We start from the raw sequence: 288,358 nt of genomic DNA, 5'->3' as shown, positions 1-288,358 counted from the left end.
ATAGTTAAGACAAGGTTTTGGAGACAGTTACTTAACCTCCTAAGGTCTGGCATTCCTCGTCTGTAAATTAGGGATAATACAGTTCCCTTCGCAAAGTTGTTAGAAGACTGAGCTTCTCTCTACCCATTAAATTAATTTCACAATTCACTAATGGACCAGGACCTTCAAAAACACAGCATTAACACAGCATGAATTCTGATATCAAGAATCGTGGGCACATAGAAAACATGTATGAGGCAGGGGTATGTGTGCGTGTGCGTGTGCGTGTGCATGTGTGTGTGTGTGTGTGCATGTAGGGATTGGGTGCTGGTCTCAATCTTCTTGCTAAAGGAACTTCCTTAAAAATAAATATTCTGAAAAGTAATGACAGGAAACTTCACCAAATCAAACAGAGGATGTCGGGAAGTACAGGATGTGAGGTTGTTTTCATTTTCCTTCAGTGTTTTTCTTATTAATCATATATATTCATAACTCTAAAAAGCTGAAACGTTCACTCCTGGAGACCCAGTTTATAAAATAAAAAAAGCCATGATAAAAAAAGAACTAGCTTAGTACTTTCTGTGTTATAAACAGCGTTCGAGTCTCTGATCTTACCTTGTTGGACATTTTCCTAGGGTCTGGTCACACTCATTCTCATTAATTTATAAAACTGTTGCATCTCAGGCACTTCGTGACAAAAGGGAAAGAAGATAAAAGCAAAATACTAAAAGGTGGAAACTGACAAGAAATGGTTTCGTTTTTTAATTCTGATCATTACTTCTTTCCCAGATGACAACTGTCAAGCACAGGGACTTGTGCAAACCAACAATGCCTGAAACTGAAACCTGCTTCCCCCGTTCAGAGTCAAGTCTCCGGAACCGCCAGCGCCCTCGATGCCCGAGCAGCCACGTGACAGACGAGCACCCTGTGGTTTTCCACATGCAGAGAAAAACGACCATGTTGCCTGCAGGTTTTTCTCCATGAAATGGGGATCTGCAGCCTGTGGTCGTTACCAAGCAGCACGTTTCCTCTCAGACATGGACACACAATTTATCTACAAACAAATTTCTAGAATTCCTATTTGGCTGGAAGCCAAAATAAACAGCAAGAGCAATTGTTTTGCAGTCCTCTATTGCGCTGGACCCATAGCTATGAAGGTGGTGGGTGGGCTTGTCTTTATTTCCACACTTGACTTATTCACACCTTGGCACTCAAAGCACGAAGTTCAGTCCATCTTGTCAAAAATTAGGACCGCGTCGCAAGGCTCACAGGCTCGTGATAGAGCTCCATGGAGAGAGCTTAGACTTGAGAAGGGGAAGCCTCTTGATATTTAAAAGCAGCCTCTCCTTCACTTCCTGGCAAGATTCCCTCCATGAGGGACGTATGTGTTCATCTGTCTGGGGCCCCTCCCTCTGGGAAAATGCCACTCCTCCTCCACGTGGCTTTAGAGAGGCTGCCAATGACAGTACCGTACTCCCACCTAGGACACAGACCTGGCCAAGCCTAAGATTAATTTTCTTTTCCTGAAATTAAGATATGATGCTCAGGTGGACATGCTTTCCTTTTCCTGAGAGGTCAAACTAGGCCAGAGATCCCAGAGCTGCCAGCCTCACCACCCCCCCCCCAACCCCCCCCACACACACAGTGGAGGAGGCCCAGCTGCAGAGGGAGAGTGTGACAGAGGCAGAGGAGGCGGAGGAGAAGGGGAAGGGGAGGGAGAAGAGAGAGATGGGGGTGGGGAAAGAGGAGGAAGAGAAGAAGAGGGGGCAAAGAAGCAACTTAATCTCACCTCAGCTGCGCGAGGATTGAAGCCAGCTGAGGCCTGAACTTCCCAGATACTCGACTCAATTCCTCCTCCTCTGCTCAAGCCGTTGAAATGAGGGGTCTGCCACTGAGAGAGTCCTGCCTACATGGCAGCTGCTGTCCTGTCATTCCTTCATTCGACAGATGTTTACTGCCTGTGCTGCCCATGTGCCAGGCATTGGGGGGCACGTGGTCCTTGCCCTCACAGAGCTGCAACCCGGACTGGGAAAGAAAAGATTGCACGCAAACCCACACATTCCATTTGAATATCTACATTCAATTTTTCATCTTATGGAAGAAAGACTAGGGCACAGAGACAGCGCTAGAGGAGAATAAGCTGGGAGCCCACGGTGTCATTACAATAACACTGCACAGAAAATGGCATGCACTGGTTGCGGTTTGGGGGCTCAGATGAATTGGCTTGGTGGGAATGAAGAAACTTTCATTTATAATCAGGAGACCAGGAGCCTCATCCAGCTCTATCAAAAAGTGCAGGAGCATTCCTCATCAGCAAAGAGGTAATAACTGTCTCTATTTCCTAATGGTTGTAATGAGAAGCAAATACGAAAACATGGCTGAGGCATATTTGAAAAGGAAAGTGTGCTGTAACTCCAGCGTGCACAGGATGGAAAGAGTAACAGGACAACCTGGGGCGCCGATTGGGAAGCCTGAACTTGTTCTGGGCTTGGGGAGGCATCCAAGGAGTCAAAGCAGGAAAAACATGTAAAGGTGAGTGGGCCACCAAGGGCCACCAGCAGCCTTGTTTGGTTGTTTGCATGTGCAAAGGACATGTGGCACCAGTCTTTGTTTGCTTACTTACCCTGTCCTTTGATGTGTGGATGCCTGCTCTTCAGTCATAATGACCAACATTCACTGCTCAGCAATAGTCTGGGGAAATAGCTCTGAATAATGTTTAATATGATAACGGTTTTTTAAAACCACTTAAGGTATTTTTACTTTTTATTTCCCAGGCAGCTTTTGTGCTCTCCATACAGGACAATTTAGGCCATTTTTTAAGGAAATGCCAAAAACAAAATGGTAAAGGTGTCACCATTATTTCTCCAACTTGTTAGTTGACTTTAAAACATCTGAATATAGGAGTTCCCTTGGGGCGCAGAGGGTGAAGGATCTCGCATTGTCACAGCAGCAGCTTGGGCCCTGGCCCGCAAGCTTCCACGTGCCATGGGCATGGCCAATAAATAAATAAATCTCTAATTATAGGACTAATTGCCTAGTATTGTGAAAAATTCAAGTAGTTCAGAAGAGCATAAAGTGAAAAAAGTCCCTTACTCACCCACCTTACTATCCTTACCCAGAAGGAACCAGTCTTGACAATTTACTATGAATCATTTCTCAGTTTTCTTTATCTTCGTAGAGCCAGCTGCCTCTCGAAATCTGAGAGGCGGTCTCTTGGTAGTTAACCAAAGGAAGGGTCTTCCTACAAGAAACACTGTCATGGGTGTGATTGACGCCTAGTCCGCATGTATACGGTCTTCCTCTAAGTTAAGTAGCTCCTTAAAAACTGAACATAGAGTCACCGTATCACCCAGCAATCCCTCTCCTGGGCAAATACCCAAAAAAGACCAAAACTAATTCAAAAAGATACACGCGCCCCCTCTAAGTTCATAGCAGCACTGTATACAATAACCAAGACATCCAAGCAACCTAAATGTCTATCGACAGATGCATGATAAAGAAGATGTGGTGCATACATGCTGTGGAATATTACTCAGCCATAAAAAGAATGAAATAATGTCATTTGCAGCAACAGGGATAGACCTAGATATTATCATACTAAGTGAAGTAAGTCAGAGAGAGAAAGACAAATACCACATGATACCACTTATTTGTGGAATCTAAAAAACCTACACAAAATGAACTTATTTACAAAATAGAAAGACTCACAGACATAGGAAATAAACTTGCGGTGACCAAAGGGGAAGTGGGAGGAGTGATAAATTAGGAGTTTGAGATGAGTAAATACACACTAACCATATATAAATAGATAAACAGTAAGGACCTCCTGTCAGCACAGGGAGCTATATTCAATATCTTATAATAACCTACAATGGGAAAGAATCTCCAGAAGAGGCGTTCCCATCATGGCGCAGCAGAAACGAATTTGAGGTTGTGCGTTCAATCCCTGGCCTCACTCAGTGGGTTAAGAATCCGGTGTAGGTCACAGACATGGCTCAGATTTGGCATTGCTGTGGCTGTGGTTTAGGCCGGCAGCTTTAGCTCCGATTAGACCCCTAGCCTGGGAACTTCCATATGCCATGGGTGCAGCCCTAAAAAGTGGAAAAAAAAAAAGAGAGAGAGAGAGAATCTGCAAAAGAATATAGATGTGTGCGTGTGTGTATGTATAACTGAATCACTTTGCTGTGCACCTGAAACTAACACAAGACTGTAAATCGACCATACTTCAATTAATTAAGTGTAATTGGGTGTGAGATTGATAAGGATAGAGTAGGACAGTGACACGGTAGTTGTGGACATCCTAGCCGGGGACGATAGAGAGAGAGAGGGAAACCTAGGGAACTCTGGGTGACCACTGTGAGCTAATGATGCTCAAAAAAGCCATCGGAACTGGAAAGAAGCAGGCTTGCTTAACCATAAAACTGTAAACAAAAGCATGAGAGAATGCCTCGGATCATTAAGTGAAAGATGGAATGAGGCCTGCATTCAAGTTCAGCAAGACAATGATCCCTAGGACCAAGGACAGGAATTTAAATGAAAGATGGACATTCCAAAGTAGGGGACACCCATTATACAGAAACCTGAGATGCTTCAACACATTTTAGCACCTGTTACCACCCTTCTGCGGATTTAACTAAGCACCATGACAGTCCTAGATTGACCTCATAGGGTCAAATACTCTCACCAGATACGAAGGAGGAGCCCGTGGTGTAAGGCTGAGGTCTGCCCGAAGAGCGAGGAAGAAGGTGGGCCTTTCCCATTCCCCACTTTCCTTGGATTATAAAAATGTAACCCGCCAAATCCTGGGGGCAGCGCTTCTTTGCCTGCCCACGTGTATCTTTCACAAGCATCCTATCTTAACAAATCTATTTCTTGCCTATCACTTTGCCTCTCACTGAATTCCTTCTGGCCTGAGGCACAAAAAACCTGAGGCTCTGTGAGTCCAGACACCAGGTGACTGATTCTAATTTGAAAACCATGGATTCAAGTCCCAGTCTGGGTTTTGGCTGGGTTGGAGTCAGAGGTGTTTCAGTTTCAAGATCCCACTGGTAACTGGGCAAAATATTCCATTGTCCTCTTCTGAGTGACTTGGGGAAAACCCCTCTAAAGGTCAAAACAAGCATCCCAGGCTCATGTCAGCCAGGAAACTGTGAGTTTATGTCTTTGACTACTTACTGCTCTTTGACATTTGTCCCTGCCCTCTGCCACTTGGGTGCTCTGCTCTGGGTCACAGGCTGGCTGTGTCTCCATCTAGAATGGTGTCCGTGGCGTTTTCTTCCCACCACTTCCAAGCCCCAAGCCCCAGCCTGAGCCTAGGAAGGGCTTTGCCTCGGTCTCCTTCTTGTCTGGAAGATCCCACAACGCTGGCCTTTTGCTTTTCTTTCTTTCTTTTTTCTTTTCTTTTCTTTTCTTTTCTTTTTTTTTTTTTTTTTTTTGGCACTTTTTATGGCCACACCTGCGGCATATGGATGTTTCCAGGCCAGGGGTCGAATCAGAGCTACAGCTGCCAGGCTACACCACAGCCACAGCAACACAGGAGCCAAGCTGCATCTGTGACCTACACCACAGCTCCCAACAACGCTGGATCCTTAACCTACTGAGCAAGGCCAGGGATCGGATCAAACCCGCCTCTTCATGGATACTAGTTCTGTTTGTAACCCGCTAAGCACAACCCACAGCTTCTAAGCTGCTGCATAAATTTGAATGGGATTAGATGGAGGTTCAGATTCTCATTATAAAGCCTCGTAGCAGTTGTGACACAAACGCGTTTTCGTGCTTGATTCACAGTTGCATTTTTGGTGAGGGGCTGGCAAACTAGGGCCCGTGGGCCCAGTCCGTGCCCCTGCCTCTTTTGGAAAGTTAAGCTCTACCAGAGCACAGCCCGCGTGTTTGTTTACACATTGTCCAAGATCACGCTAGGCAAGGGCAGAGCCGTGCAGTTGTGACAGAGACCCTGTGACCACAAACCTGAAATACTGACCCTCTAACTGGCCTTTCACTGCCTGTAGCCCCTGGAACACGTTCTGTACATTCATGAGATGATAAGAGTGAAAAGGCAGAAAATCCCGTAGTTTTATGAGAAGAAGCTGGGTGTCTCCAAACCAGACTTTAAGGTGTGTTGATATAGAACAGTAGATTCCAGCAGTCTCTAAAGCTATCATCAATTAGGAAAATTTGGGGGGGGAGGGGGGCCATCCCTGCAGCACGTGGAAGCTCCTTGGCCAGGGATTGAACCTGCACCACAGCAGCAACACTACTGGATTCTTAACCCATTAAGCCACCAGGGAACTCCTAGAAAACTTTTAAAAAATGCGATAAACTATATATAACATGAACTTTGCCACTGGCCTTTTTTGAGGAAAGAGGTTAGTATGCTAATCTTTTGTTTTTTAAATTCCCTCATAGTTCCCCTTTTTACAAAAGGGAAGGCAAAGAAGCATTACACTGCCTGGCCCACTGGGAAAACTGGTATTGCAGCCTGCAGAAGGGTTCCCTGGAAGATAGGAATCCAGAAGAGTGAGGCTATGGGGACAGATGAGAACTTGCTTAGAGGTAGCTGTGTGCTATTCTAAATTGCATTTATATAGGCACTGAGGGGAGGGGATGTTGTCCACCAGAAATCAGATTTTCCTTTGAAAAAGAAACTCCAATGCCAGCAGGGATAGTGGGTTGCAGAAGAACAAGGCTGGAGGCAGTGATACCAGTTAGGAGGCTGTTGCAACAAGTCAAGAAAGATGTTGTGGACCCAGCATCTTAACCGTTGGGCTTCAAGGCTCCTTCAAGGAGACAGAACTCAAAGCCTCTGGCCACGACAAGAATTACCAGACACTTATCATCGTCCCACCTGTCTCAGAGGAATGCCCCCTCCCCCGCCTTGCAGAAACTGGCCTATTCTTCCTGCCCCCTACTAGGAAAGGCATGCAGCCCACTCCTCACCCTGGTCCTCACCTTATACGCCCCAACAAACTGGCAAGTGTATCCTAAGACCCCTTCTTTCCCCAACCAATCAGCAGGTCAGCAGGTGTATCCTGAGACCACTCCTCTCCCTGGGCTATGAAAACAGACATAACCATGGGCTTACGATCAGCTCTCCCTGGTTGTCAGGCAGTCGCCCCACTGGGCTTGCAGCATCTCTTATCTCACTACACTCTACTTTCTCTCCACCTCACCATGCTTAAGAAACCCTTACTTCTCTGCACCCCAGTACGAGACCGGAAATTCTTTTCCGACCCGTGTACACAGACCGTGACGTTAATCTCTTGTATCTGAAGGAGCTTCCATTCTGCTGGCCTATAATTTGGGTCATAGGCCAGTCTCCTACCCTAAAAGACAAAAAAGCCAGAGGCATGCATTTCTAGCCTTCCTTGCAACTGGAGGAAGGGCTTGGTAAACAATAATTTATTCTGGTGGTGCTGGTTGAAGCACAGGTAACTGACCCCAGGTCAGTGGTGGTGGTGGCCGAAGGGAAGGCAGGAGAGGCCACTGGTCTTAGGCTCGGGGATATGGTGATGCTTGGCTCTGGTTCTGGCTGCCTGAACTCCCATTGTTCCTGCCCATTTCCCAAGCATGAGTTTTCAGAACTCTGAGCAACTTTCATTTGATTTTAAAAATAATCCTCTGAGGAGGTAAGGCAGATGTCATTATGCTCATTAAAGTAAGGAAACAGAAACTCTGAAAAGATAGGTGATTTAAGATCAAAAGCTGGTAAGTGACAGACCCAGGCTTGGATCCACGTCTTCTGACAGGCTCAGTACCTGCTCCACTACCTCCGTGCTTAGCAACCTCAGCAGCTCAGAATCCCTGGCATTTGTGGCAAAGTGAAGGGAAATGATAGAAACGATAGCTGACTCATGGCACGGTTTCTAGAGTTATGTAGAAGTCTTAATTTAAAAACAAAATTAAGGCAGCATATAATGGAGTAAAACGCAAAATCTACATCCATGTAGTAAATTCAAATAAATGTTACCTTTGTAGGAAGTGAGCCTCGAGACTCCCCAGGGGTGCCAAGCATTCCCCCCAGTAGCACACATCTTGGTGGAGATGTACGAGAAGTTCCAGAATGAAGCGTCGGCGAATCCCTGGGCTAGTTCGCCGTTACCTTTAGCGGTCACCATATTTGATACCGCACACCGGACCTCTGTGCATCATAACTCATCCCTCACGCTCCTAAAGCCCAGGAGTCTGGAACATCCTCACAAGGGTGTAAAACCGGTAGAGATGAAAATGCTCGCTACTGCCACTACATGAAACGCTCTGGTGAATATCCTGCTAAAAAAGAGGTAAAACATGTTTCCTATATCTGCATGTTATGCTGAAATGACGACTGGTTTTCTGGAGATAATTCTGTGAGATGATTTCATACTGAGGAAGCAAATCCATGTTTCAATGAAAGGGTGAGGTTGATATGAATCATACTAAATTATAGTTATTAAAATTCTATAAATACAAAACATTTCAATTCTATAACTTGGGCAATGCATCCAGTTTGAGCAGCATTAACCAAATAGTATTCTTTTCACATGTTCTAAATATATCAGGTTATAGCTGACCACAAAATGTATCTCTAGAGTACATGCCTATTTATTCATTCCAGTATTCATTCAAACATGGCTAGAGGCAAAATAAATACTACAGTGATACATAAATAGGGAATTAGAATCCCATGGGATATACAGCAATGGAAGTACATACAAGGCACAGCATAAGCATCAAGGAATAAACCTCCTATTGGCCTTACTGAAGGGGTGAGTCTCACACTCAAGACTGGGTCTTAAGGGATGAATATGAGAACAACGGTGGACAGCATGCTCCAAGGTGGGAAAATTGAGCAGAGAATAGGACCTTAGACAGAGGGAGCTGCATGTGCAAGGATAGGGTGGTATAACATAATTCGATGCATTCAAAGGATTTGAAGTATTTCTTTCTTTCTTTTTTTTGGGGGGGGGGCCACACCCGTGGCTTATGGAGGTTCCCAGGCGAGGGGTCAAATTGGAGCTATAGCTGCCGCCTATGCCACAGCCACGACAACAGCAGATCTGAGCCGTGTCTGTGACCTACACCACAGCTCACGGCAACACAGTATGCTTAACCCATTGAGCAAGGCCAGGGATCGAACCTTTGTCCTCATGAATACTAGTTGGTTTTGTTTCCACTGAGCCACGATGGGAACTCCAGAATTCCAAGTACTTCTGTGTTGATGGAATCTAACTTTGAAAAGCTATGAACTAGGCTGATGGGGCAGATCATATGAAATACTACAAATAACCGTGTTATGTGGGCTTTACTTAATGCACACGAGGAAGACAGAATTTCAGGTAAGAGCCCAGCAAAAGAACATTTACCCTTTGGAAAAAAAGACTTTGAAGATACCATGGAGAATAGCTTAAAGAGGAAAGAGACAAAGGCAGAGAGTTCAGGTGAAAAGTTATAAAGACATGTGAAAATAGAGATGAAGAAATAAGAAAATATTGAGAAATTTCTAGGGAACAGCAACAGAAATTGATAGTAAATTGCATGTGAAGGGAAAAGAATGGTAAAGACGTAGACAAACGGGTGATTATCAAGCCGAAAAACAAAATAGGAAATAAAGAAGTAAGAGATTTGGTGGAAATAAAAAATAAACTCAGCTTTGGCAAGAATCTGTTTGAGCTGCCTGTGAATTACACAGGTCGGGCTAGAGGAGAAGCAATGGTTTACAGAGAAGGGGTCAGGGCTGGTGGCACTAATTTAAGTCATTGATCACACCGGGAGTGATGACAACTACGGCAGTGAGTGAGATTGCCTAATAGGAAAAGATGGTCTAAGAAAATGCCAAGGATGTGCCTGAAGTGCCATTAGCAGTCGCCGCATCTTTGTCAGCGGGTGAAGAACTCGACCTAGTGTCCATGAGGATTCGGGTTCAACCTCTGGCCTCGTTCAGCAGGCTAAGGATCCAGCATTGTCGTGAGCTGTGGCACAGGGTGCAGATGCAGCTCGGATCCGGCGTTGCCCTGGCTGTGGCCTAGGCCTCAGCCGCAGCTCTGATTCGACCCCTAGCCTGGGAATTTCCATATGCCACACATGCGGCCGTACAAAGAAGAAATTGTTGGAGTGCTTTTTTTCATGCACGCCCAGGGATGTTGCGTCATGATGTGGTAGAAAGCTGGACCAGGGAGCAGGAGACGTGGCTCCCGGTGCTGGCTGCCTCAGGAAGTCATCGCGTGATGTTGGGCCAGTCACTTCACCATTCGTTTTCTTGGTTTCTTTTTCTGCGAGATGAGGAGGCTGGATTAGACGAGCTCCAGCACTGTGATTCCTTAACCTGATCCAAACCTGGTGTTTGCCCTGGTGGGCTCTGATGATGCTGTGATGAAACCTGAAAGAACGAGGGACTCGACATTGAGGGAGAAATGTGGCCTAGGAAGAACCACAAATTTTAGGATTTTCCCCTGAGTAATGGAAATCTGGCTTTGAAAAAATATGTTTGCTGTCTTTCAGGGGCACTTATTGCAGACTATTGTGAAAATGTAGGACTGTTAATTGAAAGGAATGATACTTGGTGACAAACATTTGCATTTTGATTGAACGGCCTTTTGAGTCCATGTTATTTGGAAAATAACTATATAAGATTGTCCCATTTAAGAGCCACCTACTTGTAGTTTCACTGCATTAAGACTCAGTATGAGGTCTGATAATATTGGCCCCTCCTGGCCAATTATGACCGCCTACAAGTAACAGGAATAGAAAACATTTATGGTAATTATATTGCATTCGAATTGTATGTTCTCATAATGGGAGGCAGCTTGGATGACTGGGCAGAGAGACCTTACTGAGAGATGTGCTCATAGGTGCTGAGCTGGCCCCCAAACTAAATTCATGACAGCTTCCCCTTCGTGTTCCCCAGAATGGAAGGTGCCGTGGATTAGAAGCGCCAAAGAAACACAGATGGCCGTTCAATTAACGAAGCAAATGTCTGTGAAGATATTTATGAGCTGTGTGGTACTGTATGGGGGAAACCGTTTTTGTAAAATTATTTCGTAATTTGCTTTTGTTTTTGTTTTTGATTTTGTTTTTTAACAGCCACACCTGAGGCATATGGAAGTTCCCAGGCTAGGGATCCAATCGGAACTGGAGCTGCAGCTGCCGGCCTACACCACAGCCACAGCTACACCGGATCCAAGCCACATCTCCAGCCTATGCCACAGATGACAACGCCAGGTCCTTTACTCATTGAGAGAGGCCAGGGACTGAACCTGCATCCCCATGGGTGCTAGTTGGGTGCTTCACCCACTGATCCACCAAGGGAACTCCTATTTTGTAGTTTTGATGGAGCTGCAGCCGGGCGGTACCCTCCCACCAAGCCCCTGAATTATAATCACTCTCTGAATGTTGGACGAAGATCTCGTGAGGAGTCCTGGGCACATTGGGCCCTGCGGCACCAAGAGCCTCAGGACAGAGAGCTTCGCCAAGTTAAAGGAATTCTTGCTATTAAGCTTTATCGGCCTTGTGAAAACAATCGAAAATCCAAGCAAGATAGAAGGCTAGAGTGTTAATTACTGAAAATTAATATGTATCAACAGAATAAAACCAATTACAAGTGGGAAAGAGTACAAAAGCAAACCCCAAATGATGATTTGGGGCTTATTCATGATACCCAGGAATAAGCCCAACAAAGGATGTGTAAGATCTGTACGAAGAAAACTTTAAAACCCTACGGCATGATGGGAAGGAAGACTCGGGGCAAATGAAAAACTTCTGTTTGGAAAGAGGTCCAAGACATTACTAAGTGAAATAAAGAGGGAGCAGAACAATGCATAAAGAGTCTTACTCTTCAGAGTTACTGCAGTGGCACAGGGAGTTAAGGATCCAGCGTTATCTCTTCAGTGGCTTGGGTGGCCGCTGAGATATGGGTTTGATCCCCGGCCTTGCACAGTGGGTTAAGGATCCTGCATTGCCTCAGCCATGGCATAGATTGCAGCTATAGCTCATATTCGGTCCCTGGATCAGGAACTTCTGTATACTGTGAGTGTGGCCCAAAAAAATCTTTTTCTTTGCTTTGCTTTTTTTTTTCTGGCTGTGCCCATGGCATGTGGATATTCCCTGGCCAGGAATTGAACCCATGCCACAGCAGCAGCAATGCTGGATCCTTAACCCACTGAGCCACCAGGGAACTCCAAGAATCTTCCTTTTTCATGTAAAAAAGAATTTGCATTTGTATTTACTTATGAATAAAGAAACTCTGAAAAGATTCATAAAAATGTGTCTGTGGCGGGTGTGTAAAACAAGCGTGGAATGGAGGCTGTTTTTAGGCTCATTACAGAACACGTCCTCATCCAGTTTTACAGAAATACAGTGTTCCATTCTATATTTTACTATAATTTGGTGAGTCTTTTAATGTGGCTAATGGCTAACATTTGACAGAGCTGACCTAGAGAATTACTTTTATATGGTCCAGTGTCTTGGACCATATAAATTAATTACTCATTTTAAAAATTGAAGTATAGCTGATTTACAATGTTGTGTTAGTTTCAAGTGTACAGCAAAGTGATTCAGTTAATTTGTTTTAATCAGACTCCTGTTGATATTTAAGTTGTTTCCAGTCATTTGCTGTTACAATCGTTTCTGCAATTAATCATGTAAATGTTACCTTTCCAAAAAATCAAATTTAAAACCGTAAAGAAAGCTTTCAGCAGTCATAAAAAGCAAGCAAACACTTGGAAATGAAAGCTCTGACTTCTTAAATAGAAACTGTGAAGGTCAAAACGGCAGGTCTGAGAAGTGGCCAAGTCCAAATGAATAGCCGGCTGTCCTCACTCTCCTTTCCTTCTCCCCCTCCCACCACAAACCACACACCAGCTCTCTGGCTTGTGATGAAGCAGCATCCCTGTGTCATCCGTGCATTGGAAAACCTGCTGTGCAGATGAGAAACCAGCGGAATGATTTCATCCATGCAAGTCGGCACAGGGCTCAACTGTCCTTCCAGTTAATCAGCTGTCATTATTCTCACAGCGTCTCTTGCCATGATGGCTACTTTGCTAAACGGGAGGGTGTGGCAAGGTAATTTATTAAAATATTACCTTGTGTTGGTTCTCTATTTAGTTTCTAGCCCAGCTTTTGCTCCCTTGTCTCAGGGGTGGTTTGTGGCTGAATGAAAAGCAGGAGTTTCCCCAGGAAAAGATGCTGCATTTATTTGTGAACATCTCAACTCACCGAAGAGATTAAAACAGGTGTCCCGAATGGAGGAAAGAGAAAGGGAAGTGCCTTTGAAAGTGGCAAGAGGAGGAGTTCCTGTCGTGGCTCAGCGGTTAACAAACACAACTAGCATCCAGGAGGACACGGGTTCAATCCCTGGCCTCGCTCAGTGGGTTCAGGATCCAGTGTTACCGTGAGCTGTGGTGTAGGTCACAGATGCAGCTTGGATTTGGCGTGGCTGTGGCTGTGGTGTGGGCCGGCAGCTGCAGCTTTGATTTGACCCCTAGCCTGGGAATATCCATATGCCATGGGAGCGGCCCTTAAAAAAAAAAAAAAAAAAAAGACAAAAAAATACTAGCAAGAGGAGAAAAAGGTTAACTTTGCCATCTAGGGCAGGGATGGCAGTCTACTAGTTTCTAAAAGAGCACCTGCTCCTGGGTCCCAGACTGGGCCTCAGGAAGGACGGGAGAACATGGCTTTGGAACCCTAGGCACTGGCGTCCCAGCTCTGGTGATTCCCTGTGTTCAGTGAGAGGCCCAGGAGCAGTTTGCTGCTGAATTTCGAGAAGCCATTGGACAATGGTTGTTAAATGGACCCAGAACAATGTTTCTGCAACCATGGCGAACTGGAGAGAAGAGCTGATTCTTCTTTGAATCAGTTAGAAATGTTTTAAGCTGCAAATAATGAAAAACCCATAATACAGAGGTTTAAACAAAGAGGGTCTTTTTTTTCTCTCACAACAAGAAGTTCTGGAAGAAAGTGGATCTTGGGATTGGTTCAATGACTCAAAGATGTCAGGGCCACCACATCAACAGTTCTCCTGGCCTATTCTTCATGGTTGCAAGGTGGCTGCTAAAACTGCAGGTGTCACGTCCATATTAACTCAGGAGGAAGAGAGCACCCTAGGAGGATGCAACCATCTTATTGGGAAAGGCAAAGCATGTCCTAAGCCCCCAGCAGAAGTCCTCTTACTTCTCATCCGCCAGTACTGCCACTTGACCGCCTGTCTGTCTACCCTAGCTAGCATCAAGGGAGGAGGCCAATGCCGGAGTTTAGGAATATCTGCTGTGTTAGCCAGAACCACAGTAAACAGCCACACCCAATGTTCTGGGCATTACAGCAGCATCCTTGAGTCCTGTGTGATCAGCAGGAGATGAGACCCCAATAACGAGGTGTTTCAGTTTTCCACCTCCGGTGGATTAAGATAATTTTTAAAGGAACAAATTAAGAAGAAATAAACACCTTTTTAACAACAACAACAATTAGGAAGAGGTAAAAAGTGGTGTATTTACTCATCAGAGTTTGTGGTTGTAAATCCATTAACTTCTACGTGGGCACCAAGGATCTCTTTCGATGAGTCATCCTTAAACAAAGTACAAGAAAAAAGGAACAGCAGTAGTAGGCACATCCTCTCCAGCAGTCACCACATCTATTCACCGCAGACTTGCAAACTCAACCGTGGACATCTGAACACTGGCAATGACCATAAACCTGTTTATGAGGCACGTTTGATTAAAGGTCAGCATTACTTAAACTTAGTCATAGAAACTCTGAACTCTGTGGGGCAAGTGGCTAGATGTGGATTCTTACCAAATCTCTTAATTGGATAAAGCTTATATTTTAAATGTCAGGAATTTTATTAGAGGTAGTCAGTTTCACTAAAACCCTAATCTTGTTTGGCATGTGCCCCATATTTCTGAATTTCTGTTCTGTTTTTGTGCAGTGTTCCTTTTAGGCTTGATTTTCGCTGTCTTTTTAACCGGCATTAGACTAGTGAATTCTGTTGTCTCCTAATCCCAGCTCTGGATCCCTCACGTCTTTCCCTTCTTCTCTGCTGATGCGTTCTTGTCGAGTGCTAGTCCCATGAAGACTGGTCTCCTCATTGCAGTCTTCTCTCCCCAGAAACAGAATAATGGCCCCGCCAAAGGAATGGCAGCAGAACCTGGGCCCAGGCAAACAAGCTGCTGCTTGTTACAGAGATAGATGATTAATTCAGATCATTCAATGCAATTCATTGGCTTATCTCTTGCAAACTTAGTGTAAGTCATGTCCCAATTGTAACCACTTGCCAGCTGGAACGTTTATGCGTACGATCAGGACAGGTTAAATTGATGAGGCCCCTCAGAACACTTCCCGAGGAATTGTCTCCATGAATGTGATGGTTTTCTCCCTGTCATGATCCTATTGTTAATATGAACAAGGAGTCCCGATAAGCGGTGTGGAGTTTCTAAGATGCAAAGATGTGACCTAAAGAGAATGACTCCATTTGGAGAGAGAGAGTGTGCATACATGGAATATTACATACATCACCAAAGACCTGTGGACTTTTTCTCACTGGCGCGTAGGTAAGGACATGGTCAACCCTTTTGAATATGGTTTCTCCCATATGAACAATTTTCCATTTAAAAATTTTAGTTGTATCCAGTATTTTACTGAACTTGAAAAAGTACATTAGTGGCATGATTAAAAAATACATTTTATTTGTTTCTCTGCTTATGATTAGTTTTGTAATTAAATCTAACTATTTGGAGGCATTTTGATATAACTTCTACTTAGGGCAATGCAGTAATTGCTTTAAAGTAATAAATATGTTTATACAGTTACAAGTTGCCGTATCAACAAAACTATTCAACAGCTAAAGATTGAAAACACCCCTAGGAGTTGTCAATTAAAAAAAGACTAGCTAGGAGTTCCCACTGTGGTGCAACAGGACCAATGGTGTCTCCAGCAGGGACATGGGTTCGATCCCCAGCCAGACACAGTGGATTAAGGATCAAGCATTGCTGCAGCTGTGGCATAGATCACATCTCCAGCTCGGATTCAATCCCTCGCCATGGAGCTCCATATGCTGCAGGGTGGCCAAAAAGAAAAAAAAAAAGACGAGTTAAATAAATTATGGTACATTCTTATGAGCACTGTGCAGCTGTGAAAAATGAGGAAGTTCTCTATGTGTGGATGTAGAAAGAGTTCCACAGGGAGTTCCTGTTGTGGCACAGTGGAATCAAATCCTACTAGTATCCATGAGGACGTGGGTTTGATCCCTGGCCTTGCCCAGTGGGTTAAGGATCCGGTGTTGTTGTGAGCTATGGTGTAGGTCACAGACTCAGCTCAGATCTCGTATTACTGTGGCTGTGGTGAAGGCTGTTAGCTGTAGCTCTGATTCGACCCCTAGCCTAGGAATTTCCATATGCCACAGGCGCAGCCCTTAAAAGCAAAAAACCAAAAAGAGTTCCAAGCTGTGTTGTTAAATAAAGCGGAGAATGATATATATATATTGCCAGTTCCAGAGCATCACAATAAAGCAACTATTGCAATAAAGTGAACCACATGAATGTTTTGGTTTCCCAGTGATAATAAAAGTCATGTTTACACTATACTCAAGTTTATTAAGTACGTAATAGCATTACATCTAAAAAAAACTATGTGCATACTTTAAAAACACTTTATTGCTACAATAATGCCAAAACAATTACATAGTAACATCAAAGATCACTGATCACAAATCACCATAAGAAATATAATAATAATGGGGAGTTCCCTGGTGGCCTGGTCATTAAGGATCTGGTATTGTCACTGCTGTGGCTCAGGTCACTGCTGTAGCTTGGGTTTGATCCCTGTCCTGGGAAATTTTACATGCCACAGGTGTGGCCAGTATATATATACACACACATATATAATATAAGTGTACACACACATATATATAGTAGAAAAGCTTGAAATTTTGCGAGCACCAAAATGTGACACGGAGACACAAAATGAGCAAATGCCACTGGAGTAATGGCACCAATAGATTCGCTGGACACCAGGTTGCTACAAATCTTTGATTTGTGAAAAACGTAACATCTGGAGTTCCCGTTGTGGCGCAGTGGTTAACGAATCCGACTAGGAACCGTGAGGTTGCGGGTTCGATCCCTGGCCTTGCTCAGTGGGTTAACGATCCGGCGTTGCTGTGAGCTGTGGTGTAGGTTGCAGACGCAGCTTGGATCCCGTGTTGCTGTGGCTCTGGCGTAGGCCAGCGGCTACAGCTCCAATTCAACCCCTAGCCTGGGAACCTCCCTATGCTGCGGGAGCGGCCCAAGAAACAGCAAAAAGAAAAAAAAAAAGTAACATCTGAAAAGTTCAAGAAAGCAAAGTTAAATAAAACAAGGAATGCCTGTTCAGAGTATGCCGTACAGTGCAGTCAAAGAGTGGGGGGGGGGGGGGTGATACAAATTTATATTTATATTTGCTTGTATTTGCCTAAAGTGATTTTGGAAGTTTATACGTTAGAAAAAAAAAAAAACATGTAAAAAGGAGATTACCTATAGTAGTATGAGTTTTGGGAAATAGGTGAGAAATAGGAATGGAAGTGACATATTTTTCAGTTCTCTATATTTTATATACATAATAACATCAGAATGGATTTCTTATTCACAAAGGAAAATTAAGAAAAGAACAAGTGGAGTGCCTATCGTGGCTCAACAGAAACAAATCTGACTAGTATCCACAAGGACACGGGTTCGATCCCAGGCCTCGATCAGTGGGTTAAGGCTCCGGCGTTGCCATGAGCTGTGGTGTTGATCACAGCCGAGGCTCAGGTCTGGCATGGCTGTGTCTATGGCATAGGCCAGAGGCTACAGCGCTGATTCAACCCCTAGCCTGGCAACCCCCATATGCTGCAGGTGCAGCCCTAAAAAGACAAAACAGAAAAAAAGAAAGAAAGGGACAAGTAACCATTTGGATGCTCTGCTCTGGTCTCAGCGCCTCTACGTTCTTATGCTCCAAGTGCATACGTGCCATTGACTCCATGGAGCTTCCCCCAGAGTGGGAATCTTGCCATTTGTTTATTATATGCCAAGTATAACTCCCATGGCACTGTTGGGACTGATCACCCTGCACCATGTGTGGGCATGACTTATAGACGTCATTTCAAGGCTGTCTCTATTTACCTCCGTCCAGTCCTGCCTCACCTCTACTCGACCTTCAGGAGGGACCCTTCTCAGTTGGTTTCTTGAAAAGGCTACATTCCCTCCCGAAGAGAAGTCTCTCCTACTCCCCTTGACATGGTTGGGTTGCCTTGCTATTCTTTTCTATCCCTGTACATTCCTTTTCAAAGTACTTATGTCACCTGTTATTACCCATCATATTGTTCTTCCTTCCCCAAGTCTAGACCAGAATCTCCGTGCTGGACTGGGCATACTGGGTCATTGACGTCTGTGCCTCTAGTGCTCCATACAGTTCCTACGAAAGGTTAGCAATTATTTCTTGACTGGAAGTGAATGACATTCCTCTCTTTTACCAGAGAATCCTTTCCTTAAGGGTGAGATATGCCATATTTCTATAGCCCATGTAATATAAAGGACAGGAGGGCCTAATAGATAAGAGGCAGTGGTTCAGGTAAGAGTGCTGCCATTCGCTAATTCTGGGATTTTAACCTTTTAGCCTCTCTGGCATTCAGAGTTCTAATCTTGAAGTTTTCCATTCATTCTGTCCTTCATAAGTATTTACTGATTGTCATCCACGGGCCGGGCGCTGTTCTAGGATCTATGACACATGGTGTGCCACGCGGGAAAGTGCTTGCCGTTTGCAACACACATTCTAATTGGGATAAGCAAGGGGCGGGTGGAGAGAGGCAGAAAAAACAAATAAATAGAACAAAAAAGTAAAAATTCCCAGTAGTGATAAAGACTACCACAGAGCAGCTGAGGGTGGCAAATTCAGAATGGCCATCAAAGGCCTTTCTGAAGAGATGATATTTGAAGTGAGTTTTTGAGCAGATTAAATGAGACAGTGTCTGTCAATCGCTTAAAAGTATGTTTGGCATATAATAAACTTAAATGATCACTATTCGTATTATTAACAACTTGTCAAAAGAATGAACTGGAAGTTTGTGAAAATATAAACGGATTGTCTTTAGTATATAAAATGCTATAATGACAACATTTACATCTGCGTTTGTATGTATTTCTATACTGTGTGTGTTGAGTCAGCAAGCTCTTTTGTAACTGAGAGAATCTCCTCTTTGTTTGGTTGCTCTTCCAGTTTTACTGGGAAATCATGGATGTATAGCACAGCACAAGTTTAGGTGTACAGTACGATTTAACTTACACACGTCATGAAATGATTACCACTGTCACTTCAGTGAACATCCATAATCTCGTCGAAATAAAATTAAGGAACTAGAAAAACATCTTTTCCTTGTCATAAGAACTCTTAGGATTTATTCTCTTAGCAACTTTCATATCTAACATAGAGCAGTGTTAATTATATTGATAATATTGTACATTGTATTATTTATTTTTTAATTCAATGAATTTTATTCTATTTATATTTGGTTGTCTTTGTTTTTTAAAGAGAATCTCCTTTTTTGATTCTGAATTGTTAACGCTCCTCCCCCCAGAGCAGAACAGGTTATAACCTGGGGGTTGGGGGTTATGATTTAATTACTCACAGCACCTGACTAACGAGGTCTCAGGGAGAAATCACCGAAGCACCTGTAACATTGGTTTTCCTAGTTGATTCACTGTCTACTAAGGCGCATGAATCTATGAGGCTTTTTTCACATTGTTGTTATATCTGAGCTGATGGGGTAAAAAACCAAAAAAGATTAGAAATAAATTCTTGGCAGAGAGGGAGGCTATGGATCAGTCAGTACAAGCCCACTCCAAACTATGAAAAAATCACTGCCAATTCACTCCTTCCTGATATGATACTAAAGTAATTAGAGTGTACACCCCACGCGCATCTAATCCCCCAGAACAGACGAGGTGAGTAGCTATCCCAGGCTGTTCCCAGAGGCTGACCCTTAGATGAGGAAATTGGAAGAGGGGAGTCAGGATGTGATTTCTGGCTGAGTCTACTTGGGCTGGAGATCCCAGAGGAACTCAGGGGTGTGAAGTGTGTCCTCGTTGGAGGGAGGAGGCCTGTACGTGCATAGAAACAGTGAATGAGACCCAAGGAATCTGGGCAGAGCACGGACAGTGTCCTCTACAGCCTTCATATTCCTCATTTATTTATTGTTTGGGGTTTTTGGTTTTGTTTTTTGTCTTTTCCAGGGCCGCACCCGTGGCATATGGAATTTCCCAGGCTAGGGGTCAAATCGGAGCTGTAGCCGCCGGCCTACACCACAGCCACAGCAATGTGGGATCCAAGCCGCGTCTGCGACCTACACCAGAGCTCATGGCAACGCCAGATGCTTAACCCACTGAGTGAGGTCTGGGATCAAACCCACAACCTCTAGGATGCTAGTCGGGTTCGTTAACCCCTGAGCCACTACAGGAACTCCATATTCCTAATTTACATAAGAGGAAATTTGGAGGTTGATGCACTCGGAGAGGTAATGTACTTTGCTCAGGTTCATCTACCTATTAAGTGGCAGCGCTTGGATACATGCTCAGACAGGTCTGATGCCACAATTTCTGCTCATGCTCCTCTAACAAATGTGCCTCCCTTTCCTGACCATCCATCAGCCCTGACCACAGAAACACATCCTATATTTATATAAATAGACATCCTTACCCAGCTTCCTGAGGCAGAATATTATCAGAAATTACCATGAAACATTGTATTTGGGAATCCATAGAAGTGCACTGTCCAACAGAAATAGAATGCAAGCCACATAAGAAGTTTATTCTTTTTTATTGTGGTCACCACAATAAAAAAGACTCAAGTGTGCGTTCCCTCTTGGCTCGACAGGTTAAGGATCCAGCATTGTCACTGCTGCGGCTCTGGATACAGCTGTGGCCCAGTTTCCATCCCTGACTTGTCCCGAAACTTCCTCATGCTGCAGGCACAGCCAAAATATATATATATGTGTGTGTGTGTACACACACACATATATATATATATACTTTAGCCCAGCATATTCAAAATGCTGTTTTAATAGGTAGGGAATATTTTTAAATTATGAGATAGTTGACATTTTTATACCATCTTTTTGTATATATTACACTAAGCTCATTGTGAAATGTCTATCAGAAATATTTGGGGAGTTCCCGTCATGGCTCAGTGGTTAACAAACCCAACTAGGAACCATGAGGTTGTAGGTTCAATTCCTGGCCTCACTCAGTGAGTTAAGGATCTGGCGTTGCTGTGAACTGTGGTGTAGGCCAACAGCTACAGCTCCAATTTGACTGGTAGCCTGGGAACCTCCATATGCCATGAGTACGGCCCTAAAAAGACAAAAAAAAAAAAAAAGAAAAGAAAAGAAAAGAAAGATTTGGGAGTTCCCGTCGTGGCTCAGTGGAAACAAATCTGACTAGTATCCATGAGGACATGGGTTCAATCCCTGGCCTCTCTCAGTGGGTTAAGGATCCAGCATTGCCATGAGCTGTGGTGAGGGTCAGACTTGGCTCAGATCTGGCATTGCTGTGACTGTGGTGTAGGCCAGTAGCTACAGCTCCAATTTAACCCCTAGCCTGGGAACCTCCATATGCTGCAGGAGCGGCCCAAGAAATGGCAAAAAGACAAAAAAAGAAAAAAAAAAGGAAGAAAAAGAAAAGAAAGAAAGAAATATTTGATGTGTGAATTTAGATTTTCTAAAAATTTGCAGTTGAGAAAAGTAGATTCACATAGCCAAGCTGGTCCAAGCATACTTAAAAGCTTTCCATAACAGAATTTAGTATTGTACTTTAATTAAATCAGCTAAAATTAAATACTAAACATATTCAGTTCCTCAATCACATTAGCCACACTTCAAATGCTCCATAATTCCTTATGGCTAGTGGTCACCATATTGAATTTTCCTGTGAGAAGTACAGGTTATGACTGTACAGCATCAGGAAGGGAAACAAATGCTGTGTCCGTCATGGTGTATAGTAGATACAGTGGACACAACTCCATGGCAGGAAGAGTGAACTACAAGCATCTGCAAATGGAGTTGCTCAACTGCATGAGAATCAGCCTTGCTAATAGTTGGGGATCAGAGCCCCTCGGGAAGAAGATGGTTATTTTCGCTTGATCTTTGCCAAACCAGCTACCCACATACTTGATTTTCATCTCTTGAGACGTGATTACCCAGTTTCAGTGCATTTTATAATCTGGTGAGAAGCTCTGCAACATAGACAAGAGCCCTGACATGTTAACAGTTTGACCCCATAACCTCACTTATACATGTCAGATAGTGCTGGAAGCACAGCCAGAGGCAGACACATGAAAACACTGAAAAGACTTGGTCAAACCTTTAAATATACGTGAAAGCTTATGACTGTAAGACCTTTCCAAAAGGCAGGTGCAAAAATGTTCATGGTAGCACTATTCCTGATTTCTAAAGGCCGGAAATTATTCAAATGCACATCAACAGTAGAATGATTTAACAAGTCATGAAAATTTCTAGAATAGTCATGCAGTGAGATGCCATATAGTCATGAGAATGAAAAACCTATGGTTATATCTAGCAACATTTATGAATCTTACAAACCTATCTATCTTACAAACATTTCTATCTGGAGTTTGAACCAGATAGAAAAAAAAAAATTTAGGATTCCGTTTATACCAAGTTCAAAATTAGGCAAAAGTAATCTATGATTTTAGAAGTCAGGATACTCATTAACTTTGCTGGAGGGGGTGGGGGAAAGATTCTGATTAAAAAGTAGCATTAGGAGTTCCCGTCATGGCTCGGTGGTTAACGAATCCGACTAGGAACCATGAGGTTGCGGGTTCGATCCCTGGCCTTGCTCAGTGGGTTAAGGATCTGGCATTGCTGTGAGCTGTGGTGTAGGTTGCAGACGCAGCTTGGATCCTGCGTTGCTGTGGCTCTGGCGTAGGCCGGTGGCTACAGCTCCAACTGGACCCCTAGCCTGGGAACCTCCATATGCCAAGGGAGCGGCCCAAGAAGTGGCAAAAAGACAAAAAAAAAAGTAGCATTAAAGGGGCGACTGGGATTCTGGCCAAGTTCTGTTTCTTAATCGTGAGCTGGTTATGCAGATATGTTTGTTTAATGAAAAGACACAATTTGTGCAGTTTTCTGTGTGTGTGTATGTTATACTTTAAGATATATTTAGATATATGTAATTAATAAATTATTGAAGACCAACAGTCTTTTTGTCCATTCTAGAACTCCAAAAACAAGTTGGGCAGGTGTAAGAATGTCAAAATTATCATTCCAGTCTGTGGTTCTACCTTCTTAAAATTGCAACCATCTTTCTTGAAAGCAAAGGAAAATCAGGCTGATCTTAGAGCCCGGGGAGTCCAGGAGGATAGAAGGTAACAAAAAAGGAGAAACTTCATCCTTGTTGAGGTTCCTCTGCCTGGCATGTCCTTCCCTCACCTCTGCCTGATGAAATCCCAACCTCCTTCAAGTTCCACTGATGACACTTCCTCCATGAAGTTATCCTCGACTGACATAAACCAAAATGATCTCTCCTTCTAAATTTGGGGGCGCTCGTCAGTACTATTTGTCATATATTACCATGCATTACGGAAGTTTCTAGAAGTCAGGGCTGTGTAGTGCTTAAAAGCCTGGGAGGGGAAGTCAACCAGATTTTAAGACCTGCCTCTACCACTGCTTTGTGACCTGGGGCAAATTGCTAAATCATCATGCATTTGCTTCCTCAGTCTTCAAATGGAGATGATAAAACTAGAACCTTCTAATAGGTCGTTGTAAGGATGAAATGAGATAATGGATGTAGAGTTGCTGAAAATCAGTAAGATCTTAGGACATGTTTATTATTATCAAATATTATCTAGTCTAGGAGAGAATAGTTTCCTGAAGAATATGGAATGTGACTTAGATGCTTTACAATGAATGAATAAACTCATTACGCATGAAACCAAGCATGTTCCAGTCCTCCCCCTGCTTCTTGTTTGTAGAAAAGCTTTAGCCTCCTAGTCCTTCCTAAGTTCCAAATTCAATCAGAGAAGTGAGAAAGTGCAGGAACAAAGGAAAAGAGTCAAGCAAGACAAAACAATAATAGTTCAGCCATGAAGCAAAATCAAGGACTCTCGTTTCCTTCTTAAGGGCTATAAATAATATCCTAAGCCATATCCTTGAGTTGTTTTGCAGATACTAAAACCTCCACCAGGTGAATGAAGTTAAATGCATTCTCACCCCAGACTGGTTGGAACCAGAGTGTCGATGACTGAGATTCTGGAAACACCCTGTTACCTCACCACCAACCAGTCAGAAAGATGTACATGAGCTGATCACTCCCCGTGAACTTCTCCCTCGCTTTGCCTTTAAAAGCCCTTCCCTGAAAGCCACTGGGGAGTTTGAAGCTTTTGAGCAAGAGCTGCCTGGTCTCACTGCTTGGCCCCCCCACTGGGTGCCTTGCAATAAATGCTGTATGTTCCTTCACCACAACCCAGTGTTAGAGGATTGACTTTACCACGGTAAAGCCACAATAGGTGACAGGATCCAAGTTTGATTCGGTAACATATAACCCATGTGGGCTTGCCTGACATGCAGTCACGTTCTTGTCTAGGTTCCCCACTAGCCTAAACACCTTAAGAACAGGAGTTGCATTAGTGGTAATGCCCTTCACTTTGTATAACCCTGGGATTCAGGCTTTGGAGATGCTTCGTAAAGGGTTGAATCACCTGAAGAAGGCTTGCCCCTTCTTAGGCAGCAATACTCAAAGCAATCAAAAGAGAACTGCCATAAACACATACCACAAGTTTTCCTACCTCTTGAGTGACCAACACACTCCCATTTGCCCTTGGCTGGGCCAGTTTGGACACTGAAAGTGTCATCATTGAGGAGACCCCTCAGTCCCAGACAAACCAAAAGGCTGATCCCACTACCTGCACCTGTGCCCATACACTCCAGGGGGCACCTGTTTTTATGGATGAACAATGATCTAAAGACAAGCCCTCGTTCTGGTTGGCATTTCCTCTGCCCACTCAAAGACTGGGGTCTTGAAACTCCCCTCTATCCTTCCTGCATCATCAATCTTTTCCTCTCTACTGAGCCTTTTTCCCACCAACATATCAATAGCCCATAATTTTTCCTATTAAAAAAATATGTTGTGATGCAATGGGATCAGTGGCTTCTCTGAATTGCCAGGACACAGGTTCAATCCTCAGCCTGGCAGAGTGGATTAAGGATCTTGCGTTGCCCCCATTGCAGCGTAGGTCACAACTGTGGCTCAGATCTTATCCCTGGCCTGGGAAACCCATATTATCATGGAATGGCCAAAAAAGGAAAAAAAAAAATGTTAAAAAATTGAAAAGATTGACAACAACCAAAAAAAAACCAAAAAGGCCCAAAGCTAACTATCCCTCAAGCTACTGCCCATTTCTTGATGCCCCTATATAACAAAACTCTTTGAATGAATTGTCTCTACACTGTCTTCTTCTTTGTGTGTGTGTGTGTTTTTACTTTAGGGCCACACCCACGGCATAGGGAGGTTCCCAGGCTAGGGGTCGAATTGGAGCTGTAGCTGCTGGCCTACACCACAGCCATAGCAACACCAGATCCGAGCCAAGTCTGTGACCTATACCACAGCTCATGGCAATGCCAGATCCTAAACCCACTGAGTGAGGCCAGGGATCGAACCTGTGTCCTCATGGTTACTAGTTGGATTCGTTTCCACTGGGCCACAACCAGAACTCCTGTCCCCAGTTCTAATGCCTCCCTTCCCCATTCTTTGTTAACACCTTCAGTCATTTACTTTGTCCTCAACTCTCCATAGAAAGAGGTCTCACCACAGTTTGCCAACAATCTGAAACTTTCCTAGACTGTTGGATTATGAGAAATAAGCTTCTAGTACTGAGGCACTGAATTTCGTCATTTTCCTAATCACAGAGGTGTATTACCCTCGCTGCAGTACCAGAGCTCACCGCTTCTGCATGTATACCTTTGGTTTATGTATCTCCTCTGCATTTCACACTTGCGTATCCAACTATCCACTCTGTAACCAACTGCATGCAGAGGAAGTATCTCATTCTTCATGATTCAGAACAGGACTCTCTTAATTTCCATCCCTCTGCATTCTCCCCCTTTAGAAAATCACCCTCCATTCTTCCTGCTCAGGCTCCAAATCATGAAGCCATCGCTGACACCTCTCCATCTCTCACACCCACACCAGTCCTCCAGGAAAGGCCATCATCCTCTCTTGCCAGATGATTGCAACAGCTTCCTAACTGACTTCATTGTTTCCTCCCTGGCCCTGACCCCTCTCAACGTAGCAGCCGGAATAACCCTCTAAAAATATAGGTCAGTGTTAGCCTCACTCGGTGGGTTAAGCATCCAACGTTGCCTCAGCTGTCGTAGGTCACAACCGCTGCTCAGATTCAATCCCTGGCCTGGGAACTTCCATGTGCGGTGGGTGTGGCCAAAAAAACCAATCCAAACAAACTAGTACTTATGCAGAACCTACCCTGTGCCAGGCACTGCTCTTTGCACCTCAGATGCAGCAGAGACTAAGCCTGAGAAAAACTGTGGTCCTGTGGAACTGACTCCCAGTGAAGATGGAGGAGCCGTAAAAGCACGCTAGGGGGTAGCAAGACGCTGATTGCTTTCTTTGCTACTAGGCACCTTTTCTTCTTTCTTTTCCTTTTCTTTTCTTTATTTTTTAAGGCACCTTTTCTAGCACCCGTATTTCCACTGGAGAATGGCCTTTTCTTTTGGATACAGTCTGTTAGGACCGTTACCCGGGGTGACCGACCCTCCCTCACCAAGACAGGCCAGTGTACCTGTCCTGCGATTTGAATCTTCAGAAAAGTAGCAAAAAGATTGAGAAGAGTTGGAACTCATTCATTCCAGGGGTGTTCCTGAGATGACTCCATTGAGAAGCTCCACATCTGCCCTGCTTCCTACGCATTTATGAGCCTTGTTCTATACAGGCCTTGTTCCCCGAGCCATGACATCTTCCTAAGAAATTCCTGTGTCGAGTTAGGTGAGGCTGGTTCTGAAGCTTGTGGTTAAAGGACTCTAATTACAAGCCCGAAGTTTAAGAGCAGGTCTCCGGGCCCAGGGGACAGACTGGTAGAAATAAATAGTAATGGTGTTTCAATAACTTCCATTAACGTCGCCCCTTGTTTCTTGATATGGGCACCTGAGGCTTCCTCAGTCTAATGCAAGGTATTAAGCAAAAGCAGTTCCAAGCGGCCTTCTTCCAATCGGATTGCTGTGCTAAGATCTTCCTACACAGAAATTCTGAAGACAGCCTTGGAAATAGTTTTTAAAGCACAGACTGAAGCACAAGCATGGGTTAATAGAACTCTGATAAAGACACAAAAGCATTTAGAGCTGGCAGGATTAAGCCAGAGCTCAGAACCAGACCAGCAGGACAAGGGAGACTCCAAGCCCTTATCCCAGACTCCTTGAATCAAATCTCTGGGCTGGGCACTGGGCAACCATTCAGAGGCTAAGATTTGATAACCCTGTTGTTCAGGGCTGGCTTGAGCCCTCGGATTAGTGCTTGTCCGACTTTAACATGCAGACCGCTGATCTTGCTAAAATTCCGATTCAGATTCAGGACATTTGGGTGGAGCCTGAGATTCTGCATTTCTAAGGGCTGGGCAGATGATGTCCTTGCAGCTCAGATGGGTCATAGTCTAAGAGGGCAAACCCTGAGGCTGGGAGGCGCTGGGCACAGATGCAAGGAGGAAGCTGAGAAGTAGAGCCTGACCGTTCACTCCTTGGTGAACTGACAGAAGGAAGACATGGAGCCTGCAAAACCCACAACTGGGTTATTATTTATTTCTTCTACATCAAAGTATAATTGATGTATGATGATGTGCTAATTTCTGCTGTACAGCAAAGTGACTTTGTTATACACATATATACATTCTTTTTTAATATACCTTTCCATCATGGTCTGTCCCAGGCGACTGGATTTAGTTCTCTGTGCTGTAGGGTAGGACCTCATTGCTTATCCATTCTAAATGTAATAGTTTGCATCTACTAACCCCAAACTCCCCGTCCATCCCTCTCCCTTCCCCCTCCTTGGCAACCACAAATCTGTTCTCTATGTCTGTGTGTCTGTTTTATAGATAAATTCGTTTGTGCTATATTTAAATGCCACATATAAGCGATTTGTCTTTCTCTTTCTGACTTACTTCACTGAGAATCTCTAATTGCATCCATGTTGCTGCAAATGACATTATTTCATTCACAGTACTCCACTGTGTATATACATACATATCACAACTTTTTTTTTTCTTTTTTTACAGCTGTAGGTATGGCATATGGAACTTCCCAGGCTAGGGGTCTAATCGGAGCTACAGCTGTTGGCCTACACCACAGCCACAGCAACGCCAGATCCAAGCTGCATCTATGACCTTCCCAGAAGATCAGGGCAACCCTGGATCACTAATCCACTGCGTGAGGCCAGGGATGGAACCCCCATCCTCATGGATACTAGTCGGGTTGTTTCTGCTGAGGCACAACAGGAATTCTATGTATCACTTTCTCTTAATCCATTCATCTGTCAATGGACATTTAGGTTGTTTCGAAGCCTTGGCTGTTGTAAATAGCGCTGCAATGAATATCGGAGTGCATGTATCCCTTTGAATCGTTGTGTCAGGCGATATGCCCATGAGGGGATTGCTGGATTGTATGGTAATTCTGTTCCATAACCAGTGCAGTGCTACCTTCTTCTGGCTTAACCTGGCGGGTGGGGGGCGGGGGGTGGGGTGGCACAAAGCATCCAGGAGACTCAATCCTCAAGAAGCTACTTTGCCCCGACCCTTTCTCTCTGATTCCTTGTTCAGCATTACAGTATGAAACAAAAACAAAGATGTGATTCCAAAGTTCAACCAGATGTAATTCGTTGCTTTGTTCTTAATTAGAGTGCAAAGTACTCTCTTTGCAGCCATCGCAACTGTGTAGATGACAAGTTTCCTGTTTTCTGCTCTAAAAAACTGCTCATTATGATAAAAAAAAAAAAGCGTTCCTACAAAGCAAACAAAGTTTGCAAATGATTGATGAGACGGAATCAGATTATCCCAAAGAGCGTGTGAATATTTAATTAGTAGACATGACCCTTCCCTTTCTGTTCATTGATAAATTCAGTAGAAATCATGGCCCAGGTGTTATGCTGAGCATTGACATTTGTCACAAGGGTTATGTGCTCCCAAGAGCCTGGCCAAGAAACTCAGAAATTCAACCTCCGTATATTGTTTGATGGAACTTGTGGGATCCACTCCATCGTTGGGTTTATTTATTAAGTGGAAGACTATGTGCAAATCCCTGGTCCAGGTCCTCTGGAGGAAATGCAGAAATGAAGGTAGAGTTCCAAATGGCAGAGAATAAACAACAGGTGGTCTAGGCTGCGTTCAGAACATGAGTCATACTAAAAATGAGTGTGGGGTTTTAAAGAGTCATTTCCACTCCAGATTTCAGTGTACTCTACTCAGCATAAATGGGTATGTAATAGACACCACAATAGCTGGTTATTAAGGCAAAGCTCTATTGAATGGCTATTTTTATGCCTGTGAGCAGCATTTGCAGGGCTGAGCAGAAGGAGGGGGAAAAGTTACCTCTCTCAAGGCCTTTTATCCCTGACTGACAGGTCATCAAAAAATTGAAAACCTCTGCTTTATACTAGAATTAGTTCTCAAATAGCATTTCAAGAGGGACGAATAAGAACAAAATCACTTAGAAATATATGTTAAGCACCCACATGCAAATTCTTTGTGAATTTAAGGAGACTGCTGGAAATGGAGTTCTCTTGTGGTGCAGGGTGTTAAGGATCTAGCATTGTCACTGCAGCGGCTCAGGTCGCTGCTATGGTGCTGGTTCCATCCTTGGATGGGGAATTCCCTATGCTTCAGGGGTGACCGGAAAAAAGAAAAACTCCTGGCAATGATTAGAGAGAGAATGTGAGAATGGGAGGAAGAAGTCCACAGTGAGGGCAAGCCAAGAAAGAGGACCATTCCTGAAAGGGCTGAAGCGAAGTCTGTGCTGACATCAGCTCTTGCTAAGAAGAGGGATGCAGAGTGAGAGGTACAGAAACAGATCACCGGTACCTTGAAAGACTCGAGAAGAAAGAAAAGGCATCACAAGGAATATGGGCTTATTAGAGAGGTTTTCCCTGACCAATGTATCTAAAATAAATACTCTGATCCCAACACATTATTTTCCATCCATTTACCCTTACTCTCTTTTTTCCCATGATGCTTATTACTACATGACGTTATTTTATGTGTTATGAATACATATTTGTTTATATTCTGTTTTCATTTATAATGGAAACCCCACGATGCCAGGAACCTGGTCTTTTCCCTACTGTATCCCTAAACCGAGAGCTGTGCCTGGCAATAGTACTCAATAAAATATATGTTCAATGAGTTAAACCAATAAAGACATTTGAGACGGGGAAAAGGCAGAATGCTAGTACAAGTTTTAGAATAGAGATGCAATGAACGAGAATGAGGAGGAGGAGTTCCTGTTGTGGCGCAGCAGAAATGAGTCTGACAAGTATCCAAGGGGACGCAGGTTCCATCCCTGGCCTCCATCAGTTGGTTAAGGATCCAACATTGCATTGAGCTGTGGTACAGGTCCCACATGGGGCTCGGATCCCGCGTTGCTGTGGCAGTGGCGTAGGTCGGCAGCTGTAGCTCTGATTCAACCCCTAGCCTGGGAACTTCCATATGATGTGGGTGCGGCCCTAAAAAGAAAAAAAAAAATGTATGAGGGGGGAAGAGAGAAAATAAAAGTAGAACATTTTATCAAGTATCTTAAGATAAAAAGATATATGAGATCTTAAACTCATCCCAAATCCAATCTAAGCAGCCCGGAAGTATTGTAAAACTCTATGTGAGCTTTAGAATAGAAGCATCAAATAATTCTCAAGGAGGAAAACCGAGCCCTTGATTCTGGGTAGAAGGGCCCATGGGCTCTAAAGACCCTCCACTTCCTCCCATCTCAGCAACTTGACTTGCCCCAGGGGTTCACCAGACCCTTCTGGAAATTCACACTAGAGGGAGCATCCCATGTCACTTGGAAGCTGTTGGAGAAAAGAGAAAAGCAGAATTAGTAAGGGGGGAAAGTTTTATAAATGTAGTAACTAGTCAGAAATGAGAACTTGACAAGCCACCCCGCCTACACTTTCCTGGTCCCAGGCAGACAGTCTCTCATTGTTGGGATTATGTTTACTTGAGAAAAGACAAAGCCTCAGCTGTGAGTCTGTGGTTGTGCACGCCTAGCACTTCTTTCACCAACTGTCTTTGTGCTGAAGGGGCTGGTTTAGGCAAAGGACAAAGGAGCAACTTTTGACTCTACCAAGAGGACAGTGCATCACAACGCACCTTCTCCAACAGAGACCTGGGTTTTTGCCTCGTTGCCAGCTCTTAATCATCCTCAGACCGACAGGGCAGACACACAGCAGAATACTTCTTACCTAAGAACAACATTCAAATGCGGCTTAACCTGATGATGGTGGTTACCTCGGAAGCGTGAAGGGGAAGTGAGGGACCCTTTATTATTTTATGCAGTCTGAAAAAATGATGAAATTTATTGTTTACTTACTTTATAAATTCCACTTGGTATTTTTGAAACTGTAATTTTTTTTTTTTTTCACTTTTTAGGGCCACATTCAAGGCATATGGAAGTTCCCAGGCTAGGGGTCGAATCAGAGCTACAGCTGTAGGCCTTCGATATAGTCACAGCAACACCAGATCTGAGCTGTGTCTGCGGCCTACACCACAGCTCATGGCAACACCGGATCCTTAACCCACTGAGCAAGGCCAGGGATTGAACCCGCATCTTCATGGATACTGGTCGGATTCATTTCTGCTGTACTACAATGGGAACTCTGAAAGTGTAATTTTATTAAATAGAAAAGTGATGGGTTAGGGGTACTTTTTTTTTACTTTCTTTTTTTCCACTTAATTCATATATATATATATACATGTATACTTTTTTGTGTCTTTTTTTGGGGGGGGCCACACCCACAGCTTATGGAAGTTCCCAGGCTAGGAGTCAAATCGGAGCTATAGCTGCCGGCCTGCACCACAGCCACAGCAACAAGGGATCCCAGCCTGATCTGCGGCCTACATGGCAACTCAAAGCAACACCAGATCCTTAAACCACTGAGCGAGGCCAGGGATGGAACCCTCATCCTTATGAATACTAGTCGGGTTTGTTATCGCTAAGCCACACAGGAACTCGCTATATTTGTATTCTTAGGAGAATCAAATTGCAGAAGATTGTTTTAGGAAAAGTTGATGGCCATTAGATTTGAAATGTAACTGCTACTGAAACTGACAGTATTAAGGGCCTGAACCCAGCCAGAACACAGATTGGGACTTGAACCCAAGGTTTTAAATGAGAATCCCTCACCCAGTGTCTGGACTCACTGAGGTTCGGGTTCTTCACATCTCCGCACAGAAGGAACTCAGCAAGAGACAAGGCGACAGGCAAGAAATAGATTTATTGAGGTAGGCCACTTGTGAGAGATGCAAGCAGGCAGGCACGGAAGCTCTGCGCCAAGGATCCGGTGGGCTACAGCTTTTATCAGCCGAGGAGATTGGGGGTTGGAAAAACCCACCTCTTCCTTTCCGGAAGTAGTAGCTCCTCCTTACCATCTAGTAAGGAGGTTTTCAAATCCTCCTCAGTATCCCATAAGGTGTGTATTCAAGGAGTGGTCCTCAAACTCTTGCCCTCAGTCTGAATGTGAATGCAGGCCTCATTTCCCACCCCCCACCCCCCCACCCCCCGCCACCAGTGACCCGAGGCAATTCTCAAGGCTCCACTAGTGAAGCCAGCCTGCCTTGTGCTGATGGCTTTTTTGAGCAACTTATTTACTTACAGAGATCTCCCAATGTCCCCTAAGTGTCCCTCCTTATCTGTGGTCCTTTTCTGGGACTTTTAAAAATACCCATGTCTACTGCATCACTATCACTACCACGTCACACCTGTCAGAATGGCCATCATCAAAAACGTCTACAAATAGCAAATGCTGGAGAGGGTGTGGAGAAAAGAAAACCCTCCTACACTGTTGGTGGGAAGGTAAATTGGTGCAGCCACTCTGGAGAACAGTATGGAGGTTCTTTCAAAAGCTAAAACTAGAACTACTCTATGATCCAGCAATCGGACTCCTCGGCATATACCTGGAGAAAACTCTACTTTGAAAAGACGCAAGCATCCTAACGTTCATTGTAGCACTATTTCAATAGCCAAGACATAGAAGCAACCTAAATATTCATTGACACATGAACGGATAAAGAAGATGTAGTATATACATAATATGGAATATTACAGTGTTCACACACAATGAAATATTACTCAGCATAAAAAAAGAATGACATAATGCCATTTGTAGCGACACAAATGGACTTAGAGTAAGACAGAGAAAGACAAATATTATATATAATATAACTTATATGTGGAATCTAAAAAAATTATACAAATGAACTTATTTACAAAACAGAAACAGACTCACAGACGTAGAAAACTAACTTATGGTTACCAAAGGGGAAAGGGAGGATGGGATAAACTGGGAATCAGGGATTAACAGATTCACACTACTGTGCACAAAATAGACAAACAATGAGGACCTACCGTGTAGCACGGAGAACTCTACTCAATATCTTGTAATAACCTACAATGGAACAGAATCTGAAAAATCCCTTTGCTATACACGTGAAATATTGTAAATCAACATTAAAAAAGAAAGAAAATATCACTACAATGCAGGTAGGTTTTAGAGTCCTATGTAAATTTTAGCACAGGTGTGTCATTAAAAACTAATTCTTCCTTATCACCGGGTCCCATGAACTGCTCTGAGTTCTCTGTTCTGTGTTTATTTGTTTAGTCCTTATGACAACCAGATGAGGGAAGTATTATTGAGTCCCTGTTTACAGATGAGGAACGGGCATTGTTGGGGGAGGAGTGCAAGATGTTAAGTAAATTACAAAATCCTGTGATTGCGTCCTTGGGAGCTCCACGTTACAATACAGAGATGTGATGCAAGCTGTCCAGATCCTTTTCTTTTTTCTTTTTTTGTCTTTTTGTCTTTTTAGGGCCACACTCACGGCATGTGGAGGTTCCCAGGCTAGGGCTCTAATCGGAGCTTCAGTTGCTGGCCTACGCCACAGCCACAGCAATACCAGATCTGAGCCACGTCTGCGACCTACAACCACAGTTCGTGGCAATACCAGATCCTTAACCCACTGAGCAACACCAGGGATCGAACCCATAACCTCATGGCTCCTAGTCGGATTCATTTCCGCTGTGCCATGTCAGGAACTCCCAGCTTCTTTATCTTAACTTTTTAATTGAAATTTAACAAATGTATAATAAAGTATATTAAGTACACCTATCTTGGAGTTCCCATCGTGGCGCAGTGGTTAACGAATCCGACTAGGAACCATGAGGTTGTGGGTTCGATCCCTGGCCTTGCTCAGTGGGTTGAGGATCTGGCGTTGCCATGAGCTGTGGTGTGGGTCACAGATGCAGCTTGGATTCCACGTTGCTGTGGCTCTGGTGTAGGCCAGTGGCTACAGCTCCAATTCGACCCCTAGCTTGGGAACCTCCATATGCCACGGGAGTGCCTCAAGAAAAGGCAAAAAATAAGACAAAAAAAAAAGTACACCTATCTTGAGTGTATAGCTTGAAGACTTTTCATACAGATATCCACCAGGAAATCAGCACCTGATAAAAACACAAGGTATTTCCAGCATCCCAAAAAAGAAGTTCCTTGAGCCCCTTTCTAGTCAATAGCTCCCCGAAAGAAAGGTATTTTCTTGTTATCACAAATCATTTTTACCTGTTCTTGAACTTCACATAAATGGAATCATATAGCAGTTGCTCAGTTTTGGCTTCTTTCACTCAACATTGTGTTTGAGACCGTCATCCATGCTGTTGTATGTATTAGTAATTCATTCTTTTTTAATTGCAGTGTCGTATTCCACCATGCAAAGATTCTACAATTATTTATCCATTCTCTTGTTGATAGACTTTTGGGTTGTTTCCAGTTTAGCATTATTATGAATAAAACTGCTATGAATATTCTTTTTTATGTTTTTTAAGGAATAAATGCTCTTATTTCTTTTGGCTATCTACTTAAGAGTCGGATTGCTGGTTTACAGAGTAGATGTATATTTAGAGTCTACAGATATGGCCAAAGAGTTTTCTAAAATGATTTTTGTCAGTTGATACTTCCACTAGCAATGCACGAGAGTGTCAGTTGCCCTCCAGCGTTGCCAGCTCTGTCATTCTAGTAGATGTGCAGTGGTATCTCACTGTGGTTTTAATTTGCATTTCCCTGTTAACTAAGAATGTCAAGAGGCTTCTAATATTCTTGTTAGCCATTTGGATATCCTCTTGTGTGAAATACCTTTGAAAATCTTTTGCTTATTTTTTTAAATTATGTGGTTTGTCTTTTTCTCATTGAGTTACAGGAGCTCTGAATGTTGTCTTGTTTGGAATCCTTTGTCAAATACATGTAACTGGGAATAAATTCTCACAGCCTGGCTTCTCTTTTCATTCTCTCTCTCTTTTTTTTTTTTTTTTTTGTCTTTTTGTCTTTTCTTGAGCCGCTCCCTCGGCATATGGAAGTTCCCAGGCTAGGGGTCCAGTCGGAGCTGTAGCCACCGGCCTACGCCAGAGCCACAGCAACGCGGGATCCGAGCTGCATCTGCAACCTACACCACAGCTCACGGCAACACCAGATCCTTAACCCACTAAGCAAGGCCAGGGACCGAACCTGCAACCTCATCATTCCTAGTTGGATTCATTAACCACTGCGCCACGACAGGAACTCCTTCACTCTCTTAATGGAGTTTTTTAACACCAAATCCTTTTTCCGGAATTAGGTAATAATATATTTTATATGATATGTATAAAGGAGAGAACTTATAAGTTATCAACATGTCCAATATAATAAAATTTATGTCAATAGCTTCAAATAAAATCTGTTTCAAAAAACCATTTTATTCTTTCAAGCATACACTTCAATATTTATCCCATGTTAATTATGTACAAAGCACTCCGCTTTTGCTGCAAACATGGCTGAGATTCTTGCCCTCAAGGAACTCCATGACTTTAGCAAACAATACATTGCAAAATGTAATGGGAGTAATATTAGATATGTATACATTTCCATGAGATCAGCTGGAGTGAATGTACTATGAAGGAGCCTGGCAGGAAGAACATTAAAGCAGTTTCACCAACGGACATTGCCCTGGACTCGAATGAAGAGGCAGGAGGCTTGCTTTGTCCACCAAGCAAACTTTCGGGAAGGGACACAGAAGGCCTGGAGGGGTCAAATGCAAATACCTTGCTCTCCCTAAATTATTGATTTCCAGTTTGTGGTTTTCAGACCATCTGCACAAAATGGACCTGGAAAATATGTGAAAATTACAGATTACTTACAGCTTTTAACCTCAGATCTTTGTAATTCAAATCTTTGAAGGTGGGACTTGATAATCCGTAGTTTGATGATGCCCCACGTATGATTGTAGTCTTATTTTACACCTTTATGCTTAAGAACCAGACTAGAATGTAGAGGGACCAATACAACACAGGAAATGGTGTTTAAACCCAAGTGTGAAGAGCCTTTCCTTGAATTTCACGTTGAAGAGTTTGATTAAATCCAAGTGGACAATGTAAGGACATTAGAGGAGTTTTTGAAGAGAAGAAATTTTTAAAAATCAAGATAAATGATCTTTTTATTTTATTAGTATTAAAGTATAGTTGATTTACAATGTTTCATCAAATTCTGTTGTATAACAAAGTGACCCAATCACACACATTTCCCTGTGCTGTACAGTAGGATCCCATTACTCATCCATTCCAAATACAACAGTTTGGATGCCCCAAACCCCCCAAATGCCCATCCATCCCACTCCCTCCACTTTTCCCTCCAGAACCCCAAGTCTGCTCTTCTTGGCCATGATCTGTTTCTGTTTGTTAGTTTGTTTGTTTGTTATTTTTAGATAGGATCATCTGTTCCATATCTTACATTCTACAAATAAGTGATATCGTATGGTATTTGTCTTTTTCTTTCTGGCTTACTTCACTTGATATGCGAGTCTCTAGATCCATCCGTGTTGCTGCAGACAGCATTTGTTTGTCTTTTTTATGGCTGAGTAATAGTCCATTCATCTGTTGATGGATATTTAGGTTGTTACCATGTCTTGGCTATTGTGAATAGTGCTCCTGTGAACATAGGGGTATATGTATCTTTTTCAATGAAAGTTTTGTCTGGATATATGCCCAGCATTGGCATTGGAACTCAATGAAAGTTATGCCTGGATCATATGGTAGCTCTACATTTAGTTTCCTGAGGCACCTCCATACTGTTTTCCATAGTGGTTGTACCAACTTATATTCCCACCAACTGTGGAGGAGGGTACCTTTTTCTCCACACCCTCTCCAGCATTTGTTATTTGTTGATTTGTTAATGATGGCCATTCTGACTGATATGAGGTGGTACCTCATTGTAGTTTTGATTTGTATTTCTCTAATAATTAGTGATACTGAGCATTTTTTCATCTGCTTGTTGGCCATCCGTATGTCCTTGGAGAAATGTCTGTTTAGGCCTTCTGCCCACTTTTTAACTGGGTTATTTTTTTGTTGTTGAATATTGTGAGTTGTTTGTGTATTTTGGAGACTAGACCCTTGTCTATTGCATCATTGGCAAAGATTTTTTTCCCATTCTATGCATTGTCCTTTTTTTTTTTTAAATGATTTCCTTTGCTGTGCAAAACTTTTGAGTTTGATTAGGTCCCATTAGTTTATTTGTGTCTTTATTGTCATTATTCTAGGAGGTGGATCAAACAAGATGTTGCTGTGATTTATGTCTTGATAAATTTAATTCTACTTCCCAACTGTTAAAATCATCAAGGAGATGTGTGATCTATCTGACAGTATTTGAACAATGCCTTGACTAAAAGTCAAAGGAGAAAATCATAGTTGTATTTACTATTCCAGATCAGGGATCATAAAATTTATTCTGTAAAGGGCCAGACAGTAAACATTCTATGCTTTGCAGACCGCACATTCTCTGTTACACCTACGCAATTCTGCTCTTAGCAGGAAAGCAGCCAAGCAGCCATAGAAAATATATAAATGAATGGGCATGACTGAGTTCCCACAAAACATTATTTACGAAATCAGGCAAGCCAGATTCAGCTCATGAGAAGTAGTAGTTTGCCTTCTTTAGTTCTAGATAGCTTCTCTCAGTCTAGTTAAAGGCTTAACTTCACAAAGTTTGACTCATGGATATCTTTTCCCCAAATATCATGTGTAATGTCTACTAATTTAAAGAAATATAAATCTGAAAAAATTATGAAAAAAAAATTTAGTAAAAGCTAGATTGTCATATATTTGACAAGGAAATGTCCTAGATGCTGAACATGTAATGAGACATTTTTTTTATAATGATTTTTGTAAGGAGACTTTTTTTATATAATGATTTTTATTTTTTCCATTATAGCTGGTTTACAGTGTTCTGTCAATTTTCTACTGTACAGCATGGTGACCCAGTTACACATACATGTATACATTCTTTTTCCTCACATTATCAGGCTCCATCATAAGTGACTAGATATAGTTCCCAGTGCTATACAGCAGGATCTCATTGCTTATTCATTCCAAATGCAATAGTTTGCATCTATTAACCCCAAATTCCAGTCCATCCCACTCTCTTCCCCCACTCCACCCCCCACAACGAGTCTATTCAAGGAGACTGTTTTAGTCTAGATTTTTTTTTAAAAAAATTGAAACTTTACAATCAAATATAATGCATGAAGCTTCATAGGACTCTGGATCAAAAAAGAAAAACAAAAACAGCTCTAAAGAACATACATGGAACACATGGGAAATTTTGAATATGATCTATACATTAGGTGATATTAAATGTTACATTTCTTTGTTTCTTTCTTTTTTTAATGCTACACCTGCAGCATATACAAGTTCCCAGGCTAGGGGGTCACTGGGAGCCGAAGCTGCCACAGCAATGCCGGATTCTTAGCCCACAGAGGGAGGCCAGGAATTGAACCCACATCCTCATGGATACTAGTGGCCTTCTTAACCTGCCGAGACACAGGGGGAACTCCTAAATGTTGCGTTTCTTTTTCTTTTTTTTTTTGTCTTTTTGTCTTTTTAGGGCCGCACCTGTGGCATATGGAGGTCCCCAGGCTAGGGGTCTAATCGGAGCTACAGCTGCCAGTCTACCCCAGAGCCACAGCAATGCCAGATCCCAGCCATGTTTGCAACCTCCACCCCAGCTCACAGCAATGCCAGATCCTTAGCCCACTGAGCAAGACCAGGGATAGAACCCACATCCTCATGGATCTCAGTCGGATTTATTTCTGCTGAGCCAGGATGGGAACTCCTGCATTTCTTAAATGAGATAATGAGATTGCAGATATATAGAGAATGTCTTTGTTCTTAGATATGCATGCTTATATTTAGGGATTAGAATATTGTGAAAATGGTTCAACAAAAACAAGAGAGACTTGGAGTTCCCGTTGTGGCTCAGTGGTTAACGAATCTGGCTAGGAACCATGAGGTTGCAGGTTCTATCCCTGGCCTTGCTCGGTAGGTTAAGGATCCGGTGTTGCCGTGCGCTGTGGTGTAGGTTGCAGACACGGCTCAGATCCCGAGTTGCTGTGGCTCTGGTGTAGGCTGGTGGCTACAGCTCCGATTCGACCCCTAGCCTGGGAACCTCCATATGCCGAGGGAGCGGCCCAAGAAAAGGCAAAAAGATAAAAAAACAAAACACAAACAAACAAAAAAAACCAAGAGAGACTAAGGCGTTGTCTTAGCAATTGTTAAATCCAGGTAAAGGGCATAGAAATGTACGGTTATTTCAACTTTTCTGTGGCTCTGACTTTTTCAAAACATGGAATCAGGGGAAACAAATATTGTAGCGTTCCATAAAGACTGTGCTATTTTCTCCTTTGGAAATGCCAAAAAGGACTGGTCTACTTCAAAGCAAGTTAACTCAGCATTAGAATTCTATCATTAAGTAATGGAAGGCCCCGCAGACACTCATCTTTAGGCCCGGAGTTTCCATTTATAACTTTTGGCCCCGGCAGCCCCGTCCCCACCCCCACCCATCCGCTTTTGTTTCCTCTTTTTCTTCCCTCGAGGTCCCCCCGAGGAGGGGCGTGGAAAACATTCGCTTTCCACCAGAGTCTCGGCCCGTCTACACTGGGGAGTGCGCCATGTCCAGAGCAGCCCCGCACCCTTTCCTGCGAGGAGGTGCGACTGTGGCGCTGGCATTGTCACTGTGGACCCTGACATTGTCACGCTTAACGTTTTGAGGAGTCCCTTCTGCATGGCGGGTGGGAAGTCGATCAGGATGAGGGGACAGGGGCAGCACTGCCCACGGGGACAGGAGGCTCCGGTGGAGCCCTGGGCTCTTTCATCTCCCTTCTCTTTTCTGGCGCAGCCCCGGCTCCTCGGGGTGGGGGGGGGGGTGGAAGCCTTGCTCGGTCACTGTGCCTTTCTCTTTCTGTTTCCTTCCCCTTCCCCTCGGCCGTTACAGAATCTCACGTTTGAAAATTGCTCCAAGGGGGACTGGAGGTTGGCAGTTGCAAATAACTAAATTTAAACCTCATGAAACATAGCAGTCATTTAGGCTGCCGCATAAATTTACCCAGAAAAAAATATATATATTATATGAAAGACAAGCAGCGTGCTGTTTCAAAAGAATAGAGCTAACAATAGCAACCCGCAAAGCCTCATGCCTATGAAAACCACGAGCTTTGGCGTTTGATAGACCTGGGCTCGAATCCCTGTGAGGCCGCTGACTGGCAGGATGGTCTTGGACAAATTACTTAACTTCTCTGAACCCAGTCTCTAATCTCTAAAATGGAACAAACCACCCCTACATCTTGTTAGGTTAAAGTGCCGCAATATAATCTTTCTTCTTGGCTGGGAAGCCAGTAGACATCTGAACATTGATCTGGTATAATTGCAGGTGGGGCCCAAAGTGATCCTTTACATGCCACAGGTAGGGCTGAGGACACAGCCCACCTGGGAGAAGGCGGGGTGCGGTGGGGGAGGGGCAGTCGGCTACACTCCCCCAAAAGGCAAAGTGGACGTCTTTCCGATCTAAATGCGTCCAGATATGATCAGCGTTTCTCCAAACAACAGGAGGAGGAATCACCCAGGGCTGTCCCGTGAACATGCGGATTTTTATCCGTTAAGTCTGGAGGAGGGGGGGCCGCAGTTCTGAACTTGTATCAAGCTCCGCAAACCCCTAGATGCTGAGAAGACACCCCCCCCCCCCCCAAGGAGATCTCCCAGACTGAGAACTGCTCCGACTTCCAGGCTCCTTCCCTCCCCTGTTCACTGGCCTTCTCATTCGGGGGCCGCGCTGGTCTTACGGGCCCATTTTTCCCCGCTTTCTTCCCATTCAACGTGATGTTCCTTTCACTGTTTTAATAAAGCAAAACTCCTTTTCAAAAGGAAGGAAAACAACACTGCAAGCAGCCAGTTGAAACCTCCTCCAAGAATTCAATAAAACCCTGAGGATCCCCACCAGCGTGAGGGGATGAATTCGAGTTCTGCTCTACAGAGAAAGTCGAGAACTGGAGAGAAAGCTGCGCAAACCTGAGCCCTGGGTGCACCTGTGACCCCAGGACCCCTAGGGTGGGCAGGAGACCAACGAAGAGTCTCTTGCGATTGTAAAAGTGAAGAAAAGGGGAGGCAAAGATTCAGAGAGGGAACCTTTGAACCTGCGCTTTGGGGCATCTCTCTTCACCGCCCTCCCAGCCTGCACACCAGCAGGCATTGCCCTTCCTCCGGCGGGCAAAGGCCAGTCCTGTGGAGCAGCTGGGGGCCCAGGACTGGCCCAGCAGGTTCTGGCCCCTTCGAGGCTTCCCTTTGTGAGTCCTCGGAGCTTGCAGGGCCCAGAGATATTTAAACAGCTTGATGGAGCATATGTTTAATGTCAGGGAGTTGTTAACGGGAAAGGGTTGGCTAAATTTCTCATCTGCAATCACCGAAATAGTTTTGAGGTGTTGTTTTTTTTTTGTTGTTGTTGTTGTTTTAATCAACCAAAGCAACAAACACTTATGGAGAGTCCATTAAAAGACAAGAATTAGGTTAAGGACTGTGGAAAATCAACTTTAATGAGACACTCCACTGCCTTAGGGAGTTTTAATATCATTAAAGGAGTGAGACAAACACATTATAAAAGCCACAAGACATGAATAAATGCAGTGGAACGAGTAAGAAAGTACAACTAATCAGAGACTGGAATGATGGAGTCCAGTAAAGTATAGTCTGTATTTGGCCAGGGAGTGCCACAGGGCCTGTTAGATAAATGCATAAATATTCAGAGTAAATGAACAGTGAATGTGAATAAGTGAGTGCAGAATAAGACTTTAATTTCTTAGAAAGCTAAACCCATTTCTCCTGGTTTTTTTTCTTTATTTTCTGAGCTGATTATTATCTGCTAGCCTTACATCCCACACAGCCCACACACAGGGCTTTCTGTCCTCCTGACTGACAACAGTCAGCCCCTAGAGTGCACAGCAACCCTCACGGCACATTTAAGGGGCTTTAGGGGGACTGCTGCTAGTATACTGGTTGCTACTTGCAGATGTCCTGAGAGCAGTCCTAGGACCTTAGAAACAACTGTTGCCAATTTTCTCATTGAAGAAAACAAGAAGGGGAGGAGGAGGAAGAAACCAGACACCTAGTGGGGACAGCACAATGACAGCAAAGGACTGACCCTTTCGGGAACATACCATCCCCGGCAACCTGCGGGTGGCTGTTCATGCCCCGGAGCAATGTGGGGCCGAATGTGCCCATTCAAGTGGGAGGGTGCTTGATGGCAGGTCCTGCTCAGTTGTACCTCAATAATATCTGCAAGTCAATAGAGTGATATTCTGGGTATGAAAAACTGGGAAATAAAAACTCTTAAAAGTCTACATAACTCTATTCCAGAGCTTCAACATTGCTCTATTCAATGAGCATTTATAGCGTGCCTGTTAGGTGCCCACTCTCAAAACCTGTTGATTACCTTTCACTGGGACATTGCACGTGATCAATAACAGACTTTGAAGAAAATTTATGAAAGACTTCGAAAGGATAAAAAAAAAAAAGAATTAGATTTCCAGGTGTCCTGGAATTCAGTGGAATACTAGGAGTTATCTGCTCATGAGCCTACCTTTCAGAGTTTATCTCGTTCCATAGGATATGTGCCTTTCATTGTCTTTGAGCTATTCTGCAACTCTGTAAGTGGCACACAATTGATAGTGATGCCAGTAGCGCCTCTTCGGAGCACTGCAACTTTGTTAAGGTGAATGTGCCATCAGCTCCAGCAGATGGAAGATGCCAGTTTCGCCTCCATTGGCAAAGGTATGCCAGTGCTCCTGATTGCCTATATACATATCTGTTCTTCAAAGTCTCCTTCGAACTGGAGGTTTATTAATTAATTGAGTTAAATACAATATTTGACACACATCCATTTTATATTTATATGAAAGTCATCGTAGCATTTCTTTTAAAAAATTATCCTTTAACATAGGAAACCAAGTTAACAAGGCATCCAATATTCAGATATTCATACCTTAATGGCAATAGAGAAAATAGAGAAAATTCAAGTTTGTAATTGTGAAAGAGAATGTTTTATGTACAAAACGAGTATTAAAGCTTTATCCAGTGGAGCTAATAATTTTAAATATAGCATGCTCTAACACGGTAGTTCTAAGAGAAAAATTGGCACATTAGAATTTTTTTTCTCGGTGGTTATCAATGGGAACACTTTGAAATATCATTAGTGTGCAGGAGGAAAAACTTCTCCTCTACCCTCTTGTTGTAAGTGCCTATGGCCTGCAAATGAAACTGACAAAAGATAGATTAACAGGAGAAAAGGTTTATGCTGTACACACACGTGGGTTGTGTAGAATGAAAAAGTGAAAACCCAAAGAAGTGGTTAGGGCTAGAAGCCTAGATATCATTTTAACAAAGGGTGTTAAATTGTGGAGAAGTGTTAATGCAGAGTCAAAGGATTTGGGCTTCTAAGGACAGTCAACTGTGGGGAGATGAATCTATGGGGAAAAAACTAACGGAAGTTAAGGGTCATTTCAGTAACTTGGTATAGGCGGACTCATCTCGGTTCTGACATTTTGTCTCCTTCGATAAGCGCTGTTCTCCTTCTCCTGGCAGAAGGAGGGAGCACCCTTCACAAAGGGAATTTTATGTCTTGGTTTAAGTTGCAAAGCGGGAGGACGGAGTTCCTCCTGCGTCTGTTTCTTAATTGCCTTCAGCTGAAATAATGTGTGTGCTAAAGTGGCCTATTGAGGGATGGCGTATTCTGATCCCTTTCGTTGACACCAGTTCCATTGCTTTGTTTATGCCTCTGCTCCCTGATATTAATACAATAGGTGTATTATTTCTCCTGATATAATAACCATCCCCTTTAAAGCCTTCAGAGCCAGGTCTGGATTTCTGCAGGGTCGATCTGCCTTCTGCTATTTTCTCCTTACATCTAGTTCCCAAGACTTCTTGCCACTGGGGATCCACAAAAGACAATTTACATTGAACCAGAACTGTTGCTTTAGCCAAAAGAATTAAAGAGATAACCAGTTCAATCTGCAGAGGATTTGGAGATTGATGTAAGAATTTTTTTGACGTACGTATAGCAGTTCTAACACGTGTGAGCTTTGCCATTCTATACTGCACCTTCATGTGCTAATATAGAGTGAGCTCTCACACACTAACTGAAAAAAGCCCAGTGCAGAACTGGGTAGACAATATGCTACCTTGTATGGAAAAAATGGAAGGAAGGTCAGAATGTGTATTAGAACTTGCTTGTATAGAAAAGATGGGAACAAAATTGGGTATTTGGGAGGTAAGGACAGAAGGGAGATTTTTAGACTATATATACTGGTTTATGTTTTCTGCTTTTTGAACCTTGTGACTGTATTATTTATTTTTTTTAATTAAGAATTTTTCAAAAAACTAAAAAAAGTAAGTACAATGTGTCTTGGGCTTTTCTTAAGCTCTAGTTACAACACGTAGACAATAACTAAAAATTGCAGTAAAATGTGAACTGTAAAATTATGAGTGTGTAAACATTTGCACGTACTCTGTGTACCAGGATGATCCATCAGAACAGCCTGTAAACAGATGCCCCCAAGCACACTGAGGACACCATCACTGCTGAGCAGTGACAATATCATGTACGGCCTTTAATTTGCAAGCCAAACGAGTTTCAAGAAAGAGAGAGTTGGAGTTCCCATCGTGGCTCATCGATGAACAAACCCGATTAGCATCCATGTTTTGATCCCTGGCCTCGCTCAGTGGGTTAAGGATCCTGCATTGCCGTGGGCTGTGGTGTAGCTCACAGGCTCAGCTTGGATCCCTTGTTGCTGTGGCTGTGGCATAGGCCGGTGGCTACAGCTCCAATTTGACCCCTAGCCTGGGAACCTCCATATGCTGTGGTTGCGGCCCTAAAAAGACAAAAAAGAAAAAAGAAAAAGAAAGAGAGAATTTGTGTTGGGGAAAAAAATTGCAAACATAAAGCTAACATTTGACACTCTATTCCCTACTCCGCCATATTCCGAATCTCCAAAACAAAGACCTCAGTTTCCAGGGGACCTTTGATTATATTAGGGAGACAGAGAGCAAGAGAGCGAGAGAGAGGGAGAGAGAGGTGTTTAAGGGGCCTCAAGCACTTTAGTGACAGAGCTACAATTAAACTACATTTTAGGTTGGTTTTTTGTTTGTTTGTTTTGCGTCTTTTTAGAGCTGCACCTATGGCATATGGAGGTTCCCAAGCTAGGAGTCCAATTGGAGCTGCCACTGCCACTGCCACTGCCGACCTACACCACAGCTCAGGCAACGCCAGATCCTTAATCCACTGGGTGGGGCCAGGGATCGAACCCAAGTCCTCATGGATGCTAGTTGTGATCATGACCACTGAGCCACAATGGAAGCTCCTATTTTAAGATATTTTAAAATGTTTGGGAGTTTATTAAGTCTTTGGTCTGCATTGGAAGTGCACAGTGCATGGGGCAAATTATTTATACAGGATATATAAAATGTACAAAAAAAGATACCTGCCCCTTGGTAATATTACTGAAATCTTTAACACCAGACTGGTTAGCCCCTGCAAAGAAAAACCTTAAGCATGGAACCTATATTAACTCCAGGGCCCATCCTAACCTCCACATTAACGCAAATAAAAGCAACACTAAAGCAGACAATAAATATCAGAAAAGCTGGCAAATGTTTTAGTCTTCCTAAGATGACATTCTAATGCCATGTTAAAAACCCAAAATGGGAGTTCCCTTCATGGCTCAGCGGTAATGAACCTGACTGGTGTCCATGAGAATGCGGGTTCCAACCCTGGCCTTGCTCAGTGGGTTAAGGATCTGGCCTTGCCATGAGCTGTGGTGTAGGTCGCAGATGTGGCTCAGATTTGACCCTTGGCCTGGGAACTTCCATACGCCTTGGGCGAATGTGGCAAGTGGCTGTGGTGTAGGCCGGCAGCTGCAGCTCCCATTGAACCCCTGGCCTGGGAACCTCCATAGGCCACGGGTGCAGCCCTAAAAAGACAAAAGGCGGGGAAAAAAAGACAAACAAAAAAATGCAAAATGCCTCAAGACATTTTCTTCTCTACATTTGGAGGGGGACTGCCCTGTTTTGCGACTGCCTTCAGCGTGGCTTATTTTGTCCGTTGGGTAACCTCACAATAGATTTGCTCTACATTGTTAAGAGTCAAAGCAGGGCTTGATAGATGTTAAAAGCTTAGACTGTTCTAGCAAATGAGTTTGTATCCTAGCACTGCTATTTACTAATCACATAAGCTTAGCCAAGTGAACTAGCTTTTGCGAATCTCAAGTTTCTCATCTTTCGAATGTTCTAAATAATACCCACCTCTCAGGCATCTGTGAGAAGTAAGAGGAGTTAACACTTAGGCTGGCTGCACACCAAGCTCCACTCTGAGCCCTTGACAGATAACGAGTCATTTAATCGTCAAAATGGCTTAGGAGTTAGATACTCAAGGCAAACCTCAGAGGGCTGAGGGACATTGAATAATTCCCCCAAAGTCACACAGCTGGCAAGTGGCTGAGCCATGATTTATCCTGAGGCAGTCTAGATCCAGAAGGTATGCTCCGAACCAGCACAGATACTGATGATGCTTCTGACCTGCAAGCAGCACTTATCACAGAGCCTTGGTGTGCCGACAGAGATGAAAGTAGTAGTGGATTATATGAGACAATTTCTTTTCTTTCTCAACCGACAGTCTGTGTATCAACACTCAAGTCAAGGACCCAGGCTCCTTCTCTCCTTGTGCTCTTCGCCTCCGTAGAATTGCCTTCATCCACCTGGTCCAGGGTGACTCATCATTACACACACATTCTATTCGGCCAGAGAGCAGAAGGGGACAGGGGGCCGGGTGCCGTCCCCGTACCAGCATCCCCCTAAGGTTGCACATCTCACTTCAGCAAACTTCCTATTGCCTAGCACATCCTCAGACACAGGTGACCGGGAGAGGCTACAATGTTGCTTTTATCCTGAGAGAGAGGGAGAGAGAGAGGGAAAGGGAAAGTAAATGCAGCAAAATGTTTACAACTTAGAGAATCTGGGTAAAGGGTGTACAGGTTTTTTTCAAACTCTTCGTGCAATTTTTCTGTAAGTTCAGTTTTAGAGTAAAAGTGGGTTTTTTTGGACGCACCTGCAGCATGTAGAAGTTCCTGGGCCAGGGGTCCAGGGATCAAACTCACACCACAGCAGCAATCCAAGCCGCTGCAATGACACCACCAGATACTTAACCCACTAGGCCACCGGGGAACTCTATAAAGTTTTTTAAAAGCCTATTTATGACAGGGGGAAAAAAAATCAATATCTACTACTTAGTCAGAACTTAAATTCCAAGCCCCATGCTAAGTACTTGTGGCCCAAACTACAGTTTTCCCAATATCTGTTTTTCCTTCCTTTTGAAAGGAATGCAGCCCTGATCTGGGTGGGCGGGGGCAAATCCTGCCCTGTGTTTTGTAAATGAAGTTTACTGGAGCATAGCTATTTGTGTGTGTGTGTGTGTGTGTGCATATTATATATATACATATATAATATGCACATAAATATGGCTATATATTATGGCTACTTTTGTGCTACAATGGCAGTAAGACAGTTTAGTTGCCACCAAGACCATCTGGTCCAACAAGGTAGAAAACATTTACACTTGGGTCTTTAAAGAAACAGTTTATTGACTCTTGCTCTAAACCAGTAGGTCTCAAACTTTAATGAGAATTTGAAACACACACACACACACACACACACACACACACATATCTTTTCTGAGCCATTTATATCATACCCTTTTACCCCTTCACACTTAAGAGTGTATTTCCTAAGAATAAGACTATTGCATGCATAACCACAGAACCATAATCAAATTCAAGAAATTTAAAATAATATTTTTTCCAGAGTCTACATTCTGATTTTTGTCTGTTGTCCCAGTAATGTTCTTTATAGCGTTTTCCCCCTTCCAATATAGGATCTGGTTTAGGATCACATACTGCAGTTTTGAATCTTTTTTGTGAGTTGTTTTTCATGTCTTTTCCCGGTTTTTGATAGGATTAACATTTTTTTTGATTTTAGAAATTCTTTTTGAGATATTAGCTCTTCAATTCTGATCCGGCAAAAATCTTCTTACAATTTGCCACTTGACTTTTGACTCTGCTTAGGTATGTTTCTGCCCTTGTAACCATGCCAAAGGGGTTTGTTTGTTTGTTTAATGTAGTGAAGCATTTTTGCACCTGGGTTTTGAGTCATAGTTAGAAGCTTTTTCCTACACTGGAGGTAAAGGTAAGATTCACCCACGTTTCCATGTTTTCTTCCAGTACCTGTATAGTTTCATTTGTTACATTTTGATCTCTGATTCATATGGAGTTCGTTTTCATGCGAAGTATGAAGAATGAATCTAAACTTCATCTTTTTCCAAATGGCTACCCAGTATTTGAATAGCACTTATTAAAAAGTCCATTTTTGCCCCAGAGATTTGAGATCCCATAGTTATCAGATATGAGATTTCCATATCTGATCTAGTTCTGGACTTTTCATTCTGTTTCATCAGTCTGTTTGATTATGTATGTGCCAGCATCACATGGTTTTAATTACAGAGGCCTTGCAGTATATGTCAACAGCAGGCTTTCCGAGTCTCTCCTTGTAGCTCTTTGCCCTGTTTTCCTAAATATTCCAGAATGTTTACTTTTCCATATGAATTTTATTTCAAACTGACTTATCTAGCTCCAGAAAAAAAATGTTGTTTTTGTTGGGACAACATTATAATTCCAGATTAGGTGCAAAACTTCTATTTTGAAACTGAAATGAGGGACAGTTTTCCATTTGTTTCAATCTTCTTCAGTGCCTTTCAGAAATGTTTTATAGCTTTTTTTGTATAGGTGTTCAACATTTTTTGTGAAGTCTACTCTAAATATTTTATCTGTTTGGGGGGCCTCTGCAAATAGACATTAAGAAATTTGAGGCTTAAGAGGTTTAATTGTTACATGTTAATTTTATATACTGCTACCTCACTGAATTCTTAAGTTTTACAATTAATTATCTAGGGCAGCACTGTCCAATTGAATGACAATGTATGAATTTAAAAAATATATATATAATGTAGTCATACACATAATTTTAAATTTTCTAGTAGCTAAATTTAAAATTGCTAAAAGAAACAGGTGAAGTAAATGTTAATACTTCATTTACCTTAGTATATCAAAAATATTATTTCAACATATAAAACTATTAATAAAATATTTTAAAATTCTTCTATGGGATCTTAAAATCCAGTGTGTATTTTATTTATTTATAGAATATTTCAATTTGGATCTTAAATAGTTTGTGAATTTAGATTTCATAAATTTTACAATTGGAAGATATTCACATACCCCCAATTTTTCCAAACATACTTAAAAGTTTTTGAGGCACTGAAGTACAAAAAAAAAAAAAACATTTTAATACTTGTGTCCACACTGACAAAACTTGTTCTTTTTTTCTTTTTTTTCCGGTATATGGAAGTTCCTGGGCCAGGGATCAAATCCGAGCCACAGTTGCAGCAACACAGGCTCCTTTAACCCACAGCGCTGGGCAGAAATGAACCTGCCTTCCAGTGGGGACCTGAGCTGCTGCAGTCAGATTCTTAACTCCCTGCACCAAAGCAGAAACTCCCAGCTGGGGGATTCTGAGAGCCATTCTGTGTGCTTTGCAGGAGATGACGTTGGACTTATCCTGCCGGGTGGCTCTTCTGTCAGTCTCGCCTCCTTCCCCGCTCATTCCCTCCTGTGCTTCACTCTGGCTCCCTGGAATCATCTCCTCCAAAACAGCCAGCATCTAAATCCTTGCCTCAGGCTCTTCTCTCAAAGGAAATTAAAGAAAAGATAGAGATTTACCGAATTTGGAGCATGGGCAAGTGTAAAAGGTGAAATGCTTGTAGGAAAACAAATTTGAAATAGCTGATAAGTCTTTAAAATATTCTGGATTTTGATCAGAATGTGAGAGCTAGAAATATAGATTTAAATTTATTTGTTATTAAATTAAGTAAGGAGAAAGGCAATGTTAAAAACCCTAGTCTGTATTGTGGTTATGTCAGAGAATATTCTTATTTTTTTCATTTTTTAAAGTTTTATTGAAGTATAATTGATTTACAACCTTGTGATAATTTCTGCCATACAACAAAGTGATTCGATTATGCATATGCATTCATCCATTCTTTTTCAGATCCTTTTCCCATGAGAATATTCTTACCTTTAGGCATACACAACTTATTCCTAAAAGTTCAGAAAAATATGTTTATGTATGTGTACACATATGTACACGTCTCTGTATATACATGTATGTACACACACACACATATATATATGAAAAGAGAGTAGAGCAGGAAAGAGTGAAAATCTGGCTAAAATGTATATGGGTAGTCTTTGAACTATTCACGGAGCTTTTCTCTGTAATAAAATTATTTCCAAATAACATGTTAAAAAAAAAAAAGTGAATCTGACCTGGATCCATGACTACACAGGTTCGATCCCTGGCCTCACTCAGTGGGTTAACTATCCAGTGTTGCCGTGAGCTGTGGTGTAGGTTGCAGACATGGCTCAGATCTGGCGTTGCTGTGGCTGTGGCGTAGGCTATCGGCTACAGCTCCAATTAGACCCCTAGGCTGGAAACTTCCTTATGTCCCTGGGGTAACCCTAAAAAGCAAAAAATAAACAAACAAAAAAACCCACTATCATTTGGAGTTCCTTTTCCAAACCAATGACCTTCAGTCATAGCTTCAGGGTCAGCAGGCTTTTGTCTTTTAACCACCTACCTATAAAAGAATTTCCTGAAATACTGACAAGCTAATATTGTCAGAGGCTCCATATTTGGGTTCACTAAGAAAATAGGAAACATGCACTCGGAAGTGATTATAAACAGTCACACGTTCCCCCACTTGAAAATAAAAGGTAACGTAGCCTCTTGCCTTTTAAAAACTTGGCTGGCCCCTCCCGTGTCGTGATGAACTGCTTTGCAGAGGCTCTGAGAAAACTCATTAGAAAATGGTAAAACGGCTGAGATGTAGGATCTAAAGGTCGTGTGCTGATGTAATTTCTCCCCTGGGTTTCTTGGAAACTTTGGTCAGGAAATCTCTTGCTGAATTAGCAGAGACAACACACACAGGACAGGGAGAAGGTCTGCGATGCACCAACAGCACAGCCGCCAGTGAGGTGAACAAATGCGCATGAGGCTGCTCCAGCTTGTCAAGGCCGCAGAGTTTTACGATTATACGATTCCTTCACTGCCCACAGTCCCAACGTTTGGTTGGGGGGGCTTACAGTTGTCACCCATCCTAACTGCTCATCTGCAGGTTTCTGCAGTCCCTAATGGCACCGCCACGTCACCATCCGGTCTGTGCTTAGAGAAGCTCATTACACCTGAAACAGTCCAATGGAGTCTGTCTCCTTTATAAACAAGGATGTTCATGGCATTATTTTAATAGTAATAAAAAGTAGTTGGAACTTAAATGTCAGGCCGTAGATAAACTCGTAATTCACTGAAATTCTGAGTAGTAAAAAGGATAAGTTGGATCTATATGTAGCTGTTAGGAAAAAAGTCCTACAATATCCCATTAAGCAAAACAAAAAGGTTGTAAAATAGTTTACATAATATCATTCTGATTTTTGTACCAAAAGAACTGTAAATTATATCTCTATCTGCCAAAAAAAAAATTCTAGAACAATAAATTCCAAACAATTTCAAACCGTTAACAGTGGTTTCCTGTAGGGAGGATAAATGGAAAACACTTATGCTTACTTCTTGCGCTTCACTGTGGGAAGAGTTTCCCTTACACTTCTGACCTCTCGATCCTTAGTCCTTATTCCGCTGACAGCCTAAGGATGATCTCCCAGCATTTACGAACGCCTCCCTCACTCTCCATATCATAGACGTCAATGTAAAAATACCATGTCCTCTTCAAGTCGCCGCCCCGACCCCAAGCAAAGTATTCCCCACTTTTTTCAACCATACATTACGTGACAGGGATTTGAGTCCCTCCAACGAATTGGCCGCTCTCCTCTAGCTGGTCTCCAGTTCATCGATGAGCCTCCCAAAAGGTGTTAAAGAATGACACCCGCAGTGGAATACGGCTCTGGCTGTGAGGTGACCAGTGCCGAACAGAAAAGGGTCGTAACCTACCTGTTACCAGGCTGGTAAGAGTGGCAGTGTACCCTCACCGTATGCGCCGCACTGGTGACTGCGGCACAGGATCCACTCACATTGGGCTTTGCTGTCATATCAAACATAGATCACTTTCATCCACGCCACTAGCAAAACAGCTGCATTCTTCTCAATGTGTAAACATCTCAAATCACTTCCGTGCTAAATGCAAAAGCCCCCGTGTTTCCTATAGCGATCGTCTCTTCACAATCAAACAGACTCCCTCCGTTCCCGTTGTGGCTCAGCAGAAACAAATCCGACTAGGATCCATGAGGACGTGGGTTCGATCCCTGGCCTCACTCAGTGGGTTAAGGATCCGGCGTTGCCGTGAGCTGTAGTGTAGGTCCCAGACGTGGCATGGATCCCGTGTTGCTGTGGCTGTGGCCCAGGCCGCCGGCTGCAGCTCTGATTGGACCCCAGCCTGGGAACTAGCAAAGAGCCTCCTCCTTTCCCTTCCACCACCGCTTGGCCCAGATGACTCTGAGTAATTTAAAGTTACCCTTCTATATAATGCTAACAAGAAGCTCATGGCTCGTTTCAGGCCCAGTCCTGACCTCTAGAATGTCAGCGTTGCCCTTCGGCCTCCCAGACACTACTGCTTTCAAACTGCCATAGCACTTTCAAGGTTCCCTTCCCATTTTAAACAGATTCTCTTCAGGCTGTCCCGCCCACGTCTGATGCTGTCATTATCCTGTCCGAAACGCTTGAATGTCTTTTTAGAGCAGTGGTTCACAAGCCGGCTATATATTGAAACCATCTGGGGAACTTTGAAACTGTATCAGAGCCCAGGCCCCATCCAGACGAACTGAATCAGAGCTAATAGAGATAGGCCTGCCTGCATTTAAAAGCCACCAGAGAAGGTCTCTACCTTTTTGTCCAGCCACTCCTCTCATCGCTTTCCCCGTCATCTAACGGTATTAAGTGGATTTCTTCAGCACGGCTGTTTTCTCTCTCTGGGTTGCACGCTGTCAGTTTAAAGGATGCTTCATCGGGGAGGCCCTCCCTACATCTCCATCTCCACCTTCACCCAGTCGTTTCCTTCCTTGGACCTGACAGGGAGGCAGGGTTTAGGTTGATTCAAGCTGGTACACTGTTGGTATGCCCAAGTCAAGGAGCTGCCCAGAGTAGGGTGGGGGCGGAAGACTGGGTGTATAGAAGGGGTGGTACTCGCATCTCTTTCAAAACCCTCACACCCATGTCCGCGCGTGCGCGCGCGCGCACATATACACACACACACACACACACACACTGAACAAACCTCTTCTTCAAAAAGGTCAGATTGCAATGAAGGGAGAAGAAGACACTCGGGGAAGGAGAAAGTGTCTAGGAGCATTGTTTTATAATTAAAGATCAAAAGGGAGAAGAACAGAGTAGACTGGAGATAAGAATAAGGGGGAAGAGCTTGGTTTTTTGGCAAGGGGCCAGGAGTGGCCAGAATAAGTTTGGGACAGACGTGGGGGAGCTCCTGGGATTTACTCAGCTGCTGGGGCGACAGGGAGGTGTGTGGTCCGGTCAGCTGTCTGCAGCTTCGCATAACAGTTTTGGGTTCTGAACTAGGACTGATGTCGAGGTCACTGGTCTGTTGTTTGTGGTCAGCTTCTTTCTAGGTTTGACTATTTCTGGTTCTGATTGTTTCAAAAGTTGCCACCTTGTGATCTCACACTTTGTTTAAAATTTAATTTTATCAGAGTATATTTGATTTACTATGTTGTATTAGTTTCAGGTGTACAGCAAAGTGAATCTGTCATACATATAAATATATCCATTCTTTTTTCCCATCTAGGTTATGACAAATTATTGAGTAGATTTTCCTGTGCTATACAGTAGGTTCCCATTAAGCATCTAATTTATACAGTAATGTGTATATGCATTTGTATTCCCACTCTCCCAATTCTTCCATCCCCCCAAGGTTTCACCCTTAAACCATCTTGGAGCTCCCACTGTGGCTTAGTGGTAACAAACCAGACTAGTATCCCAGAGGATGCAGGTTCAACTCCTGGCCTTGCTCAGTGGCTTGAAGGATCTAGCGTTGACATGAGCAGTGGTGTAGGTCACAGATCTGGCATTGCGGTGGCTGTAGGGTAGGCCGGCAGCTGCAGCTCCGATTCGACCCTTTGTCTGGGAACTTCCATATGCCACGGGTGTGGCCCTTAAAAAGACAAAAAGCAAAAACAAAAAAACTGAAAAGTTGTCTTAATAACTTGAGATAGAAAATAATATTGGCTGCCTACCCAACTCCTATTTCCCATTTACTTCTTAAGAAACTTTTTCCCACACAGTTATATGCTTTAAAGAAATGTGATTACATCCCCACCTCCTTTTTTTTTTTTTTTTTTTTTTGCTATGCCCCCAGCATGAGGAAGTTCCTGGGCCAGGGATCAAACCCACGTCACAGCAGCAACCTGAGCCACAGCAGCAACAATGCCATATCCTTAACGCACTGAGCCACCAGGGAACTACACATCTGACCTCTCGATCGTGATTAGTCTAACATTCCGAGAAATCAGTGCATGGCATGGTTCCCCAGGCAACCGTTACTGGTTTGAGGTGTGTACCTAACCTGAAATCTGATTGGTTAGGGATAGGGTTTCTCTTCTTCTGGACCCATAAAGAACATTTGTAGCCCAATGACCACCTACAGCCATTTTCTAAAGAGAAAAACAAAGGGATTAAAGCCTCTCCTGATGACAGCAAAGCAGAGGGAAGCAAAGAATCTAAAATCTTTGATGACATCATTGAGCCATTGAATCACCCAAACTTGGATCCTGCCCTACCTCTGGACTCTTCGTTATGTGAGAAAATGAATGTTATCAGTTAAGTCATTTCCCGTGAGGATCTCTGCTATTGTACCCAAAAGCATCGTAACTTTATCTGGATGTAATTTTAGAAGATTAAATGCCTTAAGCTCACTTAAATTAGATGTTTATCTTCTCAAAATTTCTTCAACCTTCTTGAATCTTGGCCCTAGTTCTCTCTTTCCAGTATTTGTTCTGGAATTCTACATTCAAAACTCATCGGGATGCAGGAGTTCCTGCTGTGGCGCAGCAAGTTAAGGATCCCAAGTTTTCTCTGGGTGGCATGGATTTTTGATCCCCAGCCTGGTGCAGTAGATTAAAGATCCAGCATTGCCACAGCTGTGGTAGGTTGAAGCTGCAGGGCTTGGATTCCATCCCTGGCCCAGGAACTTCCATATGCTTCAGGTGCAGCCAGAGGTGGGGGCAAGGTGGGGGGCAACTCACTGAGATGCACAACCTGGTGCTTCCACTTAGGTCAGAGACCTTCTAGTTGAGCGAGGAGAGCTAATCTAAGATCTTCTTCCGATTCCCAAGGCTTAGAAGGGTGTCAAGATTGATTTTAACTTATCCAGTACAGCAAATGAGCTGTTAGGGGTTTTTACTTACTGTTACAAAATAGCATATGCATCTGCGGTAGCTCTAGAATAGAGCTCTAGAATAGAATCCCCACATGATAGGACTAGACACTTGGAAAGAGGAAAAAAAGTTAATTTGTCATCTGATGTGGGAATATTTTATTGTCATTGAAAAAAATATCATATGTCCATTCATCATGCCTGGTTTGCCACACTGTATTATTTACTTGTTCTTCAGAGGAAAACAAAAAATTTTATAGCCACAACAGTGGCACATCAGTTAGTTCCCAAAACCCTACAGAACAGCAGCAGCAAAGAATCATTTTCAAATGATCTCACAACTGAAAGAAAGTTATAATGTCATTTATCTTCAAGAAGGTGGTTTATCAGGTGTTGACATTAGAAGGCTTTCTGAAAAATGAATAATACAGAAGGGACAGATTGACACTTTGACAATTTACTGTCTTCCCATCACTGTTGGCCACACAAGTTGTTGTTAAGTTGGTTTCCTAAAACACCTAAAGAACAACTGTAAAAATTACAAACTCATCAGATGAATTAAAACTTAGAAAAAAGAAAGTTCAAGTGATCCTTCTACTTAGGGAATATAGACCAAGGTTAGAACATTTCGGAGAGTCAAATTTAGTATACAAACAATTGAGGAAACATATTTTGAATCATATGCATGTCTGCATAAAAAGTTTAAAATATCTTAAAGTCTTCTTTAGGTTGAAACGATAAAATATATTCAGAAAATATGGCTTGAGGAGTTCCCGTTGTGACCCAGCGGAAACGAATCTGACTAGGAACCATGAGGTTGTGGATTCGATCCCTGGCCTTGCTCAGTGGGTTAAGGATCTGACGTTTCTCTGAGCTGTGGTGTAGGTCACAGATGCAGCTTGGATCCCACGTTGCTGTGGCTGTGGTGTAGGCCGGCAGGTACAGCTCCGATTTGACCCCTAGCCTGGGAACCTCCGTATGCCACGGATGTGGTCCTAAAAAGATAAACAAACAGACAAACTATGGCTTGAGGAATCACTATTTCTGCCTCTTCATAGCGTGAGAAGACTCTGCAGTAAGATTAGGCTGTCGCCCATCTCCCTGTGCAAATTAAACTTGCCACAATCACTCTCTATCCAATTAATGTTTTATTTTCTTTAGAGCACTTATCGCTCACTGCAATGTTCTTATCTGTTTGTTGCCTAATTCCACTAGAATGTAAACTCTACAAGAGCAGCCGCCTCATCTAGTTTATTTGTTCCTGTCTTCCTAGCAAGGCATTTAGAACATCTGATGCCTTTTAGGGGCTCTGTAATGATCTGTGGCTCCCATAAAGGGATGAATAAATAAACCTCGGTTAAAATATGTTTTAATTTCCGGGGAAAAGAAAAGATTGTATGGTATATTCTACCTAATTCAATTAGTTACCAAAAAATTTCCCCAAGAAGTATTAATACTATGCCATTGTTATCAGATGGGCATAGGCATTTAGCAACTAGTTATGAAAAAGCAATGCTAAACTATGTACAGATAACTTTGAAATACAAAAATATTCATGGCATGACTTAGATTGTTTTAAAGCTTTCTAAACTTAACATAAATCTTCCCAAGTTGAAAGGTGTTTTCTTACTAAGAAGGACAAGTGCCATCTCTCAAGAATACTTGTGATCAGAGACATTGGACCTAGCCTGAGACCCGGGTAGCAATCACCGAAAGCAATTCTTCTAATTGCCCTACTGAACTTCTCTTTCACTTGGCAAATTCCTTGCCAAACACAGACTGTCTTGTTTCATTCCGATTACTCTAACAAAACATCACAAGCTGGCTAGTTTATAAACAATGAACATTTACTTCTTACAATTCTGGACGCTTGGAAGTCCAAGATGAAGGTGCTGGCAGATTGAGTGTCTGGTGGGTGTGACCACTTCCTGGACGGGCCACCCTTCTACTGTAAACTCACAGGTCGGAGGGACGAGAGGTCTCTGACCTCCCAGACAAGATTAAGGTACCAATCCCATTCCCAAGGGCTCTGCCACGTGACCTAATCACCTCCTGGATCACCTCCACGGAGACCCCCGTCTCCTAACCCCATCACCTTGGTGGTGAGGATTTCAACATATGCAATTTGGAGAGACACAAATGTTCAGAGCATGGAGTAGACAGACAAGAAGGGGCAGGGCCGAGAAGTGAGATTTCAGGTATCTAACTTCAAAGCCTGTGTTTTTCCCAGTAGATGAGAGTTGAGGACATGTTGGGCATGAAAATGAAGTAGAAGAAAGAGTTTAAAATCTCTTGGGAGAAAAAAAAAAAAGAAGAGAGAAACCTGGCCTTTACAAAATACCTGCTTTTCATGATCTTAAAGTTTTGTGGTTCATCAGAAAGTGAAGGTCACATTAATAAGGAACTGGATGCTGTCAGACAGACGAAAGTCAGTGCTGGGTGATGCCTGCAAACAGCACACAGGACCTTCCATCGAGGGAAGACCTTTTCCATCCTCATCACCGCTAAACGCTTCTTTATGGGTCCCCGCTGGATGACAAAGCAGGTGTTATACAAAGGAATTAATCTGAGGATTTGAAGCTATAAATTTGAGACTCAAAAGATCTCTCTTCTGGAGTTCCCATTGTGGCGCGGAAGAAACGAATCAGACTAGGAGCCATGAGGTTGCGGGTTCGATCCCTGGCCTTGCTCAGTGGGTTAAGGATCCGGCGTTGCCATGAGCTGTCATGTAGGTCTCGGACGTGGCTCGAATCTGGCATTGCTGTGGCTGTGGTTTAGGCCAGCAGCTGTAGCTCTAATTCAACCCCTAGCCTGGGAACTTCCATATGCCGCAGGAGCGGCCCTAGGCAAGGCAAAAAGACAAAAAAAAAAAAAAAAAGAAAGAAAGAAAGAAAGAAAGAAAAGAAAAAGGTATGGATTTTTGTCAAGGAAATTTCCTTCCTCCTGTTTCCATGCATGGAAACCAAATGCATGGTTAGCAAGGATGTATTCAAGGTGTGGCAAAAAATGTATACATTGAAATTAAACGGCAAATATTTGCTCTTTCACCTTGAACATTTACAGAAATGTTTTTTTTCCTCTGTGAAGTTCTTACTGCACATAATATAAATAAAAGTTAAAATGTCTTGAAATACAAGAGAATCTATAAGGTCATGGGTCACATTTGTAAAAAGCTTTGAAATGTGGTCTTAAAAATGAAAGTTTTGGAGTTCCCATTCTGGCTCAGCGGGCTAGGAGCCCAACAGGTATCCATGAGCATTCAGGTTCAGTGGGTTAAAGAATTCAGCATTGCCACAAGCAGTGGTGAGATCCCACGTTGCTGTGGCTGTGGTGTAGACCGGCAGCTGCAGCTCGGATTCAACCCCTAGCCCAGGAACTTCCACATGCCACAGGTGTGCCCCTAAATTTTTTTTTTAATGTAAGTTTTAAAAAATTTCGTTTACCAATATTCATTTCAAACCTATTCGAGCACAGACCATCCCCTGATTTAATTACTGCTTTATTTTTCTCAATGCAAGTGAAAAAAAGGAGTTTCAGTTAAAATAAGCTACATAGCCTCAAATTTGAGGTTCTCATAATTTTTGGTAAGTTCTACTATAAAGTCTAAAATTTTTGTTTGGGCTTCCAGCAGGACTGAAAATATAGAAAACCTTGCACACATTCATAATATTCCTGGTTCGTTTTTGGCCAAAGCTAAGATTATCTCCTTCTTAATGAATAGTAATATAAAGTAATCTGCTTTATCTCCTGTTGTTGAAAACGTTGTATTTCTTTCACAAGAAGAAGTGTACTTGGCTTATGTTTGGATTTCACACAGCCTCTCTGAGCCTTTCATTAGAAAGAAACCAATTCTGCAGCCAGGTTAATAGAAGATGTTTGTTTAAATTCTGAACAGTCTGAGCAGCAGTGGTTGAAGGGGGAGCTAAGTGATCCAAAAGAGGAAAACAGAACATGAAGTTTCCAAGCCACCACTGGCCGAAAGCCTACAGGGCCCAGAGCTGCTCAGTGGCCTGGGAGACAGAAGTTGATCTCGATTGCAGTCACGGAGCGCGGGCAGCAGCTTTTGGCCCCAAAGCATTGCATTTCATGGCCTCCTCTGTTCTGGCAGCATCGGTGGGGAGGCCAGGGAGCAAAAGAGCCTGTAGGACTGAACTCTTGACTGGAACTGACTTGATTCATCTGGCGAGGGAAACCAGTCCCGTCTTGGATTTAAGCAAACAACTGCTGTGGCACCCTCTTTCATAAGCATGACACTCAAGAGAGAATACACATTAAATTTTGAAAAGCTGTACTTTGGTCTTTCATCTCCAGACTTTTCTTTGAAAACTGTGCTTTCCATAAATGGAACTGAGCATCCGGAGATGTTAGATAATAAATTATAAATTCTTACTGGAAATGAAATGATGTGGCTAAATTTTTGGTTCTGGAAAAAATGCCTTCTGTTTTAGCTGCAAAAAAAAAATGTGTACATTTTGGAAATATTTAGGAACATTTCAAAATTTGTACCAGCTTTTAGGAGACACGGAGAAATTAAAACCCATGGTTAAGCCTGCATTATTACAAATATCCATTTAGTTACATGAATTCAGCCAAGAAAGTAAATCTCATGAAAATCGATCAAAGCTTATTTTTCTTTTCAATCACATAGGTGAGATAAATAGCTGATTAGCCGAGGATATTTTTAAACCCGTCATACGGCCATTTAAATAAAAATCTGTTGTTATTTAATCACAAAAGTAATACAGGCTTATTATGGAAATTTTGGAAAATATGAAAAATCCAAAGTACAAAATAAAATTATCCATAAAGCCCTTGTTCAAGGATAATCACCATTACTTTTTTATTAGATGACTTTTGGACTTTTCTATACATAAATTATGTATATGTTTACACAAAATTAGGTTAAAATCATATCATTATTTTGTCACTTGTTTTCCCTCCCTCAATATTATACACAGTTTTCCTTTATTCTACTACATTTAATCTCATAATTGATAGATAAATCGTTGCCAATATTTTGTTATTACAAATACAGCTGCAATAAATGTCTTTGTAAATAAATTGTTTATCTACTTTCCATTATTTCATTGGGAGAATATTAGCACTGGAATTTTAAGATAAACATTTAGCCTTTTAGAAACATTGAAATAAATTATACTCCCACAAATAGTGCTAAGGAGGCTAGTTTGCTGATTCCCTGGCTAATACTGGGTGTCATCAACCACTCGTTTTTACACATAGAGCATAATCTAGCAAGTGCAGGAGACGGGCAAGTACACATATTTCCTTCTAGATGGTCCAGAGATTTCCTTGGAGTTTCCTTTATACTCAGTTATAATGAGTCAGAATCAAGTCTTCAAAAGTGGGACAGAGGGACAAAATTGACAAGAATTTGGGCCCGGTGTCCATAACTTCTCTCATCTGGCTCAATTGTTCCCACGTACCCATGTGCCTTTGCGCTGAGGCTGTCTTTGTTTCTAGTTATTCAGTAAATTACAAAAGTCGGATCAGCAGCAAAAGAAGTGAGTTGGAACACTGCTCAGTGGAGGACCCTTTTATCCCTGCGAATTCAACGTTTTATTAAATTATATTTGTCTATTTATCCATGAGACTAAGAAACTATGATTTGCTCAATTTTTTATTACCCACAACAAAATAAGTATATTTAAAACAAAAGCAAAAACAGATTAGTTTCCTAAGAAAATTCCAAAGGAATTACATTATCACAGGCATTAACCATGTTTTCTATAAATGACCAGATCGTAAATATTTTAGGCCTCGTTGGCCAAGTGGTCTCCAGCACAATTATCCAGCTCTGTCCTTGAAGTATGAAAAGAGTAAAAGACCCTTGGTAAGCAGATGAGCATGCTGTGTTCCAATAAAACTTTATTTACAAAAATAGGCAGCTGGTTGGATTGGCTCCTTAGGCTGTCGTCTTGCCAACCCCTGCTCCACCTTGCCGACTGATTTTAAAGAAAAAACACACTGAGGAATGTTTGTATACTCATCTCCCTGACGTGAAATCGTTATTTTTATGCATTAAGATACAATTTTTATTAAACATCTAAGTGAGACGGATCACATGATATTCTAAGAAAGGACCATAGAAGGGACGTGTCAAGGAAAAGGACTGAAGCGAAGGGGTCTCCAAAGGGTACCCTTTGCCTCACCCAAATAAAACTTAACCCTGAAACTCTTCTAAAGTCCCTTGGAGCTTATAACTCTTCATAGACAGGAATAAAGAGAGACTTCAAAGCCGAAACAGAGCTCTGCTGCTTGCCAAGTCACAGCTTTCCCATCACCAGTGAAGAGTAGCCATTGTCATCTTGACCATTGAATCATTAGTATTGGAGGCTCGTTGCATCTTATTCCTTATTTTGATATTTATTTAGAGAGAGTTTTCAAACATTAGCTATCATGACTGATAAGAGCAAATAGCAAATGAGTGACAGAATGGCTTGAAAGTGCTTGCAAGAGGCCTCAGATGACACAAGAAATGCTAAAATGCCAAGTCAGAACTAATATATAGTTCTTTTATAAAATAACTTTCTATAGATGTGTCAGATTGCATGCATCTTTGTAGTGTCACTTTGGCTTTATGAATGAAAGGACTTATGTATCAAGGGGCTAACAACACAGGAGATACTTACATGCCTTCTAGCAGTTAATTAGTTTGTGTTTCTTTCTTTTATTTTCCAGGTATTTTCAATACAATACCTATCCCAAGTTTTGCCACTGTCAGTGTTGTCTTCTGAAAGTTCTATTTCACTCCCTAAGCAATGAATTTCACCAAGATATTTCTAAGATTGCGGTTGACACATGATTACCAGTTTAAAAATTACCTAAAAGAGTTCCCACTATGGCGCAATAGGCTCGGCCACATCTCTGAAGTGCTGGTTCGCAGGTTTGATCCCTGGCATGGCACAGTGGGTTAAGGATCTGGCACTGCCAAAGCTGTGGTGTACAGGTTGCAACTGCGTCTCAGATCTGATCCCTGGCCCAGAACTCCATTTGCTATGGGGCAGCCAAATAGAAGAAATAAAATAAAATAAAAAAGTTGCTTGAAAAAAACCTCAAACCTGACCCAGAACCAGCATGAATCAGCAGAGAGATCTTAAAAATGAGCAATGGACCCAACAGTTGAATTTAGTAATTAACTTCATAGCCAAACCCAAGTTAATTACCATGTCCGTGATTTCCAGCCCCAAATTTAAAACATGCCAAGCATCATTATTGGATTCAAGCAATCACAAAATTCTCTGCAATATCTCAAAAAAAAAAATCCTTTTCTTTTTCTTTCATTCCCATTAGAATAAAAATGTAAAGCATGCCAAACAGAAGGAATTTGGAGAAGGGGTAAGTGGTATGTTCCATTTACAGATAAACTCCTTCACAGTGTAGTATATGTACCATAAGAATACATAATACTTGTTTATATAATTTTTGGTATTCCCATCTGGTATTCTCACATATGTAATTCTGTAGCTATATTCCATTCTCTCCATTAAAGAGCCAGGAAGTTTGTTGAATTGCTATAAACACCTGACTTGAGGTCTCATAAGATGTACCAGTTAATTCATGGGAAATTTTTTTTTTAGCATGAAGAGAAAGTATAGTTTATGAAGACAATTCTTTCCTATGGAAATTACTTTCTAACATAGCCTGATGTGGTACGGTATTTCTCAAAAAGACGTACGGGAGTTGAATAACTGATGATATTAACGTGTTAATTGAATTTAAAAGTGCCTTTGCAAGTAAGTTCAGGAAAATTTAGGAAGGAAATTGTTAAACACATTTCCTTTCCAGAACTTACTGGGAAACGTGAATGTGCTAAGCTCTACGAACCTCTAAGGGATCCCACGATGTGCTGAATCAAACATAGTTGACCGTGGCATCTTTTATGGAAATGTGGGAGATGAGTATGGCCTGAAACACATTTTGGGAAGTCCTGGAAGAGTGGAAAGATCTGCAACTGGGAGCCTAAAGGCCTTGGTTATAATCTCGATCTTCTACTTACTGGCTGAGCAAGTCATGAACCTGACATGTGGCAATTTTATCTTATTTAAAATGAGGATAATTATGCATACACTAACAGGTACTCCACAGAATTCTTATGAGAACTAAATGAGAAATTTTAAGTAAAAGTGACTGATCCAATGCCTGGCATACAGGAGGCCCTAGTGATTCAACTGCTGGAGGGATGATTATCTTAGTATAACAGCATGTCTAGTTTTTCTAAGGTACTGGTGAGAATCACACGTGCTTATGAATTTTGGTGCCGATTTCTTATCAACTTCCAAAACTTCATCCTGCTTGGAAGAGCTACACCCAATTCTCTCAAAATGAACTGCTGCTGCCTCACACTGTCTCATAGCAATGACCACAGAACATGACATATTGTCTGCTGAATTCAAGGTCAGCTTGGTTTTGTGGTCAAATCCAGTTTGCAGTCAGACAACTACTCTCAGAGATTTTTAAGGTTAATTGCTCAAGAAAATGTAAAATGGAAACAAAACACATCTTAGCGCAGAGGGCTGGTATCAGAGACTCAAAACATGACCTTTGTTTCCTCACTTAAAAATAATAATTTCCCCACAGGACTATTATGAGAAATTTGGCATTATGTATGGCAATCACATTGTATGATACAGGATATAGTATATAGTTAACAAACCATTCTATATGGGCATCAAGAGACTTTTGTGTAGAATTCTACAATAAGGAAATTAAAGGATTTGTTAAATACCACCCAATCCAATTCCCTCCTTTCTAGAATTATTAAAAAAAAAAAAAAAAAAAGAGGGAGTTCCCACTGTGGTGCAGTGGAAACGAATCTGACTAGTATCCATGAGGATGCGGCTGGATCCCTGGCCTCCTTCTGTGGGTCCGGAATCCAGCGTTGCCGTGAGCCATAGTGTCAGTTGCAGATGGAGCTCAGATCCCGCCTTGATGTGCCTGTGGCATAGGCCAGCAGCTGCAGCTCAGATTTGACCCCTAGGCTGGGAACTTCCGTATGCTGCAGGTGCGGCCCTAAAAAAGAAAAGAAAAAAAACAAGTTCAGAGGGATGAAGGAATTTCACCGAGGTCCTACTGTTCCTAATGGCAATGCCAGGCAGAAAGTAATAGCTTTCTCCAAATATTCAAAGGAGAATAGATTTGTCCTGTATGACCCCAGGGGAAAATAAATCAGTGGTGAGAGCTAGAGCAGACTATGCGAAGACACGTCCGACAATCTCCGTATTCCACTGCTGAAATGCGCTGCCTCAGACTGCACTTTCCCCCTATTTTTATACTGAAACTAGCTCTACGGAGAAGCAGGCCAGATGGACTGGGATCACTCTCTGGAGTGCATACATTGGAGATTAATAGAATGCATCCTGGCTTGGCCGAAACCATGGCTTGGCCATGTGGTTGACACATTATCTGAGATGGGCCAGCTCTGGAACTTGTATTTTACAGGAATGTAGCAGCCACAATCTCCTTGGAAGAAAGGACTTGGAGCTGCAATTTCTCAGCATTTTACATAGGAATGAGAATATGTCAAGTATCCCTATCAAAGAATAGGGTTTTGAGGAGATTATAGGGAAACTAAATTCCTTTAACCCAGTTGGCATGGCCACCGGGTATATATAGAAGGTTGGTTCCACTCTGCCGGATGGTCAACCACAATTTTAGAATCTGTTATCTTTCGTTATCTGTTCCAACAAACTTTTTATGTGGGTAACTGAAAATTGGCCATAATTATGAAATCTGACCACCAAGAGAAACTCTCTGAGTTTCGCTCTTTAGAAACAACGTGGATGGAAAGGGTCCGCCCACTGGGTGACCCAGGCAACATTCGCTCCCAGTCAAAGAACGGCCTGTCAATCACCAGGACCCAAACCCCAAACAACAGCAGCAGAGCTCTCGCTTAGAAACAATCTGGGTCAAACAGGGCTGGCATTGGCAACTAAAGAGAAGTGAGACGTGATTTGAGGAAGTAAAATAAAGTTCAGTAAAGGCCAAGATATTTCGGTGGAACCTATTGAAAGGGGAACTCCAAGACAGGCCCAGCATCTGCTCAAACTGGGGCCTGAGTTTGCATAGTTCTGACTAAGACAGCAAATACACTCTGTGTGAGTGGTTCGGGAAGCCAGCAGTAAAGCAGGCACATCCTGTTACAGTGCCCATAACACAAAGCCAATGTTAACCGAGTGCCGGGCAGGCGTGGTGCTGAAACGTTTCACACGAGTTAACCCGTTTAAGCCTCATAACAGGCTTGCATTATAGGTACTATTCTGAACCCGCTCTCAGGAAACTGAAATGTAGAGAGATTAACCTCTTTCCGCAGCTGGTAAGTGCCTAACCTCAGGTTTGAATCAAGGTCTTCTGACCGCAGATCCATGCCCTTCACTGTTGCATGATGGTGCACCATAGGCACAACTGTCATTTAACCTGGTGACAGCCGAGAGGAAGTCCAGTCCTGTTGCGTAAGTGCTGCTGCCTTTGTCCCTGAAGAAGCTCATTATATACCAGCTCAAGTGGCCAGCCTTTGGGGGTACGATGTGCCTCTTTCATGCCAATCCTTGGAAGAAACCAACCCCTGATAAGTTCTTTTCCCATCAGGGTTCATGATAGGTCAAAGATCTACTAAGATGATAAGCTTTGATCCAGAGCAGTGACATAAATTGAAATATACTCAGGAAACCTTTCTGACCATTATTTCCTTTACGATGACAGTTAAAGTCAAGTGTGGCCCACAGGTGCTACTGAGGAAACCATTCAAAGGCCTAGCCTACCTGTGGCAGGTCTGACTTTCCTAAAAATAGTCGGGTTGGGCATAGGACCAGCCATATATATGCATAAAGCAGGTGGACTTTCCAGATGCTGAAAAGAGCACCTGCACCCACATCATTTCCCCCCAGAATTGCCAGCTGGTCTGAAATTCTCACCACTGCTATCACTAATTTGGACCAAACCCCCACATGAGGACATAATGTTCTTGAAAAGATGACTCCTTCACCCATCAGCATTCCCCAGGGAGCTGCAACGTTCGAAAGGAGAACTGGGCTTCAAGGGAGTGAGGCCACGGCAGGTAAATTTTGATGAATAAGAGGAGAACCGGAAAGGTCACCACAGTGGTTTCCCGACACTGGTCTGCAGATGGACGGTGGTCCCAGGTGATGTTTTCATTCATTTCTGATGAGATATGAGCAACAAGGACAATGAAGTAACTTTTAAAATTCAAATTGTAAACTCTGAGATCATGTTCTCCTTTTGGGGTGGTCCCATGTCGTTTCTTCTACGAAATGATTGTGAAAGTAGATGGAGGTTGTGTTTTCCCCTTACTGTCTTTACTGGGCCAGAGAAAAAGCTACCCATTTTGTTCATCTTTAATGGGTTCGTGCACGTATGCTGGCACCTCACATTCAACATTTCATTTAGTTCTCACGACTGCGTGAGGAATGGACTGCGATAATCCCTATTTTATAGATGAGGACTCTCAGGCCTGGAGGAAAAATAACTTACCCCAGGTTGTATAGCTACCGGGGGGCAGAACGGTAACAGGTCCTCCTTTCTCCTCCCATTTAGCGCAGGGATATTGGGGCCTTTGAGGGAAGGGTGGATGCTAAAAACAGAGAGAGAACTGTGAAGAGGAATTGAAATACAAGAAGGTAAATTTTACCTACTTAATTCTACCAAAGGCTCCCTAGAACTTTGCTTGCAAAAATATTTCCCCTTAGAGTCTGCATTTATAAACGAATATCACAGAACCCTAGAAGGCTAAGCAGAAAGCGTTTTAAGGTGTGTCTTCTTCTTTTTTATAAATGAGGGAACCTAGAGATAGTTGTTTGACTTAAAGGTCTAAATACTCGTATTTCGCTAGCATTCAGAAGCGTTTACTTAAAGCAGAAGATATAACTTAGCCGTTATTGCTAAGGTAAAAAAGAAAATAAGCAAGAAAAAATGCAGCCTGGAGCTCATGCTGTGGCTCAATGGGATCGGCAGTGTCTTGGGAATATTGGGACGTGGGTTCAAACCCTGGCCAGGCACAGTGGGTTGAAGATCTGGTGTTGCCACAGCTGCAGCAGCTGCAACTGCAGCTTGGACCTAATCCCTGGCCTAAGCGGCCAGAAAAGAAAAAAAAAAAAAAAAAAAACCAGCCTTATCGAACCAGCAAAGTATCCGAATAGGATAAACTCTAGCTCAGCCGAAAGAATCATCCATGACAGATGAAGACCAGTAAAAAGAGGAAAGACTCCAAATTACAGTTGATTTTAACTCAGTGCTTTGTACACAGTAAGCACTCAACAAATGGTCAAGTACTAAAAGAATGAATGAATCCCTGATTTTATATCACTCATCATAACATGGGCAACATGCATCTCTTCTTGTTCTAGAAATGAACATTAAAGACTTGCGGAGATACCTAACCATGAAATAACTCTTACAAGGCTATATTTTGCTCAAATAAGTCCTGCCATTAAATGTAGAAGTCAAAAGAAAATGTGGGAGTTCCTGTCGTGACGCGGCGGAAATGAATCTGACTAGGAACCATGAGGTTTTGGGTTCGATACCTGGCCTCGCTCAGTGGGTTAATGATCAGGCATTGCCGTGAGCTGTGTTGTAGGTTGCAGACGAGGCTCAGATCCCAAGTTGGTGTGCCTGTGGTGGAGGCCAGCGGCTACAGCTCCCATTGGACCCCTAGCCTGGGAACCTCCATTTGTCGTGAGTGTGACCCTAAAAAGACTAAAAAAAAAAAAAAAAAGAGAGAGAGAGAGAAAGAAAATGTGCAAATATGCTAATATAGACATAATACACGTAATGATTAATCCTTAAGAACAAATATCATTCATGTGACATTTTTCCAAATCCTCAACATTTGAAAACATTTTACACTACCAAACCTCTTCGCCACCAGGGAACCCAGCTAAGTCCAAAACTATGCTCACTTCAGGGAGGGAGGTGGAGTTATCAGCCACAGTCACCTTGGCAGATAGCTCTCCTATGCTTGCTCTAGAACATACTTCTAAGAATTCGAATGAAGACTAAAGGATATGCTCAGCATTTCCAGGTATTTGCGTATCCCTAATTGGTATCTCCTGTAGACTAGAAGAAAAACGGGTGAGCAGTCATTTAAATTACCTTTTTAGAGGGTAAGGGAGCCAGCAGGGAAAGGTGTTCTGTGGACTCAACCCGAAACTTCAGGAGATCCCATTACAACTCTTATATCTCTAATCCAAAGAGCTAAAGGAGTCCATCTAATGCTTTTGAAAGGCAGGCATTGAGCTGGGGAACGTAGAGAATCCCTCATCTACCTTGTAGACCTGTAAATGTCCTATTACAGTGGGAATTCAGGTACTACATTGAGGCGTTTCCCTTCATGGCTTGGGTTTGCATGAGAAACACGATCAAACTAAATCTGACTCTTGAAAATGTATGGAGAGACAGGTAATTTTCAAGATGCCTCTTCAAGAATTAAGGATCCAAGATCATGCCCAACTACCCTAACCTATGGAGGGCAATTCAAAGGCTCGAGCCTATGCTGAGCCTAAGGCTGACTTTGGGAATCCATCTCACTCATAAAGCTGAGCTCCTAACAATGAAAGGAGTTGGGAGAAGAGCGATTCATTTCCTTTAATTTGTGTTCTATGTGAACCTACCCATTGAACACTGGCTAGATCTCTACACCACAGTTACGTTACCTGCAGAGGTCTGAACAGTCACCAAGCTCTAATTCCTGGTTCAGGCACCACTTTCTGAAATGGAGGTTTCATGGAGCTCTATGAGGAAGTTGTGAGCACAAGAGGCAACAAATCTGAGCAGGTAGCTCCCTTGGTCGTCTGCTCAGGGCCAGAAGCCTTTGCAGGACCCCAAGAAGTGAAAGCATAGGGCAGATTTTGAACTTGGATTATAGGATCTTGGAGAATGACCTCCCAGCTGGGATGCTGGACTCGTTCCTTCATTTGTTCAGCAAAAATGTATTAAGCACCTATTTTGTGTCACTAGGAAGGATGGGACTGAAGATATTTTGAAGCTTCTTCACTTCATAGAAGCTTCAAGGTGAAACCAGGACTTGGAATTGCAGTAGTATAATTCACAGGCTCCACTGAGTATGGGGCCAAGGAATTCCTCACTCAAACCCCTGTCCTACACTTCACTCATCCCCTCAACTGGAAAAGACGTATTTGACATCATATTCATTGTACTGGATTTTTCTTAACTCCTGAAAATTTCTAAGCCAAGATCTAATTACATAATCTCATGATATGTTTACCAAAAAGGAGATAAGAAGGCTAGCACTGTTGGACTGTATACTAATAGATTAAAAACTAGATTTTTTTTCTCTTTTTATGGCCACACCTGTGACATATGAGAGTTCCTGGGCTAGGTGTCGAATCAGAGCTGCAGGTAGGCCTATGTCACAGCAACACCAGATACAAGCCGCATCTGTGACTTACACTGCAGCTTGCAGGCAACAGAGTATCCTTAACCCACTGATCGAGGATAGGGATGGCATCTCATCCTCACAGAGACAAGTTCGGGTTCTCTACCCACTGAGCCACAGTGGGAACTCCAACAGCGGGATCTGTTTTAAGTCAATAAAGGAACAAGACCTTGTCTTAATTCTCTCTCTCTGGCCTCCAGGGCATAGCACAGGCTTACGCCATAGTGACCATTTCATAAACGTTGATTGCATGAAAAGGAATTCCTATGGTGAGGAATTTTTACCTTGGGCTTTCTTTGGCTGGATGCAACTATTTGGTTTGTATTTTCTCATGTGTAATACCTTGAATCAGTGAGTAGTAATACTGAGTAGCAATAGAAAAGTAACTGATTTATTTTAACTTTTAAGCCAGGAAAATCGGCCCACTCAGACAGTGAAATTCAGTCATCCAGTGTTCTGAGTATTTGCTTACTTTAATGCCAAAGTTTCAGCTTCTATTGATGCATTCATCAAGAGTGTTCACCTGAAACTGTCTTAAAACTGTTGACTCGACAACTTTTCCCCTTTGACACAACTTCCCTCTTTATAAGATCAATGCTATGACTGCTTCTTCCCTCGTAATAAGTAAAAGTTGTAAGAGCTACCAAGCAGATAGTATACACGTGCAACTACTATTATTCTCACTGCCAATGATTTCATAGGCAAATGTGTCGAAATAAGTTTTGTATTGCAAGAAATAAAGGACTAAATTTTTTTAATGATGCATTTTATTTATTTAGTCATTTTTTAAGGGCTGCACTCATGGCAAATGGAAGTTCCCAGGCTACGGATCAAATCGGAGCTGTAGCTGCTAGCCCACACCACAGCCACAGCAACACAGGATCTGAGCCATGTCTGCGACCTACACCTCACGGCAACGTTGGATCCTTAACCCACTGAACGAGGCCGGGAATCGAACCCACATCCTCATGGATACTGGTCGGGTTCCTTACCACTGAGCCAGACAGGAACTCCCTAATGATGTATTTTAAACACGTGTTTAGGTCTAAGACTATCACAATAACGTACATTCTCATTCATTCTTGTTGACATTTGAGAGAGACATGCTTTTCCTGAGGGAGAGAAAAAGGTGGATTCATAGCCAGGTACCAGGAATTACACACAGCACACAAGAAGTCTCACTGGTCACTGCTCCCCTTCTGGGAATGTGTGACACACGTCACTGCCATTAGTCACCTGCCTCACACTGGGAAAAGGGTACCAATTCCTGTTCCACAGCCAGAGTCTTACTGGGAATTATAATCATATTCGGAAAATGAACACGTAGACATGTTACAGTGTGATGGTCACCATTATCAGTAAGACCGGAGGTTCCCTGATGACAGCATCTAATAATGCACCTCACCCTAGTCCCTCACTCCCCTCTTCTGCCTTTATTTGCCTCCGCAGCACTTACCTCCATCTAACCTATCTATCTTTCAATTATCTGTTTCTATCTTCTTTCTAGAACCTAAACACTCCATGAGGACAAGGATTTTTGTCTTGTTTTCTACTGCTTCCCCCGCCTCTAGAATAGTGCCTGGAACATAAGAGACCCTCAGTAAGTTATTTGTCGAATGAATGAACAAACAGTAAGGAAAGATTGGCTCTTACAAAGAAACAGCAGCAGTTTCCTTCTATTTAGTCTGTCCGTTGCTTTTATTAAAAGGAAATTTGGATGATGAATAAAGGAATAACAATCAACCATCTAAAACAAAAATAAAGTATTGATAGAAGAGAAACCATCTAATATAACGGTTCTTTTTTCTGCCTGACATATTAGAGAAAGATATGTTTCAAAGCCTTGAATAATATATAAATTCCAAAAGATTTAGAAGAAAAGAGTGTTTCTCAAATCAACATCTTTTAAAGGAAGACTAATCATCAATTGTCATATTAGATAGTAGAATTACAAGCAGCAGAGTAATTCTACAAAATGAGAGTAATAAAACAGTCATCTGAACTATAATATTAAGAAAGATGAAACTAAGGAGAATTCACTCAAAATTTTTAAAATTAAAGCGTAGTTGATTTACAATGTTGTGCCAATTTCTGGCGCACTGCTAAGTGACTCAGTTATTCATATACACATTTTTAAAAATATTCTTTCCCACTTTAGTCTGTCCCAGAAGATCGGATATAGTTCCCTGTGCTGTACAGTAGGACCTTGTTTTTTATCCAAAGAATTCATTTTTATTTATCAGCTAGAAGCCTACTTTATTTCACGAAAAAAAAATCCTAAACTTGAATGAATAATTGTAATGCTGAACATGAATTGGCTCATACAATGTATTCATTTTTCTGTAAGCTTTTTTCTTTGAAATAATTGGGAATTCACGGGCAGTGGTAAGAAATCATGCATGAGAGGTCCTGTGTGTCTTTGACTTCGATGGTACCATCTCCACTTCCACAGGTGGATATTACTCGCTGACATTGATGCTGTCAATACATAAAACTTCTCCACCTCCCCGAGAAACCCTCTGCAGCCACATCTGTTTCCGTCAGGGCCCCGGCCCTCCTCGACTCCTGGGACCCACTAGTCTAGTCCACATTTCTATATATTTGTTATTTCAATAATGTTACATAAATGGAATAATTTGTTCTCCGGTTACTGTATGTAATTTGGGGGGACGGGCTTTTTTTTTTTCTTTTTTGGCCACCCCTTGGCATATGGAGTTCCCGGGCCAGGGATTAGATCCGAGCTGCAGCTGAGGCCGAAGCTATGGCAGTGCCACATCCTTACCCCATCCTGCCTCCCACTGCTCCCAACACACCACAGATCCCATTGCATCACAGCGGGAACTTCAGGACTGACTTTTTTTTACCCAGCATAATCCTCTGAAGATGCATATAGTTGTTTGAGTGTCTACCTTCTTTTTTATGCAATAGTATTCCATGCTATGTATGCACCATACATTGTTTAACCATTCACGTGGAAAAGGACATCTTTGACATCTGGTTATTTCCTGGTTTTGGATATTGTGAAGAAAGCTGCTACAAATATTCATGTACAGGTTTTCATCTGAACATAAATCATCAATGTTCTGGGATAATTGCTAGGAGTGAAAATGCTGGGTTGTATAGTAGTTGCATGTTTAGTTTTTAAAGAAACTGCCAAATTGTCTTCCAGTGTGGTTATACCATTTCATATTGCCACGAACAATGTTGTAATTTCTTTTTTCCTCTGCATTCTTGCCGGCATTTGATGTCGTCACTCCTTTTTTTTTTTTTTTTTTGTCTTTTTAAGGCCGCACCCACTGTATATGGAGGTTCCCAGCCTAGGGGTCTAATTGGAACTGTTGCTGCCGGCCTACACCACAGCCATGCAGGATCCAAGCCGCGTCTGCAACCTACACCACAGCTCACGGCAACGCCGGATCCTTAACCCACTGAGTGAGGCCAGGGATCAAACCCGCAACCTCATGCTTCCTACTTGGATATGTTTCTGCTGTGCCAAGATGGGAACTCCATCACTACTTTTTTATTTTAGCCATTCTGATAGGTATGTATTGATATCTCATTGTGGTTTAAATGTGCATTTCCCTGATGGCTAATAAAATTGTGTAACTTTTTCATGCATGTTCATTTTATATCTTTTTCATGAAATGTATGTTGATATCTTTTGACCATTTCCAATTGTACTGTTTTGTTTTTCACTATTGAATTTGGAAAGTTTTATATATTCTAGACACTAGTTCTTTATCACAAATCTGGTTTACAAATACTTTCTTCCAGCCTGGAGTTAGCTTAGCTTTTCATACTCTTTTTTTTTGGGGGGGTGAGGGCAGGCCTGCAGCATGTAGAAGTTCCCAGGCAGAGATTGAACCCATGCCACAACAGTGACCCAAACTATTGCAGTGACAATGCTGGATCCTTAACCTGCTGCACCACAAGAGAAAGCCTGTCTTTTCATACTCTTAACAGGACTTTCCACAGGCATTTTTTTTTTTTTTAATTTTGATGAAATCCAATTCATCAATTTTTCTTTGATTGATCATGCTTTTGGTGTCAAATATAAGAACTTTTTGCTTAGCCCTACATCCCAAACATTTTCTCCTACTCTTTCTAAAAGCTCTATAGTTTTATGTTTGACTCCAAGATTCTTTTTGAGTTAACTTTTGTGTATTATGTGAAACTAACCTCCTGTTGTCTGTTATTAACAATACAAATGTCTTAAGTATTTCCTACACAATAGGCAGTGTTATAATTTTTTGGCTTCTACCCTGATCTTTATTTAGAATCAAGCGGAGAAAGAAAACCTCTTGTATTTATTTATATTTTTGCTTACCATGTTGTTCTTCTAATGTTCTAGGCTTCTCTTTTGTCCTTCTCTGATTAGAGAACTTTCTTTAGCCATTCTGTTAGAATAGGTTTGTTGATGAGAAATTCCTTTTTTCCCCCTACATGTGAGAATTTCTTGATTTCCCCTTAACTCCTGAAGGAAATTTTTGCTAGGTATAGGATTCGGGATTGACAGTTCTTTTCTTTCCGTGCTTGAAAGCTCTTATGTCACTTCCTTCTGGTCTCTGTGGTTTCTGATAAGAAATTTGCTGTCATTTGAATTATTTTTCCCCTATAGGTAAAATGTCATTTTTTTCTGGCTGCCTTCAAATATTTTTGTTTTTGTTTTTAGATGTTGAAAACTACTGTGGTGTGGTGTGCGTTTCTTTGGGCTTATTTGGTTTGGGGCTTGCTGAGATTCCTGAATCTACAGGTTTTTGCCTCTTCCAAGGCCAAATTTGGGAAAATTTCAGTAATTATTTCTTCAAGTCCTGTTTCAGTCTCACTGTCTTTCTTCTCTCCTTCTGGAACTCTAGTGACACAAATTTTATCTTTTGTTTTGGTCCCACTGGTCCCTGAAGCTCTGATCTTTTTTTAAAAAATTTATTTTCCCTATATGGTTCATTTCGAGTAATTTCTATTGTTCTACCTCCCAGCTCACTGATGTGCTCCTCCGTCCCCTGCATTCTGCTGTCAAGCCCACCCACTGACTTGTTTCATTTTGCTTATGGTTTTTTTTCCCACAATTTTCTAAAACTACCAACTGATTCTTCTTTACATCTTCTTTTTCATTTCTGAGGCTTTCTATAGTTTTTCCTTTGTCCCAAATGTGTGTATAATTGCTCACTGAAGCTTTTTATCGTGGCTGCTTTAAAATCTGTTAGATAATTCTAACATCTCTGTCATCTTAGTGTTGGCATTTTTTGTCTTTTTTTAATATATATGAATTTGAGATTCACTCATTCAACTGAGGTTCCTTCATTATGGAACCCCTGAAAGAACAACATCAGTTTGAGTTCTTCCTGCCTCTTGATGTGACAAATAATTTTTTTAATGGCACCTGAGTATTTTTGTATTAAGACTCTGGAGCTTACTTAAACCTTCTGTGCTCATTAATAGCCACCCTTGTCAAGCGGCTATCATATTGGACTGTGCAGATTTGGAATATTTTCAACATCTCAGAAAGTCTACTGGACAAGGGTGAACTAGGCACTGAACAAAATTGTTCGTGATACTACTAAATGCTGTTGTAAAAACAGGGAAAGGAAGAAAACGAGGAATACAGATGAATAAATGACCCTGTAAATTACAGGGATAGAAAAGATGTGCATTTATCACAAGGCAAATACCCCAAGTGGACTCCAACTCACTACCATACCACAGATTGAGTTTTTAGTGATTCTAGCTACATGAGTCTGTCCCTTAAAAAAATTCCTTCTTCTATGAGTTGATCCAGTTTGGAAGAGTAAAAGTTAATCAATGTGGCAGCTGAGATTAGTGTATGTTTAGCCCAACATTGCATGTTGTGGTACATTGAGATGTATCTGACTTTAATACATGTTGGGTATATTCATTCAACATCATTTTTATTTGATAGAAGAGATACATCTACTTTATAGAATTCAGTTTTTCTAAAACAATAAACAAATGATATAAAGACAACTTTAGCAAAAGAGTATAATATTAGGGTAGCAAGGCCCAAATAAAGATAACATATATACAAATAAACGTAAAATGGCTAAAAATCATAAAGATTTCAGAACTAGGGTTTCTTGTTATTTAATTTATTGAGCAACTATTTATAAAATACGTAATATTACAGTTCAACCATCACTTTCTGAGAAAGTGAGCTACAGAGAATTAGCTTCATTTCTTAATGGGAAAGTAAAGGAAGAAACTAGCCATTTCATTCTACATCTAGTTTCTTTCCTATTTGTATCACAGAGCCATCAAATGTCTTTCATAGTCATACCAAACACACTAGATAATTTTGAAAAAAAATCTTTCTCACATTTTTTGTCTCCATGTTTAATTTATAGTTTTCCCTCATTAATTCATTCCACATATATTTACCAAGTGCCTACAATGAGCTGGGATATTCTAGGCACCAAAGTATATTAGTGAACAAAACAAAGATCTGTGTCTGAAAACTTGCATTCTAGTGATGGTAAATAAACAATAAATAGAATAAATAAATTAGAAGATAAATACTACGAAAAAAAGAAAAAGCAGTACAGAAGAAAGGGGGATGAGATAGGAGGTATGGGGCCAATTGCATCATTGTTCCATGGTCTATTATAACCATCTGATGAAATCTCAGCTCTTCGTCAACATCCATCTCAAGTGCCACCTCTTCTATGAAGCCCTCCTTAATACCTTAGTTAAAATTTATCTTTCTCGCCATGCTCCTCTAGCATTTCCTATCTCTACTTCCGAATTTAGCATTCTGCCTTGTGTGAGATATGAATGTATCTGTCTTTTCATTAGACTGTAATTCCTGAATACAGACAATGTGCCTTATTAATGATATCATCCCTTAAAGGGTCACACATGGTGGTTGGTTTAATACGCATATGTTGAGTAACAACCTCTAGATTGAATGCATTGACAAAGACCTGGATTGTTTATAAAAGGCTATCCTGATATTAGAACTCAGAAATATAAATGCAGCATGCAGATTTGGGGTGCCAATTCTCTCTCTACTCTAATTCAATTCCCTTCTGCTAACATCTATGTGACAAGAGAAATAATACTTAGTTTTGTAGGAGAAAGTCTTTATTTTCTGCTTTTGCTGGATTTCTTAAAAAAACAAACAAAAAACCCCCACATGTTAACAGGCTTAACAAATCAAGCAAAACAGTGGCATCATGAAGAACTTAAATTTGTCTTCAGAGTTGTCATGTATTATCCATACAGCCTATTAAATTAACCGTTATCAATTAGAGTTTAGGCAACCTAACCAATACTATGGCCCTTATGTAATATCATAATTTTATCAGAGAAAATACAATTCATATGAAATTGTCGATCTTTATTTTTCTTTTAGACAATGAATAAAAACACAGAAACCATCAAGCTGTAGTCTCTCCTATTTCTTTCACAAAATACACTGCTTTATATGCCCAAGAACTAGTAGGACTTGTTGGTTAAGAAATTATATTTCTTACAACATAATAACATACTATCTTGAAAGGGCTGTTATAAACAATATTTACTACATTCGTGAGTATTGGATACAGCATAGCTATGAAACTGATTTTGATTACACATTCTGTAGATATCCTAATCAGTGGGTATGAACAAAAGCTTTCCCCTAAACAATATATAACTAAAAATAAACATATTTTTTTGCATTTTATTCTTTTTTAAAATAAGTTTTAGAACTTAAAGATTTAGTGCATAATTAGAAAGTGTTTATAAATTCTTAGTAATTCGGATATATTGAATTGGTTGAATTAGTGATTATTGTTGCTTTTTTGAATAGAAATGTGACAACATGAATTATTAATGAATGTTCTGCTGGAATTGCTAATGGTGGATTCTTCTGATGAAGAAGAGTTTAAAACAAATTTCTTTCAAATAAGGGAATGTGTTTGCATTTTTTATCTTTTTATTAAACAGAAACATTGATGTTTCTCCTAAAGGTATTTATTTCTATCCAAGATGCCTATTTAATATATATGTCAATTAAATTTTATCCTGATGTGCAAGGAATTACTATAGAGGGTATTTGCTAGAGTTCTCATTATTGGAGAAACAGAGATTGATTACGCATTATGATTATTACAGGAGAGTTGGTGGGTCATAAGTGAGAAAGGTCAATGGTAAATGGGAGAGAAAATGTGCAGGTCAGAAGCGGTAGAAATGTAAAAAGTGTATAGAATGATCATGAACACAAGAAGCCATGCCTATACCCACTAGATTCAATGTGTGTTTGGCTTTGAGTGTGGATTTTAAGTCTCATTTCTATTTTCCCTATGAGTAGCACAAGGCTGTGTGCATGCGTATGTATACATAGGCTGCAGTAAGTACCTAGATAATTAATTTAATTACTTATGTGTATAATTTACTAAAGTAGCTCTGTCTTTTAGGCTGTGTGCAAATGCTATCAAAATAAGTGATAAATCCAACGAAAGTAAAAATCGTTCTGTAAAATCATTTGACAAAGTTTTAGTCGTTTAATTTTTTAAGGTTTTGATCATCCATTTGTTGTCCTATTAATACAAAGAAGTCCAACGTTTAAGTGGGCCAAATCTATAGTTGGTGTAGCCTCTTTGGTACAACGTATGAGCATTCATCTCTCTCATAGTAACTATTCTGAATAAAGTGTATTGTTAGACATATTTTCAAAGACCAGTGTGTTTACATATGAGTGGAAAATTTGAATTCGGTATCTGTCAATACTGAATGAACATTTCAGTACAAAGCTGTTTAAATACACACACACATCAAATTTATAAGTTTAGAGCTTAGAAAAATGTGCTCATTTGTAAAAAGGATATAACATGAGGACTCAACAGAGAATATTTTACTTGGATAAAAATGACAAGAATTTTAATAAAATGTTAACAATATATAAATTTCTTTTGGCAACAAAATGTCTTTCACTCCCAAATTAAAATTTTTACTCAGAAATGCAAATTCCTCTTGCATCTTATAGATGTGCTGACTTGCTCCTAGGTTATCAGTAAACATTAGCTGGGTGTTGTCATGGTGAGTGGGGAAAAATGTTTTTAATCTCTCTCTGTAAGCAGTGCTGTCAGTAGATAAAGGAGAACAGAAACAAGGCATGTTCTGAAGCATGAAAAACTACAAGGTTAAAAAAAAGGCATACCTATCCTTTAAGAATGATTTCTGTAAAATACTGTATTTAGGGCAACATGCAAATAATTTAACTGAATAAGGTCAACAAATAGCAATTTAAAAATATAATTTAAGAAGCAGGTACATAAAAATAATTCTCATGTTACCTTGAAATACACACAAAGGTGGTGTTTGATCTTCACTAAGATGAAAATAAATGATAAAAATTGCATTTATATAATATCTGGTGACATGTCAGAAAGATTTTTCTGAGGAAAGATCTATAATAGGAACTTCTCTTTTACCTTTAATCCAAAGTCACAGTCAAATTTATCTTTCTTTACCTACACTCTGATCACCTCTAACTCTCCTCTCAAAACCTGTCTTTAATGCCTTTCCGCAAGTGCGAAATATAGTACAAAAACACATTTTGAAAAATCAGTTCAAAACAGCATTTATTTTCCAGGCACTTTGTTTCATTCAATGAGTATTTGAACACCTATACGAGGCCTAATATTGGGCTATGTGTGCAATGGAATTACTTAAAAATGAAAACTGCACATTGTACATTCCGTTCGACAGTTAGGATTTACATACACTGAGCAATTAAAGAACACGGTATGCTAGGCTTTGCATGTAGACAAAATTGCTGCTATTATTCAGAGAAACGATGGACTAAGAAGAAGTGGGAATTTGGGAAAAAAAACCTCTTGAAGGAGAAAAGCTGGGAAAGCTGCAAACACCTAACAAGGATGAGCAGGAGGGAAGGACAGTGTTCAGAGTCAGGGGACAGCAAGAGCAAAAGGACGAGGTGAGATCTCAGCCAGTGGATAAGAAATCAGCCTCTTGGCAGAACTGTCTGTTCTGAGCTGTGGGGACCAGGCTTTCGTTCCAGCCTCAGGCTTTGCTTTCAGAATTACCTTGAGTCCTCACCTCTCACCTACCTTGGTCTTACTGATGGTATTACTTATGGCATTCTCTTGCTTAGGCTATCGTGATTTTATCCTTTTGTTTTTTCCAACTCCAGAAACAGAATTTCCATTCTTATCGTTCCATACACTGAGCACTTTCCCATTTCTTTCTTTCTTTCTTTTTTTTTTTTTCACTACTTGCGTTTCTTCCCTTAAGACTGTCTGCAAAGTTCCAGGAAGCCAGCTGCGTTTCAGTCGGCCAAAGTACTTGATTTGAGTTCCGCAATTATTTATGAAGCACTTAGGGGCTACAGGAATATGCAGAGATGAAGGAGCAATGATTCCTACACCCCTGAAACTTTCAGCCAGGTAGAGGCTCTTTCTTGCCCCAAGTCCACCTATTTTGGCCTCCACTACAATTTGCCAAAATAGAAAAAAAAATTATAGATACTAAAAAGCCCAAAACTTCCCCCAAAGAAGAATCAAGAGGTTATACCTGTGAAGCACCTGTGATGAAAGGGTGGCAGGGAAGAGTAGATGGGGTCTAGCTTTGTCTCATTTAGCCCAACTTTGAATGAGACGATAGAGAGAAAGGCAAGGAGACCTGACATTTCCTCGCGGCCGCTTCCGTGTCCAGCGCTGTGATTACTTTTGATTGTGTATTAGCCTTTGCAATTAGGTGATCTGTGTCGCTCTACAGTCTGCGGAGTAGTGTGGGGGACACACGAGTCCATTCTTGCTGGGACGGGCAGATGGCAGAGGTCAGGAAAGATTGCAGAGGGGAGGTGGCCCTGGAGTGCCACATGGTCACCCACTGAGACAAGTGATTGTGAGAAAGAACAAGACATTTTACCTTGTGTGAGCAATGCTCTACCTGAAACAGCTTGATAAGAAATGAAACAGGTTTGGGGTGGCTGCAGTGAGAGGACTGTAAGTCAGGCATGGGAACAACTACTTCCCTTGGAGAGGATGACATATAGACAGTGTTAAGCATGATGCCTGAGATATAGCAGGTGCTCAGCGAATGTCCCTGCTCCTCCTTCAGTTTCTCCATTTGATTACACCACCTTCCAGCTCTGAGATTCCAGGACTCTTATCATACTGTTCAGGTTCTTATTGCGCATTGGTTCACCCACTGTTTAGCATGTTGTACGTGTTCAATAAATAGTCTCTATCACAGCTGGCAGAAGTTTGGGTAAAACAAGATGTGAATTTTGATAAGAGATCAAAGCAAAAGCTGACTTTAGCTTCAATTCTCTCAGTTCCCCTACGGTAACTTGAATAGTTCTGTGTGAATGGTGTGCAAGTGCAGAGGTTCAGCGTCGGTTCAACACACAGGGAAAGAATTCCAGAGCTTTCCATGGGAACTACTCACCTGCTTCCAAATCTGGAAGAGCTGACACTCTTCCTTCCTTCCCTCCCTCCCTTCTCTCTCTCTCTGTCTCTCTTTCCTTCCTTCCTCTCTTTCTTTCCTTCCTTCTTTCTCCCTTCCTTCATTTTTCTCACTTTTCCCACGTGTGGCATATAGACATTCTGCAGCAGCAGCAACCCAAGCCACTGCAGGGACAATGCCAGATCCTTAACCCACTAAGCCAGAGAGGGAACTCCAATAGCTGCTTTTCTGTACCCAGAAGTTCTGAAGGTCATAACATGAACCTACTGCCAGGAGGAGATCTGAAGGCACACGCTTAGATCTCATCATTTCTGCCTAGAACATAGTCAACTCTCCGTTCTCTATCTTCCCTCGCTGCCTCTATTACATGGATGTCTACACACTTCGCCTCCTTGCATCTCTAAAGGGTATAAACTCTTTGAAATCTTGACTTGTCTTATTCAACTTTGCCTCTTTTGGTTACCCACCCGTCCCCCCCCCCCAATCTACAGTGCTTTGTCTGTGGTAGATATTCAGAAAATGTTTGCTAATTTAAAAAATACCTAGTTAATCAGAACTTAATCTCACTTATCACAGCAGGGGTCCCTGAGCTCTGGTGGCACATGCCTCTTAGGTGACCGATGTGGCCCAAGGCCATAGGAGGTATTTTACCACCTTGGACAGTAGCCCTCCTACTGTTTATTGTGAGTTTTCAAGGAGTCTGCCTGGTGCAGTGGTGAAGAGCATGAGCTATAAAGCCATAAAATCTGGTTTTTGTTTGTTTTGTTTTTTTGGGGTTTTGTTTGTTTGTTTTTTAGGGCCACACCAGCAGCATACGGAATTTCCCAGGCTAGGGGTCCAATCGGAGCTTTAGCTGCCGGCCTGTGCCACAGCCAGAGCACCTTGGGACCCGAGCCAGGTCTGCCAACCTACACCACAGTTCATGGCAACGCCAGATCCTTAACCCACTGAGCGAGGCCAGGGATTGAACCTGCATCCTCGTAGATCCCAGCTGGGTTTGTTAATCACTGAACTTGGAAGGGAACTTCCATACTATCTGCTTTTGAAACCTGTTACAAGTCACAGGACAGACCTTGCCTGTGTAAACTAATCTCTCTGTGAATGAGTAGTCTCCTCTGCAGTGCAGGAATAATAGTCTGAAATGCTATTTCCCAGTTTTGTCATGAAGATTTACTGAGTTATTACCCATAATGCCCTTTTGAATAGCAATGGGTACCTCGCAAGTGCCCCATTAGAATTAATTATTTTACGCTCTGCTAAGTTTTGTATAAATGTATCTGGGCACAGAGGAACAGTGGGGCCACAGGAGGGAAACGCAAAGGCTGACAAGAAGGGACATTTTCAGGGGTGTGACGGCAATCACTTTCTAGGACAAATGGGTGGAAGATATTCCAGTCCTGAAATGTGAGGCTGAGGTGCTGTATGCCTGGTGGACCCCACTTCCAATTCAGGGAGGTGGGAGATCAAGGTATTTCTCTTGGTGGTGAAGTTGCCTACCTCTTGCAGTCTTTTTTTTAAAAGCACGGTCAAGTTGAAGGAAAAATTCTATTCTACTTTAACAGAGAAGTCTTCCATTCCAAATGTGTCATTTTTCCTATTAAGAGTATTTGTGAGCATCTTTGTAAACTACTATTTTCAGATTTCTTATTTTCTCTCTCTCTCTCTCTCTCTCTCTCTCTATATATATATATATATATATACATTTTTTTTACAGGTGCAGCGATGATGTTTTAACAGGATTTAAGTGTCAGCGATGTTAAAAAAAACCACTTGTTTTAATAATGGAGATATATATATTTTTCTTTTAATGAGCTTCAGGGCTTTTACTTGTTTGGAAAGCATAGAAAGAGGGCATTTGAATAGGTATAAAGTAATACTGTTACATGGGGAGGACAATTTTTCCTAATAGTAAAACATAGTAAGACCAATAATGACTGAAGATGTGTCATAAAAGGAGTAGAGTGACTTGTGAGGAAAAATCACTCATTGGGTATTGGAAGAGATGACTTACACAGGCAATGACAGCACTGGAACGAGCCTTTGGGGACAGGCATATTTCATTTCACCTGCGTCAGTCTTTCTTACTTCACATATGTCTTTGAGAGCCATCTTAGTGCAAAAGAGATGAGGTCAAAGTAAAAAGAAGGATTAGAGCTTTTTGCAGTAGAAGACAAAAATGTCCCTTCCCTCACTGTCAAATTCCTTCCTGTTCAAGGATCTCAGATGTTGGCTGCAATGATCTGTGACTTTATCAGTACATTGTAACATGAAACTTTGCAGACTGAAGCAGTATGCTTTTTTTTTTTAAAGTCTTTATCTTGTGGCTAGTTCCCAACTATTCTTACAGCACTAGAGCTGTCAACATTTGAAAGATCAAAAATATGTGTTTTCTTACTGTAAGTCTCCTAATGATAGTGTTTAAGATGGTCAAAATATCCCTATTTTTCCAACAGGAAACCCACATGAATGTTCTTGCACAGCCATGGCCTAATAGTACAGAACTAAAAGGCTGGACTTCTCAGTACAGTTTTGCACTGGTCACTATCTCGTTTTCTCCCTACACATTGGTTGAAGGGCACCCGTCTTAACTCACAAAGTTGAATCTGGCAGTTAATGTCAGCATCTTTTGGTGCTGTGAGTAAATGCGTGGCCCTGTTGTTATCAGCAATACAATGTTTTTGCTTCCTTATCAGCAATAGGTTTGTGGTGGAACATCGTGGAGTTAACATTCTGAGATCAGATGATATTGACATTTTTAGTGTGTGCTTGGTGAAAAATTAAAGAACGAATTGCTCAGTATTAGCCATAATTTTTGAAGGGGGCCTACGCCTTAAACTCATGATCAACTTCCATATCCAAAGTCAGCTATGTATATGGCTACAGAGAAGGAATTTTTTTTTTTTTTTTAAAAACCACAGCTATTGTGGTAAATTGGCTCCTAAACTGATCACAGGAGACTTTACTTACTCTTGTGTTGTCATCAGGTGAAATCATGTTAGGCTCCCACTGTGCCTGTTAGGTTGATTGCACTTCTGAACTGTACGAAATGACTAAATTTCTTAGTTATCCTGCTTGAAAAATATAATTCAAATGTTGTAGGAATGCAAATCCACAGTGAATCCCCACAGTAAGGAGAATGGTCAGCTTATTTCTAAATGGAAATCCCCAATTGTCACACCGTATCAATTATCTGACATAAAATCTGACTTCCATTGAGCAGGAATGTGTTTTAAAGATCAGGTCTCTGGATGAAGAATTTTAGCTTCAGTGGGTTATGCAGCAAAAAATGCCTAAATGCAGAGCACAGTTTTAATGTTGGCAGAAATAGCTTCTCTTGAAATAGCAGACAAGAAGGAAAAATGGAAGATTTGAAGCTGAGTCTTTTGCCTAAGCACATTTTCTAACGTTTCTGCCTGTATCTCATTTAAAATTGGATAAAGAAATAGGAGTGGGGATAGAACGACATTCATCTGCTTTCACAGAAGGCACGCACTGGCGTCCTGCACGTACAGTTTATTTGACCTACATTTAAAAAATTTGGGAAATGCCGTATTAGAAAAACATCCAGAAGACTCCTGGCTTTTCTTAAGAAATGGAACCTTTGGCCACAGCGGGCCTCTATTCATACCGGGCGGGGGCAGGGGCAGGCTGGATTTGGGACTGGGGCGCTCTAGTTACACAGGCTCTGTGATTTCACACTCCTTACCATCCTAAACGTCTTAACACCATACTCATTTTTGCAGGCCTCACCCCGCAGGCATGGAGACTACTGCAGTTTCCGAAATGGATGCAACGGGGCTTTTTTTTTCTTCTTTTTTTAGTGTGCAAATCTCTTTGCTAACGGGCGGAGGACGGGACCGGGTAGCTGGTTTTGCTTCCCAACAGTCCTAAATGTGCCGTTTTCCAACGCTCTGACCCTAACCTCCTTTTTCCAAAGGGCCCAACGAATGAAACGAAGTATCAAAGGCGGGCCCTTGAAGTTGCAGCTCCACCAAAAGCCAGCCATGTGACCTTCCCCGAGTCCGTTAAGCTCTCCGGGCCAGAAGTGATGAAAGGTCTCTAAACGGACTTAACAATTGTTCCGAATACTTCACAGGGCTGTTGCACAGCGCACATGAGATTTTGAAAGTAGACTATAGACCGCAAAACGCTCCCGAGCACAAGCGTCTGCTACAGAGGGCGGCAGCACGGCTTCCGAAGTCGGGTTACTGGAATCCGCTCTCGCTCCGCGCTGCTCCCACCTCCCACGCTCCGGGGTGGGCGAGCGGAAGAAGATTCTCAGGGGAGCCGGTCTGGAAAAGCGGCTGGGCACTGCAGCTAGAAGTTCCTTCGCGGGGGTAAAGTTGGTGGCGGCACTTTCAAGCCCGCAGAGCAACATACCAACTCCTAGGCGAGAAGAGACATCCCGCCCCCGCCGCACAGGCGGCGAGAAGACCGGTCACCGGGTCACCTCCCTGCTCGAAGCCGGGACCCCACAGGCCCGGCCCGAACCCTCCCGGCCGGGACCCCAGGCATCGCCCGTGCCCCAACCCCCACCGTCCTCTTTCCCGTCCCCCCTCCACGTGACAAGAGCCGGAACCGTCACTTCCGGCGGCGCAGACTGCGCGCCTGCGCGGGGTGCCCGGCCTCAGAGAGCGGCTGGCAGGGGCGCCGCGCCGCCAACGGCTGGGAGTGGCGGGCGGCTCCGGTTCCGCCGGGGCGGCGGCGGCGGCGGCGGCGGCGGACTGCGCTCCAGAGGCTGTGCGGCGCGAGGACTCCCGCCCGCTCCCCGGAGGCCCGGCCGCCCCGCCCCTTCCCCAGCTCCCTCCCTCGCGCCCTCCCGCCCTCCCGCGGGGCTCGCGCTGCGGGCGCCCAGCTCGGCGGCGAGGGCGCCGGGGGCACTGGCGGCGGCGCCCCCACGCTCGGGCCCGCCCCCTCGCGCCCCGCCCCGTCCCCGCCCTCCTCGCCGCCCTCTGCGGGAGCCCGGCAGCTGCAGCGGAGCCGCGGAGCGGGCGCAGGGGCCGGGGCGCTGCGCTCGGGGCGCGCGGAATGTGAGGCTCGGCGGGCCGCAGCGCGCACGGACGCTCGGACGGACGAGGGCCGGCGGCCCCGCGCGGACGCCGGGCCGGGCGCTCGCCCTCTCGCTCGCCCTTGCGCGCGCCCCGCGCCCTCCGGCGCGCCGGCGGGACCATGAAGAAGTTCTCTCGAATGCCCAAGTCGGAGGGCGGCGGCGGCGGCGGCGGCGGCGGAGCGGCGGGTGGCGGGGCCGGCGGGGCCGGGGCCCCCTTCGGCTCCGGCTCCGGGAGCTCGTCCGTGGGGGTCCGCGTGTTCGCGGTCGGCCGCTACCAGGTCACCCTGGAGGAGTCGCTGGCCGAAGGTATGGGCGCCCGGGGAGGCGCGGGCCGGCAGGTGAGGGAGGGCTGGGGTGTGGCGGTAGCTTCTCCCGGTCGCCGCCCGCTTCTCTGCTCGCTCCCTCGGCTCCCCCTTCTGCCTCCTGCCCGGCCAGCGAGGCTCTTAGAGTAGCTCGAGCTCTCGCTCTTAAGCCGGCTTTTCTCGCCGCCGGCAGCTCTGGCCTGTGCACGGTTCTTTGATTACGAGTTTAAGTCATTTTCAGTCCTTCTCGACGCAGGGAAATACATAGGAAACGTCTTAGCGCGAGGGCTGTGGTGTCATGATTGGACCAGTGACTCATTAGAGGGTCAGACCGAGCAAGATTGGGGCTCTTCTCCCCCAGCTGTGGCTCAGGCGGGTGTCATGCGCTGGCCTCTCCACCCGCGCCGCCGGGCGCAGGACCCTGCAGCCCGCGCGTTAAGCCTGTTTGCTGCTGCTCAGCCATCAGGTGAAAAACGATTTATTCCTGTGTGTGCGCGGGATGGAGGTGATACTTTGCCCCAGCTTCAGTTAGCAGGTTGCTTTGGGGAAGCAGGTAAACTTGGAGTCCACTTATCTTTGTTATTTAGAAGCTTCTCTATGAGACAAGGTGCTAGTCCCACCATTTCAGTAAGTCTCTGGCGGTAGTTGAAAAGGCGATATGAAAGCAGGTTAACTTTCACTGGAGAAGTTTTGTGTTCGATCCCACCTTATCTTTTACTAGGCTCTGTCAACAGCTGCAAGTCGGCTTACAGAAAAAGTTATTTAACTCCATTAAAAAAATCCTATAGTTTTTTTATTTCTTGTATAAATTGGCTTGTAGGAAATACTTCCTTGTTGCATGCTTCATTGACTTTGGAGTTTTAATTGTAGACCGATATTACAAAATACGTACTTTTAAAACTTCACGAGAAATAATTTGTTGATAAGTGGCCCTTGTTAATTTTGGAGATTGAGAGAAGAAATCGAGGACAGTAGCTTTGGTTCTCTGAGAGGTGTTGATGTGGTTTGAAGACAGTAGACTGAGATTCCACTTGTGTTTTTTGAAATGCTGTAAACAGTAGCGAATTACTGCAAGAGAAAACCCTGAATGTTTTTGTCTACGAACTGTTCTGAAGAGAAATCTTGATTATTCAGGGATGAACATTGTTTTGCAAGCTCTGGCCCCTCATTAGGAGCTTAGCTGAGCCTTAGAGCGGTGGAAGGAGGATCCTTACTTCTCCAGTGATGAATGTATGGTAATTGGCATTGATGGACAGATTTACTATGCTGTAAAATTTCCTAGCTCTTTATTATACGTGACTTTCAAGTGTTGATTTAGATTGAATTGTAGGTTTTTAGAAGACATGGCTATTAGCTCACATGCTGTACTTCTGTCTTTGAGTTGTAACTGATTCAAGTGTGGCTTGAGTAATACTACACTCACTTCATTTCAGTAAATCCCAGATGGGTCTTTTATTTAATAGAATGAAATCATTGACATTTCATCAAACTAGACTTTGGATTTGTAGCTTCTGCCCCTGCTCCAAGCATGTCCTATCACTACCCTAAGCACACTGTTTTCCATAGAAATAAATAATTTTGGAAAATGAGAATAAAAATGAATTTCAAAAAGGGAGTACTCACTCAACCACAAAAAATGTTTTCAGTAACTAATATTACTGTTAGAGTGTTTCACTGACTTTTGCCATTGATTTGTCATTCTTCCGCTTGGAAAAATCACTAATTAAGTGCTAGGAGGAAGCAGGGCTTGAACAAATTCTTGGGGAAGATGGCACTTCCCCACTCTGCACCCCAGCTCCTGGAACCAGGCATTTGGGCTTCCCTGGAGGGAAGGCTGAGGCCTAGGCTTTGTTCCCTTGTGTATCCTCTTCTCCGCACGCACACAATCCAAAGGATCTACGTTCGGTTTACTTTTGGATCCTGACAATATATTATTTCAGATGCTTAATGTTTTCCCTTCTTTCCAAATGAGTAATGCTGCGATTTAGACAAGCTGTTTAAGCACCAGTGTGGTTTACGTTCTAGAATGATCGTTCAGGAATTTACAGACACATGTGCCCGTTTATAAAACTTGGGCAAGTGCTTGTGAAAAGGTAGGAGAGTGTAGAGAACCTGAACTGGGGAGAAGTAGAGCGTTGAGTGGTAAGAGGGGTGGAAGTTGAGAGAGATCGAAGCAAAAACAGTAGATTTTACATTTTTGCTTTTTGTGTCAGTGTTATTTAAACGAGCCAAGACTCTGCAGGTGATGTGTCCTGAGGAGTGTTTGCCAGGCTACTGCAGACACAGGCAGCTTGCTCAGAATGGCCTCTGCAGTGTCTTTCAATCTTCAGGAAACCTGGTGTGAGCACTGCCTGCCCCTCCCCGCCATACACATTTGATTCTCCTTATTCACAGTAGTTATGTTTTATAAAGTTGCCGTATAGTGATTTAGTGACTACTGAGGCATTGCTCCTAGGGTTAATACAGTGTTAGGGCACTGCTAGCCTCTGCTGGCAACATTTGTGTCAGCCAGTTTATAAGCTTGTTTTATGTGTGTTTCCTGTTTAGAGACACCTTGTTTGACATAAGTTGTTGACTCATTAGCATTGAGCTCATGGCCAGTACTCCTGTAACTCATGCCTAAATGAAGCTTATCTAATAATTTTCTTGGTAAGGGACATCATAGCCCTCTTGCTCTTAGGAACACTAAGTAGGGAGCACTTTGGCACTGTGCTTGGGGGTGATTTTAAACAACAGAATCACTATTGCAGAACACAAGAAAGAGAAAAGCATGATATGACATAGAACTTGAAAAGAACATTTGGTTACAGTATGAGAGCTGAAACAGAGCAGAGCAATACCTCCTGGATTCCAGCCGGCCTTCTCAAAATTTTCACCCCTATGCGCATGTCTGCAAATAACTGTGGAAGTGTCGTTGTATTGATTTCAGAGATACAAGTAAATTTCAGCAAGTAAGCGCGTTTGCAGATACGAACTCCTCGGATAATGAGGATCAACTATATGTGTGTGTGTGTGTCAGTATGTGTGTATATGTATATCCATGCACATGCATGTTTATGTCTTAGATATATTATAAGACCAGGATTCTCGGGTATGCTTGTGTTGTAGTTGTAACTAAGCTGTTGGAGTAGTTTTCTCTCTGAAATATATGTTGTAGTATGTTTGAAAATGCTGACAAATTGCACCTTTTTAGTTCCTGCCAAAAGTTCAGAGGCCTGATGGTATGTGGGGCGTTTTCCTCAAAAACAGTTTAGTTTTAGGAGTGCAGATTCAGCTTTGGGCTGTACAAATGAGATAGAGCTATGTGTAAATTTTAGCATGAAACAGTGTCAGATTGTCCAGCACAAATAATACAGTATAACCTAAGTATTTACTAAAACATAGGACTGGCTTTTGGATGACATGCCTCTGTAGGCCTTCAGTGCTAGTCAGAAGACTAATTTTGATGGATAATGGGAGGAATGGGTTCTCGGGTAGGGGACTTTTATTTCCTAAACATCTTTGGTAAAATGTGGACTTAAATGGGAAGCATAGAGACCAGGACACCATCCATAATTTGTTGATGTCATCTAATCATGAGGTTATGGGGCTGGATAGGAGTGGTATTTGAGTATGACTGGGTGAGTAGGACTTTCTGACACATCCATTGGGGTCCATGGCGGTTGTTAGCACTGTCAGTAATTGGAGGCCAGGAGTTTACTCCAGAGTTCTGTAAAAGTAGCTTGGTAGCTCTCAGTTAATTGCTTGGAGTAGAATAAGTGAATTTAGGTAAAATGTCAGTTTTCATTGTTAATTTTACAGGAATATAGGAAAATACATTTTATTTTGAGGTATAAATCAGTAAAAAATGATGCATTTAAGCGTGGTATCTGATTTGCAGAAATTTTTTGTGGCTACCCAGTAACTTGTAAGTTGAAGGTCCTAGAGATAACAGAGAGAGTAGAAGGGTACGATTTAACAAAGATATCAACAACCATTACTATTCCATAACTTTATTAAATGCCCTTTAAAAAAATGCCAGGCTGTACTAGGTGCTATTTATGCAAAAGAGGAAAAAAAACAAAAACAAAACCCAGCTATTTCTTTGGCCTTATGGAACTTAGAGTCTAGTTAGAAGATAAATGTTAAACAGAATTAGGTAAACGTAATTAGCAATTTTGATAACTGTCCGAAGAAAACATAGAGTTTTATGAGAGAATAACTGATTCAATTTATATTGACTAATAAAGGAAGCCTTTTTTTGGACCTTTTAGCGAAAATCTGAAGCGTATGAAGAGTTAGGTAAAGGCAGAGGTATGAAGATGGGCTGGTTTGGAGTATGTCATGAAGAGAGAGGTTCCTATGGGGGGAAGAGTTTCAGGAACTGCAATATGTCCAGGGCTGTGGATTATAGGGAATGAAACCTATGGAAGAAACCCAAGATGATTTTGGAGAGGTGGCCAGGATCCAGATCTTTGTATGCCTTGTTAGAGATTTAGATTTTATCCGAACATGCAGTAGGAGGCTACTGAAGGATTTAAGTTAGGGCTGCAGCATGCTCCGATTGGATTTTACGTAATTCATGGTGTTTGCTCTGCGGGGACTGTTCGAGGGGTGTACACATTAGACGGTTTGTTAAGATGGTGGCAGTGGGGATGGAGATGTGTGGGGAGACCTGGTGGTGGGTCCATTGGAGTCAGGTATTGTAGAATGTGTGAAAAACGACTTGTTATCCAGCTTTTAGACAGAGGCACCATTTCCTGAGATGGGGAAGAGTAGAGAAGGAACCGATGGGTGGGGTGGGGTGGGGTGGGGTGGAAGGATCCAGTAATTCCAGACGTGTTTAGTTGAGGTGTCTGGGAGGAAAGAAGGGTTACGTGGGAAGCTGAATATATGGTCCGGTATTCAGCAGCAGTGTTGAGGCTTAGAGACAGGCAGTTCTGGTCAATGAGCATTTATTTGTCTCTGGTTTTAAGCCCTGGGAGAGGTTGGGTGTAGGGAGAGAGTGTAGATGGGAAGGGGAGGGCTCTCACGAAGGACTCCTGGACCAGTGGTCTCGAACGTTAGAGTTCCTCAGAACCATGTATTTGGAGGGCTTGGCAGCGTACACATCGCTGAGCCCAACCTCCAGAGTTTGATTCTCTACGTCTGCGTGGAGCCCGTAATTTGCTTTTCCACCACTTGCTCATCAGCACATACTCCAGGAACCATATCATACCAGTGATTTAGAGTAGACAAAGACCAACGAAACTAAAGAGGAGCTGCCAGAGGCCAAAGGAATGCGGGGAGACTCTGATGCCATGAACCTCAGGAGTGAAGGGGGAACCGTTGTGCTGCTGAGAAGTCATCCTACTTGGTCACAGTTTTTGGGCAGGTGATCCTGATTACCCATGCTCAATCCTTCACCTACCTTCCAAATCTTGCTGTGGTTATTTCCTCATCGTGTTCTTGGCTCCAGCCACAGTGTGCACCTCTCCTCCTTGAGGTGTGATTGCATCCTCTGTTTGCCCTTCCCTTGGCCTTTGCCTGTTTAATCCTAGCTTCCCCACTGCTGGCTGTGATCAGCTCCCTTCTTCCTGCGGACATTTGTAGCTGTTTGCTTTTTTCTTTTTTTCTTTTTCTTTATCCCATTTAATCTTTTGTCTTGAGATGAAGTTATGTACGCACCCAGAAACACTAAGGTGATTATTTATTCCTGTCTCAGTGCCCCTTTATGCAGATAGTAAAATCCTTGCGGCTAGAAGCTCTGTATTAATTGCTTTTGTGTCAAAAAAAAATTTTTTTTTTCTTTCCATATCATGGACATTCAACTACTTTTCAAAGGAAACGATTCTTGACTTTTTTGGAAACCAGAGTTCTTCAATAGAATTTAAGACCTAATTTGCAAACTAAGGAGCACCAGTGGAGGGCTTTTTAGTTGTTCCCTCAAAAGTCTTCTCTTTAGGCCCCGGGGACCATAAAGTTTCTACTTTGGTGAAGGCGAAGTGTCATTTCAGTGAGCTTCCTTGAATCAGCAAGGAAAGAATAATGTGGATGCCCCCTTAAGACATCCTTCTCTGTTGTCACTGTGTTTTTCTTTAGCAAAGGTGGCCAAGTTAGAAGAAGAAAAGTATTTTTACATGCAGTTACGAAATTGTTTTATATTCTGCAGTTGATTTTGACAGCCATTTTTGGATGGAGACATTTTTGTTTTTTGGGTTGTTTTTTTTTTATTTTTTATTTTTGGTCTTTTTAGGGCCATACCCGAGGCATATGGAGGTTCCCAGGCCCGGGGTCTATTCGGAGCTGTAACCACCGGCCTATGCCAGAGCCACAGCAACACGGGATCCGGTCCACATCTGCAACCTACACCACAGCTCACGGCAACGCCAGATCCTTAACCCCCTGAGCGAGGCCAGGGATGGAACCCGTGTCCTCATGGATGCCAGTCGGGTTTGCTAACCACGGAGCCACAATGGGAACTCCGGGTGGAGAGCTTTTTGAGGCAAAGTCTAATGTATCTCTGTGTCCTTAGTTCATGTCTAACAATTTTTGTTGTTGAACTGTGAGGAAGCATTGTTTCCTTTTCTGTAACACAAAGTTAATATCTGTTATGAAGATTAATAGATAATATGTATAGTAGTGAGATAATTTATGACAGTCCCTAACAGTGCATGCCAAATCTCTCAATAAATCTGGGTTAATTTTGAGTCTGGGTTGATTTGGTTGTAAGCTTTCAGTGAAATCTGACTCTGGCATTTTAGTAACTTGCTTTTAGAATAGGTATTACATTTATCTTGAATTAAGTATCACGTTTATGTTTGTCATTTTGACTAGGTAATTATATGGCATTCAGCTACATACAATTTTTGAGTTTCCATCAGCGATATAGAATTTGGACCTTGATAGCAGCATATGCTTTCACAATAAAATGAAAGTAGTTTGCAAATAAAGAATATTTTTACATAGAATCTTATTAACATGCTTTTCTTTTGGGTTGTTTATGTTATTGTAGGGATAGCTCCCAGGATGTAATTTTGACTGTCTGTTGATACATTTTCTGCAGAGGTGGTGGTTTTATTCAAGGACAAGATACTAACACTAAAACAATTCCTAGTTTTCAGTATTTCAAAAATAATGTAGTAGGAACTATATATTTCTCTCCAGTAAAGGTGCTAAATTACACTATGTCACATTTCTTTGCTTTTAGCTGTAGTCAACTTTGTGTTGTTAGTATTAACATTTTCATGCTGAGAAAATTGGAAGGGTTGTCTTTGGTTATTTTAAAAATAATGAAAATACAAATGTTTGTTAGTATCTTTCTTTTATGAGGTCTGCAGGAGGGAACAATGGAAAATTGATGTTGTTAGCGGTAAGGCACATACAAGAAGGTCGAATTGACTCCATCTTTACATTGATTCCCGATCATCTTTGGTGTTCTTTACTAATCTTGTGTATTGTCTGAGGTTCTCTTTCACCCTCATCTCCCCTTTTTTTTTGGGGGGGGGTCAAAACTTAAAGTAGAATATATATAAATAAATATATATTTTTATTGGAACACATTTGGTAGCTATCAAAATGATTACAGCCTTGATCTGGAAATCTGAAATTAAAAGTCTGAATGGCAATTTCAAAGCTGCATAAGCTTTCCTCTGCAAGGGCTTGAGGCTGTTCATTCCTTGATTTTATTCTGCATCCATCTGGAGAACCATTCTTGTACCCACAAGTCACTATTTTTAGGGGACTGAGTTGGGAAGTTGAGTGGTTAATGACCGAGCTGTTTTAAATAGTTGGGCACTTAGTTAATTTGGAGCTTCTCTGTCTGTGTGTATCATCTTTACAAATGGGATCAGTCAGCATATTTCTGCTCATTTTCGAGCTTCTCTGCAGGAAAGTGGTTGTCCGGCCTTTCCACAGAGGGAGCTGTTTTTGGAATTTTGGGTTTGTCCTAGGCTTGGAGAATTCCAGTAACGTTAAGGGCATAGTTTGGGATATAGCCTTTAGCAATGAATGTGGCGTTTTGCAATGGATAGTCTTTAAATATGTGAAACAATTGTTGCTACTAGTTTTCCTATTTTAACTTTTTTATTGAGATTTGAAATGATGCCTACTTGAAGGCAACTATTAAAAAAAAGGGGGGTGGGCGGACCTGGAGTTGGGCCAGATGCTCATCCCAGTTAAAGCCACTAACTGGCATTGTGACATGTTGACCTCTGTTTCCCCGAGAAACATGAATGGGTAAAGATGAGTCTGTAACATCTTTTTCCATTTTAGCATTCCGTGATCTGTCTGTGTAATTGATTCTTACTGCTGTGCTGATGAAAGAGGCGCATGGGAAAGGAGGGATAATGATAAGCAGTTTCAGGATGGAGACTGTAATGAAAGGATTCTGTTTGATTGTCATGCATTTGAGTTTTTGTCTTTTCAGGGCCATACCCATGGCATATGAAAGTTCCCAGGCTAGGGGTCGAATTGGAGCTGCAGCAGACGGCCTACACCACAGCCACGGCAATACTAGATCTGAGCTGCCTCTGCGACCTATACCACAGCTTCCGGCAACACTGGATGTTAACCCACTGAGCGAGGCCAGGGATTGAACCTGCGTCCTCATGGATACCAGTTGGGTTCGTTACCGCTGAGCCACAACAGCAACTCCTAAGATTATTTCTTAATCATTGGGAAAAGTCTTTTCTATGAAGTTGCCTTAGAAGTTGAGGTAGTCTCGAGATAGGGGATGGGTCCTCACATAAAACTGTGGCCTTTCAGAGTGCTGTTTAGTTTCAAAGGGTGGACAACCTTCGTTGCTGCTTTTGATTTTACTCTGTGTTCTACAAGTGACTGGTTATTTTGGAGGATATCTGAGGTAAAGAAGCTTTCCCTGTGGTGGCTCAGTGGGCTAAGAACCTGACACAGTGTCTGTGAGGATGTGGGTTCGAACCCTGGCCTTGCTCAGTAGGTTAAGGATCTGGTGTTTGCTGCAGGCTGTGGTGTAGGCTGCAGATGTGGCTCAGATCCTGTGTTGCTGTGGTGTAGACCACAGCTGCAGCTCTGGTTTGACCCCTAGCCCAGGAACTTCCATATGTCTCAGGTGTGGCTATAAAAAGAAAAGAAAAAAAAAAAAGAAGGAAGATATGATGAGGGGTTATGGCGATACTCCCCCTGAGTGAGTTTATCCATAGGAAAGGGTACCTGTGATGTGTGGGAAGAATTAGTTACTTTTTGTTTCCAGTTCTGTTGGCTCTGGTTTGAGTCCTTAATCCTTGGAGAATTCTGTTCTTACCTGGACTGTTCCTCCCCTTCTAGGTTCTCTACTGACTACATCAACTCTTGTGTTCCTTCCAATTTATTCTTCCTGAAGTGACTTCTGATTCTGTCCCCCTCTTGCTTGCCTAACCAAGTGAAGTACAGACTCTGGGATTCAAGCCCTCTAGCCTGCGTCTCTCACTCGAACCCGAGGTGTCTGTCACTATTGCACATGTACTTGGTATCTTCTGAACGTCTCTCATACGTTCTCATTCCTGTTTTTCAGCTTATGTTGTTGTATTCCAGGAACGTAGGCACCTGCCTCCTCAGTTGTGTTGAATTTTGTTAAAATGCAGTTGCTTTCTTGCAGTCTTTTCCTGTTCCCACCCGAATGAGTGTGATTATGCCTTCCTTTGATGCCCTGTGTAGCAGCCATTGCTCACATTGCATTTCCTTTACACAGCTTTGTTCTAGTCCAATCAGATGTCTAAAGGAATAAAGTTTCCCCTGCTGTAAGATTATAAGCTCCTTTAAGGTTTGGCTTACAAGTCTTTTACTTCTTGCAGTGCTGAACTTAGGATAGGTATTCAGTACATTTGTAAGAGGTTGATTTTTTGAATTGAAAAGTGGTCAGAAGGTCTGTTAAAATTTACTATAAAACAACTGGATAGCAGTCATATTTGCTATACATATTCTACTGTTCAGTTGATAGTTAGGGACAGATTGGTCCTGTTTTTCAAGTTATGTCACTTTTTAGCAACTAAAATAGATGTATTTGATGATAATGTAGGTACAGCACTATCTAGATGGATGGAAAAAAAAAAAACAGGTTATTTTTGGATTCCTGCCTATTTTATTTCTGCTGCGATTACACAAAAAGTACATCTTTGTTTTGTGGCTTCTGCATTGCTCTTTCTATTAGGTATGACTCTCAGAAATAGACTAGCCTGAATTCCCTTGAGCCATGTCATCTTTAAGAAAGTGACTTTTGTGGGAAAGAGAGAGCAAGCTGAAGAGGCCTAAGGTATGTGCTTCTGAGTACCTAAACTTAAGGAAGCAACAGTATTGGAAATGGTCACATGGCTTTGGCTTTCTCTTGAGTGGCGGATAGTCCCAAGGTTTAATGTGACACCCAGTGTCTCAGAGACTGGGAGATTAGCAAGAAAGGGATCTCGTCTCCTTAATGCTCTGGGTGAAGGAAAAATATGCTCCTTCCTTTGGGGGGACCTTCTAGTCTGTGTGATTTTGGAGGTGCTCATTTTCTAGGTAGAGAAACACTGAATTTTTTTTTAAGATTAGGAAATTTGTAATCCTCAGCACAACAGATCAGAGGGTAGCAAACTGTCTTTATGCAGTTTTGTTAGTAAGGGATCATCGCCACCCTCAGCATTCTTCTGTTTCTTCTTTGGTTTCCTGGAAGAGGGGTTTCCAGCACACCGCTTCCCTTGCCTAATTGCTGTATTTACTCATTTTCCTGAATTTTTTTTTTGTGGCTGGGCCATTTTTAGGGTTGGCTGGAGCTTTTCACATATTTAAGTATTGTCTTTTGAATGAGATGATCAGTCTAAATTTTACTGTTTATTCTGGAATCATTAAGATATTAGTACTAAAATGACTTACACATAATACAGTAAAATACTTAGGAATGTTGTCAGGACTATTTTTCTAGGGAGTAGGGTTATGCATCACTGGCCATGACCCACTTTTTCATTCTCTGGCCTGCATAACAGAACCTCTCCTACTGAATGTTAATGGTCTATTCTTTGTGTACCAAAAAAGGATGCCACTGACTCATGATCAGTAGGTCATGTGTTTTGAGTTATTTTTCCAGAAGTACAATGTATATGTGCTCAGTTGTGCTTAGGCTCTTAATGGTTTCTTTTGTGATCAATGACAGAAGTTTGTCAGATCGTTGACTGGTGGTGTAGTGTAGTAGTGTAGATCTGAAGAGGTTTTTTGTTTGTTTGCTTACCAACTAGCCTAGTTCAAATCCTAGTGAATAGTTAACCAGATTGTTAAATCTTTATTAATTTTTCATCTTTCAGCAAAATGTTATTTGTGTAATTCTAAGGACCTCAATCCAAATCGATCGTCGTATGTTTTTTAAAACCCACTGAAGCCAGCTGTTACAGATTTGTGTTTCTCAGCTCACTGAAGTGGGGACTTAAATGTTGCAAATCCTTGGATTAAAAAAAAATATCTTTGTGTATGGCATTTTGCCGATAGTATCCTGTCTGTGAGGAATGTTGGAAGTGAGTTTGCAGGGTGCTGTGTGACTTTATCATGTTCAAAGTTGGATATAATGATTTTAATGTCCCATGAGTTTCTAGCACGAGAAACTCCTTTTTACAGAGCTAAGGTTCAGATTTGTTTTCACTTTAGAATAGGACAGTCTTTCTTAGTTAAATCTTACAGGTGTTTTAAAAGGTTATGGTGGCACAGCAGACATTGGCACAACATTGTAAATCAGCCATACTTTATTTTTTAAAAAAAGGTTATGGTGGCCATTGTGGATATTCTTAGATCAGTTCTGTTGGGTTTTACTTTTTGGAAGAGTAAATATAGGGGATGGGGCTGGTGCCTGGTGTACAAGAATCCGAATTAAGGCTAAGACTTTCTCAGCTTCCTTCAGAGAGTATCCCGAATAGTCTTATTAGCTGGAGTTGGTGTTGTTGGACTAACAGTCTTTCTTTTAAAATGCTAGTGCATCATTAAATCTCCCATAATTGTAGCAATTATCCAATTTTAGTTCCCTTATTTAACTATGAGAAAATAGAGTGAGGGATGAGCCCAAAGTCCCGCTGTTAGTGTTGGTTGTGGAGGGCAGAATTGAGGTCTCAGGACTCTATTTAGCACTCTTTCCACTGCATGTGGCCCCCTTAATTGGCTCTTGTACGCATTCAAGTACTAGCCTTTGATTGGAGTGGGACTTGGGGGAGGCTTAAGGCACCAGGGGACTTTTAGTATTCTGGAGGCAGCTGGAGTATTAATGGGTACCTGAGGAGTCTGAGTGGAAGGAGGTATCTCCAAACATTTTTGCCTTAAAGCTTTCCCACTTTGTTCTTTCCTAAGGCCAACAAACCATGTGTCACAGTTGTTTAAGATGTCAGGATAATGTTAAAAAGTTTAAAATTGCAAATTCCCCCTAATTAGTCTGTTGTTTCAGTCTAGAAAGTTTCAGTCCGAAGTGAAATAATGTGTTTGTGAACTGTAAAGTAAGTAAAATTGCATCACTTTAGCTTCTTCAGTTGAATCTAGCATAGCAGTATCTAGGACCGCCTGGATCCTAGGTGGAAAGAAAATGAAGAGAAACAGCTGAATTCTTATTCCTGTTTTCCTTCTGTTCCTAGTTCAAGGTTATAGCTTAGAGTCTAATGTGCTGTAGTATCCAGTCCCCTTTTGCATTTCATTTAACCAATTTTGCTTCGTTTACTCAAAAAAAAAAACAAAAAAAACGACACAGGTTCTTTAAAAATTTTATTAGATCATGGCACCTATTATGCATTTGGCTTAAACCTGGAATACTACAGTTCTGAGTCTTTGCAGGAAATAAAATCATGTGACATAAAATTTTTCTTAAAAATGACACGGCATTACTTCTGTAATATATGTGGCATATTTTTATACACATGCACGTGGAAAGTTAGAATGGTCCTTGACCTATGATTTTAAAATATTAAAGGAGAAATTTTCTTTATTTTTCATTGAACTGAAAGATTTTCATCATCATTATCAAGAAGTATTTATTTAGTGTCTGTGTTTTCCTAAGCGGAGAGTTTTTTAAAAAACAGAGATGTAATTGACATATAACATTAGTTCCACCTGTACGACCTAATGACTGTATTTGTCTGTATTGTGAAATGATCACTGCGGTGAGTCTAGTCAGCATTTGTCACTGCACAGAGTTAATCAGCTTTTTTTCTGTGGTAACTTTTGAGATCCACTCTCTTGGCAACTTGCGAGTATTCGTACACAGTTGTTAACTGCGGTCACCGTGCTGTACTTTGTGTCCCCAGACTTAGAGCTTTTGTTTTTTTAAAGCCAAAGAATATCCCCATCTACCTCTAATATCTATCTCTCTCTTACTTCCAAGACTACCTCTGATTATCATCTCCCTCCTCTTTTTCCATCAATTATCTGATTTTTCTTGTTTTCTACTTGTTCCCTATTACTTACTGTATCTGCTCAGCATATCAACTTAGCATTGTTTCATCTTGAAAGACAAAAACAAAAATAGAGCTTTTTTGCTGATCTTTCCTGTCTCTTTCCTGATGTCATTAATTGACTTCAGAAAGAAGAGTTTTGGGCAGTGGTTCTCAAACTGTGGTTTGTGGGCTCCAGGGGGAGGGGTCCCCAAGACCATTGAGAGAATCTATCAGGTCAGAATTATGTTCATAAAACTCTAAGACACAATTGCCCTTTACATCCTATTGGCGCTTGCACTGACGTTGCAAAAGCAGTGGTGGTGGTGGTGAAAGCTGCTGGTACCACTTCAACACAGAGCTACATGGTTGGCACCAAAATGTCTTCAAGTCATTGTATTCTTCACATTGGACTCAATTCTCTCTCTTTTTTTTTTTTTAAAGCCAGTTTCTCTTAAGAATATCCTTGACGAAGCACTGAAAAATACACATAACATAAAACTTAGCATTTTAACCATTAAGTTTACAGTTCAGTGGCTTTATGTCCATTCATATTGTTATGCAATGGTCATCCCTGCCCATCTCCAGAATAACTTCATCTTCCCAAATTCAAACTCTGTATCCATTAGTCATTAATGCCTCACTCCTCCTTTTCCCCAGCCCCTGGTAACCACTATTCTACTTTCTCTCTCTAAATTTGTCCATTCTAGGTACCTTATATAACCAGAATCGTTCAGTATTTGTCTTTTTGTGATTGGCTTATTTTCCTTAGCATAATATCTTCAAGGTTCATCCACGTTGTAACATGTATCAGACTTTTTAAGTCTGAGTAATATTCCATTGTATGTCACGTTTTGTTTCTTCACCCATTCGTGGACACATTTCCGTTGTTTCTACTTTTTGGCTATTGAGAATAATGCTGCTGTGAATGTAAGTGTACAAATATCTGCTCAGGTTCCTGCTTTCATTTCTTTCTGGTATACACCCAGAAGTGGAATTGCTGGATTATATTCCAAATTCTGTATTTAATTTTTTGAGAAAAGGCCATGCTCTTTTCCTTCACAGCTACATCATTTTAAATTTCCACTAGGAGTGCACAAGTGTTCTGATTTCTCCACATCCTCACTGACACTTGTTATTTTCATTTCCTTTTCTTTTTTAAAATTTTTAATGGCCGTCTTAATGGGAGTGAAGTGGTGTATCTTTGTGGTTTTGATTCGCATTTTCCTAAAGATAAGTGATGTTGAACATCTTTTCATGTGCTTATTATTGGCCATTTGTAAATACACATTTTTAAATATGTGATGCAGTGGGAAGTATTCATAAAGCACTTGCTGTATTAGGAAGTGTGGTAGTTAATTGAGGACAGATACTTTGGTGAATGAGCTGTGTCCTTGAACTAGCTGCTTGTTTCATAGAACACTTTTTTATTTGAAAGAATGACAAACTGTATTCATTTAGATTTGGGTATTTGCAGACATTTTCTCAAATAATTCAGTGAGCCTATCCCATCAAGGAAAACAACTGACAGGTGTATTAATAATAGAATTTGAGCTTTCGAGAGAAAATTAGGATTTTGGAGAACTTGTTCACAACTTCTGCTCTTGTGAACTTGACAGTGTGCCATCAATTAAAGGTTTTTCTGAGGAGATAGGTGATAATATTAACAAATGTGATTTTTAAAAAGGATAATGAAAGATTTCTTTAACTCCGTAAATTGTTATTTTCCAGATACATGATGTTACAGATGCAGGATCACCCGGTAGATTTCAATGTACCTGCAAAAAATTCAGTAATGTGGTTTGAGATACCTCATTGCAATAACCTTTACAAAACCACTCATTGTCCTGTTTTGCAATAAGAGCAGAGAAGAATATCCAAAGATACTAGCTGAGAAGACTGTTTCAAATGGTCTTTCTCTTTCCCTCTTCATGTATGTGTGAGACTAGGTTTTCTTCAGATATTTTATTCAAGTAAGACATCACAAGAGATTTACTGCAGAAGCAGGTGTGAGAACCCAGCAGTCTTCTATTAAGGCACATATTAAAGAGCTTTCCCAAAATGTAAAATGTTAGCATTCTTCTCTTTACATTTCTGTTTTGAAAAACACAGCTGGTTTATAAAACGTTATTTATATTGGTATGTAATGTGTTTTATTATCTTAAATGAATTAATAAAATTAGAAAAATCTGTTTTAATTTCTAATCTGGTAAATGTGGAGTGGTATAACCCACATTAACAAAAGCTTTCTGGGATCTTCAATAAAATTTAAGGCTACAAAGGGATTCTGAGACCAAAGGGCCTGAGAATTGTTGAGTATACGTTGTATATTCCAGCACAACTGTGTAATACTTTAGCCATTAGCCACATGTGGCTGCTACTTGTCATGTTGCTAGTCTGAATTGAAATGTACCATTCATGAACAATACACATGGTATTTCGAATCCTCAATACGAAAAGAAAGAATGTACAAAATCTCATTAGCATTTTTATAATATTGATTGCATGCTAAAATAGTCATGATTTGGGTATTTTTGGTTAAATAAAATGTATTACTCACTGGTTTTGGAGTCCCCATTGTGGCTCTGCGTGTTAAGAACCCAGCTAGTATCCATGAGGATGTGGGTTTCATCCTTGGCCTTCAGTGGGTTAGGGATCTGGCATTGGCACAAACTGTGGCATAGGTCTTGTGTATGTGGTTGGGATCTGGTGTAGGCCTGCAGCTCCGATTTGACGTCTGGCCTGGGAGCTTCCATATGCTCCAGGTGTGCCCCTAAAAAGGCAATAAAGAAATTCACTGTTTTTTTTTTTTTTTTTTTTACCTTTTCAATGAATGGACCTGGTAGAAAATTTAAAATTACCTGTGTGGCTTTCACTGTATTGGACACATATAACAGTACAGGTCTGTAGCATACAGTTCAACACATGGACCCTGCACTTGGCAGTTGGGGTGGTTCATCTGGGGTTTGTAGACATCCATGTGCCTTTTTCTTAGGAGAGGGGTTATGGCTCTCATCACATTCTCAAATGGGCACATGGCCAAGGAAAGATTAGGAACTGTTGTACAATGTATAGGCGACTTGCTGAATTTGTGCTTGTAGTTATTTGGGCTCTGCCGGCGGCCTGGATCTGGGGAGTCCCCTTCCCACACTTGTGCAGGCTGGGTGAAACCTGTGGTGCTTGGGTTGTGGCGAGATGTATTGTTGGCCTCTCCAATTGGAACCCTGAGCGAACATTCCCACAGAAATGTTTTTTCAGCAAGACGTTAGGTATTACAGTACTACTAGTACTAGCCTGCGGGTTGGCCTGAGAACGTAGTTACACATGTAGGGTTGTTTCTGTGGGAAAATACTCTGAAAGCCAAAGAGCAGTTTTAGAAACTGTCAGAACGCAGTACTCCACTAGGTCAGGGATTTCATTCATGTCATGCTGGGAATCTGATCGAATGAGTGGATTTCTTAATTTGATCATTCATAGGGGTTGAAAATAAAATAAAATATGAAGCACCTGTTAAAGTGGCAGTACATTCCAAAGATGAAGTTACGTGATGCTTGCTTACCATTTATCCCAATACTAAATGGGATTATGTAAACAAGCCACTGAGTTGGAGGATGTGTGAATTAAGTGGTTGCACGTTTAGTGTGAGTTAAGTCTGTAATGCTGTTATGTAATAGATTCTTGGCTTATGTTCTCATCAAGAAAGGCTTCCTGAAAGTTCTCTTGTGGCACAGCAGGTTAAGGGTCTGGTGTAGCCGCAGCTGTGACGCGCGTTCGATCCCTGGCCTGGCAACTTCCACATACTGAGGGTGTGGCTGGAAAAAAAAAAAGTAAGGCTTCGAAAAACAATGAAATTTCAGGGCCTGCTTAAATGAAAAGAGAACGCTGGATTGAGGCTCTTCCAAACATATTTATTTCATTACAACCCTTCGTGTTTTATTGCCCATAAGGTTCATCACAGTATGCCACAATAACTTTTTTGTCTTTCTCCCTTCCATAGACGTGTGAAATCATGTTTTCCAGAGGCTAGCACAGCCACATAGTAAAATCTGTGGAAAAAAGGACATAGAGCGAGCCCTCATCTCACAGTCAGTTAATTGCAACTAGGGAGAGATGCGTGAGTGTGGTCATTGGGTGAAGAGAGCCTTGAGGCAGCTAAGACAGCACGTGATGGGCTGCAGAATTGCAGAGTAAGACTTGCAGAGTGTAAGACTTGTAGAGGGAACTGGAAAAAGTTGTATTTAAGAGTCGTGAGGCCACAGAGTCCCAGTGAGAGGTTAGCATAATGCTGAATTTGGGAAGGAAAGACAAATTTAACAGTAATAAGAGTTGACTAGAATTTGATGCTTTTGAAGCCTCATACTCTGGTGAGAAAGCAGTTGTGAAATGAGTGAGAGAGGATTGAGACTTAAAACCCAGGCTTTGGATTTGTGAATGGAATTTTCAGATGTAAAACAGGAAGAAAAAAAGTTGGTAGGAAACTAAGTTTATATGTAGTCTTTTTCAGTTCTGCAAAACAAAACCCCAAACATTAATTCTAAAATCTGACTTTTCTGCTGTAGGACAGAAAAGAAGGGTAAGGGAGGGGAAAAGGTGTCATGACTAGAAAATAAAGGAAAGTCTGAACTGAGCTCATCACAGTCTTAGGAATGGGGGTTGTGATGAGCGTTCTCAGGTCTGGGATCAAGCAGGGAGGTTCAAGAGCAGAATGAACTCTACTCCAAGAGCTCGTTTGTTTTAAATGTAGTAGTTTTTAAATGTAGTTTGAAGGGGTCTTATTCTCTGACATACCGCTTCTCAAACTCTAATAGGTATATGAATCACCTCCAGATGTAATAAAATACAGTTTCTGACTCAGTGCATCTGAGATGGGGCCTGATTTCTGCGTTACGAGCAAGCTTTCAGGTGATGCTGCTGCTGCTGTTTCTACAGGTCACTCTTTCCCTGAGCCAGTCTCCTAGGAGGGAGAGGAAAATACCCCCCAGAGTCATCAGAGCAGTAGTGCAGATGTTCTTAAACTTCACCGGGTGCTCATGGAACAGATTCCTGAACTTTAAGTCCCAGAGATTTCATCCTAGGTTGAGCTAACTGTCCAGAAAACCAAGCACTCCCTATAATTCTGTAGCGTTGGGATTTTCATAGGCATTACACGAAAACTGTATGTTAATATGGAACTGAGCATATTGACAATATTGAGTATTCTTTTCCACGAACATAGCATATCTCTCCATTTGTTGAAGTCATAAATGTCAGAATTACTAGACATCTTGTAAGATTTTGGTTGAAAGAAACAAAGGAAGGGAACACGGTCTCTGTTAGGTCCCTGTGAGAAACTTGGCTGAACTGTTTTGAAGCCTCTCTCATCTTTATTACATCAGTCCTTTAAGGTCAAAGGGAACAGTGCATTAAGTAATTTATAGGTTATGGGAGTAATTTTAGAAATATTGTTAGTATATAGAGACACCCACCAAGGTAGGAAATAACCAGTCTTATTTCTTTCCTTAGCTTTCTTTCTATGGCATTTCTAGGAATTATTTCACTCTGGAAAGAGTTTGTTCTTAGAAAAGCTTATGATCGAGTACTTCCCAAGATGTAATTTTTTTTTTTTTTTGGTAGGGCTGCACCCTCTGCATTTGGAGGTTCCCAGGGTAGGGGTTGAATCGGAGCTGTAGCCGCTGGCCCACCACAGCCACAGCAACGCCAGATCCGAGCCTCGTCTGCTACTCACACCGCAGCTCATGGCAATGACGGATCCTTAACCACTGAGTGAGGCGAACCTGCATCCTCATGGATACTAGTCAGATTTGTTTCAACAGAGCCACGACGGGAACTCCCTCCATGCTTTTAAGACAAAACTTGTTTTGACTTTCTTATGGTGCTTGTTCTGTCTGAAATTTTATATGTCTTTATAGACTGTTCTAACGCAGATAACAGCATCAGTGGCAACATTACCAAATGATTACAGATTGACGTATTTTGATAGAGACTTCTAATTGTCTAGAGAACTTTCTCCTGCATTGTCAAATTTGATGTGTTCACCAATTCTTAAGTAGACATGGCAACAGCACGATTCCTATTTTTCTAGAACAGGAATGTGAAGCCAATGAAGGTCAGGTACCCTCAGGAGCTAGTTCATAGACTGTTTAAAGAAGGGGGGTATATAGGACCAGAATTTGGAAAAAGTTACGTCTTCCAATAGAAGTAGTAAAAATAACTTTTTTTTTGAATTGCATGTTTCCTTGAGAATTTAATGCAAGATATATAGATGCTTTTCTCAGGAAAATTTATATACATATAAATCCTGTCGATTTCAGAGAGTGCATGGCCATTATGTAAATTTCCCCTATAGTATATTCCTTGATTTTCTGTGATTTTTGTCATTTAAAAGTGGTATTCAAGTTTTTGTCTTTTAGTAGTTTAGATAATAGTGGCTGTGGGTCTTATAATGTCCATGAAAATAATGGGATACAAAAGTGTGTAGAGAATTTATATTTCAAACCTATATACAGATACTTGATTTTTGGGACGAGGTTCTGCTGCTGATATTTGTGTTTGTGTGTTGCGTGTGTGTGTGTGTGTGTGTGTGTGTGTATTTAACGCGTTTAAGTACAGTTTTTCTCTCTTTTCTGTTAAGAGTACGTACAGTGTTTGTGAGGCTGTGTCTGGCCTGATCTCTGAGTGTCAGAAGAGTGTGACCACTTCTTCCCTACTGATGTGCTGTGCTCAGGCCGGTGTGCGCAGATGGGTTCCAGGTGTGCCAGGATGGCTCCCCCTCAGCCCTCAGAGTGGCCTCTTTGTGGTTGGAGGGCCCTGCTGGTCACCCGAGGCTGACGGAGACTCTGCCATGTACATCACTGATCCCGGGGGTTAGCCAAGCGGCTGGAAAGCACAGAGTTGGCTAACAATCCTGGATGGTTTTCTGTTCGTAGAGGATAAATACAAATTAAATCAATGGAATAGTAAGCCTAGGGAGTGGTAGAGGCTGGTGAGAAAAATATCCCCTGCTCTCCCTGACAGGCCTGACGAACCAGGAAACAGATTGGAGCCGTCTTTGAAAAGGAGGAATTACACAACCTGTTCTTTCAGTTTGAGTCTCCATTGGGTTTAGTAACATCAAGATCAGCCAACGTGAAATCGGTGGAGTGTGCTTTTCTTAGGCTTACACAGAACGTTTTTAAATATGTATCTGTTTTCTGAGCCAAGGTTTTTCTCTCTGGCCTTGGAGTAGTAGATACTGGCTCTCTGCTGATACTTTGGCTCTGTGTTGTGGTTTTTCTCAGTAGGCACCTCCTCCCCCTCTGAAGTAATTACAGAGGGCGCTGTGTTTACTCGGCACTCGAGATGGTTCTACAAAGTGCCTGCAGAAGCATCAGCATGTTGGGGCTAGTGCAGTGATAAAGGATACTGCCGGGAGGAGCTAACAGCCTGTGCAGTACCTGCTAGATCTTCTGTGACTTAGAAAAAATGTTTCTTACTTGGATTGACCCATGTGGCCTTACCATGCTTCCTCACTTCCTCATGCACGTTCAGTAATTCAAATTTTAGTGGTTTTTGTTTGCTAACTATGGGTTGTTGTGATTTTGGTTCTACTTTAGTAAAGCAAAGACTGGATGTAGTTACATGTGCAGATCGTTGAGTGTCAAGCTGGCTTAATTTCTAGATGTGCAAAAAGTGGGTGTTGCCTTCTCTTTCATGTTAATATTTTAAATTGGAGTGGCTGGAACTCCAAACAGCTGGAACAGCTGTCTTCAAAGCTTTGAAATAGAGCTATTTTTATTTGATAAAAATATAATTTGTATTATGAAGTTAATATCTAAAAATAAAGAATGGCAAACAAGTCATTTGTTAATAGACTTTAGAATTGCCCTGCTTGTGTACAAGAAATATCTGATACCTACTAAAAGCGTAAATAAGTTTTTGGAGAATGAATTTATTTTAAAAACTTTGTCAACATTTCAGTGTCTAGCAAAAGTTTTTTTAAAAAAGAATTTTCTTTTAGTATTTTCCTAACAGCAATTGTCCAAAGTATTTTAAGATGGAGTTAGAACATTCTGTAGTGCTCGGTGAGCTTGTTTTTCTTTGCCTGGTGTTGGTGTTTCACCTGCCCGTTATACCCATGATCTGTCTGTGTGATGGCTCAGTTCACAAACACAGATTCCCTAAATCTCTATCCATGGAGTACACACCTCCTTGCCACTGCGGAAGACAGGACATCCCTGTTAAAATATAAAAAACCCCAAACTTCTCACTACATCGACACCTTCTCTGTCTTCGTTGGGAGGGACGTCCATACAAAAGTCACCCAAGCGAGAAACTCGAGATAAATGTGTCACCTCCTTGGTTTGTGTACCCTTACTATCTTTTGCCTGGACATTGAAGTGGCTCTTGCAGGGGTGAGGGAGGGTGTGTATTAATGTCTCACTAACCTCTTAACCTTCTTCTTGTGTCCTTTTGAGACCCTTTTCTTCATATCGAAATACCTTTCTAATTTATCTCCTGCTTTTGCTGGTGAGTCCTTTGAATCTCTTTAAACAATGTTTGCTAATTATTATTCTTCTTTTAAAAAAATTCTTTCTTTGCTTTTGTTTTGGACTGAATTATCTATATGTTGCACAAATATTATGAGAATTGTAGAATGCCTTAAGTCCTACGTGCATCCCCATTTTCTCCTCCGATTTATGATAATATTGTCCAGGATTTTGCATTTATTTTCACGTTTCTGTAGTTGGCAGATTAGACATTATGCCTGTTGTTTTATAAGTCAGAGTTTAATAGCTGTCCTCTTGGTTTGTCATTCTTTCTTGTATGTCGGACCTCCCATCTAGGCTCAACTGCCTTTGCTCTGACGCAATCTTCCTTTAAAGTTCCTTCAGTAAAGGTCATTTATAATAAAGCCTGAAAAGTTTTTGTTTCATCTTCATTCTAAAGAGTTTTGCTTGATACGGAATTCTAGGCTGATAGTTATTTTCCGTCAGCATTTTGGTGGTGTCATTTCACTGCCTTCTGTTTCCTTTTACTGTTGAGAGGTTGGTAGTCACTCTGCTTGCCTTTGTGCCTAATCTGCATGTGCTCACTGGTGGCTTTGAGGGTTTCTCTTTGGTGCTGTACTTTTTTTTTTTCTCTTTGTCCTTTTTAGGGCGGTACCTGTAGCATAAGGGAGTTCCCAGGCTAGGGGTGTAATTGGAGTTGCAGCTGCCCGCCTACACCAAGGCCAGATCTGAGGTGCCTCTGTGACCTACACTGCAGCCCACGGCAGGGCCAGATCCTTAACCCACTGAGGGAGGCCAGGGATCAGACTCTCATCATCATAGATACTGGTCTGGTTCTTAACCTGCTGGGCCACAGTGCGAACTCCAGTGCTGTCCTCTTTGTGATGGTCTAAGTATGGTTTTCTGTTATTTTATTATAGAATTATTTTATTTTTCTGAATCTGCTGCTTGGTGTCTTTCATCAGTTCTGGAGAATTCTCAACCATAGCCTGTCTAATAATGCCTCTTCCCAGCTCTCTTAGGTGACAGATGTATATTGAATCTTGTCACCATATCCTCCAAGTCGCACAACCTCTCTTTCCCATTTTCCATCTTGACTCTGTGCTGCATATTGATATGTATCAGCACTCTGCTGTATTCAGATACATCTTTTAGTTCTCTTTCTTAAGGTGTGCTTCATTTGCATTTACCCTTCTCAGTTATCATATTTTTCATGTAAGAAATTTGGTCTGTACTGTAAAATTGCCTGGCCGGTTTTTTTTTTTTTTTTTTGGCCCTGTCGTTTTCCCCCCTCTTTTTTGGCTGCCCCACGGCACATGGAGTTCCTGGGGCAGGGATCAGATCTGCGCCACAGATGCCATCTAAACCACGGCTGTGGCAGCTCTGGATCCTTAACCCACTGTGTTGGACCAGGGATCAAACCTATGTCCCAGTGCTCCCAAGTTGCCACTGATCCTGTTGTGCCACAGTGGGAACTCCACTCTGTCAGTTTGATAACCTCTTTTTTGGGTTGGTTGGTTGTTTTGGGTGCACCCATGGCATGGAAGTTCTAAGGCCAGGAACTGAACCCTTGTTGCAGCAGCAATCCAGTCTGCTGCAGTGACAACACGGGATCTTTAACCCACTGAGCCCCAAGAGAACTCCAGTTTTGATAACCTCTTTAAACCCTTTTTATATTTATTTCCTATTTTGTTTCTTTAAGTATGTGGAACATAGTTATTTTATATTTTTCTGTTTGGTAATTCCAGGATTTTTAAATCTTTGCAAGTCTCATTGTATAGTTTGATTGTTCCATCTGACTTTTGTTCATGGTGCTTGTTTTCTTGAATGCTCAGTGATTTCCTTCCTTCTTTTTTTTTTTTTTTTTTGCTTTTTAGGGCCGCACCCGCAGCATATGGAAGTTCCCAGGCTGGGGGGTCTAATTGGTGCTGTAGCCTCCAGCCTACGCTACAGCCACAGCAACGTGGGATCTGAGCCGCTTCTGCAGCCTACACCACAGCTCATGGCAACGCCGGATCTTTAACCCACTAAGCAAGGCCAGGGATTGAACCCTCGTCCTCATGGATACTGGTCAGATTCGCTTTCTGCTAAGCCACGATGGGAACTCCCCTTTCTTCTTTTACAGATATTTTTTTTGAGAATTCCTGTTGTGGCTCAGGGGTAACGAACCTGACTAGTATCCCTGAGGATATGGGTTCGATCCCTGGCCTCACTCAGTGGGTTAAGGATCTGGCATTGCTGTGGCTGTGGCATTGGCTGGTGGCTGCAGCTCTGATTTGACCCCGAGGCTGGCAACTGTATATGCCGCAGTTTGGCCCTTAAAAAGCAGAATAAAAAAAATTTGTATGTTGTGGGTTCATATTCCATAGATCTTACCTGTTTGAGTGCCTTCTTCTAGAGAAAATTTGAGTTCATCTCTTCCAGACTCCTGGGTAAAGCCACCTGAGCTACTTCAAATTGTTGGCTTAGAAGTTTTTTGGTTGTACAGGTAGTCGAAGTCTAAATCTTTGAGAACTAGGACAATGTTTAGAAAGTCTGAAGAGACGCTCCCACTTCATTCAGAGCCTAGGCTAAGGCTCAAGGCATGTATCTCTTTAGCATCCTTCGCAGGGTGGATTGGTTTCTGTTTTACCTCAAGGGTGAAGTGCTTTGTGGATCTAGGCTTTATATAAGTGGTCCCATTATGGCCTTCAAAGTCTGTGAGTCAGTATCTATTCTGCAAAGAAGTTCATGCTGTCCTTTTTTCAGATTCCACATGTCAGTGAAAGCATTTGATGTTGGTGTCTCATTGCTTGACTGACTTCACTTAGCATGATAATTTCTAGGTCCATCCATGTTGCTAAAAATGCCGGTATTTCCTTCCTTTTAATGGCTGAGTAATATTCCATTGTGTATATGTACCACATCTTCTTAATCCACTCCTCTGTTGATGGACATTTAGGTTGTTTCCATGTATTGGCTATTGAAAAGAGTGCTGCAGTGAACATAGGAATACATGTGTCTTTGCGAGTCATGGTTTTCTCTGGATAGATGCCCAGGAGTGGGATTGCTGGATCAAATGGTAGTTCCATTTTTAGTTTACTGAGGCATCTCCATACTGTTTTCCACAGTGGTTGCACCCATTTACAATCCCACCAACAGTGTACCTAGGGTTCCTGTTTCTCCACACCCTCTCCAGCTCTTATTGTTTGTAGACTTTTGGATGATGGCCATTCTGGCTGGTGTAAGGTGGTACCTCATAGTGGTTTTGATTTGCATTTCTCTAATAATGAATGATGTTGAACATCTTTTCATGTGCTTTTTGGTCATCTGTATGTCTTCTTTGGAGAATTGTCTGTTTAGATCTTCTGCCCATTTGTTGATGGGGTTGTTTGTTTTTTTGGTATGGAGCTGCAGAAGGTGTTTATAAATTTTGGAGATTAATCCCTTGTCAGTCAATTCATTTGCAAAGATTTTCTCCCATTCTGTGGGTTGTCTTTTTGTTTTGCTTATGGTTTCCTTTGCTGTGCAGAAACTTTTATGTTTAATTAGGTCCCATTTGTTTATTTTTGTTTTTACTGTCATTACACTAAGAGGTGGATCTGAGAAGATGTTACTGTCATTTATGTCAGAGAGTCTTTGGCCTATATTTTCCTCTGAGAATTTTATAGTGTCTGGTCTTATATCTAGGTCTTTAATCCATTTGGAGTTCATTTTTGTGTATGGTGTTAGGTAGGGAGTGTTCTAATTTCATTCTCTTCCATGTGGCTGTCCAGTATTCCCAGCACCACTTACTGAACAGGCTGTCTTTTCTCCATTGTATAGTCTTGCCTCCTTTGTCATAGATGAGTTGGCTGTAGGTGCGTGGGTTTAATTCTGGGCTTTCTATCCTGGTCCACTGATCTCTATTTCTGTCTTCTTGTTTTCTTTTTGATTTAAGCAAGTCTCCTGATCCGCCTCCATGATTATTATAGTCAGCATTTTAAGGACTGCTGTACTAGGAAAGGTAGTCTACTGTGAATCTGTAGTCTCTCTACCATGTTGCTTGAAACAGAAGTTGTAATTTAAATTTTAATTTGGTCAAATTTATTTTCATCTTTTTGGGTTTTTAAAAAATATCTAATGTAAGAATTTTTCCTTGCCTCAACGTCATGTATACCTTTTCCTACATTTTCTTTTAAAACTTTTCATGTTTAAATTTTTTACATTTATATCTTTCGGTCATCAATTTATGTTTGATGTGTTATGGGGTAAGGATCTAACTGATTAATTTATCCTTAGCCAGTAATATATATGTGGTGTCTCTGATGTCATTTATTAATTTTTAAAATAGTTGTCATATATAAGTAGACCTGTTTCTGAGTTTTCTCTTATTCTGTGGCTCTTTGTCTCTCTCTATATCATTATCATATAGTCTTATCAGAGTTTATAGGCTTGATAATTGGTAGAGACTAACTCCCTTCCTTTATCTCAGTCCTTTGAAAAATTGTTAGCCATTCTTGATTTTTCGTATGTCCCCGTGAGTCTTAGAGTTAGCATATCCAATTCCATGAAAAACTATTAGGATTTTTATTTGAATGACATTGAGTTTATCAAATAATCTTTGAGAAATTGAAAACTTCGTAACATGGAGTCTTCTTTACTTAAATATGCGGATATAGAAAACTCCATTTATTTAAGGTTTTTTTTTGGTCTTTTATTAACATTTTATAATTTACCTCATCATGTTCTTATACATCTCCTTTTTGATTTATTACTGGGTGCTTTTATTATATTGTTGCTATCATAAATGATATCTTTATTTTTTTCATTTTTTTCTTGGATGCTTTTGTATGGGAATGAAGTTACCAAAGAATTACTTTCTAATGCAACTCTGATAAATAGAAACCTTTGCTTAAAGTCCTTCTCTGGTTTTCTTATCTCCTTCAGGACACAGTTCAAGCGTCCAGCCTAAATGATCTTAGCAGTGATCTTTCGTGATTGAAATTGTTTCTTTACACCATGCCTTATCTCCCATGACTTCATATTTTGGAACCTGCACTTCATGTCTAAGGACCTAGTTGTAATTCTTTGGATATACTCTGATTTTTCAAGTAAAAGCTTTATTGAGATGTAATTCAATGGTAGAATTCAATTTAAAGTGTACAGTTTAATAATTTTTAGTATATTTTACTATATAGATTTTCCTTGACTTACAAGGCTATGTCCTAACAAACCCATAGCAGGTTGAAAATATCATAAGTTGAAAACACATTCAATGTACCTAACCTACCAAACATCGTAGCTTAGCCTACCTCACCTTTAACACACTTAGAGCACTTACGTTAGCCTACAGTTGAGCAGAATCATCTAACACAAAGCCCATTTTATAATAAAGTGTTGAATGTCTCATTAATTTATTGACTACTGTACAGCAAGTGAAAAGCAATGTTGGAGGTGCTTTGGTTGTTTACGCTCGTGATCATGGAGCTGACTGGGAGCTGTGACTCCTTGCCATTGCTCAGCATCACAAAAGAATGTCCCCTGTATATCCCTTGCTTGGGAAAAATCAAAATTTGAAGTATAGTTTCTACTGAATGCTTATCACTTTTGCACCATCATAAAGTTTAAAAATCTTATGTCGGACCATAGTAAGTTGGGGACTGTCTGTATTTAGTGTATTTGAACCACTGTCTAATTCGAGACCATTTTTCTCAACCCTCCAAAAAGCCCTATTCTCATTAGCATTCACTTCCCATATTTCCTTTCCTGCCTCAAACCCTTGCAGTCAGCAGTCTGTTTCTTTTCTTTATGGCTTTGCCTGTTCTGGGCATTTCATGTAAATGGGATCATATGTGACCTTTGTGTCTTTCACTTAGCGTATTTTCAGGTTTCTTCCATGTTTTAGCATGTATCTATATGTCATTAATTTTTATGGCTGAGTAAAATTACATTATTTGGGTAATACCATATTTTTTTTTATCTGTCAGTTGATGGATATTTGGGTTGTTTCCACTTTCTGGCTATCATAAATAATGCTGTTATGAACATATGTGTACAAGTTTTTGTGTGAATGTATATTTTCAGTTCTTCTGGAAATATTTTTAAGTGTAGAATACTGGTAGTCCCCTCGTGGTAGAGCAGGTTAAGGACCCAGCATTGCCTTGGCTGTGGTGCTGATCATAGCTGAGGTGCAGGTTCCACACCTGGCCCAGGAACTTTCACGTGCTGGGGTGCCGCCAAAAAAAAAAAAAAAAAAAAAGGTAGAATTACTAAGTCATGTGGTAACTCTGTTTAACTTTAGCTTTCTGAGGGACTGGCAGAGTTTTCTGCGGTGACTGCACCATTATATTCTCTTGAAATGTGTGAGGGTTTCCCGTTCTTATGCACTCTTTATCAACAGATTGTCTTTTTGATCATGGCTGTCCCAGTGTTTGTGAAGAGGTATCTCGCTTTGATTTCATTTCCCCGATGACTAATAATGCCAGGCATCTTTTCATATGCTTATGGGTCATTTCTATATCTTCTTTGGAGAAATTTCTATTAAAATTTTTTGCCCTTTAAAAATTGGATTATGAGGGAGTTCCCGTCATGGTGCAGCAGAAACAAGTCTGACTAGGAACCATGAGGTTGCGGGTTCAATCCCTGGCCTCGTTCAGTGGATTAAGGATCTGGCATTGCTGTGGCAGTGGTGTAGGTCAGCAGCTGTAGCTCTGATTGGACCCCTAGCCTGGGAACCTCCATATGGCATGAGTGCAGCCCTAAAAAGCAAAAAAAAAAAAAAAAAAAAGGAAAAAAGAAAAAATTGAATTATTACTCTTTTATTGTTTAATAGTAAGAATTTTTCATTGATTCTGGATTCCAGATTTTTATCCGATAAAAGATTCGTACATATTTTCTCCTGTTCTTTGGATTATCTTTTCACTTTTTTTTAAAAGGGTTTCAAATTGAATATTTTATTAACAGGGTAGTTGTCTTTGCCTTTTCACTTTTTAAACTGTTTTTTGAAGCAGAAAGCCAAAAGCAAAAATTTGATAAATCCCAGTCTATTTTTTCTTTGGTTGCTTGTGCTTTTGGTGTCCTGTCTTAAAAAAAACCATTACCTAATCCAAGGTTATGAAGATTTATTACCTATGTTTTCCTCTAAGAGTTTTATATTGAGCTCTTATTTAGGTCATTCATCTATTTTGCCTTCATTTTTGTGTTGTGAGGTAGAGGTCCAACTTCATTCATTTACATGTGAATATCCACTTGTCCTAGCATCTAAATTTGTTGAAAAGACTTTTTTTCTCATTTAATTGTGGTGTCCCTCTTGTTGGAGTAGCAGCTAAATCCTGATGGCTCTAGCTTCAAAATATATCAATCGACCGTACGGATGGGTTTATTTGGGGCTCTCACTTCTGTTCATTGATTTGTATGTCTGTCCTTATACCAGTACTACATTGTCGTGACTGCTCTAGTTTTGTAGGTAATATTGAAATTGGATATTTGCATGTTGCTGGAAATACAGTTTTCTGAGTCTTCACTAATAGTTTCTTTATGGTGGAATTCTATAATTGTGATTATGAGAAGATCATGAGTATTTTTAAGGCTCTTGATAAATGATGCATAATCTTGAAATATGGTTACAGAGGAAATATTTTATTAATTTCCACATTCCCCAAGAGCATATTAAAGATTATTGATTTTAGAACATCCTTGATGACAAGTATATTTACTTTTAAATAATCATTTTTGGGGGGGTGGATTTTTTTTTTCCAGGAACACAACTGTCAGCCTTCTTGTGTCTGTAAATCTGTCTTGCTTCTCTGGACTTTATACTTGGAAATTCTAATTGCCAACTCCACATCTCCAATTGAATGTCCAACAGGCATCTCTGACTTAACATGTCCCAAACTTGATATTCTGCCCCCAAACTTCCTTGTATCTGATAAGAAATGTTAAGATTTAGAGATTCACCCTAATGTAAGCTTACAAGTTAGCCTGCCATAGTTTCATAACTGCTGGCAGAAGACATGAGATGAAGGGTTTTATTGCAGCAATAGCTATAGCCAGAGTGTCAGTGTTTGTGCCACCTCACAGAGCCTGAGTTCCCAGAGGGCACTGTGAAAGCCCCAGGTGTTGTCTGCACATTATAGTGGATTCTATTACAGGAGGGGAACCCTGAGCCCACGGAACCAGAATCTTTTATAATGGCATTAAGTTTATTCTGGGGGCTGAAGTTGTCTTTATTATGCTGGGCGGTAAATGAAACTTTTCTTTGCTCTAGAGGAATACACTGGCTCTGTCTCTTTTTTTTTTTTTGTCTTTTTGCCACTTCTTGGGCCGCTCCTGCGGCAGATGGAGGTTCCCAGGCTAGGGGTCCAATTGGAGCTGTAGCCGCCAGCCTACGCCAGAGCCACAGCAACACGGGATCCGAGCCGCGTCTGCAACCTACACCACAGCTCACGGCAACGCCGGATCCTTAACCCGCTGAGCAAGGCCAGGGATCGAACCCGTAACCTCATGGTTCCTAGTTGGATTCATTAACCACCGCGCCACGACGGGAACTCCCACTGGCTGTGTCTTTTAAGGCTGTTCACGATGCAGACAAACTTGAAAAGACAGTCCGTGCCTCTGCTTGTAGGATAGGCGGACTCTGTGAGAGGTGCATCCCTAGGTTGTCGTCCAGCACATCTTCTCCATGTCCATCAGTGCTGACGTCATCCTTTAGTTCTTCAGCCCAGAAACCTCGAAGTCATTTTTAGCTCCGGTTTTTCTCTTGTATCTCATATCCAGTGTTGTTAAGAAATGCCGTTAGTTCTACCTTCAAGATATATCTAGGGTTTTTTCATTTCTCACTATTTCCACTGCCCTGGTCAAAACCACTGTCGTCTTTCCACAGAATTATTGCAGTAACTTACTAACTGGCTTCCCTCCCTCTCATGTTGCTTGCTTTTACTCTCTCCCACACAGTAGCCAGAGTGATCACGTTCAAATATGAATCCAGTTATGTTACTCTGCTCAGAACCCTCCATTGGATTCCCATCCTACTTAGGGCAAAAGGCATAGTCTTGGTTCTTATCCATACATAAGACCCTGTTCGATCTGTCTCCCTTTTAACCCTCTGACCTCTTTCTCTGTTACTCTCCTCTGTTTGCCTCAGGCTTTCTGGTCCGTTTGCTGTCCTTCATATTAGCCGGCTCCTGCCTTAGGCCCTTGGCACATCCTCTTTACCGACCTGCCATGCACTTGCCCTGATGTCGGTGTGGCTCATTCCTCACTTTCAAAGCCTCCCCAGGCCTTCCCTGTGCATCTAGATCAAGCCTTTCAGTGTCCCTCCACCCAACACAGTTTTCCATTTTCCCCTCAGAATGCTTAGCATCCTTTTCACTTGTGTTTCTTGTCTCAGTCACTCTGGGGTGGACGCTCACAAAGGGCAGAGGGGTTTCTCTGAACTCCTTACAGTTAGTTTTGTTTCTAGCACCTAGAACAGTACCTGGCACCTTGTGAGGAGTTAGAATCTGTTGTTGAATGAATGAGTGAATGAATGATTTACATGGCAAAGAGGTGAAATTCACTTTTCTGAATTTATATCATGTATTAATATAATCGGTTTTGTGAATTTATATTGTGCATTAAAATAATTCATCAGTAAGGGAAAATGATGAACCAGAGGTTAATTGCTTTTATTCACAGAAGATCAATGTAGTAATTGTAGTTTATCAGTTAGAACCACTTCCAGCAGAACCACTTTATTAATGTGAAGTCACTCACTGAACAAATATTTGAGTGTCAGGCAAGGGGGTAGGCGTCGATTATACTGTGAAAAGTGAGGTGTATGCAGCCTCTGTCCTTAGAGGGCTTACAACCCATTTGAGGAGAGAAGCATTGAATAAGTACAGTAGCTGTAAATAGTGTGGTGGGTAAATTTTGTGGTGGATGAATCATTGAAACCGTCAAGAATAGAGCGGCCTGTAATGGCTGCAGAGCACATGCCCTGTGTAAAGGGGATGGAAGCTGACAGCTCCATCTGATTGCTGTCATATAGGAATAAGGACCCTCTGTTGCCTTATTTTCAAGTTTTCCAAAAGAAAAGGAAAAATCTGGATTGTTGCCTGAAGTATACCTATTTTCTAAGGCACTGTGCAGTCCAAATCAGACATGGTTTTGACTTACAGGCCTCCTCTATGAAAGGAATACTTCTTAGTAAGTAAGATTCTATGGAGAAGAAAACTCTGGGGGTTGGGAAGGTGCACGGTTCCCTCTTGATTATCCCACTTTTTTTGTTCTAAATTTTAATGTTATTCCCAGATCCTACATAGACTTTTCTTCTGGCAAAACAAAGACACGTGTGGATGTAAAAATAACATGAGATTTATGAGAAAAATACCCCTGGCTGCATCTTACCAGCTTTGTGTAATTGGACTAGCTGTTTAGTTTATTTCTCATTTATAAAATGGAGATAAGTTGCCCATTAAATTGCCTCATGAGGTGATGAAGGCTAAATAAGATAGTGTACTTAGCAAGGCCTTGGATGTTGTTGGGGCTGCATGAATGTGGCGCTCTTGCCTTCTCTCTCTCTCACTCCCCCTTCTTTGGTTCCCCACCCCAAAAAATGTACCTGACTTATTCTTTTATGGCCGTGCACAAACAGAATAACTTTGGCATGAATTTAAGTTGGTAATTCTTTTCAAGGATATTCTCAGTTTTAAAAAAGAAACATCTGGAGTTGTTGCCTTAACCTAAAGTAACGAAACTCCGATGTGTCATAGGCCAGTGGTCACCGGTAGGAGGATCTTTCCTTCGGCTCAAGTCCTGCAGCCAAGTAAGTGCGTGCTCCACTTATCTTAAAGATAGTTTTCAAATGTCATTGTTTTCTTTGGCATTTGTTGAAACCAGAAGTTGCTGACAGCTTAGTATTTCCCGTATCTTGTTGATTTGCATGATGTCTGATGATATACACAATGCAGAAAGACCTTGTGTAATGTCATCAGTCTCTCTTCTTCCATTCCTTAGGGAACAAAACTTAATAGACGTAAACACTACTAAAGCCCAATCTTTCATAAGCATGAAGTGCTTGTGTGTGTCAGGATGTTGGAACAGTGGGTATCTAAGATACCACAAACATTTTCTGTGGCAAGAGACTTAGGGTGCCTTTGGGGAAGTTGTGAGTCTGGATAGTCAACAACATTGTCCCTTGTAAAATAATAGTTCTCCGTGGTGGTGGTGGTGGGGTTCATGGATGGCGAGGGAGAGAGGAATTGCCTGGGGAAAACATCCCAGGTCTCTTGTTCTTTTTCTACCAACTTTATTATGAAAAGATTCAAAATATACAGAAATTCTGAAGGGATAGTATGGTGAATAAGTCATCATCTAAATTCACCTAATAACATTTTACCTATTTTTCTTTATACATTTTTAAAAAACACATGGGTAATTTTGAATCAGGACTGTGTGTTAGAAGAATGATTGTTTATTTTCTTAAGTGGTTATGTAGGATAATATACATATTTTAAGAATGTATATTTGTTTAAATAACCATGAAATACTGATGAGTAAAATGATATGAATCTACAACTTTCTTTCAAATAGTTCACCACCAACAAAAACATGTTTTGTAGTTTTTTTCAAAACTAGAGTTTAATGAAAGATTATGTATTAAATTTGATTGTAATGCCTTTTAAAATCTAGACTAATATTATCACCATTAAAATTTTTTTCATTTTATTTAACTTAAAAGCAGAAGAAAAACAATTCATCCATTTCTTTCAGTCCCTCACCCTCCACCTCTAGCAGACTTTGTCTGTCTTCTGATGACTTATTTCACTTAGCATAATGTCCTCAAAGTCCATCAGTGTTTTTGCAAATTGCAAGAGTTCCTTTTTTATGGCTGAATAATATTCCATTGCATTATGTATGTGTGCGTATATATGTGTGTATATGTGCATGTGTGTGTGTAGCAGTTTTTTTTTTTTTTTTAATCTGTTCATCAGTCAGTGGCCACTTAGGTTGTTTCCATATCTTGGCTATTGTAAATAATGCTACAGTGAACATGGGAGTGCCTAAATTTTTTCAAGTTACTGTTTTCATTTTCTAAAGATAAATTCCCAAAAGTAGAGCTAAATGGTAGTTCTATTTTTAGGATTTTTTTTTTTTTTTGGTCTTTTTTCCTTTTCTAGGGCCGCTCCCATGGCATATGGAGGTTCCCAGGCTAGGGGTCTAATCAGAGCTGTAGCCGACGGCCTACTCCAGAGCCACAGCAATGTGGGATCTGAGCCATGTCTGCAACCTACACCTCAGCTCATGGCAACGCCAGATCCTTAACCCACTGAGCAAGGCCAGGGATCGAACCTGCAACCTTATGGTTCCTAGTCGGATTCGTTAACCACTGCGCCACGCCGGGAACTCCCTATTTTTAGGTTTTTGAGGAACCTCCATACTGTTTTCCATAGTGGCTGCCTCCAATTTTTATTCCCAACACTGTGCACAAGGATTTTCATTTGTCTACATCCTCTCTAACACTTACTTTTTGTAATCTTTTTGATAATAGTTCTTCTAACAGGTATGAGGTGATATCTCCTTGTGGTTTTGATCTGCATTTCCCTTATGATTAATGATGTGGAGCCTCTTGTCATGTACCTGTTGACCGTCTATATATCTTCATTAGAAAAATGTCTATTTAGATCTTCTACCCATTTTAAAAATCAAAATTGTTTTCCTCTTGACTTGTATGAGTTCTTTATATATTTTGAACGTTAGCTTCTTATCATATATGTGATTTGCTAATATTTCCTCCCATTCAGTAGATTGCCTTTTCATTTTTTTGATAGTTTCCTTTGCTGTGACAACTTTTTATAGTTTATGTAGTTTCATTTGTTTAATTTTGCTTTTGTTGCTTTTGGTGTCAGGTTCAAAAAATAATTGTCAAGATCTATGTCAGGGAGCTTATTATCTATGTTTTCTTCTAGGAGTTTTATGGTTTCAGGCCTTACATTCAAGTCTTTAATCCATTTTTGGGTTAATTTTTGTGTACAGTTTAAGATAGTGGTTCAGTTTCATTCTTTTGCATGTGACTGTTCAATTTTCCCAGCACCTTTTATTGAAGAGACTATCTTTCCCCCATCTCTATTCTTACTTCCTTTGTCATAAATTGGTTGACCACATATATCTAGGTTTGTTTATTTATTTATTTATTTTTGTCTTTTTGCCTTTCCTAGGGCCACTCCTACTGCATATGGAGGTTCCCAGGCTAGGGGTCTAATTGGAACTGTAGATGCCGGCCTACACCATAGCCATAGCAATGTGGAACCCAAGCCACTTCTGTGACCTACACCACAGCTCACGCCAATGCTGGATCATTAACTCACTGAGCAAGGGCAGGGACCGAACCCGCAACCTCATGGTTCCCAGTCGGATTCGTTAACCACTGCGCCACGATGGGAACTCCTCCTTGTATGGTTTTGATATCAGGGTAATGCTGACCTTGTGAAATGAATTTGGAAGAGTTACCTCCTCTTCTCCTTTTTGTTGAAGAGTTTCAGGAAGATTGGTATTAATTCTTGAACATTTGGTAGAATTTGCCTTTGAAGCTGTCTAGTCGTGGACCTTTGTGGGGAGGTTTTTGGTTACTGATTCAGTCTCCGTATTGGTCTGTTCGGATTATTTCATCTTGATTCAGTCTTGATAGGTTTTATATTTCAAGATTTATCAATTTATTCTGGATTGTTCAGTTTGTTAGTAGTCTTTTATGATCCTTTGCATTTCTATAGTATCAGTTGTAACATCTCTTTCGTTTCTCATTTTATTTGAGTCCTCTGTCTTTTTTTCTTGGTCAGTATATTTAAAGATTTATCAATTTTGCTTATCTTTTCAGAGAACCAGCTATTAGTTTCATTGTTCCTTTCTCATCCTTTTTTTTTTTTTAATTTTTACATTTTATTGAAGTATAGTTGATTTACAAGTTGTGATAATTTCTGCTGTACAACAAGGTGATTCAGTCATAGATATACTCATATCCATTCTCTTTCAGATTCTTTCCCCACATAGATTATCACAAAATATTGGGTAGAGTTCTCTGTGCTATACAGCATTCATTTATTTCTTTTCTAATATATGTCATTTCTTTCTTTGTACCAACTTTGGGCTTCATTTATTCTTTTTCTAGATTATTGAGGTGTAAAGTTAGGTTGTTATTTGAGACTTTTTCCTCATTTTTTTTGAGGTAGGCATTTATTACTGTGAGCTTTCCTCTTAGAACTGCTTTTGCAGCATTCATAAATTTTGGTGTGTTATATTTCATTTTCATTTGTCTCAACGTACTTTTGGATTTCTTTAACTCATTGGTTCAGTAGCATGTTTTGTTTTTGGCCATGACATATGGAAGTTCCCAGGCTAGGGGTTGAATAGGAGCTGCACCTGCCAGCCTGTGCCACAGCCACAGCAATGCAGGATCTGAGCTATGTCTGTGACCTGTACCACAGCTCGTGGCAGTGCTGGATCCTGAACCCACTGAGTGAGGCCAGGGATTGAACCTGCATCCTCAGGGATACTAGTGTTAGTCGAGTCCTTAACCCACTGAGCCACAATGGAACTCCAGTAGCGTCTTTTTTAATATCCATATATTGTGAATTTTTAAGCTTCCTTTGTGTAATTTATTTCTCGTTTCATACTGTTGTAGGAAAAGATGCTTGATGTGATTTCAGTATTTTTAAATGTAGTTAGACTTGTTTTGTGGCCTAACATATAATCTGTCTTGGAAATGTTCCATGTGTACTTGAGAGTGTTTCTCTTGCTTCTGGATGGAAAGTTCTGTAAATATCTGTTAAGTCCCACCTGGTATACTGTGTAATTTAAAGCTGATGTTTTCTTACTGGTTTTCTGTTTGTGTATCTATCCATTAATGTAGGTAAAGTCTTAAATTTCCCTACTATTATTGTATTCCTCTCTCTCTTGTTTTAGGTCTGTTAATATTTCCTGTATATGTTTGGGTGCCCCTGTGTTAGGTGCATACATATTTATGGATGTTACATCCTCCTGTTGTATTGATCCCTTTATTATATAACACCCTTCTTTGTCTCTTATTACAGTCTTTGCTTTAAAGTCTGTTTTAAGAACAGCTACTACAGCTTTCTTTTGGTTCCATTTGCATGTAATATTTTTTAATCTCTTCATTTTTTCAGTCTCTGTGTCTTTACATCTAAAGTAAGTCTTTTGTAGACAACATATAGATTGGCCTTTAAAAAATTTATTCATCCACTCTTGATCTTTTGACTGGAGAATTTAGTGCATTTACATTTAGAGTAATGATAGATAGGTATGTGGTTATTGCCTTTTTTTTTTTTGTCTTTTTGCCTTTTCTAGGGCCACTCCCATGGCATATGGAGGTTCCCAGGCTAGGGGTCGAATTGGAGCTGTAGCCGCTGGCCTACACCACAGCCACAGTAACTCGGGATCCGAGCTGCGTCTGCGACCTACACCACAGCTCATGGCAACTCCAGATCCTTAACCCACTGAGCAAGGCCAGGGATCAAACCCGTAACCTCATGGCTCCTAGTCGGATTCGTTAACCACTGAGCCATGACAGGAACTCCTTCTTGCCATTTTACTAGTTTTTTTCCTATGTGTTTCATTGTTTTTTGTTTCTTCTCTTGCTATCTTATCTTTTGATGGCTTGCTTATGTTCCTTTTTTTTTTTTTTGGCTTTTTACGGCTGCACCTGTGGCATATGGAGGTTCATAGGGGTTGAATTGGAGCTGCGCTGCTGGCCTACACCACCGGCACAGCAGTGTGGGATCCAAGCTGCATCTGCAACATACACCACAGCTCATGGCAACACCAGATCCTTAACCCACTGAGTGAGGCCAGGGATTGAACCCACATCCTCATGGATACTAGATGGATTTGTTTCTGCTGCACCACAATGGGAACTGATATTCCTTTTTTTTTTTTTTTTTAATCTTTTGTGTATTTACTACAGACATACCTTGTTTCATTGTGCTTTGTTTTATTGCACTTGACTTTATTGCAGTTCACAATTATTGCATTTTTCACAAGTGAAAGGTTTGTGGCAACTTGGTATTGAGTAATTCTCTGAGCACCATTTTTTCCCCATAGCATTTGCTCACTTAGTGTCTCTGTCATATTTAGGTATTTCTTGCAATATTTTAAACTTTTTCATCATCATTATATTTTTCATGGTGATCTGTAATCAGTGATCTTTGCTGTTAATAATAAAAGTAGCTGAAGTTGTAGTGATGGTTAGCATATTTTTGCAATAAAATATTTTAAATTAAGGTATGCACATTTTAAAAGACATAATACTCTTGCACCATTAGTAGACTTTAGTGTAAACATACCTGCTGTATATACTGGGAAATCAGAAATTTTGTGTGACTCTCATTATTGCATCATGCTTTATTGCAGTGGTCTGGAACTGAAACTGCAGTACCTCCAGATTATGCCTCTGGAGGGTTCTTTTTTGTGGTTACCACAAGCTTTACATCTAATGACTTGTGTCTGTAGTAGTCCATTTTAAGTTGAAAACAGCCTAAGTTTGGTTCCACTGTAAGGCTCAACAGTATTATTCCCTCCTGTCCACATTTTATATTTTTGATGTTACATTTTACATCTTTTTTTCTTGTGTGTTTTTCAGGTAATCATTATAATTGTAGTTCTTTTTACTATTTTTTTTTTCTTTTTAGGGCCACACCTGCAGCATATGGAGGTTCCCAGGTTAGGGGTGGAATCTGTGCTACAGCTGCTGGCCTGTGCCACAGCCACAGCAACGAAGGATCCGAGCCATGTCTGCAGACGTACACCACAGCTTATGGCAACACCAGATCCGTAACCCACTGAGGGAGGCCAGGGATCGAACCCGTATCATCATGGATTCTAGTCAGGTTCGTTAACCACTGAGCCATGCAGGGAACTCCTGAATTCACTACTTTTGTTTTTTAACCTTTATACTAGTTTATAAATGGTTACTCCCCTGCCTTCACTGTATATTTATCTTTCCAGTGAGATTTGCTCATTTACATGTGTTCTTACTACTAATCAGTACTCTTTTTTTTCAGCCTAAAGAATCTCTAAGAAATTTCTTGTAAGACTTGTTTAGTGGAGATGAACATCTTTAGCTTTTGCTTATTTGAAAAACTCTCTCCTTCACTTCTGTTAACTTTGCCCGGTGAAGTATGCTTGGTTAGAAGCTTTTTTCTTTTAGCACTTTGAATATATCATTCCACTTCTTCTGTCCTGCCAAATTTATCCTGAGAAATCTGCCTGTAGTCTTATGGGGCTTCTCTTGTGTGTAATAGGTAGGTTTTCTCTTGATGCTTTTAACGTTTCTCTCCTTGTCTTTAATAACTTTTGACATTTTAATTATAATGTGTCTCAATGTAAGTCTCCCTCTGGGTTCCTCTTATGTGGAACTCTTTGGGCTTCCTGGATCTGGAGGTTTGTTTCCTTCCTCAGATTAAGGAAACTTTCAGCTGTTTATTTCTTCAAATAAGATTTCTGCTCCCTTCTTTTTCTTCTCCTTCTGGGAGCCCTATGATGTGAATATTAGTCTGCTTGATGACGTCACAAAAGCCCCTTAAGTTATCTTCAGTCTTTTTTATTCCTTTTTCTTTTTGCTGCTCTGATTGGTTGAATTTCACTGCTTTGTCTTTGAGTTGACTGCTTTCAGCTTCTGCTTTATTTAGTCTGATGTTAAACTCCTCTAGTGTATTTCTTCAGTTCAGTTATTGTGTTCTTAAGCTTTGTGACTTCTCTGGCATTTTTATAAATTTTTTTTACCTCTCTGTTGAAGCTCTCATTGTTCGTCTGTGTTTCTCAGTTTGGTGAGTGAGCATCTTTATAAACATTACTTTGAACTCTTTTTTTTTGCTTTTTAGGGCCACACCTGCAGCATATGGAAGTTCCCTGGCAAGGGGTCAAATTGGAGCTTGTGGCTGCCAGCCTACACCACATCCACAGCAACACGGCAGGATCTGAGCCGTGTCTGCAGCCTACACCATAGCTCATGGCAATGCCAGATCCTTTAACCCACTGAGCGAGGCCAGGGATTGAACCCGTGTCCTCATGGATACTAATTGGGTTTGTTACCGCTGAGCCACAACAGGAACTTCCTACTTTGAATTCTTTATCAGAGTTCAAAGAAAATTATTTATCTCTCATTAAGTATTTGTTTATTTTAGGTTTTATCTTGTTCTTGCATTTGGAACATATACCTCGATTTCTTCATTTTGTTTGACTTTCTCTGCTGATTTCTATATAGTAGCTGAAACAATCACCTCTCCCACTTTTGAAGGAGTGGCCCCCTGTAAGAGATGAACTTTGTCATTCAACCCTGCATTAGCTTTTGGTTGTCTCTCAAACCTCTGTGCTTGTCCAAGTAGGCTATTACATTCCTAATAGCTCCCAGTAGTTGTGGATGTGCTAAGACTTGTCACTGTCCCAAAGGGTAGGATCTCAGCACCTAGATTCAGGCTAGAAGCCAAACCCTCAGGCATCAGCTTTTAAAAGTATGCAAATACGTACAGTCTTGCAAGGCTTCATCTAAGCCCAGCTGGCCACCAGTGCCAGGTGGTCTGGAGGGGTCCCCTGAGCAGCATGTCAGAGACTGGGGTTCCAGATGAATGTATCATCTCCTTTCTGGGTGATGCCAGCGAGCTGGAGCAGGCAGAGGGAGAGTGCCAAGATGGTATCCACAGCCTGTGTTCCTTGAGAGCAGCTCTATAGGTCACCACATGTGGATTAAACTTGAAGCCTGCCCCTCAGGCTGAAGCTCCAGGACTAGTAAAGAGGCTGCCTTCATGGGAAGACTTGGGAGTGCCCATTAACTACTACTGAGTAAAATGACATGATACCTATAGCTTACTTTCAAATAGTTCACCACTGACAAAAATCATGTCTCATGTTTCTTTTAAAACGTAATCAAGGATTATGTATTACATTTGATTGTAATATCTTTTAAAATCTACGGTAATCCTACTCCCTTCATTTTTGTATTTTACATATGGAACATTATAGTACAACTAGCCAGAATCAGTATCTCAGAGTTTGAGTCCTTCTTCTGGTTATCATTTTCCGTATTCTTCTAGCACCCGTTTTCTGTAAACTGGAATTTAGGCCTTAAGGTTCGTTAGGTTTAGAGGTACTTTACAGGTGATGCTATTTATTACTTTATATTCCATCACACCAGGAAGCACATAATGTCAGTATTAATGCCAGTATTAGTGACTCCCAAATTTCTCCCATGCAAAAGAATGTTTTTTCCTTTTGATATTGCGAATATCCTATTTCTCGTGAACTTTTGTTTGGGATTTTGGCATATATTGACAATCCTTGCTGAATCAGTTTTTGGGTTTTGTTTTTGTTTTCATTTTCATCTTTTTAGGACCACACCCAAGGCACATGGAAGTTCCTAGGCTAGGGGTCAAATTGGAGCTGCAACTGCCAGCCAATGCCACAGCCATAGCAATGCCAGATCTGAGCCACGTCTGTGATCTGTGCCACAGCTCATGCAATGCTGGATCCTTAACCCACTAGGCAGAGCCAAGGATTGAACCCACAACCTCATGGATACTAGTCAGATACGTCACCACTGAGCTACAACGGGACCTCCCGGGAACAGGTTTTTTTTTTGTCTTTTTGTCATTTCTAGGGCCTCTCCCGCAGCATATGGAGGTTCCCAGGCTAGGGGTCAAATCGGAGCTGTAGCCACAGCAACTCGGGATCCGAGCCACCACGTCTGCGACCTATACCACAGCTCATAGCAACACCGGATCCTTAACCCACTGAGCAAGGCCAGGGATCGAACCCGCAACCTCATGGTTCGTAGTCGGATTCATTAACCACTGAGCCATGACGGGAACTCCAGGAACAGGGGTTTTATGAACAAAATTTAGTTAATGTATTTTTCCACTAACTTTCCTAATTCATAGGAATAAAGTTACTTTGTTACATGTGTGGTTGACAACAGATATATAGGCTCCATGTTTCCTCCAGAAATTTTTACTCTGGTTCATTGTGTACTTAACTAGGTTGTTGATTAGACCCGTGTGGTGGAATACCTCCTGCCCCAGTTAATAACCAGTTTATATGATGATATTTTCCTAAGAACATAATCAAAAGTAGGATAGTGAGTAGGGGGATTTTTAGCAAAAAATGTATATTTGGCCTGAGGCATTCTGATCCAGACTTAGGGTCTGAACTTGGAAACTATCTAAGATAACACCTGACGCCCAGTGCTCCTGCCCTGGCTCACCAGGCAGTTCTGATGCACAGTGATGTTCCAGAAGCCGTGTTCCAGGGCGGCCTCTAACATGTCCCCAACCAGATGCTCTAGTAATGATTTATCTTGACCTGTACCCATATTGCTTTCATCTTCTAAGTTTCAGTGTTTTCCTTAGTTTTTTAATCAAATAAAATTCAAGCCGTTTAAGTAGCACTTTATTAGTGCTGCTGATTTGTTCATTGCACATGAAATTAATGCTAAGTGGACACAAAGATGTGCTGTGCATCGTTAGAGCTTTTACTTAAAGTACCTTTCCCAAATATCATCTTCTTTTCTCCTGACAGCTGTCTCATGAGATGGTTGATTTGATGTCCCCTGCATTATGTATGTGGAAATCCAGTTCTGTAAGATGGGAGCTGTACGGTTTCTTGAACCTGGACATGGAGAGTACGGAGCCTGGAATGGATCTGACTGGCTCTGGAGTGTCCTAGGAGCTCTTTTCCCCGCTCATTTATCACCAGTGGTTTACTTTTCCTTTGCGTGCTTTGCACCGAACTGGAGTGCAAGTACCTTATCATTGCTGAGTTTGCTCTTTTAGAAGGACTGTCAAATTGATAAAAGTGACATTTTTTTTTGTTTCTTTTAAAATTATAATTAAGCTACAAAATATCCTATGCCAGAAGGAGTTTTAAAAACTTAAGGCGGATGTCTTCATTTAAATGTGACAGAAATAATTGTTCTGTAGAATACCTGGTCATGTGTTTCAGATATGATGCTTTCTTGGGTGCGGTTAACAGACTCTCCCAGTAACTGAGCATAAATCATGAGGACATTTATCATCTCACATGAAAGTTCTGGAAGGCAGTGATTTCAGAGTTGTCTAATTCAGTAGTCTAACTGTGTCAGGTTCTGGGTTGTTTTCTCTCTGATTCTTTTTTCCATCATGGCCACAGGTGGCTGCAGTTGGTCCAGACATACTCTCCCACAACTAAATTCAAAAGCCAGAAGGAAGAGCAGGGCCTTCTTCATAGCTCTCTCCTTTTCCCTGGGTGGAAAATTTTTCACTGCAACCCTCAGCAGACTTTTTTCATGTCCCATTAGCCAAAACTGGTTATATATCCAATCCTAAATCAGTTGCTAACAAGAGGAACTGAGATTCCCATTATGGCCTTAGAACAATGTTGCTTCATGCCCTGAACCTGGAGGAGGGACCCACCCATCTGATCCCATCGATGCCTCATATTAAATAACATGAGTGTTTTGTCATCGCAGGGGGAGGTTGATGGGTAGAAAATCACTAGTATATGTCAAAAATATGGTAATATAGTTATGTCGTAACATTTTCTACATTCTGTGTAAGATGTATTCCCATTCAAATGATTTTTAATATTTTAACCTTCAAAAGAGAAGCATGTTCACTTGAGAAGTGTGTTATTCTTTATGTGCTACTTTATGATTGGCGTAGGAAGCCGATGTTAGGATTTTAATTTAGTGTGTTAGTTGCTTACTGTTCTTATTTTTATCTTGTGTACAGTTTATTTCCCTCTGAAATTAAGCTTCTGAATGATGTTACATGATTTTAGCAGTAGTTTTGGATTCTTTTTATCTAATTGGTACTTGCTCTTCTAGGTGGATTTTCCACGGTTTTCCTGGTGCGGACTCATGGTGGACTTCGCCATGCGTTGAAGCGAATGTATGTCAATAATGTGACAGACCTCAACATTTGTAAAAGGGAAATTACAATTATGGTGAGTGAAAGAGTAATTCCATTTAGAAAATTTGGTATGTTTCTTTCAATTTTGCACCATAACATGAACCAGCGTTTAGTCAATTTTAATTATGGAGTATTTTAAGAGTTCTCTAAACTTTGGGAGAAGTTGGGGAATTGGTGAACCCCAGTTTACCTGCTACCCAGCTTATCAATTACAGTTGAAGGCTTCTGTGTGTTCCTCCCCAGCGTTATCCTTACGCAGTTATCCTCATCCAAAAAGAAACCTCTGTCCTGAATTTGGGGCTTACCTTTGCCATGGGTATTCAGTACTCTGACTGTGTATGTTGGTATTCACAAACAACAGTTAGTTTTGCTTTTCATTTTTAAAATCATATGGTGAAGTCGATTATTTGGGGGATATTCTCTGTAATATATAGTATGCTTCAAGAAGGAAAAAATTATTTTTAAATATTGGGAAAAGTGACAAATATTTTAATGGACATTAAGGAAATTTCAGTAACTCAGCTCTATGGTTAAGAAACATCACAGAACAAAACTTCCCTTTTTTCTCTGGTTTCTTATTGTCAGTGCTTTGGATGGCTTCTTTGTCTTGTTTCCTTCCTTGTCCTTTCTTTATCTGCTGTTTATCAAGTGCTTATGTGTGTGTGTGTGTGTGTGTGTGTGTGTGTGTGTGTGTGTGCATTTAACCTCTTTTTGTTTTATTGAGGTGAGATTCACATAATATACATTTTATAATTCACATTGTAAAGTGAGCAGTTCAGTGGTGTTTACAGTGTTGTAAATTAGAGTGTACACTGTACATTCACAGTGTTGTACAAAGACTGCTTCTAACTGGTTCCCAAACCTTTTCCTCACTCCAAAGGAACCCCCCTGCCCATCGAGCATTTGCTCCCCATTCTACTCTTGTTCCAGCCCCTGGCATCCGCCCATCTCTGTTGTCTTTATTCTAGATATTTCATATATGTGGACTCATGCAATATGTGACATTTTGTGTCTGGCTTCTTTCTTTCACTTGGCATGTTTTTGAGGTTCATCCACATGCTAGCACTTGTCAGCACCACATGCCTTTTTATGGCTGAATAATATTCCATCGTATATGTAGTATATGTATTATTGATTGATTGATTCATCTATTGATGGGCTTTTTTTTTAAACTGTGGATAAAACCTTTGGGTTGTTTCTGCCTCTTAGCTATTGTGAGTAGTACTGCTATGAATGTCGGATGTGTGTCTTTGAGTACTTATTTTCAGTTCCTTTGGGCATGTATCTAAGAGTGGAGTTGTTGGGTCATGGATAATTCCATTTTTAACTTTTTTGGGAACCATTAAATTGTTTTCCGCAGCGGCTGAGCCATTTTATGTTCGCACCAGCAGTGTACGTGGGTTCTAGTTGTTCCACTTCCTGATAGCACCCACTGTTGTCAATCCTGCCCAACCGCCGGCAGGGAGATTTTCTTATTTGTGCAGAGGTCTTTGTGTGCACACATATTTTGATCCCTTTTGTGTGAAGATAGGCACATTTATACAGTGTGATGTATCTGAATTGTCCTTTTATTGTCTCCGTTCCTCGGTTGGTCTAGAGTTGATTAGGCTTTGTGACTTGCTTTTTAAGGCAGGGCTGATAGTCATAAGGGTTGAAAGAGTTATTACCCTAAGATGATGGGGGATCATAATCTAAGTTTTCTAACTATCTTGGGCTCAGTTTTCTTGATAATTTGTTAAATTTATAGATAGACCTAATTTAGATCATTGTTATTTTAAACCTTATTATATGTTGATGATTGCCTTGTACTAGGAGCAAAAATGGCAAATTTGCTTTTTTTTTTTTTTTTTTTTTTTTTTGCTTTTTAAGGCCTCACTGGGCACATGGAAGTTCCCAGGCTAGGGGTCTAATCGGAGCTTGTAGCTGCCAGCTTGCACCACAGCCACAGCAACTCGGGATCCGAGCTGTGTCTGTGACCCACACCACAGCTCACGGCAACACAGGATCCTTAACCCACTGAGCGAGGCCAGGGATCGAACCTGCATCCTCATGGATCCTAGTCAGATTCTAAGCTGTGATGGGAACTCCCATCATTTTCTTCTTATTTCCTTGTACTTGTAATACTAGTATTATCTTTAATCTATGGTTTCTTTATAGAAATCTTTTTTTAGCTGTTTATTTTTTAGGTTATTTGGTTAAAGGTACATACATTCATAAATTCACTTAACTAGGTAGATATAAATTGCAGTATGTCACAGACAAAACAAATGAGAGTTTATAAATACTGCGAGTTTAATTTTTTTGTTTTTTTAAGATAAAAATAAATATAAGTAAAAGTTCTGATATTTTATTCTTGAGTCCCCAAAGGACTATCTTGTACACTCACCTTTGGAGACTGTTAACTTTTGAATAAACTGTCTCTTTCTTCCTCATTGAATTTAAAAATAAATATTCATTGAATATTTGCCTGTTAGAAAATGACAGTCACATACAAGTACAATTTCCATTGAAACCATAGAAATCTCTTTGAAATAGACCTAAGATTCCATACTTACGTCTAAACCTTACTTTTTGAAATTCTTTAAATATACTAATTTAGACTTTTAAGTCATTGTCGACAATAGAGCTTTCAAATATATGTTTTCCAATTTTTAAAATTCTGTTTCTTTTTTACAGAAAGAGCTGTCTGGTCACAAAAATATCGTGGGTTATTTGGACTGTGCTGTTAATTCAATTAGTGATAATGTATGGGAAGTGCTTATCTTAATGGAATATTGTCGAGGTAAGTATTTTCCTGCAATTGTTTGATGCTAAAAAAATTTGCCCATAAAATAGGATACTAGGTGTCTTGGTTTCTCTCTGGGCACCTGTCACCTAACTCTGAAAACTTACTGCAATCTTCGTTTTAGTTATTTATCTTTATGACAATGAAATGCTATTAAAAAATATGTAAAACCTAGCCATAGTTGTTGCAGCGTGATATGCACATGTAAATGGACAGTCAGGAAAATGCTGTTGAGTTTAAAACAGGAAGTCCTGGCAGGTAAAGAGTGTTACATTTCATGTTATCTGTACATGTCTTTTAAAATCCAGCCAAGAAGAGCATTCTGTGTCTACATTGGTGTTGTAAGATTTTTTTTCCAGCCCTCTGCCATGTTATCTTTGAACATATTAAATGTTTTTGATCTGTAATTTTTATAATCATATGGTCTTTTGTAAACATTAGAAGATAGAAAACCATATTTTATTTAGATCTAATGTGATATTTTCAAAGAAGTATTTATTTGTATAGTATGCCTAAGAATCATAATAAATTTTAAAATCTCTCAATTTTTTTTTAACTTTAACGTGTGTGAAGGGAGGTAATGAGTCCATTTCCTGCAAACTCACTTTCTTCCCTCCCTCTGTCAGACTCCCCTAGGCATTTTGGATTCTAGGGAGCCCTGGTTTATATTTAGATTCTCTTTAGACAGTTAGGGTTATTAATTATGGTACCAGGGACTCTTGCTACCTATTTCCTGAGAGTTGGAGGAGGAGGATGGGGGTGGTGGTGACGAGGGAAACGTGCCCATTTTCTCCAGTCTTGTAAGAGGAGAAGGACAGAGGAAATGAAGTCAGTCGGTAGTGTGGTGTCTGTCGTCCTGTACTTGTAACTCATTTCCGTATGTAATAGAACATATTAGATGTTTCGTATTTGCTTTTCCATATGTCTCCTTTACTGGGAAGCAGTGTAATCTCTTTAAGGAGAAGATACTAATTTTCTTTACCCTACTTTCCTGATGGTAGTAGCATTTAAGACACTAATTCTTAGCTGGATTAGAGTTGACTAATAGCCCTTGGCTACTTGTAACCTTTAAAGAATAATTTAATTGGGCAGAGTGATAACCCTGGATGAGTTTAGTTAATTGCCATCCAGAAGACATTTTACAAGGGGAACCACATGAGCTTTAGTTTTTAGGGGAGTGAGTATTGGAGTCAGTGGTGAAACCTACTACAGATAAAATTTAATTATCTTATTAAAAAACCCAAGTCATATCAGAATTTAGGTAGAGTGTTAGATTATGCTCTTAGGCTTTTTGGGGCTCTTGGATTTTGTGATTCAAGGTTTCTAGCCCAAAGATCTCTGAGGGATGAAAAAGTATTGACTTCTGCTTAAATTTTATTCCACTCATTACAGCACTGAAAGTTGGGAAGAGGTAGAATGAGTTCTTTGAGATTATGATTTCTTTAGCTGTGAAATGAATACCAATAAAACACTTAATTTTATTGGATAAGCTGAGTCAGGGCATCTTATAAAACAAGAGGATGCAGGACATTGCTGCCTAGTTGGGTGCCTCAACCTTACATGAGACACCCTGAGCAGATTAGCCAGATGGACTTGAGTTTTCTGAAATTTGGGTGTTGATAGGTAAAATTTAATGTTCTTTTTTTCGTGATTTAAAGTGCTAAGGAAAAGAACGGCTATTTCAGAAAATACACCATGGTGCTGTTTAGAGAGCCGTAATAGAAGGAATGTATTACAAAGTAGTAGACATTCATTTATTCATACTTGTTAAAGGAAAACTTTTAAGTTAACTTAAGCTTTGCCTTTTTAAGTTTCCAAACTTGATTTCTGTTAGAATGCTTTCTGAATGAATCATGTATTTACTTGTATTCTCAAAATATGGTAGTAAACTTTTTCTTAATAACCAAGAATTGTCATTATCAGACTATCAATTATTGTAGTTGATGGTAATATTTCCTAATCCCCCCGGTGCTCACTGGTGTGGTGTTTGATTTTAGGAAGTTACTCTGCCATTATTGTTTACCTGGTTTAGAGCCTTAGCCCCTCAAACCCATCTCTCTGTTTCCACTCTTGCAATTCCTCCATCCCCCAGTCAAGAAGGTCTTTTAAAAAGTATATCCGATCATGAAGTTTCCTTGCTTCTTAAGGTAAAGTCCAAAATGTGGCTAATAGCTGTCTGTCTTGCCAGTATCTTCTCCCTTCACTCTTTTTTCTGGTTTCTAGACCATACCCACATTGATTCTCTTTAGATTATTCAGAATCATTAAGCTCTTTGCAAACTAGAGGCCTTCTCACTATTACTAGCATATTCTTCTCCCAAATCTGCCGGATTAAGTTCCTCATTACCTTCAGTCTCAACATAAGTATCTCACTTCTTTAGACAGGCCTTCTTTGGCATTCTCTTCTCCCCATCCTCCTTCACCAGTGTAAATTTAGGTGTCTTTCATGTTATCCTTATTGTACATAATGACAAATATTTTTGTGATTGTCTAATTTTTATTTCTGCCTTTAGACTATAAATTCCATGATAATACTTTATTTGTGTTCACCACTGTTTACCTCCAAGTACAGTGTTAATAACTGTTTCTTCAAACCTGTGATGCCATCAGTTACAAGGTGTATCCTGATTTTGGAGATGTTAAGATGTTAAAAAATGCCAATAGTATTAGCAGAACGTCACCTATTTAAGATGTTCTCATTTCAGAGATGTAAAATATGAAACAAAAATATGTCATTGAATCAACCCAGTGTGGTATAAGCACCCTTCTATGAAAATTATGAAAAAGCCAATTCCCCATTACCCAAGACCATAAATTTCTTTGTTTGTGGTGGTCTTCATTTATTAAAAATATGTCTTCTCAAAATTATTTTTTTGGTTAGCTGGGCAGGTAGTGAATCAGATGAATAAGAAGCTGCAGACAGGTTTTACGGAGCCAGAAGTGTTACAAATATTCTGTGACACCTGTGAAGCGGTCGCAAGGTTACATCAATGTAAGACTCCAATAATTCACCGGGATCTGAAGGTACGGACTTTAGACTCCTTGCGGAGACTCCCTCTTAAACTTGGAGTTAAATGTTCTTGGACTGTCTTCATCTAAACCAGTTTTTACTACCAGTGGTCTCTGTCCCCTGCTGCATTTCCTGAGGCCATGTGAAGACCGACTGTAGAATAGAACTGGTGCTTCCCCTGAGCATGGAAGTTTCTGGCATGGCTGCAGAGGTGGATTTTGTGCTCCCTTTACAGAGCAGGCTTCTTTAAAAGGTTTCGTATGAACAAATAGATGAACATCACTGACACAAGTTGGATCTCCCTCCAAACCATTTTTTCCATTCCGGCACTCCTCCTATTTCCTCTAACTCCTTTTAAGCATCCATCAGGGTGTTGTCCAGACATTTTGGAGGTGACTGTAAATGGGTCTCTTTTCTCATTTATAATTTAGTACAGTTTTCTATAATTGACTGTAATTTGGTAGGGATTGTCACTTTAAGGTCACTTTAACATTTTTGTGGGATCTGACCTCTTGTGTTATGGTATCCATTGGTTACACTGGAAAAAGTCCCCAAAGGGGATTGAACATTCGTGGTATCATATTGCTTGAGCTATTGGTACGCATATCATTTAGAACCATAGGTGTCCTCTGATGCCTACAAACATTAGGATTACAAATTATAAATGCCTCTTCCTGAAATGCTTTATACCCAGATATCCCATGACCGACCTTTCCCCTACTTCAAGTATGCTCAGATGCATTTTCTCAGGGAGTCCTATCCTTGCACCACCTTATTTATAAAAATAACCTAAACTTCCCATTCTCTTTTTTTCTACCTTTTATTATCACTTGTCGCTTTCTCAGATACTATGTAATTTGCTTATGTGTTATGCCTATTGTTTATTTTCTTTCCTCTCCCACTAGAGTGTAGAATGTGGGCAAGGATTTTTTCTCTTTTGTAGTGATGTAGTCAAGCATTTAGAATAGTGCCTGGCACATGGCAGTCTCAGTAAATAACAAATGAATGAATCCCAACTGTGATTAATTATACAAGACTTGGAAGGAGTGATGATAAGATGCTCTAAAAATATAAGATGATAGACGGTGGCCCTTAGAGTATAGCGTGGTCTCCCGAACCATGAACGCTTCCTCTCGGGAGACCTGTGCTAAAAGGTACCGGTGGAGGCCAGATCGCAGTGAGACTGCAGACCTCAGTCCCCTAGTTTGGAAAATCAGAAAAGTTCACTTCAGTTCTTTCAAATATGCAGCTTTTACATTTTTCCTAATAATTCGGCCTTGTTTTTTGTGCTGTCATTGCTCACTAACTTCTTTTTATATAAAGTTGATGTTTTCATCTGAGTCTTCTTGGTCTTAAACCAAAAAAGACATTGAACTGCATAATTTTGTATAGGCCATGTTTCATAGACTTAGTTCTTTTTATATGTGTAAATTTATGCAGACCTAAGATGTCGTATACAAGTCTTTATTTTGTGGATATCTTTTAAAAAGTAGACTAAAATGAAAGATAAATGAAAAATTATAAAAAGTGAGGTTTTTTTGTAGAGTGGAGAGAAGTTGAATTATTCAAGACTGTATCATATAAATAAAAATATTTTGGAAAAAGGTAATAATAGCATTTATTTTGTGCTTATTTCAGTCACTGTTCTAAGCTCTTTACGTGTTTTAATTCCTTGTTTTTAGTCATCCCATGTGGTAGGGATTGCTGTCTTCCCATTTTAGAGATGAGGAAGCTAAAGCACAAGCGTGGTTAAGCAAATTGTCCAAGGGAACATAGGCTACTAGGTAGCAGGGCTGGGCTATGAAGCCACACTCTTCTGTTCTAGAAACTGTGCCTGTAATTTTATTTGTTATTACAACTTCTCTGATTTCTAAATTAAGGCATAAAGTAAAATCTGTGTTTTTTAGTGTAGTATTTTAGATCAAAGTGGGACTACAAGTCAGTCAGAGGTAGAATTTTAATGGTTTTGTTGCTTTTCTATAGATGAGCTGAAGTGTCAGGAAAGGAGAAAAATGGAGGTATAGCATAGATTCTTGACTGCTCCCAGCTCTTCTCTTTCATAGAAGCAGTTTTAGAGAGGACTTAGTTCCAAATCCACCTTGTGGTGGAAGAAGCACATCTCTGTTCTGAGTAAGAGAAGCAGCAGCTGGAGTAAAGAATGTTTAAAATATGTTCTCCCATTTGTCCTTTCTCATGATTTGAGGTATCTTATCTCCCTCTGTGTGTGTGTGTGTGTGTGTGTATGTATGGCACAAGCCCTTTAGCGTTTATTGTATAAAGATATTGTTGTAAAAATATAATTTTCACCTTAAATACTACTACTAATTATTGCTTTTTCTTTTCTGAAGGTAGAAAATATTTTGTTGAATGATTGTGGAAACTATGTACTTTGTGACTTTGGCAGTGCCACTAATAAATTTCTTAATCCTCAAAAAGATGGAGTTAATATAGTAGAAGAAGAAATTAAAAAGTAAGTGTCTGTCTTTATTGTGCTTGTGTCATGGGAATTTTAGTTAACTTGGGTCTGTGACCAGCTCTGCTGATATAAATTTTAGATATTCCATTTATAGATTTCTTTAAAATATTCTGTACCATAGACATTGATTAGTTGATGCCTGGTTCCAAAGAAGATACATTTTACTATGGAAACAAGCTTTTCATCTATGTTGTAAACAAATATTATGAAGAAATTTGTTCAATAAGCTATAGTAATCAGTGGAATCACTAAAGGGAGGTATAAGTTACTGTTCGGTTTAAACATCTTTGTTTTTATTGGTACCAAGGATTTATGCTTGTTAGGAAAAAAATAAGTTATTTGAAAACAGTTAAATTTTTATTCATATTTAATATTAAGAAGATTGACCTATTAGTGTGTCAAACCATGTAGAAAACTCCTTTCTTTATAATAATGCATTGCGAAACTCTCTGGTAGAGATATTACGCATATCTGCCTTAATCTTACACTTCCCATGCTTGCTAGAGTACTATAAGGACCTTTGCCTGACATTTCTGTTTCTGATTTTAGAAAACAGTACTTTTTGTAAGTCTAAGATTATTTTAATAAAATGATACAGAATACAGAAAGATCTGTTAGAATAGGGATTTCTGAATAGTTGCCTTTTTAATTTGCTTTTCTTCACTTACAAATTCTCAGTTGTTTAAGACTATCCAGGAGCTTTCATTTGAACTGCAACATATATTTTGAAATAGCCCAAATAAAGCTGACCTCGCTCTAGCTGATTTGTATAAAGATGTGGTTTTTCCAGACTTAAGTATTTCTACTCAGGAAACAGCCTGTGATGATTATGGTAGATTCCATAAAAACAAACTCTTTAGTAAACGCATAAATGTCCTGAAGAACTCTAGAATGAATTATTGTATTGATTTCATATATATGTATATATATATACACACACACACATATATATATATATACACATAATTTAAAAAGTTGTTGGATTGTGATATATATAATGGGCGCTGTAGGATTCTGCTCAAGCATCTCTGACGTGCTGGAAGGTTCGTTTCTTGCTATTAAGATCTGAACTATAGTTAAGGTTCAGCAGATTTTACATTAGTGATGAACGCAAGCCTTTGAGTTCCTGTGCTTTGTGGCTCAATTGACGGTTAAAGGTCTAACTCTTTATTCAGTTAACAGGTATTTATTCAGGGCCTACACTGTTGTTGGTGCTGCAGTATAGCAGTGAACAAAGAAAAAGTCCTGCCCTCAAGCAGTTTGTATTCTGGTTTCTTAGATCCTACCCCTGTAGTGGTAGCTTTCAGAATGTATCACCAGTTGTATGGGTAATTTGGAAAAAGTAAGATGGTAGAATGTTGAGCTTTAAGATAATTCATGTAAAATAAAACATACAAACACTCAAAATGAATCTTAAATTGTGTTATAAGAAGTCCTTCGATATTCTGGTAAATTGTGCCATGAAATTGAGTACTACTTCATTAAAATATTCTGTTCATAGTGGATTTGGAGTTTTTATAATGGTAAATATTTGTTCACAGTATCTTTTAATTCCAGATTGCTTCTATTCAGTCAGTTTTAGAAGTGAACATAATTAGTTAGAATTATGGCAACCAGACTACTTTTAAAACAAAAGTTTTTAAAACAAACCTAAAAGAGATTTACTATCATGTGTAAGGAATTACATTAGCATCCATAAAAACAAACTGCTTAATAAGTATATAAATTAATTTTTTGAGTAGAAGATTTACTTTTAAATTAATAAAATATTTTGATAAGGATATTTTTTAGTCAGATTGTATTATTCATACAAGAAATTCAGGGAGAACTAGGTTTTCAATCCATTGTCTTTATTTTAAATTTTTCTATTAAAATTAGGTTTTTGTATCATTAGAGCTGCTACTGCACTTGTTGAATAAAAATGTGTATAGATGCTTTGTATTGTTTAATCCTCGATGGACTTTTAATGAGCTTTAAAAATAGTGTTATTTCTTTATAATGTTATTGAACCTAAGAGTTTTTTGTAGTTTTATGTAGAAACAATGTAGTGTTTGTCTTTTTTTTTTTTTTTTATATCTCCACTCCATTTCACTTATTTGCTGCCAGGTATACAACTCTGTCATACAGAGCCCCCGAAATGGTCAACCTTTATGGAGGGAAGCCTATCACCACCAAGGCTGATATCTGGGTAAGGCCAAGAAAGGCTGGCATTTTCACTAACCAAATTAACAAAATCTGAGTTCAGTTGATTATTTTTTCCCCTGCCCCCAACAAGGTATTTTCTAAGAAGTAGAAAACAGTGGTGGACACTAGAGCTTTTTATTCTGCAGAACAAAAATACTAGCACCTATTGTCTTCTTAATCCTGAGATGGAAAGCTTAGGTATAAAAATAAAGGATTTCCATATAATGTAGCTTTTTACCACAGTATTTTTAAAGAATTTAGATTACATATGCTTGCAACTTTTTTTTTTTTTAATTTGAGTGTGATTTTGGTTGATCCCAGTGTGGAAAAGCTGGACATAACTCTTAAGAAATTACACTGATAATTTTCTGGAGTACTTTTAGATTTTTTTAATGGAAACCAACATGAGTAAACCTTTAAAAATTACAAACATACCATTGACTAGCCTCTATATAGTAAGGTTCTTTATCATGTAGCATCTATATCTGGATTGAAATATTGAGGTATATCATATTTCCGTTCAGTTGAATTTATGTTAGTGTCAGTGCCTCTTCAGAACTAATAAGTAAATTATGTTTTGGCTGTATTTAAACTAGGAGGAAACTCTTTTAAATGTGAATTCATTTAAATTCAACATGTATTTAGCCGTATTTACCCCTAGTGACCATATTGGGGATGGAGAAAAAAATATTTCTTTGGAAGTAGTTTTAGAGTTTACAAGGAAAGTAATGTTTATTTTGTTTTAAAAATAGAATGTTTAGAAAGTAGTTGAGTATCATGTGTGAAATCAAATGAATACCTTCTTGGTGCTCCTCTCCTGGCCTTCTCTTAGAGGGTTTGGGATACCAAATATTCCTACAGGGTAATAAAAAAAGAATACATGTGGTATCTTTTCTGCTTTCTACAGAAGATTCACGTTTTCACAGGGATTCTTAAATCTTGTGGTTGTTGAATTTTTATCCATATACATGATGTAATCAAACCGTAAATAGGTTGATTGTAGTTAATTTGATGCAGCCTATATAACTGAAATGCAGTTTGCTCTCCTCAGCACTAACATTTGACTCATTAAATGGCTTGTAGTAAATGGCTTACGGTGTAATGTAGAAAGCAAGTTCAGTTGGATGACACTTTATAAAATGAAGGTATTCATTAGAGGAGGTGGTTGTGGAAGTCTTTTCTGGCCTTATTTTGTGACTGATGCTGAAATCCACATTACCTAGAAAGAGTATTTCAACAGCAGTGGAAACAAGAGGCATCATAGCTTGACTCCTATTTTGAAATCATCAATGGCTGAATTAAAAAAAAAATTAGTCTCTAAGGCACACGATTGTTATCCAATATTTTAACAAAAAAGGAAGGAGTCTTTTTTTGTTGTTCATTTTTCACCAGGCTTAGTATGGGTGCCAGGCAGCATACTAAATTGTCAGTGATAAGTTCAAAATTTATACCATTTATAGATTAGTGTACAGGGCAGTATTTCTATAATGCCTATTTCTATAATGGATAACTGAGTATAGCTGTGACAAATAGATACCCAGAGATAAAAAAGCAGCCAGAAAAATAATCAGAAAACAGAATTTATGTTTTTATGCTTGACAGAGATAGTTTTAATTTCTATGATGCCCATTTTTATGCTTGTCTTAGCTCAGGTGAAATGCTCCAACATTTTCGGTATGAATTCAGGAATATCCAGAAAAAAAATTGAATTCCTCTCAGTTAAGAATTACTTCTCTGATGTTGTTTCAGGATAGTACCGATTCAGAGAGTTAGGATACTGAAGTTTAAGCATTCATTTAGCATATATATTTTGGGGAAAAATCTTGCTTTGAGGTTTCCATCATAGGTTATTTTTATCCTGAGAACTAGGGTGCTGATTTTATTGAACATTAGGAAATTCGGTGAGAGATGCTTCATGTTACCTTTTAATGAGGAAAATTGAAGATGGTGGTACAGCTTTCAGAACGAGGTTCCATTCCCTCGTTTCCTGGACAATTCTCATTGTATCAAGTGGATGAAGAGGGAGATGCCTTTGGTGTGAAAGAATTAGGACAGCTCATTGTAGTCACACTATGTGAAGCAGAGTACTTTTAGATTTCTGCTTTTTTTTTCCTTCTTTTTTTAAGTATACTGGCACCGCTGTCTAAAATTGTTGTTGGGAACGCCCATGTTTACTCTAACAAAAGACACGTTGGTGAAGGTTTGATTGACAAGATAAAACTGGCTAAAGTGGAGATCTCTTTTGCCTGTCACCTGGGCGGAAGAAAGTTGTAATTTGATGCAGATATTACACCATTAATGGTACTTTGTTTAGTGCTGTTAAGGAAGCCTTATGCTCAATTTGCTGCATAAATACCAAAAATATTTCTCCCCAAAAGAAAGAATCATTATGAATTTTTTTAAGCCACATTGAACTGGTTATTTCTATTCAAAATCTTTCTATAGTAAATAATTTAGCATGTTTTTGAGCTAATATGTTGAAATTTCTGAAGTTTTAAACTTTTTTCATTGGAAAACTTGTAATACTGAAAGTAATGTTTTTTAGATTTATGATGTTGAACTCAATGATTTTTCTGTGTACTGTGATCTTCATGTTAGTTATAAAGCCGGTCTATTTGTTTGTTAACTGGGTTTGCTAAGTTGCTGTGTGGAGAGAATTCAGCAAAGGAAAGCTGATTTGTTAATTTTTAGATAGGCCAAATTTCAGTATTGATGTAATTGTGTAGTAACTATTGGTTAATTCTGTACAGTCAGTTTAGAATTATATAATGTGAGAAAAAGAATGTATATATGTATGGGTGGCTGGGTCACTTTGCTGTACAGTAGAAAATTGACAGAGCACCATAAACCAACTATAATGGAAAAAAGAAAAATCATTATAAAAAACAGAAACAAAAACAACAAAAAATAAGAAATGCCCCACACATTCGTAAGGCTTGTAGGTGACACTTCTTGTGACAGCATAACGATTTCTTGAGCAGAAGATCACATTTTGTTACTGCATCTCAGGTTTGAGCTGTTAGCAGCGTAGCTGAAAATCTCTTGTGCTACTTTTCTACATGCAGTTTGTGTTTTAGAGTGTTTTTTTCTTTATTGTCAGCAGTTGGATTTCTTGGTGCTGTGATGTCTATGAGTCCATGTAAGTGAAGCAGACAGAGCCCTTCCTGGGTGAATTTTATAGATTACCTAGGTACAAATAGGATTTGGCTTACTGTAGAATAAAAAGTATAGGATTATACACAGAAGTAGAGAACTAATATATGTGCTACGAAATAATGACAGTTATTGAATATGAGTGAAATATTATTAGTGAATAATGAGTAAAAGTGTATTGATGGTTGTATGATAAATTTGATGGTGCTGGGTAACTCATGTAGAATCCCAGGATTTTAAAACATGTTTTATAGTGAATTTTTAAAAAATTCTGCTAGGAGAGCCATGTGCTTACTTGGTTGGTTATTATATGCTAGTCATATACTAAATATGTGTATTCCATGTGAGAGAAATAAAAGTGATTTTTTTTCCTCCCAAGAGGAACAAGCCACTTTGAATCTTAGTTGTCGTTTGTGATCTAGAGCTCTATGATGATATTAATTCAGCCAGCTAACCACAGGTGTGACAGAAAAATATGGGAATGATGCAGTTAAAGGTCTTTTCACAAATTAAGCATATTTATTGGTTTAAAGAGTGATTTGTGAAAAGATTGATCCAGTATAGAAACATCACACTTTTGTTTCTTTAATAACATTTAGTTTTCGGTTTGTGGCTGGTTTTTTTCTGTCTTGTGGTGAAGTTGGTGCTTGAGCTCTGATGCTATTCATGCTTCTTTGTTTTACAGGCACTGGGGTGTTTACTGTATAAACTTTGTTTCTTCACTCTTCCTTTTGGTGAGAGTCAGGTTGCTATCTGTGACGGCAGCTTCACCATCCCAGACAATTCTCGTTACTCCCACGACATACACTGCTTAATAAGTAAGTATGTGGGATCTGTGAAAACATTGTAAGATACTATCCTGAGGGCCCATTATTTCCATTCCTTTATCTAAGCCTAGTCTTTTAATTTTGTGAAACTACATATAAGAAATACATTAAAAAAGATGTTTATAAGACTTTTATAGGAATGAAGGAAGCCTAATTACTGATTAGTACGTGGATATTTTTAAGCTTTAGATAAGTTTTTACGGATCATAGAGTTATGAAATTAAGGAAACTAGGATTTCTGATAAAACTTACAGCGTAACATTTAATTATTCAGTCTTTGTACTTTTGAAATCCAAATATCTGGGTCTGTTGCTTCTTTAGATCAAAGTATTGTCAATCTGAGAGTGTCATGTATTTGGTCACCCTTTTTAATATTTATTCTGTATTGATTATAAAATCAGAAAGCAACCTAAGTGTGGTATCAGAAGGAGTGATCCTGTGGACCTTTGATTGCAAGAGAATATCTCAGTTTTCCTTCCCACCTCTTTTGAGAGTATTGTCTTCCTTTTTGACAGATACTGCAGTTTAATTTTTCATATAAGCACATGGTGAAATTTCTGAAGAAGATGACTTGGGCAAAGAGGGCCGTCAGATATTAAAATACTTTAGGAAGCTGCAGTATTTAAACAGCACTGCCCAGCACTTTTAACGAAAGTGTTTCGAGCATTTTGGCTCTATTTTCTCCGTTTTAAACGTCCTTGGTCATGGCTGTGGCAATCAGTGTCATAGAAATGAGGATCGGCCTAAATGTATTTGAGGTTTTGTGTGACGGAGATGGCAGTTCAGCTTCGTGGGGAAACAGATGGATGTACGAAAATTTATTAGTCATTTGTGGATGAGAACTCAGGCTGGATCTCTGCCTCAGACGTTATGCTAAAGCTTTAGATAAATCAAAGACTGAAAGGTAAAAAATAAAACATAAATGTACTTGAAGAAAACAGGCCTTGAATTTCTTTATAACACTGGACTGGGTAATCTATAAGCTAGACTTTTAATCTCAGGAGCCAGAAAAGAAGACTCCATTGATACATACATTTAAACCATTAAAAGTCCCCCCAAACCATGAACCCGAGCATAAAGTCAGATGATAAATTGGAAAAAAAAAGTTGTTACACAATTGTCAAATGATAACTTTTGCCATTTATGAGGCTCATGTAACTCAAAAAGAGAAGGGCAAACACTCCAAAAGAAAAATAATCAAAAGAAAACGGGGCATAAAAGAATATCAAGCCTCGCGTTGCAAACTTATTTAAAGCACAGTCTTTCTGTGTATGTAATGTGGGATTTGCTCATACATGTTTGAAATTAGAGAATTATGTCAGTTGAACACAAAAATTACATTGCTTCATGTGGAATGTTTTTCTTAGGTGAGGGGAACTGGGGGCATTTGGTGGGGAGGTGGTTTATGATGTACACAGGAAAGGAAATAGCCCTAAGCTTGGCTGCTGCACTGCCAGCATGGAGACTTTTATCTCTTAACTGGAGAACATGAAATATGAGTGCTTGGACTTTGGGTTTTCTTCCCAGAGAGGTCTGCCTCTCAGTCTTTGGGTGGCTCTCTTCTAATGGATGGCCCCCTGAATGGCTGGCTCAGAATTATACCTTCATCTTCGTTGGTTAAAAACCTCTTAGTCTTGTTTTGATGTGTTTTATGTCCTTGTGACAGCTTTCAGCCAAATTAAGCTACCTCCCTGGGCAGTTCCAAGTTACCTTCCCAAGTACAAATTAATGTTTTTGTCAGTGCTCTGGTGACAGAGCCTCATAGTTTTTCAGTGGTTTGTCCCAACTCTCTTTTCCACATTAGCCCTATTATTTTTAGCTTGTCATTCTGCAGAATGTGAAATTTTTTTTTTTTAAAAGAACAAACATACCTTTAGTAGAGTATATTTGAATAAACATTAGACCCTTAAGCTGTTCTGTATTATTTTGTTGCCTTCATCCTTCATTGTCCAGAAATTAGGGCATCAAAAGCATGAAAGAACTCTGATTATTTGAAATGCTCGAAAAATAGATTGAGGAATTTACCCAGTTGAGTGTTGTGGTTAATTGAAGTTTAACTTTTTATTGAAGCCCTGTTGTCAGTCATTGTGGTTCTGACACTGTTTTGTTGTTAAATATAATGTTTTCATCACAATTGTCCTGAGGATTTTGTTGAGGATCTTACACTGTATTAGAAGCTCAGTGTTCTCGTTGGACAATACTGTATGAGAGACTGGACAGTATGTACCCTGATTCATGGTTTAATTTGCTTATAGTAATGAGGTCTTATTTTCCTGTGTTAGAGGTTTGTTTTTTCCTTCTCTGTGTATATGTGTTTGTGTGTGCTGAGAAGGTAGAAGAGCTAAACACGGCTGATGATTTTAAGATCTAATTGGGCTCTAGTTCATTGATGCTTTCCTGGGCATCATTTGTCAATGTACACATTTTAGTTTTTGTCAATGTTAGTATAAATTTGACCTTGTATTAACGTCTTTGAACTTACTTCTGTGAGCTGGGCAGAACTAAAAAGACAAGGGTGAATGCAGTAAAGCTGATTAAGTAAATGTGGGTATTTTATCTCCTGTCAAAGGACTTTTGTGAACCCTTCTTAAAATTTTTTTCAGTCTTTTCAGGCCTGCGCTGGTGGCATATGGAATTTCCAGGCTAGGGGTCAAATCAGAGCTGCAGCTGCTGGCCTGCACCACAGCCACAGCCATGCCAGATCTGAGCCGCATCTGTGACCTACACCACAGCTCCCAGCAATGCCAGATCCTTTAACCCACTGAGCAAGGTAGGGGATTGAACCCGCACCCTCACAAATACTAGTTGGATTCCTAACCCGCTATGCCACAGCGGGAACTCCTGGACTTTCCTTTTTAAATATTGCCTTGAGAAGTAAAAGCTTAATAAAGCAGAGATTTAAAAAACCAGAATATACTTATGCTTTTTAGAAAATGTTTAGATTCTTTGCAGATTTATTCTTTACATTTTTCACACATGACCTTGCCTGTTTCCTACCATCCCATTTAGGTTTCTCTGGCGGCTTTTGCAGTAAAGTGATGGATGATTTAGATTGCTTTCACATAAATCCTGCCTTCGGAAAACCAGAAATTGACTAGCTGTGCTCGTCGTTTTTGAAAGTGAAGCTTTTTATTGCCAGTTGTCTATTCATGCAATGTGATCACTCCCGTGTTTATATTTAAGATAAAGCATTAAAAGGACACATATCTTTTTAGTATTAATAGATTTATTGATGCTTTTTGCATATATTTTATGTGATTGAAGATTTATGAAAATGTAGTCACCATGCTTAATCTTTCTTAAAACTCTATGGTTTGTGGCTACACAAGTATTTGAATATACTTTTGATTATCACCAGTTTGGTCAAGGGTAATTATTATTGCCTACTGTCCATGAAGCTTAGTTTTTTAATCTTTTGCAGAATTTTCTTCTTAAAAGTAACAGCATTTAGAATTTTTCTTCTTAGCTTCTGTTAACTTTGACAATAGACAGAGGAGGTGGATTGAGGTGGGTGAGGAGGAGAGAAGCACTTTCCATTTGGGAGTCTAAGAGTTGAATTTCGAGAACATGTAGAGAATGAGAAGCAGAACAGACAGGATTAGATTACTGAATAGTTATGTGGCGTGAACAGAAGTCTAGCTGCTTCACCTTTCTTTTAGCTTCCGTCATGGTGGTTAAGGAAGTACATTGTGGAGATTAGGAGCAAGGCCTCGAGCCAAAGGGCCTGGGCTTGCACCTACCCTGTTACTTATTTGGTACAGAATATTGGGAAGTTCTGTTTATTTCAGATTCAATTCTTAAATAAGCATATTAAAATTACCTACCTCTTAGGGTTATTGTGAAAATTAAATGAGTTAGGAAAAGTGCTTCTTAGCATCCCTAAGTCTTTCGTAAGAGATGCCTCTAACACTGCCCGTCATCACTGCTGCAATAACTATGACTACTTCTGCTGCTGATGTCACTATGATTCCTCCTAAGTGAACCTAACATTTCTCATTTTCTGGATAAAAGTCAGGGCATCTGCTGTCAGATACTCATTAGGATGTACTTTCCCTGCAGAGATTTCTTTGAATGCTTAGGAGCAAAACTTAGTTTTGCAAATTCATGGCGGATAGCAAAGGTTCACCATAGTTACCACATATTCCAGAATGTACTGCGAAATGTAACTCCTAAGGTTATTTTTCTTACCTCTTACTCTGTGTGATGATGGAGTCATTCAAAATGAGTAGTGGAGAAGGCTTTGTCTTGTTTTGTTTTGTTTTGCTTTTGGGTCTGGTAACATTGTCGCTTTATGGCTCTTTGTTCTGGCTCTTAGCAGCTAGAACGTACTGGGTTAAATTTATTGGGTTCAGAGTTGTACTTATTTTTTAATTGAAATCATATTGTCACGGGTGTACAGCAGGGTTTAATGTATGTGTGTTGTGGTTTGTCCCCGCAGCACATCTAGTGGACATTGATCACCTCACTTGTTTACAGGTTGTTTCCCTTGTGCTGAGAACTGTGAAGATCTTTTAGCAGCTTTGAAATAGGCAGTGTACAATACAGTATTTTTAACGTAGTCCTCGTTACATTTTCAGGATTTATTGTGTTGTTATAAGTTTGTACCTTTTGCCCACCTTTCCCCGTTTTTGTCCTTCTCCTGCCTCCCACCTCTGGCAGCCACCAATCTGTTTTCTGTATCTGTCTTTTTAGTTTTTTTTTTTTTTTTTACAAAGAATATATAGTATTGCCCTTTTCTGTCTGGCTTATTTTACTTAGCATAATGCCCTCATGTTTATCATTCATGTTGTTGGAAATGGCAGGATTTCCTCTTCTTTTTTTAGTGGCTGAATAATATTCCGTTGTATTTATACACATTCACTTTCTTTATCCATTCATATATTGCTGTATACTTAGGCTGCTCCCATGTCTTGGCTATTTATTGTAAATAATACTGCAGTGAATGTGAAGGTGCAGATATATACTCAGAGGTAGAACTGAGGTTAATACGGTAGTTCTGTCTTCAGCTTTTTGGGAAAGACCTCCATACTGTTTTCCATAGTGGCTACAGCAGTTTATATTCCCACCAGCAGCACAAGGGTTCCCTCTTTCCCACAGCCGCCCAACACTTGTTATTTCCTGTATTTTTGATAATAAATTTATTTCAATACCTACTTTCTGTGGGACACCAGGAACTTGCTTGCTTGTTTATATACACTTAAAAATTTACTATGGAAATTAAAAAATATGTACAAATATAGGCAGAATGGTGCAGCGGATTGTTAGGTACCTGCTACTCAGCTTCAGTGATTATCTACTCATGGCCAGTCCTTTTTCATCTATGCTCTCAGCCGCTGTTTCATATATACGTACATACATATATGTATATTCAATCCCAGACATTTTAATATACTTCTGAAAAGAAATCAGATTAAGTAGGGTTTCCTTGGAGGGTTTCAGTTGTTGGCTCTGGTTACTGCTTGGGGAAATGTGGAGAGAGGGCTATGACAGCGACAAGGGCCATCCCAGGCACACTATCCGGGCGTATTTATAGTGCCATTCAGTCTTTCCTTTACGAGTGAACACATTTGTTGTTAGCTGTTAAATTTGGTTCCATTCTAACAGTCTGCAGAATATTTATGCCTAACTTGTAAGTTTCTGTAATGCTCTCCATAGGTTAACAGACAGAAATAACACGTTAATGCTTGAAGTATTTATGGATGCAAAATTGGAGTGGGTATTTCTCTTTTTAGGTAAATTAACTGTAAGTGTGATGATTGGAAGTCTGTGGGAGAAAAAAGTTACCTTCGTAGAAGGAAAAAATTTTAATGGATTTTAAGCAGGAACATTCTTTTGAAACTTCTCTTCATAGTATTTTCCCATTCAGTTTGTTGAGCCATTAGATTAGAGGTGCTGGCTTAATTTTTACTTAGGCCCAGGTGTGAATCCATCATCTTATGTAACTTGAATGGGAACTGTTTCATTTAATATTTGGTGTGAGTCCTTGATCAAACCATAATCTAACTTGGTTACTGCTGTGCTACAGTGGCAACTGCTTCTTTCGCTGCTCGTTTTGTTGGAACATGCATGGATGTTGTACTTTGCTTTGCGAAACTAGAATGAACATAGTTAATTTAGCTGCCTTGGACAAGTGTTTTTAAATCAGATATGCCTGGTACATCAGTTGGAAATATCATGGTAGCTCAATCATATACTGTGTTCAGTGGTGAAACTGGTTTCAGGTTGTATTCGTGGCATTCGTGTCGATAGAAAAAGCACGCAGTTAAGAGGAGCCCAGAAACAGCCTTCCTTTTATTTCTCTGTTGCTCACTTTTTAAAAGTCACTTCTTTATTTGCAGTAGAATCAAGGTCATTGGGAATGGTCTCGTGATGATTCCTATAATCCTTTTAAGTGGAGTAAACAGGGTATATTCTAGCTTCTCTGCCTTTAAGAAAAGAAACATAATCACTTGATTCACTTTCAGGTAAATTAGACACATGGATTTCTTAATCCTGTCCTTCCTTTGTAAGTGACGTGGTTTTATTGTCATGAAATAGGGGTTAATGAAACACTAGACTTGAGGTTTAATTATCGTGGGAGAAAATGACTTTTGATCAGCTGCTTGTCTAAAGTTGTCATTATTGTTGGAGATGCCTCATGGTATTTAGCTAGATCAAAACTGACAGCACTGTACTCCAGATGACACCTTTCAGTGATCTAGGGTACAGTTTGCAATTCATTCTTTTGGAAAGTTTGGGAAATTCTATTATTAAATGCTTTAGGGAGGCTTTATTGAGTTTTTTCCCTCTTTCTTTTTAAATAGCTGATAATATTCAATATAAAAATATCCAGAGATAAAAATGTAGCTATGTTCTACTGTGGGTTTCAGCGTCTTCATACCTTGAATTTTAGAGCCAAGTCAAAGGTGGTAACATAGGATCTCATCAGACAGAATGGTAGAGCAGATTGCCCAGTGGAATTTATTTATTTACTTACTTACTCATGTATTGCTTTTTAGGGCTGTACCTGCAACATACGGCAGTGCCCAGACTAGGGGCTGATTCGGAGCCACAGCTGCGGGCCTAAGCCACAGCCACAACAATGTGGGATCCAAGCTGTGCCCGCAACCTACACCACAGCTCATGGCAATGCTGGATCCTTAACCCACTGATCAGGGCCAGGGATCACACCCACATCCTCATGGCTGCTAGTTGGGTTCTTAACCCACTGAGCTACAGCAGGAACTCCGCAGAGCAGAATTTAGATCTGAAGCCAGATGCGCCAGTTAATGTATGTTCAACCCACCCAGTCATAGACAGTGTTGGCAGACTATAGACTCCTCCGTAGAAGTGGGCCACTGGCAAAACATGGTTCTGCAGAGAACATGCATGTCCAGAGAATAAAGTGCTCTGAAAGAAAGGGCAGCAGAGATGGACATGTGAGGGTGCTTGCTTTTTTCCTAGTTTAAATTAGACAAATCACTGTCTTTCCCTTGGGGAGGAGTGCGTTATGCTCTGTAGAGAGGTTACTAACCCAGTGGTCTTCAGACTGCTTGACTGTGATACATAGTGAAACATACATTTTAGCTAGGACCTGGTACGTGTGTGCGTGAACAAACACACACGTAAAACAGGGTTCTTGAAACATTACTTGTACTTACAGTGATGCACCCTAATATTTTCTATTCTGCTTTATTAAAGTCGAAGCTAGACATGATCTTTTAGGCTGAGAAATAAAATGGGATCAGCACAGTTAGACAAACTAAACTCCTTCTGGAAGGTGTATTCCTACATGAAAACATGAAGCAGGAGAGTTAGAGGTCCTTTTGTTTGCTTATAAGATGATATCAGTTCTACCCACAGTCTGGCTCCCTAAACATTAGGGGACGTTGTGCTATGCTTAACTTGAGAGAGAGAATTACTTACACACCTATCGGTTAGAGAACATAATATCTCAAGTTTATTTACATTTTTTCACTTCTTCTCATATACTACAAAAGAAAGAAAAAAAAAAAAGATTGTCTAAAGGATCATTCTTTTCCTCTTCAGATACCCAGAAAGCTTTTCCTAGATAAAGCCTGGCCAGAGAAGTGTATTTTCGTACCATACCATTCTCTACCCTTATGGAATTTCCTCTGCTGAACTGTGTTTAGGTGTCACGTCACTGGTCCGGGAGGCCTGAGCCGGTGTTGCTCATTGCGGTTCCTCAAGGATAGTGTTCACTCAGTGTGAGCCATCTGGATGAAGACTCAAAGGAGAATTTACTCTTTGCTTCTCGAGTCAGGACTGGCAGTTTTATTAGCGCCTGGTTTTGTGTTGAGGATGCTGTGATTCATTTAATGGTCGTGTTGCCTTATTCGTGTTAACAACAAAAAGTGGAGAGCTGAATTTTTGGCCTCATTTATAGGACCAAACATAGGCAGCTTCTTAACTGCCGTCATTATCTCTCAGTTTTTTTTTTTTGTCTCAGCCATTACTTTTCTATTAGTCTTAGTTTTCTTTCATATTTAGAAAATCTTACAGTTTTGTATATGCCACTTCCATTCCTTTATAGGAATTAATACTTAGAGTTATCTATCTACTGTTGAAGTTACATTTTTAAAGGCCAAATAAACTTAATTGTTAGGATAGAAAAATAGAATTTTAAGTTTGAATTTGGTAGTTTTCTTGTTATTTGATTTTTGAAAATTATATTAATAAGTATTTATTGTTAAATTCTGTTTAAATTTATAACCGTCATCAGGTACTGTTGTTACTTTTAAAACATGTAATATCTGGGGAGTTCCTCTCGTGGCTCAGTGGTTAACGAATCCGACTAGGAACCATGAGGTTGCGGGTTCGATCCCTGGCCTTGCTCAGTGGGTAAAGGATTCGGCATTGCTGTGAGCTGTGGTGTAGGGCACAGACGCGGCTCGGATTCTGCGTTGCTGTGGCTGTGGTGTAGGCCAGCGGCTGCAGCTTCGATTCGACCCCTAGCCTCGAAACCTCCATATGCCGCGGGAGCGGCCCAAGAAATGGCAGAAAACAAACAAACAAACAAAACATGTAATATCTGTTGGACCAAAATAAATTACGGTTTTGGAGGAGAAAATAAACCTTGTAGATTTCTCAAATCTTTTCTAGAATGAGATTGAATATGAACTAATAAATGTTAGAATTAAATGTTTTAAATTATTTCCCTCTAACAATAGTGATAAAATAATAAAAAGATAATTTTATAAGTGATATATGGTAGCTTTTTTAAGTATATGGAATCAAGTATTATGCAGAATATAATAAAACTGAGTTTAGAATCTTTCAAATAGTTTTTTTTATTTCACATAAATATGTGTAAATATTTATTTATTTTTTGAATTTTTTTTTTTACAGAATAAAATGCATACATTTAAACACAATTACATTCACACAGATTATTATATCATGGATCTTAAGAAACAGATTAAGTGACTCCCTCTGGAGAAGTGGAATGGAAAGTATGCTGAGACAAATAGGAAATTTATTCTATACTTTATCCCATTTTGTATGGCTTTCATCCTTACTATTTAGTATTATGTATTACATTTCAATTTTTCTTTAATAATTAGCATTATATTAAAATTGTTATGCAACTAAAATTTATAAAGAAGAAAGCCTTATATACCATTAAATATTTTATATAGCATAATAAAAAGAATAACTTAACTGGTAAGAATAACAAAAATAATACACCCTCTGAAAATAAGTAAAATATAAAATGCATAAGTTCGTTAAAAAACAGTGTAACTATATAAATATGTCCTCACAATTTGTTACATCTTATTGATTCTTCAGTAAAGGCATTACACCATTCTAGGTGATGTGATAAACAAGACATTATAGACCTTACATTGTACCATGGAGAGAAATGGTTATTAATAATACGATTGTAGACCTGTATTATTTAATTGTACAGTTGCATTATTTAATTATAATTATCATAAATTCTTTGATGGAGAGGAAATCAGAATCAGTTCTAAGAAGACTTCAGCATTCCAAGAATGATGTCAAATGACCCCCTTCTTGGTGGATTATGCACTTATTGACTGTGAGATATATTTCTTCTCCAGAGATTCCTTGTTTGTGTATCAATTGTAGATTTCTGGTTTGCAGTCATTCTGAAGTTTTGATATAAGAGTCTATATGTATACGAGACTGTTTGAAGTTGTTGTTCTCTTAATTGCAAGTGCATCTCCAGTATCCTGTATTTGTACCCACCTCTTCTCATGATTTCTGATTTTGGTGGCATAATCGTGCATGGATGATTTCGTATCTTTACTGTATACATACCTTTACTGGTGAGCCTTGTCATTTGTGGCATTTTTGTTTCCTGTTGCTGTCTTGTCTTTTCTGTCTAGAGAAGTTCCTTTAGTATTTGTTGTAAGGCTGGTTTAGTGTTGCTGAATTCTCTCAGCTTTTGCTTATCTGTGAAGGTTTTGGTTTCTCCTTCAAATCTGAATGAGAGCCTTGTTGGGTAGAGTACTCTTGGCTGGAGGTTTTTTCCTTTCATCACATGAAGTATGTCGTGCCACTCCCTTCTGGCCTGCAGAGATTCTCCTGAAAAATCTGCCGATTACCTTATTGGGGTTCTCTTGTATGTTACTTGTTTCTTTTCCCTAGCTGCTTTCAATATTTTCTCTTTGTCTTTAATTTTGGTCAGTTCGATTAATAGGTGTCTTGGTGTATTCCCCCTTGGGTTTATTTTATATGGTACTCGTTGTGCTTCCTGGATTTGAGTGAGTGGTTCCTTTCCCATGTGAGGCAAGTTTTTGGCTATTATCTCTTAGAATATTTTTTCTGTCCCCTTCTCTCTCTCTTCTCCTTCTGGCACCCCTATAATACGGATGTTGATGCGTTTAACGTTGTCCCAGAGTTCTCTGAGACTGTCTTCATTTCTTTTCAATCTTTTTTCTCTTTTCTGTTCTGCATCTGTGAGTTCCGCTAACCTGTCCTCCACCTTGCTTATTTTTTCTTCTGCCTCCTGTATTCTGCTGTTAGCTGCTTCTAGTGAATTTTTTATTTCAGTTATTGTATTTTGCATCTCTTCTTCTTCTTTTTTTTTTTTGTCTTTTTGCCATTTCTAGGGCCACTCCCGTGGCAGATGGAGGTTCCCAGGCTAGGGGTCGAATCAGAGCTGTAGCCACCCGCCTACGCCAGAGCCACAGCAACGCGGGATCCGAGCCGCGTCTGCAACCTACACCACAGCTCACGGCAACGCCGGATCGTTAACCCACTGAGCAAGGTTAGGGACCGAACTTGCAACCTCATGATTCCTAGTTGGATTCGTTAACCACTGCGCCACGACGGGAACTCCTTTGCATCTCTTCTTGTTTAAGTTTTATATCTTGTATCTCTTTGGTCAGTGTTTCCTGTAAGTTATCCATCTTTGCCTCCAGTTTATTTCCAATGTCTTGCATCATCTTTAGCATCAACAATCTAAAGTCTTTTTCCTGGATGCTGAGAATCTCATCGCTTAGCTGATTTTCTGGGTTGTTTCCTTTCTCCCTCATCTGAGTTAGAGTTCTCTGTCTTTTCATTTGTATAGGTCTTTGGTGTGGTGACCTTTTTACAGATAATAGGGTTGTAGCCTCTCTTACTTCTGGCGACTGCCCCCATTGTGGCTGAAGTGGGTATGGGGGGGGGGGCTTCCTGATGGGAGGGGCTGATGCCTGCCCCCTGGTAGGTGGAGCTGATTCTAATCCCTCTGGTGGGTGGGGCTTAGTCTCTGGATGGGATTAGAGGCAGCCTGTTTACTGAGGGGCAGGGCTGTGATCCCACCTGGATTGTTGTTTGCCCTGGGGGTTCTCAAAATGGCCCCCTCCAGAGAAAGGCAGCTGCTGAATATTCCCAAGAGCTTTGCTTCCAGTGTCCTTCCCTCACAACAAGCCACGTTCACCCCTGTTTTCCCAGGATGTCCTCCAAGAACTGCAGTCAGGTTTGACCCAGATTCCTTTGGAGACCTCGCTCTGCCCTGGGACCCAGTGCACGTGAACGTCTGTGTGCGCCTTTTTAAGAATGGTTTCCCCCAGTCCCGTGGAGCTCCTGCACACAAGCCCCACTGGCCTTCAATGCCAGATGCTCCAGGGGCTCTTTCTCCCAGTGCCGGATCCCCGCACGTGAGGGTTTGATGTGGGGCTCAGAACTCTCACTCCGGTAGGTGAGTCTCTGTGAACCAGTTAGTTTCCAGTCTGTGGAGCTTCCCACCCGGGAGGTATGGGGTTGTTTATATCACGAAATCGCCCCTTCTACCTCTTGATGTGGCCTCCTCTTGTTCTTCTGGAATAGGGGATCTTTTTTAAGGTTTCCGGTCCATTGGTGAAGAGTGCTCAGCCTTTAGTTGTGAATTTTGTTGTTTTTAGGAGAGAAGTTGAGCTCCAGTCCTTCTATTCTGCCGTCTTAATCCTGTCTGTCAGATCTTTTCTAGAATGAGATTGAATATAAACTAATAAATGTTAGAATTAAATGTTTTAGTGATAAAATAATAAAAATATAATTTTATAAGTGATATATGGTAGCTTTTTTAAGTATGGAATCAAGTATTATGCAGAATATAGTAAAACTGAGTTTAGAATCTTTCAAATAAATTTTTAAGTTTATGCTTAGTGTCACTTGCTAGACAACCACGTTCAAACCAAATTAATTTAGCGCATGTGCTGCTGGAGATGTATCACACATTGTTTCCATATTACTTGAATTTGGAAGGAAGATTCAGTCCATTTTGATTTATAATTTTAATTTAGCTGTTTATATACCTTGATATCTCTGTACATAATTTTGTTAGCAAATTTCAGAATCTAATTAATGCTGTACATTTTACATTGCAAGTATGTTAAAAATGACTTGAACATGATAAAAATTAGAGCTAATCAATGAAGCAGGTTTAGAACATGGAGACTATTTTAACAAAATATGGGGATTTTTTTTTGGTTACAGAATTGAGTATAAATGTCACCCTTCTCACGAAATTGTAAATTAATAAGTTACCCAAAAAATAGAGAAGTGGTAGAGTCATTTTGGTCGGACAAAAGAGTAGGCTTTTCAGTCAGTCCTGTAAGATTAATGTGAAATCTGTTCATGATGGAGCCACACAGCTGCTTCCTCTTCTGAACCCGATGTGGTAGCCCGTTGAAATTCAGAACCGGGATGAGTATTGCCAGCCACAGTGTGGCAGAAAAGCACATTTTAGGGAAACTGTTGTGCCAACCCTGAACTGCTTGGTTAAATAGATTATAATGCATATAATTTAGTCTTTTCTTAATGATTTGGGAGCGCTTAAAAATTAGTAGAGGTTGTTATGGATAATTAGAGAAAATAAAGACTCCTACTGTACTCCTGGAACTTTCTTGAATAATCCGCCAGTGTTTACTAAATTCCCTTTTTGTTTTGTGTCACAGTCTCAGAAGAATATTCATATTTATCGCTCATACTTCTGCTGCAGAACTGTTCTAGGACTGATTCGTCTTTAGCTTGGGATAATGTACAAAATAATAATTTTTATATTTTGTATAAATGTTAACAAAATTTGCTGGAATCATCACTGTTCTCAGAATGGGAAAAAAATTTTTATCCTTTTAATGTGCCCCCAGTTGCTTGTGTTCAGTGAAACTTCTTAACATTTTGACCTATCCTTGCAGGGTTCATGCTTGAACCAGATCCAGACCGTAGACCTGATATATTTCAAGTGGCCCACTTTGCATTTAAATTTGCCAAAAAGGATTGTCCAGTCTCCAACATCAATGTAAGTAGTTTTGCAAGTGGGATGTGAATTTAAAATCCATTTCTTCATGTGCAGATATATATACTTTCAGAGTTACTTGTTTCGTGACAGGTAGTCTAATAGTGTGTTTGTGATTAGTATTTCTGATACCAAGCCACAACTGCCATCTGCACACTGCGATGCTCTGGGGAGCACAGTGGACGTGGGGGCGTGCAGGGTATTTTTTGTCTCGAGGGAAGCAGAGCGACATCTGTCTGACTGACACTGCACAAACCACTGTTACTAAGCTGTTCAGGCCTAACTATTGAAAAAAGAACAGAACTGTTAGATTTGGGGATGGGGTGGGGTGGGGTGGGGGTGTCATGAAAATTTACTGAGATCCTAAGCGCTGTGTGAACTGAGAGAGTTTGGTTACCTTTGGTGTAAAAAGCACAGGCGTTGTTAGTGCAGAAAACCAGCTTCAGCTCTGTCTTAATCAGTGATAGATGTTGTGTATTTTGGAAAGTTATTAAATGTCCATTTCTTTTTCTGTAAAACAGGGATAGTAGTTATTAGGATTAGAAGTAATAGATGTAAAACCCAGTGTCTAGTCCTGGGAAGGTGCCAAGTTGGTAAGAGCTGATGCCACCCAGAGACTGAGTTGTGCGCACTGTACGTAGCCACGCTGGGTGAGCAGCGGACGGCAAGTCGTCTGCTCTTACTCAAGTTTCAGAATCATCACTGATTTTTAAGCCGTCCTCAACTTTGTGAAGATCTTTCTGGCCTGACTTTTTCTTAAAGATTTCCTTTGGGTATAACTTAATCCACCCCACTAAGAAAAAGGAAGGAAGTTAGTACCTTTCCTTTTTGTTTTTGAAGTTTTTAGTGTGTCAGTGGAACACATTCTTGGTTGGAGCTGAAAGTCATTACTAACATTCTCGTAGTGGAAGTCGCTTTATTTGACACTTGCATGGTCATTTCCTATAAGCTAAGCATTATGGAGCATAAACGAATGAAGCCTCTGCTCTTGTTTTCTAGACTTGACAAGCAATGTCATGAAAATTACCCGCAGTGTGTAAAACAGCACTTTATTCATGTGCTTGGTTTTGCTTCTTTGTCTAAAGTGTGACATAGTTATTGATTTACAAGTGTAATATATTCCTTTATACCCAAGATTTACCCATTTGTAAAATGAATATAATGATATTGTGCCTTTTATTCTCCAAGGGTTTCTATGGAACACAAATAAGAGAGTGACATTTGTGTCACATGCAGTGATACTTGCAGATTAGATCTGGCAAAGATATGCAAACTACTTATAGGTATCTGAGGTGAAAGGAATAGTATCTCACAGAGAGTACTTTTAAAGTTAAAGAATATGTCAGTGATGTTTCAGTAAAGCTCTCTGCAATTGCAGTGAAAACTAAAATGAAAAGTTTTATTTTTTCTTCCAAGAATTCTTCTATTCCTTCAGCTCTTCCCGAACCGATGACTGCTAGTGAAGCAGCTTCTAGGAAAAGCCAAATAAAAGCCAGGTAAGCAATGCTATGCTAAAAATTGAAAAGGCATTTAAAAAAGGGGGGATGGGGGAGGTAGTTTTCCTTTTTAATTCTAGCAAATGTCATTCACTGAGTATTGCCTTCACCCACACAAAAAATGTCATATTCCCTGTTGCATGTGGTTTGGAGTTTAAACAGCAGGTGCAAAATAAGCTTTACTGTTGGATCAGTCTCACTTGCCCTGCTCATTGTCAGCAATCACAAAGTGTCTGTGTAACTGCTGATGTCATATTGGGTCATTCTGGGCGGGGATGCGTTGTCATTATTTCATTACATGACAGCTGATTTATGTCATTTTATGTTTTCCTTTATACCTAGAATGGCTTTTTAAATTTACAGAAAGAAAAAATTAGCTGTATCTCCTTTATAATGGTAATACTTTTAAGACTGATAAATGTTATAATGTTTTAAATAATTTTATAGTTATTTACTATATTAATGTTTGATCTGAATTATGGAGTTGAGACTTAAAGCTGGCTGTGGCTGTGGTGTAGGTCAGCAGCTGCAGCTCCAGTTTGACTCCTATCCTGGGAACTTAGGTGTGCCACGGGTGCAACACTTTAAAAAAAAAAAAAAAGAAAGACTTAAAGCTGACTAATTGAATTAATGACTTTTTCTTCATGCTCTCTTTTTGAGATTAAAAGTTAGTAAGCAGGATTGTATTTTAGATTATCAGACAGGTATAACATTACATTTGGGGAGATTTCCTTGTATTTTACTTACACAGAGTATTTCACTTGACATAAACACAGGAAATATATTTGTCACAACTTGTTATATGCAAGATATAATACTGAGAACACAAAGAAAGAGGAGCAGTGTTTAATTCCAAGGAGTTCGCGTCCCAATGAAGGTAGACGAGTGAACAGTTACTGCCTGATTGATCTCGGCAGCTCTGAGAGTGGAGGAAGGGAAAGGCTGGGTGCCGAGAAAACGGGAGCACAGGGAGGACCCTTTCCTGGGGGTGGGCCTTGGCGACTCTGCTAGGAGAATGAATCCTCTCGTGATCAGGGATGATGGGCGGTAGAGCTACTGCAGGCAGACATTTCGGTCAAGAGCGGCTCTGAGAAATCGCAAGGCTGGATCCCAGTAGGGCACATGCAGGAGTGGAGAGAAATGAAGCTGAGGACGTGGGGAAATGCCAGTCATGAGCAACTTTATGCGTCATGCGGAGAAACTTGGATTTTGGCCTTGGGGCTGGTGAATTTTCAACCTTGCCATCACTTCTGCTTTTTGGGACTTGGTTGTGAGACGTGCTATAAATAATCTGTTATTTGTAAATTGTCAAAATAACATTTGGGAGTGACTTAGTCTTTTAAAAAATATGGCGTCACTCTAAAAATATCATCTTCATTCACTTAAATTTAAAATACTCTTTTGAGTAAGAGAGGAAGGCGTAAAGTTACATCTAACTTGGAGGAGTCAGCGTGACTGACAATCTGTCTTCCCCATGACACAGCAACTAACAGTTAGCAACCGCTGTCATAGTTGAGGGGTCCTTATGAGTTGTTGTGGGGCTTGTTGGTTGAATTTTATCATTACTTGTGATTTAAAATAATTACTTTGTAAATGATTAACTCTTCAAGAAAGCAGATAATAAATTTAAAAAAAAGCATGAGTCAACTGAACAAGAATAATGCTGTTTCCCCATGGCACTCCAGTTATAGCTATAATGTTATAAGCAAATGAAATAATTAATGAAACAGTCAACTGAAATTCACAGTGCTGTTCATAGCACCGATTATTTTTACTGTCTTGTATTTTATTACATTTTTATGGACATGTGCTGTATCTTCCTAGACAGACTATATTCTTTGGTGACAGGATACTGTGCCATGTTTGCTGGCTGTCAGTAATTGTATAATAGATATTGGTACATTAGTAAAGTCAATTAGGAAACACTAGACTAACCAAAGTCTGCAGAACTTTTAATATGCTTTTTTAGAGGTTTGCTGTGCTCATGTGTGTAGTGAGTCCTCTATGGAGTGATTTAGAACAGGAACAAGGCAGGGTAAAGTCTGGCCTGCATTACCCACCTAATAAAGAATGAATAGGCAAATGAAAAGATTATATACAATATCTCCCCTAATCACTTGCATTTAGGGAGTATGGCATTGGTTTCAGTGCCACATCCATAATTTGAACGTGATAAATGCTCAATTAGATTAAATGAGATCTGATGGGTTACACGTATACATGATCTTTAGATTCACTTTGCACGTGACTTGTACCGTCCCTGTCTCATCTAAAACATGGATGGTATTTTTAGAAATTAGTACATGTGCGGTGTATTTGTATGATTTTCCAAAACCTTCCCATTCGGTGTTACTGTGATACTCCCTTGGAAAGATAGTTGTTGCCAGGGCTCCCCCTTGTGGTACCTACAAGAAGGAGGCGAGGGCTGTGGATCTCTGCAGTGCAGACCGTACTTGAAAAGTCATGTGTATGCAAAATTTTTAAGTGTCAGGGCATTTGAAAATGTGCTGTAGGAGCTTGGTCTCTTGCAGTCTTTTAGAAAAGTGAACATAGACCCTATTAAAAATTTTTGAGTTTTTATACTGAATTTATAGAAAGCAGAGTTGATAAACTGTAAGGTAAAGATTTTCCCTGGGTTTTTTTTTTTTTTTGAAAGAGAAGGGCAGATGTCTGTGTCTTCTCCAATTATATTTAGTGTCTCTTGCTTTCAAAACAATTCTTACTGCTTGACCACTCATATCTGTGGCCTAAACTAAGTCCTAGTGTGAAAACATATAATTTCCATTCATTGTTTTCAGTGAAGCAAAATTAAAGCTTCCAGAAGTTAAATGTGAGCTGGTAGCTCCACCTACTAAGAGTCTTGGCTTCTTTTGTTTTACATGCCCTGGGGTGTAATGGTTTCTTTCTTAGGCCAAGGGTCTAAGCTATGGGAGACTGTTATTTCTTCTTTCTTATTTTTAGTTCTCTGACTGGTTTAGAGAGTTGTTGGCTCTCCATTTTGTCCAAAACCTTCCTGAGAAGGCTTCTCTTTGTTTTATTTTATCTCCTTAAGAGCAATCCTATATTCTTTTTTCTGCCAGCCTCAGTGGCAGATTATGAATGGTAGCAATCTGGCTTGAGGAAATTGATTATGTTTATTTTATTTACTTTCCTATTTTCGTTAAACATTTACTACTTGAAAATGAGACTTAGGAAGAAGCCAAGAGGACTAATACAATCACCAGTAATAGTAATAAATATGCATTTGTTGAAATAGATGATTTATAGAACAAATAGTAAATTAGGAAAAACCCCAATATTTGGAGTGAAATGTATTCTTCTGTTGTAGAATAACAGATACCATTGGACCAACAGAAACCTCAATTGCACCAAGACAAAGACCAAAGGCCAATTCTACTACTGCCACTCCCAGTGTGCTGACCATTCAAAGTTCAGCAACACCTGTTAAAGTCCCCGCTCCTGGTGAATTTGGTAACCACAGACCGAAAGGTAAAACAGCCCTGCCAACCTCATCTCCTTGTAGTTAACTTAAACACACCTTTTATGGCTTGATTTCCTAGCAGCGTGAATTATTGGCAGACTGACTGTTGTGAAGCAGATATATCACACAATGCTTTAAGAATCACAAAGCTACTGATGCCTGGTATACTTAACTACTTGTTTTCCTAAAGTTGTCGGAAAGGTAAGTTATTGGTAATACAAAACTGTGGTACGAAAAGCTCACGATTTGCTCATCCCTGGAGTCATCAGCTGGGTAGGGTTTGAGGTTGATACTAAAGTACAGAAGAGTATAGAAGAAAATTCTGTATTGTATTGAAAAGGAGGGATTTGAAACTCTAGCCTTACAAAGGTTTAATGTTAAAATGTTTTTAATTAGAATACTCTGATGGTTAAAAGCCTACCCTTTGATTCTCAAACTGGGTTTGAGTCCTGTTTCTCCATTGTTCAGTGACATGTTAGGAAAATACTAGTACCTGTCTGTAGGATTGTTGTGGGGATTAAGTGACTGCTTACTGTAATGCCTGCCGTGTGATACGCTCTTAAGAAATGTTCCTGTTACCTACTGTTATCACTACAAAGTAAAATATATGCCCAAGGAAGACAGAGTTCACATTTCCAGATGTATTGCTGGATGCTTGTGGTGACCAGGTATACCCCAGGGAGGACTATTCTGTGGAAAAGAGAAAATAGGGGAATTTGACGTTTTTGTACCCATTTCCCCTTCTCCCATTTCCCAGCCTCACTGTTGTGTTCTGGGAAAACAATCTCTCACTCTTTCTCTTTCAAAGAGTAAATACCAAGGTATAGGGTATCTAGGAAAATTTTGTTTTGTTGTAAAGCATTCAGTGTCGGCTTCCCTTTTCTACCTTTGGGTTGGAGATCTAACATGCTTACGTTTGAATAAATCTGATTTATCACTCGGATACCCCGGAAATCTGCGAGAACAGCTTAGTAAGATGGTGTCTGAAAGGACTTACTAAAGGATTTGGGCTTGTTTTAGGTAATTTTGGGGAAGTGGGGGTATAATAGCTTAACTTTTACCTGGAGGTAGTTGAGCAAAAGCCTCCTTGGAAATGAAGCAGTGCTTAGTTGTGTCAGCCGGGACAGAGAGGTTTGGTCGTCTTTGTGGTTGGGACAGTGTTCCTGATTTTGTCAGTGTTGAGACACGATTATGGAGTGGCCTTGTTGTGCTGATCCATCGCGGTCCCAGAATGGCCTTGTCTGATGCTGGTGTTTTGTAAAATTGTTGACGTTTCTAAGGCGAACGCCAAGACCCAGCTGTGTCAGGCCTGTCCCCCAGGTCAGGGCAGCATTTCTGTTTTGTACATGCTTCCAGCTTTGGTTGGAAAAAAAAATACTCTTTGTTTTCCCCGTAAGATCACGTGGTGCATCCCTTAACGTCTCTTTGCCTGTTGAGTTTTTACAGAAGCAGCAGAGACACGAAGGCATCTCTTAAAAAGGTGGTCATGCGGTGCAGTGGCACGCAGAGCAATGTGGAAGTGTCCGTCCTTCTGCTTCCCAGAGGAAGCTAGTGGCAGTTTGGTGCACATCCTCCCAGTGCTTTTTCATGTTCGTGCGTGTATGTAAACGGATGTAAATAACTCACGTTGGGTCGAACACGAAGGGATTTGTCCTGGAGATAGTTTTCTGCAACTTGGTTTTGTTACAACTTAATATGCTTTGTTATGCGAATATACTTAGTACTGAATACACTTTGGAGTGCTTTTGGCGTCAGCGCATATAGCTCTACCATGCAGTTTTTAAGAGGCATGTGATGCTCCACAGTATGCAGGTACCATAGTTTACACAACCATTTAGGTTATTTCCAGTATTTGCTAGTACTGATAGCATCGTGGTAAACATATCCTTAAAATGGACTCTTGATTTCCATGTCTGAGCCTTTGAGGAAAATATTAAAAAGTATACTCATTTAAAGTTTATTACATACTTGCCAAATTGCCATCTAAAGAGGACTTCCAAAATCTATCCTCTGCTACCAACAACAGCATGAGTGTCTTTTCATTCCTGTTCTTGTCAACAGTTGATAATACTGATTTTTAAAAGTGTTTCCCTACTGAAAGGTGAAACGTTTTTGGTTTTATTTTAATATTCCTTTGGCAGTTTTCTGTGAATTTGTCTCTATTTTTTTATCGCTCTGAAGATTTTATTTTTATGTATTCTGAATCTTATTTCTTTGCCAAATACATTGTAAGTGCGTTCTTTCAGTTTATCATTTGCCTTTAGCTTTACTTGTGAATTCACTTAACTTCTCTGGGCCTTAGTTTCATTGTTAGCAAGATGGGGACCAATAGTGGTGTGAGGATGCAGTGCTGTGCTTGAAGGCGTTGTGTTCGTGCAGGGCAGCTGTGATGCTGTCCGGGGTTCTCTGGCATATTCTGTGGAGAACCAGGGAGCACTGCTCACCTTGATAACACTAGCGAGAAGCCGCAGTTTGTGAGAGGAGAGGTGAGCTCCTGGAGTTAGTGCATCATCCGTGTGTGTTTGGGCTTCACCTGCGGCCACAGTGTTCTCCAGCTGGGCATCAGGGCCTTACAGGATGCATGTATAGCTGAGGACCTGAGCTTTTTAACTCCTTCCACCTGCAAAGAAAGATACCCAAAGGCAAATGGTGGCTATGCTGTGTGGAGGAATTAGGGTTTTCATTTTCTTCCTTATATTTTAGTAAATATTGTCAAGAATAATTAAAATGAACATGTGTTTTCTTATAATTGGAAGAATTAGAAAAAGTTATAAAAAGATTTTCACAAAGGTGTGTATTTAAGGCCTGTGGAGGGTTGAAGACATGAACATTGATGAAAAAGAGTCCTGCTCGCCCTCCTTGCTCTCTCCCTCCTTTTCTCCCCTTCAGGTTAAATAGTCATATTTGAATTACAGTAGCTGGTTCAAAGAGAATATAGAAATTACAGTGTATTTCTTCTTTTTGGTGTTGTGTGTCTCATCCGTTTTCATGTATTTCAAAAGTTTATTCATAGGATTTTCCTGTGGTCAAATTAATTTTTTTTTTTTTTTGGTCTTTTTGCCATTTCCTGGGCCGCTCCTGCTGCATATGGAGGTTCCCAGGCTGGGGGTCTAATCGGAGCTGTAGCCACCGGCCTCCTCAGAGCCACAGCAATGTGGGATCTGAGCCTTGTCTGCAACCTACACCACAGCTCACGGCAACGCCGGATCCTTAACCCACTGAGCAAGGCCAGGGATCGAACCTGCAACCTCATGGTTCCTAGTCGGATTTGTTAACCACTGAGCCACGACGGGAACTCCTGTGGTCAAATTTATAAAGCTTATAAATAAATACCCATTTAGGACAAAGTGTTAATGGATTCACTATAGTAACATTTCTTGAACATCTGTTATAAAACGTTCTTTGGAGCCCTAACAAATAAATGAGTCTTTACCCCATCCCTTAGGGGCTGTTGTTCCGAAGAAGCCATGTAAACAATTAACATGTGCAAGACGGAGTAAGATGTTACAAGCTGAGTGGAAGTGTTAGGTGAAGGAAAAAGAGATTTGAGCTGAACTTGAAAGGACAAGAAGATTGGCGATGGGTAGAAAGTGGCATTCCAGACAGAGAATCATGTCATCAAAGACACAGACCCATGCTGGTGTATCATGGGTCAAGAGATGTGGCTGGTGTGTTGGTGGAGAAATGAAGCATGAAAGATGAAATGACTTGTTCGTGAGTTGTAGTTGACAAAGTCAACTTTCACGGGTACTTATAACTATAGTAAATAATCCCTTTAGACAATATGTATATGAAAGTTTCTATACCATAAGGATATGAGTGCCTTGGTTAGTGATTATTGAAATGATGTGTTGAAATCCAGCCGTTTTATTGAAATCATCAGTGTGTGAATACAAGTTTTTGGAACCTTTTTTCAGGAGCCCTGAGACCTGGAAACAGCCCTGAGAGCTTATTGGGTCAGGGGCCCACTCAGCAGCCTCCACAGCAGCATAGGGTACTTCAGCAACTACAGCAGGGAGATTGGAGATTGCAGCAACTTCATTTGCAGCATCGTCATCCTCACCAGCAGCAGCAGCAGCAGCAGCAGCTACTTCAGGATGCTTATATGCAGCAGGTAACTCTTTGGTTACTAAGATACATGGATTGTGAGATCTAGGCAGCTCTTGAATATTAGTGAATTCCTTTTTGTATCATAAATTCTACCTTGAACTCCAGACTGAAATAAACATTTTGCTCAGTTTCCTGATTATGAAAGAGTATGCATTTTATTTGCATTCTGTGAGATACCCTATTGAAATAGGTTTCCTCACAGCTTCATGAAGCAAAGAATGTTCATCCAGTCACCTGGCCTCACAGGTGTCCTGCAGCTTATGAGGAATATTACCTTTTTCAGGTTATGCTTTGAGTTCAGATATATAGACCAATAATGTTATTGTTGGAAAGGTGATATTAGACTTTCAGAAGTAATACTGTCTTAGGTTTTTGTTCTTTTTAAAAAATTTCTCTTTTTTGGCCTGTGTTGAGTGTGTGTGTGTGTGTGTGTGTGTAAGGGTGGCATTTAGAGTTGGAAGAGACTAGAAATAATGACCTTACGTTTGATTTTGTCCTTTGCTGCATCAGAGCCTGCCCATTTCTAGTTTCACTAAAATGTGTTAAATTTAGTGACTCTCATCATCATGCCTTCATCATGCCCCGAAGTAGTTTTGAATCAGTTGATACCTGACACTTGTCATGGGTGTGCCTTTCCTCTGGTGCCACTGCAGGGCCGGGAGATAGCGCTGAAGGAGAGCAGGGCCTCATTTACCGTGGTGATTCCCGGACACAGTTAACTTTGAGGGTCTTCCTCAGCCGGTGTGGCAGGTTTAGGTTTCTCCCAGACATCCGTAAACTGTGCTGGACATGGTTTTAGTTTATGTTTCATTGGTAATTTTGAAACCATTTCCAAAATGCAGATTTAAGTTGTAGTCGCTTATTGACTGTAGGTTTTTCACGTTAGTGCTTGGACGTTTGAGTACCCACGTTGTTGTTATGTTACGGTCAATACTTTAAATAAGAAAAGGCCATGGCACAAAAAAGGCATGAGTAGTATCGATGAATTTGTTTTTCTAATTGTAGTACCAGCATGCAGTGCAACAGCAGCAGATACTGCAACAGCAGTTTTTAATGCATTCGGTGTATCAGCCACAAGCGTCTGCGTCGCCTTATCCCGCAATGGTAAGTTTTATATAGTTTCTAGCGTTCTCTCTGAGTACACATTCCAGTGTTGGAATTCACAGTATGAATGATATTATTCGGAATTTAATAAAGTCAGCTCAAGCTAGTTCATCAACATGTATTTTATCAAAGCCAGTCATGCCTTCTCAAGCCGGTTTAAATTTGACTGAACAATACAGCACGTGGACTTGGCACGTTGTAACTGGCTGATAGTATGTTTCTCTTCTCTCACGTTATGAGGAAATGATTGATTATCCAGGATCTTTTGTCATATGTCTCCATTTGGCAAACGTCTATTGAATTAAAAAAAAAAAAAAAAGGAAAGCAACCTAAAGGAAAATCGTATTTACTTCAGAAAATAGTTTGACCTTTTTTACAGTAGCCACTGTACCAAGTGACTTTAAGCTACTCTATTTTTTTTTTCTTAAACTGTTTAAAGGAGGATTTTTGAATCCTGCCAGGTGAGCCTAACATTGCAGGTTTTTGTTCGTTTGTTTTTTGTTTTTTGTTTGTTTTTGCTATACCTGTGGCATGCAGAAGTTCCCTGGTCAGGGACTGAACTCGAGCCGCAGCAGTGATAGTGCCATATCCTTAACTTGCTGAGCCACTAGGAAACTCCACAACCTTTTTTTTAAATTAAAATTTTTTTTTAAATTGAGACATAATTGACATAAAATTATGTATATGTATAACATAATAATTCAGTGTTTGTGTATATTATAAAATGATCACCACAGTAAGTCCAGTTAAACAACTTCCTTTTTTTTCTTGGCTGTACCTGTGGCATGTGGAAGTTTGCAGGTCAGGAATTGAGTCCCAGCCATAGCTGTGACCTGCTCCACAGCTACGGCAAGACCAGATCCTTAACCCACTGTGCCACACATTGAACCCGTGTTGCTGTAAAGATGACACCAGATCCTTAACCCGCTGCTCCACAGAAGGAACTCCTAAACAACTTCTTAAATAAGTTGATTTTGTCTTGCTGTGGTTTTCTAGTAGCAAGCTGCTCCTTCAGATAAAAATTGTTTTTCAGGTTTCTGATTTTGTTGCCAAAGGAAAAGGAAGGAGAATGGTAAACAGATGTGCTGCTGACAGGGCTTCTTTGACCTTGAGCGTTGTTTGGTATGATGACATTTTTTGTTTCAGATGCAGCAGTATCAGCAGGCTTTCCTGCAGCAGCAAATGCTCGCTCAACGTCAGCAGTCTCCACAGCAGGCATCACCAGAGTATCTCACCTCTCCTCAAGAGTTCTCACCAGCCTTGGTGTCCTACACGTCATCACTCCCAGCTCAGGTTGGAACCGTAATGGACTCCTCTCATTGTGCCAATAGGCAAGTATTTGTGCATTGAGCGCACAGGAAGGGTGTTCACTTGAAGTGGAGCTGCCGAGGGCTCCGGGGTTGCCTTGGAGCCCACCTTCCTGTAGAGTGCCCCTTTTCTCTTACTGGTCCCCTCTTCTGGTCTCTGCAGCTCCATCCCTCTTTCCACTTCTGTCACTTAATTCTGCTGTCCGTTATTTGCAGATGAGGCTTAGCAACATCTAGCAGCATTTCAGGCTAAGAAAAGCATTAGCTTATGTGTTTTAAGACATTCTTTGTGATTTCAGTAGAAACAAAACCCTAACAAACTACTTTAGTCATTAAAAAAAAATTCCCGTAGACAGTTAATTGAACTTTTTCTACCTACATGTTATTACTTCCAGTTAATTTGATGGTATAATACTCATAGAGATTGGCTAATTTGGTTTAATTTAAACAAATATAAAAAAGTTTTAGTGAGTCCCTTGGCTCTTTTTTTGTTTGTTTGTTTGTCTTTTTGCCTTCTCTAGGGCCGTTCCCATGGCATATGGAGATTCCCAGGCTAGGGGTCTAATCAGAGCTGTAGCCACCGGCCTCCTGCAGAGCCACAGCAACGTGGGATCCAAGCCACGTCTGCAACCTACACCACAGCTCATGGCAACACCGGATCCTCAACCCACTGAGCAAGGCCAGGGATCGAACCTGCATGGTTCCTAGTCGGACTCGTCAACCACTGTGCCACGACGGGAACTCTGCTTGGCTCTTTTTAAAGGTGATATAATACTGCAAGAATATATGTTAGCATATAGTCTATTTTGGTTATTCGCATACATTAGTTAGAGTTATTTTTCATGGATAGTTCATATTGAAAACATTACAGTAAGTTAAAGAATTGTGATGTAGGTTTTTTCAAGCTAGATTTATTGTGAAGAATGCTTTAGGACTTTGTAATTAAGAATCTATTTATCATTATGAATCCTTGCTGGTATTTTTAGATACGTAGGGGGAAGTAGCTGTTAGAGCTTCAGTGATTAGAACACTAAAGAAATTCTCAGACAGCACTATCTTAGGAAATGAAACACAGCAGGGAGAGGGTGTCTACAGGCTTCGGCCAAGTCGAGTGTGCAGAAGAGCACCGTTGGTGGCCTAGTGTTCGCTGAGTGTGTCAAGAGAGGCTGGAGTGTATAGGTGCTGCGGTAGGCCACCCGGCCTGTGTTCGTCTGGGGAATTGAAGGAGAGAGGGAAGGAAGAGGGAAAAGACAGGTTTATTGAGGAGCTTTCCTAGGTCACAAGTGATGTGCGTGGATTAGGACAGGTGTGCCTTTAAGGGAAGCAGGGCAGAAAATCAGAGGCTGGTTTAAAGATCCAAATCAGTGTTCGCCAGACTCTTTATTTGCCTACTCTAGTTATGATTTTTTTATTTATCCACCTAACACTCTTTTCTTTAAAACAATTTTTTATCACAGTTGATGTACAGTGTTCTGTCAATTTCTGCAGAGTGACCCAGTTGTACATATATACACATTCTTTTTCTCGCATTATCCTCCATCATGTTCCATTACAAGTGGTTGGACATGGTTCCCTGTGCTCTACAGCAGGATCCCACTCCTTTCTTTAATAGATCAATAGCATTGTTGTAAATAATACTAAGTATTATACATTTTCAACAAAGCCACTGAAATATAATCTGTGAAATACAAGTAGCAATATGATAAATTTACAAAAAAGACATACCTATAAGTAAGTCTCTTAGGGATACTGATGAGGCTACTGTACTAATTAGATGATTGATTTTTTTTTTTTTTTTTACTTTTGATGTTAACTAGAATTAAAAAGTGTCAGTTACATCCCATGTATGTAATTGGAAAACGCGAAGATATTAAACTCTTTTCTCTGATACAGCATATTCACTCACGTATACTTCGTATTCTAAAGGGTTACCAGCCTCTGGAAGCACAATTGTGTCTCTGATGAGAATGGAGCCATGACTTGGAAATCCTGTGTGAGATGAGAGAATTCAGTCCAGTGTCCTGTAGCTTATGTATTGTCTAAAATTCTGATTAGTTGTGAAGGAAGTTGAGTATCTAAAGATTTGAGGCACACGTCGGCATGCAAGGTGCTGAGTCCTTTAAGTCATGTGAATTATCATAGCACTGCCTACTTAATCTCATCTTCAGTGATACTGATGAAATCACAGGGGTCATATGTTAGATAAGTGCATTTTCTAATTTCTGTGTAACTTTAAAATGAAAAAGTCGAGTTATCAGGTGCAGTGGGTTAATGATCTGGCTTGTCTCTGAAGGCATACCAGTTCATTTCCTGGTCCTGCACAGTGGGTTAAGGATCCAGTTTTGTTGAAACTGTGGTGTAGGTCACAGCTCTGGCTCAGACTTGATCCCTGGCCCGTAAACTAATGTATGCCGCAGGGGCAGCTGGAAAAAAAAAAGTTGCGTTATCATCAAAATCATTCTGCATACCACAGTTCAGATACTATGGGATTGGGTATCTGCGAAAGTGTATAAGACTTGTTACACCCCAGTCTCCGGAACCGATGCGTTGAGGGAGATGGGAGTATGTGGAACAGCACAGGGGCGATTGTTGGATGAGTAGAAATGACTATACACGCAACCAATAGGAGTTGGGAACACAGAACTTTCCGTGGCAGCACTGCTCCAGCCACACTTGGTGCCTCAGTGCTGCTTTACTGATATTACTTCTGTTTTACGTAAATCCTTACCAAGGGTTATGTGTTGAGTATCTCGTTCTGTAACATATTAAAAGGTGATCTGTAAGCAAACATCCCTGCTTAGGCCTAAGTCAGTGGAAGGTGAGAACTGGGGTTAAATGTTTGGCTCTAAGAATATAAGGGATATTTGAGTAGACGATAAGAAACTAAGTAGTTCCTTAGACAAGGAAAGGGTAGCTGTCTTGGTTAGCGTGATTATTTCGTATTCTTTCCTGCTGAATCTTCTGCTAAGATTTCTATCCTTATGCTGTGTCTGTATGTTGCTAAGATGACTATTGGAGAGTATTACCATGTTTTATTCAAATAATAGTTAAATAAGCAAATATCTATGCATATATTATCTCCTTATCATATAAATTACCCTGTTGGAGTTCTCCTGTGGTGAGGTGGGTTAAGGATCCAGCATTGTCACTGCAGCAGCTTGGGTCGCTGCTATGGTGCAGGTTTGATCCCTGGCCTGGGAACTTCCACATGCTGTGAGCATGGTCAAAAAAGTAAATCAGTAAATATATTGCCCTATTGTATTAGTTATTTGTTGCTGCATAGTAAATTACCTCAAAATCTAGTGGTTTGAAATGACGATAAACATGTATTATCTCACACACTTTCTTTGGATCAGGAATTTGGGACTGGCTTAGCTGTGGGGTTATGACCAGGGACGGGTCTCTCATGAGGTTATAGTTAGATGTTGGCTGGGGCTGTAGTCCATTGACGGCTTGGCTGGTGCTGATGGATCTGTTTATAAGACTACTCACATGGCTTTGGGCAGGTAGCCTCCATTTTCTGTCATGTGGTCTCTACAAGAGGCTCCTTGGTTATTCTCGTTGGCAAAGCCGAAGACCATTTCGAATGAGGAATCATTTATTCCAGTTTCTCCCAGAACATGTGGTCCAAGGGAGAGGGCAAGAGGGCGCCTGCGAAGCCTTTTATGATCTAGTCTCCGAAGTCAAAGGCTGGCACTTCTACCGTCTTTCTTTTGTTAGAATTGAGTCACTAGATCTAGCCCACATTCAAGGGCAGGGGAATTCGGTTCCACCTGTTAGAGGAGTGTCAGAGAACTTGTAGACATATATTTTAAGACATGTTTAAGGGGTAGGTTAATGACTACCTCCACTGAGTTAGAGTCAACGAAGAAGAAGCCATAAACTCATTCCAGGAACAGGAGGAAGCTGATTCAGATAGGGAATCGTAAACTTCTGAAAAGGATCATTGATGGGCCGGAGAGGACTGCTCATTTCTCTTTGAGCTTTAACCTCTCTGAGCTGTGCTTCTAGAGCTAGGGAAGTCCTTGAAGATAGTTCTGGAGGTAGAGATGATCTCCTGTCATACGGAGGCAGGCCTGGGCCTGGGCAGGTGATGATTCCTGGCGTGAGTTATAAACTGAATTGGGTTTGTTATTAAGGAAGACTGTCTCCTTGTTGGTCCGTTACTGTGCGACTCCTCCTGTAGCTTCAGTACGTGTTTCAGCGCTCCATTCTTGGCTCAGCTCTACTGGAAGGGGCTTTGGCTAGGGGCTTAAACGGGAAGCCTTTGCCCTTTCTTCTTTTTCAAGACCTGTGTGGTGGCAGTGGAAGTGACCTTCCAAGGGGAAGGTGAATTTGAGGGGATGAGTCCAGGCTTGCAAAATTGAGATAGATACCTCTTTAGAAGCACACAGAGAATCTCCCTCCATGACCACTGTCGGAAGATCCGGATTCACATCATGAAATGAACTTGACTGCTCTGTCACATTGCCCTGTGCCTGTGTTGTATTTCCAGGCTGAACCGAGGGAAAGGTGCCCAGGTATTTTTAGGTTAAGAAGAGTTTATTTAGACTCTCATCTTCTCCTAAAAGCCAAAGGCACATTGGGTAACTTTCATAGAACCAGTGGTCCTAGGCTCCAGGCTATAGATACTTTAAACACCACGAATAACATTATATGGAAAATAACCCTCATCTAGTTTTAGGTAATTCATAAAGCAGTCCTATCATTTCACCTTTTGTTGGTAGCTATGCAAAGAATGCCTTTGTCAAAAGGAAGATTATTGTGCTGGCTGAGCATAACCAGGACATAAGATGACCTTACGCAGTAGTGATTTTAGAATCATACTATTTGATTTAGCAACTGATTTTCACTTTAAAAAGGTTTATTCACTGTGATAATAGATATTTATTGAGTATTAATAATGTTGTCTCCTTTACATGTATTCAATCATTTAATCTTCTTAGTAACCCCGTGAGGTAGATATGCTGCTCCTGTTTTACAGATGAGGAAGTAGGGGCCTAGAGAGGTTAAGGCACTTGCCCACTGGAACACAGCTAGTAACGCTTACGGAGGCGATTCAGATTCCAGATGGTCTCTTTCCCAGTCCATTCCCATCCATCATAATAAAATGATCTGCTCTTCCGTGTATTTATAAAGTAAGACACTTGAAAACATTCAGTTCTAATGGTTTTTCCTTTTTCCGCTCTTAATTATTACCGTAGGTCAGTTGCTGATAAAGAGGCCGTTGCTGCAGATATTACAAATCAGAAGAACATCAGTAACCCACCTGATATGTCAGGGTGGAATCCTTTTGGAGAGGATAATTTCTCCAAGTTAACAGAAGAGGAACTGTTGGACAGAGAATTTGACCTTCTAAGATCAAGTAAGGGACACTTGAAGGCTTATTTTGCTTCCCAGTAAAATAACAGCTCTATAATTGTTCAGCAAGGCCAAAGACTGTTTTGGGGTGGTAAAGAGAAAATTCTTTTTGTGCATTTGAGGGCAAAATTCAGGCCATCCTCTCTTACATATGCTATCAAACTATATTGTGTGCACTAGAAATCAGTTGCTTGATAATAGCTATGAAACCCAAGGTTGCTGATAATATGCTGATTCCTAACAGTTAAATACTGCATATCTTTGAATGTTAATGCAGAACTCTCCAAAACGTGGACAATTAATGTTCAAATAAAAAGGGCCTTACTAATCATTTTGCAGCTCCTTTTTCTTGCACACTCGATAGAAGCTGCTGCGGGTCTGAGATGCCCTTTGAAAGTGCCTGAAGGAAAACTTGGGGCTGCTGCGTTATGTCAGTGCTTTGTAACACCCTTGTAATGAGTGGTGACGTAGAAGGGCTGCTTTGGTGTCCTGACGTGGCAAAAGTGAAATAAATTCTTTTCCGTTTTAAATCAGGTATCTCAATGTTTTTACTTGGAATCGTTGCCTTTTCTTAAACTGCCTGTATGTATGTCAAGCCTCACCATACATAGAAACATTAGAAAAGTTCTTTTTTGGGAAAGGGGTGTGTGCAGTGTTTTGAGGAGACTATGAAAGAGGAGCAAAAAAGTTCGCTCTTGGACGTCAGTTACCAGATTTCTGAGGTGTGTGTGTGTGGGGGGGTGCAAGTGTGTCCCCATTTTGCATGTGAAAAAGGGTCTTGAGCTCTAGTTATAGTTCCTAGTTTTTATTTTAAGGAGCTGGCCTTATGAGAAAAGTTATTAGATGAAATGCTTTGTTCCTCCTTAGTATCTGTTTTATGTAAAGTTCATAAATGCCCTGAATCAATGTAAGAGTCATTGTGTGGGACTCCTGGTTATATGATTATGAAAAATTAAATTGATTAAATGCAGATATAAAAGTGAGTTCTGAGGCTTTAATAAAGGTTTGTTATCTTTGGTAAAACCAATTTCACATTTTTTTTAATTAAAATCATTTTTTAAACCACAGCTTTTTTGTTTGGCAGTTTTCCTACAATATATGTTGAGTGGTCCCACAAGCAAGGTTTTAAAAAAGGAAGTAAAGTGTATCTTTCCTTTAGAGGGGATGGTAGTGAGATATAGGAGGTAACCAGTCACTCAAAAGGGAGAATTAAATTATTCATTTTAATGTGTTCTGATCAGGATAGTAACTAAGGGCTTGCGAAGTCAGTATTTTCTACTTCTTGGGTAAAAACTTCCCTCTCCACCTTTTAAAAAAAAATAAATCAATTTATGGAATGGGTAAAGTAGTCGCATTATTTTGTACCTTAAAAAAATGCTATTCTAAGCCCTCTAAAATTGGTAATGACACCTAAGTGTTACTTTGCTCGGCAAGAAGGGCGTACACCTAACTTCATAAAAGTTGGGTTTAGCATGTAAAGCTCCTAACTCCCTATTTGCTCTCCAACTTTGAAGGTCAGATTGCATGTGTAATTTATGTGTTTGTACACACATGTGTGTGCCACAGAGAGCTCAGACCTCATTGCAGTGTCAGTTATGGAGGGTGTTGAGCTCCACGTGAAAGTGCAGGAGGGCCTCTGTCTGAAGGCCAGACAGGGAGTGGCGCCGCCACGTGGAAAACTGCCTGGATGGCCCTTGAGCTGTTGAAGTCACCACGACAATTTAAGTACTTAGATTGGCACAGGGCACCAGACAGACGTGGATTGTGATACCTGGTCATGCCGTTTAATTAGCTTTAATCTCCGTAAAGTCACTTCACTGCTATCTCACTTGGTCATTTGTAAACAAGGTGTAATGCTGCTTACCTCGTAAGGTGGTCAAGAAAATCAGATAATGTCTTCAAAGAGTAGGCACTCTGTGAAAGCCAGTTTTCCTCAACTTTTGTATAAGTCTGGGCTCTGACTTCTGAGGTTATTGCCTATATATATCCAGCATTTAAAAATTGTATCTGAACTGTCAGACTTCTCAGCTGGCAATTAAAAATCCACATGGAAGGGGCTTTGTGGGCAGACAGACCACCAGCAGAAGTGGATGGAGGTAGAAGAATGTCTGCTTTTCCCTTAATAATTGATAGCCGTAGCAATGGAGTTCAGAAAAGGCGAAGTGTCTTTAATGAGGTTTGTGAAGAGGTCAGTGGTGCATAGAATGTAGCTGAGAAGGCGCTCCTGAAATGTGACTGCACTATGGCGTCATCTTTAGCACCTCTTTTCTCTCACAGGAAGAGAGCTGATAGTTGATCTTGATAAGGTTTAAATTACACTGATGGGCAAAAGGCCTCTTCTGTCTTCTAGACCCTTAGGGGTTTCAGGAGACCGATGGTGTAATGAAAACTGATAGTTGGCCGGTATTGGTGGTGCCCTCTTTCCCTGTCAGCTTTCTCCAAAATGAATAAGTAAATGAGTGATGCATTGGAAATATCCCAGTTTCTCTTTTTTCTCAGCACAGATATTTATCAACACTTTTCCAAAGTCCTTTCTAAGATTTTTTAAATATTTGACTTATGGAAGCTTTCCAGTGAGTAACTGTGAATACCTTTTCGTATGATCCTTAAAAATGTAGACGTTGCCTATGTAATGATTGTTCAGAAGAAAACATTGCCTTTTGAGGTTTTACTTTTTAAATGGTACATGGGTTTTTTTTTTGTTTTTTTAAAGGATAGTCTGTCTAGGAAATATTTTACATGTGTGTATTATCCAAATGGTAATTTTAAAATTATGTTTTGAGATACTAAAATTCCAAAATACTAGTAGTTTGTAACAAAAGCTGTTTTTGAGTGATCTTTAAGAGAATAGTTGAATCCAGCTAGCAAAGGGATTTAACATATAAAATATAAATCAGATTCTTCTTGCTTTTGGGCAATCAGTGTAACCAAATATTTGTGGTTTGGAATTTTTTTATCTGTTTTTATTTAAGACTAAAACATGAAATTAAAATTAGGCATTATTAATAAAGCTGGTCTCAATGATATTTTTTAAAGTTTAAGCTTGTATTTTTCATGGTTTTTGTGTGAAAGCATCTAGATTAGTATGTAGATCTTAGAAATCTAATTGTCATAAAATTTACTGACTTAAACACTAGTTAGAATATAGATGTTGGGGAAATTAGAATACAGAAATTGGGGAAATTTTTAACATACACAGAACTAAAATTTCTAACATACACAAAACTATGTGTTAACATTAATGTATAGTTGATGTTAAAATTAATTAAAATTAACATATAGTTCTGTAGCTCTATATGTTCCAAAATACTTAATGGAATATTGTTTTCTTGTTGATGGTGGATCTATTATTTCTGTTTAAAATTACATCAAATAACTGAATAGAAGAGTAGAAGAAACTAAAGGCTGTGGCTGCTTTGCAAATTCTTTTGATTGTGGGTTTTTTTCTTCTGAAGCCACAGTATGGAATAGATATAAACGTACATATATATAATTAGTTATAAAACATTAACTGTCACTATTTTAGATAATTCAGATTTATCACAGAGCAGAATAACAGAACTTTTCAGGTACGTTAGAACGGTGTCAAAGGTATCAGATGAAGACTATACTTTTAAACCTTATTTAACCTTTTAGCTGTTCAAGCCATTATCCATATAAGCTGCTAAATTAACTTTTTAGAGTATATTAATTTTCTGATGGTATTATGAAACACACTTCAATTTTAGGGTTTTTAAGGCCTGTAGTTTTGCCATCTGTCTCAATTGCAAATTCTTGAAAAGGTATCGTCATCATTCACCACACAGTTCTTTTGTGAAGGCAGGAAGAGGTAAGTTTCTTATATTGGACAAATTAAGCTCAAGTTTTGCTCTAATGAAAAGAAAACCAATTCTCTGAAAAGTTTACTTAAATGCATTTTAATTTTAGGGGTGACTGTGTATTTGAAAAATAACTCCACATACCACTTCATTAGTTTTTATTTAATGATTATGCCCTGGATGCATCTTATCATGTGAACTTTAAAAATCTAAGTGATTTCGGAGTTCTCGTCATGGTGCAGTGGAAATGAATCCTACTAGGAACCATGAGTTTGTGGGTTCGATCCCTGGCCTCGCTCAGTAGGTTAAGGATCTGGCATTGCTATGAGCTGTAGTGTAGGTCGCAGACTCGACTCGGATCTGGTGTTGCTGTGGCTGTGGTGTAGGCCGGTAGCTACAGCTCCAATTAGACCCCTAGCCTGGGAACCTCCGTATGCCGTGGTTGCGGCCCTAAAAAGACAAAAAGATTGAAGAAAAAAAAAATCTACATGATTTAGAAAAAAATCACCCATGGATAAATGGATCGTGTGTTTCGTGGAACAATGAGTACAATTCATTTTATAGTGAGTTTTTCTGATACCTGTTTTGAAATAATTGGATAAAAGAACTTTGTATAGAACAGTATTTTCCTATTTTAAATTGTGGGAACCCCATATAAAAAAATATATGTTGACCCCACACACGAGAGCGTTTGTGCTCCTGTCATAATAACTACATGGTGCCGTTTATGCACTTATCATGAATTCACCATAGATTGATGGAGATGATACACCACTGCCTGAAAATTCCAAGAACCTCAGTGGTAACTTCGCATTTTTACATGCTGGGAAATATTGGTAGAGCAGTGGTTTATAAACCTGGGGAGTATGTTATTAATCTGTAGATTCCCAAGCTCCTACTCAGATAGTCTGATTCATTAGGTCTGTGATGGGGCCCAGGTAACTCCATTTTATACAGGAGTCCTGACAGTTAGGATGCAGGTGGATTAGGAAGTCTGGTCCTGATTTAGACCTAAGTACCCATATACTGTATGCTCATGTATAAGAACACACATGCTCCTGTATACTCTTGTCTTGATTGTTAAGACTGTGGGAATCTTGGGTATGGCTATGCTGTGGCTTCCACTCTGAGTGGGCCTTTTTCCTTTGTTCTCACTTGCATGCACCAGAATTTGGGAGATGGAGAAAGGGTGAGGAAGTCTAGGAGGACTCTGATGCAGGAGTCACCTCTGGTTTTACAGTTACTCTGTCAGTGCACTCAGAGCCTGATACAGTTGGTAACCCCCAGGTATCCTCTGTGACTCTAGGCCCCTCCTTAAGGTTGGATTGTGCCTTCCCACCATAGTAAGTCAAAGCCTCCTGGTTATATCAAGTGTTCTCCAGCCTTGTGTTTTCAGAAAGATGCTATGACGCCAACTTCTTTTTAATAGGTGTTGGACAACAAAACACGCAAAGGGTTTTTTCATAATACAGTCAGCTTCTGTTACTGATTTCCTCAAGTATACAGTGCGTATCTTGAAAAAGAGCACTGAAAATAAATTTTCGTTGTTACCCATTTCTGTATTGGATTTGAAAAGAACCTCTTAAGTTTTGGAAGTTTTATTTTTGCATAAATCAGTTGTCAGGTGTGTTGCCTTAAAACATGAATTAGTGCTCCAACAACATTTTAAGTAAAAAAAAAAAAAGTTCTCGTCGTGGCACAGTGGTTAACGACTCCAACTAGGAACCATGAGGTTGCGGGTTCAATCCCTGGCCTCGGTCAGTGGGTTAAGGATCCGGCGTTGCCTTGAGCTGTGGTGTAAGTTGCAGAAGCGGCTTGGATCCCACTGTCCAATGCTCTGGCATAGGACAGTGGCTACAGCACAGATTAGACCCCTAGCCTGGGAACCTCCACATGCCGCCGGAGTAGCCCTAGAAAAAGGCAAAAAGACAAAAAAAAAAAATTAACCCAAAGTTTCATGTGGATATTGCAGAGTTAATTTTAGCCATAAAAGGTGATCATTGTATCCCAATGGTGTTTAAAGAATCAGTTGTCTGTAGCAAGACTTAAGTATTCTGGAGATATTGTGGACTTGAGGGCTTTGCCTCCTTAAGAGTGTGCTTCCTGGACCAGCAGTGCCACATCCTTGAAGTGACATGGGTCAGAATCCATTCCAGAGCCATCCAATCAGAACCTGCATTTCAACAAGTCCCCAGGTGATTAGAATGCACATTAAATTTGAGAAGCACTGTCCCAGGAAATTGCTGCTTTAACTTGGGGCTTTTAGCTTCACTCTGCATTTTGAGAAAATACTAATTATATTTGGATCCCCCACCTCCCACCATCCTGCTGTCCCTTGGAACTCAAATGAAACCAGCATAACCTACCCACAGAATCCTTAAATGTGAAAAGTGTAGTCCTGGGAATGTTTAAAATATCTGTAAGGGCAGAATGGATTCCATTCTAATAGTACATGTTTGATTACTAAGAATCAGAGAGGATAGAGAGACGCCTTACAGAAATCCACAAGCTCTCAACTGATAAAGCGCCTGTGGTGTACAGAGTTTAAGAGCAGGGGAAAATGATCCCTACTAGGGAATTAGGCTGTCTCAACTCTTCAGACACACAGACCTGCTGCTGCATCCGAGCCTGTGCTCTCTAGCTTTTCTCTGCCTGGTGTGTTCTTCCTCCTGCCTCCTCGGCGTCGTGTCTCATATGGTACCTATTAGAACCACTCTATGGTTATTGCTTCCTGGGCCCACTCCTATAATTCCTTTTACCCTACTCTGCATTTTTGGCTTTATCTTTACTTTTAACATACTGTCTGTATTTCTCATTATGCGTGTTGCTTATCAGTCATTTTTTCCACGCCAGCATGTAAACTCCATGAGGCAGGAGGGCTCTTTGTTTGCCGTTGCATGCCCTTTGTCTAGAACGGTACCTGGCACACAGGAGATGCTCAGCTATTTGTTGAATGAAAAAAATGAATTCTGCTATGGCTTCTAATTTAGTAGAGGAATATTTATGTCTTTGTATGCATGAGAATGGTTTAACAAAGTAACAGGAGAAATGAACAGTGACCTAAAATGAAGTTAGGTATGGTGGGTGACGTTTTCGTGATATTGAGAAGTAGGATTTAACCTATTTTATGAATGAATGACCATTTGCAATAATTTTTCCATAGGTATTTTCAAGGAAAGACTGCCAAATTTACCTCTCTTTAGTAATCTGAGTTTTACTTAAGATCTAACACGACAAGTTAAAGACAGCTGGTATTTACACAAACCAAGCTGAGTTATTAGGTTAGTTGTATTTAGTGAAATCTGCACTGTGATTATTAAACTTGCCTTTGTCGTGAAAAGTATGTGGTAAAACTCAGGACTACTCCCTAATACTTAAACGAACTTTGAATCTCATATTTTTTAAGAAGGTGGTTGGTTTAATTTTCACTTTTATTTATACTGTATGCCACTTTTCTTTAAATTTAAAGATCATTTTGTTTTGTTTTATTTCTTTGTTTTGTTTCATCTTACTTTTGCAGACAGGCTCGAGGAGAGAGCATCCTCAGATGAAAGTGTAGAGCCGCATTCTGCTCCCCATCCTCATCCTCCAGGAGATCCTTTTGGTTCTGTTCCTTTCATTTCTCACTCAGGCAAGTTACATACGTAGCATCATCACTATCATTAAAAAAATATGCATAAGAACAACAATAATAAGGGCGAGACCCCTTACTGATATAAAGCCAAAGTGAGAATAAGGTGTTAGTTACAGAATACAGGACAGAAATCATTTTCACCTTTAGCCATCCTAGTCTTCCTAATATTCTTTCCATTAGGTTGTTCACTTTGTGCCTTTTGCCAGCACAGAAAAATGCCAATTCGTGTAGTAGAACTGTAACTGTTTCTACCTATAGTCTTGGATACTGTTGAAAAAATTCATGCATGGAAATAGCTCTCCCTTTTGTATGTTTAAAATACATTAAAGATGTTTTTATACTTAGGTTTTGCTTAAAAATCATGACATGCTCTCTTGTAAACTGCCTTTAAAAATGTTAATGATTTTATATTTGTCACAGCTTGTGACAAAACACTTCTTTCTTCTTACATCCATGCTTTGATTTCAGTCCCGAAGTTAAGTGTTGTTACTATTCACTAGTTAAAAATACCTGGTTCTAGTTAACACATCGAAGGTACTAGGATGGAGTAGAACCCACTTTGGCATAAATGGGTTTGTGCGTGTTTATGGTTATAGTGGAAAAATTTGAGTTTAATCTTAGACGAGGGAAATGTGTTGGGAGAAGTCATGCTTTGCTAGGAGGTGAAGGTTTTGCTGAATATATTCAAGGTAATTGTCAGCCATGCTCTTTGGTTTTGTTTCTTTTCTTTCTCACTCGGGTGAGTGGCATGTGGAACATCGTCACTGCCATTAAAATCATGCATCCAGGAGAGAACAGCAGGAGGAGAACGGATGACTGTACAGCCAAAATAGGAAATAGGTGTTCGGGGTTTCTGATGAATACATTGGAGCGGTGTTGCAGCCACTCAGCATCGAGACTCAGCGCCCAGCACCGCAACCGAGAGTGTCTCTGCGTGCTTTCACGTTCCTTTCTGTGTTTCCACCCTGACATTTATCGAAAAGCGAACATATTTTTGTCATTTTCTGTTTGCTTCCTTCCATTTGTCTTTTTGGTGAATGACATGACGTAATTAACGGGGAACCCAGCTTACTATGTCTGTTTCCTTAATCTGCACAGCACTCCTTCACACACGTGACCCCAGTGCCTTATGTTATAACAGGTGATTATTTAAAAATCTGTGTGTATTAGCGCAAGTGGTCTGCAGAAGTTCTCATGAACACAGTTCTGAGTGACTTCACATATTGATCTGTTTGTGGCAGAGAGTGGTCTCAGTACTAGCTCTTTCTCATACTCTAGAAGGAATTGCATAATCCTTTTCAGGTTTGCACAAGTCTGTGCAAGGTCTCTGTTCTCTAATGTCTCCTGAAAGAACCATGGGGGAAGAATACTAGAATCATGAACTAGATAAGCCTCAGTGATTTGCCTTTTCCCTGGGCATCCTAATTTTGGGGTTGGAATACAATTTTTGTAGTTATAAATAAGCTCACAGATTTGAGCTTGATTGCTGCTATTGCTGTTTTGTTTTTCTTTTTACTGTGGGTATTTTAACTTCTCTGTTATATTTTAAGCTTATTGAGGGTTGAAAACATGAGTTTTCTGTCTTTGAATCCTTCCCAGTTGCCAGTAAGTACCTGTTAATATTCATTGGGCATATGGAAAAATTACGACTATTCCTAAAAATTCATACTTCTTAGTATGAGGACAATGGCAATAAAAAATTGCCCTTCTATATAAATGCTCTCCCTCCAAAAGCAGCTTTAGATTTAGTGTTAATACGAACATTGGGATAGTTTGGTTATGGAAAATTGAGTGCAGAGACTGGGATAAAGGAGAGATTGGTCATAAGAGGAACACCCACGGAGAGAAGAAAAAGATGACGACTTTGCTGTGATGGCTTTTTGTTAATTTATTTTCATCAAGATTCAAATTAAACTCTAAAATCACTTACTGCTGCTTTTCATCATCGAGCTTAGAAATACTTTGTTATAAATAATTTTTAGGTAGCAACATATTTGAAGGCATTTATTTTCTTCTAGTAGTGAAATAATTGACTCTCTGAGATAAAAATGAACTTCATAAGCTTTAGGAAGAAATTGGAAAAAACAAAAGGAGTTCTATCCAATGAAAATGTACTCCGCCAGGCATCGTGAGTGTCTGGAGACTTAAAGGAGGCAGAAGGAAGGCAAGGAGCACCTTCCTGGGGGGAGGGGGGGGGGTGTGCAGTGCAGTGCAGAGTGGTGTGTCTGTGTGATAGGCCATCGTACTTGAACCATGACAGTTCCTGAACATAATTTTAGGTAAACCCTGTAGAAAATGCATCTTGAGAACAAGATGAACTCAGCCATGAGGCAGAAAGCTGTAAGAATTCTACCGGCAGAGTGCATTTTAAGAAGACCCTCTGTCCTGAATCTAGTCTTCCTTATTCTGCGTTTATTAGGAGTTGTGTTTTTATTTTGAAAGAAAAATTTCTGTGAAAACTTTGAACCTTAACTTTGAAATTATAATGGGTTGGTTTTTCCTTTGCTTTTCTTCAGTTCATCATAATTTTATAAAATTGTTTTTAAGCTGAATTTTTGAGTTAAAATGATACTTCAAAAAGTTATATTTAATAAGGCTTATAATGAAACCAGTCACTTCTCTGCTTGTTCCTTACCTGTTCAAAACTCCCTAGAGAGTAATTTTTCACTTCTGGCATTTTAATATATTTATTCTACGATTTCTTCCTCTTTTTTCAATTTTGGGTAATAACTGTAGACTTCCCATTATGGAAAGTGATGGTTTGGATTAATTATACTGTTAGCATCCAGCTGCAATCATACGCAGAGTTTTGACACAATTGGTTGTTGGTGTTCAAGTGTGCATTTTCTGAATGTGTGAATGCTTGTCGCCCCTGAGGTCCAGTATACCATGATTACATTTCCTTCTATGTGGTTTTATTTCTCCTGGAGTTAGTTACAATGATGTTTATCAAAATAACTGTTTTATTCCCTTAGTTAAGTTTTTTATGTACCTGTCACTATTCATCCCCATGTAGAAGTGTCATGTCCGCCCAGTTTAAGGTGGCTGGCGTTTTCATTTTTACTTGACTGTATCTCTCGTGGAGCTCTGCAGTCTGCGTTGGTTGCCCGCCACACACTTATCATCCGAGCATTTTCTTTTACCTATCAGTCTTCCTAGGAATTCCCGTTCTCCTCTTTCCCTTTTTCTAGTAGAGCAATTGTGGTAGTTTGTTTCTTGAGAAAATATATATGCATGGGAAGAAAACGCTAAATTTTGTTGCCTAATATCTTTTTTTCCTAACCTGACACTTGACTGTAATTTGGCTGGGTAAATAATTCTGTCGGATGTAATTTTCTTTGTGAATTTCCAAGGCACTGCTTCATTGTATTCCAGCTTCAAAAAAGGGGGTGAGGCTTCAACTAGAGGAATGGCTGCACGCTGCACCCCTGGCTCTAGGTCCCCGTAGCCTCTGATACGTAGAAGGAAAAATACCTGTTGCTTCTTCTTACTAGCTCCGTGTACTCTAGATCTGGTATAGTCAGCGGCTTTATTCCGCATAGATGCATCTTTCTCTTTGTTACCTTAGCATATGATGTCACTTGTAGACCTTTGAAGAAGCGTGGCATCTTGGTAGATCATGTCTTAAGGTGAATCAAATATAGTTTTTCTTCTTCATATTTTTAAACATTTCTTTATGGGCAAAATTAAATTTTGTAGTTACTCATTTATGCACAAGTCAAATAAGTATATCGAGAATCTGCTTGGTGCTATGTGTAAAGGGAATTTCTTCTTCCGTAAGTCGATACTTTAATTACAGTGAAATTATATATGCCTTTATTGTCAGGTTACTAAACTGGTGTTAGTAGTCTTGTGTGTCATGAAGAACACTGGCTTTGGCATTGTAAAGCCCTGGCTGTGAATCTTAATTCTGTCACAGAGTAACTACGTGATATTGGATGTTGCTTAATTTCTTCAAGGGTCTCTTTATCTTAAATTGGAGATAATATTAGCTACTCAATGAGTTTATTGGAAGGATTAAATGAGACAATGTTACACAAAACACAGACATGCTCAGTGTTGGCTGCTGTTTTGTGTGTGGCTCTTGGTTGTGTTATTAAGCAGTATTTTTATTACTTATTGCTAAATTCCAGAATCTTAGTGTTAAAATGAGTTTGGCAACTGCTGTCCAACTAGTAGTAGTACAGAGTTCCAGTAATAATCAGATAGTTAGCTGCTGAGCAGAAGTGTAGGACCTGTTTCTGAAGCTGTTCCCTGCCAAGAACGGTTTGGATAGCACCATTTCTATTCGTATGGGAGCATTCAGGACAGTGTACACATAAACCTTCTCTCAAAAGCACAGTGTTCCTTCCCAGTCCTGAAGGCACCCAGCCTGCCTGACTTCTCCCCGGACGTCATGTTCTAGTTAGTTGTGTGCTAACCTGGGACACCTGGCTCTGTGAATCGCAGTGTGGGCCACTTCATTTTAATAAATACTCTCGATTTCTGAAACATGCAGTATTTGAAGAATTTGGTCACTAAAAATTTAGATTTCATGTATTGGATTTCATTTTTAAATAGCATTTACTGGCTCTCCCCAAATGCCAGACCTACCTCATGGGTCTCGTTAGCTAATAGGAAGTTAAACTGAATTTAGGGTTGGGGAAGGTCACGTTATACATGGCGAATACTTGTTGGAACATAAATTATTACAGATTATTAGTCCAAATGCTGGGTCATCTTATAGGCCGTGATAGAGGGGTATTGTCCGTAGCTTTAGATTCTAGTAGGTCTTTTTCTATTCCAGAATGTCAGCAATGATGGTCACCCTTTATGGAATTCTGCTGCATCCATCTACTGGAAACTGAGGCTCAGAGAGGAGGTCAGTGACTTGTTTAAGGTCAGACAGCCTCTAGGTAGGAATCTAGCTCTGTCTGATGCTACACTCTGTTTCTGTAAATAGTAGTAAAACAGAAGTGTTCGGTGACTGATTTGAAATACAAACCTGCAGTAAGATGAGTAGCAGAATAGAAATGTCAGTTTTGTGGCAGTTTTATGGCAAACATTGCCCACAACTGGCATGATTCTCTTTTTATACTCAGGCTGTCACTTGGCCTGTCTTAAGAGAAATCATACAGATTTTGATAAAACCCTCTAATCCCCTAATCCTTGGGTCTGGCATGGTCAGTTGCTGAGAAATGACGGCAGGCAGTATGCTTCCAATTCAGAGTGAGCTTTGAAGTCTTAAGAGCCCCTCCTGCATACCCTAAAACGATGAGGCAACAGAAGGCATGTAATTACAATAGCAGTTTCAAGCCATTTATCCTCTATAATCTGATAGCAAGGAAAAGAACATCAAAACAAAATTTTCTTGAAGGTAGAATCTTCTTATATGATTAAAAATGGACCACCTGTTTTATAACTAAAAGACCTATCCTCTTAAAAATGGACCTGATTGGAAGAGTGGTCATATGAATAGTAGGATACAGATATGCCTCCTCCCTATATTTGGGGGATATATTCTGAATACTTTAAATGTTTTGATATAGTTTGTAAAGGTTCATTTATGTGATTTAAGAATATATGTGCAGAATTTACTTAAAATAGTGTGGAATTAACTAGGATCTCATCACAAAGGGTTTGTTTAAGGGAATACTAATACTAAGTATATGAAAGTGTGTGAAATTTGATGATAAATTTTAGCTTTTGAGTTCGAACTCTCTTTTGGACTGTGCAAGACGATTCAAAGATGTCTTTGAAATTTTGACACCGAGAAATACCCTTTTATGAGAACTTGAGCTTGGAATGGATGGCTTCACGTTCTTTGTTCGTGTGCTGTATTGAGGTTCCTTTGGTCAGGTGAGCGTGTTCTTTAGGGCCTCCCAGTTGTTACCTTGGTCACTGTTTTCGAGAATCAGGAATCAGGATTAGTGCGTGGGTTTCGTTTCACAACAGTTCGAGTTGAGTGGTAGGCTTCTTGAAGTCAGGAATTGTCTCTTTTTTGGGCAAAGTAAAATTATATATAGAATTTTTATTTTTATTTTTTTAAATGATTTTTATTTTTTTCCATTATAGCTGGTTTACAGTGTTCTGTCGATTTCCTACTGTACAGCAAGGTGACCCAGTTACACATACATGTATACATTCTTTTTTCTCCCGTTATCATGCTCCATCGTAAGTGACTGGACAGAGTTAGTTCCCACTGCTACCCAGCAGGATCTCATTGCTTATCCATGCCAAAGGCAATGGCTTGCAAGCATTTGTCTTATCTTTGTACAATACCTTGATGAATGAATTTATTATCAAAGTATACTCTGGTAATCTAATATAAATTTTGTCTCACACACCCTAATATTTAGTGACCTTTCACTAGATAAGATGGATTTTATTAATGTTTAGCTTTATCAGGTGATTTCCATTATTGTCCTTACTTCATAGATGAGGGACCGGAGGCTCTTGGGATGTTTGTCTCCTGCGGATTTTGTAAAGTTGTGTATGCTTTCATTTGTTGATGAAGTCTTACGGTATTTCTAGAACTTAACCCTACAGACTATAACATACTCCATTCAAGGTATTTATTGTACTTTTCAGCAAAACTCTTTATTTGCTGAACTAGAAACAATAGTGGCCTCATTCTATTTTTTTGATTCTTTTGTTTCTGTTTTGTTTTTTACTTTTCAGGCATAGCTTTGCAAGGGGATACAAAAGAAATGTAAGGCAAGTTTGTGGTTGTATTTTGTAGGGGGTTGGTGCTAAGCTATATTGAGTGTTTGCTGGTGGTGCTATTCTACTGGTAATTTAATTGTAGAATTTACAGATGAGAGTTTTAAACTGATGTCATCAGCAGGGATGTCACTGTGGCCTTAAACATGGGCATTTCATTCTGCTTTTACCTAATTTCAGATTCTTTATGTGTAAGAAGAGATTGGACTTTGTCTTTAAGAATCCCTTCCCATATTTCGCTTTCATACTTAAAACTACGAAACAGAATTAAATGTTACCAAAACGCAGAAAAGAGAAAGCCAAGGGAGGCGCGTTGGGTGGTAACGTCGCACACCTTTGAGGTGGTAGGAAGTCCTGTCCCAATAGAGATCGGACATGGAGAACACGGGAACATTTTTGGTGTGGTTAATAGATAGAAGAGGAAAGACTGTAGCAAACAAACCCTGCAGACTGTTTTCACCCTCATTGTCCTGAGACCCTAAATGGGGGGCAGTTAAGAGCTAAGGTGTGAAAACCCCCTGGCCCCACATTTGTGTCCTCAGCACTGGTTACTGTCCCGCTGCTCTGGCTCATTCGTCCGCACCGCTAGAAGCGAGTAGCAGGTGCTCCGGGTCGGCTCGGGAGGGGATGGTAGGGGACGCCCGTCAGGCTGGCGCAGCGCTCGCTGAGTCCCTGCAGTGGGCCAGCGCTGATGTCCTCACGTGTCCTGAGTCTCACTTGCACCCCTGCTGCAGTTCTCTGAGGCAGGTGGGCACTCTTGTCCCCACTTGACAGACGAGGAAGGTGAGACCCTGAGTTAATCCCCGAGTCCGGGGGAGAAGGCAGGTCGTCACAGGGCGCCGTCATTAAACCCTCTGCTGGTGAAGGAGGGACGTGTGCTGTAGATCTGGATGTGGACGGTTCCCAAATGGTGAATTCAGTGTTGCACCTACTTATTCGTAAATGCTTTTAATTGCACGGACAGTGCTGAACAATTGAAGCACTGCCGTAGTCAGCTTTGAACGACTAACTTGAAATTCTGTGTATGAGGTGTATGAAACCGTAAGACAGAATAAACAGAATGTACGTGTGTAAGTGCTGCTTCTCTTGACTCTTCCTTTACTGACTCCTGTTGTTCCAGCTTTCTTTTCAACACTTGGAATTTCCCCGGGAGACGGTTTATTTGCCGCATGAGAATTTAACGCTCTGTTGCTCATTGCTGCGGTTCTTAATAGTTTACTCAAATCTGCACTGTCTGTCTCAGTCACTCATCTAATTCTCAGGATTTGGCTCTGATTAGATGTGGGCCGTTGCCAGCAATTGAACCTGACCTCAAAAGAGGAAAATTACTTAAAAAGTTGAAATGTTTATAGTTTGTAGTTGCAAGGCACAAAACAGAAATAAAAATACCCTGACTAGAAGCCACCAAGATATCATTCTACCATATTTCACTTAAGGAAAGAAGAATGCCCTGCTTAGAGCCAGAAATAAAAATTGGTCAGTGAAATTTTAGTGTTTTACCAAAATCAGTTAATGGAGAAAAGTGCAACTGAGGTAGATCCTGGGTGCATTCTAGACATTTGTTTATGCTTTAAATGCGTGTTCCTGGTGCCTGTTGTAAATATTGTAGTTCCCCTTCTCCCTACGTGAAAACCAGCCATTTTTATGTTGATAGTACAGATCTCAGTAATACAGGGATTATTAGGATTTGGGATATATTGAATTATAAGGCAACATATTTCAGATAGACTTTTGGGAAATTAAGCAAAACTGGTGTCATCATCAGAGAAGTCACTGTGGCCTGATTATTACTATTATTATTAATAAGTCAAATGTGTACTATTTAGTCTCTCAACTTGGAAGAAGCAGTCTGGCACCAGGAACAAACAGTAGGAATGTCTGTTTTGTTTTGTTTTTTAAATCACAATATGTTTAGGCAAAGAAATACATTATAAAAGTTGATAGCACAGTCTCTGGTGCCTGTGGAGCAGGACTAAAATTCTCAGAATTATACTGAGATGATTTTATTCTTTAGGTTAAAGTTTTGCAGTGAAGGCAGGGCAATTAAGTGGGTGGCTCTTGTTACAGACGGTGAAACCTTCTCTGGGAGGGTTGTAATCCTCAGCTTTGGAATTTAACTTTTGCCCTCAGGAGGTGCTGCCGAGAGACGGGCACTTGTGTGTGGCTTGTGCTTCATGGTGCTTAGTGTCTGTTGCTTTTAGTATGCTGGCAGAGTAGCCCCTGGCTGGACTCCATCCTGGTTTATGGAGGAGCGGGAGGATGAAGAAGTAGAGAAACCTTTAAGCAGTGTCAGGGTGGGTTGTGAGAATGTGCGAGAAAAAAGGAATTCGGGTAAATATTTTCGATAGATTGTTTTCGTTTTATGAAGGAGTGACAGTAAAGGAAATAAAACCTGTCTGTACCAGCCGGCGGTTTCCCCAGTTGCCCACACTTCTCAGGGATGTAGCTGAAACCACAGAGACTGGATCGGTCAGTGCACATGGCTTTCCTTGCTCTTTGTGAAAGCAGTCCTTTCCGTGGCTCGTATCGTGCTCTCAACAATGTTCAAAACCGGCTGGAGTTTCCAGGATCCGAATCGCACTCCTGTAGGGTGCGAGTGTACCTTGGATTGCCTGCTTATTTTTGGTCACTCTAAAGCGGACCTGGGCTGGCAGTGAACTGGCCCTCCTCTCCCCCTCCTGCCCCTCTTCCCTGTCGTGTATATCCTCCTCCAGCCAAGGAGGCCAGAAAAGTTGGTGGGAAGTTGGAGGAGGATGGATGAGATAACTGAGTGTGGCCCTGCCTTGGAAGTGACGACAGTCGACTTTACTGAGTGTTGATTTTAGTCCTTTCTTTACATTGGTTCTACGAAGTAGAATGTGTTGCTATCACATTACTCTCTCATAATAACACACATATTCCCTCACGTGTGAGGGGACAGAGTAGAGGATTTAGCTCTGATCCTATCGAGATTGTGACTGGGTTAGTAGCTTTATTAGCTGTGTACTATACATAAGTAAAGTGATAAACTGAAATTCTTATTGAGAAAGAGGTTTTTTGAAATTTCCTGGTGGTTCAGCAGGTTAAGGGTCTGTCATTGCCACTGCTGTGGCTCTGGTCACTGCCATGGCGCAGGTTTGATCCCTGGTCCGGGAACTTCCGCATACCATGGGTGCAGCCACAAAAAGGTGGGGGGGGGGGTTCCCTTTCAAAGAAAAAGTGCATGATCATGGTTCTATTTAACATGCTGAAAACTAGAAATAATCAAGCAGTTCTATAGGTAAATAGTTATATGTTATACATACAGTGTTTTATCATGTTTCTTTCAGAATTATTAGTGGACTGTACTGAAGCTGTAAAGCTGCCTTATCTGTAGATTTATATCCACACTGACAGTAAACGGAGATCTGTATAGCGCTTTATAACAAGGAAAATACATATCTGTACTAACACTAACACAGCTTGAGAAGCTGACAGCGGGCAGCAGGGTAGGAAGTAGAAAGTGACAGATGTGTTTTGTAAAGCAGTGCTGACAATGGGTAAAGGAGGAGTTAGTTTAGAGGATGGGATTAACGTAAGCGTCCAGGAGAAGGTCAGTCCAAGGGCTCTTTCCTCTGTTAAGTGTTCCAGTTCTAGGCCTGGAACTCTGTGTCCTGGAAATGGGAATTTGTCCTGGGAAATCCTAGAGCAGCATTTTCCCCAAGTGCTTTTTGCAGAATTGTGTGAAAGGGTCATCGAGGTGACATGTAAATCAGAGGGTGGGGAAACATATTCGGAAACCCTGGGTTTCAGTAAATCAGGTTCTTCTGTGTCTGAGGGGTCAGCACCTTGACTATGATGCGTGTTTTCCAGGTGAGGGCGGTGGGGCGGGGGCGCATTTCATAAGCTCGGGTGCCTGGGCCCACAGAACTGTCTGGTTCTTGTTACCTTGTCACAGACAGGACTAGTGTTCCATAGAAGACGCTTTAGGAAGCATTTGGGGGCCTTCCTGCAGGTGCCTGGAGCAGGCCTGAGGGGTGCACGCGGGGTTCTCAGAGTGGTGGGTGACGGGAGCAGGTATTCAGGGGAAATGCTTCTCAGAGGGAGTGCCCCCGAGTGCAGGAGGACTGCCGAAAATCCATGCAAGTAAATGCTATGGCTACCCTAAAAGTAATCTTGGTTTTTTAATATCAGAAGCATACTGTGTGGAGAAGTCCAATGAGAATCTGCATCTGATTTGGTTTTAATCTGTTAGGATTTAAGATATGCTGTATCTTTCCGTGTCTATAATAAGCTTATCGTGGCTGGTTTCAGGGAACTGGCAGATGAGTAATGGATGAAGATTGTATTTGTATTTAAGTATAACTGATGGGATTCTCCGCCTCCTCTGCCCCCTCCTCCAGACTTCCTCCCCACCTCAGGGTTGCCAGCAACCTGTGGGCGCTGCCCAGAGCCGGCGGCCACTCTGTCCCCGTATGTCGGACCACCCAGCACAGCTGTCTCCTCCTCCCCTGGAGATGCTGGCCTCACTGGGCTTCGGTGGCATCGGGCTCCCTGGTTTTGCTCCTCCTCTCTGGCCCTTTTCTCTTGGCTTTGCCGGTTCCTCTGCTGACCTCTAAAGGCCTTGCACCGAGAGCTGGTGTGGGTGCCCCTGCTCCTCCTCTGAGCCCTTTGCCCGTTCCCTGCCCGTCCCGCATACCCTGCATGGCGCTGACCCCCGAGTCCACTCTCTCAGCCAGAAGCTAACCCTCGTGCCCAAGCCACAGACGCCTGCTTGCACTTAAATGTCTCACGAGCTTTGCGTCCCAGACCAAATCCTTGACAGTCTGTGTCCCGGGGCCTCCTTGAGCCTCTTCTGTCGGTGCCATGGCAGCACCATCCAGCCCGTTTTCCTCTTCAGTCTCCAACTGCCACTCCTGTTTTCCCTGCCACAGGGTCAAGCAGCCCCTAATTTCTAACTTGCATGGCCCGTTTGCTCTCCCGATCTCCCCACTTGTGCACCACCCTTGTCTTTTTTCTACGTAGCAGTTATCTTTTTGAAATATAAATCTGATCAGGATACTTTATGTAAGTCATGAACTTGAAATAGAGCCTTGTAATGGCTCCCACTGCACCCAGAATTTAGAACGAAATCCCAACCTGTGCCCAGGGCGTAACCGGGGCCTTCGTGGATCTGGCCCTCCCCCTCCGGGGCAGTGTCCCCTTCTCACTCTGCTCTGAGCACTCCGGCCTCTCCCCTGGCCCGGCCCTTATCGAGCTCCGCCTTATGAGCATCCTTCGATGGCCAGCTCATCTCACGTGGCCTCCAGGCTCATCTCCTCAGAGAGGCTGCGACTGACACCCAGGGTCGTTTCCTTCCGCTGCCCCTGGGCCCACGCCCTGCTCTGTTCCTCCCGAGCGCCCGTCGCAGTTGCCGGTTGCTTACTCTCTGAATCTCGGAAGTGTCTGATGAGTGTGTAGCAGGCAGTAAGACGCCTTACGTTTAGTTGAATCACAGAAATGTGAACAACCGAATTCGGAGCTAGCCACATCCCAAATGCAGAGTGTCTTTTGCCAGGGGCCTTGCCGGTGCCCGGTGTGGATTGGACGTGTGTGTGTAGCTGTGAGCTCGGAGGGGTCGCTTATTGTCTCATTGGACAGATACTGACTCGGCGTAGCATTAGGGCAGCTGAATGACCTGGGAGGTAAGTGGTCAGTAGACCCGGGTCCGAAGGAGGCCTGGCAAGGAAGGCCTGTCCTGTGTCCATCAGGGGGACCAAATCCGGGTAATGTTCTGAGGAGCGCCTCCGAAGGGCTCTGACAAGGGCTGGGTGTTGAAATGCAGCCGGGAATGCTGGACCAGTCAGGTGGGAGTGGGGGTGCTGGTAGGACATTTGTCCTGAGCTCTGGTGTTACAATGGTAGATGCTGAAACAGCCGAGGGCTCTGAGAGCCCCAGCTTGGTTAGGTTGCTCTGTTTGATAGCAAACGTGAAGAGTTTAGATCGCAAGGGAGATTTAAAAAACAAACCCCAAACTATTTAAATCTTTTTAGTTCCCGAGTTGGGTCAGAGCAAGCTTCGGTGTGGCTCTAAAGAGGAATACTCATGGCAGACGTCAGGGTTTGAGGCCAGTGGTGCCCCAGCTCAGCATCCAGGCTAGGAGGGCCCCTGAGCTGGGCTGCGGGTTGGGACTTTAGAAAGACACTGGAAGGTGGTGAGCAGTCGCCATGCGATGAGTGTTTCTGAAAGGCCATTCTGGTGACCGTGTGAGGGATGTGGGCTGGGGGCACACAGGCACGTGTAGGGGCTCGGGAGTTGCTAGATGAAGGGGAGGGAATGAAACAGGCAGAGGGAGAGGAGGGGCCAGGTTCCACGGAGTGTAAAAACACTATTTGGTGGGAAGGAGATGCAGAACTTGGTAGAAGGAAGTGGTGGTCACTGCTTTGGAGGGAACTGGTGAGGAGCACATTTTAAGAGGAAAGATGATCTCACTGGAAATACTGTGTTTGAAGTAGTGGGTAGGATATACGTATTCATGGTGAGTGTTCGATGAGAAGGAGAGATGAGTATTCATGGTGAGTATTAGAGATCCAGTCAGAAAGGTGTAAATGGCCATTAACAGATAAGAAGTCAGGACTCAGGTGAGGACATGCAGAGGGAGAAAGCGCCCAGGATAGAACCCAAGGGACACACCTGTTTCAGGTGGTACTGAAAGAGACGTCTCTACAACTATGACCAAGAGGGGATACAGTCAGAGAGGGTGGGAAGGTGGTGGTGTTGACCTTCAAAGAGAAGGCAGCAACTGAGGCACCACCATGTTCTAACGGACGGTTGTGGCCCTTCTGTCATAAGCTAGTTCGCTGCCATGACGAAAGACTCTACGTCCAACCCTAGCTAATTGTCAGAGGAGGGGGAGGGATGAGTGGCTGTGTGGTAGGGTCTGTTCAGATTGTTTCCTGCCTCTGGAAAATCAATTCAGTGCAAGAGTGTACCGGGAGGGCTATTTTCATGTGAACGTATTATCTGTCTTTACATCATACAGTGAAATTGTCAAGTGCTCCGTTTGTTTGATGTAGGTTTATTACCTATCTTACCGAGAACATAGTGACAGTTGTTTTAAGGCATCAAGCTTTTAATGTACTGTCTAGTAATAGGCGGGTACGACAGAGGAGGAGGTGTCATCCAGGGAAGACAGGTGTCCTTGGGACTGTCTCAGTTTGGGAGCTGGCCCTTAGCTTTTATCAGGCTGTGGGGATGCAGTCATGCTAACCCAACTCATAAGATCCTTGGCTACCAAAAAAAACCCAAAAAACAAAAAACCCCAGAATGCCAGTGAAAAATTAGACGTTACAGTGAAACATGTAACTAAGCAGACAAGCTATTCATGCTTGTTGATTTCTGTGGGGAAACTTTATAACAGAGTTGAAATACAAGCAAGGCAAGTGGCTGGATAATCTTATTTTGAAGGTGGGAGAAAAACATTTGCTTGTGTCCTATGTTCAGAGTCCTGTTCTGGGGACTGCGAGTAAGACTTCGCTGTCACTGAGGGCCTCTGGTAGTCTGTCTGCACCGAAGGACCCCAGCCTGAGGACAAAGAACGGCCACCGTGTCTTCCTTTAAGGGAACAGCTGTGCCTGATGTGTACTACTTCGTGGTAGCACATGTTTCCTGCAGACGACTTTTTGAAATGCATTGCAATGATAGAATTTTTCTTTGAATCGGCAGGTTCTCCTGAAAAGAAAATGGAGCCTGCATCCACGAATCAAGGCAACAGCACTGCAAACCCCGTCAAGCATAGAAAAGCAAGCCCCTTGTCTAAAGACCCGCGGACTGGAAAGAAACCCCCGGAGACCTCGTCCCTGCCCGGCCAGGGGCCCAAGGGGGCCGAGGAATCGGAGAGCGATTTCGAGTCAGACCCCCCTTCCCCGAAGAGCAGCGAGGAGGAGGAGGAGCCGGACGAGGAGCCGGAGGAGGAGGGCGGCCTCCAGGGAGAACCGGGAGATTTTAACGACGACGATACTGAGCCCGAAAACCTGGGGCACAGACCGCTGCTCATGGATTCCGAGGACGAGGAGGAGGAGGAGAAGCACAGCTCCGACTCGGACGACGAGCCGGCCAAGGCCGCCGCCAGCGCCGCCAGCCCGGGCCGCCAAGTCGCCGCTGGCAGTGGGCCGGGCCGGGACCCCGGGGCGCCGCGCCTCGCGCCCGCCCGGCCGCCCTCCGCCGCGGGGCCCGCGGCCGCCCAGCCCGAGGTCGACGTCTTCGGCGCCGTGCCCTTCTTCTCGGCGCGCGCCCCGCAGCCCCGGCAGGGAGAGCGCGCCCAGGCCCCGTGCCCCCGGGGCCAGCCCGGCCCGGCGGCGCCGGCGGAGCCCGAGGAGTTCGACGTCTTCACCAAGGCGCCCTTCGGCAGGAAGGGGACGGGGCCCGAGGCCCACGGCCTCCGCGCCGGGGCCGCCAGTGTGGACGTCTTCGGCTCCACTCCGTTCCAGCCCTTCGCCGCGGCGGCGAGCCGGAGCGGCAGCAGCGAGGACCTCTTCGGGCTGGTGCCCTTCGAGGAGATAGCCGGGAGTCAGCAGCCGAGAGGCAAGCCGCGGAGCCTGCAGAAGCTGACGTCTCGCCAGCGGCGCCCGAAGCAGGACGCGGCCAAGAGCAATGGGAAGCGGCACCACGGGCCCGCGGGCGGCGCCAAGAAGCCGGCCAAGCCCGCCTACCGCACCCCCGAGCGGGCGCGCAGGCACCGGCGGGCCGGCCGCCGGGACTCGCAGAGCAGCAGCGAGTTCCTCACCGTCTCCGACTCCAAGGAGAACATCAGCGTGGCCCTGCCCGACGGCCTGCCGGCCGAGGACAGCCTCCTGGACCCCTTCGGGGCCAAGCCCTTCCACCCCGCGGACCTGCCCTGGCACCCCCCGCACCAGGGCCTGGGTGACAGCAACCCCGTCCTGCCCGGGCGGCCGAGGCCCGGTTCACTGCACGGGGCCTTCCACGGTGCAGAGGCCCTGAAAATGGATGATTTTGGGGCCGTGCCCTTTACAGAGCTGGTGGTGCAGGGCCTCGGATCCCAGCAGCCCCAGCAGCCGCAGCCGGGCGACTTAGACCCGTTCGGGGCCGCTCCGTTTCCTTCTAAACAGTAGATGACTTGCGAGGCGCTCTTGGCATTAACTCCTGTTTGCAAAAAAAAAAAAAAAAAAGAAAAAAAGAAAAAAGAAAAAGAAAAAAAAAAGTACGAATAGTTTTATGACTTTGAAAGAAAATTATTTGTATAGCCCTTTCTATCATTCATTCTTACAGGTCAATCAGAATAGATGATTTTTAAATAAACCAAATGGAAAAAGGAAGCATCTGCACAGGGTAGTGACTCCACCCCTCTTCCACGCAGGAGCAAAGGGAGCGACGCGGCGACTCCAACCCAGGGGTTCGGCCACTGACCGGCCAGCACAGGAGTCCAGGGGAAGCGTGCGGGCCCTTTCCCGTCGTGTAGCCCCTGAAAGGGCCTGGAAAGCTGCGGCGTCATTTTTATAACCGAAGGTCACTTTTGTGCACATATCCCAGGCTCGTTCCAGGATCCAGCATTTAAAACTGAGGTTCTTTGCAACAAGTTGCATTTGCGGATTTTTTTCCCAAGGTCTCTTCTAATTTCCTCATGATAAAAAAAAAATAAAATAAAAAAAATCCACTTCTCATGAAGCATGAGAAAGTGTTATCATAGGGAGAGTGCAGAGGTTTTAGTCCTTAGACCTTTTTCTCTACAAAGCAGAGCCAGACATCACTGACTGCTGTGCCTAAAACTTTCATTTGAAAAAACAAGTGCCATTACTGTGGAATATCTACGTAGAAGCCTAGAACAAAAACTAGAGAGAAATATCTGACGTGTGAAAAAATGTAAGAGAAAAAAAGAAATGATACAGAGGAGAGAAAAAGCAGTCCTTCGGGAACACGTTATGTTCCGGTTTTGAATGGCTTCTTGCTCAAAACTTTTATTATCATGTCCCTGCTAAAGCAGATTATTGGGAAGAGTGGGAGTGAGGACAAGGGTCATATAGAAATTTTATTTTAGGAAAAAAAATACGTAGCTGAAACTCTGAGTTTTTGAGAGGTCAAATCATGTTGCATTTAATAACGTCCTTTATTAAATTACACCTTCCCCAACTATTCCCCAAGTCGTGAGCAGCAATTTTTGAGTTAGGTCTGGAGGGTGGAGTAGTTTTAATAAAGTGCACAGAACAGTGAAACCCACAAAGCCTTATGGGCAGGACTCGCTCCTGCCGCAAGTACCTCTGCACTGATACTCAAGATCTGAGGGTGGCTGCAAGGTGGCAGGTGTCAAGGGGCCAGCATCTAAACTCTGCTAGTTAGCTGACTGTCTTTAGCGAAAAGAACCCAGCTATGAAATGGCTTTTTTTTTTTTTTTAATAACACCACAAATCCTAATTAGAAACTTGAGATTTTATAGAAGTCATTTAATAAGATAGAAATTAAGTATATGAATTAATGGAAATACGGTATCTGTGCTTCCTGCATCTCTGACTGTTTTAAGTTATAATTAACTGTCCTTCCCTATCCAGTTAACAGTGAGCAGTTTCTAGAACCATTAAAAGGATTTACAAAAAGGAGGAAACTTATCAACGGGCACTCTCCTTGATTGCTGTATTTTAAATTAACTTTCTTTGAGCCCGGTTAAATTTTCTGAGTAATCTTATCAGAATCTCTTAATTATAGCGCCCCAACTGGGATGAGCTATAAACTTGGAAAGAAGCAAAACACATGTAACTAAACTATATATTTTTGATTGCTTCTCTTTTCTCTTTTAAATCAGACAGAAACCTGTGGACAAACAGAAGCAGCATGTGAATCGCAGTGTAGCAGGGGCAGACCTCGCATGACCTTACTGCTTAAAAGCTGTACCTGTAAAGCCCGGCTGCACCAGTTAACTTGTCCTTGTGCCAAAGGCAAATCTTATGTTTGCACCTTTTTTTTTTTTTTTTTTCCTTCTGGTTCTCAGGTTGATTAATACTGCTAATGCAAATGCTCAAGTAGATTTCTTTGAAACTTTACAAAGTAGATTCAAGCGATACTTTTAAAAGTGAAGAGTTGATGATTATATATAGTCAATCCATGAACTACAGTAGGTTTGTATCAAACAGAAGTTTTTTTTTTTTAAATGAAAATCTGTTGGTTGATATGTACGCAATATGCTTCTTAGACTATTCTAGTCCTTAGCTGTGGTCTCTGCTAGATGTCCTGACTCTCACGGTGGAGAAGGGGTAGGGATGAATTCGTGTGGTCTCCTTGGGGTGGAAACATGACATACCTGGAGGGTGATACCAAGGCCTTGCTTATGCTTGTTTTTCCATACACTGAATAATTTTAAATGATTTAGACACTTTGGCGTATAATGCTGAATGAATTCTAAGGAAACACTGACACTGTTTAAAATAGTTACATTCTTAGGTTTATTGTATCACAGCCCAGTGACTTTCCTCTTGAGGATTGTAGCTCAGAGGAAACATTCAGGATCTAATAGGGGACCCGAGGGGATAGAAATGGGGAGATAAGATTCTTTTTTTTTTTTTTTGGCTTTTTAGGGCTGCACTTGCAGCAGATGGATATTCCCAGGCTAGGAGGTCAAATCGGAGTTACAGCTGCCAGTCTACGCCACAGCCACAGCCACACAGGATCCGAGCTGTGTCTGCAACCTACACCACGGGTCACGGCAATGCCGGATCCTTAACCCACTGGGCGAGGCCAGGCCAGGGATCGAACCCACAACCTCATGGCTTCTAGTCGGATTCTTTTCTGCTGCACCACAACGGGAACGGCATCCTTTGTCCTGACGTAGCAGCGTTTGCCCAAGGAGTTCAGGGTTAGGGTTGCTTCCCATTTCCCATCATGTTCTTCCACTGCTGTCGGATATAAGTCATACAGCTGATACCCAGGTGATTCCCTGGAGAAGGGTAAGAATAAAGCTCCCAAGACATGAAAGAGCTTGACACGCACTTGGCACACAATACTCAGTACCTGGTTGGCTCTATTTATGGGATGGTCTCATTCTTGTTTAGGGAGGAAAGCAGAAAAGCAGTGGTTCCTGTTCAGCAGGTGTCCCTGTGCGTCTTGAGCGTGTCGAGTAGTCACCCTCTAACCTGTAATACTTGATCAGCACTAAGGGAAGTACAAATTATGAAGCTAGCAAAAGTCTGAGGCCAAAGGTATTTCTGTCCTAACAGCTTTAATAATGCTTATTGGTTTTGAATCATCTTTTTAAAAAGTGGACCATTTACTTAGTTATTTTAATATCATCACTTCAGCAAAATGGTAGTGTTGAAAAGATCAGCTTTCATGGCACTAAGGAATGTATCTGCTAAGACACAAAAGTTGCTTGGTGTGCATGTGTATGAGGCCAAGGAGGAAAGATTGTAGGCGGATGAAAATTTAACAGACTGGAGTGTTTATTCAGAAGTATCCATTGGGAAAGGGTGGGATTCTTCCACTGATGCGCCTCCTGCCTGCGTGTGCGTGTGTGTGTGTGTGTGTGTGTGCGCGCGCGTGCGTGTAGGTACTTGGGCACAGCTACGACAGTGTTTGGAATTGTAGACAGAAGCGGCTGTTGACCGGGTGACAGAGACAGACGATTGTCCTCATCTCGCTGGCGGGACCTCCTGAGGCGGAGCCCACCCTGCTCTCCAGGCAGACCCCTGTTCCTGCTCTGCGGTCTGCTCCGTCTCGTTTCGGTTGTGGTACTGAGCATCAGCACTGCTCGAAGGTCCTCGCGTGTTCGCATCACTAGTTCTGAGGAGTTTGGGTACATTTGTTTCAGCATATGTAGAAGGTCCAGTAAACTTTCTCTTCTAAGCAAAATGACTCATTTTAGGTCCAATATTGAGCTGACAGATCTACTGTGAGAATGAGCTGACGTATCTACTGTGAGAATAACATAATGATAGTTTATTTGAAAACTTCTGTACACAATGGTGTTTATATATCCAGGTAAATATATAAACACGTATGCATGCATGCATCACATCTCTCTACTGTAGAGGTAATGTGAATTTTTAAATTTTAAATGGAATTGCAACCACAATCATTGCTAAAAGAACATTCACTCCTAGTGAGGGTTTACAAAAGCCACTAAAAGAATAAGGTAGACAGATAAAAATGCAAAGGGCCATCATTTGGGGTTATTTTTATTTAAAAATTTATTGTGCTACTTTTGAAAGAGAATTGTTTTTATTACTATGTTCTTTCTGTGATTGGAAAGTCATCTAATAGTAAGCAGTGCAGTAATAGGAAGCTACTTTTTAATTGCTGGCAAACAGCTTTAAGTGCACTTTCTTTTATTACACTTCCATTTTTTGTTAAACTTGAATTTTCTGAAGCCTTTTATGTACCACTAAGCAATTAACTTTAACTTTTAATAAACCTGATTTACATCTTTATTATATTTCTAATTGCTAAAAAAACATACTTTCTAAAGTTCAGTCCTCAAACATAGCTGGGAAACTGTTATGAGATAGAATCACTTGCTGTTTTTTTCTTCTTTTATCTAATTAAGCACTAACTGATTTTAGTACTATATTGCCTTTATGTCGCTTATTCTTATTGACTGAAATTTGTCCCTCATTCACTTTGTTTGAAATTTAAAGTTATTTTCTTACTGTATTTATCATACCTACTGTTTTAATAATCTGCATTCTTTAAATGCAATAAATCCCAAGTGGATTGCATATTCTTTTTAATCAATGACTTCAGAGTTTTTCATTATTCGCCATCATCTTATTAAAAGTTTTGGATGCAAACTTCTGGTCAGTTTTTTCATTCACACCACATACATCAAGCACCTGTTATGCACCAGCTAATGGAGTAGAAAAACGAATAGGGTTAGATCTCTGTTCTAAGGAGCTCACAGTTTTGGATTTAAGTAAGAAAACATATTTTGACCTAGCATTTGTGCGACAAAAAACCAGCATAATTTCTTCACGCACCACGATTACTGGTGCTTATAATGATGAAGGTAAGGCCAAACATTAAGAGCCTGAAGTTCCTCTGAAGTTCCTTTTGAATGTTTGGCATAGTTTGTGCATTATATGATTTATTTTTAAACCCTTTGAAAACCGGTAACCTTTTTTTTTTTGCTTTTTAGGGCCACACATGCGGCATGTGGAGGTTCCCAGGCTAGGGGGTCAGATCAAAGCTGTAGCTACCAGCCTATGCCACAGCCACAGCAACACAGGATCAGAGCCACGTCTGTGAACCTACATACGCCACAGCTCACAGCAACGCCGGATCCTTAACCCGCTGAGCAAGGCCAGGGGATCGAACCTGCATCCTCACGGATGCTAGTCAGATTCCTTAAGCGCTAAGCCACAACAGGAACTCCAAAACAGTAATGTTTTAACTGTTAACAAGTATTTAGTTAGGGAGGTCCCACTGTGGCGCAGCAGTAGTGAACCTGACTAGTATCCATGAGGATGCAGTTCGATCCCTGGCCTCGCTCAGTGGGTTAAGGATCTGGCGTTGCCATGAGCCGTGGTGTAGGTCGCAGACGTGGCTTGGAACCTGTGTTGCTGTGGCTGTGGTGTAGGCTGGCAGCTGCAGCTCCAATTCAATCCCTAGCCTGGGAACTTCCATATGCCATGGGTGCAGCCCTAAAAAGACAAAAAAAAAAAAAAAAGGATTTTGTTAAATAAAGTATCATAATCCTTGATTATGTCAGAAAAGAAGCTTTGACATGTTATTAAAGAGAAAACTTCTTAGATTGATGGACTAAGCATGGTGTCAAGATCTCAATAGAGATTGGTGGCTTGTGGAAAGACTTATGAATGCACTTTTTTTTTCAGAAGTAGCAACATTTATCTAAAGTTATGTGGAAAAAGGGCTTTTTAACACAGGGGCAAAATACCACAAATGCTGATAAAAGCTATATAAAAAGAGAACAGTGGAATGTATGTATCACTGCTCAAATTCGGTTATAGTTCACTTCTCTACAGAAGAAAATATGCTGCAATGAGAGCTGTTTGAGTAAACTAGACCCCCTTAAAAAAGTCCAGCCCCAGCAACACACGTAAGATGTAGTTAATATTTTCATACTGAAAGAACGAGCTTCTGAAGTTTTACTTGTTCCATGTTTAAAACGATAGTTCAGTGTCGCTTCAGACCGTTGGTGCTACTGAGTTTACATGTTCTACTCCGTCGTGCTTGATCCCAGGCTCACAGAGCAAGACTAGACCTTGGTGGTGGCGGTCACTCCTGCCCTCCAAGGATGGAAGTTTCACTGTTCACAAGAGACGCCCACCGTTACGACCTTGCCTGTCCGGAACTGTTTTCTCAAAAGTGGTTTCAGTTTTGGATCATTCTCTCCCTGTCCTACTCAGGATGCATGGGACAGAGTTTGAGGGACGCTGATGCTCAACAGCATCTGTGCCTGTCTCCAGTAAAAAACACGGTCACTGTGCTAATGCAGGTAAGGGACACTCAGCCCCTCCCCCAGGAGCTGAGCTGCTGCTTCCCTGCACACACTGCGGCAGGGGTGCAGTGACCCCAGGTGATGACTACAAGTGAACACAGACCGACTCAGCTCAGCAAGTGGCAGGAATCCAGAAGTTCGTGCTTTGCCCCTTAAGATTTAATGCAGGGCAAAGGGTATGTGTAGGTAGGTACCTGCCAAATGGAGAGTTGTACAGCTGTATGCCAGCCAGTCAGTCTTCACAGCGGGTACTCTGTCCAGGCGGGAGGCCAAGAGATGTGACACACATTCCCTGAATCTTCGTTCCTGATTCTAAAATACGATTTCAAAGCTGTTATGTGTTACAAAGAATGACGAGCAGCACTTAATATATTTAATAAACCCAGTTTATTTACATCGCACACGTCGTGCCGTGCAGCTTACTGAATCGCACTCAGTAGAAGGAAAAAGACAAGCACTGTTGCTACTGAAAATGGCTTTGTATAGAAAGATAATTCTCTTCAGTGAGTTAACTACAACCTTATAAATCACTATAGACAACTTGAAACAACCAAATGTATTCGTAAAGTCTGCAGGTAGAGCTTTTATAATTTACACATTGTTAAAATTAAAACCAGGCTTAGACTGAAGCTGAATAATCTTATTTTAATAAATCTACAAAGTGAAAATAAATACACATTATTACAAGGCTCAGATTCAGAGGCGATTTTTAAGTGGTTATCCTTTAATGTTAACAATGTCCTAAAAATTGGTATCAGTAGTGATGTGCACACAGTAGGTGGTCAATAAATGCTGATAAACAGAAGTGTTTATAGTTGACAGCAATCCACATTCATTCATTCCCTATGTTATAATAAGCACATTAAAGATAAAAATGAAAGAGCTTTCTTACAATATTCAATATGTTCATAAAGAGATGAAGTGTTTACATGGAAAATTTAATTCTCCTTATAGTCAGACCTGTATGCTTTTTAAAGTCAAAAGACAGTCTAAAAGTATGGTCTATCTATTCAGATGACAAGTATTAAATAATGCATATACTCTAAAAAAAGGACTGTTTTTAAAAATTAAAGTGAAACTTCGGTGCCAGACCTAAAATAACTAGACTTCTCCCTCAGTTTTAAATGTATTGTAACTACTCAGTGTATTCCATTTGGCCAAAATATCTATTTAAAAGCAATGGTGTCATGTAAGCCAGTGAGGGATGCTTTAGGGGAAATATATCCTGTTATCTTTCCACCAAAATCTCCCATCACTTGCATATGAATCAAATTTCTGGTCTTATGAGGTAAAATGGCCATTTCAAAGTGGAGTTCTATCGTAACAATGGGTACAATATGGGGTGCACTTAGCCTACCAGCGGAGAATGCTCCTTGCTGAGATACGAGCGAGGGGAATTTATATTCAAAAAACAAGTTTTTACAGTTGCATAAACTGAGGCACATTAAATAGCATTGCAAACATCAGGCGTTCAGATGGCATTTGGGGAGTAAACTCCACCATCAATCAACACCTTCTGATATTTAGGAATTTCAATGTTCTGAAGATACACCGGTGCTTAAAGCAGTTCATGTCAACCCATTAGGAAACGTGGGTAATATTTTATGTTCCGAGAAACAACCTGTTTTGATGGGTGGCTGCCTCATGGCGTTGAGCTCACGCACATGAAGAGACCAGAGGACAAGCGCGCTCTGTTGCGTGACAGGGCAGTGAGATCTGCTTTTAAATATACACTGAAGGGTCAGGCCCAAATCTTCGACAGTGCCTAGCAATGCTGTGCGCTTTCAGTAAAAGGCTACCACGGGCTTAAGCAGCAAGACTAGAGCACAGGCGAGCCATCGTGTCATCAAACGGGGCAGCTGCGTGACTGTTCTAAGGCTTAAGGTTCATTTCAGGGTCAGGAACTGGTGGGCCACCTGGATTCTATGGCCTTGAAAGTAGCACCCATGTACCTGGGAACCCCCACCATCAGGAAATTTAAGACTGCAAACTCAGAGAGGTGAAAAATCTTCCATTATAGGAATTTGGGGACCAAAAATCTGCCATCTGCTGGCAAGAGTTCAATTCTTATATGGAATTAAATAATGTTATTTGAAATTGAAAAGCCCAAATGGCCTCTCACTTGGTTATTAGCCCCAGAATTTGGGACCCAGTCATGTAGTCAGTTTTTAATACGATTTTTATCTGATGGCAAATGACAATACAAGCCCTTTTCCCTTTCTCAATGCCTCTCTCAACTTAAAGGAGAGGAAGTTTAAACGTTTTGTTCTAGCAAACTAAAACCCCAACGTTCCTGGGCAGAAGAGACCCTACAGCCGAAGGAAGTAATATCTCACGCGCGGGTGTCTCACGAACCGTCCATGTACAGCGCGAGGGCTCCCCGTCGCCATTGGCTCGCGCCAGGCACAGGCTACGGCAACGCCTGCCTTGATGAGGCGCCGGAACCTGGCCTTGCGCTCGAAGCGCCTTCGGGCGGAGAAATCGCACAGGTCGGCTCCACGCTGCAGCGGCGCGAGCCCGGCCGAAGGCAATCGAGCTGGTGTCCGGCCAAAGGACGACACCCCCCGCCCCCCCCCCCCCACCCCGGCCGCCCCTGCGCTTCAGGTGTTTCCCACGCACGCCGACGAAACGTCGCTTTCTGTTCCAGCCGCAGTCAGCAGTGTTCAGGGCCCAGAAAGCAGGAACTATTACAGACCCCCAAGGATGCTGTTCCATTTTTCTGAAGTACGCATGATATACACAGCAAACCAGGGAGGAAAGGAAAGGCTGCTGGGAACCTTAGAAACAGCGGGGCACACAACTCCCCGTTACCTATTGCTTAACGACTGAAGACACCAGGGGCCATACCTGAATTCACAAACGCGACACGTAGTCAGGGCAAGGCTTGCTATGTCTGTACTGCATGACATACACTGTTGACTGATGCCACCAGTATAACATCACGACCGCAAGGATGTGCCATATTTGGTGGCTTGATCCGAGGTAGTTCAGCTGGCCTGCAAGGGGAGGTGGAGAGCAAAGAATATCGATTGTAATGTTTGGACATTAAAAGGAAAATACATTTCCACCTCTAGCCTTGGAAATATGACTCAGCAGCAAAAAGACTTCGGCAGCCTCAGAGTACCTGGAGACTGACTGGAGAGTCATTCGGACCCAAAGTTTCTAAAACAAAGACCAGTTCATATCTGAGTCTGACTTTAAGGTGTTATTCATTAAGTATACTGGGGAACTTTAGAAATACTATTCCAAACGGCTTTTCAAAATCAAGACTTGGTTAATTTCAGGTATTTGACCTTTTGTCTCCCACAAATCAACTCATACGCCCGGGGAAGAAAAGACATTACATGACAGAAGCTAAGGAAATTAGTGCTACACATCACAGAGTGAGTTGGGTATGAAGCAGAAACTTGGTTGTATTTGGGTATCATTCCGCTTAAAGCACTTTTTTTTTTTTTCTTTGTATGGCTGCACCTGCAGCATATGGAATTTCCCTGCCTAGGGGTCAATTTGGAGCCACACCTGCAACCTACGCCACAGCTTGTGGTAAGGCCGAATCCTTAACCTACTGAGTGAGGCCAGGGATTGAACCCACATCCCCACAGAGACAACAGCGGGTCTTTAACCTGCTGAGCCCCAATGGGAATTCCAAAATTCTTTGTTGGTTTTCTCTGTAGTCTTTAAAAACTTAAAAAAAAATTTTTAAAGTTACTTTTTTGGCCACGCTCACGGCATGCATAAATTCCTAGGCCAGGGATGGACTCTGAGCCACAGCACTGACAACACTGGATCCTTAACCACCAGGCAATCAGGGAACTCCTGCACTTTTCATTTAAGCAGATGTATAAGAAAAAAGCTCAGATCTGAATCTTGTGCTATCAGACTACTGGAACAATTTACAAAATGTAATTAGTAATAGGCTAATTAATCAAGGCTGATTAGTTCATATACAATTTAGGAGAATTACTTAATTTCTCTTTGTGGTTAAAGTTTAAATTCCAAGGAGATTAAATAACTAACATGTGGAAAGCATCCTGAAAAATAACAAAGTAAATAAAATGTAGAGCTATGGAAACCTAAATGTAAATAACTTTTCCTCACTTATGGTGCTTCTCTGGTCACATAATAAAAACCTTCTCTGTCTTTTCTTACCAAGAAGAATAATCATACGGCGTGTAAGTTTTAAAGTTTAAGTCAACGGAATTCTTTCTGTGGAGGTTCTTAGCCTTTTTTTGGTGCCATGGAACCCTTTGACAGCCTAGTGAAGCTCACAGACTCATTTTTAAAAACATAAAATACTGAGTATTATAAAGAAAACTTATTAATTGTAACACGAGTATCACAGATCCATTGAGCTCTGTCCGTGGACATCCTGGAGATCCCTGAACCCATCAAATATCATGTTTATATATTTACTTATTTTATTTTTTAATTTTTTGCTTTTTAGGGCTGCACCCAAGGCATGCGGAAGTTCCCAGGCTAGGGGTTGAATCGGAGCTGTAGCTGCCAGCATACGCCACAGCCACAGCCACAGCAATGCCAGATCCAAGCTGCGTCTGCGACCTACACCACAGCTCATGGCAACGCCGGTTCCTTAACCCATTGATCGAGGCCAAGGATCGAAGCCACAACCTCATGGTTCCTAGTTGGATTCATTTTCGATGTGCCATGATGGGAACTCCTATATTTAAAACAATTTAATCTGGGCTGAAAGTAAATTCTTTAGGTTTTTTTGTTTGTTTTTGTTTTTTTAATGGCTGCACCTGCTGTATATGTAAGTTCCCGGGCTAGGGGTTGAATCCAAGCTGCAGCTGCAGCCTACACCACAGCCACAGCAATGCTGGATCCGAGCCACATCTGCGATCTATGCCATAGCTTGTGGCAATCCCGAATCCTTATCCCACTGAGTGAGGTCAGGGATCGAACCCACATCCTCATGGAGACCACGTTAGGTCTTTAATTTGCTAAGCCGCCCAGGAACTCCAAGGATGAACTGTGTTGGTTTCACCGTATTCATTCACCATCTCGCCACCACTACAGCATGTTTCTCTTTCGAGCCGGGCAGGAAATGAGGACTGGCCAGCCAAGGGTTCCAAGCCGAGCATCCAGGAACCCCTGTGACCCTCACTTTGCTCTGAGATGCCCTGGCACTTCTTACGGTCTCGCATCTCTGCTGCTCAAATGTACCTGTACCTCTACTCGGTCGGCCACACGGGGCATGTGCTTTTCGGCAAGTTCGTCTTGAGGAACGTCAAGTTACCAGCTTTTGACCTTGTATGGGTGTCTTATACTAGACAGCTGGGAGTTCTGATTTGAATATTTTAAGGCGTAAAAACACTACGGCCATAATCTCCACACAGAGTGCAGAGAACTTTCATTCTTGATTTTCCACATGTACTGATGATGAAGAAATTAAAAATAAAATATTAACAAAGTGATAAAAAATATACTTCCCTAGAACTGTTTTCTGAGGGAAGGCCTGGCCCTGCCCGGAGTCCGGGTGGTCTTCGACTCGGGCACATGCGCTGCTCGTGTTTCCAAATCCTGGCCTTTACACCCAGCTTCCTCTTTTTTCCGGCTTTTGAGGGCCATGCCCACAGCGCGGGGAGGCCCCCAGGCCAGGGGTCCCATCGGAGCCACAGCTGCCGGCCTCCGCCACAGCCACGGCATCGGGGGACACAAGCCGTGTCTGCGACCCGCACCGCAGCTCAGGGCAAGGCCGGAGCCCCGACCCAGCGAGGCCAGGGATGGAACCGCACCCTCCCGGCTGCCAGTCCCGTCCGCGGTGCCGCCACGGAAGCTGCTGACGCCCAGGTTCTTCGCCGTATATTCCAGTCTGACTTTTGACGCCGTGGTGAAACCCACGTGCACAGAGGAAAGCCTGCCTTCTGAGGTTCTCCAGTTCGAGGTGTCTCGGCCCTTCTTCTCTACCAACACTCGTGGCGAGGGGCACAGTCCTATCTAGGACTCGCTGTGGAGGAGATTCTTCTCCCGGGGGGAGGGAGGACAACCTGCCATCTGAACCGAAACTGCTCCCCTACTTGCAGCCCCCAGACCCAAAGACTGCTGCTCCATCTCTGACTCTTGACTCGAGCCAAAGCCCCCCTGGACTCGCATCACTGGGCCCCTCAGTGAGCCACAGACGCCATCTGCGAAGTGGGCTGAGGGCATCGCAGTAGCAACTGCTAAGCCCTCCCGAGTGCTCGCTGCTTGGGAGGAGCTGTGCTGCATGTTTCAGGTGCATGTTCCCATCTAACCTGCACAACCACCCGGGAGAGAAAAGTGTCATCTTCGTGTTTCAGAGGAGGAAGCCGAGCGGAGAAGGTTTCACTCGTGTAGCAAGTGAGGGGGATCTGAACCCATGCTGTCCGACCCTGGGGCCGAAGCTCCCACTCAAGCTAGTACACGGCGTGGGGAGCACTGGTGCCCTCCCCCAGGGTCCTCTTCCTCATCCCCCATCAGAAGATGGTTTTTCTCTGGGCCGAAGAAGCAGGGAGATGGGTCCTTTTCTTAAGCTTCAGGCGTGGGGATATCTTGGGGACACCACGAGCCTTAACTCATATTATTTTCTTCTTACCCCTGGGCACCAGGGAGCTGAAAGCCAGACTGATGGGCTTTATCTACTGCATAGAAACTTACAGGAGGTATACTGTGACGTAACCCTGAACCTGGCCCCTCTTCATCAGCCTCTGCTTCTCGTTTGTTTTACGGGTCTCTGCATACATAAACTCATTTGAAAGCATAAGCTGATACACAAAGAAGCAAATGGTAAGTGCTAACGAGGGCCCCACAAAAAAGGAGTGGCTGGGAGTCAGCAGACCCCCAGCTTTGTCAGGCATTCACGATGGTGAAATGGTGATAATTCTATCTACTGGCTCGACCCACAGTGTGACAGTGAAAGAAAGTCTGTGGAAGCCATTCGAAAGTTAGGGATCTAGAGAAGAGCTGAGGAGAGAAGCACCAGTCTATAACCAATGATACTGAGAAAATAATCCGCAGTTTTGACGCTCTGAAACACATACCTCCACCATACCGTCAGAATAAGGAACCCGGCCACGGCAGAAGCCATGCCTACCTGGAAAGTACCTTTCCGGAACCTTGGAGACGTAGAACAGGAACGCGAGGACAGCAATCACATACATCACGAGCACACGGGGCGCGAAGTCCTGAAAAGCAACACACGGCGTGTTTCACAGGTCTCCCTACGGCGACTGAATTTCGAATTTACTGCAAGTCTAATCCACAGACTTCTTTGATGTGCGGAATTAGAATTTACAGGTGGGGGTTACGTCTGTTAAATCCGAATTGGTTTTGCAGACCGCCTCCAGTAACAGAAAGCCTGCTCTCGGTCCTGAGGAAGCACCCACAGGAGGGAACCCAGAGACTGCCTTCAAGTCCAGGGAGCCACAGCACCCAGAGCTCCCACAGTGTGACATCCGCAGGGCACCCAGCCCCATCGACAGCACAGGCGCATCGGGGACGCGTGTGGGAATGGAGGGACCAGCTGAGCAGGTAAAGGGACTGAAAAGGGACTCGAGGCTGGAAAAGACCCAAGAGGCTTGGTCCAACCATGCAATCTGTCCCACCGCCCAGATACATGGCCTTCTCAACACTACGATACTCTCACCGCTCTCCTGGAAAGCTTTTCCCTGCTCTAAGGAGATCAGCCAGCTCGAACTTATACATACTCTTCCTAAATCTGGTTATAAACCTAACTTACCAAGAAGTCATTTAAGAAATAAAGACAAATTACTCCTCTTCTTTCTACAAATATTTGAGAATCAGCCCCTGCCCTAAATACTGTCTCCTCAGAGGAATCAACCTCCGATTTCTTACACATTCCACGATGCGACTCCAGCCGACCGCCCAGGTTCAGCTCTTTGGAGCTTTTCATCTTTGGTTAAGTGCCTCCCTCTCCAGCTCTTTAAAAGCAGAGCTTACTAGAGAATTTACCTAAAAGTATCCCTTTATTGCTACACTGAAATCATCTGTGACATCAGACTTGCATCTTAGGAATCACTGTCTTCCTAGGCCTTATTTCTATTTGAAGATTTCTGAACACAGAAATGTTCTTTCTTTCTTTTTTTCCCTCTGAATTTCTCTAAAATGAACTGGCTTAATGGGTCTGGTCCTCTTTCTTTGTTACGATAAAGCTTAAAAGGATATGTTTCCCTCTCCCCAAATTTCACTCACTTCTCTGTCAATAATTAGCTGTTCCTTTTCGGTTAGGATGAAGTCTGGAGGGGCAGTTCCCTGCTCTATTTTCTACTTATTTTCAGGGCATCAAAACACGATAAAAATCATGTTTTCACAGATACCGGAATCAGGGAACTTACTCAGCACTCCTCTCTCACCTTTCTCCCCATTTCCGACTGTTACAAAGGAAGCGTCACCTTGTCCTCAAATTGGCAGCATGGCCAGATCATAATCACTCCACTCACTAATCGCCTCCTCTCTCTCTTTTTTCTTTTTGCCATTTCTTGGGCCACTCCCGCAGCACATGGAGGTTCCCAGGCTAGGGGTCGAATCGGAGCTGTAGCTGCCAAGCCTACGCCTGAGCCACAGCAACGTGGGATCCGAGCCGCGTCTGCAACCTACACCACAGCTCAGGGCAACGCCGGATCGTTAACCCACTGAGCAAGGGCAGGGACCGAACCCGCAACCTCATGGTTCCTAGTTGGATTTGTTAACCACTGAGCCACGACGGGAACTCCAACCTCCTCTCTCTTTAGTTTGATATTCAGATGCTTCCGACCGTGAAGTTGTTGCCAACTTCATGCAAGTCTATACAAGCCTTCTACTAGTCCTGCTTCTTCCAAAAAATAATTATTTTGAATAAAACCTCCATTCAAATCCCCATTTTCCAACGTGGCCACTGCAACAAGTATGTGTGATTTCATTTCTCGGCATAATTGCTTATGTTAAAAATTCTCAAGTTTACTCTCTAGCACCCAGTGAAAGCATTTTTATATGAATCTCTAAGAACTTAAGTCTTACTTCTAATCTCCTTCTCAAGAATGCCGAGGAATTCTCACTGAGGGTCTTTCTGAGGTACTCCCACTATCCCCCCACGTTTTCTGACTGTAACAGTGCTTCTTTCCTTTTTCCAATACATTTTCCTTGCTGGGAGGAACACCTGCATGGCTCCAGCCACCCAGACAGTAACGGCTTTCAGGTGTCCATCACGGGCCTCAGGCTCTGAGCTAAGTCCGGACCCCATCTCCACCTCTGCATCCCAGGGGCACCTCAGACTCCACAGGTCCAGGAAGAACTCCTTCGCACGCTTCCTCCTCCACACACGCACACACAGAGGAAGCAGCTGCCCCCCTTGCTCCTTTGCGTTGTTATCCCCGGCCCCGCCCCGCCCTGGCTGACAAAGCTGGACGGTGGGCGGCGTCCTCCACAGTGAGGACTCGGCTGTTTACACGCTAAGGGTGGCAGCAAGAGAACTAAGAACGCATCACTTCACAGAACTACACCACAGCAGAAAAAGCGGTTAGAGTTCCGTCCCCGCAGAGGAGGTGTGTTTATTTGTAAGCATTGTTACACAGTCACAACTGTGCTCTCAGATGACAGAGACCTGCCCCCGCGGCCTGACTGTACTACTTTACCCAAAGGAGTAAAATCGAAAGGGCAACAAAACAAAACAAAACAAAACCCAACCATGACACATACTGAGCACATTGAACCCACCTGCACAATAGGAGCCCCGACGCCTCCATTGAGCCAAACCCAGTGAAGAGTAGGGATCACTCCGTATCCCGAAACAGAACAAAAGATGACAGAACGGAGCCTCTGCCACTGCTGGGTGAGGTAATTGGGGTGAATCTGCGCAAAGAACACCGCCAGGATCATAGCCAGCACTGTGATCAAGTACACCTGCCGCCAGTACTGGAATGCAAGGAAACCCAATTGCAATGGTTAATGACAGTAAGGGGAGTTCCCACCACGGCGCAGTGGCAACGAATTTGACTAGGAACCACGAGATTGTGGTGCGATCCCTGGCCTCGCGCAGGGGTTAAAGAGCCAGTGTTGCCATGAGCTGTGGTGCAGGTTGCAGACGAGGCTCCGAGCTAGCGAGGCTGTGGCTGTGGCTGTGGTTGTAGGCCGGCAGCCGTAGCTCTGATTAGACCCCTACTGCTGAGAGTGTGGCCCTAAAAAGCAAATAAAATAAAAATAAAATAAAATAAAATAAATAAAATAAAAACAGTAAGGGAAGGAAAAGAGTAATTTCTAATTTTGGCTTCTACATTACACATTCCAAATTCTATTTGGCATTTTCATTTCCAAACATGATCACCTTCCTTCCTTAAAACAAGGCATGTTGCATACAGCTGTTGGGTTTCTTAGGATGATAAACCAGATCCCCAAATGAGCTGGTAAAGAACACATGTGTTCATACAAAAGCCTCCCTGAGTATCTATCGCATGCCAGGGGCAATTTAAGTCCTGCGGAAACAAAGATGACTATGACGTGAGCTCTCTCAGCGGGTGGGCGCACAGCTATTACGGGGGCAGACACAAAAACAAACAGTTATCATCTAATGATAAGTACCGTCATCGAGTTATGAACAATGCTACAGAACCACAGAAGAGCAAGCAACTGGTATCTGGTGCAGCTAGAAAATGCTTCACAGAAGAAATGACATCTAAGCTGGGTCCTGAGGAACACAGAAGACTTTCTGGGAGGAGGGCGCCCTCAAGGAAAAGGATCAGCCCCTGGAGTAGGGGGGTCTGGGAAGTGAGGCTGAAAGGCAGACTAGGGATCGGGGAATGGAGAGCTCTTGAAGAAGCAGATGACATGGTTGTTTTCCAGACAGACTCATTAGAATGAAAACCCTGACATCAGTGTTTTAAAAAAGAAGAGGTGACAGGAAGCCAGCCAGAAGATTAAGAGAAAGAGTGATTCAGGGAGAAATTAGGAGCTTGTACTCTTGTTGAACAAGGAAGATAGATGTGAACAACGTATTCAGGAGACGCTTTGGAAATAAATTAAAGTCTTCATGCTTGACTAGATGTGTGAGAAGGCAGCCGAGGATGGCTCAGCTGTTACTTGTATGAAAGGCCACACAAGTGGCTTTTACTAAGGAGCAAATGAACAAAGATGATCCAGGGAGAGAGAGAGACAGAGAGAGAGGGAGAGGGAGGGAGAGGGAGGGGGGGGGGGAGAGAGAGACTGTGTGTGTGCGTGTGTGTAGGGGAGAGAATGGGGAAGCAAGGAAGAATGTTCTTTTAAAAATATATCAAGGGAGTTCCCGTCGTGGCTCAGTGGTTAACGAATCCGACTAGGAACCATGAGGTTGTGGGTTCGATCCCTGGCCTTGCTTGGTGGGTTGCGGACCTGGCGTTGCCGTGAGCTGTGATGTAGGTCACAGACGCAGCTCGGATCTGGTGTTGCTATGGCGTGTTGCAGGCTGGCAGCTGTAGGTCCAATTAGAGTTTTGTTTTAGGGCTGCACCTGCGGCATATGGAGGTTCCCAAGGTAGGGGGCCGCTGGCCTACGCCACAGCCACAGCAACACAGGATCTGAGCTGCATCTGTGACCTACACTACAGCTCACAGCAACACTGGATCCTTAACCCGCTGATCGAGACCAGGCATCAAACCTGCATCCTCATGGATACTAGTCAGATTCGTTTCCACTGAGCCACAGCAGGAACTCCAAAAATGTATCAAGTTTGAAGGACTTACAGAATATTTAAGTATCTCAATGAGTGGTTGAAAAGCTGGTCTTGAAGCTCAAAAGTTAGCATCACCTCGGACAGAGCTCTCAGCCTGGGCTCCAGGCACTTCTCTGGGACCACTATACTTCCTGAAATTTATATGTCAAAATAATCGGTCAGTTTGTGCCCCAACAACACACATTATCTGGGAAGGAGGGTCCACAGTTTTCAATCTCAGTCTCAAAGAAGCCTGTGTTCCTTAAAAGGTACAAAGCCACTACGGCTACGGAAGATTTGAAAATGATTAGGTACCTGAGGGAAGAAAATTTTTCCTTTAAATGATCATGGACTGTATTACCTCTAATAGTTTTCTTTTCTCTTTACCTCGGATTTCAGTTTTCCTGAGAAAAGATTTACAAAGTATCCCCCTACTCTCTGATACTCAGATACATTTGGGAAGAGGTAAACAAAAAACACATTTCAGGAAAATATAGAATAAGATAAGCAAAAACAATTTAATTTCATGACTACGCCTAAATTCCTATTTTTTTAAAAGATGTAGAGAGTTTTTTTGTTTTTTTTTTCTGTCTTTTGTCTTTTTAGGGCTGCACCCACAGCACATGGAGATTCCCAGGCTAGGGGTCTAATTGGAGTTGTAGCCGCTGGCCTACACCACAGCCACAGCAATGCCAGATCTGAGCCGCATCTGCGATCTACACCACAGCTCACGACAACGCCAGATCCTTAACCCACTGATTGAGGCCAGGGATCGAACCTGCAACCTCATGGTTCCTAATCGGATTCGTTTCTGCTGCACCAAGACAGGAACTCCAAAAGATGTAAAGAGTTTTCTGCAAAATGAATAAGTTGTGAAAGATGAACAGATATAAATGAATCAATTCACAAGTAAATTATGTATATATTTAACTTTATGCTTATCTTCCAAAGTAATCAGGCCTAAAAAGCAAATGGCTCATATATAAGTGGCTAAAATTAATAACGCTCTTACAGTCAAACCAAATCTATGATTTTTTGCTTTGCTCATTTTACACTCCAGCAGTGGGGACAGTTTTTTCTATTATTGTATAGCAACGAAGGTCCTACCTAAGAATTCCCAACAGTCAGGGCTGCACTGCCGCCAGTCCCCCCAAGGAGTGAAGGCTGGGGACAAATAAGGACCACCTGCTCCGCAGGATGGGCTCAGCAGGACAGGCTCCAGTGCTGGGGCGAGGGCTGCAAGTGACTGGTAGGTACACTGCTTCTGGGAGAGCAGCTCTGTCCTGGCTCTGAAGGGGAAGGAACTGGAAATACAGAAGGGGAAAGAAAGGGCATGGAGGGGAGCAGGAGAGGAAGAGAGTGAGGGGGGCGGGGACGCTGCGAATGTCGTGAGCCCACGGGAGGAGTCAGCTGGCCCTCTTGGCTGAGATAAGAAGTGAGGAGGTAGTTCAGCTGCTCAACATATTTAAACCAGCTGCTGGATAACCTGACCACAATGTTTCAAATGCTGATTTGCACCAGGCAAAAACCGACTTTTGTAACTTTAGGGTCAGAAAGCAGTGTGATCTAGAACTCAGAATATATATACACAATGGAATACTACTCAGCCATAAAAAAAAAACAAAACAAAATAATGCCATTTGCAGCAACATGGATGGAACTAGAGACTCTCATGCTGAGTGAAGTTAAGTCAGAAAGAGAAAGACAAATACCATATGATGTCACTTCTATCTGGAATCTAATATACGGCACAAGGGAACCTTTCCATAGAAAAGAAAATCATGGACTTGGAGAATAGACCTGCGGTTGCCAAGGGGGAAGGAGAGGGAGTGGGGTGGCTGGGAGCTTGGAGTTAACAGATATAAGCTATTGCCTTTGGAATGGATGAGCAATGAGATTCTGCTGTGTAGCACTGAGAACTATGTCTGGTCACTTATGATGGAGCCTGATAATGGGAGGAAAAAGAACATGTACATGTATGTGTGACTGGGTCACCATGCGGTACAGTAGAAAAAAAAAATTGTATGTGGGAAATAACTATTTAAAAAAACCCAGAACTCAGAATAGGCACGCGTTTGTTAAAGACACTCACCACCCACGTGGTGGCCTGTCTTAGGCCTGCTCCAAGGTAAGACTGAGGGAAGGAAGACATCCTTCTCGTCTAAGAATACGGGGCAACACACTCACAGAGAGAGGGGCCAAGGACGAGAAGGGAAAAGGGGACACAGTAGCCAGCTTCCTCACTTTAGCAAGTGCTAACTTCAACTTCAACTCTATAAACACAGCAATAAAAGACATGTAATGTGCATCTGAGGCATCACACAGCTATGCGGACTAGGCGGGAAACAGTAGCAATTTCACGTTTATGCTAAGTTCCAGAAAATGCCTCTCTCTCCGTATGTTCTTTTCCCATGGAAAATGAGTAAAGTGAGTAGGGACTGATAATAGACACTAGGGACCACAGGGCTCTCTCGAAAAGTGAGTTTATGCCTCCGCAGGCTTTTCTGTCTCTTCTCTAGGTTAACTAATTACACGCTTATTCATTAATTCAAGGGATCCTTGACAAGAAAAGCCAGGCCCTACACGAAAGGCAGAATATAAAATGTTTTAAGTTACTTACATTATTGCAATAAAATGCATAAAATACTCCAGAGACATAGCAGCCCAGTATTCCAACAGAAATTCCTGCATAATCTAGTGCCATCCATCTTCGACAGGTTTTCTCTGATCGATGGCAGGAAAAAAGATGATAGCCCACAGAGCAAAGCATACAGACCTATGGAAAAGAAAACAAATCTTAGCGAAGTGAAACAACAAAAAACCTGACGCAGCTAGCGCATGACCTTTGAGGGAGCGGTCAGAGCAAAAGCCCAGGCTTCTCAGCCAAACAGGCCTGGACTTGGGCCCCAGCTCCGGGCCTGACCCTAAGCCATTTCCTTGAGCCTGCTTCCTCAGGGCTCAAATGGGCACAACAGTCATAAAGAGCGAAACCTAAAATGCCAGCCGTCTTATCATGTGAAAAATCTAAATGAATAGCTGAGTAGAAGGAAATCTACTGAAGTTTATTCTGATCCACAAATAAGTTTCCTTTTTAAAACTAATTATGGAAGTAACACATATCCTTAAAAATAAATCAAATAAGGACTTGTATGTGTTAAAAAAAAAAGCCCCTCTCAATCTATTCCCTAGTGGCAGCCACTGATAACATTTTTAACGTCACTCTAGACAGTTTCAATGAACATGTCAAACACCTGTGATGCAGAAGTCTATACACACAAACCCACAGGAACGCAGGATACATACCTTTTTAGACTAATCAAATGAAAACTTATCGTCTGTCCTGATATTTACTTTTTTTTCATTTAAGACTTTTCAGGTCTGTATGAGAGTTCATCGTAGAGAGTTTACTGTTAAGTTAAACATGGCTTTGCTGCATTCAAGGAAAAATAATTATGACTTAGGCTGACTTTTTATGTTGCTACATTGAGAATCAGACTCATCTGATTAAATCAGCTGTTCTGAAGACTGATAAGGTTTCTACAGCTGAGCTCCCTCCAGCCACTGAACACCCGCTGTGTGTCACGCACTGGGTGTACAAAGAGGAACCTTCTACTCTCAAAGAGATGTTTCTGAAACAAGTAAACAAATGGTGATGCAGGAAGAATCAGAGGAAAAGTCAGTGCAGAGCCCCGTTAGAAAACAAGGGAGGGAGGGTCCCAGATCCCCGAGTGCATTTGTGCGCCCGAGGGGTGGGAAGAGCAGGAGGAGGAGAGCTTCTTACCTCAGAGAAGGGCTGCCACCTGCGCGGGACCCTAAGTGGGCGTGGCATTCATCGAGGACATAAATAAAGGCCCACGGGCTCACTGGAGAGCCCACAGGAGAAGCAGCATGCTGAGCAGCACAGGACCGTTAAGAAACGTCCCGCGGCTCTCCGGAGGGTGTGGTGATGATGGGGCCCGCACATGGAGGAGCGTGACTTTAACGGTATGGGCTGTGTGTGATGCTGCTACCCAAGATCCTAAGTGCACCCTTAGAGAAAGGCTGCGATGAGAGGTCACAGCAACAGCCTTGGGAAGCAACGACTAGAGCCTATACAAAGCCAGGGACAGTGCGGGGGTGGGGGAATGGACAGATGAAGTTCTCTAGCTATTCCATAGTCCGGCCAGTAAACAGCCCTGTCAGTCCCCAAGGCCTCGGCGTCAAGACTCAAAACACGGTTTCTAGCCACGATCTGATCTCGTTTCTCCAGCCGCCACCTATTTATTGGTTGGTTATTTATTGGTTGGTTACTAAGCTACAAGTCAGAGTTTACTGACCCCATTAAATCTAACTCGAAGCAGCAGGAGTTTTTTATTTTGTTTTTTTCCTCGGATTATCCTTGAGATAAAACAAAGTAAAACCAGAGAACATCCAGATGCATATTTTCACTGACAGGGAAAGATTCCCATCGTCACTGTGCTGAGTGACACGAAACAGCAAGCAGAGCTGCCCCGAAGCTGCAGAAGAGGGAGACAGGCAGGCGGGTGTGATGGAGTTGTGTCTGCACAAACTTCGGGAGGAACCACGACCCAAATGTCAAATGGGGACGTGGAATTTCCACTGACGTTCACTTTCTTCCAAACGCTTTTTTGTTTGCTTGAATTTCTACCATCTGACAGTAAGAATAAGAAACAATAATAAAGCTGATTTCATTGAGAAGGAAAATAAAAGAGGAAAGAGTAAAACTACAGAATCAAGAGGAAAGTAAAATACACAGGTGATCCCATCGTGGCTCAGCGGTTAATGACTCTGACTAGGAACCATGAGGATGCGAGTCTGACCCCTGGCCTCACTCCGTGGGTTAAGGGTCCAGGGTTGCCGTGAGCTGTGGCGTAGGTCGCAGACACTGCTTAGATCTGGCGTTGCTGTGGCTGTGGGGTAGGCTGGCAGCTGTAGCTCCAATTAGACCCCTAGCCTGGGAACCTCCATATGCCACGGGTGCGGCCCTAGAAGAGACAAAAAAGAAAGAAAGAAAGTAAAATATAAAATATGCAGTGTTTCTGGAGAACATCCGAGTTTCAGCAAAGTTAACTTGTGTTGTTTTGTGTGAAAAGGGATGTGTTGTTAGGGTTGCTGTAAAAACTGGCTGAGAAGTATCTGACATACTGAATACACTCCGTTTCCTGGGCAGTTCCCTGCTGTGGATTAGAACTCGGTCGAGACAGACAGATGACCGCAGCACGACCGCTACCAGGGGGCGCTGGCCAGGATAACCAACCTGGGGATCCCGTTGCTCCTCTCTCTCCAGCCTCAGCTTTCTCCATTTTTAAATGATTTCATCGTCTCAGTTTTGCAATTCACCCTCTTCTTAAACCATTATGAAAATTAGAGGGGGTTCCCTGAAGGGATAGCAGCTGTGGGTGGGTGGATAAAGGGCAGGCCTTGTGGGAAAGGCGAGCACATGGGATCCTTGAGGGAGACAGGATCTACCTAACTGACAGCAGAAGGCGAACCAGTTGTTTTTACCGAGGATTAGAAACAGCACTGCAGTCTCTAAGATGCATCTCCACACTTAACGAGGAAGAAGTTATTTTCATGGTAAAACTGGAGAGGGATTCTAAGAGATCTCTAGGCTCCAATCAGGACAAAAATTAAACCTGAGAAAGAGTATACTTTAAAAATTACTTAAAAAATAATTTGCAAAGAATAACACAAAAAACACAAGTATTCGTTCCTGAAAAGAAATTTAAATATTACTCTAGAGACTAAGTTGGAAGAAAAGGAGAGTGGAGATGCTCCTCATGTGTCTCCTGATCATTTAAGTCCCGAGTTTTGAGACCAGCGATGAAGGTGAAACACAATGAAAGAAACACCGCAGCCGACTTACACCTCCCCTCGCAAGGAGAGCGGCACGAGGTCATTTTTTTTCTTTCCGTTTTTGTGTTTTTCGGTCCTCTATGCATTTTTTTTTTTAATTTAAAAAATGTCAACCAGATTTTGGTCTGCATTATTTTTCTTCTCTAGAATTACCTGTTTGAAAAAGTATTAAACGAAACACCCCCCACCCCACCCCCCGCTTCTTTTTTAGGGCTACAAGTGCCAGTGCGGCATACAGAGGTTCCCTGGCTAGGGGACCAATGGGAGCTGTAGCTGCCGGCCTACACCACAGCCACAGCAACTCAGGATCTAAGCTGCATCTGCGACCCACACCAAAGCTCACAGCAACGCTGGATCTTAACCCACTGAGTGAGGCCAGAGATCGAACCTGCATCTTCATGGACACTGGCTGGATTTATTCCTACTGAATAAGCCATGATGGGAACTCCTAAAGGCACTTCTACAGATCCCTGAAAAAAAATGACAGAGCTGAGGAACTATCGAAATACAACAGGTAGTAGAGAGGAGGAGAAAGTGAAAGTATGTGAAACTAGATGAGTGGAAAAGGGACCAAAGGAAATTAACATTGAGGTGAGAGAAAAGACCAAAACCCACAAAACATTAAAACTAAGAGGATATGGGAACAAACACAGAAGTCACAGACATACAAACAGGAAAAGAGACACCTGCTCAAACAAGTTTTAAGCAGATAATAATTTCTGCTTCAGTCAGCAAATAAAGTACAACCAGCGATTCCTATCCTTGTATTAATCTTAGAGCAGAGTTGTCTGAAAAAAAGAAAAAGAAAGAAATTTTCTCCATCTTGAAAACTTATTGGATTTCAAATAGGTTCTCATAATATCCAATTACACTCTCATAAAAGCAGACTTGGTGCTTCTGTTGGAGACGTTGACAAGCTAACCTACATGCTATTTGGGGCTCTTGAAAACAAGCAGTGGGTGTGCAGTAAGGTCCCTGCCCGAGCTTGCGGACTAAAGCTCTCCTCACCCATAAAAGTGTTTGCGAAATGACTTACCTGGAAGCAGAAAAGACAAATAGAACAAATTACAAAATCTTCTCTGGAAGCACTTGCCGACGGTAACACAGACGTCATGTCATAGATTCCCAGTGTGAAGAAGAGAAAGAAACCCAGCAAATGGCTCCAGATGTTAACCGTCTCATTAGATAAAATAAACAAACTGGAAAAAACAAACAAACAAACAAACCCAGCAGCTCAGATTCTCTGCTCGCTTGCTGTCAACATTTAAAAGGTCAGGGACAACTGGGGGTTATCCAACACTTGCCACTTTAGGCCCTTAACCCCATCTGTGTCATTCTAAATTTGATAGACCATTTAGCTTAATTTTTCAGCTTTTTTCCACATCTCCATCAATCCTGGGATTTTACAGTTTTTTCTTGTTCACCTCTACCACATTTACCATTTCCTTCCTCCATCGGAGTTATTTATATATAAATTCTATCTCATCCTCCAGCTCATCAACTCCCTGAAGGCTGGCACCATCCATCTTTATGACACCACTGTTCTAAGCACAGTGTCTGGTTCAGATGAGATGCTAAATGTCTACAAAAATGAACGTGCAGATTAAAACTGGGTGCCAGTCAGTCTGACACACGCTGACGTTCAGTCATAGGTATCAGAAAACCTGCTAGATGTAAGGTTAGGCACGAACGTGAAAGACCTTTTTAGTAGTCATTACACGCAAAGTTAAACGCACTTGAGAGAAGCAGGATACACACAAATTGGTCTACTGGAAATGCCCTTTAAGATAGGCATGCTGCAACAACTTTGTTTTGAAACCAAACTAGTTTCCAGGTGGCATGAATTTATTCTTTTAGGAACAATAGGAGGTTACTTTTTTTTTTTTTGTCTTTTTAGGGCTGCACCCGAGGCATATGGAGGTTCCCAGTCCAGGGGTCGAATCGGACCTGTAGCAACACCAAATCCTTAACCCACTGAGGGAGGCCAGGGATCGAACCTGAGTCCTCATGGATACCAGTTGGGTTCGTTAACCACTGAGCCACGACGGGAACTCCAGGAGGTTACTTTCAATAGCAGTACTAATTGCCCTCTTTCAGTATGCCCTAACTAGTTTGAGTTTAGGTAGTCTTGGTGGTGCAGGCCAGGGCAGAGTGTTCCACACTGGCCGGGAATCAGGAGGTGCCCTGTCCCTTCACTCCCCTGCTGGGCAACAATTGGCTCTGCAATCATAAGCAAGTCACTTAACCTCTCTGGCTTCAATTTCTCCATCTCGAAAACAAGAGCCCTGGATGAGATACTGCTGCAAGTCCCTTCCAGCTCCTTCCTTGAGTCTGTGTGATGTTTCTCCAGCTGTGGCTAGGACTCATCGGATTATTGAAAGGTGACATCATGACTCAAGATTAAAATTTGCTTGCATTTCTCTAGAAAATCTAATCTTTTGTTTCAACTAAAATCTATGACCTTCGCTGCTTTAGAATCTTTATTAGTAAGTACCAACACATAACTCGAATAGTGAATCTGCATCAGTCGCCAGCTGCCCATGTCATAACCACAGCAGGGTCTCACACAGATGCTCATCACGGATAGAGTGGACCTCGTATTGTGAATTTCAGGCTTTATCCTGTTAAGTCTCAAGTATAAAAACTACTCCTACTGGGGGGGGAGACACAGAAATGGGAGGAAACACGTCCAACGTCAGCACTATGACAGCGATTATCACACTGCCTGCTGCCTCTGAACTTTTCGTTTTGGGAAAACCAGTGTAACCTGATTGAGCAGAGAGCCACAGTCTTGGCATGTTCCTTCCAACTAACAGAGTACTGGCAGAGCAACTGTGACATACAAAACCTCTCCTATATCCCAAATCTGTCCTGTCTTTCTTGACAGCCAAGAGAGGGGAACAGCTGAACCTGGAAAAGACCATGCCGGCGGGAAGGGCACTTGGAAGAGTATCTCCACAGAAGATCTGATCTACTCTCATTCAGTGAGAGGTGAGACCTGTACTCTGCTCGGCGTCAAAATCAACAACCAACTTCACCTTCAAATTCAACCATAATAAGTCATCATTTATTGAGTACTTATTATGTGCCAGGCTCTGTGTAACATTTGACATACCTAATCCCATTTGGTCCTTAGTACTTTCTGAAGCAGATACTGTAATTACCCCTTAATTTACCAGTGGGAAAATAAAGCTGGGAGAGGTAAACTTTGTCCATGGTCTCATAGCTGTTAAGTGGCAGATCTGCATACCCAAGTCTTTTTTACTCAACAGCTGAAGATCTAAAGCACTGTATTTCACTCTTTGATCCCTGAGGTTTGGACCCTGGTATCAGAATGCAGAGGACCACCACTAGGTGGGTATAAAACCCCTGAAGGCAATTCACTGCCTGCTCTATCTCTGTGGAACTCCACGCCCACAACGGAGCCCAGCTCTGCCTTCCCCTGTTAGTAACTTACACAAAGGAGGCAATGGGGAGTTAAGCAGTCCCTAGGATTCAAACTGTGAAGCCCCTGGGCCATCCATTGAAGACTCTTAGGGATGGACAGTGATGGCACCGAGTGACTGTGAGTCCCAAAAGCACTTTCAAAGCAGGCAGGGCGAAAGAACCAGGGCAAGACCATGCTGAAAAGACCAAGAAGCAGACCTGTGGTTACTGCTCGAGCAATTCAACAGTCCACATTCCAGCAGTGGGTTTTGTCACTCCAGGGACCTAGAGCTAACCAACATCTGTATCTTAACTCTCTTCAAGTGGGGTCCTGCAATTAATTTCTGTAAGTTCTAACAGGAAGCTAGTCTAAGAACTAGAACACTAGATTTTTCGGTTTTGTTTTTTTAAACCCAGGCTTTGAAGGGACTCAGTTTTAAGTTTAGATGAAAAAATTCCTTTCTTAAAGTCGCTTCTTACACTCTAATGGAGGGTGGTGGCTGTTACAGGCTCTCTTTGCTATAACAGCCTTTCCCACACAGCGTTTTTCACAACGGTTATTATGTAATAGTGTAATTAGCACCCAGGCTAGACCTCGACAGCTCCATAAGAACAAGAGTTATGCCTGCTGTTCTTTCCAGGACCTAGTAGGGTGCCTGGTACCTAGCAGGGGCTCCAGAGTATCCGCTAAATGAATGAATGAATGTGTGTGTCTATATATATATATATATATATATATATATATATATCCTTGATTTTATATATATATATATTGTGTAATACATATAATATATGTATATGCCATGTGAACTTACTCCTATTATACAGGCATTTATCTGGCCCCAAACGTCCGAATTTCCACAGGGCTGCCTTAAAAATAAACAAAGCTTAGGTATACACAGGGGCAAGTATGGCTCAGCCATCGTCAGTGGGGTGGATTCCAACATGTATCCCGATAAGCACTGAATGGAATAAAGGATGTAAAATCTCTCCATCAACAGCCAAGTGCCACGGGAGAGTTAGTGATTATGACCACTGTTGCTGTCAGTCTTCGTCCCACGGATCAAGCACCCCAGCGGGGAGAAGGAAGGATACCAAGACAGGAGAGGTGGCAGAAGGGATGAAAAGGATGGGGCAGCTAGGAAATGACGGGCATAGAGAAAAGGGGGGAAAACAGCAGGCGGACCAGACAAAAAGGATGTGCAAGAGGAGGGGCCGCCGGCGCGCCCCCCAGGCGCGCCCAGCGGAGGCGGCCAGACCTTACCTTTTGATACACAGCCTGGAGGGCAGGTAGGCCCGGTAGCCGTCGGTGATGTACGGGTTGTCCTTGAGGGACACGGGGATCTGCTCGTAGGTGTAGAGGCGGATGCCGCGGGGAACCAGGACGGGCCAGTACTGGTAGCTGCCCAACTCGATGTAATGCGCACTCTTCAGCAGCTTCTGATGCATCCTTCCCGGCCGCCGCCGCTCCCCAGCCGGGAAGCTCGCCCAGGCCCCGCCTCCCCGGGGAGGGGGCTTCGCCGCAGCAGCCCCCGCCCCGGAGCTGGCGGACGCCGCGCGAGGTCCTACGGCCCCGCAGCTGCCCGGGCCCGGTACCGCGCACAGAGCGGCCACCGGCGTCAGCGCCCCCGCGGCCCCGCGACGTCGCCACCCTCTCTGACGTAAGCACGCTGCCTGGGCCCCGCCCATCGGCCCTGCCTGGGCCGGCGCCACCGGGGGGCGGGGCCTGGGCCGGGGCGGGCGCGCAGGTGCCGTGGGGGCCGCGGGGCTGGGCCGGGGCCTCCGCCGCTGCTGGAGTTCGAAGGCGAGGCGGCCCAGTCCTCCTCGTCGGTGAGAAGAGCGCAGAACTGTACGGCGAATACAAGCGGTTTTTTTTCTTATCCTGTTTTTAATTAGAAGCAATATGTGTTACATTTTGAAAAACCAAGGGGAAAAGAGTAACTGGGAGAAGAATAAGAACTAGACCTAGCTCCACACCGGTTCTTTGTGCTTGGAATGTCACACATTTCTTAACCTGCGACGTTATCTCGGCCAAGGTCAGTCCTTTGAAGTAGGTGGAAATAGAGGAAACCTGATGCACAGAGAACATGTACCAAAATCGGGAATATGCTGAGCCGTAGAGAATCCCCAACGCTTTCGAAGTATTCAAAGCCCCAAAGCTCTTCAGAGTATTTTCTCTGACCACAGTAGACTTAAACTAGAGATAAACAAGAAAACTGAAACTCCCCAGATGTCTGGAATTGAAACAAAGCACTTCCAAGTATTTTAGTGGGTTGATGGAGAGAGCGCAAGGAAATGGAACTCAATGCCAAAGATAGAAGATATAAAAACTTGGGGGCGTGCAGCTAATACGGTGCTTAAAGGAAATGTTATAGCTTTGTTTATGGCTACGAATGATGATGCCAATTCTTTTTTTTTTTTTTTTTTTTGCTTTTTAGGGCCGCACCCTCGCCTTTTGGAGGTTCCCAGGGTAAGGATCCAATTGGAGCTACAGCTGCCCGCCTGCACCACAGCCACAGCAACATTAGATCTGAGCCGTGTCTGTGACCTACACCACAGCTCAGGGCAACGCCAGAACCTCAACCCACTGACAGAGGCCGGGGACGGAACACACAACCTCTTGGTTCCCAGTTGCCTTCGTTTTTTTTGCTCCACCACAAGGGGAACTTCGCCAAAGCTTTTTCCTAATGGCAAAAGGGCAGAACGTTAGTTTTGCATCCATGTATGCGGGCCCCTTAGTGCATCGTTTGGCAACAGTGCGCGATAACAATCATCGACTGTTATTTATTTACTGTTGTTGTGTCGGTGATACTAGTTGGTGTCTGAGAGGCAGTATAGGCTGTGATTAACTTCTGAGCATTGAAGCCTCACTACCTGGGTTTGAATTCAGCCACTTATGAGCTGTGTGTCTTGTACAAGTACTAAAGCTCTCTGTGTCTCGGTTTTCTCACTGGTGGAATAGGGCTAATAAGGAGTAGTTTGTGTTAATCAGTAAATCCATGTAACACTGTTAGAAAACCGCCAGGCATATTGTTAGCTCCGACAAATGTTCTCTTTTATTAGAGTTCAAGGTAAGATATGTTGATAGTTAAAACGAGACCAATGGAGCTCTATCCTAAGTAGACTTAAATGTCGTGTCATGGCCTTGAGACTTTTCTTTAAGCCGTGGCGCTCTAATTTGAGGGCTTACTGTGTGGCCAGGACATTCGCTCTGCTGAAGGCCAGTGTGCACAGGCACTCTCCTCACTGTGGAGGAAGATCGTGCCCGAGAATGCCTGCCACTCCCACCGAGTCCTTCTGGGAGGCTTCTTATACATGTTTTCTTGTTGGTACCATGTGGCACTGGTACCCCTGAGGCGGGTAAGTGGCTCGTGGGATGTCCTGACACAAATGTCCACGCAAGAACAGTGGTAATTAGCTCGACCAGTTGGTTTCTTTCTTGGGAATTTGGAGAGGAACGGAGGGAGCCTGGTATTTGAAATAGAAAGAGGCCCAGAGGTCCTCAGGGACAGAGAAGGAGGACTGGCGGCTGCGCCCTGGGAGGCGGGACCCTAGAGCAGCATCCACAAGTGGCGGCTGCTTGGCTTATCAGCAGTGTGCCCTTGAAACCTGTTGCAAGATGACTTCTGGGCTGAATTCAATAATTTATAACCCGTGTCTGTTCTCGCTCATTCATTTATGTGGCTTAATTTTTAAATTAAGCACTCTTAAGTCTAAGCACATAAATCTCCCCAATTTTGAAATGAATGGACAAATATGAAAAGATAGATATAGCAACAATCCAAGTCTGAATCCTGGGGAGAAAACGAGGTCTGTGAGTTAAAAATTGGAAAGAGCTCCTGGGTTAGACCATAATGGAAAAGAAAAGAATTTTTTTTTTAAAGAATGAATATATATATGTATATATACGTATACATATGTGTGTGTATGCGTGTGCAACTGAGTCACTTTGCTGTGCAGCAGGAATTGGCGCACTGTGTACTGACTATACTGTAATAACAACATGTTTTTAAATGGAAAGAAGTCCTCTGCTTAGGTCTGTAAGTCAATGGAAGCACGAGCATTACCGCTTTAGGGCGCTTCTTACAGATGCTACGCAGAGGGGAGAGGGCCCAGCTCCCCACAGAAAGTCATGGGATTTGGGCACTTTGAGGGCTCTTAGGTGTTTAGTCTTGGTGCTTGACCGCAGAGGTCAGTGGCATATCTGGTAGAGGAATAACACCTGGTGAGGGATCCACAGCTGCTTCCAGCAGAAACCTTGGTGCTGGTGAAATGGCAGGATGGGGAACTGAACTGCCCAGTGGGGGTTCCTGAGAAAAAGGGCAGCATCTCATCTAAGCACCTGTGGGACACATCTTGGGTTTGTTTGACTGGAGGTTGAGGGGCGGGAAATTCTCAAGGAGGTGGAAGTCCTACATTTCACGTGGGCCCATGAGCCAGGAAACCTTGAATTTGTACTGTTGCCATGAGTTAGTCTGTTTCCCCCAGACATTTGAAGCTTGGGGAACTCAGATTGTGCCTTGTTTCATAGGATGACTTCCAGTGATCTGGGATATGGCGAGACAAGAGGGCTCCAGGGAGCATTTAGGGTGAGTGAGATATTTTTTCCCTCCCTTCCGTCCTTCCTTCTTGTATCCTTTTTTTAATGTGCTTTTTAAAATAACTCTAAAATAATGTTGAAGTGAGACTTGCAGGTATTGGAATGGACACGACATGGACGTTTACATGTATCGAGCTCCAGCTGTGTCCCCGAAAACAGAAATGAGTGAGTCATCCTGCAGGTGGTCATCTTTGTGCATCTTCACAGCGAGGTGACATTTGGACCACTCCCCGCTCATCCCCATTAAACTCTCTCTTCTGGACTTTTGGAACAACCCCCAATTGGGTTTTTTCCCTACCTTTCTGACCTGTCCATCCCAGGGGCCTTTGGTAGCTGCTGTTTCTCTCCCTGACAATTAAACCAGGCTTCTTTCTTCAGGTTTTTAAAAAACATATTCCATTTTTACTCTATATGTTTTCATGGCTTCAGCTACTGTCTTTAAGCTGATGACTCACAGATCTGCAGTTTCAGGCCAGATCTCCTCTCTCTGCATCTGGATTCATATACAGAGCTGGACATAGACATCTGGAATATTAAAAATGAACTGATGGAGCTCCCCTGTGGTGCAGTGGGTTAAGAACCTGATTGTAGCCGCTTGGGTTGCTGCGGAGGAAGCTTCAATCCCCGGCACGGGGCAGTGGGTTAGAGGATTGGGCTTGCTGCAGCTCAGGTTCAATCCCTGGCCCAGGAGTTTCCATATGTCATGGGATGGCCATTTAAAAAAAAAAGAACTCACAATTTTTCCTCCTCAATCAGTTTTTGTCACTAACTCCTTGGTCCCTCAGTCCCCTGAGCCTTGGTGTTACCGCCCCCTTTCGGCTGTTTCCTCAGTGCCCTCCCTTCCTTCTTCCCCACGGCCACAGCCCGGTCCTTGCGGTGATTACAACTCTCCCGCCTACTTAGGCTGATCTGAAGAAACAACGAACAACAGACAAGTCATCAGTTTTGTTTGTTTGTTTGTTTTTTGTCTTTTTGCCATTTCTTGGGCTGCTCCCGCAGCATATGGAGGTTCCCAGGCTAGGGGTCGAATTGGAGCTGTTGCTGCTGGCCTACACCACAGCCACAGCAACACCAGATCCGAGCCGAGTCTGTGACCTACACCACAGCTCACAGCACCGCTGGATCCTGAACCCACTGAGCGAGGCCAGGGATCAGACCAGCAACCTCACGGTTCCTGGTCGGATTCGTTTCTGCTGTGCCACGGTGGGAATTCCTTGATATATTTTTTAAGTCCTTTTTTTAAATGTGCAGATTCTCCTCTGTCGCTTTCTTGCATTTTGACTGTGAAAAAACTCAGTGTTTCTCGCAGTTCTGGACGCTGCTGACACGTCACTGTGTCCCTCTGTCCTCTGTTTTTCCAGCATTGGCAGCAGGATCCAGGGGCTTGATCAGACCCCCATGTGACCCCTTTGGCTCAAGGGGAGACCATCTGTCGTCAGGTGTTCTTTCATCTGGAGGCAATAACATCTGCTTTTGTCTTCTTGCTGTCACCAGCCATTGGTGTTTGAAGTCTAAGTCATGGTACTTGCAAAATAGTGTTAATGAGATTCTATCATTTTGTTTCTATATGTTAATTGGAATAATTTTAATAAGAAGATACTCCCCATATACTATTTGATTACCCAGTGGTGCAGTTCACATGGGAAAAGCAAGATAAATGCTTGATGCATTCGTTTCATTTGCCGCGTTTTAAAGTAGCAGGTTCCTCTCCAACCACAGAGGTCCCTTACCTCTTCCTGAGGTCACCAATTCAATTTTAAAAATGACTTTGAACTTCTGAACTTAAAGATATTTGATAATTTTCAATTCATTCCAGGTTTTTGTTTTTGTTTTTTCCCATTGGTGCTCACATTATTCCATCTTTGGTAAGAGGGAGCCTCTTCAAACTGGCTTCTGAGTTCTTAGGACCTCAGTAATCTTGAGTAACTTCTTTCGGTCTGGTGTGCCAAGGTGTTCCTGGCTCCTCCTGTGCATTTACTGCTTTAGATTTGTAGTCATTCATTCTCCCAAGAGCCTTTACAAAGTGGCATGAACCGTAGATAAGCCCAAGTCCTAACGCGCTGTACCCCTTGCCTGCTAAAGGGTGTTGCTCCCGCATCAGTTCTGCAAGGACTGAGTCCTCAGCCACTGCAGTCCCCGGCCTCTGACACACCCCGGAAGGAGCTCAGAGTGGAGGTCAGGACTGAGGCACTCTGGGCTTCGGAAAAACAGGCAGCACAGGCCTTGACTAGTTAGGTATTTTCAGGCGAACGTCTCTGACCCTGATTTCCTGCACTTTGCCATCTTTAGAAAAGCACTAAAATCATTAACGAAGATACCTATCTGTGTCTCATGAAAACAGTAACCTCCTACGGAGATGTGTGTCTGATTTGCACACCCTTCTCCAAATCACGTACTTGAGGAGCTCCTCCCGATTGGGAGCAGTTCCTCAGGCGATCTGAGAGTCTGTCTCCTGCGCTGCAGTCCTCGGTAAGTCCCCAGGAAGACCGAAACTCTCCGCTCTCCTGTCGTGCCCTTCGTCTCAGTCAGCACCTCGAATGTGACTTTTATGAGGGTGGGGTCTTTGCGTATGTGATTAAGATCTCCAGATCATCCTGGATGTAGGGCGGGCCCTGAATAGAATGACGGGTGTCCTTGGAAGGGAAAGGAGAGGAAGGTTTGAGACACAGGCACAGAGGGAGCCACGCGAAGGCAGAGGCAGAGATGGGAGTTAGACCACCATGAGGCACAGAACCCCCGCCCGTGGTGCCACCAAAGGCTGGAAAAGGCAAGGGAGCCTTTGACCTGAGAGTGGCCTACCCTACAAACGTGGGACTTGGGACCTTCAGAACTCTGAAAGAATACATTTCTGCTGTTTTAAGACATCAAGCTTGTGACAGACCTAAGCAATTAATACAGCTTTTGGTATTGGAAGGAGGGGTGCTGTTGCAACAAGAGCCAAAAATATAGAAGTGGCTTTGGAATTGGGTAGTTGATAGAGGCTGGAAGAATTTTGAGGTGTGTGGTAAAAAGAAGCTTAGATTTCCTTGAAAAGATGGTTGGTAAAAACGTGGATCTTAAAGGCAATGCCGATGAGTCTCAGGAGGAGGTGAGGAGGCCAGAGAGAAAGCTTGGATCATCTCAGAGACGGTACGTTACCATGAACACAAGGTTGCTGGAAGTAGGAACGGGAACAGCTCTTCCGCTGAGGTCTGGGCAGGAAATGAACAAGATACGAGACATGAAGGAAAGGCAACCCTTATTACAAAGTGGCAGAGACATGAAGGAAAGGCAACCGTTGTTACAAAGTGGCAGGAAATTCAGCTCCATCGAGTTCTTTCATTGGGTGAAAGCAGAACTTACAAGTTCTCTCTTTCGTGGTCACTGCTCTTGTCTGTCCCATACATGTCCATGCTCTTAAGGGTTCTGCTTTTGATGCATTTTTTCTTAGCCCTTTATGTACCATGATTAGCTTGTAACTGTCTTGATGTCTATCGTTTAATTTCTACATATATGCTACTGGTTTCCAAATTTCCATCCTAAGTTATACACCTAAATATTCAGTTTATTTTTACATATTTCCACCTGGATGTGTCTTGTGATCTTCAGACTCAGCAACATATCAAACCAAGTTCAAACTTTTTTCCTCCAATTTTAATTTTACCCATTTTTATGGGTAGCGCCACCATCCATCTAGAAATTCGAGTCATTTGAGGTAAGAAGTGGAGAGTAAATACAACTTATTTGTTAACCCTGATGGATAAGTAGTGGCTCCTGGGAGAGCTGATTTGAGTTGTAAAGAGTATAATTATTAATTAGGGATGTCTGCTCTGAGCTGGGGAGCAGCATCCTAGCTCTACTCATTTGCAGTCAGGCCCTAGATTCTTCCCTCACCTCCCTTCTTACATTCAGGCAGTCCCCATGTACTGTTGGATTCTGTCTTTGTTAAGTTTCTCAAATGCTTTCCTTTTTTTCATTCCTGTTGTCACTGCTGTGGTTGAAGTCCTCAGCATATCTCACCAGCTACCTCTGGTCCCCACCTTCAACCCACAGTTCAGTCTCCACCTCCGTGCCCTTTAAAACCTAAATCTTGGGGAGTTCCCGTCGTGGCGCAGTGGTTAACGAATCCCACTAGGAACCATGAGGTTTCAGGTTCGGTCCCTGCCCTTGCTCAGTGGGTTAACGATCCGGCGTTGCCGTGAGCTGTGGTGTGGGTTGCAGACGCGGCTCGGATCCCGCGTTGCTGTGCCTCTGGCGTAGGCGGGTGGCTACAGCTCCGATTCAACCCCTAGCCTGGGAACCTCCATATGCCGCAGGAGCGGCCCAAGAAATAGCAACAACAACAACAACAAAAGACAAAAAAAAAAAAAACCTAAATCTTGGGAGTTCCCATTGTGGCTCAGCGGTAATCAACCTGACTAGTATCCATGAGGACTCAGGTTAGATCCCTGGCCTCGCTCAGTGGCTGAAGGATCCAGCGTTGCCCTGAGTTGTGGTGTAGGTTGCAGATGTGGCTTGAATCTGACATTGCTGTGACTGTGGTATAGCCTGGAAGCTGTAGCTCTGATTCAGCTCCTAGCCTGCGAACATCCATGTGCTGCACCTGCGGCCCTAAAGGGCAAAAATAAAAATAAGAATAAAAATAAAATCCAAATCTTATTTTATGCCTTGAACAGAGACAGGTGAACCCATAACCCCTAGCTGTACAGGATATACTTCAAGCCCTTTAAAATAATGAACCTCAAGACCTAGTCTCCTCCTTAAGATTGAGATGAGCCTTGTCTCTCCCAGCTCCCTTACCCACCAGACACACGTGACAAGTGGGACTTCTCAATTTCCTGAATGAACCCCATTATTTCCAATCTCCTTGCTTTTGCACCTGCTGCTCCCTCCAGCTGGAATTCCCTTCACTGTTATTTCCTCTCTCTTTGCCTAGGTAAGTCCTAGGAATTTTTCAAGCTTCTGCTGCAGCATCACCTTTGCTGGGAAACTTTTCGTATACCTTATTCCAGACCTGAGTTTAGTGCTTTTCCTCTGTGTCCCCTTGGCACGTATGCAAACTGTAAAATTGAATTTACCGCACTTCAGTGGATACGTTCTTTCTTGTAGGTATTTATTATCCTTTGAGGAGTCTTTATTCTGTTTGTAGTTCCAGTGCCTTAGGTGTTCAATGTCTTTTTTTTAAATCAACTTTTTGGGAGGTTGCCGTAGACGCGTATGCAATCGTAAGAAATGGCAGGGTTGTACCCTTTCCCAGTTTCCCTCAGTGGTAACACTGTAGCACAGTGTCACAGACGCTACTGAGACACTGACGTGGTCCAGGTCCAGAATATTTTCATCACCCCAAGGATCTCTCCTTTTGTCTTTTACAGCCATACCTACTTCACTCTTACTCTCATTCCCTTAACCTCTGGCAACCATGATTTTTTTCTCCATTTCTATAATTGTGTCATTTCAAGGCAATAGTCATATAATAATATGAATGGAATCATACCTTTCTTTGCATGTAACCTTTTGGAGTTGGCTTCTTCCACTAAGGGCAATTCATTCAGGTTATTTCATGTATCAATAATTTGTTCCTTGTAAGTGCTGAATAGTATTCCATGGCATGGAGGTACCGTTTGTTTAACCAGCCACCTGTTGAAGGACACTGGGGTATTTCCAGTTTGAGGCTATTACAGACATAGCTGCAGTGAACACTAGTGTACAGATTTTTGTATAAACATAATTTTTCATTTATTGGGGACAGACACCCCCAAACGCAATTATTGGGTCATGGTCATATGGCAATTGCATACTTAGTTGTATACGGAACACCAGTAAATTTGTAATGAATAAGGAAGGAATGAATAGCATTGCATCAAAATCTTTAGAGTGAATATTAGGATCAATTAAATCTGTTTTTACAAATTGCACAGTCAATCATATTAGCCACAAGAATGGTATTCTAAATACACTGAAACATACTGTGGAGCAGAAATCAATAAAGCTTAATGTGATAAGCTTATTCATTACTCTAGGAGTCAGGGTTTTTATCCGCAACTGTTTCCAGCAATAAGGAGGTTAGATTTCTGACAAATGATGTGCAGACACTGCACTAGAATGTTTAATCTCTAAATGGCTATACTTTGGAAATGAAAATTGCATTTAAAAGCCCCCACAGATGATAGTTTTTGGTACTCACTAATGTACATTAAACATGTACCCACAAGTCCTTTCACATTTTTTTTCTATTTTTTATAGTGCTCTACTGGACACCTTAACGATGCTACAGCCTAGGTAGCATTCTCATTTCATGTTGAGTCTATCTTCTCATTTGAAATTCACACCCAGCACTTAGAATAAGGTTTTTCAGGTATCATGGAAGGAGCCTGTGCTCTAGACCCAGACAGACATGAGGCTGAATCTGAGCAGTATCACTTACCGGCAAGTTACAGAATCTCTCCTGGATTTTATTTCCTCATCCGATAGGTGGAGATTATTCTAAACAGCCCACGTGACACCACAGGGCTCTCAAGAGAAACAGAAAATAACTTGTACAAAGTGTCTCCTGTAGAAAAGGCATGGAGAATGCTCTGTTCCTTTCTCCTCTGGATTTTTAATTATCAGAGGAATAAATTCTCAAGGCCTATTTATACAGTTTGTTCCTGTTGTCCAGGAGACTTGAAGGAGTAAGTAAAAAAAGCAATCATGTTCTAAAAAAAAGCAGTCAGATCCAAGGAGATACTCAAGGGTAGTTGGTACAGCCTGATAATAGGTCTTCTACAGACTGGAGGTAGATATTAATATAAAGAAACACAATTTGTGCCCCATTGAAAAGGTGGACGTCTTGGAACATAAACCCTATCTCTATATTTCTTGACTTCTTTTTTCTTGGCAATGAATATACATCCACTACATTCCATTCCACTAAGTGAAGGAACTGTGTTTCTTAATTTGGACTAATGTATTTTTTTTTTTAATCTTTTTAGGGCCACACCCACAACATAGGGAAGTTCTCAGGCTAGGGGTCGAATTGGAGTTGTTGCTGCCGGCCTACACCACAGCCACTGCAGCACAGGCTCCAAGTCTCGTCTGCAACCCACACTGCAGCTCACGGCAGTGTCAGATCTTTAACCTACTGAGGGAGGCCAGGGGTCGAACCCGTGGGTTGAGTTCTTCACTGCTGAGCCATGACAGGAACTCCTGGACTAACATATATTTATTATTAGTAATTAATGCTATCAGAAGCAAGATCACCACTGACAGAGCCCAGAATTTTAAACAAACACCAACTTGCAGAATGGCCACAAGAACTGGAGCTCCCGCTGTGGCACAGTGGGTTAAAAATCCGGCATTGCAGCAGCTGTGGTGTAGGTCGCAGCTGTGGCTCATGATCAGTCCCTGGCCCGGGAACTTGTATATGGCACTGGTGCAGCCAAAAAAATAAAATCAGATTTCTTGGAGAGATATCACCATTTATAACAAGCGGGAATAGTAGCTCACTAATCATCTTGTATCTGATTGGAATTTATAAAATTGGTAAGGATTGTAAATCGATACCTTAGTAGATTTTTTTAAAAAATATTAAAATTGAGAAGGAGAAGTGGTAGCCTTTCTACCTGACTACTTGCTCTGCAAAATTTAGGACAATAAACCTAATTGACAAAAAAATGCAAGTTGCCATAATTTTGTACTTTTCAATGGCATTTTGGATTATTCTAGAGAGGCTTTTTATGTCAGAAGGGATAATGAGAAGAGACATTTACCGGAAATTTAAAGGAGCTACTCCATAATACAGTGATTGGGCATACATTTCAACTCTATTGAGGCTAATAAGAAAATCTGTTTAAACAGGGGTGTAGGAATTCCCATCGTGGTGCAGTGGAAACGGCTCCGACTGGGAATCATAGGGTCACGGGTTCGATCCCTGGCCTCACTCATTGGTTTAGGATCTAGCGTTGCCGTAAGCTGTGGTGTAGGTCGCAGACTTGGCTCAGATCTGGCATTGCTGTGGCTCTGGCCTAGGCCGGCGGCAGCAGCTCCAGTTGGACCCCTAGCCTGGGAACCTCCATATGCCTCAGGTGCGGCCCTAAAAAAAGACAAAACAAAAAACAAACAACAAAAACAGTGGTGTAAAACAGAAAAGTGAAGGCTGGCTCTACTCTCTGGAGGACTAGGTACCACATGGGGGACAGAGGGCTATACCAGGCTCTGCCCGACTTGGAATATCGTCTCTGTAGGTCCAACCCAGAGGTCTCAATGATGATGGTTAGTCTTCTTCAGGGAAACCCCGTTAAAACGTGTTCAGATTACCTTGGTTCTGCGATCCCTTAGCCCTTGGCATTGAGTAGTTAACTAGATCAGCTACTTGCTACCTGAATCAGAAGATGGAGAAAATGAAGCACAGGCGGTTTTGTTGGGTGCAGGGAAGGTTATGGGACGTTCCTGGCATCTAGTGTTTACAAGGCAGAACAAAAGAGGAGCTGAAAAAAAAGAGATGGGACACAGGAAAAAGGAAGCAGGAGCACCCTGGAGTCTGGCAGGATCAGCAGACCGTAAACTCCCCATGGACAGGAAGCCTGCCTGGTTCACCGTTGCCCACCAATGTGTGGAGCCTGAATACTGTAGTGACCGGAACATGGTGGGTGCACAACAAATATTCACTGAATAGATGTTCTAAAGTGGGGAGCCGTGTCTATTCTGAAAGGAGAGGCAGAGCTCCTTACATTAAACTTACATGCCCGATGAAGTTTGCCTAAACGTGGCTCTGCTGAAGATTGCAGAGCCACGGTGTGGATGGGAAGCTCGTGGAATTTCTTTCTATAAGTCTTTAAAGACAAGGCCGATTCTCATTTGTCTGGAAGCGTTTCTCTGAAGAGCAGAAGAATGGTTCTGAGTAATTTGAATAGCCTCTGACCCTGTTTTTTTCATCCTTGGGTTTTTTTTTTTTTAATTTCAAGAAACGCATCGCAAAGGCATTCCAACCGCATCACCTTCACACAAGTGAAGAATCATCATTTGTTGAGAGTCTTTCGTATGCCAGGCAACGGGTCGAGTTTGTAACCTGTGCTCTGATGAATAGTTTGATTTTTGAGAATGCCCGTGGATTTTAACGTGTAGTGACCCAGGACTCCTGCAGGTGTCACTCTTTTCCTGCAGAATGTTACCCGTCAACCCCTGAGCCTTAGCACTGAGATAGGGCCGAGAAAATGATTTTAAAGTTGGATCCTGCTGTATAGCACTGGAAACTGTATCTAGTCACTTATGATGGAGCAGGATAATGTCAGAGAAAGAACGTATACATGTATGTGTGACTGGGTCACCTTGCTGTACAGGAGAAAACTAACAGAACACTGTAAACCAGCTATGGTGGAAAAAATACAAATCATTAAAAAAAAAATAAAGTTGGTACATTAAGGTTTAAAAAAAAATCAGTTTGTTACCTGTACCTGAACTGAACTTCCTAAATATGAATCAGCGTGATTGCTAGAAAGTTAATTTAAAAAAAACAGAAACCCTGGTGATTATGTTCACATATTTTTTGAATGGCTTTGCGGTTTTAGCTTATCTTGAACCTAAAAGAAGATAATTTGTTGTCCTATCTTCCTCAGGAAAACTGAAACGGAATTTTTCTTGAAAGGCAAGCTATAGCCCCCTAGATGGATGAAGCTTCTCCCCGCCCCTTTTGCCTCATTTTGAAGCACCCTCTCTACCTCATTTTTGACTTCTCTTCCCTCTCCTCACAGGGGCTGGTGTGGCTGAGCTGGGGTGTGGGGAGGTGACTGGTCAAGTCCGTCTGGTTCCTGGGCGGGGGCGGAGCTCTTCAGCCTCAGGTGCCTCCACCTGGGCCTCCGCTTCTCCTTCCATCTGTGGCCATGGCCGGTGCTGCCTGAACAGCCCTTCAGAAACGTGCAGGACAGGGTAGACGCCTAAAGCAGAATTAGCCACATAACCAGAAGGAGCAAGTTTTTAATGGCTCTCCCTTGATAGTTACTTGTAGGCTTTCCTGGCTTTCCTGATGATTCTGGGCAAATGCACAAAATCTTTTTATCCCTGCAGCTCTGTCTGTGGCTCTGGTGAGTCAGTGTGTCATATTGGGGGCAGCTTCCGATTAGCTGGCACACTTCTGAGACGTTTGGGGTTTTGTATCTCAGAGCTGTGAAGCTTTACCTCTTTCATCTGACCCTTGGGTACAGCTCCAAAGCAGGCCTTCCTTGAGAGTGGTCTCTTAATTATCCACATCTGAATTAAGGGGGAAAGAAGAGCAAAATCTTAGACATGGCTTTCTTCTGAACTATAGAACCAGATTCTCTGGAGAATTTCTAAGAAAGAGGAGTTACCATCATGGCTCAGCGGTAAGGAATCCGACTAGCATCCATGGGGTTGTGGCTCCTGCTCAGTGGGTTAAGGATCTGGTGTTGCCGTGGGCTGTGGTGTAGGTCGTAGACACGGCTTGGATCCTGCGTTGCTGTGGCTGTGGCGTAGGGCAGCGGCTGCAGCTCTGATTTGACCCCTTAGCCTGGGAACCTCCATATGCTGAGGATGCGGCTTAAAAAAAACATTACAAGAAACAACATTGATTCTTTCCCTCACTAAGATTTGAGAACCTCCAAACTGCAGGGCTCTCAGGAGCCAGCAGTCCCTGAGCACAGATGACAAGTCTGATTTGGTCCTCGCCGTCCCCTGCAATCCCTGCTCACGGGGGTGTCTTCAGGGCGCGCCCACATTCCTTATTCTCAATTAAGTTTGTCTGCAGAGCCTTTATTCATGATAGATGATCTGAGACTCTCCCAGCAGTCAGTGCATTTTCATAAAGTTGCCACTGCAGTTTTCCGGGGCCTCTGAATTCCAGCATGTTTATGCTGGATTAAGCCTGGTACAGTCGGGACCCTCTGCTTCTCTTTCTCCTTTCTCCCCGTCTGTCTGGTGGTGGTCCTGGCCACCCCCCCTCTTCTTCTTCTCTCTTACTTTTTTTCTTTTTATGGCCACATCTGTGACATTTGGAAGTTCCTGGGCCAGCAGTTGAATTGGAGCCGCAGCTGCAGGCCTACGCCACAGCTGCATCAACACTGGATCTGAGCCGCATCTGCGACCAACACCACAGCCCGCAGCAATGCCAGATCCTCAACCCATTGAGCCAGACCAGGGATCGAACCCTCATCCTCACAGAGACAACATTAGGTCCTTGACTCGCTGAGCCACGCCGGGAACTCCTTCCCCCCCTCCCCTCTCTCTTCTTTTCTTTACCTAGCAAGAAATGACCCATTAAGATCTGATCCTGTGTCATTCCTCAGGGAAGGACTCCTCAGATCCTCTAGGAAGAGGAGTTCCTGCTGTGGCTCAGTGGAAACAAACCCAACCAGTATCCATGAGGACGCTGGTTTGGTCCCTGGCCTCACTCAGTGGGTTAAGGATCCGACGTTGCCGTGAGCTGTGGTGTAGGTCGCAGACACAGCTCGGATCCCGAGTTGCTGTGGCTGTGGTGCAGGCCGGCAGCAACAGCTCTGATCCGACCCCTAGTCTGGGAACCTCCATGTGCTGCGGGTGAGGATAGAAAAACCAAATACTCAGGAACAGATGGGTGATCGCCCGGAGCAGGGTACTTACTGCCTCGCTCTCTAGTTTGTTTGTTTCCTTTCAGCTTCTGAGACGTAGTTTTCATCTTTCTTGTTCTCTGGCATCAGGCCTAGGGACTAAGACATAGGAAATGCTTACTAAGTGTGTGCAGACTCACAAAAGGATTTTTCAAAAGTCCCACCTCCCATTGCAATTTCTGTAAATCAGTGTATAGCAAATATTAATAAGCTCCTTGAGCATAAGGCCCATGAATGCTTCCTTTTAACATGAAGAAATCAACCTATAAATGACAATGGTCTTGTTTTACTTCTGTGTCCCGATTTGAGATGCTGTTATGTGGCACCTTAAGGGGAAGGGCCACATCTCACTCACGTCCAGCTCTTGACATAGTATCTGGTACATAATAGCGCTTGCTACGTGTTTGCTGAAATTAAATTCAAGAAGCTACCCAAGAATCACTCTGCCTGAGCTCACGAAGTACAGGCAGAAAAGGTAGCCTCACGTTTACACAGGCAGCTGGAATGTTCTCCCGGACGGAGTTAAAGGGTTTGTCCTGGGCGCGGCGCTGTGGAGAGGGGAGGCGGGACTAGAGCCCGGGACTGCTCAGGTCTGGAGCAACCGCTCAGCAGCAGGGCAGAGACTGGGTCCTGTCCCGGGTCCCTGGCTGGGGAGCCTCCGTGTGAGGGGTCATGGATCTCATTTGCCAGAGACGACCGTTCGATACATGTGTCATCTCCCACCAGGCAGTTTCGCGTGCCCATCCTCTAGCTGCGGGCTGGGGGGAAATCGAGGGGCCTCAGTAAAGACTCACGTCATTACGTGGTGTTTTTAGTATGTGCCTCCTCTGTCATCGGTGGAGGGAAAAAACCTTTTGTTGACCAGGTTGTAGTGCAGCCTGTCGCGGGTAGGGGGCAGTGCTGGCATACGGTATATGTGAGAGAAGCCGAGTCGCAGAAGAGGTGACGCATTTAAGTAAGGGGTCTTCGGGAGTCAACTGACTGAATTTTCTTGCTGCAGCAGCAACCACTGCCAGCCCCAGCACTAGCACCAGTATTAATGACTACTCATTTCATGGCTGGTGAGTGGCAGCATTGATCTTTTGAACCCAGGTCTGCTGACTTTTAAATTGGTATTTTTTTTAACCACGCCATAATGTGATTTCTTTCAAAAGATTTTTTTGTTTGTTAGACGTAGTTACACATATTTTTCCAGATATAAGAATAGTAAATTGGGAGTTCCTTCTGTGGCACACTGGGTTACGAATCTGACTACAGCAGCTCAGGTTGCTGCAGAGGTACAGGTTTGATCCCTGGCCCCTGCACAGTGAGTTAAAGGGTTCAGCGTTGCTGCAGCTGCAGCTTGATTCCATCCCTGGCCTGGGAGCTTCCGTACGCTGGGGATGCAGCCGTGAAAAAAAAAAGTAGATTATCCTTATAAAATTCAAACTTGAAGAAGGTAAAAGTTTCCATTTTTCTAACTCCCTTCCATATACAAGTAATGTCAACAGCTCAGTATATATTCTTATATTTTTTCCTATGTATAAATTTACATATATATATTTTACTGGTAATAAAAAGCATATTATGGATTTTTCCATTGAAAGCTTTATGCAGAGCGGACCAGGACTTGCTCAATGCATACCTAGACTAGTATGTTTATGCACAGCTTTTTGGAGCTAGTATATGTGGTTACGTTTAAGTGTTGGTCCTGCAGCTCCTAGCAATTGTTTTTCTCCTGTTCTTTTCCATATTAGCGCTGTTGTGATTTCAGCCCTTTTAATTTGTGACACATGGTGTGATTCAAACCACTGAGTCTTAGCATCTGTCAATGATAAGATCATTCTTTTTAGTGATATAAGGATGGTTGCCAATAATGTGGCGAATTTGGCTTTTCCTTGCTGTGTGGAAAAAGAACTTGTGGGTAATATGGTTTTTTTTCCCCCCTACTTAAGCTTCGGTCAGTATCCTGAAGTCTCTTAAATTTCCACACAAAATTAAAGCTATGGCGCTTTTGGATTTTCTGAGGCAAAACTATTTTTCTCTGTCTCCTACATTGGCATTCTAAATCGTTTGTGTGGCACTAGCTGACACTGCTCTTTGACACCTGGGGATTTTGTGTGCTGCAGTCATAAGGAGGAACAGGGCAGTTCCATCGGTGACGGCGTGAGCAGTGGGTGGGGCCTGCGCGGCTGGAGCCGCGTTGGGGCCACGGATGTGCTAAGCGGAGCTCACATGAGGACGCCCCCTGCGGAAGAGCAGCGACCCGTCTTTGATACTGCCCCTGATGTTATTTATTGAAGGGTCTCGTTCTGTCCTTTGAACTCTCTTACTCTGTTTAGTACTACTTATTTTTCATGTCATGCCTCTTAACTTCAGTATTTGTATGTACGTAATTTCTCTCTCCATCTACATATAGATATACACTATGCGAATATAGTTGCAGTATATTATATACACACACACTTTAGTAGTATAGTGTTACCTGTTTATAAATAAGGAAATATGCATTTTTGGTATTGGGTGTGTGTGTATGTATGTGTGTGTGTGTGTATATATATATATATATATATATATATATATGCTCAAGTTTTTTTCCTGGTGGTGGTATATGATTAAAAATATTTGAGACCACTGTACAATATTATGAATTCCTTGCTGACAGGATTCATAGAGTCTCCTCTTGATGCTCCTAATTGTGAGCCACAATGCCTGGCATCTAATAGGTGGTTAATGAGGGTTGTTGGCTGGCTGGCTGGATAGAGAGATAAATGGATAAATTGTGTGATTCCATTTCTCTTTGTGAGTAGTCACCATTTAGTAAAAACTTCAGCTACTAAGGACACTCCTGGGTGATCAAACGACTAAACTCTGGTAATTGATTGGCGTGCTTTGTTTGGGTATGTTAAACACTGATTCAACTTGCCGTATTTCTCAGCAGTCCACCAGATCGATGGATTACCACAGAATAAATACATGGTGAATATGACCGAGAAATTTTTAGGTAACTCTGCTCCCCGGATGCATTTGTCTTAAATATTGTCAGAATCCTACCTGCGGTTTAGCGATGCCATGACCTCCACAACCTCTCTGTTGAGAGTTATTTGTATTTCTTCTCCCTTTGCTGAAACGGTCTTGTGGTGAGAGCAATACCAGGCGTCATCAGGGATGCAGAAGGAGGGAGAGGAGCCCTAAGAGGGTTTGTGTGGCTCCTGGTCACCTGAACGGTGGACCCCACTAACACTAGTCTTCTCCCTCCCAGCCTTCTCAGGGAACAGCGGTGGGATGGAGGGTCCCTGCCAAGCCGTGGTGCCCCTGACTCTGGCTTCCTATCCCCGCTGCCATGGCAGATTCTTTCCAACGTCCCTGCCTTTTTTGATATTCATTCCCACCTTCCGTGTAAAACAGTCCCTACAGTACATAGTGGGGACGCGAAAACCGCTCACCACACGTACCTTCCCTCTGTAACTTGTGCTGTGTGTCTGCAGACGTGCTTGTCCTGGGTGCTGGAGGTGGCAGGCTGGGGGCGAGCACCAGCGCACTGCCCGTTCTGCTCAGCACCACCTGTCTGCCTGTTGCGGGGGGAAGGGGGATCGTCTTCCTCAGCTTTTCTTCTTCTTCTTCTTTTCACAGCCACACAGGTGGCATAAGGAAGCTCCCCGGCTAGGGGTCAGATCGGACCTGTAGTTGTGACCTAAACCACAGCCACAGCCACACTGGGTCCTTAACCCACTGAGCGAGGCCAGGGATTGATCCCGCATCCTCAGACACTATGTTGGGTTTTTAACGCACTGAGCCACAACAGGAACTCCTGTGTTCCTCAGCTTTATTTTCTTTATGATCCTCCTTCCTGTGCAAATACATAGAGACCAAAAGAAGGTTGGCTGCTGTATAAACCCCATCTTCTTGCCATCAGGATATCCCACATCAAGTTCGGCTTGGTGCATTGCTGATGCAACCTTCGTTGTGCATTAAAAATAGAGGAAATACAAATTGCTCTAAGTGTGGGCCTCTGTTGGAGACCTGTGAATTATGTGAGTGGGTAGTTTCTAGGGATAAGACCATTTTTTGCCTCTTGTGCTTCTTCTTTTGTTTGCCCTGCTCAAAATCATATATTAGACAGGAATGCCTCTCAGTGCTGGTGCCATGAATGATATTCCTGACTAATTTTGCAAGAGAGAAGAAAGCACATTGAGGCAGAGTGGTCTCTACTAACAAGTGAGATGGAAGTTATTCATACTCTGTTCTTTTCATTTTAACTCAAGGTAGTTAATTTTTCCAAAAAGTTTTTAGGAACCAATTATATGTGTCAGTGACTTTCCTTTAAAGCGGATGGTTAGCCCATGTTACGATACAGCTGTTTTTTATGCTGAGAGGAGAATCTAAATCTTCCTCAGAACCATAGCAGAGAAATGGTTTACTACTTGAGATCTAAAATGTATGCTTATTAGCCATTACTGGTGAAATTACACTTTTCCCCCCCTTTATTGTCTATGATTGGTGCAAACTGTAAGCCACAAACTCAGGCAGGCAAAAGATAGAATTGTATTTTTCTTTTTTTGTCTTTTTAGGGCCGTTCCTGCGGCATATGGAGGTTCCCAGGCTAGGGGTCGAATCGGAGCTACAGCTGCTGGCCACAGCCACAGCCACGTAGGATCTGAGCCGCATTTGCAACCTACACCGAAGCTCACAGCAACGCTGGATCCTTAATCCATTGAGCGAGGCCAGGGATGGAACCTGCGTCCTCATGGATACTAGTCATATTGGTTTCTACTGAGTCACAGTGGGAACTCCAGAATTTTATTTTTCTAGCCCTTGGTTAGCTTTAGAAACAACCTGTAACTGGGTTAAATAGTGTCTCTACCCAAGTTCATGTTTACCCAGAGTCTGTGGGTGTGACCTTGTTTGAAGACAGGGTCTTTGCAGAAATAATCGACTTCCGACGAGGTCATACCGGGTTAGGGTGGGCCCTTGGAGCAAAGGGGAGGCGTTAACACAGACAGACAGGGGAGAGAGGTGAAGCTGGGGCAGAGTGGAGAGTGCATCTCTAAGCCACAGAAGGACAAGGGATGCTGGCAACCATCAGAAGGTGGAAGAGGCAGAAAGATTTTTCCCCAGAGGCTTCAGCACTGCTGACATCTTAATTCAGACTTGTAGCCTCCAGAAGGGTGAGAAAACGAGTTTCTGTTGTTTTAGACTATTCAGTTTTTGGTAATTTATTATGACAGCCCTGGGAAACTAATACACAGCTTCTTTTTAAGATGGAGTAGCAGAAAATTAACCTCATAAAACTTGGGGAATTCCTCCTCTTTCTCTGGAGTTGCCATAAGGAGCAGCAAGATGTGATGCGAAAGTGGGGACCCATGGAAAGTCAGATCCATGATGCCACTGGTGTCCCAGTGCTGTCTCCCAGTTGGCCTGGTCCCCATTAGTGCCCCTCTCTGAGTGCTGCAGAGGTGACCTTTGCTCCCGCCTGTGCGACCTCTCTAGTCTGGCACTTCGTCCACTCTTGAGTGGCGTGACCAGCAGTTACTGTGTTTCTCCCATGCCGAGCTGTGATTCGTGAAGGTAGAGTCTGCAACTGTTGTTGTTGTTGTTGGGTTTTTGGGTTTTTTTTTTTTTTTTGTCTTTTTAGGGCTGAGCATGCAGCACGGGGGTGGAGGTTCCCAGGCTAGGGGTCGAATTGGAGCTGCAGCTGCCGGCCAACACCACAGCCACAGCAACACTAGATCTGAGCTGCATCTGCGAGCTACGCCACAGCTCATGGCAGTGCCCGGGTCGGTAACCCACTGAGCGAGGCCAGGGGGAGAACCTTCGGCCTCATGGATACTATTTAGATTTGTTTCCATTGTGCCGCAGTGGGGCTCCCTGTTTTCTTTTCTGAGATATTAACATCTCCCAGGACTTTATCAGGACAGTAGATTGCAAATCCCCTCTGTTCTTTAACCCCACAAACTTATTTGGGGGTGTTGCCGCCTGTCCAGAACTTGGCCCAAGGAGTGACTCAGAGTTTATTACTGATGTATGTTCTCCTTATTGGGGATTATTTTTCTAGCCTTATGTGGTGGGAAGGGAATGGAAAATTCTTGCTCATTTGTACAGCTTTCTCTGCGATCTTCTGTCCATGTCTTAATTCTTCCCCCCACTCCCAAGAGCCGAAATCAGTGACTCTGAACTGGAGGTGGTTTCCTCCCTGGGGGTCGTTTAGAAATGTCTGGAGACATCTTCGGTTGTCAGAACCGGGGAGCGGGAGGTCACTACTGGCGTCTGGCAGGTAGAGGCCAAGGTTGCTGCTAAATGCAGAGGACGGCCCCCAATCCTTCCAATTCCTCGTTCATATAAATAAAGTACTTACATTAAAAAGCAAATAGAGCAAAGCATTTGGGACTTCTGATTGGCTAGATAGCCAAATCACCTGATTTAGGAGGGGAAAAATGTCTACTTTGGAGCCCAGCCTTTCTGGATTCCCTGGAGGTGTTATATGTCTTAGGCAAGTACCCATTTTAGCTAATTTGTGCCAGGCTGTGAAGGATGTTGGGCTGAGAATGTATCAACGTGGGTTCCAGTCTTGCTTTTCCTACCAACTGCTTAAGCAGGCAACTGGGCCTCAGTTTTTGCACATGGCAGAGATTTAAGCTAGGTTATCTCTGAAATTCCTTCCGTTGATTTCCCCCCTATGATCTAGAAACAGATTGTGAACAGAAAAAACTTTTAACATATAGAGTCTTAGAGGTACATCTTTTCTTCTTACAAATTCTTTGGAAATACGGAGACTGCCAGCCATCCAACAAAGTGTATTCTCCTCTTCTTCCACATGCCAGTAAACGAGAGTAAAAGGAGAAGCTTCTGTAGTACGAGACCCACCAGTGCAGTGACTTTAAAAAAAAAACGCAGCCAGACCATATTTCCCACAATCCTCTGCATTTGGGTGTGATTAAGTTCTCGCTAACAGAGGGCGAGCAGGCGTCTAAACTCTGCCCTTTGTCCTAAGGTAGTGCGTGTGACTCTTTCGTGCCTTCCCTTCTCCTCCAGCTAGAATCCCTGGTCTTTCGGTTTCAAGCCTGCGGGTGAGAATGGAGCCCGTGGAGCAGCAGGATGAAAGGGACCTGGAACCTCAAATGTTGGAATAGGGCAGAACTGTCCCACCAGGTAACAGTGCTGTCCTCAGTGCTTTTTGATGTTTAAGACACAATTTTATTATTATTTTATTTTATTTTAGTCTTTTTAGGGCTGCACCCACAGCATGTGGAGGTTCCCCGGCTAGGGGTCTAATCGGAGCTGTAGCTGCCAGCCTATGCCACAGCTCACAGCAACGCAGGATCCTTAACCCAGTGAGCAAGGCCAGGGATTGAACCTGCATCCTCATGGATGGTAGTCAGATTCGTTTTTGCTGAGCCACAATGGGACCTCCCTCCCTTGTTTTTTTTATAGTCACTGTATTGTCAGCTGTTTTTATTATAGCAGCATAGCTTTTTACCATCATAAATTGAGGAATTCTCTACATAATGGCTGAAACAGAAAATTTCAAAAGAAAGTGCATACTGTTCTACCCAGTATGAGGTGCTAGCATTGCCTCTTAACACTGCATCACCAAAAAATAAGTGAAACATTTTAAAGCAAGGAGAAGATGTGGACAAAACTAGGTCTGTCTCGTTCAGAATCTTTTATCACTTGGCTCTGTACCATTTTCTCGAGTAAATTCTGTGCAAATAATAGTCCTTATAATCCACGTTGAGTTGGCTTTTGTTGTTTTAGGCATGACCTCTGTGGCCAGAGAATGATCAGTTTCTTGATGTGTAGTTTCTCAAGCTTTAGACTTAGTGTGTTGTCTTTCCTGCTGTGTTATTCCTCTTATAGTTCTCTCTCTTCCTGGTCTTCATGCGTTTCTGCGACACAGGGCGTGTGGCTGTTGCCCGCGTCTCTATGCACAATTGTTTACTGCAGCCACTCGGAAAGAGCGCGTTACGCTGCCGGAAGGCAGACGCAGAGGTAAAGGCGATGGTTTAGATCATCTTGGCCTTTATTGGAAAGACGATAACTTCTTGCCAGGATTTTAAAGAAGTTACTACTGTCTAGCAAATGTTCTCTTTGGCAATTTTTATTGTGACTCATCTGCAAATTACAAGTAGTAATTCTTAAGTGGTAGTTCAAATATTATCCTAATCCTAACTCTGAACCGTTTTCATGTGAAATGAGAATTTCTTGTTTTAACTATGCAAATAGGAAGTATTTTGTTGGGATATATATTAATTGAATTATCAGATCATGAATAAGAGAAGGACTATAAATGGAATTTATTTATTATTTTAATTTTTTAATTTTTGTCTTTTAGGGCCTCACCCAAGGCATATGCAGGTCCCTAGGCTAGGGATCGAATTGGAGCTGCAGCTGCCAGCCTACACCACATCCACAGCAACGTGGGATCTTAGCCACGTCTGTGACCTACATCACATCTCACAGCAACACCGGATCCTTAACCCACTGAGTGAGGCCAGGGATCGAACCCACATCCTCATGGATCCTAGTCGGGTTCATTAACCACTGAGCCACAAAGGGAACTCCCTGAATTTAATTTTATATATTTTCAAATGTGGACAAATAGGTTTATTTTTCTCCTAATGATTTTTTTCTGTCAGAGGTAAAGTTGATTAGCTTAACTATAACCTGAATGAAAATGAAAATCTTATCAATCTTTCTTCTTAACTTTCTTTAAATGGACCCATCTTATATACTTGGTGTAGGAGAGCTTGCAATATGGCTGCTATTTGAAATGAAAATCCTTCCCAGGTTAATAAAGTGATTTGTGTTAGAATATTAGATCACTGACTTAAAAAAAAAAATGAACTGGGGGTGTAACTTCCCCCAATAATTTAAAATTGGTTCTTTGGAAAGAAAACATGTTAGCATGTTTTAATCTTGATATTAGTTCATGCGAGCCTGTGTAATAGATTTTTGTTTTTCAAGTGACGAAATGAGAGTTGAAATCCATACTTGCTGTGGCTTCGTTTGGATTGACCAGGAGACCCACCTTTCTTCTGCGCTTCTGAGTAGGCAGCTGTGGATGGTGTCACAGGAAGCAAATCCCCAACTGGGAACTTTTTGGAGTTGTTGCATTTGCTCTGTGTGCTCTCTGTGTTTTGATACACTGAGCAAGGAATGTTGATGAGACATGAGGCAGAACAGCTTGTTCCTCCACAGCTATTTTGACTTTGCAATGCTGGCAGTAGAAAGAAAAAAAAAGCTTAGCGTGTTAACTAAGCAAACACATGGGGCTCGGGAGAAGGCTGGGGAACAGCTAGGCTATTCTCGGTACCAAGAACCCTGTTGCCCAGGAACTTTTAATTCCAGTTGGCGGATGCATAGGACTTGGAGTTCTACATCTGTCTCGCCGTCCTTTGTCTCAGGGGGTTCACAGGAACAAATGGTGTTGCTGATGAAGTGAAGTTCAAGTTGTTGGATAATCAGATGTCAGCACAGAGAGGATGGCTTGGAAGAAGAGGTGCCTCAAAGGCTTCGGAATGTGGTTATGGAAGCCAAATGAGTTAAAATAAGTACCATGCTCCTTTAGGTGTTAATAAATACAGATTATCCTAAGGAAATAGACAATGTCAGAGTTCCTTTTGTGGTTCAGTGGGTTAAGGACCCAACATTGTCTCTGTGGGAAGCGGGTTCCATACCTGGCCTCACTCAGTGGGTTAAGGATCCTGCGTGGCTACAAGCTGTGGGTTAAGTCTCATATTCGGCTTGAATCTGCTGTTGCTGTGGCTGCCACAGCTGCAGTTCCAGTTTCACCCCTGGCCACGGAACTTCCACATGCTGTAGGTACGGCTGTAAAAAGAGAAAAAAAATGAACTAGAAAATATCTGAAGAGGGTTGGTTTGATTCGAGGCACTTCTAGGGATTTTAGAACAATGTGGATTATGAACTTGACTTTGTGAGTTATTGTTTGCTGTTTTTGACAGAGGTGACAGCGTGGCAGCTTTGCACCAAGGCTTTAAGAGGCGTGGCAAGCTTCTACCTGCCTTTCTCAAGCACCTGCAGTCTGCCATGAGAAGAGCATGCCAGTACCTTTTGCCTGGGTTCCAGAATCACAGATACAAGGAACCAGCCTGAATATTGGCCAGACTGAGCCTAATTCAGCTCAGCAAATCCACTGCTAGCCTGTAGACTTCTGAGGGAGAAAGCAATGTTTTTTTTGTTTTGTTTTGCTTTCAACTATTGAAATTTGGTGGCTGTTTGTTATGCAGTGTTATTACAGCAAAACCCGACTAATACACTTTTATTAGAGGCCTCCAATTTCAGGCCGTTGGGATGTGAGAACCAGAGCGTGTCTGACACCGATTGTATGAGAGGAAGCACTATCACTCCTGTGGTTGCTGCAGTGCAGTCAGATTTACTGGCTACAACTTCAAAGTTTCTGACTCCTCTCTTCACTTTAAACTTGGATGGAATCCCAGTGGCCTGGTGTGACATCTGGCATCTTAAGTGGCCACGTGAAGAGCTGGGTGACACTGTTCAGAAGTGCAGTGCGCTAACTCCCACGGAGCAAACTTTGATCCATGGGAAACTGAAGATGGGAGGGAGAAGGTAAACATGCCTGCCCCCTTCTTCCTCCTTCCCATGGACAATCCCAACCGCACGACCGCAGAGCTCATCTGAAGAAGCCACGTGTGGCTAAGCAAGTGCTTCTGCTGAAAGATCTCCCTTGTCTTTTTCCAGCTCATTGTGAAGCCATGGCCAGCAGGATAACAAGTCCATCCTTTCTTGCCTCATTTCCCTTCTTTCCGTACGTTCACCAGCCTGGTTTTTAAGTCCCAGCGAAAGCACCAGCACTTAGTCTTGATCCAGGCTCTGTTTTCTAGAGACTCAAGCTAAGGCATAGACCTAGACCATCATGGCAAGAGGAAGATGATAAAAGTGATGGTTATGGTGATGTTGGCAGGTGCCTGTTGATGTCCACTTACTGTCTATCAAGCAGTATGGTGACTGCGTTGGATAGGTTTCATTTAATAGTCATTACAACTTATACTTTATAATATAATAGTATAAGTTATATTAACTTATAACTTGGTAATATTTTTACTTCATTTTATGGAAGAGGAAATCAAAGCTTAAAGAGGGTTGATTATTTGGCTAAGATCGCCTGGCAAGTAAGTGGAGCTAACACATGAACCCAGATATTTCAGATGTCGTATCTTATGAGTTAAGCCATTAAGTGGCACAGATACACTATAGCATCAGTAATGCGTGCTGAATTGCAGTGTCTGTGTGCTCCAGAGTGTCCAGTACAGTGTACTGCATATAGAATTCATTCTATATGTAATTTATTGATTTTATAACTCTATTAGGCTTCGAGTTTTTAATAATATTCTAATAAATCTAGAATCATTCTGCTAGCATTCATGGATTGACAGTTTAAAAAATTAAACTATAAAAATGGTTTTCTAATTCAAAATACGTTTTGTTTATTAAACATGGCTCTTATGGCTTAATAATAAAGCATATTTTGAATCAGAAGACCTTTTAGAATTTTGTAGGGCTAGAGAGAGACCACAATGATGATCTTGGTATTTTGTTGGAAAGTAGTAGCATGCAGTCGAACCTGATGGCTTGGAATAAAAGAATATTTATTACAGTTGGAATAACCTTTTTTTTTTTTTTTAAACACTCCTTGTTGCTTCATGGAGGCAGCTCATTGTAGTGGAGAAATAGTGAACTGAAAATAAGTGGACCAGAATCCTGCCCTTGAGCTTTTCAGCAACAAGCTTATGATTTGGGGAAAGTCAATTTGGGCGTGAGCTTCAGATACATCATATGTAAAATGCAAACTAGTTGCAGGCTCTTTCTACCTCTGGTAACATTAGTGATCTTGCTGAAGTCACTGGGATTCTACATCCAGACAGCATCTGAAGAGGGGGTTTTGATGATATGCGCTGCTCTTTCCTTCTTCTGAGACTTGTCTTTCTCTCTCTCTTTATTTCTTGGCATTTCAGATTACTTGTTCTTAAGGATTCAGTTCAATTACCTGTGTGTGTGTGTGTGTGTGTGTGTGAGAGAGAGGGAGAGAGAGAGAGAGAGAGAGAGCGGCGAGCCAGCTAGCATCTTCTCTGGCTTTCCCTGACAGTATCCTACTTTTTATTCCTGAGCAACATTGCATACCTGTGCTATAATTCTTACCATCATATGTGATTATTTGTGTCTATGTCTGTCTCTCACTAAACTGTGGACATTTCCAAAACCACAGCTAAACCTTTATGATACTCTGAGAAGAGAATCAACTGCAGTGGTATTACAGAAGCTACGTCTCTTCCCCCGTCCCCAGATAAATGCCTTATGTACTCATAGACTCTAAGTAGGTATAAGCACTTTGAGGGCAATTTTCGTCATCACCAAATTCCACTTTGTAAAGACAGACTAACTCACATGCACAAGGAAACGTGTGCAAGGCTGCTTATTTAGATGAAGAGCTGAATTCTCCTCCTCTTCCTTTTCTTTCTCCTCCTCTTCTCTCTCTTCTGCTAGAACTCCCTTAGTACGTCTTTCTTCTCTACCATCAATGCTGGGACCACCACAAATGCTGCCACCACCACCACCACTGCCATCAATAACCTGATGTTGCTGCCACTACCAACGACAAGGGATTATAAAGAGCTTGTTGTATTGAAGAAGGGAGTGAGGAGCCAGTATTGTGGAGGCAGTAAAGAGACTTTAAAACAATATTTCATAGTTTAAAAGGACAAGACATGCTTTGTTTTTTTTTTCTTTTCTTGGACTCTTCGCAGCATATGGAGGTCCCAAGCCAGGCATGAGATCTGAGCTCAGGTTTAACCTACACTGCAGCTGGGGCCACACCAGATCCTTTAACACACTGTGCTGGATCAAACGCACATCCTGGTGCTACAGAGATGCCACCAATCCCATTGCGCCATAGCAGCCGCTCCAAGACATTTTTTATGGCCAGCAGTTTTATTTGTTCTTTCTGTGAAATGTTTACCAAGTCAAAGATTATGAAAATATATTTTCCTGTGCTTTCTTCTAGAAACTTCGTGGTTCCAGCATTTGTCTGAGGATCTGTGTTGCACGTCACATCAATTTTTGTGCATGGAGTGAGGTAGGAGTTGAGGTTTACTTTCTTTCCCCACATGGATATCTAATCGTTCCACTACCATTTGCAAAAAAGGATTTTCTTTCCCCAGTAAATTTACATGGTACCTTGGTTGACAATCACTTGACCATATATGTTGTGAGCATATCTCTGAACTGTCTATTCTGTTCTATTTGTTCATATTATTATTACTTTTGTCTTTTTGGGGCTGCACCTGTGGCGTATGGAGGTTCCCAGGCTATGGGTCGAATCGGAGCTGCAGCCGCTGGCCTACGCCAGAGCCACAGCAACACCAGATCCGAGCCGCGTCTGTGACCTACACCATCGCTCAGGGCAATGCCAGGTCCGCAACCCACTGAGCAAGGCCAGGGATCGAACCCGCGACCTCGTGGTTCCTAGTCGGAATTGTTTTCACTGTGCCACAATGGGAATTCCCATGTTATTTTTTAAGCCATTACCAAACTGTCTTGATAGCTTTGTCAGCTAGTGTGAGTCCTCTAACTTTGTCCTTTTAAACTACTATATTGGGAGTTTCTTTCGTGGCTCAGTGGTAACAAACCTGACTAGTATCCATGAGGACGCAGGTTCGATCCCTGGCTCCACTCAGTGGTTAAGGATCCGGTGTTGCTGTGAGCTGTAGTGTAGGTCGCAGATGTGGATGGATCTGGTGTTGCTGTGGCTGTGGTGTAGGTCGGTTGGCTGCAGCTCTATTTGACCCCTAGCTTAGGAACTTCCATGTGCTACAGTTGCATCCCTTAAAAATAGAAAAAAAAAAATACTAAGTTGTATAATCTAAGTAATTTGCATTTCCATATGAATTTTAGAATTAGTCTTTGAAAAAGACTTCTGGGATTTTGTAGGGTTTGTGTTGAATGTATACATCTATTTGGGCAGAGTAGATAACAGCAATGTTGAAAATTCAAATTATGCATGTAGTACTTCTCTCCATTTATTTAAATAGTTAATTTTTATCAGAAATGTTTTATAGTTTTCAGGGAAGAGGTATTGCATTACAATGAAGTTCTTAGGTATCTTTATTTATTTATTTTAATACTCAATGAATTTATTACATTTATAGTTGTACAGTGGTCATCACAATCCAGTTTTATAGGATTTCCATCCCAAACCCCCAGCATATCCCCCCACCCCCGAACTGTCTCCTTTGGAAACCGTAAGTTTTTCAAAGTCTGTGAGTTAGTATCTGTTCTGCAAAGAAGTTCATTGTGTCCTTTTTTCAGATTCTATATATAAGTGATAGCATTTGATGTTGGTGTCTCATTGTCTGACTGACTTCACTTAGCGTGATAATTTCTAAGTCCATCCATGTTGCTAAAAATGACATCTCGTTCCTTTTGATGGCTGAGTAACATTCCATTGTGTATATGTACCACATCTAGTTCTTAGGTATTTTTTGATGCTATTGTATATGAGACTGCTTTCTAACTTTTAATTTTCATTTGTTGCAAATATATAGAAATACATTGTTTCCGAACGTTTTCCATCATGCATCATGCATCATGTGTTCCTTTAACGCTTCATATTTTTGTCATCCCTATGTAGTCATTGATTTGCTTTTGGTCACTCTTCATTAGTTGGCACTTTCTAGAATTTCATATAAACAGAACTATGTAGATTATATACATTTTGTCATTCAGTAGGATTATTTGGGCATTCAATCATGATGTAACATATATCAATAGTTTATTCATTTTTGTTGTTGAGTACTCTTCCATTGTGTGAATATACCATAATTTGTTTATCCATTCACTTTTTGATGGACATTTGGATTTTTTCCATTTTGGGCCATTAAAAATAAAGCTGATAAGAACATTTGTGTATAGCTCTTTATGGACATTTTATTTTTTTGGCCACACTTACAGCATTCAGAAGTTCCTGGGCCAGGGATCGAACCTGCACCACAGCAGTGACCTAAACCCTTGCAGTGAAAACATTGGATCCATAGCCCTCTGCCCCACAAGAAAGCTCCTGGATGTATTTTTTCATTTATCTTGGAGTAAATGCCTAAGAGTGAAATGGCTGGATTTTGTGGTAACCTTTTAAAAAAAACTTTCAACTATTTTTCAAAGTTGTACTATTTTATAATTCTGCCATCAGTGTGTGAGAGTTCCAGTTCCTCCATATCTTCGAGAACACTTGGTATTATCAATCTCTGTTTTTAATCTTTATTTTAGCCATTCAAATAGGTGCCTAGTAGTATCTCATTGTGGTTTTAATTTGCGTTTCTCTAATTACTAATCATATTAAACCTCAAGCCTATTAAGCCTATTAATGCTTATTTGCCATACACACACATACACACATATACATATAGTTTTTTCCTGAAGTGTCCGTTCAAATCCTTAGTTCTTTTAAAAGTTGAGTTAATTTTTTAAATGAATTTTGAGGATTTTTATGTATTCTGGATATAGGTTTTTTAAATCATATATATTTGGAAAAATGTTCTCCTAACCTGTAGAGCTGACTGTCTCATTCTCTTAACAGTGTCTTTAGAAGTGCAGAAGATTTTGCTAAAATCCAGTTTTTCATATGTTATGCTTTTATTGTACCTAGATAATCTTTGACTATCTAAAGGTGGCAAAAGTTATTATTCCATGTTTTCTTCTAGAAATTTTATAATTTTAGGTTTTTATAGTTAGGACAGTGATCCATGTTGAGTTAATTTTTGCATGTGGTACAAAGTATGGATCAAAATTTACTTCTTGATTATGGGTATCTAGTTGTTCCAGCATCACTGTTGAAAATACTACTGTTTTTCCTTTGGATTTCCTTTGCACCAGTGTGGATAACAGTTGTTCATGTATGTGTGGGTCTGTTTCTTCATTGATCTATTGGTATATATTTATACAAATACCACATTCTCTTCATTACTCTGATCACAAGAAGTATTAAAATCAGGTAGTGTTGAGTCTCCAACTGTTTTTCTATTCTGGGGTTGTTTTCGACTATTTTAGATTCTTTGTATTTACATATGTGTTTTGTGGATTTTGGCTTGTCAGTTTCTGCAAAAAGCCTACTGGAATTTTGATTGAAGTTGCCTTGAACCTGTAGATCAATTTGGGGATAGATGACACATTAGCAGTATTGAGTCTTCTGGTCCATACTTATGTTATATCTTTCTATTTATCTTGTTTTTCTTTAATTCCTCTCAACAATGTTTTGAGGTTTTCCGTGTACAGGTTTCCCATATTTTTTTGGATGACTTATTCCTAATACTTTATGTTTTCGATGCTGTAGAAGTAGCAGTTTAAACACTCAGTTTCCAATTACTTGTTGCTAGTATATAGGAATTCACTTGATTTTTGTATGCTGGTTTTAGATCCTAAAACTGATATTCTCACTTATTAATAGCTTTTACTTTAAGTTCCATTAAATTTTTATACAGATGATCATGTTATTTATGAATCAAGACAATTTTATATGCTATTTATTCTGATTTGTATGCTTTTTATTCCTTTTTCTTTTTTTAAAATTTTTCTAGCTTTACGGAAGTATTCTTTTTTTCACTGCTCAAATGAATTGATCACATCTGTAGTTGTATAATGACCATCACAATCCAGTTTCACAGGATTTCCATCCCACAGCCCAAGCACATCCCCCCACCCGCCAAACTCATCTGGAGACCATAAGTTTTTCAATGTCTGTGAGTCAGCATCTGTTCTGCAAAGAAGTTCAATCCGTCCTTTTTTCAGATTTCACATGTCAGCCTTTTTCTTATATTATTGCACTAACTAGAATCTCCAGTACAGGGTTGAATAGAAGTGATGAAAGTGGATATTCTTTTCTTGTTCCAGACTTTCATCTTTAAGTTTGATATTAGCTCAAAGTTTTTCATAGATGCTTTTTGTCAGGTTGAGAAAATTCCCTTCAATTCCTACTTAGCTATGTGATTTTATTAGGAATGGAGGTTGGGTTTTGTCAAATGCTTTATGTGCTTATTTTCTAAAGATACATGGTTTTCCTTTTTAGTTTGTTAGTATGCTGAATAGTATGTATAGATTTCTCATGTTAAAGCAACATTACCTTCTTGGGATAAACCTTAGTTTGTCATGGTGTATTATCTCTTTCTATGTTATTGGATTAAATTTCTAAAATTTTATTAGAACTTTTACATCTGTTTTCATAAGGAATAATGGTCTGCAATTTTCTTGTAATGTCTTTTATGTTGGTAGCAGGGTAATGTTGGTACCCTGCTACCAACATAAATTAAATTGGGTATAAATTGGGAAGTATTCCCTCGTTTTCAGTTTTCTGGAAGAGATTTTGTGGGATTGGCATTATTTCTTTCTTAAATGCTTCATAGGAGTTCTCTTGTCGTGCAATGGATTAGGGATTCAGCATTGTCACTACAGTGGTTTGTGTCACTGCTGTGGCAGGGGTTTGATCCTTGACCTGGGAATTTCCACATACCGTGGGCCTGGCCAAAGTGAACAAACAAACAAAAACCCTGGTAATCCAATCATCTGTCGATGGACATTTGGGTTGTTTCCATGTCCTGGCTATTGTGAATAGTGCTGCAATGAACATGCAGGTGCACGTGTCTCTTTTAAGTAGAGTTTTGTCCGGATATATGCCCAAGAGTGAGATTGCGGGGTCATATGGAAGTTCTATGTATAGATTTCTAAGGTACCTCCATACTGTTCTCCACAGTGGCTGTACCAGCTTACATTCCCACCAAGAGTGCAGGAGGGTTCCCTTTTCTCCACACCCCCTCCAGCACTTGTTATTTGTGGACTTAGTAATGATGGCCATTCTGACTGGTGTGAGGTGATATCTTATGGTAGTTTTGATTTGCATTTCTCTTATAATCAGGGATGTTGAGCATTTTTTCATGTGCTTGTTGGCCATCTGCATATCTTCCTTGGAGAAATGTCTATTCAGGTCTTTTGCCCATTTTTCCATTGGGTGATTGGCTTTTTTTGCTGTTGAGTTGTATAAGTTGCTTGTATATTCTAGAGATTAAGCCCTTGTCTGTTGCATCGTTTGGAACGATTTTCTCCCATTCCGTAAGTTGTCTTTTTGTTTTCTTTTTGGTTTCCTTTGCTGTGCAAAAGCTTGTCGGTTTGATTCGGTCCCATGGGTTTATTTTTGCTTTTATTTCTGTTGCTTTGGGAGACTGACCTGAGAAAACCTTTGTAAGGTTGATGTCAGAGAGTGTTTTGCCCATGTTCTCTTCCAGGAGTTGGATGGTGTCTTGTCTTATGTTTAAGTCTTTCAGCCATTTGGAGTTTACTTTTGTGCATGGTGTGAGGGTGTGTTCTAGTTTCACTGATTTGCACGCTGCTGTCTAGGTTTCCCAGCAATGCTTGCTGAATAGTCTTTCTTTTTCCCATTTTATTTTCTTGCCTCCTTTGTCAAAGATTAATTGACCATAGGTGTCTGGGTTTATTTCTGGGTTGTCTATTCTGTTCCGTTGGTCTGTATGTCTGTTTTGGTACCAGTACCACACTGTCTTGATGACTGTGGCTTTGTAATATTGCTTGAAGTCTGGGAGAGTTATGCCTCCTGTTTGGTTTTTGTTTGTTGGGACAGCTTTGGCAATTCTGGGTTTTTTGTGGTTCCATATAAATTTTTGGATTGTTTGTTCTAGTTCTGTGAAAAATGTCATGGGTAATTGGATAGGGATTGCCTTGAATCTGTAGATTGCTTTGGGTAGTATGGCCATTTTTACAATATTAATTTTTCCAACCCAGGAGCATCAATATCTTTCCATTTCTTTACATCTTCTTTAAGTTCCTTGATTAATGTTTTATAGTTCTTGGCATATATGTCCATTGCCTCCTTGGTCAGGTGTATTCCCAGGTATTTGATTTTTTGGGGGTTCAATTTTAAAAGGTATTGTATTTTTGTATTCCTGTTCTAATATTTCATTGTTAGTATACATAAATTAATCAGTTTCTGAATGGTAATCTTATATCCTGCTACTTCGCTGAATTTGTTGATCAGTTCACGTATTTTTTTGGGTTGAATCCTTAGGGTTTTCTATATGTGGTATCATGTCATCTGCACACAGTGACAGTTTTACCTCTTCTCTTCCTACTTGGATGCCTTTTATTTCTTTTGTTTGTCTCATTGCTGTGACCAGGACTTCCAGTACTATGTTGAATAGCAGTGGAGAGAGTGGGCATCCTTGTCTTGTTCCCGATTTTAGTGGGAAGGCTTTCAGCTTTTCTCCACTGAGTATTATATTTGCTGTGGGTTTGTCATAAATGGCTTTGATTATGTTAAGGTATGTTCCCTCTATACCCACTTTGGTAAGAGTTTTGATCATGAATGGATGTTGGGCTTTATCAAATGCTTTTTCTGTATCTATTGAGATGATCATGTAGTTTTTGACTTTTCTTTTGCGAATGTGGTGTGTGACGTTGATTGATTCGTGTATGTTGAACCATCCTTGTGCACCTGGGATGAATCCCACCTGGTTGTGGTGTATGATCTTTTTGATATGTTGCTGGATTTGGTTGGCTAAAATTTTGTTGAGAATTTTCATGTCTATATTCATCAAAGATATTGGCTTTATAGTTTTCTTTTTTGGTGGTATCTTTGGTTTTGGAATTAGGGTGATGGTGGTGTCCTAGACTGTAGAACGACTGCATTTTAGAACTGCCACTCTTTTATTCTGAACCTAGTGCCATAACCATTGGGACTAAAGATATTTGAAAGTATCAGTAAAGGTTCTGGAGCAGCAAAGGTGATCACAGGTCCAGCTGTAGCGACAGTAGTGGATGTGGGTGGGGCATGGATGAGATAGATTTAACGATGACAGAGGAAATTCTAGGATTTCACATCTTTATTTTTTAAAAAACGACTTATTGAATGTAGATACTAGATACTGGAAGTGCAGTGGGGAACAATACAAAGACAGCTCTAGCACTCAAGCGCCTTACAGCCTATTGAGAAAAGACTGACAGCTCGTGGATAATGATAGCAAATGTTTGTATGGAACTTATTTTGTGCTGGACACTTTTCCAAAAGCTTTCCATGCCTAACCTCACATATTCCACCTAATGATCCTTGGGGTGGCTCCTCTGATCTCCAGTTTGGAGATGAGGAACAGAGGCACCAAAGGTTAAGAAACTTGCTCTAGATCCCATGACTGATAAAAGCAACAGAGCTGATGTTTGAATCTAGGCAGACTGGCTCTAGAGCCTGGTACCCAAACACTGTCCTGGTCTACTAGCAAATGGCGAGCCCACTGAGAACAGTGAGAAGAGCTACAGAGACAGTGAAAGGGTGAGGGGGGACTGAATCCTGGAGGTCCAGGAAACCTTTCTTGGAGAAGTGATGAGGAGAGCTGAAAAGGCTCAGCCAGGGGAAGGGGTGTGTGTGTGTGTGTGTGTGTGTGTGCGCGCGCACGCACATGTGTAAGTGTGAAGGGTGAGGGGGCTGGCGGAGCATTCGGTTCAGGCGAGAAGCTCATCCGCAGGACTGAGTGAACACGTCTGCAAATATCTTCAAAGTCAATAACAACTTGTGAGTTTTTAAATAAAAATTCACTTCACGTGCAACTTTCAGGCCCTATTTTGTAGCACAATGCAAAATAATGCTGGGTTTTTATATGCTTTTAAGCCAGCTGTTGAGCACATATCTCTTCCCCTTCCTGCTTTTTAGGCAGTGAGCTGTAAGAAGAAGGTTTGGGAATCCTGGAGAGCTAAGCTCACATCTCAGCTTCTCAGTCATGGTCGTCAATTCTCCTTATTTGGAGTTGTGTTCTCTATTTTTTGAAGAATAGAAAATGCACTATAGGCGCATATGCCTGAAGACTTCCATTGCTTGTAGCCATGACCGTCAAATCCCTCCAGCCAGACAACCAGGTTAGTTCTGGGCCCCATCCCTGAGCCAATGGGTGCTCAAAGAGGAAGCCGTAGTTACAGCAAAGGCCAAGGGAATTTGGAGTGCTGTGGATTCAAGTACTAGAAAGACAGGGTAGTGGAATTAAAGGGAAGGGAGAGGAAGAAGACTGAGCACTGAGGCTACTTCTCTGCCCCCCTTGGTTCTGTTCTAATGTGGAGAAAAAAAAGAGATTAACTAGGAAGCAAACAGAAATTAGATCTTTAGCAAACTTTTAGCGATTCCTCATCAAGTGACACATGTGCAGTGTTTAGTGTCCCTGATGAGTTGCACTAAAATTATTTTTATATTTTTGGACATCTGTGGAGTGGTAAATGTGTTCCTAAATATTAGATATAATTACAAGGAAGTATGTTTATATAAACCCACTTGGTGCTAGGTTCTGACTAATGTGTTAATCAGAGTTTTGGATTATATGTGACTTTGATTCGTCTCCCCCTTTAACCTCGTTGATTGAGAGCTGAGTGTATTCAGTACCTGAACTTGGGTGGATGGGCCAGATTTATTTACACCTTGGTTTCCTGATCTATAAAAAAATGAAGCAAATGCCTCTCATCACTCAGAGTATTTGCAAGGATGACGTAGATCATATGCAGCAAAGTGACTTGTGTGGGATCTGGTAGATACCCGAATCATTTTAATTCCTTCCTCCCTCCACGCCTTCCCTTCTGCCTTCCTGCCTCCCTTCTGGCCCATGTGCCTTTTCTCCTGCCTTCCTCCCTTCGCACCCTCCCGGCAGTGGAACAGAAGGTCCAGAGACCATGTCCCAGGTTTGCTACTCAGAGCTGGTGAACTTGACTTCGTCTTCCTACTCCTTAGCTTTCTCACTGGTGAAATGAAAGAATTTATGAAAAAGGCCCTCTAGGAGCCCTGGAAGTTATCAGATTCCACCATTTCATTTTGTTTGAATCTTGAGTTATGCATGAAAATATGTGAGTGTACTTTCAGTCACAAAGTTGTTCGAGTTTTTGCCTGTCCAAAGGAGGCTGTGACCCTAGCTTCCCACCCCTGTAAACCTGGAAAACGCTTCCACAAACACGGCTTGACTACAGTTAGAGGCTCCCAGCTGAGTGAGCAGAATCTAGGCAGCAGAATAGATGGGCTTCTATTGGCGCAATGATGTCTGATGATGCAGCTGCAGCACTGGGGAGAAGAGACTGAGCCAATATTTATGGGGTGAGCTGTGCCTTGAACTTTGAAACTAGTTCTCCTGGAGGATTTAGATCCTTCTTCTTCATTTCCTTGGAAAAATGAATAGCCATGTGTGGTAGCCAAACGATGCCGCTCCCCACAGGAAGTCAATTTTCTAGTACCTAGAACCTGTGAATATGTCAGTTTACATGACAAAAGGGACTTCGCGGGTGATGAATTTAAGGATTTTGAAGTGCAGAGCTTATCCTGGGTGATCCATTGAGCCTAATGTTACCACAGGGGTCTTTGTAAGAAGGAGCTGGGAGGGTCAGAGGAAGAAAATACTGATGTGGTGATAGAAGCAGAGAGAGAGGTGGGGGTCGAAGATGCTACTTGGCTGCTTTTGAAGATGGAGGGTGGGTCCAGAAGCCAAGGAATGTAAGCATCCTCTCCAAGCTGGAATGGTAAGGAACCTAGAACCTCTAGATTCTAGACACTTTGATTTTAGTGAGACCCATTTCAGACGTCCCAGCTACAGAATGGTCAGATCATAAGTTTCTATTGTTTCAAGCCGCTGTATTTGCAGCAATTTGGCAAAGCAGCGATGGGAAACTAATATGCCAAGAAAACCAAAGCAAAACCTCTTCCTTTGGAGTCATTTATTCTTCCTCCAAATGTGCCTGGATGAACAACTCTGAGGATGGGAGAATGATTTTACCTGTTGCGACTTGGTGTTAGAGAAGGGCCTTGGAGAGTGGGGGTGCCTGGGCCTCCCAGCACTCCGAGGCCAGAGAGCTTTGGCACTCCATTCACGATGGGGTCCCAGGTGAGCTACAGCAGAAAGCTTCCTTCAAGAGGGTTACTGATTTACTGCGGTGGGAATTGGTTAGAACAGGTCTGTTTCCCGTTGGGTATCCCCATAGGCTGTTCAACTGCAGCTCTATCTCCTCTTCTTGCTCCAGGAATGTGACCAGGAGTGCCCCAGAAAGGTCACCGAGGATGGAAGAAGATGCTATTGAGACCTTTACCATCCTAGTGAATTATTCCATATCTCCTTTCCCCAATCTCACTTTTCTAGGGAGTTCAGTAGGTTTCTCTCCTTTCTCTCCCTTGCCTCTTAGGTGGAGGGGTCATGAGCCAACAAGAGGCAGGACAGACGCTGGATGGCTCTCAAGGAGTTTTTTTTTTTTTTTTCCCTCTAGGTTTCACTCCAGTTTTGCTGTAAGTTAAGAGGGACCCTTCTGTAGATCAGATTCTAGGGAGTTGACTCTGAGCCAGAGATTTGTGTGCAGAAAAAAAATTTTTTGGTGGTGCTTGTGGCACACGCAAATTCCCAGACCAGGGACTGAACCTATGCTGCAGCATTGACCCAAGCTGCAGCAGTGACAACACTGGATCCCTAACTGCCGGGGAGCTTCCAGGACATTTTCTAGAGAGCGTTTTAGGAACTGCACTTGTTTGGGAAGGAGGATGGGGCAGAAGGAGAGTTGAACTGTGGTATGGTTGCAGCAGAGCCCTCAGCTGACCCCACAGGAAGCTCTCAGGCTTGGAAAGCCCTTCAGAGCTGTTCTCAGTTGAGGTGAGGTGAAGGGACTGGGCCTTTGTGTCCTCGTATTGACCAGTCCCTGGATGTGTGGCTGCTCCAGGGACGTTTGCTTGATTTGGGCTGAGGCAGCTCCCTTCCTTTGAAGGGAATGCCCCAGGAGGGACTCAGCCATGCCCCACAGGCAGCCAGCACAGCCAGGCAGTGGGGGACGTGGGTGCCTCAGTCTGCATGCTGGGGCTGGGTGGTGCATCAGAGCAACCCTATACCAGGGCGTGCCTGCGGAGAAGAGACATCAGCATCAAATCGAGCTGGATTCTGGAAAGACGATTCACAGGTTCTATGCCCTTGGCGTAGCGCAAGTTGCTCACTTAATTACTTAGTTCCCCTTGCCAGTAGTAACCTTTCTCATTGCTTCTGCATCCCCATGAGTGTGAAGAATAGAGAATTCAGATAGTTGAAAGTCAAAGGTAAGCCTTACTTTAAATCTCCAATTGCAGCCTTGTTGAAAAGCATTTCCATGTGCGTTGTCACGTTCACCTTCTTTGAACATTTGTGTCTCTGCCCTTTCTTTGTCTACCCCGAAGGAAAGAGTGCTAAGCAGAATAATTGCACCAAGTTGGGGAGTAGAAAGGAAATTAGAGCAATTAAAGGACTTGGGTTCAGTGCGACATATGTTTACAGCACTCCTACTGGGTCCAGACCAGGTATATCTTCATCAAGTATTTATTTCAGGTAATAGAAAATCCATAGGTAAGTACCCCCTTTTTAAGTGCTAGCATGCATCAGGGTTGGACTCTTGGCATATTAAGAAATTCAGGGGCCAGAAGTTTCTGTCATGGCTCAGTATCCATGAGGATGAGGGTTCAATCCCTGGCCTTACTCAGTGGGTTAAGGACCCAGTGTTGCTGAGGCTGTGGCATAGGCCAGCATCTGCAGCTCAGATTAGACCCCAACCCTAGGACTTTCCATATTCCATGGATACAGCCCTAAAAAAAGACAAAAAAAAAAGTCGAGTCCATCTGGAAATTATTTTTATAAGTTATTCTTAGTTGCTGTTAAGTTGATGGAGAGTCCATTTTCCTCTCTGACTTGGGTACCATAGTGAGAACTACAGAAGACGGATTCTTGCTTAATCACATCGTTACCAATCTTTCTCAGTGTTTATTGAGCCCTCATCACCCCAGTTGTTAGCTTTTCGTTTTTTCTTCATCTCACATCTATATTTTACAAATATCAGCCCCACCCACTGTAGCTTTATTATTAATTCATTTAACTTCTGTTACAAAGAGATCAAACATTTGTTCCTTTTTGAACATTTACTTCCCTGCAAACTTAGAACTAGTTGACTGACAGCAATAGCTACCCCATGGAGCCTGTGTAAACTTGGGTTTATGGGCTGCTATGCAGGCGCCTTTGGTGATTTACTTTCTAGATATTGGGATTTATTTATTTTTTGATGGACTGGTAAATTATGAGGCCGTGGACCTTGCCAGGTTTCCAGGTATCAACTCAAAAGCCCTGCTGAAAAAACTGTGGTTGGCGTTGCAACACAGAGAATGACCGATGATGCATCATATATTTTTAATACATATAATGTTTTAATAAACATTCTCCTCCTAAAGCAATGAGTTTTAAAATAGGCTTTTGCCTTGAGCCATGTAGCCACCCAGCTGTGAGTTTTATCAGGCAACAATCTCCACATCATTAGATGTTATGACTAATATTCCAGCAACTGAAATAATAGCTATTTACATGCGCATAAAAAGTTAAAATGACATTTCAGGTGCACTTCCACTCAGAAAAGTGTGCTTGATGATACCACAACTTTCTCCTTCATTTTTTCCCATATTGACTTACCTTGTAAGGATCTCTTGCAAACCAAAAGGCAGCTTAGAAAACGTATCCCAAACTAATACTTGGGATCTCGCCAACCTTGAGAACAAGGTAGGCTTTCCTTCCATCTCCAGCCCCTGCTCTTAGCGTTCAGGCCTCTGAGGATACCTGCTCCTTTCATTGGCTACCTCTGCCTTCGATAGCTTCAACTTACTCTTCTGCCCCTTTCCTGGTTTCCATATGGAATCCACTTACATCAAACATTTGGTGAGGTTTTCGTGGGCTTTACGAAAAATTTGGAAGACTGACAAGTCACTTTACGCACCTGATAGCCTTCTGCCGTTTCTCTGCCTCCGTGTGCTTCCTTTCAGTCTGCCTTCCCCATCACTGGAAACACACGCTTTGCTCTCCCATCTTCCTCAGAGCACAGCCTGGCCCACTGAGGGCTCATCTCCTATTCCAAGTACTTTTCGAGGTGTTTGTTTTTCCCCCAGAACAAGATTCTGAGGCCAGTTTAAGTGTAAAATTATTTTTCCCATCTCATTACATGATTGAAGCCTTTTTTTTTTGTCTTTTCCTAGGGCCGCACCCATGGCATATGGAGGTTCCCAGGCTAGGGGTCAAATTGGAGCTGTAGCTGCCGGCCTACACCACAGCCACAGCAACTCGGGATCTGAGCTGCATCCGCGACCTACACCACAGCTCATGGCAACACTGGATCCTTAACCCACTGAGCGAGGCCAGGGATCGAACCTGCGACCTCATGGTTCCCAGTTGGATTTGTTAATCACTGCGCCACAACAGGGAACCCCCTTTTTTTTTTTTTGTAAAGACTTTTATTTTTTATTCCTACTAAGAATTTTGGTCACAGGCATCCAGCAGGGATGTGGACGTGGAGGGGAAGTTTCTCCTCAACTTTCCCCTGATGTCCCCTTCTGGGCGCGGGAGAAAGGCAGGCAGGCAGCAAGAATGGCACTGGCAGGAAGCCTAGGCGGGACCACTCCGAGAGGGAAGTGGTTTGGGTTTCCTCTCCAGCGCTGAGTGAGAACATTCAGTCAAGAAAAGAGATTTGCCTCGACTCAGCCCCACCGGTTTAGCCCCAGGAACCTGCAGTCCAGTCTCTTCTTGTGTGTGTGTGTGTGTGTGTGTGTGAACCTGCAATCCAGTCTCTTCTTGTGTGTGTGTGTGTAGCCGCCGGCCTGCACCACAGCCACAGTGACGCGGAATCCTTATCGCACTGAGTGGGGTCAGGGATGGGATCCGCAACCACATGGATGCTAGTCGGAGTCCTTTCCCCTGAGCCGCCGTGGGAGCTCCCTCTATTATTCTTATTTTTTAGCTTATAAATCGCTGTCATCCCAGTGACACCGCGGGGCTTCCTTCTATCTCCCTTGCTCTTTTGGCTCATCACGTAGAAACCTCGGCCTTTTGGAAATAACAGAGCAGAGAAATTGTTCCTCTTCTCACCATTTTCTTCTCACGTCTCGCTCTGGTCTGAATGTTTGTGTCTCTGCCACAGTCACATGTTCAAGTCCTAATGTCCAGTGAGACGGTATGAGGAGGGCGGGTCTTGGGAGTTCATCGACCCCAGTAATGAGGTGACCGTCCTTCTAGAAGAGGCTGAGCGAGAGCTTCCTGGCCCCTTTCCCACGTGAGGATGCAGCGAGAGGGCCCTCACCCGACCATGCTGGCCGCCTGATCTTGGACTTCCAGTCTCCAGAGCTGTGGTAAATGAATGACTGTTGTTTATAGGCTGTCAAGTCCGCAGCACTGTGCTACGGCAGCCCGAATGGACTAAGACACCTCTCCTAATTTATCTTGTTAGAAGGATGAACAACATGCTTGGCTCGGCCTCGGCTCTGTCCTCCAGTGAAATATTCAAATGTAGTGTGAGTGTCTGCTTGGATCATGAGGATGTCAAGTATAATTTATTTCTTTTCTAGTTTGAGTTATAGGAGCTCAGAGAGCGTCCTCGATGCGAAGGAACTGAATTTTGTGTAACACCCAAGTTTCAAAAATATTAGCTTAGACTTCACTGGACCCTCCATGATAATTTCTTTTCTTTTTCATAGCGTGTAAAAGATGCAGCCGTTTCCCCATCCCTGGATGACATGGAATGCTATCAGCGACTACCTCAGGCTTCTTTAGACTTTGATTTACCTCAAAGTGTAATTTTGGGTGTTTGCAGGATCACATTGTTTTCCAGGTCCTTGTAAATTGAATGAATCGGACTAGATCATTTTCCGTCTTGTTCTACATTCTAATTTTTAGCTAAATATAACATTCCTTTAAGGGGTCCAGCCCCCCCCACCCCTTATGACATGTGCCAGCTCTTTGAGGGATGGGGGTGAGGGTTCTTGAAGCCCTTCCGCTCTTTGTAGCCTTGCCCACAGCAGGTGACCCGTTCTCTCTGCAGGGCGAGCCCTTCCTCTCTCAGTTTGACACGGCAGCCTTAGCCTCTGAAACTGTTTCACGCAGTTGTTGGCTAGTGCAGAAGCAAACAGGGATTCGTCTCCAGATTCTCCAAATCTCCTTGCTCTTCCACTGAAACCGTCTCTGATCAGGCACCCACGACTTTTCGACTTCCTTTACTTAATTAGAGCAGCAAGTATCACTGCACCCATCCCTTCTTCTTCAGGCTCGTAAAACCACTGGGGCACTGGAAGGGGAAAAACAAATCAGAGACCTCTTTCTCAATTCACCACCGTTTTTGTGAATATTAATGAAGCAGCATGAAAACGCTGCTGAAAGAGAAAACAAGAAAGCAGCCCTGGGTACCAGGGAAGCAGAGATGCCTCCTTGTCAGCAGGTAACTCTCCTGCGAGTGGGTCTGCTGACTTCAGAAGTGAGGAGAGGTATTTCTTGAGATTTGGTTTCCTCTCTCATCGTATCTGTAGGAATCCCAAGTTCCACGATCGAATCGTCCTGGCATATGCTTTCTTTTTCACTGTTTTGAAACTGAAAGGGGAAAACTGCATGGCCTCGCACAGGGTCCGCACAGCATGCCCACGGCTGCAGCTGAGTCCTGAAAGACGTTGCGGGTTATGACATTCCCCTAAATGTGCTGAGCTTTCTTTAACCTTTCATAAAACATTGTGATCTTTATGGACTGTATCATATTGTGCAGTAATGTGCTTTATTGTCCACAGAATAAGCTTTTCTTAAAGATAATTGGAAAGCTGGAAATGGCTGCTATCGGCTGATTTTTTAAAAATACATTATTTCTGAAATGGGGCTGGTGTAATAATGACCCTATCTGTTCAAGATTTAAGATTTGTCTTGGCAGAGAAAATTGATCCATTTCACCTTTGTCTAATGGAAATTTTTATCTAGGATTATCTGTTTATGTAAATGAATGTTCCTCTGAAAAGGGAACTTGAGGGGCTGTAAATCTTGGTGACACTTCAGTTTCATAGGGGAGAAATTGGAAAGGATCCTAGTATTTATCTGCCTGAAATTGGTTATAAAAACAAAATTATCTTCGTGTACCTGCAACATCTGATGTTTCCTAGAATTTCATTATGTTTTTGAATAATTCAATGCAGTGGTAAGAATGGTGTTTCTATATTACCTCATTCAGAAGTTGTTTTTACTTTTTCTATTTTCCAGTTGGTTTCTAATGATGACATGAAAAAAGAAATGAAACCCTTTTGCTTACCCACCTTTTAAGGATGAGATTTTTTCCTACACAATCTTAATTGTCTTCTGCTATTGTAGGCTCTTTGTTTGCAATTACATGAAACGTGTTGGCAGAAGAGCCATCATTTCTCTTTTTAAAAAACTGTGGCTCACATGAATTCTGATCTGTTGCCCAAATTCTGAGGTTAGTATCCAAACTGCTCTATGTTAAACAAAGTATTTTGATTTTTCAAAGTAATTTTTGAGCCAAGCTTACTCTATGGTATTTAGAAGGTGGCCAGGTGATGACCTTGATAAGTCATCAGTGTTAGGACAAAATCTTTTTTCCTCAACTTGAAGGGAATTTGGAGAGTGAGATTAACTCATTTAAATGTCAGTTCATCAGAGAAAAATGAAGGGAGGTTAAAATTTTAATTGCTTTAATATTTTTAAAAGAAATGCATTATTTCTTTAAGAGGCTACAAACTTTAATTATCTGGTAGTTTTCAGGATTACACTGTTTTATGTTTCTCTTGTAGCGACTTGCTTGGGAGTTTTTCTCCTTTAGAAAATATTTGAGGAGTTCCCTTTGTGCCTCAGTGGTGATGAACCTGACTAGTATCCAGGAGAACACAGGTTTGACCCTTGGCCTTGCTCGGTGGGTTAAGGATCCGGCGTTGCCGTGAGCTCCGGTGTGGCTTGCAGATGCAGCTCAGATCCTGCGTTGCTATGGCTGTGGTGCAGGCAGGCAGCTGTAGCTCCGATTTGACCCCTAGTCTGGGAACTTCCATATGCCACAGGTGTGGCCCTAAAAAGACAGACAAAATTTTTTTGGAGTTATTTCACCAGGATTTGAAAAAGAAAAAATATATTAGCAACATGTTGCATTCCAAAGATGCCATGAATGTAATTATTTAGCTGTGTGACCTTAGGACTAAAAATTGGTAAGAAATTTTACTTTTTTTTCTTTGTCTTTTTGCCTTTTCTAGGCCGCTCCGGAGGTTCCCAGGCTAGGGGTCGAATCGGAGCTCTAGCCACCGGCCTATACCACAGCCACAGCAACGCGGGATCCAAGGTGCATCTGCGACCTACACCACAGCTCACGGCAATGCCAGGATCTTTAACCCACTGAGCAAGGCCAGGGATTGAACCCACATCCTCATGGTTCCTAGTCGGATTCGTTAACCACTGAGCCATGACGGGAACTCCAAGAAATTTTACTTTTTTCAGTATGAGTCCATTTATGACAAAGGGTAGAAAGGCAGCAACCAGGAATAATGTTTGCTGCTGAGAATATTTTTATAAAAATCGTATTTTGACCCCCATAGTCATGTTAATCATTGCAGCTGCCTCTCAGTATTAAATGGATGTGAGTAACAAGTAGGGTACAAAAATCACCTCCATTTTTTCAGGAAATTGAAGGAAAATCTAGAAATGGGATAGAAAACAGGGCACTAGGCTGGGGATCAGAACAGATCTGTCTGGAAATGATGTGACAGTGCAAAGTCACTACAGCTTTCCCAACCCTCATTTCCTCAGCTTTAAGATGAAAATTGAAACCTGTGTCAAAATGCAGCTGTGCTGTAAGAGGTGGGAACGGCGGTTACTTGGTGGGCAAGTGTGGGGAGGGACTTCGGTTGCTGCGGGGCTTCTGGGATGCTGCCAGCCCTCTCTTTCGCAAACTGGGCGCGTCTTACAAATTGTGTTGACTTTGGGAAAATTCCTCAGGTGGCAAAAAAAGGTGGCACGATGATATGGGTGCTTTTCTGGCTGTGTGTGCGGTTCCATTAGAAACTCCCTTAAATACCTGAGATTCATAAGATCACTGGGGGACGTATATTCAAAAACATTTGAGAAATGGTACCGTGCATCCCAATTTTAGGTACGGCCTTGGCAAAAATGTGCGGTTTTTTGGGTAAAGATTGTGTGTATTGCTTAGCCAGTCCTCTAAGCTGACTTCTTTTTGTGGATTTATTCTACTATGTGTTTGGTGCCATTATCAAGGTCCAGTGGGCTTATTTTCTACACACACACACACGTGTGTTTATGTATATATAGGAAATATGTATGTAGAAAATAAACTCTGTCTTAGAACACTGGTTAAGACAAAAGGCCCCAAATATAGTTATGTGCAGAATCAGTGCTGTTGTCACAGTCTGGAGACTTTTTAAATGCTTCTTTTTACTTGGAAAATGCCCTGAACACCCAATCTTTCATTCCAGCATCTTTGAGGACATAAACAGAAAACAAGCTTTAATAGCACCTGTATGGATTTGCAAGCTGTTCGCTGTATTTCTTGCTAGGAGCACTGGGCGTTCTCAGAAGCGTCTTACTTTCTTCCAGCATGTCCCAGGCTTCTTCCGCTCTCCACTCCCTCCTCTCTCTGCACAGAGTGGCTTGGGACTGCCCTTTGAAGAAAAGGCACACAGAGCCTGTGTGCAGGTATCTGTGCAGGAGGAAGGTGTAGGTCAGGCATCAGAGCAGGTGGTACAATTTATGGTGCCCTTGACCTGATAGTGCTGAGTATCAGTCTACATCCTGCCTCATGTCTCTTGTTTTGTAACCTGCTCTCTCTGTTAAGGAGTCCCCCTCACACACCTTTTTTTCCCACTAGAGCAGACTCTTTAAGCAGCCTAATCTTAGTATCTTGGTTGATTGCAAGCACTAAATACTGGTGCAGTTTCATTTCCTCCGCTGCTAAAGGGGAACCATGTCTCTGTAGAGACTGAGAATCCAAGACAGACATTTCCGTGTTGTAGAAAGATGTGGGGCTCGGAGCTGGAAGTCCTGGACCCTACTCTCCTCCATGCTGCCATCCAAGCCACATTACAGGGTGGGGTGAAGGAGGCTTTCTCATCAGAAACATGGAGATAATAACTGCTCTCTGCCTAATCACAGTTACTGTCAGGATTTAATGAGAGGATGCATTCTAAAATGTTTTGACAACTATAAACTGCTTTGCAGAGTTCAGAAATTAATAAATAGGATTTTCATGCTGGATGCAGTCTTTTAAAACATCTCATTCAAGTCCAACCTTCTAGTTTTAAAGAGGAGAAAAGTATAGCACGCTTCAGTTTTTCATGTCAATGTTAAAAATAGCTCTGTGGGAGTTCCCGTCGTGGCTCAGTGGTTAACAAATCCGACTAGGAACCATGAGGTTGCGGGTTCAATCCCTGGCCTTGCTCAGTGGGTTAAGGATCCAGCGTTGCCATGAGCTGTGGTGTAGGTCACAGAAGCAGCTCGGATCCCGCGTTGCTGTGGCTGTGGTGTAGGCCGGTGGCTACAGCTCCAATTCGACCCCTAGCCTGGGAACCTCCATGTGCCGTGGGAGCGGCCCAAGAAAATGGCAAAAAGACAAAAAAAAATCTCTGTGATCAAAATCATTACGAAACTGGTAAAAGTTCTAATGAACAGAGAACTTTCATTTAAAAATTTAAATTTATAAAAACATAGGGAGAATATTTGAATCACCAAAGGATTCCTCGTTTACAAAATATTCCTCTTTATGTAGCGAGGCTTCTTTTCCAGTGCGTTAAAAGTTATTCTAGTATCGATCTCGTGTATGAGGCTAGGAGGAAACATTTAGATTATGAAGAAATATGAAGTTAGGATGCTTCCCAGGAATATTCCAGAACTGCCAGGCCTTTACGAGGCAGATTAAAACATCAGAAGTTTGTGCTGGAAAGCGGGAGGGGTGTGCAGGAGCAGGACTAGGCTTTCCCGCTAAGCCGAGCTTGTCAAGGACGCGACGTTGTCTGTCTTTCAGAGGCGTGAGCTAACCTCCTGCAGAGGAGACAGGAGTTGCTGTAGCCGGCCAGCCTGCGTTTGATTTTGGCTGTATTGCTTGTTAGCTGGGTGGTTTCAGGGACATGACTAAGTGTCACTTTCTAGAGCAAGAAATACATGGGGAGCACCTCAAATCAGAGGTGCATGCACTCACTGAGAAGACCTTGGAAAAGAGTCAGCCATCCCAAAAGATGCTGTGAGTTCCCTTCTCCCTGCTGCAGCTCAGAGTCTCCTGCGAAGGTCTGAAGGGCTCCAATACATGACACCGTCTTGTCCTGCTTCAGGACGAAGGCAAGGCCGCTTGTACGGAGGATGTGATACACACACACACACACACACACGTGTTACAGTGATACACACACACTTACCTATGTATCTGTGTTTCTATCTATGTGTCAGCATCCGTTGTGCAGTGTGTGTACCAGCACCAGCTTCACTGCTGGGAAAAGCCGACCGGGAGGAGTGACTTATATGTGCAGCAGTAATAAACGTCTCGACTCCACATCCTAAAACTAGACCCCACGCTCTGTCAGCAACAGCACTAACCAGCCAGGGCCTCCCCGAGTGGATGGCCACCCCTGTGCACCCAGGCTGTCGAGAAGACAAGGGCGTGTGTTTTCCTGGCCAGTCTTGCTCTCGGGAGGAAGGAGAGTGGAAGGCGCTAAGCCGCTTAGGTTCAGTTTCTCCTTCCAGCCCCATCAGACTGACATGTAGCGTTGCCTCCCTGGAGAAGGGAGAGGAGAGAGAGACCCGGGACATTCCATCAGTGGATGTGCCACCACCCGGAAGAGGAGGTCGCCCGTGAAGACCGGGACTCCCCTGAGCGCCAACCCGGGGCCGGTGCACAGCGGGTAGGAAGTCCAGGTTTGAAGGATGAATGAGTTTGCATTTATCCCCAATCACCTCATTAGATGAGGGCAGGGCAGAGCATGTAGGATTCGGATTTCTCCTCGGTGGCACACACCAGCCTATTTTCATGTGCTTGTTAGATCCGCATAATCAGTACACTACCGTTGCCTTGATGTGAGGTACCAGAGGCGGACTGCGGTTTTTTTTTTGGTCTTTTTGTCTTTTTTTGTTGTTGTTGTTATTATTGTTGTTGCTATTTCTTGGGCCGCTCCCGCGGCATATGGAGGTTCCCAGGCCAGGGGTCGAATCGGAGCTGTAGCCACCGGCCCACGCCAGAGCCACAGCAACGCAGGATCCCAGCCGTGTCTGCAACCTACACCACAGCTCACGGCAATGCCGGATCGTTAACCCACTGAGCAAGGGCAGGGACCGAACCCGCAACCTCATGGTTCCTAGTTGGATTCGTTAACCACTGCGCCACGACGGGAACTCCAGGACTGCGTTTTGATGCAGGGCTACAGGGAGGGGGCAGGCTTAGTGCAGTCACTAGGGGTCCACCTGCCTTTCGGGGTACCATCCCTTCATTAACTGTCGCTGCGACTCAACCAGTGAGTGACCTTAGCTGCACCAGCTCTCTGTGTACATCTCTCTTGTGGCCACAAATGTATCCTGAGATATTTGGTCAGAAGCTTTGCCAACACCCAGTTATGCTATGAAATAGCAGCAGTTTGGTATACTAGAACATACAGATGTGCATGCCCAGCTCTACCATGCTTATTTAAATTTTAAAGTCAAACAGAGGTAAGCAACTCTCCACTTCTCATCATAACCAAGAGAATTTTTTTTTTAATCTCAAAAGCAGCTTATGAAAACCTCGTAAGATTTCAACCTACGTTTTCACTGTCAACAGAGACTTGTTGGCAAATGTATTATAACCATGTATATATCAATACTCTCGAGACATGGAGAAAGCAAAGACCCAGACAATTTTCTCCATAGATCAGAATTCACAAGTAACAGCAGGAATACTAGAGGCTAGTCTGGGCGGGAGAGACACCCTCTGCCTGAACTCTTAATTTTAGTCAGCCGTGCTGAGAACAGAAGTCACTGCCAACTGGTTAGATATAAAATAAATAAATATTATGTGCTTGGCAGAGCAGAAAAGTCATGCACTGCAGTGCTAAAACTCAACATATTTGTCACCGAAAATAAAAAGGGCATAGTCTAAAACTTGAGGTTGCCAGGCTGGAGGGAGCAGAGAAGTTCTGTATTGGCCTGAAGTTCCCGGGCCAGGGATTCAGTCCGAGCTGCAGCTGCCAGCCTACACCACAGCCATGGCCCCATGGCATCCGAGCCACGTCAGTGACCTATGTGACAGCTGCAGATGCAGCAGCGCCTGCTTAACCCACTGCACAGGGCTGGGGGTTGAACCCACGCCCCCGCAGAGACAATGCTGGATCCTTCTTGCTGCACCACCGTAGGAACTCCATGCGTTCAGTTTTGTAGGGAAGTTATTTTGATGATTTATTATTATTATTTTTTCATAAAATGCCTTTGTAAGGAATTTGAACATGACCCTTCACTGTTGCCCATTTTAATAGCGTTTTCTTATAATTTCAAGAAGTCGGTTTGCTTTCCGTCTTTTCTGGCTTTGCGGCTCCAAGCACTCTCTTCTGTTTTTCTATCCTTCGTCTCCATACTTTGCTGAATTCCACTGCTTCTGTTATCCTCCCACAGTTTCATCTGGGCCTTCTTTATTTTTCCCCTTGTTATCGGTATCCTGCTCAGTGAGATTCTACTCCAAGCAGTTTTTCTTGGCGTGGGATTTTTGTCCAGTAAATGAGATTTGGTAGCTACGTTTGATGGTTTACTGGGCCAGGACTGTTCTGGCTCCACCCACCTTGCTGTTGTCACCTGGCCTTCACCTGAGTCGGCTTCTGTTGAGCATCCTTGCAGCTTCTGTGGCTGTTCTCACACTGCCCCACTGCATTTACTCTTGGAAAATTTGAGAGTCTCTTCATCGAAAGCTATCAGAATCTCTGTTGCCTTCCTTCTGCTTCTTTTTAGACCATTTTTGATATGATAGGGGTCTCATAGCTGATAGGACAGTGATGGTGGTTTGTCTACACCTACTCATATTTCAGAGTTTCTGAGGAAACCACATCCCTTAGTTTTGATGTAGATATTGTCTGTGGGTTTTTGGTTTTGCCATTCTATTCGCTGTATCTATTTTCATGGGGGGGGGGAGGGAAATAATTTTTAAGCATTTGTCTTGCACCAGAGTCTTTCCTTCAAGAGTCTTTTTCATCCCTCATCTGTAGGTATTTAAACCAACATCTCTCAGTCATTAGAATGATTTTTGAGAACTTTGGGGACAGAAAACAGTACCCAGTTCTAGAAAGTAATTGGTTATTTTGAAAAAATTCAAACTTACAGTAAATTTGAAAGTATAAATACCAAAAAAAAGGTAAGTCTGTGAAGTGACGGATATGTTAATTAGCTTGTGGGAAGCATTTCACAATGTGTGCATATATCAAATCATCACGTCGTGTACCTTGAATCCGTTACGTTTTTGTGTGTCAGTTACACCTCAGTGAAGCTGCAAAAGGAAAGTGTAGTGGTGATACAGCAACCTGCTGCATGACCTTTCCCCAGCTTTGCCGCCTGTCACCATCTTACTCCTTTTGCATCATGACTCCCTTTCTCTCTTTCAACACAAACGCAAACACACACACACACAGAGGCGCCTGCGTGTGTGGTTGCTACTGTCCCGACCGTCTCTGCTGATCAATTTGAAAACCTCATAGACGTCATCCTCTTTATTCCTGGAAACTTCGGCCGCTCCGCTGAGGAGTGAGGAAGTTCTTTTGCAAAAACAGTGCAGTGACTGGATTCAGTAAACTTCGTGTTGAAACGATGCTGTTATCTAGCATGTCTGCATCTTATGTGTTGTTTAAACAACATCTTTCATTTTCAAGTTCAGATTCAGTTCGGGATCTCTCATGATTCTGGCGCATCAGACCCCTCAGCTCCATCTGATGTTGTGTAGGTTCAGTATGCAGCCTTTGTCACAACACGGACTTATTTTTAAGAAGGGAGTCCAGTTGTTTTGTGGAATATTCCTAAAGTGAGATTCGTCTGAGTGTTTTCTCATGACTAAGCTGTGAGTTTTTGTTAGGAATGTAATGCAGTGGTGGTGTGTCCCTGTGTGTATCCCCTTAGGGCCACGGAGTGTCCGTTTTTTCCATTATTGGCAATGTTAATTTGGTTGCTTGGTTACTGTGGTCTTCGTTAGTCTCTCCACTGTAGAGCTAAGGGTTTCCCTTTTACCTAATGATTTCTCTTTGGGGAGGTAATATAGGCTGTGTGGGTACCCATTCCCATCAAGCTTTCACTGATGGCTGTAGGAACCATCTACTTGGGCTTCTTATGTGTCGCAGCTGCTGCAACGATGTTTGTAACGTTTTATAACTATACCAGTCTTTCTGTACTTATCAATTGGCATTTTAATACAAAGAAGAGTTTCCTTCTATCATCTTATATAATTAGCATTATGATTTTAGGAAACTTTAGAATTATATTAGTTATAGTCGGTTGCTATCACTATTTACTTTTATACTCAGATTGGCCCAGATTTGACCAAGGGAAGCCCCATGAAGCTGGCTCCTAAACCCTTTTTTTTCATGTTTCTGTAATTTTTGAGAATTTTCTTACTTTCTGGAACAAAAAGGCATTCCTAGAACGTTATATTCCTGGTTCTTTTTAGCAGAGGTGGTATTTATAAATCAAGATCTGGGCACTGTGTATGCTCATGGCTATTGCAATGTCATAGTTTTTTAGATGTGTGTGTGCACGTGCGTGTGCGCAGGATGAGCTAGGACGTCTGTTTTTCTCTCTCTTTTCTATTCTGTTTCTGTTTCTTTCTTCCTTCCTTTATCCCTTCCACTGTTACTACTAATTCTAACTCAATACTGCAGATTATTCATTCCTTTTCCCCCACTTCTTATTTGTATCTCTTTTCTCCCATAGTGAGAACCCTGGCTCCAGAAAATTACATTTGTTTACCCTTTTTATACACTTGCTAAATCACATCACCACTCACAGTAGTTGTAGAATACATTGTCTTTATCATCACTGACAGCAAACTTGCTAAATAGAATTCAGGATTTCTTTGTGCTCTTTTTGTCTTCAGACTGAGTGTGTAATCAAATTGCCTTCTCTTTTCCATCTTTGTCATGGCCGGATAGTATCTGTCTATTCTCTGTCCATCTTTCTATCACATTCTCTTTATCCATTCATCAACTGATGGACACTTAGGCTTCTTTCATGGCTAGGTTATTATAAGTAATGCTGCAATGGACATGGGGGTGGATATATCTTTTTGAGCTAGTGGTTTTGTTTCCTTTGCTAAATACCCAAAGTGAGATGAGTGGCTTTTATAGTATTTCTGTTTTTAATTTTTGAGGAACTTCCATACTGTTTTCCAAAATGGCTGTGCAAATTTATATTCCCACCAGCTGTGTACCAGGGTTCCCCCTTTCTCCGCATCCTCACCACACTTGTTTTCTTTTCTTTTTTTTTTTTTTAATAACGGCCATCCTAACAGGCATGCGGTGACAGCTCCTTGTTTTGAGTTGTGCTTCCCTGATTATTGGTGTGTTGAGTGCCTTCCCACAAGCCTGCTGGCCATCTCTATGTCTTCTTTGGAGAAATATCTGTTCAGGTCCTTTGTCCATTTTTTAATCAGGTTATTTGTTTACCATTGAGTTGCATGAGTTCCTTGTATATTTTGAATTTTAACCTCTTATTAGATATTGCAAATGTTTGTGAACGTTTTCTCTCATTCTGTTAATCATTTCCTTTGCTATGTAGATGATTTTTAGTTTGATGTGATCTTACTTTTTAATTTTTGTTTTTGTTACCTAATGCTTTTGGTGTTATTCCAAATAATCACTGCCAAGACCAACGTCAAGGAGCTTTTTCCTACGCGTTCTTCTAGGAGTTTTATAGCTTGGGATTTTATGTTTGTCTTTAATTCATGCTTTGCAGTATTTATTCATATGATTATATAATTTTTATGCTTCATTCTGTTAATGTGGTGTGTCATGGTTTTTTTTTGTTTGTTTGTTTTTGTCTTTTTTGCTATTTCTTGGGCCGATCCCTCGGCATGTGGAGGTTCCCAGGCTAGGGGTTGAATCGGAGCTGGAGCCACCGGCCCACGCCAGAGCCACAGCAATGCGGGATCCAAGCCGCGTCTGCAGCCTACACCACAGCTCACGGCAACGCCAGATCCTTAACCCACTGAGCAAGGGCAGGGACCGAACCCGCAACCTCATTGTTCCTAGTCGGATTCGTTAACCACTGCGCCACGATGGGAACTCCATGGTGTGTCATGTTTTTTGATTCGCACATGTTGAACAGTCCGTGCATTCCAGGGATAAATTCCCTTTGGTTGTGGACTATGCTTATTTTATTTTTTAATTTTTTTATTACTTGATGATTTTTGTTACATTTATAGTTGTGCAGTGATCGTCACAACCAAATTTTATAGCATTTCCATCCCAAACTATGCTCATTTTAGTGTGTTGTTGTATTTAGTATGCTAGTGTTGTGTTGAGAATTTTTTTTCATGTTTTCATGAGTTATTGGCCTATAATTTTTTCTTTTGATGTTCTTATCTAGTCTTGGTATCAGGGTAATGCTAGCTTCATAAAATGAGTTTTTTAGTGCTCCTTCCTCAGTGGAGAATTTGAGAAAAAATGGCGTTAATTCCTTTTTAGTGTTCGATGGATTCACTAGTGTTGCTTCTCTGTTGGGAGGTTTTTGCTACTGATTCAGTCCCCTTGTTATTGGTCTGTTCAGATTTCCTGTTTATTCATGTTTCCATATTGTAGATTGTATGTTTCTAGAAATTTATCCAGTTCTTCTAGGTTGTCCAATTTATTGGCATATATTTATTCATAGCTGTCTCTAATATCTTTTGTATCTCTGTAGTGTCAGCTGTAATGTCTTCTTTTTCATTTCTGTTTTATTTGAGTTTTCTCTCTTTTTTGTTAGTCTAAGGCTTTGTTAATTTTGTTTATCTTTTTAAAAAACCCAACTCTTAGTTTTGTTGACCTTTTGTATTTTTTCTAATATCTATTTCATTTATTTCTACTGTAATATTTATTACTTCCATCCATCTGCTAACTTTGAGCTTAATTTGTTCTTCTTTTTCTGGTTCCTTGAGTTTTAAATTGTTTATCTGAGGTCTTTTTTATTTTTCTTAATGTAGGTGTTTATCACTGTGAACTTCCTACTTAAACAGCTTTTGCTACATCCCTCCTAGAACTGCTTTTTCTTCCTCTTTTAAGTTTCAATTATGTTATATTTCCATTTCTTTTTTTTTTCTTTTTTCTTTTCTGTCTTTTTAGGGCCGCACCTGCGGCATATGGAGGTTCCCAGGCTAGGGGTCTAATTGGAGCTGTCGCTGCCGGTCTACACCAGAGCCACAGCAGCACGGGGTCCGAGCTGTGTCTGCGATCTACACCACAGCTCACAGCAACGCCTGATCCTTAACCCACTGAATGAGGCTGGGGATCAGACCCGCCACCTCCTGGTTCCCAGTCGGATTCGTTGACCACCGAGCCACGACGGGGACTCCTCTATTTCCATTTCTGTTCAAGATGCTTTTCTCATTTCTCTTTTGATATTTTCTTGGACCCATTGATTGTTTAGGAGCATGTTGCCTCATTTCCACATTTTTGTGAATTTAGCAATTCCCCTCCTATTACTGATTTTTATTTTCATACCATTGTGGTCAGAAAAGACACTAGATATGATTTCAGTCTTCTTTAATTGGGTGGCCAACTAATTGATCTGTCCTGGAGAGTGTCCACTGTTTCCTTAGTGATTGTTGAAAGTGGGGTAGTGAAGTCCTTTACTGCTATTGTATTGTTATCTATTTTTCTTTTTAGTTCTGTTAATATTTGCCATTTATATTTAGGTGCTCAAATGTTGGGTGCATATATATTTATAATTCTTACATATTTTGTTTGAATTGACTCCTATATCATTATATAATGACTTTCTCTGTCTTTTATGCATTTCTTGACAGAAAGTCTATTTTTTAAATGTAAGTACAGCCACTCTTGCTCTTCTTGGTTACTGTTTGCGTGGGCTATCTTTTCTCGCCTCTTCGTTTTCAGCCTGTGTGTATCCTTAGCGCCAAAGGATGTTCATGTAGATAGTCCATATGTTTGGGTATTGTTTTTTTAAATCCGTCCACCCGTTCTGCGTTTTCGATTTGAGAATCTAATACATTTATATTTAACGTAAGCATTGATAAGGAAGTACAACATGTGGCTGTCACTTTGTTAATTGTTCTCTGATTCTTTTAAGTCTTCGTTCCTGTCTTCTTCTCTCGGTGTCTTCCTTTGTCACTGGATGACTTTTACTGTGCAGTGGTGCGCCTTAGTGTCTTGCGCTGTATCTTTTGTGCTCTACTACAGGTTTTTCTTTGTGATAACCATGAGGCTCATAGGAAATATCGTGTACTTATTAGTCTGCTTTAAGCTGATAACAAGCAACTCAGCACAAAAATAGTACTCTTCTGCTCCCCTCTCCATGTTTTATGTTATCTGGTTTTAAAATTTACATCTTTTACTGCTGTGTGTCCTCAATGTGTTACCTAATTTATTTTGAGATTATTAATAATTAAGTTATCATACCTGTAGTTATTTTAATACTTTTCTCTTTTAATTTTTATACTAGAGTTAAGGATTAGAGTATTCTGAATTCGACCGTAGATTTTACCTTTACCTCTAAGGCTCCCGTAATGTGCATATTCTGTCGATGGTGTCCCGTAAGACCCATAGGCTTTCTTTCTTCTGTTTCCTTTTTGTAACCCTGACTAGATAATTTTAAATGATCTTTGAGTTCACTGATTTTTTTTTTCTTCAGCTTGAGTGAGTTTGCCACTGAAGCTCTCTGTTGAAATTTTCAGCTCAGTCATTGTATTCTCTAGCTCCAGAATTTCCGTTTGGGTCTTTTTTATGATTTTTGTGTTTTTTTAACTTCTTACTTTGTTCACGTATTGATTTTATGGTTTTGTTTACTTGTCTATCTACATGTGTTCTGTTGAAGCTCAATGACCTTCTTAAGTCACTTATTTTGAATTATTTGCCAGGCAACCCTTAACCTGCATTTCTTGGGGGACAGTCACTGGAGCTTTATTCTTTCCCTTCAGTTGTATCAAATTCCCTTGATATTTCATGATCCTTGAAGCATTGCTGACTCCTCATCTGGAAGAGCACTCACTTCCTCCATCTTTCTTTCCCAAAAGTCTGCACATTTTATGTACCTTGAGCACTTGTATATACTATGCCCTCTTCCCCCCGTTTAATGTTACAGATGGCAAATCCTGTCTCCTAAGTTCATAGAGATCCTTCTTATTCCTCTATACACTATGCGAACTTATCAGTCTATTTAAAAACCTTCTATATATGAGCATTTAGGATATTCCCATATTTTAAAGTTATAAATAAGGCCATAATAACTTCTTACATATGTATTTTTTGTTTGTTTGTTTTTTAGTTTTTGGTTTTTTTTTGTCTTTTTGCTATTTCTTGGGCTGCTCCCGTGGCATATGGAGGTTCCCAGGCTAGGGGTCGGATCGGAGCTGTAGCCACTGGCTTACGCCAGAGCCACAGCAACGTGGGATCCGAGCCGCATCTTCGATTGACACCACAGCTCACGGCAACGCTGGATCGTTAACCCACTGAGCAAGGGCAGGGACCGAACCCGCAACCTCATGGTGCCCAGTCGGATTCGTTAACCACTGCGCCACGACGGGAACTCCAACATATGTATTTTTGTAATGCTAGAAGCATATCTTCAGGGCAAATTTTGTAAGTGTGCTTGCCATGTTAAAGGGTGAATGCATATGGAGTTTTTAGGTATGTTAAACTTTCCTTCCAATAATGAAATATTCCTCATTCCCAGCAGTAATGTATTAGATATCTATTTCTCCATACCCTACCCAGTTGAACATGTTGTCAAGCTTTTAGATTTTTTTCTCTTCTAACAGGTGAGAAATACTCAGGGTAATTTTAATTTTTCTTTATATATATATATGTGAAGTTGAACATATTTTCATATACTTTAACAATTTTTGTTAATTATCTACTCACATTTTGCCCCCCCTTTCTTTTTATGGCCACACCTGCAGCATATGAACGTTCCCAGGCTAGGGGTTCAACTGGAACTGCTGGCTTTGCCATGGCCACAGCCACGCCAGATCTGAGCCGAATCTGCAGCCTATGCTGCAGCTTGTGTCAGTGCCAGATCCTTAACCCACTGAATGAAGCCAAGGATCGAACCTGTATCTTCGTGGACACTAGGTAGGATTCTTAACCCGCTGAGCCACAGTGCAAACTCCCTCTTTTGCTCATTTTTGTATCAGGTTTCTGGGTCTTTCTTTCCCTTGATTCCAAGAGTTTTCTTTTTGTTAGGGGCATTAGTTCTTTTCCCATTTTATGTATTGTAAATATTTTCCCCTGATTTTTGCCTTTTGATTTTGCTTATGATATTTTCTTAAACTTATATGTAATCAATTTATCAATATTCTCTTTTACTGAATCTGGATTTTAAAACATAGTAAGTTTTCTTTCCCACTTTCTTCTAGTATATAATTTCATTTTTTTTTACATTAGTTCTCTGATTTATTGGAATTTACTTTTGTGGATGATGTGAGATATTCTGTTTTATCTTTTTCCAAATACATATTCTATAGTAAAAAAACGATTTATTAAAAACCATGCCTATGATTTGAGATGTTACCTATATTTTCGAGTAAATGACAAGTGCATTTGAGTCTGTTTTTGGACTTTCTGTTCTTTTCTTCTTGTGTAACCATTCATGCACCAGGGTCTTCTGTTTCATTTATAATATGTGCAATATCTCATATGTATACTCCCCAGATTGCTCTTTTCCCCATTACTTTTGTAATTATTCCTGTATGTTTACTTTTAAAATATGAACTTTTATATAAACTTGTTTACTTCCACAAAAAATCTTCTTGGTAGTTTTCTTAGTGTTGCTTTACATTATCAGCTTAAGGCCACCTTAATTTTAATTCTTGTTAAATGTCCAGCACCTAGCCTGTTGCAAACCTCATAAGATATATATATATATATATATATATATATATATATAAAATACCTGTTATTTATTTATTTATTTAGGGTCTCACCTGCGGCATATGGAAGTTCCCAGGCTAGGGACTGAATCAGAGCTGCAGCTTCTGGCCTACACCACAGCCACAGCCACGCCAGATCTAAGCTGCGTCTGTGACCTACACCACAACTCAGGGCAATGCTGGATCCTTAACCCACTGAGCAAGGCAAGGGATTGAACCTGAGTCCTCATGAATACTAGTCAGATTCGTTTCTGCTGAGCCACTATGGGAACTCCTATAATAGTATTTAAAGCAGACTTGAAGTAGGGTAAGGACATGAGTAATAATAAGTCTCATTTCACCTGAAGATGACAAGCCTAAACCCTAGATGTAGGTACGCTCTTCTGAGGTTTTCTCTTTAAGGATTTCCATTAGCTGTATCTTTGCAAGAAAAGGCTTATTTACACCCCTTTCTCTGTGTACACACAGGTGCACAACTCCTTTCATTTTAGGAAATCCCAGTAGGGTTTTTAGTCTCTTTCTGCCTCTTTCTCTGATGAAATACAGCTGCCTCAGCTATGGAAGACGGCAGCCAACTGGCACAAAACAAGAAGGACAGCAGTTGACGGAAAGGAAATTTTGTTAATGACACCAACCATGTGAGTCAATTTTCTTGTGAAAAACTGCATGATTAAACCTCTGATGGAGAAATGGCAAAAGCGTTTCTTTCAGTCTTCTCTTAGTTTAACCTGTTAGTCTTTGTTACACACGATTTTTCAAGATCAACAATATTTCTTCCTTTGAAAAGAAAGGAGCAGGGGAAACCATCCACCAACAAGAGGGAAAAGTCATAGACATTGTTTACCAAGTTTTGTTGCCTGTGCCTGTGAACATAAACCATTGGCATTTGTGATGCCAGGTGAGCAATTAAGGATTTCCCTGGATGTATGGGACTTTGCCCTCACTGACTCATGTTTCTGGGTAGAGTCAGAAAGTATCGGATTTGAGAACCAATGGTTGGTGTAGCCACTAGAGCCTGTTTTTCTCTTGCATCATAAACTCCATGGAAAGAGCTGAAGAGTTGTAATACAGGAGTGCCCACGGATGTGTTGTTTGGTTAAGCTCCCTGAGCTTTCCCAGAGCGTGGAACTCAGCACGAGGCAGTCTTCTACAGCAGTTAGAGGCAGAGCGCGCTCGTGTCTTAGCTCCGCGGAGTTATCTTAATAAATTAATAAGCCAACTTCTCTGAATGTTAATTTTCTCAATAATAAAATTGGGTTGTGGATAAGATAAAAACAATACACTTGTGTTGTGAGGGTTACAATAGAGGATGCTTTGCATTCCACTAGCTGCTCCATTCACTGTTTCAAAATAGAAAGGGAAGTCTTTCCCGGTTAGCTGTTTGTAAATGTGAACTGGCCAAAGTAGAGACAGCTAATGGGACGGTACCATTGTTCTAAGTCTGCGTGTCCTCTCAATTCCACAGAGCAAGCGAGAATTTAAAATCTAGTATTCGGTTATTTAACTGTCTGGAGACAGTGGGTCACCGCAGGTTTTCAAGGCATTTTATGACAGGAGTACCTTCCTAGAACAAGCCATTGATCCTATTGTAAAAATATCTTATGGGACGTTTGTGGGGCAGGAAGAAAAGGCAGTGGGCAACTTAGGTTGTGTTAAGGCTCAATAAGAATTATGGCAAAAGTGTTCACTGTTGATAAAGCCATTTCTTCTCAAAGGCAGCACTAGCCCGTAGAAATTTCTGTGATAATAGAAGAATTCTAGGGCGTTCCCGTCGTGGTGCAGTGGTTAATGAATCCGACTAGGAACCATGAGGTTGCGG

At 41.9% G+C, this 288,358-nt stretch overlaps 2 protein-coding genes and 1 long non-coding RNA gene across 6 annotated transcripts; 2 read left to right on the top strand and 1 right to left on the bottom strand.

The window, feature by feature from the left end:
- The first annotated feature begins 86,933 nt into the window (after positions 1 to 86,933).
- On the top strand, positions 86,934 to 200,245 carry BMP2K (BMP2 inducible kinase). 3 transcript variants are annotated; one of them, XM_047799544.1, is made up of 16 exons: positions 86,934 to 87,268; positions 130,899 to 131,017; positions 133,660 to 133,765; positions 136,649 to 136,791; positions 139,126 to 139,247; positions 141,360 to 141,441; positions 145,276 to 145,408; positions 159,046 to 159,149; positions 160,563 to 160,642; positions 163,971 to 164,131; positions 168,041 to 168,237; positions 169,239 to 169,337; positions 170,484 to 170,668; positions 175,849 to 176,009; positions 183,344 to 183,454; positions 197,822 to 200,245. In XM_047799544.1, exons 1-16 carry the CDS (start codon positions 87,082 to 87,084, stop codon positions 199,225 to 199,227), a joined length of 3,396 nt encoding a protein of 1,131 aa, XP_047655500.1. In that variant the 5' UTR covers positions 86,934 to 87,081; the 3' UTR covers positions 199,228 to 200,245. The 3 variants fall into 3 exon arrangements, with proteins under 3 accessions (XP_047655500.1, XP_047655501.1, XP_047655502.1); XM_047799545.1 differs by lacking the exon at positions 183,344 to 183,454; XM_047799546.1 differs by lacking the exons at positions 136,649 to 136,791; positions 139,126 to 139,247; positions 141,360 to 141,441; positions 145,276 to 145,408.
- Positions 200,246 to 205,921: 5,676 nt separating this feature from the next.
- PAQR3 (progestin and adipoQ receptor family member 3) lies at positions 205,922 to 228,113 on the bottom strand. 2 transcript variants are annotated; one of them, XM_047798721.1, is made up of 6 exons: positions 227,756 to 228,113; positions 224,102 to 224,264; positions 219,830 to 219,985; positions 215,244 to 215,441; positions 212,626 to 212,716; positions 205,922 to 208,549 (listed from the first exon to the last, which is right to left on the bottom strand). In XM_047798721.1, the coding sequence occupies exons 1-6, from the start codon at positions 227,938 to 227,940 to the stop codon at positions 208,407 to 208,409; spliced, it is 936 nt and encodes a 311-aa protein (XP_047654677.1). In that variant the 5' UTR covers positions 227,941 to 228,113; the 3' UTR covers positions 205,922 to 208,406. The 2 variants fall into 2 exon arrangements, with proteins under 2 accessions (XP_047654677.1, XP_047654678.1); XM_047798722.1 differs by lacking the exon at positions 224,102 to 224,264 and having other exon boundaries at positions 227,756 to 227,856.
- Positions 228,114 to 228,255: 142 nt separating this feature from the next.
- On the top strand, positions 228,256 to 255,734 carry LOC125138066 (uncharacterized). The gene is made up of 3 exons (XR_007137571.1): positions 228,256 to 228,527; positions 231,023 to 231,080; positions 255,665 to 255,734. It is a non-coding gene; the product is annotated as an uncharacterized LOC125138066 (long non-coding RNA).
- Positions 255,735 to 288,358: the final 32,624 nt, after the last annotated feature.

Source organism: Phacochoerus africanus, chromosome 10 (assembly GCF_016906955.1).
Source record: "Phacochoerus africanus isolate WHEZ1 chromosome 10, ROS_Pafr_v1, whole genome shotgun sequence".
NCBI classification, from domain to species: domain Eukaryota; kingdom Metazoa; phylum Chordata; class Mammalia; order Artiodactyla; family Suidae; genus Phacochoerus; species Phacochoerus africanus.
Note: the sequence above shows the minus strand (reverse complement) of the source record. Positions and strands in the feature narration are given on the sequence as shown.

Bases quoted from the DNA above. Each gene is read 5' to 3' on its own strand.
- BMP2K (XM_047799544.1), top strand. From the start codon at position 87,082: ATGAAGAAGTTCTCTCGAATGCCCAAGTCGGAGGGCGGCGGCGGCGGC. The intron at 133,766-136,648 runs GTAAGTATTTTC...TTTTTTGGTTAG, and splicing joins CTTAATGGAATATTGTCGAG to CTGGGCAGGTAGTGAATCAG. The intron at 170,669-175,848 runs GCAAGTATTTGT...TTATTACCGTAG, and splicing joins TCCTCTCATTGTGCCAATAG to GTCAGTTGCTGATAAAGAGG.
- PAQR3 (XM_047798721.1), bottom strand. From the start codon at position 227,940: ATGCATCAGAAGCTGCTGAAGAGTGCGCATTACATCGAGTTGGGCAGC. The intron at 219,986-224,101 runs GTAAGTCATTTC...TCTTTTCCATAG, and splicing joins TTTGTCTTTTCTGCTTCCAG to GTCTGTATGCTTTGCTCTGT. The intron at 215,442-219,829 runs GTAAGTAACTTA...CTTGCATTCCAG, and splicing joins ATGCATTTTATTGCAATAAT to TACTGGCGGCAGGTGTACTT.